Source organism: Carcharodon carcharias, chromosome 3, assembly GCF_017639515.1.
Source record: "Carcharodon carcharias isolate sCarCar2 chromosome 3, sCarCar2.pri, whole genome shotgun sequence".
Lineage (NCBI taxonomy): Eukaryota > Metazoa > Chordata > Chondrichthyes > Lamniformes > Lamnidae > Carcharodon > Carcharodon carcharias.
In genome coordinates this window covers 222,482,493-222,726,285 of record NC_054469.1, presented here as the reverse complement: position 1 = coordinate 222,726,285, position 243,793 = coordinate 222,482,493, and the positions used below count along the sequence as shown (strand labels likewise).

Below are 243,793 nucleotides of genomic sequence, written 5' to 3'. Positions count from 1 at the left end.
TTTTTAAGGAATGTCAAATATTTTCACAACGATTAACAGGTTGCTTGATGCCAGCAAGGTTAATGGTTATATTCAGAAACCATTGGAACAGTTTAGCGGTGAAAAGCAGTTCTATTAGATCATCACTTACATTTCCAAGTGGGCCTAACTGAGCCAGTTTGTTATCCAGCAAGAAAAACGCTCAGCACTAGAGATCATTTTTTAAAAATTCGTTCATGGGATGCGGTTGTTCAGAGTTCAAGAGTCAGCCACATTGCTATGAGCCTGGAGTCACATGTAGGCCAGACCAGGTAAGGATGGCAGATTTCCTTCCTTAAAGGATGTTAGTGGACTAATCGGCAATGGTTTCGTGATCATCATTCCAGATTTTTATTGAATTCAAATTTCACCATCTGTGGTCCCCAGAGCATTCCACTGGGTCTCTGGAATACTAGCCCAGTGACAATACCACTACTCTACCGCCTCCCTGTGATCTCAGTAGCATGTTCCTCAGTGGTGTGTAAAAAATCGAAAGCACAGAATGCGAGAGCTTGCTGATCTTAGTTAAAACAAGGCAACTTTCCAGTTACTTCATGGAGAGGTAGCTTTGAGGTGTTAAGATACAGGTCTGACTGGAGATAGAGATCTGGTTGCTATATAACCCTTCCCCCAGAAGTCAGACTAATTTAAAGCTACAAGAGATAATTTAATGAATTTGCACTGAACAATGAATGAACAGTGCACTGTCATACTTAAACACTCACTTGTACTGTCTGTGCTGCAAATATTTTTACATATACAAGTTAGTTCTGAGATGGTGTTTCTGATCTTAGATAATTACACAGACTGAACCCCTTTAATACATCTCTCTTTTACAAGGCTTTATAATGCTGAAGGCATGTAAAAATGCCTCATTCTCACTCAGAATGTCTTGTAGGGAAGGTCAGCTTCATATCTGGGATGACTTGATTAAATTTGCCTCATGTGTATCGTACGCTGACTGTTCGTGGTGCTGAGTAAGGCATTATTCTGAATTGAAGAGCCAAATCAGTGTAATAATTTACTCAGCATCACAGGAGGTGTGTTCTGCACCACTGCTGCCTCCAATCCACAGGTAACTGCACTCAGTTGCAACTTAAGTCACTGGCGCTTTCTCAGGAATTCGAAGTTCTGAAGTGATTTTAAGCTTTGCAACGTTTCAGACAAGAAAGTAAAAGGGAACGATGTATCGTTACGGTAACGTATGCAGCTTAAAAACCGCTGCAGCATCAAACTGTCAACAACACCAAGCGGATTAACTCTGTTTTAAGATGCACCTGTAGTGATTCACATCGACACTACGTAATACAGCTCTGCATACAATATGTATACATCTGTGTATATTGAATCTAAGTTACAGTACAGTACATTGTGAAAGAAACAGTTGACTCAACCACATGTTCAGCTCAAACATCTAATTCACTAATTTTACCAAAGGGATGTGCTGGCCAGCAGGCTTTAGGGTCTAAGGCTGTAAACCTGGGATGAATCCAGCGAGTTTCTGACTAGACCAAGTCTTGTAGTTCAATGGCGCGTGTGTGACTCTCGGAACCTTTCACCTCTTTAGAAAACGCATGTTGGTTTGATGCACGTTTTAATGTATTTCACAATCAGGTCGATGGGCATAACTTGTTACATGTATAACCACTCCTGCAAACATCCAGTTTTCCTCTTTCACAGCCCAGGGGGTCCTTTCTTACTTCCTGGAGGAGGGTAGCACAAATAAGTTTTCAAACTTGAAAGAAAGAACCATGCATCTGTGACCCAATGCTTGGTTCCAACTTAGATCTTCCAGACCATCAAATTTTGCCTCAGGCCATTTTTAAGAACTTGCCCTATGCACATCCCTATTTTAACACATTTTCTATTCCTCTGTGTAGACAGTATTACCTGTGAAATATTTCTATATGAGAAACTGAATGACCAACATAACTTGTGTCTCCACTAGTGCATCAGTGGCTAGGATAGGTATATAATTACTGTATAAATTCCCATAGACACTGAGTCGGGTTCTTGAGGATGCTCATTAAATGAAGGGTAAATGACACACTTTTCACACTGGAACCATTCTGAGACCATGAATATATGGAATAAAGTCCAACAGTTTACAATAAATGTTTGTTTAGTGGGATAGGTTTTGAAAAATGGCCCTTGTGTTTACACAGCAACACTTTTTTTTGATAGCTGAATTTAAAGAGATGATCTTCCTTGCTAAGAGTCTCTGTCACTGTCTTCTCCTCCATACATGTCTGATAGTTTTTTGAACCGAGGTCCCCAGTCACTCAAGTAATCGTAATCTTGATCTGTCTCTGTGGTAACTGATTCTAAGGAGCTGAGTGACTCAGCTATGGACCCATTTCCTTCATAGGCGTATGTTGCTAGAGAATCATAAGGAGGTGCTCCGGGATCTGTATCGTTCTCCTTTAACCTCTGGTTAATGAAATCTCTGACGTCAGTATTATCTGGTACAGGTGGGGCCGGACGAGGTAGAAGGAAGTTCTCTGGTTTTATGTCCCTGCGTAACTGGGTGTCTTCTATTACTTCTGGGTTCCTCAGTGTGCTAATATCAAAGGCCTGGGTATCTTCCTCACCACCTCCTTCATCATTGTAGCTGACAATGTTGTCTCGGATATCCTCTTTGGAAATGATGAGAGGTTCTTTCTTTCTCTGTTTTCTCATGGCAGCAAAGAGCACTACAATAACTGAAAAGAATAAGAATATAGTTTAACTGTTATACTCTAAAATTGGAGGGATGAGGAGAATGCATTGTTTTAATCCTAAAGTCAATCCTCCTCCTCTGTTTATAGCAACAGGACAAGTGGTTTGGCTCTCTTTGCTGTGGACAAGTGCTCTGACTCACGATTAGTGACTTAACTGCAATAAAAATGAACTGAATCAAGGTCCACTTAAATCAACTTTAAAATTGGAAATTCTTGCAATCCCTTCCTTTCGTTGACTTAACACACCGCCATGTTAATTTGCTGTCTTTACACAGTGATAGGATATGAACTGCCAATTGTTAAACCCTCATTTCCAGTACCTGAGATGAAATGTGATTCAGTTTGGGCATTTCGCAAGGGGAGAAAATTGGAGGACAACTCCATTTTCACTTACTCCTAGTGACAGATACCATTACCGAAGGATTGGGACCAGGGCAGCTGTTTTAGTGAGGATGCTGTTCTATGGTGGCTAGAGGCATGTTAGCCTGACATAATGGCAGATTCACATCAATGCGGTTGAAAGTTCCAATTCATGTCCCCTCCCTTCCAAGATCTGACGGTATAATTTATTCTGGTAGTTGGACAATGCAAAGAGCACTGTGATGAAACTGCTGCTCTCAACCCACCCTTGACTGCTCCTTTTTTTCTTCCTAATGTTTTCTCTCTGTCTTTTTCACCATTACTTATTCTTCCTCTGCCTCTGTCTGTTCTTCATTAGTCTACTTCTGTCCCTTCAGTTTGTTCTGCCAACCCATTCTCCCGTGCTTGAGTTTCACGTCTCCCCAATATTTTTTTTTAACATTCTGAAGGGTATTGACGAGGTGGACACTGAGAAGTTGTTTCCCAGGGAAACTGGGGGAAGGGGTCAGGGGAACTGAGGTCATAAAGAGGAAGTGAAGGGTCAAGGTTGAAGGGAGTTGGAGTGACAATTCAGGGTCAAGATTGGGGGTGAAAGGGGAATTGGAGAGAAAAAGAGAAAGGGAATCTAAAACAAGGGGACACAGTCTCAGGATAAGGGCCTGATTATTTTGGATTGAAATGAGGAGAAATTTCTTTATCAAAGGGTTGTGAATTGGAATTCTCTGCCCCAGAGCGTTGTGGATGCTCCATCTTTGAATCCATTTAAGACTGGGATAGACAGATTGTTGGTCTCTCATGGAATCAAAGGATTTAGGGAGCGGATTGGAAACTGGAGTTGAAGTAATGACAGAGCAGGCTCGCTGGTCTATATGGTCGTCTTCTGCTCCTATTTTTTACGTTTTTAATTTCAAAATGCTGACTACAAATTGTGATTTTCTATTTCATGCCCAGGTAAGAGATTTGGCAAACTGTTTCTTTAAGAAACGATAAAGCAAAAATTACTCTTCGTTCAATATGCTTTCATATCATTGCCCTTTAAAGGAAGAATTCCCGAGAGAAATACCATGGTAAGGTTGTGTACTTGGAAGAAGTTCTCAGCATGTGAGGGTTTGGGTATTATTCCCAGTGCTTAGCTTCCAACAGGGGTTACCTGTGGTACTTGTTCTGGCTACAGCCACCACTCTGTACATCACTATAAATCAGAAATCCTGTTTTTTCCCCCAAAGAGAACGGTCTTCATTGTAGCTATTTTAGCTCACTCACTTCATGGAATTATTGCACCTCACCTTGGGGAAAAGAATCCTTATGTAATTATCTCTGGATGTGCATTGTCAGCAAATTCAATAAAACTGCAACATCTATAGTGCCCCATTTTGTCTGGCTTAACTAATGTTTCCTTTCTAACAGCTGGACATTTTAAACCCACATATATCTGTAAATCTCATCTAGCAACCTTAGTGTTTGCCTAAGACCTTTGGAAAAAGTCTCTCCCATGTCGTGAGAGGCCATGCATTATAACAAGCGGATCAGTTTTGAGTGCAAGGAATTACAGTACAAAGAATAATTGGTCAGGCTCCCAAACAGTTCAGCAAATGTATCCAGTGGACAGGTGAGTCGGGTAGTGGGTGAGTCATTAATTGCACAAGCTGAAGACAAATATATCAATGTCCCAGTTCAAATTGTACTTCCACAGAACTCATGTTTGATCCAGCACTGTAATCTTGACAGAAGAACGATGGAGACAACAAAACATCAAAAATGGTCATTTCCATTTGTTTCTCCAAGCGGGGAGGGGGCGCGACCGAGATATAATGGTGGAATCAGGAGAGTCCTCTCAAAAATTCAATACCTTTGTGGGCTTGGGAAAATTCAGCAACTGATGCAAAGGAACACCTTCATTTTATAAAGTGCCTTTCGGATCTTTGGGTTGCTCTAAAACGCTTTACGACCCAATTAAGTACTTTTGAATTGTAGTCACTGTTGCAATGAAGCAGCGTTCTATTTGTGCATAGCAAGATCCCATAAACAGCAATATGATCAGGAATCAATAACTTGATTTTTTGTTTATGTTGTGATGTTTTTTAGGGATGGATATTGGCCAGGAAACTCCTGTTCTTCTTCGGAATAGTGATGTGGGAACTTTTATGTCCATCTGAGAGGTCAGATGGGGCTTCGGTTTAACGCCATGTTTGAAAGATGCAAAACATTTCATGAACCTAAATGGTAAATTATAACTTTCCTTTAATTCTTTTATGGGGTGTTGGCATCGCTGGGTAAGCCAACATTTTTATTGCCCTTCTCTAATTGCCAATGAGAAGGTGGTTCACATTGGAATCTGTTCATTTCAAGAAATGGTTGGTTTATTGGCAGACCCATGTGAACATTATTCACCATAGATGTGTGTTTTAAAACCCTGTTCTACCCACTTATTTGCTCCCACCAAATCATATTGAGAAACCAAATAGTTACAATGTGCGCTTCTTTCTGCTATTGGTTACTCCTGCTCAGTGCAAAATCCAGCTCCAACAGGCGTCAGTAAATCTTAGTCATTGTTGTTCAGAGTGCAATGTGGTTGGTGTGGAAAAGATCCAGGACACATGCAGACTTGATTATTTCACCATATTACACTAACCACAAGGGACAATTATTCTCCCAGATATTCCTGCAAATTAGTTCAAGTTGTGATTTGTAGGAAGACCATTTGTAGGAAGAACTGAATGTTGTGTTGAGCCTGAGGTTTGACAGTGTGTCCTGATTGGAATTCTTTAAAGCCAAGTCTTGGCTGCTTCAAACTTTGTGGCATTGTGGGTAAAACACTGCCATAGAGCTAAATGGCAAAGTTACACAAGCTGGAGCAATTTCTAACAGGCTGGGCATTTATTCCCAGCCTATGCTGCTCCTGGAGACTGAAATTGTATATCAGAACAAAGACACAATGGCAGATGTAGACAATTGATAGAGATGCTGACAGACAGAGCCTCAGGACAAGGGGTCAGCCTTTAGGACTGAAATGAAGAGAAGTTTCTTCACCTTAGAGAGTTATGAAACTTTGGAAATCTCTAACTCATAGGTTTGTGGATGCTCAGTGGCTGAGTATATTCAAGATTGCGATCGGTAGATTTTTTGGCACCAAGGGAATCGGGGATAGGACAGGAAAGTGGAGTTGAGATGGAGGATGAACTGTGATTAATTAAATGCCAGGGCAGATTCGAGGGAATGGTTTGACCTACTCCCACTCCTATTTCTTTTGAGGTAAGTTGCAAAGCATGTCCAGAACATTTTTGGCAACACTCTTAAACTGAAGCTCCATGGTATACTTGTAGTAGATTACATACCGAGCATATAACATTTTAAAGGTCAGCAGCCTAAGAGGATGGGCAGGAAAAACAACATACAAGTTAATATGCAAAGATCTGATACAGGAAGGGAGACAAAGTGGACATAGAGTACAGCGGAGTTGTTCAAAGCTTTATAAATTTGCTCACCCAGGTTATTTGCACTCATTGGGAGAGAAGCAGGTAAGCAGTGGGCCAGCACTGCTGAAGCAGCTGAGTACATAGCCCATCTCTTGTTGACTGAATCTGTAGATAGCATCGGTGAGGATGAATTTGGAACCGTTCACATTAGTTAATCAATATTGCAGTTGAGAATCTACTAAGTAATTGGACTGAGTGGCTGAGTCTAGTTTGTAAACTAATTTGGTAGGAGTACGAAAGGAGAGATAGTGGTGAGAATGTAGTAGCTTAAGTAGAAAACACATCAGGGTGAGCTGACGACTGAGGGAGGTTGGAACAAAGGTGAAAAGGGGACTGATAAAACAGGAATCTGTCGACGTGAGAAATTTGGAGCATATGGTGCAGGAAGGGAGCAGAATAGTTTATTTGAAACTTAAATGGATATAAACATTGCTGGGGGGCTCGGTTAGCTCAGTTGGTTAGATGGCTGGTGTGTGGGTCAGAATATGCCAACAGAGTGAGTTTGATTCCCATTCCAGCTGAGGTAGGCCAGCCACCTCACCCCTGCTGCTGAGAATGGAAGGTAATGAACAACTACCACTGATAAAAACTGCTAAGAAAACAGCTCAGGATGAAACATCAGCAGACAATGAGCCAAGGGTGTATCTTTGGGGCAGAGCACACATGACGTGACCTGAACATAAATATTACCACTGCCATTTATAATAAAACTGGTGGTACTGAAAGACATGGTGTTGTGTAGTTCCTTCTGGATATAGACAGATTTGAATTGACAAAGACCACTCCGACACATCTGCAGGAACTGTCCCCAACTGAGATTTATTGAACAGAAGATCTCAGAACCTAAGGCAGAATTGGAGACAATCTGACACATCAGAGAGGGAGAAAGATTTGTGGAACAAGGTTTTCAGAGTGGTCTCAACTCCACGTTCTGCCTACCCTTGATAACCTTTAACTCCCTTATTAGACAAGAATCTATCCACTTCTGCCTTAAGAATGTCCAAAGGATCTGCCTTCACTGCTCTCCGGGAATCAACTATAGAGGAAATGGAAAGGCCTGCAGTATTGTGAAAAGGAGTTTTGGGGTTTAGGAAGTAGGATTGGAAGTCAGACTTCAAGGGTGGCAGGGCTAAGATTTTCATCTTCACTGCCTGGGTGGTAATCTGGTGCAGCTGAATCATTGCCTAGTAACAGTCTGATTTTTACTCTTTTAATTTCAATGTAGTAATAATCAGGCACGTTCTATAAACAATTGGCTCTGTCAGAGGAAAGTCCACCTAGTGATCTCTGGAAGACTCCTCTAACCACATACTAAAACAGGGAAGGATTGGAAGATTAGGGAGTTTGATATGTAGTTAAAAGGGTGGTCTCACATATCTTGTGGGGCATTGGTAGCAGTTCTGAGGTGGCTGGGAGCTATTCAAGGTTATGCTAGATCTGAATTAGAAGATTTGGGTGAAAAAATATACGGGGAAGTAAAGAGGAAGGACATGGTGGCTGGGATGATGAAAACAGTCAGACAGTAAGTATTACTGAGAAAAGAGACATGCTGAAGCTTTTTCTCTTGCGCTCATCAGGACACTTTTCAAGAAAACCAATATAAAAGGAAACAACAATTTTATATACATTTTTGTATTAATTGTTGTTTTCCCCTTATGTTGGTATTCTTGTGAAGTGTTCTGATGAGTCCAAGATGAAAAACTTCTTCAATTCTCTTTTATCAGCAATACTCAAGGTCCGTACTACCAAACGACTATTTAGACAGTAAGTAAATTAACATTAAAAAATCTAATTTAGCAAAAAGAATAGTACGTAGCAGGAATATAGGGTGTGGTAGGAAATTTAAAACACCCAGTTTTATGACGGAATATAAAGACTGAGAGAAAGGGAGCCAGGCATGATCTGGAACAACAATAACCCAGGGAACTGGAGTAGCATTAATACAAATCTTGGGGTGTAAGGGAGGGGTAGCACTGCTCAAAGGCAGACTCACCACACTCTTTAGAGTATTTCATCCTGTATTGGTCCTCACCTACACCCAACTCTCATCTGTGGCTCAAAATAGCTGTTAGCATGTGACAGCAGCCACAAGCCGGTAAACTACTTCAAAGGGTGGGTCAAACCAGGTAAGGTTAGCCGTCGGGTCTCCCACTATCAGTGACTTAGGGATTTATCTACCCCAGCATGTGAAGATTGATTCAAACGGACTGGATGGATGAGGCCAATCTAAAGACCAACGTCTTTAAGGTGGGTCAGCACTGTGTTGTGGAACATGTAGAGCTCACCAAGACATAAAAGATGTCCTGGTTACCCACTGCACCCGGATCCCTCTCTAGCCGTCTAGACTCGTCTTGCCACTGAACCAAGATAGGTCAGGACGAGAGAGTGAGACTGGCACTGCACAACTCTCCCTCACTATAATCCGATTCATGTACAAGTCACGTTCATCATCTTTCTATCATATGTCATCCATCAAGCCAATACAAATGTTAAAATATCAAGTGTACACGTTGTAATGTTCAGAGTAAGAAACCAAATGGGGGAATTGGGTAATTATGTCACCAAAAGAAATAGGTTTAATAAAACCAGCAGAAGCATAGCTGTAAACTGGACAGGAATGGAAAATAAACTTATCAAGTTATAATATTTTTGGCAAGGTTAGAATAGTTAAGAAATAAGGAAGAGCGGCAATAGTGGTGAAGGAGGGATTACATACTGGGGAGCGGAGAAGAGAATTCCAGACACAGTGAGCGATCAAAGGGAAACAAAGACATTGTTAGATTGTTCGATATATAACAATTTTGCACCATATAGCCCCTAAAGTGGAAGAGAAGTAAAAGAGGAAATCTCTAGATTAATCAGGTAGATGAGTAGAAATGATGACATTATTGTTTTAGGAGTTTTAATTACCCATTCGTTGTTTTGGATCGGGAGGAAGTAAACAGTGTAAAGGCAATGGAATGCCTACAGTATGTGCAGGATTCCTTGCTTCAAGAGTACATACATCTGCTTCCAAGGCGGAAGTGACTATGTACATGAGATTTAAGACAGAGAACAGGAGCAACTTTTTTTTTTACACAGAAGGATGAGAAACAGTGAAATACATCTTCAGAATTAGTGACTGAACCAGAAAGAAAGACAAGCTTCATTTCTGTAGTGCCTTTCCCAACTTCAGGAAGTCCCAAAGCGCTTTGCAACTAATGAGGCACTTTCACTAAGATAAAAGCAAAATACTACAGATGCTGGAAATCAGAAAATGCTGGAAAAGCTCAGCAGGTCTAACTACGTCCGTGGGGAGAAAAACAGTTTTTCTGCTGAGTTTTTCCAGCATTTTCTGTTTTTGTTTGAGGTACTTTCACTGTTGTAATGTAGGACATGCAGCAGCCAAGTTGTGCACAGCAAGCTCCCAGAAAAAAACAATGAAAGAGTTGGTCAGATTATCCGTACTTTGTGTGTTGGTTGAGGCATAAATATTGGCCAGGACTCCAAGGAGGAATGTTGTCATGCCAACTCTTAAGAAAAGGTTTGAAATGTGGTTATAGGAAAGGGGGTTACATGAATAAGGCAGGAAGATTAGATAAGGATGACTGTTTATGCGAAAAGTAAATCCAACATGGAGTAGCTGGGATGAACAATTTGTCTTTGTGGTGCTAATTTGTGCAGAATACCACCAAGTACCCTCTATTTATGATGGCCGCCCATAAAGCAACTCCTTTTAAAAATTCATACAGAAAGGTCTATATTTGTGAACAAGTGCATGACTCACTTAAAAATGTTATGATGCATTGCAAATCCTTTCCCTTTCTTTCTCTTTAGGTTTCTTTTCAGGATGAGACCCACAGGACCTGAGATTACTTGCCAGGTACACCACAGCACATTATGTCCTTCACCTGTGCAAAGCACCAGCTCGTGACACAACGAGTTTGAGGAAGGGACGCAAGCGGAGATTTGGTGGAGCACAAGGAAGAAGGAAGTCCTGGCTTTGATGCGAGTCTACGTTCCTTGCACGGGCAGTAGAGTAGTACACTACAGGCCACTCTCCAAATGGATGATAATGCATCAGCAAAGGCTTTCGCAACATGAACCTATCAGAAGCAGCTTGTAGCAGCAGCTGGTGTAAACTGCGTACTAACACCAACTTGTATTTATACGGCAACTTTAAAATAGCAAAATGTTCCCAGGCACTTAGCAGGAGCATTATCAAACAAAATTTGACATTGAGTCGCAAAATGCTTTGTCAAAAGAAATAGGTTTCACAGTGTCTCTTAAAGAATGGAAGAGAGGTAGAGAAGCAGAGGAGTTTTAGGACCGAATTTCAAAACTTGGGCCCAGGCACCTGAAGACACTGGGCAATGGAGGAGTGACTAAAATGGAGAAGAGGCCAGAACTGGAGGAGCACAGAGATCTCGGAGTGTTGTAGGGCTGAAAGAGGCTGCATAGACAGGGAGGAGTGAGGCCACAAGAGGGATTTGAAAACAAGGATGAGAATTTTAAAATTGAGGTGTTGCCAATAGGAGCCAATATAAGTCAGCAAGCACTGGGGTGATACTTGAATGGGACTTGGTGTCAGCGTACCACCAACTCCGCTGCAGTTTTGTGAAAAATATTTACTTAAATGCAGAGCACTGTGGAATGAGTGATGTCCTTACATCCATCTGAGATCTAAAATACAGAGGAAACAAACCCCAGACAACAAGAAACAATATTCCCTGAAGACCACTGGGACTTTGACAAGTTACAGCAGTCTGCTGGATTTGACAAAATTGGGAGATCATTTGACAAGAACAGCAATGGTGGCTTCTCCTCACATGAAGGATCCTCCTTGTGGTGATCTAGCTGAATGGCCAGATGCAAGGGCATAGAAGGTAAAGGGTTGAAAATGACAGTTTCCTCTTGCAATGGCATCACAGCCTCATGCTTTAGTTGGGTGCCTCTGAGGATAAGGATGCTCTTAATCAGTCAAGCACTCCTAGCCACCACTTTGTCCCATGTCCCACTCACTATGGCCTTCACAAAATCCTCTAACCAGAGGTTCAAGTTTATGATCACCCCAATAAGGTTGCATCATTCAAGCTCAACTCCATCCTCCACAGGGAGCACATTGACACAGGATGAGCATCAATGTGAAATATAGGCAGAGGGCTTAGACCACATAAACACTCTATATAATCACAAAATAGACATTGATCTTTTTTTATTTGTATGACTCGTGTATGTGGGGTGAGACCGAAGGACTTCATTTACTAGGTTCGGGGTTAATACATACAGAAAATGCTGAAAAAAACTTAACACATGGCAGTTCAGCTTGATTAGGAGAAACATCTTGGGGCAATAAAACATGGGGCCTCTGAAGAAGAGTCATACTGAACTCGAAAAGTTAACTCTGTTTTTCTCTCTCCCTAGATGCTGCCAGACCTGCTGAGTTTTCCTGGCATTTTCTATTTTCATTTAAAACATGGGACTTGTTTGGATAAAAAGAACTGGTCAGTGGCAAGATCCATCCATTGCTGGGAATAGTTTTTGATCTCGGAACTCCACACCAACCCCCCTGTCGAGGCATACTCTTATGGAGTTGAGCTTGAATGATGCAACCTTATTGGGGTGATCATAACCTTGAACCTCTGGTTGGAGGATTTTGTGAAGGCCATAGTGAGTGGGCCGTGGGACAATGTGGTGGCTAGGAGTGCTTGACTGATTAAGAGCATCCTTATCCTCAGAGGCACCTGACTCATTCCTCTTTGGATACCATAACTCTGCAGCACAACCACAGGCAGTTGAAATGATCTTGAATAGATAGTCGTAGAGACCTTTCCAGTGCACACTGCCCCAGCAGTCCGAACAACAGGATCATTTCTTCAACATCATAGAGGTATACTCCAGGGTAACATGAGGATTGGCATAGACCACAGGGGAAGAGGTATATACTCTGCTTTCTTCCCAGAATGATTTTCTACTTCCATATAAATATTATATGGAAATACTCTAAAGCAACACAAGATGTCATCTGGTTGCTATGTATCAGCAGCATTTAAGAAAGATTTCCCATTTTCCTCATAAGGTATAAGAACATAAGAAATAGGAGTAGGGCATTCAGCCCCCCAAGCCAGCCCTGCCATTCAATAAGGTAATGGCTGATCTGCTTGTGCCTTTACTTTTCTGCCTGACCCCCTTAACCGTTGACTCCCTTATTGATCAAAAATCTATCTAACTTAGTCTTGAATATATTGAATGACTCAGCCTCCGCTGCTCTCTGTGGATGAGAATTCCCAAGACAAACAGCCCTCTGAGCGAAAAAATTCCCCCTCATCTCTGTCTTGAGCTTCTAAACTCTGCTGCCTAGTTCTAGACTTCCCCATGAGGGGAAACATCCTCTCAGCATCTACCCTGTCAAACCCCCTCAGAATTTTATGTGATTCAATAGGATCACCTCTCATTCTTCGAAACTCCAACTTGCTCAACCTTTTCTCATAAGACAACCCCTTCACCCCAAAAATCAGCCTAGTTAACCCTCTGAACTGCTTCCAATGCAAGCATATCCCTCTTTAAGTAAGGAGACCAAAACTGTACAAATACTGCAGGTGTGGTCTCACCAATGCCCTGTACAGCTGTAGCAAGACTTCCCTATGCATCCCTCTTGCAAGAACAGTCAACATTCCATTTGCCTTATTTCTTATTGCTTATTTCCAGCAAAATGATTAAGTGTCTTCACTAGAAGTACTGATCATGTCGCTGCATATAGAATGTCATTCATGCGCAATTACCACAGGTTACCTTCTCCTAATCTTTGTAAAATCTGCTTCTCATAGTTAGGCCACAACTAATAGAAAAGTGCTCAAACTTGTTTTGTCATGTGTAAGCATTATTCTAATCCCTAACATAAGGACATAATAAATAGAAGCCCGAGTAGGCCATTTGGCCCTTCAAGCTGCTCTGCTATGCAATAAGATCATGGCTGATCTACCTCAACTCCACTTTCCTGCAGTATCCCCATAATCCATAATTCCCTCAGTACCCAAGAATATATCAACCTCAATTTTGAAATCAATGACTGAGAATCTTCCACCCTCTGGAGTAGAGAATTCCAAAGATTCACAATCCTTTGAATGAAGAAATGCCTCCTCATCTCAGTCCTAAATGGTCGACCCCTTATCCTGAGAGTGTGATACCTAGTGCTCGATCCTCCAACTAGCAGAAACATCCTCCTGGCAGTGTTCAGTATCCCTGGTGTGTTAAAATAAATTCTTCCATGTTGACTTCCTCTTGTCACCTAAAGTTACCATTTCAGACATTGAGAGGCATCATCCGGTATTTCTGACACAAATAACTACATTTGTTTGAGATGATAAGCAGAAATGGACAATTCACTGAAATGAGAGAAGGATTGATTAGTGTTTAAAAAAAAAATACACTTACCGAGCAGAATAATGATACACAGCAGAATGGCAATAAGAGCACCAGTGCTGAGACCAGGAGGAAGGATTATAGCTTCAGTATTGCAAGATTGCATTGTGCCATCATTGTCACAGGCACACACTCGAATTAGCAAAGTATTAGTGCTGCTCTGTATGGGATACTCCTTGTCAGAAATGAGAATAGGCAGAAGGTAAGTGTTCATTTCTTGACGACTAAATCCACCTCTCCTGGTCAGAATTCCTGCTGTATTATCTGAAAATAATAGTCAATGTGAAAGAGTCAAAGAATTATTTTGTGTGGTTCTCCATCAACGCTTTCACAAGACTGCAACACAGAGAAGTTACAAGACTAACAAGCCTTTTCTTTGAAACTTACATATATTGTTTGATTGTTGCCTGTTTTTTTTAATGCCTTAGAAATCTGTTGGCTTCTTATCTGCCACTCTTCATGCATTCCTTTCACATTTTTTACCCAGTAACAAATGATCTAAGTTTGGGATCACTACTTTAAAAAGTACAGAGCCCAATTAGCTTCAGGATTCTTTGTTTTAACATGATGGATGTCCTGTCAAAATGAACAGAATCGGCCACTACAAAACTGTAACCATGACAACCCATGATCACCATCCTTTCCAGAAAGACAGAAAAGGCTGAGCTATCTGAGGCTGAACATCTAAGGATAAGCAGTCTGGGGAATGGATAAGGTCATGTGAATTTCATACTTCTCAGAATAGGCAAAATGGTCCAGCTAAGATATGTTGCCATAGAGATGGTCGGGTTGTCATATGTTCCTGTACAGTAGATGGCTTAGGTTGTCATATGTTTCTGTACAGTGAAATGGTCAGATTGTGTACGTTTCTGCTGTGGTAGATGGGGTGGTGTATGTTCCTGTAGAGTGAGATGGTCACAGTGGTATAATTATCTGGAGAGTGAGATATTCGGTGCTATGGACTTGGAGGATCTGCCACTGAAATGAAGTGGAGATTCGCCTGCTATCTCACTATAATTAATGAGATTGATCGATAGAGCCAACAGGAAAGCTGCATCAACATCCGATTCTCTTGGGTTTCCAGTGCTGGGAGAATGGGAAAACTTGCATAAAATTTCCGGAGCCATGATGTCTTGATAGAGCTTGTCCACTCTTTATAGCATGGCTTGGCTATAAAGTTTTCCTTAGTCACTCTGAAAATAGGGAGACACCACCTCCTAAACTGACTGAACAGTGCATGAGAAAACTATGTGTACTGAATAATACAGGAGTGTGTTATACCCTGAGATTACATTCCTGCTATTAACTCCATTCTACTTTTAGATGTTAGGTTTATAATAGACACTATGCAGAGAAGTAAGATGGATCCATGCCATTTCATTCCTCCCAGAATATTGCTGAAATCTGCTTGATTTTCCCAATTTATTTCCCAAGTCCTCTTCTTGGCAAGCAATTTGCAGCTTGCAGTTTGGATGTGCCATCTGAGTCAAATTTATATTTTGAGAAAAGCTGAACTGAGAGGCGCAGTGGTGAGAGTTCACATTGGACCAGCTGTTACTTTTTATGTGAAAGCTGACATTAGATTGGTCTAGGGAATTAATAAAGGCCACAATTGGAAGATTCTTAAAAGGCTAAAATTAATTATGCCAAGACCAAGAATAAACTCTGCTTCATTTCCATATGAATTATGTGTTTTATAATACATATCCCGGATAATAAATAATGCAATATTTCACTCCAAGGTATAAGCATCTTGTATCTTCTTACCAACCACATGATTGATGAGCCTACTTTTTTTATGACACAATGTTGTAATCTAAACTCACTGACATCATCCCAAAAGCCAAAGATATTTCATGTATAACTCACTGGTATACTGAGTAAAAATAAAATGCAGATTGCTGTGAATTGTAAAAGTACAGCAACGTCATACAATATATTTATATATTAAAGGAGGAGGGAACTACAGGTAATTACAGAATCCATAGGATTTAAAACTTTGCTATCGTTTTCAATTAAATCAATCAGCATCCCCTGCTGTCCCGTTTCTGCCTTGGAATCTCCTCATACCTATTTGTTTTTCTACACCTATCTGTTGTGTGTCAATGTCAACTTCATTGTCAAATAATTGAATAATTCACCAATCTGAAACTACAAAATAATCTCCCACAGGTGGTGGTACACAATGCTATAACCACATGACTGAAGGTGATTAAATGAATGAGTTTTCCCAGCCCGTCAATAGACTTTGGCACGATCTTAACAGTTTAAAAATTAGTCTTGATGAGAATAACTCACACTTACTTGTTAACAGTTTGATTTCACTTCTAGTGGAAAGGACGTGTATGAAAAAAAACTGTCAAAATTTCAAGTGAAACAAATCTGAGGAAATTAACTTAGCCAGGAATTCTATTAGAGGTGCTCTGATGTGGCATTTCCTCCGCACTTCCTAGGAAAGTTATTGCAGTGGACTGGGAGCAGCTCTAAGGGATTTTTGCCCTTTGCTGTTTTTATATATTGGGTGAATAGAGTTGGAGGCTACTGCAATCAAGGACCAAGTTATCCTAAATTTGATCCTGGAGGTATACTGGGATCATCCAAAACCTGGAGAGTTTGAAACTAGGGTGCAAACGAATGAGCTGCAAATTGCCTGAAAACCCTGCTTCAACGAGTAACGGGTAACTCTTATCTACACGTGAACTTTTGCTTATAAGGACGGAGTTCCAGGTACCAACAAGAGCTGTGCTATCAGAAAACCTTGCCGCAGGCATTCTACGCAGACCAATAAGGAATATTGAAGTGTACTAACAGGAGCTCTGATCCAAAGCTCTGACATAATCAAAAGGAAGCCTCACTGTGTTGCTCCAAGTCCTAATCATGTCAAAAACCAAAGCCCTAGATCTTGTTGATGTAAAAGCTCGAATAACATGGAGTTCGATAACTTTATAATGTCCACAGCGCAGTTTTGGATGACACAGTATCCAGGAACAAAAGATTTTTTTCACGGCCCAATAGGGTGATAATGATCAGTAATTTGTCAGTGGTGGCTTGCTAAACAGTTCATTATGCTAATAGTACTAGCATCGATGGGCATGAAAATTATGTTGTTTCTATATCGGTTGACTGATCTGCAATGTCTGTTTTAAACGCCTGTGTCACAGGCTGAAATTCTGACTCTTATACCCAAGCTGAGAAGGAGCAAGTCCTAACAGACAAACAGCACAGAGACTAAAGCTCCCATTTGGTTGAGTTCTGTTTTTTAACCAACTATTAGACAACCCTAACCTTGGAGCTCTTTTCTTCTAAGAAAATACAACACTTATCTCTGCAAAACAAAACACTGTAGATGTGGGAAATGTGAAGTAGCAAATGCAAGAAACACTCAATAGCCCAGGCAGATGTAGATTCACTGATGCCACCTGGTATGCTTAGTGTTTCCAGCATCTTCTGTTTCTCTAACACTTCATTGTTTTGTCCCCGTGCTGGTTGTGGGTTAAATCCCTACCTTCGTTATCCCGAACTGTAAAGTTGGGATTGTTAGCGGCTTCTGGAGCCAAGCTGAAGAAGAATCTGGATCCACTTGGTGGTGAGTCCTGATCCACAGCACCAACAGTTTGTATCAGCTGCATGTTAAATCAACACAAAAATCAGTTCCACACAACCATCCACGATTGATGTTCATGTACAAATTTAGCTGTATAAGTACAGAACTGTTCCCAAGAACTGAGCAGTTATAAAGCATATAAATAAATTTTGCACCACAGTTTTTAAATACTGCTTTCTACCAAATATATAACTTGCATTTGTAAAGAACCTTTAACGTAATTTTACACCAAGCAGTTATCAGGGCAGGGGTTTGGTCAAAGAGGCAGGTTTTCAGGAATGTCTTAAAGGAGGAGAGGGAGGTGCTAGGGTTTAGGGAGGGAATTCTGCAGCTTAGAGTCAAGGCAGCTGAAGGTATGACCAATAATGTAGCAATTAAGATCGGGGATGTGCAAGAGGCCAGAATTGGAGGAGCACAAGGATTGTAGAGGATTTATAGGGATGCAGGAGGTTAGAGAGAGGTGAGGCCATGCAGCGGTTTGAAAACAAGAATGAGAATTTTAAAAGTGAGACATTGCTGGGGCAGGAACCAACTTGGGTCAGTGAGAGCTGATTGCTAAATAATGATTACTTTTGGTGTTGTTTTAAATAGGTTAGAAGTGATATTGTTGGACACATATCAAGTACACATCTGCTAATATAACCACCAGTACATTTTAGACTCAAGCACCTTGTTAATCATTGTCCAAAAGCCACTGCTTGAAGTGCCAAGTCTGTGAATCAGGATTGGCTATTGTGCCTTAATATTTGAATGGTCTGAAAACTCATTATTCGAATAGTGGGGTATGTTTAATGATCACTTAGGTGAAGGACTGGAGAGCTGGCAGTACTCATTATTATGATAAACCATGGAAGCATATCTTCAGGAGAACAGAAATAGCTGGGAATACCAGAAAAAAAACCATGTTAACAAGTTTATTTTAAATAATTAAGTGGACTCAAGTGCTTTCATGAAAATAACCGGCGTATTATATAAAAAAAAATCCACCCCACCTTAGCTAATATTTCTAGTTTCTATTGATTCAATAAACAAAATGCATGATTATAAGATTCTGTAATAAAGACGGAGGACGGGATTTTCCAGCCCCTCCCATTGGCGGGATCTTACGGTGCAGCCGAAGTTAACGGAGGTTTGAATGTCTCGCCGTATCCACCCGTGGGTAAACCCGCCGTGGCAGGGCCAAGAAATGTGGTTGGTGTCCATTGTTCCAAGAGAGCTGGGGTCAGGCCCTGCTTGAGGAGCAAGGGGCAAAGCTGCAGAACTGTAGTATTCATGTGCAATGGGTGAAACCGCAGAACATGTGATCCCCAAAAACATTAGCAAAAAATCCTGTAATCCCGTGAGAAAAATGGGATTCGACTTGTTCAGATACCATAAACCAGTGGCCTGGATTATAAATAAATGGCATTACAGTCTGTGTTCCCCAAAACACCAGAACGTGAGCGCATGATTGAGATGCACATTTCAGGGGGGCAGTTTTGCATAGTCAGAAAATTGTCTTTCAGGTGGTATTTTAAACTGAGATCCTGTCAGCGTATCACACTGGCCCAGATGGATGTGAAAGATTCCTTGATATCAGAACCACACGAACAACCTTCTCAAGCCTCTTGCCCCATTCAGTGAAATCCTGGCTGATTCATGATCTAACTCCATGCATCCACCTTTGCCTCATACCCCTTAATACTTTTGGTTTAACAAGAATCTATCAAGCTTGGATTTTAAATTAACAATTGACTTAACATCCATTGCAATTTGCGGGAGAAAATTTGAAACTTCTACCACCCTTTTTGGGTTACACCATTCAAAGAACTGGAAAGTTCTCCCAGTGAATGGCTAACATTCATCCCTCAATCAACACTACCAGAAAACAGATTCCCTAGTCATTCAATTCATTTTTATTTATTCATTTACACAATGTGGGCATCACTGGCTGGGCCAACATTTCCTGCCCGTCCTTAATTGACCATGAGAAGGTAGTGGTGAGCCACCATCTTAAAGAGAACTGACTGACTCCTAGGCCACTTCAGAGGATAGTTAAGAGTCAACCACATTTTTCTGGGTTTTATTTAGATCAGACTGGGTGAGGACAATGGATTTCCTTTCCCAAAGAGCAATAGTGAACCAGATGGGTATTTATGACCATCCAATAGTTTCATGGTCACTGTCACTAGCTTTATATTCCAGATTTATTCAATTAATCAAATTAAAATTCCAAAGCTGCCATGGTGAGATTTGAACACTTATTTCTGGAGTATTAGTCCAGGCCCCAGTATATAGCCATTAGGTCACAGTAACTGTAAAATCACATGCTGGTGGGATTTTGCTGTGTGCAAATTGGTTGCCATGATTACCTATGGGGAAGCATTTCGGGACATCTTCAAGGTGAAATAAAGTGTCGTATAAATCCAGATTCTTTAAAGTATCCTGGAATCTCATGCAATAAAAATTGAATTTAATTAAGTTTGTCACGTGTACACGAGCGGTCGTGATTATTCAACTTAATTATTTCGATAATCTTTACACTAATCTAATATCCTGCACTATTTATAAACTTCCGCTCATCCATTACACTGCTGAATGTATCCAATTCTGCATCAAGTCATGGTCACTCATCACCCCACCCCTCATATACCTACAATGGTTCCCACTCCCATAACGACTTCACTATGGGAAGTGTTCAATGCAGCCCTAGAGCCAATTATCTTCAGCTGCTTCTAGAATGACATTTCTTTTATCAGAAGTGACACTGATGATTGCACAGTGGTCAGATTCATTCTCAGTTCTTCAGATAATGAAGCAGCTCATGCCAGCATGCTGCAAAACTTGGACAACGCCCAGGCTTGAATTGATAGCTAACATTTATGCCATATAAGGGTCAACCAATGGCCGCATCCCAGCTGCTTTCTCTGGATTGTTAACCTTCAGGTCAGCACTCTGCAGTGAGGAATCTTTCCTGAGCTTGCAGGTTTCAGGAAGCCTTCCCTTACCCTGGGAATGGGAGCTGAACTCTCCACTGGAGGCACCTCCTCTTAGGAGGAAGGGAGGGCTAGAAGGGGGAAGAGGCCAAGAGTGCACATTCAGCCCCCAGGGGAGCTGTCTTTGGGAGACAGGCACAGGCACAAGGGGCGCAGGGCCAAGAGATAGTCCAAGGTGGAAGGGGCCACAGAAGACGCCACTATCCTGCTGCCAGGGTATACAGACAGTGAAGCAGCTACCTCAATATGACTGAGGTGCAGTGCAGAAGGAGGCTCCGTCTGCCAAGGGAAATAGTCAATTATATCTGTCAGATGATTGGCCCTGAGATCTCCCCTAACTGTGTGGGTGGACACCCCATGCCAGTGGCTCTGAAGGTCACAATTGCCCTCAACTTCTATGCATCTGGCTCCTTCCAGGGCTCGGTGGGTGATCTTTGCAGTTTCTCCCAATCAGCTGTCCACACTTGTGTCAAGCAGGTTACAGACGCTCTGTTCAGACGGGCATTGACCTTCATCCACTTCTGTTGGGACCAGGCAAGTCAGACACAGCGAGCCAGAGGCTTCACGGCCATTGCTGGCTTCCCCCGTGTCCAGGGTGCTATAGACTGTACACATGTGGCCATCAAGGCGCTAGCAGGTGAGCCCGGTGCCTTCATCAACAGGAAGGGATTTGACTCCATGAACGTGCAGATAGTGTGCGATCACAGGATGCTGATTCTACAAGTCTGTGCAAGGTACCCAGGCAGCTCCCACGATGCCTACATCCTCAGACACTCCCAGGTGCTGAGGCTCTTCAGTGCTCCAGCCCGGCTGGATGGTTGGCTGCTGGGTGACAAGGGCTATCCCCTCAGAAGGTGGCTCATGGCGCCTCTCTGCTATCCAAGAACAGAAGCTGAGCAGCGCTACAATAGGAGCCACGACTCCACAAGGGCTGTGGTGGAGAGAACCATTGGTCTTCTCAAGATGCGCTTCCGATGCCTGGACCGCCCAGGGGACGCACTCCAGTACCCCCCAGATCATGTCCTGGTGATAGTGGTTGCATGTTTCACTCTCCACAATCTTGCGCTGGAAAGAGGGGGGACACAGTGGATGATGAAGGCGTTGATGCAGTGGCTGTGGCTGCACACAATGAGTCCAGCAGTGAGTTTGATGATGAGCACACACAGGGAAATGCTGAGGGGGTAGACGCTGACCCGGGTATATTGCAGGGAGGCAGGGACACCCGGGAGGCTTTAACCCAACAAACCTTCAGCTAGCACACCACAGATGGACCTCCAGGACAAGCCTGGGCTGTAAGCTCGATACTCGACACTTAAGTGCAAACTCTGCCAGGTTGGCAACAGTAACTGAGGGCCTTGCTAATAAAGCTGAAGGTCCAACAAACATTCATTACAGTTTTGGAAACCATATACAAGCAGAAGAAAAGAGGCACCCTTAGCCATGGTGACATACCTGAGTGTAATGTGTCAAGCAAAGCAACTTATTCCAGAAAAAAGAGAATAGTGTTACAAAACAAAACAAACTGTAAGGACCTCATCTTGGGCCAACACAAAAGCACCGATGAAAAACCTGTGGTGTGCCGAAGGTGCCTTATGCTTTTGTTCCCCAGTGCTTTGTCTTGTGCTGCCCCATCACTCGGACTGGCATCTGAGACAGCTGCTGACCCTGCTGTCCTGTTGGCCTCGATGACCTTGGCTGTCGTCCTCTGGCCCGTGGAGCCTGTGCTGGCCCTGCCTGAGAGGGAGCTGCCAGTTCCACAGCTGGCATCTCCCCAGTCATCGCAGTCTCATCGGATGCTACGGTCACTGGGGGAGGGGCGGAGGACCTGCCACCCTCATCCGGAGCGCCCTGAGAGGAGCTCATAGCGACTTGAGGTCGCTTCGGACTTCCTTGGTCACTGTGAATGGATGGGCACCAAGCTGGGAAAGTTGATGCCCACACCATCTCACACACTGGCACTGACCAGCTGAGGTCAATGCTGATGTGAGGGCTTGCTGGTCAGAGCACATCCCCAGGAAGCCCTGATGGGTCTCCTGGAGGAGCCTCTCCACGAGAGTCGCCACTCTCTCCATGGAAGACACGTGGCGGTCAGACATGTGTCTTATTACTTCGTAGACTTTTCCACCACGGAGACCAAGCCAAGCACAGCCTCATGTATCTCTCCCAGATGTTCCTGCACACCCGGCTGCATTTCCTGTGTTTGCTGTGCCGCGGACGACTCCAGAGGTACATCATCAGGCACCGACTGAGCATGTGCCTGGCCACTTGCAGTCCTCTGACTGCTGGCGCCATGGACACTCTCTGTCTCTGCCAACTCCTCCAGCAACTGTGAAGTGCCCTCACCACTGTGCCCCGGGACACTAGCCAATGTTCGAATGCCCACTGAGGTGTTGGTATCTGCGCTGGTGCCTGCCTGGCAGAGATGGTGTGACGCTGGTGAGACTTCAGGGCCCTCAGGTGTGAGAGGGGGCCTCTGCTGCTCCTCCTCCCGGCCCTGCTCCACTGATGCTGAAAGGAAGAACAAGGACAGTGGATCAGTTAACATGGAGACAATGTCAAAGTGCATCCATGTCCCCCGGATCATTATGTGCTCATCCTTCCATAAGCAATGGTCAAGCCATGTTGCACAAATAAATCACTGAACCTTCAGCAATGTTTTGGCTGTTGGGAGAACAATGCTGACCTCACTGTTGGACATAAATACCTGGCCCTGGCATCCCAGCTTCACCGACACCAGTGGACCTGGGTGCATGGTGACTCTCCAGATCCAGGGCCTCCTGCTCGAAACGGCTAAGAATGGCGACCTGTGCCTGGCTCCCCCCAGTCCTCACAAACTCTGCCACGTTATGAACATTCTTCCCCTGAAAATGAGAGACGAGCATTGATTAGTGTAAATTGCACATGGACTCTCTTCACGCACGGCCCACCCCAACCAGAGTGGGACATATCAGGGCTCCAGAGTCTCCTCACCCCACAGCTGCCGAACACCCACACAATGATGCTAGGCCTGCTCCACACCCCCCACCTCCCCCTTGGACACACGCTGCCTACATCACATTAGGCTCCACACGGTATCTCCTTCCATAGCAAGGAGGGGCAAGCACGTGGACCGCAGCGGGCAGCAGATGGTTTGTTGCCAACGCCACCTTGAAGCTCCCCTCCCAGCATCTCAGCACCCTGACTTGGACATATCCTGGAGTTCCAACACTGCGCCTAGGCGCAGCTCCTCCAGGTTGCCCCCACACCAGCCGTGTGGGACTCAGTGTAACACATGCTGTGGGGGCAAAGCCCATCTCGTCATCACACTCCCAGGCTGACCTTAGCATGGGCTGTTTCTGCTGGCTCACCCAGCAAAGGACAAATGCCGTCAATGATTCAATGCAGAAATGACACTCAAACTTGTTGCAGGGGAGGAGCAGGGGGGGTAAGGTGACCTACTGGGTTACATGCCCAATGCCGACATGGTTCTCACCCTGCCAGAGCACTGGATCCAGGTGCTCTGCACCACATCGCGGGAGCTCACCACCTCCGCCACCTCCTCCCAGGCACGTTTTGTCATGTGGGGAGGCCTCCTCCTCCCATCCTGGGGAACCAGCACCTCCCACCGTGCTGCCACCTCCTCAAGGAGGGCAGCAAGGCAGTCATCCGAGAAATGAGGTGCACACTGGCCTAACCCCGCCCTACCCTCCAGCCTCGCCTGCTCCGCTGGCCTACCCTCCAGCTAGGCCTGTTCACCAGAAGCCCTCTGGTGAGCCCTTCCACTTGTCAGTGTGAGCAGCCTTGCAGAGGCTGCCAGTGCTTCATATAAACAGGCCGCCGGGTCGCCATTGGACCTGGTGGACGATGCACTCCCGCCGCCGCCCGCCCACTCCCGCTATCTTTGGGAGTCGCATATTACGCTGGGCAGGCCTTAATTGGCTCGCCCGCATAAAATGGTGGTGTGGACCCGATCGCGGGCGGCGATTGGATCCGTGCCTGTCTGCGCCCACTCCCACTCCGCCCTCCCGCCAAACAGAAAATTTAGCCCCAAGTGTCTCCAAACCAACTGCTAAACTGCCAAAGTCAGCTCTACCGCAATCAACCAACTTAATGGCGACAAGTCTTCGCCATCTATTCCTCTTGGATAAGCCAAAGACCGATTCATATATCTTTTTTAAACTTTTATTTGGACTCAACTTCTCATTTCTGATCTGTGTGTTTATGTTTTTATTATTTTCCTTGGGTTTTAGTAACTAATAAACTTACTCTTTCTTTGACTCAAGGAAGCCTGGTTAAATTGGCTCCTTCTAAAACATGAATACATTTGGACTGGGTAAAGTTATCCACAGGAGGAAGGGATCCCTCTTAAATTAACCTTGTTGCGACCAACCAAGGTGGTTGAATAAAGAAGGGAGCCACCTCATTCCTGCTCACCTGGGGGCATAACAAGTTAGAGGATCCCTTTTGGGAAGCTAACAAATTGGTGATCGGCTGTAACAAAATCATCCAGGACGAAGCAGCCTGCTTGATCAGCACTTCATCCATCAACTTAAACATTCACTCCCTCCACCACTGGTGCACAGTCACTGCAGAGTGTACCATCAACAAGATACACTTCAGTGACTCGCCAAGCCTCCTTTGACAGCCCTTCCAAACCTGCAACCTCCATCTCCCGGAAGGACAAGGACAAGAGGTACATAAGAGCACCATCACCTTCAAGTTCCCCATCAAGCTGTACAACTTGTAAATACCTGACTTGTAAATATTTCACTGTTTCCTCACTTTCATGGTCAATATCCTGGAACTCCCACCCTAACAGCACATGAATATACGAACAAGGATCTGTTCAACCCTTCAAGCCGGCACCACCATTTAATAAGGTCATGGCTGATCTGATAGTAACTTCAGCATCCCGCCTACCCCCAGTAACCTGTCACTGCCTTGCTTACCAAGAATCTATCCACCTTTGCCTTAAAAATATTCGAAGACTCTGCTTCCACCGTCTTTTCAGGAAGAGAGTTCCAAAGACACTGTGGGTGGAACTTTTCCATACTGACTGCAGTGGTTCATGAGAAGGTGCCTCACTATCACTTTCCTAAGGGGCAATTAGGGATAAGCAATAAATACTAACCTGATCAGCAACACGCTACACATCCTCAGAATGAGTTTAAAAAGAAATTGTTGCTTATGAAGACCCCAGGTTAGTTAATATGGAATATTAATAATGGAAATGATTAGATGGATGCAGTTGGAGCTGCTCCCGTGAGATACAGTTTGTGCCAGTGTACAACGATGTGTCATCATTGAGGTGATTAAAACACCTACTTATACGGAGAATTCTAGACAGTGACTATAAGCAGAAGAAATGTATCTCTAGTATAATGTGCCTCATCCTGAGCCTCAAGTAAATGGCAACAAATGTATGTACAAGTAAATAAAAATTAAGTAAACAGAACTTCTTTCCCCCAGAATTTCTGCTTTTATATTACAACAAAAGGCTTTTTTTTAAATTCAGTTCCCCCCAGTTCAATTTCTAGCTGTTTCTTCTCCCTTCAGCTGAAAGACAATTAAGTTGTTTTGGGGTAATTTATCATATAGTTGCCAAGATGGCTGTATGAGACTCAGCCATCACACTGAGGAGGAACAGTGCTCTGGTGGCTTGGTGGGTTTAAAACGTACAAGAAATAAGGAGCCTGGACAACAAGGTGTGATTGAATAGCCCTTGTGGCTACGTGGGAGTGAAGCGGGCGGCAAGACAGCTTGGGGGGATGATGGGAGAGCCAAGCTATCTACTTCTCAATTCCAGTTTTCAACATTTAAACCAGCTTACCTGGCCAGCCTTTGCATTTTCACAGACAAAGGTCTCATAAACCACGGGAAACTCTGGAGCGTTGTCATTGACGTCTAAAACTTTGATTAGAACTGGCACGCGGCTTGTTTGCCTTGAATTTTCCAAAACTGCAGATGAGCAAAAATAAATATAAGTCAAGATAGCCTGCAGTGCAATTGATGAAGCATCTAAGCCCATTTAATCTGAGCGTAATCTGATGTAGGTGTGAGTCTGATTCAGAGGATGAATCCCAGGAAATGTATTGTTCTCATTCGATTTTATTCCACTTGAACATGGGATCAGGCAGAGGCCATTCAGCCCCTCTAGCCTGTTTCACCATTCCATAAGATTATGGCTGATGTTTATTCTAACTCCCTCAACCTGACTTGGGCCCGTGTCCCTTAATAAAACTTGTCCAGCAAAAATCTGTCTGTCTCGGATTTAACATTTTTAATTGAGCTAGCAGCTACTGCTTTTTATGGGAGAGGGTTTTGCCAATCCAATTGTGTGAAGAATTGTTTCCAAACTTCTCTCCTGAAAGGCCTGGCTCTGATTTTATAGTTATTCTCCCCTGCCCTCAACTGCTCCACCAGTGGAAAGCATTTCTATCTACTCTATCACTTGCTTTTGAAATCCTGAGAAACTTCAATCACAGCATCCTTTAGTCGTCCATAGTCCAGGGAATACAAGCCTAGTTTATGGAATCTCTCCTCATAATAAAACTCTTGGAGCCATGGTAACATTCTGGTGAATCTACGCCAAACTCTTTCCAAGGTTGTTATACCCTTTCTAAGGTGTGGTGCCCAGAACTATACAGTACTCCAGATGTGGTCTAACCACTTTTTTTTAATTCATTCGTGAGATGTGGGCATTGCTGGCAAGGTCAGCATTTATTGCCCATCCCTAATTGCCCTTGAGAAGGTGGTGGTGAGCTGCCTTCTTGAACTACTGTAGTCCCCGTGGTGTAGATGCACCCACAGTGCTATTAGGGGGGGAGTTCCAGGATCTTGACCCAGCGACAGTGAAGGAACGGCGATATATTTCCAAATCAGGGTGGTGAGTGGCTTGGAAGGAAACTTCCAGTGGTGGTGTTCCCATGTGTCTGCTGTCTTTGTCCTTCTAGATGGCAGTGGTCGCGGGTTTGGAAGGTGCTGTCTAAGGAGACTTGGTGAGTTCCTACAGTGCATCGTGTAAATGGTACACACTGCTGCCACTGTGCATCGGTGATGGAAAGAGTGAATGTTTTGGATGGGGTGCCAATCAAGTGGGCTGCTTTGTCCTGGATGGTGCCAAGCTTCTTGAGTGTTGTGGGAGCTGCACTCATCCAGGCAAGTGGAGAGTATTCCATCACACTCCTGACTTGTGGCTTGTAGATGGTGGACAGGCTTTGGGGAGTCAGGAGGTGAGTTACTTGCCACAGGATTCCTAGCCTCTGACCTGCTCTTGCAGTCATAGTATTTATATGGCTAGTCCAGTTCAGTTTCTGATCAATGCAATCTCCGGGATGTTGATAGTGGGGGATTCACTGTCAAGGGGAGATTGCTATACCATGAAAGACTTCTGGTGCCCATACCAAGGTTTTTTGTGGTACTATTGCCAGCTTTTGGCAGTGAGATTGATGAGACCAATGAAGAACATACTGCCCATAATTTCCCAGAAAAACCTAAGGATTCCCACAAGGACAACCTAAGGAGATGGAAGGTCTCCACTGGTCCCTTTTCAGTAATGGGATGGAATCCCAGTGGAACCAAATGCTGGTCCAAACTTCCTGTTCTGCCCAGGGAGAAATTGGGTTTCCAGTTCTCTCCGATCCCAGGAATTCTGGGGCTTCACGGCACCAAACATGAAAAGTTGGTGTACACAAGTCAAATGGTTCATTAAAAATTAAATCCAAAGCAATACATTTTCTACTCCATATTTCCCAAAGCAGAGATTGCATTACTTATTGAAGTAAGCTGATTTGATCTAAAGTGGAAATCTCCAACAACTGTGGGATCTTTTAGTACTAAAATTGAATTCATAATTGCACTGTTAAATGTATTGCTATTAAACTACTTAAGTCTTTAGAACCCTCTTCTTGAAAAGGCTGTGGAAGCAGAGTATTTGAATATTTTTAAAGAGGAGGTGGATGCATTCTTGGTAAACAAGGGGGTGGTAGGTTATTGGGGGTAGGCAGGATGCAGATTTGAGGTTACTATCAGATCAGCCATGATCTTCTTAAATAGCAGAGCAGGCTCGAGAGGCTAAATGGCCTACTCCTGCTCCTTGTCCGTATGTTTGTACAGAATGTGAGATGAGATACTGTCTGTTCAAAGACTGTGATTCAAATCTAGAGTTTAGTTTTGGTTGTGGAGGAGGTGAGGCTTGACGTTGGAATGGAAAGTTAGATGTTAGTCATATGTGCTCCTGGTGAGAGAGCCAGCACTTTTAGTCCAGCTGGAAGATCATCTGTTTCTGCTGCTGATTTTACTGAAGGTGAGGATTTTAACTATCAGCACTCTCCTTGCTTGCCTGTGTCTCTGAGCTGTGAACGGAACAAGGCAAAGAGTTATGGCTGACTGTGGAATGGATTGGTCTGGTACAAAGATTGCCCTGAAATCTCAAAGAAGGAAACTCAAATTAATTCAATGTTGCAAGTTAGGCAATACTCAATTCATCACCTCAAATTATTCACATTACCAGCATCAGTTGCAGTGACACTGAATCACAGAATCATGGAGTAGTTACAACACAGGAGACCATTCAGCACATTGTGTCCATGCTGGCTCTCTGCAGGGACAACTCAGCTAGTCTCACTCTCCCACCTTTTCCTTGTAGTCCTGCAATTTATTTTCCCTTCAGATCATTATCCAAATCCCTTTTGGAAGTCACAACTGAATCTGCCTCCACCACACTCTGAGGCAGTGCTTTCAATCTAGAAATGATCCCCCTGGATACAAGGCAAATCTGTGAGCCAAGCGACAAAGATACAAGCATAAAAACAAATCAGGTTTCAAAGGATGGAAAGTGACGGGCAACGTGCCTGCAATTTCCTGATATGGGTTCCAACACGCTATGCCAGGATTGCATATTTTGAAAATTTACCCTCAAAACTCTTGATCTAGACAGGCATCCAAATCCCAAGAATGTTTCAATCTTGAACTTTTCTCAAACCATCATTACTTATTTAGAGTAAGTTGGTCTCCCATTTGCTTCAATGGAAATAAAAATCCTGAGGGATTTAAAGTAGGCTGTCGATTCTCTGTCACCTGTTTTACACTGTCGCATAAAGTCAAGATTACTGCCTAAGAGTCAAGATAAAGGGCAGTGTTAAGTTCAAGCAGGGTTAGAATGAAGGGGATAATTAGACCAAGGGATCTAGATGTAATTCAATCCCCATTTTAAAGTCAGATGCTCCATTCTTAGTTTTGTGTAATACTTTGGGGAGAATTTTCTCCCCGTTGGGTGGGCCGGTTGGGAGTGGGCACGGGGCCGATCGCCGCCCGCGATTGGCTGCGAGCCGCCATTTTACGTGGGCGGACCAACTAAGGCCCGCCCAGTGTGACATGCACCCGGTAGCGTTCAGCGCTACCTGTGCGGGCGGGGGTGGGGAGGGAGGGTTGGGGCCTGTACCCTTTCATCCATGCACGCGAAACAGTGCAGAAATCTTAAGATGAAGCTCAATTTCAAACTTCAAAATAAAAAAAGGTAAAAAGTCATTTACACATGTCCCCTCGTGTGACAGCGTCACGTGAGCTGTTTATCAAACATTTAAACAATATTTACTAATGTAATAAACCCTTCATGAAACCTCATCCTGCTCGTGGATGAGGTTTCATGTAAAATACGAAGGCCGTCTGGGCTCTTCGCTTCTCCCCACCCCAACAACCTTAAGGTTGGACGGGCAGCCCTGTCAAACTGGTTAACTGTTTTATCGATGGCCTTAACAGGCCTTTGACAGTTCCGTAGCCGACTCCGGTGCGCTGCCCACTGAACGAAAGAGCAGAGTGACCCGCGGCGATGTCGGGACACACACCCGACATCACCAGATGTCCTTGTACGGGTCCCCTGCACGCCGAACAGAAGATTCAGCCCTTCGAGTTTATAACAATACTCAGAACTGAATTGCATCTCTTCCGCAGCAATTTGGGAAAATGGGTTGTTTGGCTGCAAAGTTTGGCAGACTGCAAAGTTGAAGCATGGGAGCACAGGAATTAGGAGCAGGTGTCGGCCACTAGGCCGCTTGGGCCTGCTGCACCATTCAACTAGATCATAGCTGACCTTCTCTGTTTGAAAATAAAAGCAGCCTACCACTTACCCAATATTAATCTGAGCGACTTCGGTAAAGTAGAGCAACAGTGCAGAAAAACTGAAACAAAACAGCAGCCATATTGAAGCTTACCCGTCTCGGTCGCTATCACAGTAATATTGTGCCATGGCATTTCTTCCCGGTCAAGTGGTTTTAAGGTTACAATTGATCCATTGGCAGAGTTTATGTTGAAATATCTGTCCAAGTCAGTATGTCGATCGATAGAGTAACTGGAAAAGTCAAATCAGAAAAACAATTGATCTAACTTGTCACCCGTTTCCAAAGGATGGATATTTTTGACACTTTTTTTTGCTGATCCCTAAAGCATCTCAAACATCTTTTACACAGGACTCTCACCCAGCAATCGGTTTCCTGACTAAATGTGTTGCTCACTTATTCCAGCTAAGATTTTGTTGCAGTATCATTTCACGTTTTTCATGCCCATTTAGGATAGCTTTCCAGCTACTGCCAATGTTCTTTCCTTGTACCTGTAGCATTCTCTACCATTAAGCCTTTGTAAGCACTGTCTGTAGCCGTCTAGTGTTTAGTTGTTCTGTGTTTGATTTGTGAGTCTGTTTACAATTGGTGCTCATTGTGCTTGATTAATTAAACCTGGGCGTGGACTCAGGGAAAAGCTGTGGCATGGAATAGGCATTGTAAAGCACTGTGAATAAAACTTGTTGGACACATGGGCTGGAATTTTCCAGCCCCTCATGATGGTGGGATCTTCCGATCTCGCTGATGTGAACAGAATTTCAATGGCTTGCCAGCCCCACAGCAGGGGAAGCTGCCATAGTGGGGGAAGGGGGGGCAGTGTTGGGTGGGGGGAGTTGTGGCTGGAAAATCCTGGCCATAGAAACTAGTGTGATTTCTGCATAGATCTGAGATATAAAATAAACAACGCCAGCCTCCAGGAGTCGTCTGCGAATGATCTGTGAAAATTTATCCTCCTATTTTTTTCTCCCTCCCTCCCCTGTGATGATGTTTCTAATATGGGTGGTTGCTTTTGTGGTGATTTAGTCAAGATTGAGGACTTATCACATGACTAATTGTGGACATGCATCTTAACACTGGTCTCCAAAATAAGGGTGTACTTGAAAAGAAGATTAAAAATGCATTATACAGCTCCACTCAAGAAAACTCAAGTCAAGAAAAACTGAATCGTACAGATCAGGAAAGTAGGTCAATTTTTTGTATTTGTTCATGGAATGTGGACCAACATTTATTGTCCATTCCTGATTATCCTTGAGAAGGTGGTGGTGAGACACCTTCTTGAACTGCTGCAGTACATGTGGTGTAGATACACCCATGGCGCTAATAGGGAGGGAGCTCCAGGATTTTGACCCAGTGACAGTGAAGAAATGGTGATATAGTCCCAAGTCAGGATGGTGAGTGACTTGGAGGGGAACCTGCAGGTGGCGGTGTTCCCATGCTGCCCGTGTCTTCCTAGGTGGTAGAGGTTCTGGGTTTGGAAGGTGCTGTCGAAGGAGCCTTGGTGAGTTGCTGCAGTGTATCTTGTAGATGGTGATCGCTGCTGCCACTGTATATTGGTGGTGGAGGGAGCGAAAGTATAAGGTGGATGGAGTGTGAATCATGCGGGCTGCTTTGTCCTGTATGGTTTTTCTTCCTCTTCGTTCATGGGGTGCGGACATCGCTGGCTAAGCCAGCATTTATTGCCCATCTCTAATTGCCCTCGTCAGAGGCTATTTAAGAGGCAACTATTTCGTGGGGCACTGGCATCAGTATTAGAACAGGAGGGATCGGTACTGTTGGAACGGTCTCCACCTGAACAAATCTGGGACCAATGTTCTAGCGAGAAGGGTAAATAGGGTGGTCAACAGGACTTTAAACTAGAAAGTGGGGGGGGAAGGGAAGGGTAAAACTCCAAGAAGTATGAATAACGGGAAACAAAGCAGCAGGTTAGCGTGTGGGGGGTGGATTCAACTTCATGGAAAATTATGAAAAACCTGAAAAGGAGAGCCCAGGAGAGGCTATTAAAGTCTCCAGAACACAAAATAGGACAGAGTGTTTGGAAAGGGCAAGGAATCTAACTTCAAGCACATCAGATAAAGGGACGACCACGAGAAAAGGGACGGGAAATACAGGACTGAAGGTGTTGTATTTGAATGCACGCAGTATACTAAATAAAGTAAATGAGCTTGTGGCACAGATTGAAATTGGCAGGTATGATGTGGTGGGCATCACGGAGACATGGCTGCAAGGGGATCAGGACTGGGAGCTAAATATCCAAGGATATACATCCCATCGAAAAGATAGGCAGGTTGGTAGAGGGGGTGGGGTTGCTTTGTAAGTAAGAAATGAAATTAAATCGATAGCAAGAAACGACGTAGGGTCAGATGATGTAGAATCTGTGTGCGTAAAGTTGAGGAATCGCAAAGGTAAAAAACCCATAATGGGAGTTATGTACAGGCCTCCGAACAGTAGTCAGGATGTGGGGCACAAGATACACCTGGAGATAGAAAAGGCGTGTAAGAAAGGCAAGGTTACAGTGATCATGGAGGATTTCAATATGCAGGTAGACTGGGAAAATCAGGTGGTAGTGGATCCCAAGAAAAGGAATTTGTGGAATGTCTACGAGATGGCTTTTTGGAGCAGCTTGTGGTGGAGCCCACTAGGGAACAGGCAATTCTAGATTTAGTGATGTGTAATGAGGCAGATTTGATAAGGGAGCTTAAGGTGAAGGAACCCTTAGGAGGAGGTGACCATAACATGATAGAATTTACCCTGCAATTTGAGAGGAAAAAGCTGGAATCAGATGTAACAGTATTACAGTTGAATAAATGCAACTACAAAGGCATGAGGGAGGAGCTGGCCAGAATTGACTGGGAGATGAGCCTAGCAGGAAAGACAATGGAACAGCAATGGCAGGAGTTTCTGGGACTAATTTGGGAGACACAGCAAAAATTCATCCCTCGGAAGAAGAAGCATACTAAAGGGAGGACGAGGCAACCATGGCTGACAAGGGAAGTCAGGGACAGCATAAAAGCTAAAGAGAAAGCATACAATGCGGCGAAGAGCAGTGTGAAACCAGGGGATTGGGAAGCCTACAAAGACCAACAGAGGACAACTAAAAAAGAAATAAGGAGGGAGAAGATTAAATATGAGGGTAACCTAGCCAGTAATATAAAAGAAGATTGCAAGAGTTTTTTTTAGATATGTAAAGGGTAAGAGAGAGGCAAAAGTGGACATTGGGCCGCTGGAAGATGACGCTGGAGAAGTAGTAGTGGGGAACAAAGAAATGTCGGAGGAACTGAATAGGTACTTTGCGTCAGTCTTCACGGTGGAAGACACAAGTAACATCCCCAAAGTTCAAGAGAGTCGGGGGGGGCAGAAGTGAGTATGGTGGCCATTACCAAGGAGAAGGTGCTAGGAAAACTGAAAGGTCTGATGGTGGATAAATCACCTGGGCCAGATGGATTACACCCCAGAGTTCTGAAGGAGATAGCTGAAGAGATAGTGGAGGCGTTAGTGGTGATCTTTCAGGAATTACTGGAGTCAGGGAGGGTCCCAGAGGACTGGAAAATAGCTAATGTAACCCCCCTGTTTAAGAAGGGACTGAGGCAAAAGACAGGAAATTGCAGGTCGATTAGACTGGCCTTGTTTGTTGGTAAGATTTTAGAGTCCGTTATTAAGGATGAGATTTCAGAATACTTGGAAGTGAGTGGTAAAATAGGGCAAAGTCAGCATGGTTTCATCAAGGGGAGGTCATGCCTGACAAATTTGTTAGAATTCTTTGAGGAGGTAACGAGTAGGTTAGACAAAGGAGAGCCAATGGATGTTATCTACTTGGACTTCCAGAAGGCCTTTGACAAGGTGCCGCACAGGAGGCTGCTCAGTAAGATAAGAGCCCATGATGTTAGAGGCAAGGTACTAGCATGGGTAGAAGATTGGCTGTCTATCAGGAGGCAGAGAGTGGGGATAAGGGGGTCCTTCTCAGGATGGCGGCCAATGACTAGTGGAGTTCCGCAGGGGTCAGTGTTGGGACCACAACTTTTCATTTTATACATTAATGATCTAAATGAAGGAACTGAGGGCATTCTGGCCAAGTTTGCAGATGCTACAAAGATAGGTGGAGAGACAGGTAGTATTGGGGAGGTGGGGAGGCTGCAGAAGGATTTAGACAGGTTAGGAGAATGGGCAAAGAAGTGGCAGAAGGAATACAACGTGGGGAAGTGTGAAGTCATGCACTTTGGTAGGAAGAATAGAGGCATAGACTATTTTCTAAATGGGGAGAGAATTCAGAAATCTGGAGTGCAAAGGGACTTGGGAGTCCTAGTCCAGGATTCTCTTAAGGTTAACTTGCAGGTTGAGTCGGTAGTTAGGAAGGCAAATGCAATGTTGGCATTTATTTCGAGAGGACTAGAATATAAAAGCAGGGATATGCTGCTGAGGCTTTATAAGGCTCTGGTCAGACCACATTTAGAATATTGTGAACAATTTTGGGTCCTGTATCTCAGGAATGATGTGCTGGCCCTGGAGAGGGTCCAGAGGAGGTTCACGAGAACGATCCCAGGAATGAAAGGCTTAACATCTGAGGGATATTTGAAGACTCTGGGTCTATACTTGATGGAGTTTAGAAGGATGAGGGGGGATCTGATTGAAACTTACAGAATACTGAAAGGCCTAGATAGAGTGGACATGGGGAAGATGTTCCATTAGTAGGAGAGACTAGGACCTGAGGGCACAGCCTCAGAGTAAAGGGAAGACCTTTTAAAACAGAGATGAGGAGAAACTTCTTTAGCCAGCGAGTGGTGAATCTATGGAATTCATTGCCATAGAAGGCTGTGGAGGCCAGGTCATTGAGTGTATTTAAGACCGAGATAGATAGGTTCTTGATTGGTAAGGGGATCAAAGGTTATGGGGAGAAGGCGGGAGAAAGAGGTTGAGAAACTTATCAGCCGTGATTGAATGGCGGAGTGGATTCGATGGGCCGAATGGCCTAATTTCTGCTCCTATGTCTTATGGTCTTATAAACACATTGCTGTGGGTCTGCAGTCACATGTAGGCCAGACCAGGTAAGGAGGGCAGATTTCCTCCCCTAAAAGATATTAATGAAGCCAATGGGTTTTTACCACAATCTGCAATGGTTTTATGGTCATCATCAGGCTTTTAATTCCAGATTTTTATTGAATTCAAATTTCACCATCTGCCATGGTAGGATTTGAAACCAGGTCTCCAGAGCATTTCCCTGGGTCTCTGGATTACTAGTCCAGTGACAATACCACTGAGCTTCTTGAGTGTTTCTGGAGCTGCATTCATCCTTTTCTTAAAATTCATTTATGGGATGCGGGCTTTGTTGGCTGGGCCAGCATTTATTGCCCATCCCTAGATGCCCTTGAGAAGGTGGTGGTGAGCTGCCTTCTTGAACTGCTGCAGTCGAGGCAAGTGGAGATTATTCCATCACACTCTTCACTTCTGTCTTGTAGATGGTGGACAGGCTCTGGGGGCTCAGGAGGTGAGTTACTCATTACAGGACTCATAAGAACATAAGAACATAAGAAATAGGGTCAGGAGTAGACCATTCAGCCCCTTGAGCCTGCTCCGCTATTCAATAAGATCATGGCTGATCTTGTGTTTCAATTTGCACATCCCCACCTAACCCCGATAACCTTTGATTCCCTTGCCTAACAAGAATCTATCTACCCCTGCCTTAAAAATATTCAGTGACCCCGCCTCCAACACCTTCTGAGGAAGAGAATTCCAAAGTCACACAACTCTCTGAGAGAAAAAATTTCTCCTCATCTCTGTCCTAAAAGGATGACACCTAATTTTAAAACAGTGCTCGCTAGTTCTGGGCTCACCCAGAAGAGGAAACATCCTTTCGATGTCCACCTTGTCGAGGCCATTCAGGATCTTGCATAACTTCAATCAATTCATCCCTCACTCTTCTAAACTCCAGTGGAAACAGGCCCAGTCTGTCCAACCTTTCCTCATAAAACAATCCACTCAGTCCAGGTACCAATCTAGTTAACCTCCTTTGAACCTCCTCCAATGAATTTACATTCTTCCTTAAAAAAGGAGACCAAAACCATACACAATATTCGAGGTGAGATCTCACCAATGCCCTGTATAACTGAAGCATAACATCCTTACTTTTATGTTCAATCCCTCTCGTAATAAGGATATGTTCCATTAGCCTTCTTAATTATTTGCTATACCTGCATGCTAACTTTTTGTGACTCATGTACTAGATCACCTGGATCCTCTGCGCCTTATAAATTATGCAGCTGTTCTCCAATTAAGTAATACTCTGCTTTTTTGTTCTTCCTGCCAAAGTGAACAACTTCACCTTTTCCCACATTAAACTCCATTTGCCAGATCTTTGCCCACTCACTCAACCTATCTATATCCATCTGCAACCTCCTCATATCCTCTTCACAACATATTTTCCTACCTATCTTTGTGTCATCTGCAAATTTAGCTACCATGTCTTCACTCCCCTCACCTAAGTTATTGATGTAAATCATAAAAAATTGAAGCCCCTGTACAGACCCCTGTGGGACTCTATTCGTCACATCCTGCCAATCGGAAAAAGACCCATTTATTTACACTCTCTGTTTTCTGCCAATCTTCTATCCATGCTAATATGTTACCCCCTGCACCATGTGCTTTTAATTTCGTAATAATCTTTGATGTAGCACTTTATTAAATGCCTTCTGGAAATCCAAGTACAGCACGTCTACAGGCTCTCCTTTATCCACTGTGTATGTTACTCCTTCAAAAAACTCCAATAAATTGGTTCGACATGACTTTCCTTTCACAAAACCATGCTGACTCTTCCCGATTGCCTTGAGCTCTTCTAAATGTCCAGCTATAACCTCTTTAATGATTGATTCTAATAACATCGCCATGACAGATGTCAAGCTAACTGGCCTATAGTTTCCTGTTTCTTGCCTCCCTCCCTTCTTGAATAGAGGGGTTATTTTTCTACTTTCCAATCTGATGGAATGTTTCCAGAATCTAGTGACCACCTCATTTGCCACCTCTTTTAAGACTCTAGGATATAGTCCATCAGGACCGGAGACTTGCCCGCCCACAGCTCTATCAATTTACTCAGTACTATTTCCCCAGTGATTCCAATTTCACTAAGTTCCTTTCTCCCATTCACCTCCTGATTTGCAGCTATTACTGGAATTTTTCTTGTATCCTCCATAGTGAACACAGAAGCAAAATATTTGTTTATTTCTTCTGCCATTTCCTTATTATTTACTATTAACTCCCCACTGTCACTCTCTCGAGGACCAACACTCACTTTACTTACTCTTTTCATTTTAAATACCTGTAGAAATTCTTGCTATCCGTTTTTACATTTCTAGCTAGCTTCCTCTCATTCTCTAATTTCTTTCTTCTGGTTAACCTTTTAGCCATGTTCTGCCATTCTTTATATTCTGTCCAATCATCTGTCCTGCCACTCACCTTTGCGAAGTTGTATGCTTTTTCCTAAAATTTGATGCCTTTTTTAACTTCCTTAGTTAACCACAGATGGAGGGTCCTCCCCTTAGAATTTTTCTTTATGGTAGAAATATAGTTATTCTGAATAGTCTGAAATATCCCCTTAAATATCTGCCACTGCTTCTCTATTGATCTATCCTCTAGCCTAGTTTCCCAGTTCACTTCAGCAAACTCAGCTTTCATCCCCACATACGTACCCTTACTTAAGTTTAAAATACTAGTCTTAGACCCACCCTTCTCCCTTTCAAACTGGATGTACAATTCATTCATATTGTGGTTTCTGTTATCTAGTGGTGCCTTTACTCAGTCATTAATTAATCCTGTCATGTTACACAATACCAATTCTAATAAACTTGCTCTCTGGTTGGTTCCAGAACATGCTGCTCTAAGAAACTATCTTGAAAAACATTCTATAAACTCCTCATCCAGGCTATTACTATCAATCTGATTTTTCCAGTCTGTGTAGATTAAAATCACCCACGATTATTGCCGTCCCTTTAACACAAGTACACAATATTTACTCTTGAATACTTTGTCCTATACTGTGGCAACTCTTAGGAAGCATGTAGACCACTCCCACTAAGGACTTTTTCCCCTTTACTATTCCTCATCTCCACCCAAACCGATTCTACACCCTGATCTCCAGAACCAAGGTCATCTCTAACTATTGAACCAATGACCTCATTGATTAACCGTGCTACCCCTCCACCTTCACCTAGCTTCCTATTCTTCTTGAATATCATGTACCCCTCAATATTAAGAATCCAATCTTAGTTGTCCTGAAGCCATGTCTCCATAATTGCTATCAGATCATATTTATTTACTTCAATGTGGGCCATCAATTCATTTACTTTGTTATGAACGCTACACGCATCCAGATAGAGAGCCTTCAGTTTTGTCTTTTTGTTACCTTTGTAACATCCAGTCTCCATCTAGTCTCCATCTAGTCTTGACTGTTGATGTATTCTTAGGTTTTTTTGCTCTGTCCCTTCTTGCCATTCTCTGACCCTAATTTCTCATATTACTATTTTGCTCTCCTGTCTTGACCTCTGATTCCTAGCCTCTGACCTGCTCTTGTGGTCATGGTATTTATATGGCTAGTCCAGTTCAATTTCTAGTGAATGGTAACTCCCAGGCCATTTATGTTGGGGGGTGTTCAGCGATGGTAATGCCATTGAATGTCAAGGGGAGATGGTCAGATTCACTCTTGCTGGAGATGGCCATTTCCTGGCACATGTGTGGCACGAATGTTACTTGCCACTTATCAGCCCAATCTTAAATGCTGGTCCGTGCTGAGTCAGCTGGTCTCAATGAACAATTAGAGTGCGTGCCCATGAATGGGGAGGGGATAGTTGGTCAGCATTCCTGCTCCTAATCACCAAGGAGTGAATCCTGCTGCATGTGTGGAAATTGTGTGAGGACAAGATGCAGCTTGGTTACCATGTTCCTACACTATAGGAAACCTTGAAGATATGTCAATAATGAGCACTGGACTAGTGATCTGGAGATATGGGGCTGGATTTTCCCAAGGGCAGGTGTGGAAATTTAGAACAACATATGTCGGCTCAGCTCCACAGCATCCTCCTACATCCATGCACTTTTCCTGGAGATGGCCTCCCGACAGCAGGGGTTGTCCACACCGCAGCAGTGGGCAACAATTAAGGCACTTCAAAGGGCTAGTAGCCTCTACTTCTGGACACAATTGAAATTTTGCAAATGATGCAAGCCCCCCTCCTGCCCCCACAACTCTGTCTGCTCTTGAGCAGTTGGGAAGAGATGGCTTTATAGCAGGAGATTGGAGCCTCGCTTCTATTGATGCTGTTGAAGAGTTTCTCAGCAGCAAATGGTAAGGTTGCTGTCTTCCCATTGGGTGGTGAAATCATTGAGGTGGTCTCTAATAGCTATATGCATTTTAATTTTCACCCCCTCCACTGACACTAATGATGGCTGCAAGGCTTTCCTGCCGCTCAATCAGTCTGGCCATTAGCAGGTGGGGGCTGCCAGCATCCATAGCGGAGAGCTGCGAGGTCTTGCATTTCCGGCTCCGGATCCCGCCCGTTATCACTAATTGGACAGCGAACACAGAGACAGCCTGTTAACTGCCAGCTCTCATCAGACGAGACTATTGAGGAGGTCATGTGGTGCAGTGGGTAGCATGCCCATCTCCGAGCCAGCAGCTCCAGGTTCCAGTCCTACTCCTAGACTAGATGTCCAAGGAAGGTTCATTCTCAACACGGCCAAACTGGTTGAGTATCAACCTACAAATCCTTCCAACACACGTCAGTGGCAGACAGTAAGAGCAGGAGAAATTCTTGGGCAACCATATGATGGAAAGAAATTAGAGCCTCTGCCATCACCATCCATAGCTCCAGAATACAATGAGCACGGAAAAGCGTACAGCCTGAGTTCCTCGCATGGCGGGGTCTCATATTCTGCTTAAGTGAACATTTAATTGGCTGCAGATGGCACTCCTGCCCCTCATTCGGGAGGAAGTCCTGCCTGGGATTGGCCGGCAGCTCTCCAGTCCCTGCAGTGACAGCTCTGTAGTGGACAGAAGAATAACTGAAGGAGGATGTCAGAGCCTAAGACCTGGCACTGGAGGCCCAGATAAGTTCAAGGGATCCTGGCGAGGAGGGTAGGGATGGTCAGTGGGGGTGAGAAGGGGGAGATCGAAGCCTTGGGGAGGCTACCGGACCTTAAGTGTCATAGAGTCTTGGAAGTCTACAGCACAGAAAAAGGTCCTTTGGCCCATTGAGCCTGCGCCAGTCAATCAAGTACCTAACTATTCTAATCCCATTTTCCAGCTCTAGGCCCAAGGCCTTGTATGCCATGGCATCGCAAGTGCACACCCAAATACTTCTTAAATGTTATGAGGGTTTCTGCCTTTACCACCCTTTCAGGCAGTGAGTTCCAGATTCCTACCACCCTCTGGGTGAAAATAACTCTTCCTCACATCCCCTCTAAACCTCCTGCCCCTTACCTTAAATCTATGACCCCTGGTTATTGATCCCTCCACCAAAGGGAAAAGTTCCTTCCTGTCTACCCTATCTCTGCCCCTCATAATTTTATGCACCTCAATCTTGCCTCCCCCCCCCCCGCTCAATCTCCTCTGCGCACAGGGAAAATAACCCCAGTCTATCCAATCTCTCCTCATAACTAAAACTCCCCAGCCCAGGCAACATCCTGGTAAATATCTTATGTGGGGGTGAGGCACCCAACTTTGGAAGGGGGCTTCAACTGGAGGCACACACCACCATCCCAACCTCCCTCCCCGCCCCCCGACCCCCATGCCTGAGATGTAACTCCATTCTTTTTTGGGCTTCCCCCACTGAAGTTCAATCCTCCCGCCAGTCTAAAAATTGAAGCCTAACAATTGGCCACTGAAGGGCCTCAACTGGGGCAAGGGCGGGCCTCCCGTCTGAGCCCTTGCCCGCCCCAGCATAAAATCGCGGTGTGGTCAGGACAGGTGGGAACCCAGAGGGAACCCCATCCCTTCCATTTCATGCCCACCCCCTAAAAAGCTGCTGGTGGGGGAGCGCAAATAACCTGGCCTATGTTGCCACAGCAACTTGGACTCCTTAGGGGGATTTGGTTGGCTCAGTTGACTGGAAGGCCGGTGTGGATCAGATTGGTGCCAACAGCACAGGGCTTGATTCTCTGTTCAAGCTGGGGACCCGCCTTCTTGCCATACCCATGGTGGAGATTATGCCGCCCTGGGTTGGATCTGCATTCAGGCAGAGATTCTCAAGAAGAAACACACGCCACCATCATATGATATTTTCCCAGTGTTCTTTTCATGGGATCTAATTTGTTTTCTACTGTTGGTTCACCTAAGGCGACATCTTCGGGTACACATCTGAAACGTATGCAGTCGGGACCAAGGAATAGTCCAATGTCAGGTTCCTGACACCTGTGGGGAAATTCAGCCATGAGTTCAAATCTCACCATGGCAGCTGGGGTATTTAAATTCAATTAATTAATCAGGAATAAAATGCTGTATTAGTAATGGTGACCAGGTTGCTACTAGGTTGCTATGAAAACCCATCTGGTTCACTTGTGCCCTTCAGTGAAAAGAAATCTGCCACCCTTATCCAGTCTGGCCTACATGTGACTCCAGACCCACAGCAATGTAGTTGACCTTTATCCTCTGAAATGGCCTAGTAAGTCAGTTTATTGACAAAATGTCTGCTGTTAGATGTGATTCTGTGATGGGACAGCACTTGCTGATCAATCCTGAGTGCGCGAATAGCTACATGAACAGCTTATTTAAGATAATCTGTCATGCATAACATGGCTTATTTAATCGACGTACATTCATACAAAGGGATGCATTCTCTGCAAAAAGGAATATGTTCAAACCGTGTGCCTTCTTTTGAATTACCCGGGAACTTGGGGAGCCTATAGTTCCCCATTGCTTTCTCTATGTCAATGCATTGGCCAACCAGAGTTGTCTTGCCGACCAATCAACACCCTTTTCTCCTGTGCTATAAATCATTGTTTGAAATTTGGCATTCTTGCTCGACCACGTCATTGTCCGAGTGAGGGACTACAAAGATGTATCAGCTACCCCATTACAGGAGCCAGTGACTGCTGGACAGATCACCGCCTAATTCACACTGTCGTCAACACCAATGTAACTCCAAAGCAACGACAGCAACAGAAAAATGCCGCCGGGAAATCAACATTGAGGCACTCAAGGACCCTGATAAGACAGTCTTCACTGCCAACCTGGCGACTCCCTTGTGACCCAGAGATGCAGAGTGTCCACACCACCTGGTCTGCCCTCAAGGCCTCCATCATCAATACCTGAGAAGAGACGCTTGGTCACATGATCAGGTAACACCAAGATGAGAATGACCAGGAGATCCCAAGCACAAGGCATTTCTGAACCTGAAACAGTGACCCAACTCGGGAGCAAGAAAGCAGCTCTACAGATGGCTGAAGGCTGAGGTCCTGCAAAAAACCCGCGACCTAAAGAACAGATGGTGGGTGGAGAAAGTGCAGGAGATCCAATAGTTAGCTGACAACCATGATGTGTGTGTTTCCTTTAATGCAGTCAAGGCCACCTATGGCCCAAGCACCCAAGGCCCCACTCCACTGCTGGCCAAGTACGGAGAGGTGCTCATCGAGGTCAGAGAGGCAGTCAGCACCCGCTGGATGGACCACTTTGAAGATCTTCTTAACAGAGACTCTGTCTTCAACGCGAGTGTCCTTGAGTCCATCCTGCAGCAGGCTATCCACCACCATCTCAGCACAACCCCAACCCAGCACGAGGTAGAAAAGGCCATGCGACAGCTAAAGAGCAACAAGGTGTCAGGAGTAGATGGAATCCCTGCCGAAGCAGGGACAGAGATGCACGATTGGTGCGAACACATGGCCTCATCTCCCTTATCTGGAAGGAGAGCGTAGCAGGACATTATGGAGATGCCGTAATTGTGACCATCTTCAAGAAAGACGACAAGTCCGGCTGTGGTCACTATAGAGGAATCTCCCTGCTATCGGCCACAGGGAAGGTCATCGCAGGAATCCTCCTCAATCACCTTCTCCCTGTGACTGAAGAGCTCCTCCCAGGGTCACAAGGTGGATTCCACCCACTAAGGAGCACAATGGACATGATCTTCACCGTGCGGCAACTGCAAGAGAAATGCAGGGAACAGCACCAATCCTTGTACAAGGCCTTCGTCAACCTCGACACTGTCAATTGCAAAGTTTTATGGAGCATTCTACTCCGTTTCAGCTGCCCCCAAAAGTTTGTCACCATCCTCCACCTGCTGTACGATGACATGCAAGCCGTGTTCCTGACCAATGGATCCACCACAGACTCAATCCATGTTTGGACCAGGGTCAAGCAAGGCTGTGTCATCATACTCACGCTCTTCTCGATCTTCCATGCCACAATGCTCCACCTCACTTTCAACAAGCTCCCTGCTGGAGTGGAGAAAAACTACAGAACAAGCAGGAACTTGTTCAACCTCCGCCACCTGCAGGCCAGATCTAAGGTCGCCCCATCCTCTGTCATTGAACTACAGGATGCAGACGATGCTTGCGCCTGCACATACTTGGAGGCCAAGATCCAAACCATCGTCAACACCTTCACTGAGGTGTATGAAAGCATGGGCCTTACACTAAACATCGTAAGACCAAGGGCCTCTACCAACCTGCCCCTTCACACGGCACTGCCCCCAGTTATCAAAATCCACAACGAGGCTTTGGACAACATGGACCACTTTCCATGGTTTGGCAGCCGACTGTCAACAAGGGCAGACGTCGACGATGAGGTTCAACATCACCTTCACTGTGCCAGTGTGGCCTTTGACTGCCTGAGGAAGAGAGTGTTTGAAGACCAGGACCTCAAGCCTGGCACCAAGCTCATGGTCTACAGAGTAATAGAAATACCCACCCACATATGTGGCTCAGAGATGTGGACTATGTGTAGCTGGCACCTCAAAACTCTGGAGAAGCACCACCAGCACTGCCTCTGCAAGGTCCTGCAAATCCATTGACAGGATGGGCGCACCAACGTCAGTGTTCTCGCTCAGGCCAACATCCCCAGCATCAAAGCATTGACCATGCTTGATCAGTTCCGCTGGGTGGCCACATCTTCTGACATGAAACTCCTGAAACAAGTGCTCTACTTGGAGTTTTGACTTGGCAAGCGAGCCCCAGGAGGGCAGAGGGAACGCTTCAAGGACACCCTCAAAGCCTCCTTGAAAAAGTGCAACATCCCCACCGACATCCGGGAATCCCTGGCCCAAGACTGCCCAAAGTGGAGGGAAAGCATCTGGGAAGGAGCTGAACATCTTGCGTCTCATCGCCAAGGGCTAGCTGAGGCCAAGCGTCAACAGCGGAAGAAGCAGGTAGCAACCCAGGCACCCCAACCACCCATTCCTCCTACCACCGTCTGCCTCACCTGTGACAGCGACTGTAGGTCAGGCATTGGACTCTTCAGTCACCTGAGAACTCATTTTTAGTGTGGAAGCAAGTCATCCTCGAGCCCGAGGGACAGCATAAGAAGGAAATTCTTGCACTTGTCCTGGTGAGTGCAAGGTGAAAAGTTTCAGCAACATGTCTCTCTTTTCAGCAAAATTCGCTTCGTTACCAGAAAAGTCGGCTCAGCACCATCTACTGAAAGACAATCACGGATGGGCAATAACTGCAGTCTTACCAACGATGATCACATCTCTTGAACGAATAAAAAACTTGGGTGGGGCACGAGGTCTCATGGAGTTTTACCCCTTCAGGAAATCAGGAAAAGACAGGAGGAGAGAAAACCACCAACAGAGATAAAATAAAATATGTTTGAACATCAAATAAAAGGTGTTGAAACATAAATTTACAAAGAGTTGTTCTCCAGTGTGCAGTGGCAGCGAGTGGGAAGTAGCAAGTTCCTCATGTGTGAGTTCTCATTTAAACCATCTGCCAGTGATGAAATGCAAAATGCAGGAAAGATCATTCCCAAAGGGAGGCAAGGAGAAACTGGGAAAGTGAGTCATGTTTTACCCTAATCTCATGCATTTCCTTAAAGTACAGCATTTCAGAAGACTGGCTGTAGGTGTCCCAGCTGTATTTTGAGTCAGGGAATGATACATAGCCTGTTGAAATGAAGTACATTAAAAATGGAGTTATGGGGCAAGTTAAAAATGAGACCAGTTAGGAACATATATTGAAAGAGCACACAATAAATAATCTACATTATCCTCATATGGTTCTGTAAGCACAAAGAGGAGTTGCACTTGAATCCTGTAATTGCAACTAGACTGGGATACCTGTATTTCTCTATTCTCCCTCCATCTCTCCCATGCATTCTCCATGTAAAATCATTCTAACTAATCTGATTATCCCAGTTCTGAAGAAGTCATATTAGACTCGAAACTTTAACTCTGTTTCTCTCTTCACAGTTGTTGCCAGACCTGCTGAGTTTTTACAGCACTTTCTATTTTTATTTCAGATCTCTAATGTCCAATACTTTAATCTTCATGTTATCTACCTGGTCCCCCTGTAACTGAGTCCTTCTCCTCAAAGCATTCTCTTTCCAAACCATCAATCATCAGTGTCTCCAAAGGCAAATCCTTGACCATGCATCCTTGGCTGGCTGTCACCCCACTCTCCAACCTCCTTCTCTCCAAAGTCCTTCAATGTTTTGCCACTTCCAAATCTGTGCCCATTTCTCCCACAGCTCCGCATTTTGATTCCTAGCTTTAGACTTTCGCCTTTCCAACGGACTGTAGGAGTTCATGACTGACATTCTCTGTAGCTTTGACCATGCTGCATTTTCCTTCTTTCATCCTTGCTTCCTCTGCAGCTTTTGACAGGTTTATTCACACCATCCTCCTCCTCCAACACTTTTCCCCTGATCATAGCCAAAGCATTACCACCTATGGTTTCGCTTCCTGCAACTGGAGTCCAATAAGGACCCGTCTTTGGCCCTCCCTTCCCTTCACCTTATCCTATTCTTTGATGGCATCAGAGGTGTCATGGAGGGAATTTGAAGACAAAGTCATGAAATCTGAAAGCAGTTAGAACATAAGAACACAAGAAATGGGAACAGGAGTAGACCATTTGGCTCCTTGAGCCTGCTCCACCATTCAATAAGATCATGGCTGATTTTCCTGTGTTTCGATTTCCACATTCCCATCTAACCCCGATAACCTTCGATTCCCTTGCCTAACAAGAATCTATCTACCTCTGCCTTAAAAACATTCAAAGAGCCCACCTCCAGTGCCTTCTGAGGCAGAGAGTTCACTGAAATATAAAAACATCAGTGACTTTGGTATGGATAATGTGTTGGGAAGACATGACCATGTGGGGATGAAGATAAGGGTTGAGTGAGTGCTAGCTGATTGAATTTTTTGAAGAGGTGACCAGGTGTGTAGATGAGGGTAGTGCAGTGGATGTAGTTTATATGGATTTCAGCAAAGCCTTTGACAAGGTCCCACCTGGGAGACTTATAAAGAAGGCAAATGCACATGGGATACAGGGTAATTTGATAAGGTAGATTCAAAATTGGCTTAGTTGTAGGAGACAGAGGGTGATGACAGAAGGATGCTTTAGTGACTGGAAGCCAGTGTCAGTGGCGTACCACAGGGATCTGTGCTCGGTCCCCTATTATTTGTCATTTATATAAATGACATAGATGACTATGTGGGGGGTAGGATTAGTAAGTGTGAGGATGACACAAAGATTGGCTGGGTGGTTAATAGTGAGGTTGAGTGTCTTGGGCTACAGGAAGAAATAGACGAGATAGTCAAATGGGCAGATAAGTGGCAAATGGAATTTAACCATGAAAAGTGTGAGGTAATACACTTTGGAAGGAGTAATTTGACAAGGAAGTATTCAATGAATGGCATGACACTAGGAAATTCTGAGGAACAAAGGGACCTTGGCGTGTGTGTCCATAGATCTCTGAAGGCAGAGGGGCATTTTAGTGGGGTGGTGAAAAAGGCATATGCGACACTTGCCTTTATCAATTGAGGCATAGATTACAAAAGTAGGGAGGTCATATTGGAGTTGTATAGAACCTTGGTGAGGTCACAGCTGGAGTACTGTGTGCATTTCTGGTCGCCACATTATAGGAAGGATGTGATTGCACTGGAGGGAGTGCAGAGGAGATTCACCAGGATGTTGCCTGGGATGAAACATTTAAGTTATGAAGAGAGGTTGAATAGACTTGGGTTGTTTTTGTTGGAGTAGAGAAGACTGAGGGGCAACCTAATCGAGGTACAAGATTATGAGGGGCATGGACAGGGTGGATAGGGAGCAGCTGTTCCCCTTAGTTGAAGGGTCAGTCACAAGGGGGCATAAGTTCAAGGTGAGGGGCAGGAGGTTTAGGGGGGATGTGAGGGTGGTGATGGTCTGGAATGTGCTGCCTGGGAGGATAATGGAGGCGGGTTGCCTCACATCCTTTAAAAATTACCTGGATGAGCACTTGGCACATCATAACATTCAAGGCTATGGGCTAAGTGCTGGTAAATGGGATTAGGTAGGTAGGTCAGGTGTTTCCCATGTGTCGGTGCAGACTCGATGGGCCGAAGGGCCTCTTCTGCACTGTGATTCTGTGATAGTTTGAAGAGGGCTGAAGATGGAAAACCGGCAAGGAGAACATTAGAGAAATCAAGCAGGTTAAAAAAAAGGCTGGTGCATTTTTGGATCATGTGTAGTGGGGATAGAGGAGTCCAGTTTACTTTATTTGCCTCCCTTGTATCATCTGCACTGCTCATTTTGTCACAATCCCTCTCCATCCAGAGGCAACCTTATCCCTACTGTGCCTACTACTCACTCCCGATCATCCTGACTCAACACCTCCTCACTTGCCTCCATTCCCCCCTTCTTCTTTGCAACAATGCACACCCCCACCCCACTGTGTGTTCGGCTGATGATCTGTTTCTGTCATATTCAAATCTCTGTATGATTCCCCATATCTCCCCCACCTCTAACTGAAGCCCCATGCACTCCCAAGCTGACCTATCTACATGAGGCTTCCACCTCTCCTGATTCATTGACCCTTTCCATTCTCTTACACTCCAGTGGAACCCCAGTGTATCCCATTATTCACCCTCCATCCCTGTTTTATGGCTGACGTCTATCCACATCCTCCCTACCTCTCTCTTTAGCTGCCACTTCCTCCCACTATGTACCCCAGGAGCAGCCCCACAGCCATTTGTGTAAAGTGCTGTATTCCATGTACAGAAGGGTGGCGATGGTGTGTGTTACAGTTCAGTCAGGAAGTCCAAGTTGCTATGGCAACACACACTTCTCATGCACATTGCAGTCTGGAGCTATGGATAGTGATGGTAGAAGCTCCAACATTCTTTCCATCACATGGCTGACCAGGAATCTCTCCCACTCTTACCGCCTGCCATTGGCGTGTGTCGGAAGGATTTGCAGGTTGCTACCCAACCTACTTGGCCGCTCTGTGAATGCATTTCCATGGCCATCAAGTCTTGGAGTGGGACTTGAACACAGAGGTTCTGGGCTCAGAGACAGAGACACTACCCACTGCACCACAAGGCCTCCAAATAAGTACAGCATACATCTCCATAAATAAAGCATAGCTCTTTGAGAAAGGAATGATCTTTTTCAGTCAATTTCAGGCGTGACCTGAGGACAAAAGCTTAATGGTACCATTGGTTAAAAAAAAACCTGGAAGGTTTTAATTTTTCAGAATCAGGGGCAGGGTGACTGGTACAAGTGGGCGTGAGGCTTGAAGGTAAAAGGAGATATCTTTGAGGCAGAAATAACGGGGCAGGCCATGTTAGTAGAGAGTGGGGAAGAAGTGGAGGCCAAAAACCATGGGGTAGGAGACTGCCGAAAGTCTCAGGAGCAAGTCAAGGAACAGGGCAGGGAGGCAAAGAGTCAGGGTGGCTGAGAGACGGCAAATGGTGCCACCAGTAGTAAGAGGCCTGTTGGTTGAGTCTGGCAGGTCCATCATCAGATTAACATTGAAAACCTAATTTAAATTCCATGATGTGAGTATTACGGACACATTACAGGGAAAGTGTCACTGCCACTGTGGACATTTTAACATGGGAATCGTCACAGGCTTGCATAGGATTCTTCAATGGAATGTGTGATCAATTTGAATATATTATAGATATAATTCCCCATAGATACATTCAGAAAACTTATTGTTTGGAAAGCCTTTTGCCATTTAGTCTCTCCGACTTTCCACCCTATCAATGACCTTACCTCTCCTTCTTCCTCACTACCCGTACTTAAAACCAATTATATCTCTAGCTTTTACAAGCCCTGACAATAGGTCACTGACCTGAAACGATTTAACTCTGTTTCTCTCTTCACAGGTGCTGCCAGACCAGCTGAACATTTCCAGCTATTTTCTGTTTTTATTTCAGATTTCTAGGATAATCAGTGTTTTGGATTTGCTTTAGCAAGCACTAGACATGGCCAGCACATGGGGAGAATGACATCAACTACCCTTGAGACCATTCGAATTGAACACCTCTGCGTGTAGAAGAACTGAGGATTATTGGGCACTGGCAAGTTATTAATAACACAATCATCAGTAACTCCACTTCTGTTGGTCTGTGGGGAAAATCCCACAACATATTCGAAAACACAGGACACGGCTGTGAAACAGACTGAAAATGATCTTCCAGATAAGGTCTGGCTTTGTGGCTTTCTCTGGTGCCAGTAAATGTTAAAAAAAAATTACACCAGGCCACAATCATAATGCTTTCAGCTGCAAAGCAATTTTCTATTATTAACCAGTTAGATTTTGACTCCTGTTTCACTGTGATCTAGATATGCTGTGGAGTTCACACCTCATTATGACACTTGGCTCCTGAGAACGGTGTTGTAATGAAGGTACTGCCTTGCTGCTGTGCTATCAGTGTTGTACAGGTACAAGTCTATCATGATTCATACTTGTGTTATTATCTTATAGTTGCCTGGAGTGATACTGTCACACTGTAATTGCTTTTCCTTCCTGACCCACCTAAGTAGTCAGGCTGAGGCACTAGAATGGCTTTGAACTGATTTTGTTTCAATATTAAGTGAATCTTGAGGGACAGGTTTTTTTGCAGGGTGGCGGGGGGTGGGGGGGGGGGGGGGGGGGGGGGTGGGTGGGAGGCGATGGGTCAGGGTCAGGAGGTCAGGGGTCAGCTGAGCGGTCAGGTTTCAAACTGGGCCTCATTTCCATTGGGCCATGTAGCTGTGGCTGAGTCTAAACCGCCTGGGTTCCAAGGAAGGCTCACTAGATTGATTCCTGGGATCAGAGAGCTGTCCCATGAAGAGAGATTGAGTAGAATGAGCCTATATTCAATGGGATTTAGAAGAATGAGAAGTGATCTCAATGAAATAATTAAATTCTGACTGGGTTTGGCAGGACTGCCTCCCCCCACCCTGGCTGGAGAGTCTAGAATAGTCTCAGGATAAGGTCAACCATTTGGGACTGGAAGGAGAAGGAATATCTTCACTGAGACATTATGAAGTATAAATTAGGAGCAGGAGTAGGCCATTTGGCCCCTTGAGCCTGCTCCGCCATTCAATAAGATCACAGCTGATCTGATTGTGGCCTCAACTGAGTGTGAGACTACTGGTGAGTCGAGGGAATCTTTAAAAGTCTTTCAAAAAATCTAATATTCTATAAATTTATCATTTAACCGCAAGTGCTATTTAAACTCTAAGGGCAGAATTTTGCCCTTGGTTGGCAGAAGCGGGCCCCGCCGCCATTTTGAGTGGGCCGACCAATCAAGGCCCACCTAGTGGCCTGCCCGACGGGAATCTCTATGCACTTCCTGTGCCGGGGGCGCGGGTGGGGGGGGGGATTCCCCATCTGTCAAAGTGCACATGCACACGGAAGAGTGGACTGCTCCCTGAGACTAAGTGCTGTCTCAGGGAAATTACTGACAGTCCAAAAAACTTTAAAAATAGAAAAGTTAAAAGATTATTAACATGTCCCCCTCAAGTGACAAGGTCACACGAGATGGGACGTGTTAATAAACATCACATAAAATGTATTAAAGCTTTTAAAAACACATGAAACCTCATCCCCACCGGTGGATGGGGTTTCGTGTGTTATCAGAAGCCCGCTGGAGCTCCTGGCCTGTCCACCAGCCTTAAGGTTGGACGGGCAGGGTCTTTAATTATCTCAATTATTCTGTCAATGGCCTCAATTGGCCATTGACAGGTCGGCGGGCGGACTGCTGATTTCCCTGTCCGCCCTCCTTTCTAAAAATTTAAAGGGACCGGGGTGACATCGCAAGTTCCTCCTGACATCATCCCGTGTCATTTTCCCCTTGGTGACCGGGCCCCGCCCCCAAATCACCCATGGGAAAATTCAGGCCCAGGTCTCATCCAAGGGCCTAAACTGGGAGATATAAGCTGTCCATTGGCAGCAGCTGAAATAGTTAATTAAGGAAGCTAGCTCAAACTGGTTTGTTTTGTACCTGGGCTCAGTCCCTTTGTTTCAGAACATATAAATTCAGATCTTCTCAGTGCAACTAACACTGAGTGTAACTTTAGCGAAGAGTGAGAGTTTGGTGAGCTGAGAGAGTTCAGGGAGGAGGAGGGGGGAGGTACTCCATTTATTCTTTTTCTAATTTTTTTCACCCTGCAGGAATTGGTTCTTGTTCTATTATAGGGGAAGAAGCTGGCTGTTTGGTAAGTATCTGGTAAGTGGATAAGTCTATTCTATTCCTAAGGTCCAAAATAGTACAGGAATTTGTGGGAAGATTTATAAAATACATGAAAGAAAATAAATAATTTAATAAAATAATTAGGTAATTAACTAAAGCACATAAAGATGACAGGACAGATGATGTGTCATGGCTGCAGCATGTGGAAGCTCCTGGATGCCAGCGTGATCCAGGGCAAACACATCTGCAGTAAGTGACTGTGCCTCGAGGAACTTCAGCTCAGAGTCATTGAACTGGAGGCTGAGCTGCAGACACTATTGCACATCAGGGAGGGGGAGAATTACCAGACGGGAGACATAGCCCTTAGGATAGGGGCTAGGGGCTTATGATTTGGAAAGTGGCCAGGAAAAAGGAGGCTGTGACTGTGAGTGAAGCAGATAAGGGGACCTAAAGGCCAGGAGTGCAGGAGTGTGAGACTCTGCAGTTGTCCAATAAGTTTGAGGTTCCCTCAGCTTGTTTGGATCGGAAAGGGGGGCTATAGCATGGATGAGCTAACTGACCATGGCACTGTGATACAGGAAGCCATTCAAGTGGGGGGAGCAAAAAGGAATGTAGTGGCAGTAGGGGTCAGTATAGTGAGGGGGATTGACATTGTTCTCTGTAGCAATGAGCGAGAGTTCATTGTTGCCTGCTCGGTGCCAGGGTTCGGGATATTTGCTCATGGCTGGAGAGGAACTTAAAATGAGAGGGGGAGGATCCAGTGGTCATGGTTATTGTAGGTACCAATGACATAGGCAAGATGAGGAAGGAGCCTCTGCATAGACAGTATGAGAAGCTGGGTACCAAATTAAGAAGCAGAACCTCAAAGGTAATAATCTCTGGATTATTACCTGAAGCATTTGCAAATTGGCATTGGACAAATAAGACCAGATAGATGAATTTGTGGCTCAAAGACTGATTTGGGAGAAGTGGGTCCCAGTTTGTGGGGCACTAGCACCAGTACAGGGCAAAGTGGGGGCTGTACTATTAGGACAATCTACACCTGAACCACGCTGGGACTGAAGTTTGAGCGAGCCACATAACTAGGGGAGAGGAGAGGGCTTTAATCTCAATAGAGGGGGCAAGGGATTAAATTTGGGAAGATGTGGAAAACCAAAGAGTAGAGACCAATCAAGAGAGAAAGGTACTAATATGGGAAATGATAAACAGAACATGACAGGAAGGGACAGAGAGTGCAGACTTGAGAGTAAATCAGTAGTTAAAGCCAGACGTTATAAAAATAATAAAAGGACAAAATTAAAGACTTGGAAGGAAGTGTCTAGTGAAATAGTTGATGCGTTGGTTTTAATTTTCCAAAATTCCCTCGATTCGGGAAGGTTCCATTAGATTGGAAAATAGAAAATGTAACTCCTTTATTCAGAAAGGGAGGGAGCCAGAAAGCAGGAAACTACAGGCCAGTTACCTTAACATCTATCATAAGCAAACAGTTAGAAACTATTAATAAAGATGTTATATCAGAGCACATTGTAAAGTTTAAGGCAGTCACTGTTTAAAAATAAGGGGTTACTCATTTAAAACAGAGATAAGGAGAAATTCTTTCTCTCAGAGTCATGAGTCTTTGGAACTCTCTTCCTCAAAAGGCAGAGGAAGCAGAGTCTTTGAATATTTTTAAGGCAGAGCTAGATAGATCCTTGATTAACAAGGGGGTGAAAGGTTATTGGGGGTAAGTGGGAGGTTACATTGAAAGCAGCCATGATCTTATTGAATGGCGGGGCAGACTCGAGGGGCTGAATGGCCTACTCCCACTCCCAGATTGTTCCCGCTGCTAGATTATATGTTCATATGCTCAACTCCACATTCCGCCTACCCCCTTGACTCCCTTGTTAGTCAAGAATCTATCTACCTCTGCCTTAAAATATTTATTGACCCTGCCTCCACCACCCTCTGGGGAAGAGTTCCAAAGATTCCTGACCATCTGAGAGAGAAAAAAACAATTCTCATCTCCATCTTAAATGGGAGACCCCTTATTTTTAAACAGTGTTATGAAGAAGCTTTGAATCTTTGGAACTCCCTAGCCCAGAGAACTGTGGATGCTCGGTCATTGAGCATGTTCAAGATAGAAAGTGATAGATTTTAGGGCACAAAGGATTTCAGGGGACACGGAGATCAGGTGTGCAAGTGGAGTTTAGGCAGAGGTTAAGTCATGATTTTACTGAGAGCTGCGTCAGGCTCGAGGGCTGTATGAACAACTCCAGCTCCTGTTTCTTATGAAGGGAGTTAGGTTTCTAAGGCGAGGTTGGGGCTTCTCTGTGGTTGCAGATAGAGCAAAGGCAGCTACTGGGCAGTAGGTTACTGCCCTTATTTTCGGGATGCCATTTGCCTTTTCCACCAGGCAAAAAGGGGTGAACGTTCAGCCTCGCTGCTGACCTTTGGGGCGCCTGGATGCTGCAGATGCCAGCGAGGGGTCCCAATGCTGCCTGACCCACTTCAGCCCCACGCACTGTCTGCCCACGTCCCAACTTGACAATGCTCAAGGGTAAGTGTTCGTCGGAGACACGATGCTAGGGGCGGGGTGGGGGAGGGGGACGGTGAGGGGGGTGGGGTTGAGGCGAGATCAGCAGCTTCCTGCAGCATGCGTTGTGGAGCCAGGGAGAGGGTTCCTGCTCCTTCCGGCTGCACAGCAATAAATAACTACAAAAATAAACTTTTAACCTTCTTGTCTCGCTATCTCCTTATCGGAATGCCAGCGCACGCGAGCGGCTCATTCAAGTCTCAACCTCTGGCCCCTGTGACTCTCGAAAATTTCAATAGTGTGCATTCTAATGCTTTTATTGAGACTGCAATTCACATCCGATTAGGGTAACCGCTGGCTTCAGGGATTACCGAGATATTAAGGCTTCCAACCCCGTTCTTAGGCTCTATTAGTGCTGACTTTCGTAAGTGTGAACTCGGCCCCAATATCACTCACCAGGATAAGTGTTAGTGTGACTATTGCCGTAAGAAAAGAATCAACTGTCCTCCTTCACCAGATAAATCACTGAACAGTCCGACTGCGCATAGGGGATACACATGGCCAGGATTTTATGTCTCTCAGGCAGGCATGTGCCCGACCCGAACAGACGTGAAATAGTGCGAGATGACGCCAGGCGAGCTGTCCCACTGTCATCGTGCACTGGTGCGGTATTTCACTCAGCGCCCGGCAGTTGGAAACGCACTGAGCAACAATTAAGAGGGCCAATTAAGCCCGTTAACGATGCGATCAACAGCGATTTGACGTGACCCATCCACATTTACAGTTGGCGGACGGGGCCTTTCTCGCAGGCGACATTCACACGTTTGCCTCAAACCTCGATCCAGGGAGGGACGAAATCTCCGTGGGGGAAATAAAATAAGGAGAGATGTCTGGGTGCTGGATTTTTTTTATGGCGTCTGTGGTCCGGAACTTGATTGTGCCGCATTGGACGTATTCTGCAGCAGTTTTGTCGCTCCCTTTAGCCTGTGGAGGTCTGTAGTTCCCTGGGGCAGCGGTCTGCTTTCAGGGAGCTCTCTCAAAGCGCTCGCCCGCACCCTCTTCCTGCCTGCGCCCCAGCAGCGCTTAGCGTTTCAGTGTTTCACGCGGGCTCACTGTTAAATTGGGCAGCCAACGTGAAATCGCAGCCTGGGGCTGATCGCGGACGGAGGCCCCATTTCCCGTTTACTCCTGGTCCCGCCAAATCCGCGTACCCGATGAATGAAAAATTCAGGCCATAGGATTCACAGCACAGAAACAGGCCATTCGGCCCACCTGGTCTATGCCAGTATTTATACTCCACGTGACTCTCCTCCCACCCCTCTACATTTAAAACCTACCAGCATATCCTTATATTCCTTTCTCCCTCATATACTTGGCTAACTTTCTCATAAACGCATCTATATCATTCATCTCCCCTCCAAATGGCAACAAGTCCTATATTCTTACAACTCTCTGGGTGAAAATGTTCCCACTGAATTACTCACTGGATTTATTAGTGTATTTCCTGTATTTATGATCCCTGGTTCTGGGTGCGCCTACAAGTGGAAAGATGCTTGGCCTAAATAGCCAAGTGGTTCTGGTACTGGGTTTGCAACCCCAAGATCAAGAGTTCAAATCTCACAATGGCAAACTATGTAACTTCATCTGAAACAGATGGAAACGGGTTTGCACTCGAAAGAGTTACAAGTGGAAAGATATTGTCTACATCAACTCTATAAAATCATTTCCTAATTGTAAGGGACTCTATCAGGTTACCTCACCACCTTTTCTGAAGGTGATGCTGTGATACAATTCACTCAGGGAGTCCAAGTTGGTGCAGTAACATGTATGTTGGAGTCTGGAACTCTGGCTATTGATGGTAAAGGCTCCAATTTCTTTCCATCACATGGCTCACCAGGTATCTTTCTCACCCTTTCCGCCTGCTACTGGTGTGCATTGGAAGGATTTACAAGTTGATACTAAAACTGTCAGGCTGCATTATGAACACACCTCCCTTGGAGTTCAAGTCCTGGGGTGGGACTTAAACTCAGAGCTTCTGGTTCAGAGGCAGGGATGCATTGCAAGACCTCCTGTTGGAAGGAGATCCAACCTACTCAAGTCTTTTTGACAACTAGAAACTCTTGGTAATGGTATCATTCTTTGAAAACTTTTTTTGCACAGTGCCCAGTGACTCTGTATCATCTGACCCAATGCCCAGTGGCTTAGCGCAGGGTCTGACCAAGGTCATACACAAATTAAACATTATATTTTTTTTGCTTTGCAATTCTAGCAATGAACCCCATTTATTTTCCTAGGGCTCCTTATTTCTCCAAGTTAAATTAAAAATTCGGGAAGCAAAAATGAGCTTTATTTTTGTTATTACAGCATTTGAAGTGAAGTAAAACTGCTTCTTGTGCGTCAAGAATAAACTAACTTCATTCCCACTCAAACACTTTCTGAGTGTTTGAATCAGTGTAAGACCAAAAGTACAGTGTATTTGCCAAGACTGGAGTATTGATCAACGCCCCATTTGATGAACAATGGGGGATTAGGAATTCTAAGTAACATTTATAAATTACATTGTGACTAACTTTTAAAATTGCCCTGTCGTTTGGATGCAAATTTTGGTGCATTGGTCGTCTAAACTCTCGACTGCACTGAAAACACACAAGGGAAATTTAATATAAATGTGTAAAACATTGTGATAACATGGCACTCATGGGGAACTAAACGCAATAAAAATAATAGTAGTGCATGATCTTATGGTGCAACATATCTTTAAATATTTAAACATATTATGAGTCAAACTATTCTCCTCTGCCTCTTACATTAGGTCTCCGTGCATCTCAGGGTTGGGCAGGGTTATGCAGAATATTGGACGTTTTAATGCATATTAAATGCATTTTTCTGATGCTTACACAGATGGCCAGAAGAATCAGGAATGGCTTTTAATGTTTCAGCAGCTCGGTGAACTGGACTCAACCTGGACCTCACCTTTATGTAAGAGGTAGCGTGCTATAATAATGACAACTTAGATTTCACATTTATTATAATAAAACATCCCAAGGGGTTTAATAGGAGCATACAGTGGGCAGAATGTGGAAGGCTGACCAGGAGTGCGTTGTAGGGCAAGGCAAGAATGAGGGTTTCAGCAGCAGATAAGCTGAGTCAGGAGCAAGGTTGGGTGATTTTATAAGCAAGGGCACAGCCACAGTACTCAGCTGTTCTCCCAGTTCCTCCATATCCCATGCATCTGTTCTGATGCTGCAACTTTCCACACCAGCACTTCTGACATGTCTTCCTTTCTCTTCTGCCAAGGATTCCTTCCCACTATGGTTGACTGGCCCTCAACCCTGTCCAACCCATTTTCCACACTCCTGCTCTTAACCCCTTCAGCTCCCTCCCAGAACTGCGATAAGATTCCCCTGGTCCTCACTTTCCACCCCACCAGCCTTCACATTCAAAGGATCATCCTCCACTATTCCCGCCACCAGGAGGTGCTACACCTGCTCTTTCACCTCCTCTCTCTACACTATCCAAGGCCCCAACACTCCTTCCAGGTGAAGCAGCAATTTACCGGTACCTCTCTCAATTTCGTACACCACACTGGCAGCTCAGGATGCGGTTTCCTCTAAGTTGGGGAGACCATTCGCAGACCGCGTGACTGCTTTGTGGAACACCTTCACTCAGCCTGCAAGTGTGACCCTGACCTTCCGGTCGCTTGCCATTTCAAATTCACCATCTTGCTCTCACACTGACATTTCTGTCCTCGGCCTGCGGCGATGTTCCACTAAAGCCCAACGCAAGCTGGAGGAACAGCAACTCATCTTCCGAGTAGGCACTTTATAGCCTTCCAGACTCAATATTGAGTTCAAAAGTTTCAGACCATGGCTCTGTCCTGCATTTTGTTTCTGTTTTTTTTTGCCGTGTCCTATTCTGAATCTTATTTTTCATGTTCTTGCTTACGGACAGAGATGTTCATTATCCTCCCATTAACACTGGCTCTGGCCAAATGCCTTGTTTCTTTGCTACAACCATTACAACTCCCTTTGTCTTTTGAACCGTGACATCTTTGTCGTTTAATCTTTCCCATCCTCTACCTTACGCCAGAACTTCCCTCTTCTTCTGCCTCCCCCTCCTCATGCTTTCAATGGCATTAGAACTCTGGCATTTCCAGCCTCCTCTAGTTCTGAAGAGGAATCATGCTCGACTTGAAATGTTAACTCTGTTTCTCTTCTTCGCAGGCGCTGCTGAGTATTTCCGGCACTTTCTGTTTTTAGTTCAAAAATATTTCACTGGCTAAAGTGCTTTGGGACATCCTGTGGCCCAGAAAGGTGCTATATAAATGTAAAATCTGTCTTACATGGATTTCTTCAAGCTGGTTACAAAGCTGGTCCCATTTCTTCATCAAAACTCCAACTTGTGCACAAAGCACTTCACTCAGACCCACTAATATATAGAATTTTCAGGAGTGCAGTTCCGATTTTTTTTAGTGGGTGGTGGAGGGTGGTAAAACTGTGAAGGTTCAGATTGATTCACCTTGCTTTTTTCCAACTGTGTGTTTTCTGGTCTGATTTCACCAGCAGATGGCAGTCAAACACCAGGTACTGAGTTATGTTATTTGAAATGGTATCATTAACCACAGGCTGGGTCAAGATGAAAAGCTCACAAAGCGAATATAAATTACTCATCCCGTGCTTGTGGAAGGAACCAGGTACATCTGGAGATTCCTCGTTGAGGATTACGAGACCAATCATCTTTCCAGTGCCTAAAATATTTACTACCTGTTTCTTTGCTCTTTTATACGAGCTAAATCTACTCTCAGTCAAACAGAGCATCAGAAAGAAAATTCCAGGAAACCCATGTGAAGTGTTTAATCTAACACTTGTATTTCTGATCTATGCAAATTTAAAAGGGGAAAAAAAGGCATGTGTTTTATACTGCGCATCTCAAAGTCCTTCACAGACCTTGAAGTACCTTTGAAGTGTAGTTACTGTAGGAACGGCAGCAGCCAACTTACACACAGCAGTGTGATAATGACTTAGATTATCTGTTTCTGGTTTATTAAGGCATAAGCATTGGCTAGGATGTCTGAAGAGAGGTCAAATGGGCTCGAAATGTTAATTTTCTTATTTCGTTCCTCTATCCGCAGATGCTGTCAGGCCTGCTGAGTTGTTCCAGCATTTTCTGTTTTTGTCCGGGATAACTCTCTTGTCTTTGCGACTGTGCCACTGGATCTTTTACCCAAGAGGAGGGAAATTGGGCCTCAGTTTAATGTCACATCCAAAAGGCAGTGCCTCAAAGAGTGCAGCACCCCCTCAGTATGACACTGGAGTACCAGGCTGGATTTTTGAGCTCAAATCTAACAGCAAGGCTTGAACTCACAATCTTCTATCTTAAAGGCAAGAGTGCTATCAACTGAGCCATTTAGAGGATTACCGGTAATTAAGCTGCATATTTTATTGGATTTGTGTTTTGGATTGCCTAATCTCCTTTGACCTATCAATAAATCCTTGAAGGTGACATTATATACGGCATTAAGAACTGAAATCAGCTGACTTCATCCGGAAAAAGTTTTTAATTATGTTTTCAATTGTTTTTTTCTCTGCTAATTTACGGAATGCAAGAGTCTGATTTTCTGCTGTTAGCATCAAACACTTCTAGGGCAGGGTATTGTGTAAATGCCCCAATGATTATACCTTAACCCCAGCCTCAGAACAGCATAACCCTGCTACATCAATGTAAACATTTAGCTCTGAAGAAGAGTCATAAGGACTGTTTTGGTTTCAGATTTCCAGCATCCGCAGTATTTTGCTTTCATCGATGTAAATGTCTCTACTACCCACACTGGACATGTCTCTGGGCTTCTAGGGGAGTGGATTCTCCTCTGTTCATTCCAGCAAACAAAAGAAAGACTTGCATTGATATAGCGCCTTCCATGACCAGAAGATGCCCCAAAGTGCTTTACAGCCAACAAAGTACTTTTCTGATGTGTAGTCACTGTTGTAAAGCTGGAAATAGCAACGGGATAACAACCAGTTGAGCTGCGTTTTTTTTCTGGTCCCAACTTTATATTCAATTCTTTTCTTATTAAACTTAGTGAAAGTAGAAATGTCACCCCTCGTAGAATCATGGAACAGTCCAGCACAGAAGGAGGTCACGTGTGCAGGGGCATGTTTATTTCACATTTTGAAACTCTTTATTTTTTAATTTTTACAAAATCTTTAACTCCCCGAGGCAGCACTGAGCCTCAGGGAGCTTTTCCTGTGTGCACCTGCGCGCATGTGTGAAGTTCCCCACTCGCCCTCCTCCCTCCCCCCCCACAATACACAGGCAGTGTTGAGCGCTGCAGCGCACTCGCTTTTCACGCTGGGTGGGCCTTACTTGTCCCGCCAGTGTGAAATTGCGCTTGCGGCCTGATCGCTGGTGGCATTCAGCCTCCCGACCTCTCTCGCTCGCCCCCACTAAGCCCGCCCGACGAGGGCAAAACCCTGGCCCTGGTTTCAAATTCAATTGTCAATCCTTGAATGGACGTTTATCCTCACCTTGAGCTGTAAGGGCCTTAAGATAACAACTTTACACATTCTCACTTCAGTCTCTAATTGCCAAGGTTAACAGCCCGGAATTACCCATTATTTGGCACTCAGGAAGTACCAAAAACAGTCCCTGTCGCAGTAATATACAATTTTGAGATTAGGGGTTAGAGGTGGCACATTTTTGAAGCAGAGCAGAGAGCGAGATTGACTCTTCAGCTGCACTTTCTGTAATTCACCTGATTGTACTCAACGCTGACAGTTAGAGGGTCATTTTCCAACTTTTACACTAGCTGCATAAGCAAAGAGGAGAGAAGGGTCCAGAGTGATCTCAAGAACACCAGGAAGAAAGACATGGAGGAGGGAAAAACCAGAGAGAGAAGGAGGACACTGGGGAGGGAGAGAGAGAGATAGAGAGAGAGAGAGATCACAGACTTTAGTGCCTGGAGGAAAAATCAATTCATACCAGTTCAAAATAGTCAAAAACCAGTACTACTGGAGTTCCATTTTCAGGTACACAAAACCAGTTCAGACAAATCTCATTCTTTTACCGGCCTTATTGATTTTCCTCCTCGTGCCCACAATCTCATGGGAAGAGGGACCCAGACAGATCAGGAACACTGAGGTGAGACAGAGAGATGTACCAGAAACTCTGAAAGCATGTCACCAGAATCTTTATGGCTGCCTTCAAGGACTTTGTGTCGAAGCCATTAGCCCCTTCCCTTTCTTGGAGTCTGTGGGTCTCACTGGCTCTCGTTGTGTACTGCCCAGTCAAGCTCTGAATTCAGTGACCGAAAATCTATAGGAACTTAGAGCTCAAGAGAAAGATAAATACCATGTTTTATGGCCAGTTGTATTTCACAAAGGAAGCTTACGCACAGCCCTGGGTGCTGTCATTAGGCCTACATACCCTGTCCAATGCAAAGGGCTTGCAAAACTTAATGACTTTGCATTAGAACAAACTAAAAAGTCTGTGCCAGTCAGTAGGCATTGAAGACTGGTGTACCCTTACAATAGAAAGTGGCAATAGTCATCGCAAGGCATGACAGAATATGCAGACAGCACTCACCCAGATTGTACTAAACAGGAGGTAGACCAAAATATTTATATCACTGTTAAATATCACTTAAGGGTACAGCCACACTCCCACTCCATGCTGAGCACCAGCGCAGAGCTTTTGTGTCATATGAGTGGTGATGCAAATAAGTTTCAAAATAAATTTTGAGGATCATTGATACCCGTCCAAGGCAGTAACAGATTGAACAAGCTATTAATGTTCCACTTAAAGCTTAGTTGTTATGCTTGGTCTGTTTTTTTCACTGCATGGTCCCTTTCTAAATTCTTTTGTGCGGCTGCAAACATGGAACAAGGCCTGCCCGGTCATGCACCCACGCAACTTAGCGGGAACACTGCAAGTTACTGTGACATCATAAACTGGAAGGGAAACTCATGCAGGTTAATGGTCTCAGGTGATAACTGTGGCTCGTGCTCGCCCTGAGTTAGAAGGTTGTGGGTTCAGGTCACACTCCGGAGACTTGAGTGCATAACATAGGCTGACAGTCCCAGTGCAACACCAATGTCCTCAAAGCATCCACGAAGAGGGCAAATATCCCCGGTGACTCATGGGAAGCCCCTGGCCTGTGATGGACCAAAATGGAGAAGGTTCATTCGGGAGCACATCGAGAGGCTGCACCAGGGACGTGCAAGGACAAAGTCGAGGCATTGGAGAAGGCACACAACAAGCTTCCAAAGAAACCCATCTAACCGACCACCTGCCCCACAAGTGGCAGAGTCCGCAGATCACGCATTGGATTTATCAGCCTTCTCAGAAGCCATCCAACTGGAGTGGAAGCAAACCATCCTCGATCCTGAGGGACTGCCTACAAAGAAGTACCACGGGAGTGCTGCATTGTTGGAGGTGCCACATTTTGGTGGACACTTTAAACTGAAGCCCCGACTGCACTTTCAAGCGGATGTACAACATTCCACGGCACTGTTTTGAGGATCGAGGACCAGGGGCGTTATTCTCAGTCTCATGGCCAATAATTACTTCATTGGCCGTACAGCACTTTGGGACATCCTGATGTGTGAAAGGTGCTATATAAATGCAAGTCTTTCTTTCTGCGTTTCACCCGGATTAACAATTCAACTGCATGACTCTTCTGGGATAAACCTTTCCCATTTGTACTGTTCTCCAAAGAGCTGGGCTAACTTGCTCCTGTTACAACATCATCCTATCACATACATGCAAACTCTGGTCTCAGAGAAAATAAAGTGACAGCGTTTCTCGAATATGACAAGCGACTGACACAGGCTGGGCCACGGGATCTGCCACAGGGGTAGGACTGATACAGAAGCACATGAAGGAGGTGAAACTCAACTTTGGCAGGAATGCAAGATGGATGGTACATACGAACATATGAATTAGGAGCAGGAGTGAGGCCACTCGGCCCCTCCAGTCTGCTCCGCCATTCAATAAGATCATGGCTGATCTGATTGTAACCTCAACTCCACATTCCCCCCTACCCCCTAAAACCTTTCACCCCCCTTGCTTATCAAGAACCTATCTAGCTGTGCCTTCAAAACATTCAAAGGCCGGAGTTTTCCAGACCATCTTCTGGTCCCGCCAATGTCAATGGCTTGCTGGCCCTCTCGTGGGGGAGCCCACCACAGGGGTTGGGGTGGGGGGGGTGGTGGCTGGAAAATTCTGGCCAAAAACTTTGCTTCCACCGCATTTTGAGGAAGAGAGTTCCAAAGACTCTCTTCTGAGAGAAAAGATTCCTCCTCACCTCTGTCTTAACTGGGAATTCCCTTATTTTTAAATAGTGACCCCTAGTTGTAGATTCTCCCCCAAGGGGAAACATCCTCTTCACATCCACCCCGTACTCAGTCATGCACCCGGCAGACGCCCCATTAAAGCTGAGTTTCACCCACTAACTTTCTGATCCCCGCAGCTTATTTAGTTCAGTGTTTTCCTGCATCGCTGTCAGGAGCAGTAACAGGAAATGAAAACCTGCGGCCTATGAGAAACTGCTGCAATCAATGCGCAACAAAGCATCTAATGGCCTCATCGGATGAATCTCATCCTCAACTAACTGTCCTTTCTTATCCACACCCAGAGCGGTTACCTACTCTTATCAATAGCTGCAGCCTTTCACAGTCACTGCACCCCACTGCGATCTCAGCACGACCCTTACCTTATCCTTATAACGGGTAACTCGCCCCTCGCCTCGCTCTATCCTTAACTGTAACCTCAGCTCTCATCCCTCACCCCAATAATAACATCAATTTGCATTTATATAGCACCTGTGATTTGGCAAAACCTTCCAAAGTGCTCCACAGGTACAAAATCTGACCCCCGCCCCCCACCCCCCCACACCCCCTGCCAGCATCAGGACATCAGGTTAAAGACTTAGGCAAAAAGATAGATTTTAAGGAGCGTCTTCAGGATGAGAAAGAGGCAGAGACAAGAAGTTTTAGGGAGGGAATCCCAGAGCTTAGGGTGGAAGCGCCTGGAGGCAGGGCCTGCCCACGATGAGAGCTCAGAGATCTCAGAGTGTTGCTGTGGGGCTGGAGGAGATTAAAGAGATAAGGAAGGATGAGCTTACAGAGAGGCAAGCAAGGATCGCAGTTTTACAACTGAGGTCTTGCTGGGCCAGAAGCCAATGCGGGTCAGTGAGCAGAGGGCTGATTGGTGGGTGGGGCTTGCTGTGAGTTAGGATATCTGTGACAGCGTCTTGTATGAGCCGAAGTTTTTGAAGGGTAAAACCTGGGAAGCTGTCCTGGAGTGTGTTTGAATCATTGAGTAGAGCTAACTCTTACCCATGGCAACAACCTCATGCGTCACTTTTCTAATCATCATCATTACCCACAGCCCTTACGTTAAGTGCATTCTCCTTTCACCTTATTCTCACATCTAACACTTCAACCGCTTCCTGTCCCACTTTCCCTTCAACCTACCTAGGCACTCACATTAACTTCATAATAACCCAAATATTCCCAAAAGAAATCTGCTTTACTGCTTGATTCATACCTGGAACAGCAATCAGGCTGTGTCTGTCCTTTGTGGAATATTATTCCTTAAATTTGTTCACCAAAGAATCCTCCCACCAGAGCGGTGGTGTTTGTAGGTGTGGTTTGAGTGTACTCAGCAACCCATATGCCTTCCATTTACTGGCTCTACAACCAGTATGATGATAGCTTTGTATAAGTGTTACTCTTTGCTTTGCTTAAGCATGAACCTCTCTGAACTGCTCACTGATGGTTGTGCTTTGCTGTTACTGAACATTTGTACATCAGTTTGGTACAGTTCCTAACACAAGGGAAGTTTGATGTGTTCCCTAACCAAGGGAATGGGAAGATGAAATGCCAGCTATTGTAGAGAGAAGAATGTCAGCTGCTTTTTGGAAATTTAAATACAGTTGTCATTAACTTTAATACCAATTTCTTCTGTTTAACTTTGACTAATTTTTTTGTTGCCGATGTTCATTTAGACTAATGTTGGTGCTGGGAAATTGGCTCAGGGTGATTGCTGAGTATGCATTGAGATTGAATTAACATCAATAAAGATATAATCACAAAGACATGAATGCTTCAACTTCAGCTCTGTATCTGCCCGTTCAGCTGTCTTGCACTATCAAGCTCAGTAACTCCTCTCAGGCAGTGGTCTCCACTGGTGCCATCAGCACTCAGTGTTCAAACAACATGAAAAAGATCAGCAACAAGGTAAAAGCAAACAAGGGATTGCAAAGTTAATCAGTGTGGTATGGGGCTGTTTAATTTTACAGAAAGGTTGTTGGTATGGAGCTGTTTAATAGCGATTGTTTTTGAATCTTTATGCCTTTGAAGTTAGGTTTTCCAAATATTACTGCACAAAAGGTTTTATTGTTTTGTTTTTGCTGCATAAAATTCCTCTGCCCATTATTTAATTTAAAATAAACGGGTTACTATCTTGCTTACAACAATGTCGTTTTTGCACAAATACATTTGAAGCTAATAGTCAGAATGCCTGATGTCAAGCAATTAGCGTGTCTTATCCAATTCATATGGCATTTATATTGTAATGTCACTGTCGGCACTAATATAAAATAAGTGCTAGTGCCTCTGGTAAAGTACTGTCTCAATTGGAAAGTTAACCCCATTGATGCAGTTTTCCCTTTGTCTGAAAAATTGACAGACCTGAAAAGTTGTGACTGGCACCGTCCTTGTGCTGTTCCAACAATATGAATTCCAGGATTTTGCAATGGCAGCAAGAGAACTATCCCCAGGATAAAGGTACTGAATTCCCACCCCAAATACAGACTCAGCTACTTCCTGATGTGTAATTCCCATCAACAAATACAGTTCTTGCACAACGTGTAAGCAGTTCATACATCTAAATAAGGACACTGATATTCAGCCCTTCAATTCCCAAGTCTGAGCAGGAATCTTACCCAACATGGGAGGAGTAGGAGGACATTCAGCCCCTCAAGTTTGTTCTGCCATTTGATTAGATCATGGCTGATTTGCACCTTGACTCTATTTGCCCAACTTCTCTCTGTATCCCTAGATACCTTACCTAACAGAAAAGGAAGTGATGTCAGTCTTGGAAATCCACAGCTAAGTTCTAGATTTTCACCATCCTTCATGTAGCAAAACACTTCCTCATTTCAGGTTAAGCGAGTGGGCAACATGATGGCAGATGGAGTATAACGTGGGGAAGTGTGAGGCTATTCCCTTTGGTCATGAAAATAGAAGAGCAGAATATATTTTAAAAGGACTGAAACTTGTAAATGTTGAGACTTGGGTATGCTCGTACCAGGAACACAGAAAGTTAGCATGTAGGTGCAGCAAGCAATTAGGAAGGTAAATGACATGTTGTCCTTTATTGCAAGGACATCATTGGTGTAAAAGAATAAAGAAGTCTTGCTACAGTTGTACAAGGCTTTGGTAAGGTCATACTGTGTGCAGTTTTGTACTCCATATTGAAGGAAAGATGTACTTGCACTGGATGCGGCACAGCAGAGGTTCATCAGATTGGTCCCTGGGATGAGAGGGTTGTACTATGATGAGATGCTGAGTAAATTGAGTCTATATTCTCTGGAGCTTTGAAGAATGAGAGGTGATCTCATTGAAACGTACAAGATCATGAAGGGAGTTGACAGGGTAGATACTGAAAGGTTGTTTTGACTGCCTGGGGAATCTAGAGTACAAGGTACAGTCTCAGGATAGCGGGGCGATCATCTAGGACTGAAATGAGGAGAAATTTCTTACTCAAAGGGTTGTGAGTCTTTGGAAGTCTCTACTCCAAGGGTTGTGATGTTCCATTACTGAATATATTTAAGACTGAGACAGACAGATTTTTGATATCTCAGGGGATTAAAGGATATGGAGGGCGGATAGGAAAATGAAGTTGAAGCCCTAGATCAACCATGATCATATTGAATGGTGGAGCAGGCTTGATGGGTCATATGGTATACTCCTGCTCCTATTTCTTATGTTTTATATTCTTACGTTCACTTCTAACTGGTCTCAGTTTAAGTTTAAGATTATTCCCCCTTGTTCTGGATTCTCTCACCAGTGGAATTAGTTGCTCTGTATCTAATTTATCAATTCCCTTAATTATTTTGAAGAGGTCATAGAATCATAGAATGCACTGCAGGAATTCACCAAGGCTCCTTTGACAGCACCTTCCAAATCCATGACTAATATCATCTAGAAGGACAAGGGCAACAGACACATGGGAACACCACCACCTGGAATTTCCCCTCCAAGTCATTCACCATCCTGACTTGGAAATATATTGCCGTTTCTTCACTGTCATTGGGTCAAAATCCTGGAACTCCCTTCCTAACAGCACTGTGGGTGTACCTACACGGCATGGACTGCAGCGGTTCAAGAAGGCAGCTCACCACCACCTTCTCAAGGGCAACTAGGAATGGGCAAAGCTCGTGTCCCGTGAATGAATAAAAAAAAAGTATCATAGAATTGTTATAGCACAGAAGTAGGCCATTCAGCCCAGCGTGTCTGTGCCAGCTCTCTGCAAGAGCAAGTTACCCAGTCCCACTCCCCTGCCTCTTCCCCATAGCTTTATAAATATTCTCTATTCAGCTAATTATCTAATTCCCTTTTGGAAGCTATGATTGAGCCTGCCTCCTCCACCCTCTCAGTGCATTGCAAATCCTAACTAGTCACTGTGTCAAAAAGCTTTTCCCCATGTCATTGTTGCTTCCTTAGCCAATCACCTTAAATAGCCAATCACCTTAAATCGGTCTTCCCCAGTTCTCAGCCCTTCCACCAAGGCAAACAGTTTCTCTCAATCTACTTCATCAGACACCTCATGATTTTGAACAGCTCCATCAAATCTCCTCTCAACCTTCTCTTCAAGAAGAACAATGCCAGCTTCTCCAATCCATCCACGTAATTGACATTCCTTATCCCCGGAATCATTCTCGTGAATCTTTTCCGCAGCCACTCTAATGCCTTCACAACATTCCTAAAAGTGTGGTGCCCAGAATTTTAATATTCCAATTGGAACGCCCCTCAATAGTTTAAACTCAAAAGAAGTACAAGCTATGTTTATGCAAGCTATCCTCATAATTTAAGCCATTGAAACTAAGTATTAAAGACCAGCAACGTTCTGGCTAATGAACAAGGGAGTTCTTAAAGGGACAGAACCATAATTTACAACAAAAACAAAAGGATAGAAATCTGAAATAAAACATGAAATGTGAACTCTGTTTCTCTGCCTGACCTGCTGAGAGTTTCTCACATTCTGCTTTTGTCACCTTATTTTCCAACAGCAATTCCACTATAAAGGGATAATTGTTTTTAAAACAGCCCCACTGCCAGTGGTAATACATGAAGGCAGAGAACATTAAACCAGCAATGCCAGGGAGATTAGCTGGCACCATGATTAAGCTGACTGCATTTGCTGTACAGCTAAAAACTATCTGTAGGTACCTAAAAATTAACAATGGTAACGCCTGGAACCATGGAGACAATTGGAGATCTCTACCTTCTGCTTTAAGGGCAGCTAACAGACAAAAAAAAGGAATTAAATGAAGAAAGGCTTGCATTTAGTGACCGAAGTACACTCTGGGATAGGGATGATCAGCCAGTTTGCCACCCACAGATGTGCCAAACAAATTACTGATGCACTATCCAGCTGGGACATTATTTTCAATTGCTCTCACATGGAATATTAACAACAGCAGGACACAACTATCCAATGTCATCACGTTGCTAGATTCTAAAAGTCTGGGGGGGTGGTCGCTCATGAACTTTCCTTGGCCAACCGAGCCTCTAGAGACAATGTCTACATGAGTTGAAAGGGGTTTCGCCTCATCACTGATGAACGGGAAGCAGCCTGCCTGGTTGTTCTCCTATATAAGGCACTAGTTAATGACATCTTTGCACCAACCAGGGACAGATCCAGAGTGTAGATGCAACAAAGCACATCCAGGGTCATTATACAGCACACTGCTCACATATTGAAACAGTGCTCCAGATAGCTTGACAGATGTGAGGTGCCTTATAGTGTGACTCCATCATAGTCTCCAAGATCATTATTATCTGTTGCAAGCTGTACAACTCTCCAGTACAAAGGTGCCTAATGAGAAGGAGGAAACTTTTTCCAGCAACAACCATGGCAAAGTGAAGATAGTGGCCAAGCGGATAGCTACAGGGACATCAATGTAGCCGAGAAGATTATTGTAGCACACACTGATCCTAGAAACAATCAACAGGAGCATTTATGGCTAATCACAAGTGGTTTAAAGTCCACTCCACTATGTCAGCCTGTCTTGTGAATGCTGATACCATGGGGTATCAACCGGAATTGTCCCGTCCCGCTGAAAGTCAATGGATTTTTGGCTGGGCCACCAGGTCTCCCGTGGGAAAATCCCAGCCCTTATTCTTCATGAGCAGACAGAAACTCCCTGGTCAACGGTCAAGTAAAACAGAAACCAATTTATCACCCTACTGTATGTGGTTTCACTGTTTTGTTTTGTCCCAGTGTTTGTCCCATATAGTTAAAGTGTTACTGCGTCTTTTTGCTCTCAAACTGCTTCCACTAAATCTGCTGGCTGTTCCTGTTTATTTCCAGCCCCATCTCCATGTGTTGAATAGGGACAATGTGGATATGCCAGAGGTTGTGTAGCCTTGAGAGACAGAAACTCTTCCTCTGGTCATGATGATGGGCTTCCACTTGGAATGTCTGATCTATTGAACCACATGGGATCGGATTTGTCGACCACAATGATATCACTGAAGAGCTGCCTCATTGTTTTCTCTGCTGATTTCTTAAGCTTACTGTTTAACTCATCATGGTTTGATGTCGCTGCGTTGGTGCTTGCAACAGATGGTGTGAATAACGCAAAGTCCTGTGGGGTGCTGTTAGCTTCTGTTCCCACCGCAGGTCTACAAAACCGTCAAGAGGAACTTCATGTTACAAGTACAAGAGCAACACCTTCAAACAGTGTTTGTGTGTCAATACACTGTATCTAGGAGTCTTATGTTACAGCATGTCGATGAATATGTGAATATAGTTTACGAGTTTGTCAGTTAGGTTAGTTAATAAGTAATCAATTTTCTATTTGCTGATTATATTGACTTCCTGAGTTTGTCTGAAACTTGGCTGATGACTGACAACACCTTACCTCTGACCAGTGCCTCTCCCGCCGACTATAGTTTCCACCAGCCGCCTCACCCAAACTGCCAGAATGGTGGCATGGTCCTCATCGCCAAATCGCACCACATGGCCCGTTTGGCACCGTTCCCTTGCCTTCTTTCACCCCTGTTGTCTCTTATTTAAAATCCTATATTCCCCAAAGCTCTTCCCAGTTTCTCCCCGAGCTACTTTCCCTCTTCTCCTCTGTGACCTCAATAACTCCTAATCTCTGACTTAGCTCCCAATCTCCGGCTCGGCTCCCCTTCCCTCCTACAGGTTCACTGTCTTCCTGATCTCCCTAAACCTCTCCATCAAATGAATGGTCCTAACCATGTTTACAGTCAGACCCCCTCTGACTCTTTATGTTCCATGTTTTCTCTGCTTCCCATGGTGTCAGTCATCATCAGCATTGCTACCTCTGACTAGATCCTTGAACCTTTTACCATGCTTGGGAAAGAAAAAACACTCCCAACTGCTCTCCCAAACTCCCATTTATCTCATTACTTTTTGTGGGAGCTTGCTGTGCACAAATTGGCTGCCATGTTCCCTACATTACAAAATTGACTACACTTCAAACGTGCTTCATTGGATGTAAGTGAGATACCCTGAGGTTCTGAAAGACACTATATAACTGTTGTTTCTTACTTCTTCCTCTGGATCTAATTCAGGGGCACATCTGAGAAAGAGCTATTCAAACAAACGTAACATTGTACCAATGAATAGTTTGTGTTATTTCACTGTTGTGTCACAATGCCTCACCTGTAGCTGAGGCCATATGAAGTTTTCATAGTTATTAAAGGACTTCCGGTTACCTGCAGGGACTCTTTCCCCTGAACTCTAATCTCTCCATTTTCAAAGTAATTTTTTTCTGGGTGATCCAATAGGAATCCAATCCACATGCTGCCTCTTAAATAATTAACATTAATCATTCAGGGCTTTTCATAGATTGCAGTTGGTGTTGTGAAGGGAGATTCTGATTTCCGACCCCCCACTGATTCCCTTCCAGCGTGCAAACCATTCTGCCTAATTACTTATTACTTATTTTGCTGAGGCTCGTGCTTTGTTCTGCTGTGTTTTAATTGGGATCAATAGGAATAACTTGAATTTCTAATTCCACTACTCTCATAAAAGTATGTGATGTTACCTGGAAGGCATAACACTTCATTTTGAAATTCGCTCCATTTGGTTAACTGCTGTACAAGCAGCAGTTTGAATTAGTTATTTGTGCCTTTAAATTCCGACATGACAAGTTTCTGACTGGGGATGCGCTGGCCAAAGGTCAGGTGTTTCTCCATAAAATAGACAGGGTGCACTCTGATGTGGCCCCATTCATTTCCTATTGAATGGTTACAGCACAAAAGGAGGTTATTCAGCACACGGAGTTCATGCTAGCTCTCCTCAAGAGCAATTTAGCTAGTCCCACACGTCGGCCCTTCTCCTGTGACCCTGCAAAGCTTTCCTCTTCAGCTGCTTATCCAATTCCATTTTGAAAGCCATGAATTGAACCTGCCTCCAAAACACTCTCAGGCAGTGCATTCCGGGTCCTAACCACTAGCTGCGTAGAATACTTTGTCCTTTGGCTCTTTTCCAGTCACCTTCAATCGGTGCCCTTGGATCTCAACCCTTCCACCAATGGGAACAATTTCTCTCGATCTACTCTATCTTCTAAACCCCCTCATGATTTTGAGCACTTCTATTAAAATCAACAGGGATCTCATGGTTAATTGTATAAATTATGTTTAAGTGCCTACAGGTGGTCTGGGAGATGGGGTGTATTCATTGCATAATGTGCACATATGAAGGGATACGATGGTGGTGTAGTGATAATGTCATTAGACTAATAATCTAGGAGCTCCAGGATGATCCTCTGAGGATGTGGGCTCAAATTCCACCATGACAGCTGGTGGGATTTTAAAACGTCTGCTCGAATGCATAAGGCCTTCTTCAATTGGTTGGCACCACAGGGGCTGCGATGTGTTACCAGAATGTTAATTTGATAAGTTTTCTTTGTAGTTTTTGTTTTATGTTACGGTGCCCCTTTACAGGGTGGTTCATTTGTTCATTTGTTCATTTGTTTCCTGTTTACTCAAAAGAATATAGGGGACACTTATTGGCACTGGTGATGGGTTTACATTTGGAATGTCTCACTTTGTGAATAAATTTAAAACTGCGTAAAGATTGAATCCTAACATTAAAGCAAAGTACTGCGGATGCTGGAAATCTGAAATAAAAGCAGAAAATGCTGGAAAAACTCAGCAGGTCTAGCAATAGCTGTGGAGAGAGTAACAGAGTTAATGTTTTGACTCTGAAGAAGAGCCACTGACTTGAAACGTTAACCGTGTTCCTCCCTGCACAGATGCTGTCAGACCTGCTGAGGTTTTCCAGCATTTTCTGTTTTTATTGAAGATTGACTTCTGTTCTCCTCCTTCACCAGCTGGTTGCAAGAAGTTTAACACCCATGACTTCCTGGTTGCCTGCCTTCTAGATGACCTTTGAGAGTGCTGCTATAGGCACTCAACTGGGAAATGGCTCATGGCTCAGTAAGGTTTATGGACAGCAAGGACAAAACTTGCAAATATAAGTTTAAAAAAGTTACGAAAGGAAAAAAAGGAGGACACAATAAATGAAATATATCTTTCAGTCAACTGCTGTCAAATTCTTTTTAAGAGTCTCTGAAAGTGCCGTTGTCTGTTGGTTAGGCCATTGATTTACACTTAACTGAAAATAGCCAGTGAGTGTGACAGATGATTTTGGTGAGTTGTCACTTGGCTAAAAGCAACGGGATTCCACAATGAGGAATTAGACTCAAGGTTGGTTAAACAAGGGAGATACAAAAGGAGAGGTGGTGTCAGGTTGGAACAGGAGTTACCACAGAAGTTACACTAAGGGTTTACACTGTAATGGCCAGAATGTATTTGAAGTGCCTTGCTCACTTCTGGTAATTCTGCCGTGTTTGAAACTGTGCCGAAGAATTTGCGAGTCAACAGTCACCTGCGCTTGTGAAAATCAGTGATGCGGCGGGCCAACCAAAAGCCCATTGACTTTCGTCGGGACTGGAAGATTCTGGCAGTCCGGGCAGGGCTGGAAAATTACGGCCATGGTGAATTCACCGATTAGACTGTGAAAGTGGGAACATCTATTCTGGCTGGACCTTTTCCGCAAGCAGCACCTCTGTTCAGAAATTAAGTGAAAAATTGTTTGGTAGCTAGGACTGTACTTTGAAGTGTTAATACAAGTGGATCAGTAGACTATGTAATATAGAAATTAAATTATTCTGATAGCTGAGCTATTACAGCGTGATCTTTTCAGAAGGATTTTATTAGTAAGACACCAAAGCCCACACAAGGTGTGAGAGCTGACTTAAAATGCTTGGACGTAAACTAAAAGGTTTCCCATGGCACTAAATTACAATTCAAGTTATTCATCTTTACTTCTGTTTGGAGGTCTGAATTCCCCAATTTGCAAATGCTTGCAATTCATATACCTCTTAAAGATCCAACAGAAAAACTAGTTAATCCATGAGTTTTCCTGCTTATTAAGTTGTGGAAGAATTATGTTCTAATAATATTTATTTTAACTCCTTGAGGACTTTATTGTTTTAAGTGTTACACTTCAGTAAAACGTTGTTAATGTGTATTATTCAACCTGTAAATAAACCTGACAAATGGCGTTAACCTGTAACATTCACCCAACAATATGGTGACTTTCAAAGAAGTTAGGCTGAGGCTGATTAACCATTTAAAGGTAATGGTTAATCGTCCTGGGCTTGCTTTCTCAATCACATTACATGTAAGGGCACAATATTTGTTTTATGGCAGTCTCAATCTTATTATGAAAGCTGTGTTTTGGCTGTAGATGTAAGGGAAAAGTATAGGGAGAATGCCTGCACTGACATATTAATTCAAATGCAAAAAGCTCTATTGGTTGCATTCTGTGCCCCCTCTCGGTGCCTCATGTGCACAGGTGATGTTATTTAGTATCATATTATTTACAGAACAGAAATAGGCCACTAATTACGCTCCACCCTTCTTCATCGAACCCATTAACATATCCTTCTATTCCTTTCTCCATCACGTGTTTATCCAGCTTCCCCTTAAATGCGTTTATGGTTGTGCCTCTATCGCTCAATTGGCCCAATGTCCATGTCCCATTCAACAGGAAGACTTTTTTTTTCAATTTTAGTCTTTCAGTTTTGGCCTAAACTCTGTGCTAGATTTCCCGACATGAAGCTCCATATGGAAGCATACATATTGGAAATCAAAGCACAGAGGCCATTCGGCCCAGAGGCATTTTCTATCCATAAGTAATACAACGGGCACAGAATTTCCAGTGTACACACAATAAGTTAATACATGATACACATTATAATTCTGGAATTCTGGAAAGTAAGGTATGATTGTAGAATGGGCCATTTTTCCTTAAGAAGGCAAAACATGTGTCACAATTTTGTATCATTCACTCAGGAAAATAAGTGATAAACATTTCGGGTATACTTCAGCGATCAGGTAAGGATCATGACGGGATCCCTGTAAAAAATCTATTTCTTTGTATGTATTTGATAAAAACTACTCCCTACTTATATTTCCTATTTAGAAATCATTTGTATACAAAGTAGTCTTTGAAAGCATGTTTTGGTTTTAGGTACCCTAGTTAAGCAATTCTTCCATGTTACGTATATATTAATTGGTAAAATGCTCATTTCTCCGTTTCATTCAGGAATTTTTCTGCCCTTTAATTCTTGAATGTTGCTTCATATTGTATTTTGTGAAAATGATACAACTTACAATGGATTAGAATGTAAAAATGATTATATGTTAAAACCATGGATGTTGGAACCAGGGAGATTTGATAACTGAATAGGGTGAAAATAAAATCAATTGCCACCTTTCGGATGAGATGTTAAACTGAGGCCCTGTCTGCTTGCTCAGGTGGGTGTAAAATATCCCGTAGCATTGTTTTGAAGAAGATCAGGGGTGTTCTCGCTGGTGTCCTGGCCAATATTTATGAACATCACAAAGACAGACTGTCCAGTCACGATCACATTGCTGTTTCTGGGAGCTTGCTGTGCGCAAATTGACTGTGGCGTTTCCTACATTACAAAAGTGATGATGCTTCAAAAGCACTTCATTAGCTGTGAAGCGCTTTGAGACATACAGCGGTCATGAAGCGTGCTGTGTAAATTCAAGCCTTTCTTTCTTTTAAAAGCAAAATATTGCGGATGCTGGAAATCCTGAGACAAAAACAAAAACTGCTGGAAAAGCCCAGCAGGTCTGACAGCATCTGTGAAGAGAAAGGCAGAGTTAACGTTTTGAGTCCGTATGACTCTTATGCTGTCAGACCAGCTGAGTTTTTCCAGCAATTTTTGTTTTTGTTCCTTTCTTTCTTTTAGGTTTTCTTTCTAACTTTCCCCTTGCATCTACAGCCAAAACGTAGCTTTCATAATAAGACTGAGACTGCCATAAAACAAATGCTGTACCCATACATGTAATAAGATTGAGAAAGCAAGCCCAGGCTAATGGTAAGTGATGCGTTTTAGAATTGGTTTTGAAAAGCGTATGTATGTGGAACAATACTTGGATTCTGGAGGCTCACTTGTGTGTGCCATGTTATGAATATAGCAGCTATGATGCTTGAGTTTCCATTTTACAAACTTTGCAGAGCAGCAGTTAATTAAATTGAGGCAGAAGTGAACATTAAGTGACTATACAAACAGAACAGACTATAATGCTCTAATGTGCACAGCTTGTACTCTGACAAGATGGTAAAGCTTACCTAACCAAACTGTGAGATGCGTCAGGATCTTGTGCTGTTATGGTACCTATGATAGTCCCCACATCAATGTCTTCGTACACGTCTAACATGTAAAAGGGTCTACTGAACACTGGGGGCTCATCCACATCCTGAACTGCAATCCTCACAGTGGCTGTGTCTTTGTACGGACCCAGGTAAAGGAATCGAGGGTCAAGGCGACTGTTCAGTGCCTCTATCTTTAAGATATAGTTTTTCTTGTTCTCATAGTCCAACATCTGAGGTAGAAGAACAAAACGTTAGTTAATCTGATTGCATAAAACAAAACGGAGAAATTCCAGAAGAAAATAAGCCATTGACTATGCCTGCACCTTTTTCACAAGAACAACACCTTCTTGTGTAGCCTCGTCTGTAGTGATGTCAAACATATTCATCCCATCACCGTCGATGATGCGATAAGTTACTTCTGCATTTTCTCCGATATCTGCATCATAAGCTTTAATTCTGCCAACAACAGAACCTTCTTGGGAAGACTCCTTGACACTCATTTGGTATGCACCTGCAAGGATAAGAAATTCTCTCAGCTATGGTTACATGGTTAAACATTACTTTGGGCTACACTCTAATAAAACTCAACCAGCACTGTATGAGCTGACACTTCACAATGAATGGATGGTCTACTTTGAAAGGTACATTCAATAAAATGTAAAGGTGGCTTGAGAACAGGATGTGTTGTGGTATTTCACAAAAACTGATTCTCTTAGCTGAGAATCTCAAAAGCTTTTCAGTTTCAATTAACATAAAGAGAGGGCCAGTGAGAAATATTAACCAAGTGTCAAGAAAGCCTAACATATTCCCAGGAGCAAAGGTTTACCTTTTCCCTAGCACTATAGACATTGCAAGAAGCTGGATGAGTCCGGTTAACACCAGGTTTGCAAACATGAGTTCAATTTGGTATGAAGGGATCAAACGCCTACAAGACTGTATCGAGATCGCACCTGTTGGGATTTCACAGCAATCTAACAGCTTTATGGTTAGTTTTATCAATATATTTATGCTTCTAGAATTATTTTTAACCAAATTCAGTTCCCCAAAATCTCAAACGCCTGTTTGGTATGAAAGTGGACCAGAGTACTATAGTGCCAACACTTGAGGAAATACCAAATGAATGATGGATAGATCCACGAATATTGTCTTCTTAAAGGGAAAAAAAAATGGAGATATATTTGCTGAGATCATTGTACATTTTGATTCTGAGGTCCATTACTGTTGCTGGGTGGGCAGCAGCACAGTGGGCCCTTTGTTTGCCCGGGAGCAGCTAGACGGCATGGGTGGTGTTAATGAGTGGGCAACATTAACATGTGACCTTCGGCTGACTTAGCACTGTCCAGCTTGAAGGCTATCACTGTGGACCCGGAGAAACATTCCTGGCAAAGGCTGAACCTATTGGAGTCTGGTAGAGGGAGGTCCAAGGTAGGGAGAGCCTAAGACTTTCTTGTGGGTTCCTGAAGGAAGAATCCTGCTCCTCCTGGCCCACACAGAAAAAGAAACATTTTTTTTTTAGAGAGATAATCTTGTTGGATTTCTTCTTGCCCTGGCTGGGTCTCTTGAAAGATCCGGTCAGCTGGCAAAACCACCACAACTGCACTATAGTGCCATTGACTTTGGGAAGGTGTCCAAATTAGCGCAGTTAAGGGGTGGCTGAGTGCCCCGGCTCCATTTTAAATGTTCCTCTGGCCAATTGCCACAAGGTCAGGGTTGGGGACGGGGAGCAGGGAGTTAACATTCCTCTTGGTGTTTTTATAACTGGGGTATGTAGCTTAAGCTTTCACTAAGGATCACAGGTTATCTAAAAAAGGGGGTTGAGGAACCACAAGCAGTTTTACTGAGACGCAAGAGTTCAAATCCCATAATTGGTTAAAATATGTCGGCGGAATTTTTCGCTCGGTGTGCGGGTGCGAGCCTGACATGCCCGAGTGTAAGATTGTGCGCAGCAACGTTGGGCGAGTGTCCCGACATCATCATGCACTTGCGCGATAGTTCAGTCGGCGGGCGTGGGAGTTGGCAGCACGCTCGCTGGCAATTAAGAGGCCTATTAAGGCCATTAATGTATTAATTAAGAGCGATTTTTCACTGTCCGTCCAACGTTACGGTTGGCAGCCAGGCGAATTGACCAGGCGGCTTTTGGATTTTTGAGGAAACTTCATCCACGGGCGGGATGAGGTTTCCAAGGTTAATTAAAAACAGAATAAAAATGCTTTGGCAGAATTTTTACTATCGATATGTTCAGGTGAGTGAGTCCTATGTGGGGGACATTTTTTTCCAGAATTTCATAATCTTTACTTTTGTTTTTGAAATTCTTCAGCTCCCTGAGGCAGCTCTCTGCCTTCAGGGAACTTTCATTGCGCGGTCCCCCTGCACCCACACTGACATCAGCGCTCAGCCTCTTGCCACCCTCACCAAAGCAGCGCTGAGCTTTTCAATGTACCTTTCACGCTGGCTCGCCGTTAATTGGCCAGCCAGCGTGAAATTGCAGTTGGGGACCGATGGCAGGCGATGGACTGTTTCCTGGCAGCTTCTGGGCCCACCCACTGCCCCTTGCACGATGACCCAAAAATCCTGCCCATAGGCAAAGTAGTTGAGGAGTTGAGGGGAAAGTTTTTTGCACAGAGGGTGGTGGGAGTCTGGAACTCACTGCCTGAAAGGATGGTTGAGTCAGAAACACTCGTAACATTTAAGAAGTATTTAGATATTCACTTGCGTTGCCTATGGGCTATGGGGCCAAGTGCTGGAAAATGGGATTAGTGTAGTCAGAGCCTTGCTGACTGGTGCAGACATGATGGGCCAATCTATGGCTGTTCTGTAGATGCCTGTGAGTCTATAAGTCTATAGTGCACATAGGACCCATGACAGGTGAGAATGTTTAACAGTCCCAAATCAGATGGACTGAACAGCCTTGTCCCTGCTGCCTGCCATAACCATTTCTTCTACCCCTTTAGGTTGATCAGGGTGTGAAACAGAAGCTAGCATGGATTCACCCTACAGAGCCACCTCCCCTCTTCAGTGCTTCTTCCTCCTCAGCTGCTCTATTTATTTACTTTAATTTTGGGGGCTGGTGAGTATCTCATGTCAATCATGCGTTCATTTGCATCTTCCCATTCAACTTACCTGGGAACACGTGTCCAAGGCAAAACCTCACGGTTCTGGGCCTCACCCTCCTGAGTTCATCTTTGCTTATCTCTTATAAGGACATCATAGGACCTTTTGCTAGCCAGTTTGTTTTAAATATGTAGATATGATTCTTTCTCTCAACTACTTATCCTATTATCATTGTTGTGGGTCTTAGATGAGGTTGTTTATGGTCTGCATTTACAGAGACTGCTAGAGGCGAGGCTGTTGGTAAACTTTACCTTTTATTGAACACTTTATTTATACTAACCATGTACAGTGCAGGCTTAGCACGAGGTTCTACATAGAACTATCAGCGTACTCTGTTGTCATGTGATCTTATATCGCTAATGATGTAGACTATATATATACACATTTAACGTTAACCCTTTGTACTACATCTCCCCCCACCAAGTCTCTGACTTCATTAAATACATTATTTACATTATCATACATTTCCCCCTGAAGTCTCATTTCTGGTTCACAGGTATAAGTGTTGTGGTGGTTTAACCAATCTCGCTGACTTTGCTCTCAGCTCTGTCGGAAATTGTATAGGATTCCAGTTCTCCATGTTCTCTCTCGAACTCTGTAGAGTAGTATGAGAATCATCAGAGACTACTATCCCTCTGTTCAGGTTGTCTTCCTGATTGTCTAGGTTGTTGGTCCATTCCATTGATGGTCTTCTTCTTGTAGATATAAGTGAGGCTTCTGTTTCTTTTCATTATTCCGCTTTCAGTCTCTACAAGGTAAGATCGCGGACTTCGTGTTTTCTCCAAGACTTGGCCTTCGTGATTCTGGTCAGGAATCCAGACTGATTCACCTGGCTGGAGTTCTGGTAAAACATATGCTCTATGGCGTTGATTATAGTCTCTGGTTTGATTTGCATAACACTCATCCTCCTTCTCTCTTACTCTCCCTATAGCTGTTGCTTTGGGACATAGGGTATAAATATGTGTGTGGAAAACAGGAAGTTGAGTTCATACTTTTTACTTTTGCTGCCTCTTGCTGGGCTTTTGTTGTTTCTTCTGTCGTGTTTTCTGCTGTCACCATCTGTTATCATCGTTGTGCGTCTTAGATGAGGTTGTTTATGGTCTGGATTTACAGATACTGCTGCAAGCGAGGCTGTTGGTAAACTTTACCTTTTATTGAACCTTATACTAACTATGTACAGTACAGGCTTTGCACGAGGCTCTACCTAGAACTATCTCTCAGCATGTTCTGTTGTCATGTGATCTTATGTCACTAATGATGTAGACTATCTATTTATATGTTTAATATTAACCGTTTATACTACAGTTATCAGACCTAGCTTTGCTTAGAAAAGGTCTATTCCCGGACTGCATCCTTGGTAGGATAATGGCCTGATGAAAAGTCATTATCTGTATCAGCAGGAACAATTTGCTGAGACTTTTAGCCAGAGAGCTGTTTTGACAGTATTCAATAAATTTCCTATCATCTAATTAGGGCATCAGCCATTTCTTACAGTCGGACTTGTTGTTTCCTCCCCTGCCCTGATAATGCTACAGCTTGAAATCAATTAAATTATCTCGAACCTTCAGAATACTTTCCAGATTATAAAACAACCATGCTTACAAATTCTTTCAATAATCTAAAATATTAGGTCAATATGCATACCAGATGTACAATTTTCTCCAACATGAATGTTGGACATGATTTATGTGGGTAATTAATAAACTATGGATTTAATATTTTGAGCATTCTTTGTTTTAATCCGATTTATGTAAGTCTCACAAAAGGAAGTATTTCCACATTGGAAAGGAACATCATTTGAGCAGTAGCAGTTCCAACTGTATGGGCAGCTGGCTCATTTGGACTAAAATGTAATGGTGATTAAATGAGTTTATGCATTTATTCATAAATGCTATATGCTTAAAAATTATAGTTTTAAATTTTGCAAGAAAGCATTAAATATGACTCACTTTGAAGAAATCTGGGAGGATTGTCATTGACATCAGTGAGGGTGATGTTTACAGACGTTGTGCCTGATAATCCTCCCATCTGCCCACCCATGTCCTTAGCCTGGATGATCACTTGATACTGCTCCTTTGCTTCTCTGTCCATGTTTGGTAAAGCTGTTCGAATAATACCTAGAATAACACACAAACAAACAAATCAATCGGAGTTGCAAAGTATTAATAAAGCAGCAGACAAGAACATTTTTCATATTCTTGGGAGATTTTGCTCTTGTTCAATCACTGGGGTCTGAGTCAGCTTCTTATTTTGCCCATGAAATTATAAACACTAATAATTACTTACCCATGGTGTGATACAATCAAGTAACATATTAGCTTAACCAGCAAAAATGAGTTCCTAGAAGGTACAATTGGTAACTTTGCTGATTAGTATGAAACTGTGCAGTATATTAGTTTTGATTTCTGATCTCTGTTTCCCGAGTTGATCTCATTCAAGCTGCCGGTTAAGATTGATGTCAATGTTATTGGGCTAGGAGGGGGAATAAAATTAGCTGGATTTACTATTCCTGACAGCCAGCCACAGTTGGTGCTGGTAAAACCAAACGTGGTTACCCTGGAAGAGCGGAATCAGGATTGAATGCGACGCTGCATTGGTCAATGACGCTGACACACGGATAGGGCATCTTAAAGATTTCATGCAGTAGGTGCCATAGAAAAACTATAATTGCTTTGTCTGTAATTTTCCATTTGTTAAGGGGCTAGAAAAATATTGCTTGATGTATTCGAGAGTGGTAACTTTGCGCAGTATGATTAATAAAGCTGAAAATGGGTTTACCACAGAAAACAAGCATTTTTTAATTAGTACCATGTCCACCACTTATGAATAGCCTGATCTTACATAACTGAAAATCGCTTTAAAAATTATCCAGAACCATTTATTAGTTACATTGGTGTAAACTAGTCAGTTTCATATCTTTAAATGCTTTTAAATTATGCCAATAAGTTAATGTCGCAGCAACAAAAAAAAAAGGCTTAATTTGAAGAGCCTCCTCCACTGCCCCCAGATTGGCTCGATTAACGGAAATTCACCATGATGATTAATTCAATCTGGGGCTGTGGCCAGTTTTGCAAGCAGCTCATCTTCTAACGTGATGCCTTTCAAATGAACGTTAAAAGATCACAGAAACTCAATTTGCACTGGGCAGGATTTGCACTTGAAATTCCGTGATCATTTGCAGCTTGATCAATCTTGGGTGAGAAAGTCAGCACAGCCTCGTGTAAACTCCAGGCCAACAGCCATAGTTTCCCAACAAGCCTCTGGCTGCGTAGAGGCCATCTGCTAGTGACACACAGGGACTTGGAATTCGCAGCCCTCGGTGTCTGCTGTAGCATGAAGAAAGGAAGCTCTGGTGAAGCGTCAGAGAGCAGTAACGTCTGTGCAAAAACACTCCAAACCTGAGCCACCGCCTTCAGGAGACGAGGGAAGAAAACTGGAGAGACAACGTTCCTTTATCCCCTACTCCCCCACAGAATAAATGTTAAGTGTTCTGGCTATGGGAACAGTTAAATTTAATCCACAAAAGTATCTTTCTTTGTGCAACAAAGTGCATGAAAATAGCAATTTGTTTGATGAATTTGCTTGGCGGAACACCTTACTTAAGCCTTGCACAAGACCCAGCTTTTTATTAATCTGTTCTTCCACAGTTTCTTCATGCTATTTCTCAACAAAGTGTTGAGGGACGATGCTGACCATTGTGGCAGGGTATAACTGTAATCACCAGACAATTACGGGAAAGGCATTTCATCCCATTGCAATTCATCCATCCAAAGACAACGACAAATTGACATCTGCCATTTTTTCTTTTAAATGGTTCCAGAATTTTAGTGTGTCTGGAAGTTTATTTGACACATTGCTCCTTCTTTGGGCCAGAACCTGATTTTGCGTGATAGTGTAAAAGCGATAACAGCAAGTTGGCTGCCCATCTACATCCTTCCCGGTTTTTAATTTCATTGACTGCACAGTTCCCAATTGATTTTCCTGATATCATTAAATTTAACCCTTTTAAAATGATGCTCTTGGCTCCTGTTCTTAGTTATTTCTAACTCTCAGATTAATTCTATGGTTGCTATCCTCCAGAGAGCTGTGACTTTCATTTTAGAAGCATTGCAAATTTCAAGAACAGGAGGCCATTCAACCCACTGTATTTGTGCTGGCCAAACAAGAGTTATCCAGCCTAATCCCTTTTTCTGTATCTTGGTCAATAGCTCTTTTTTTTATTCATTCGTGGGATGTGGGTGTCACTGGCTAGGCTAGCACTTATTGTTCTTGAGAAACTGAATGGTTTGCTAGGCCATTTCAGAGGTCTGTTAAAGAGTCAACCATATGGCTGTGAGTTTGGAGTCACATGTCAGCCAGATCAGGTAAGGAGGGCAGATTTCCTTCCCTAAAGGACATTAGTGAACCAGATGGATTTTTACAACAATCAACAATGGTTTCATGGTCATCATTAGACTTTTAATTCCAGATTTTTATTGCATTAAAATTCCACCATCTGGCATAGTAGGATTCGAACCCAGCTCCCCAGAGCATTACCCTGGGTCTCTGGGTCACTAGTCCAGTGACAACGCCACCATCTCCCTGACTTCTGATGTTTCAAGCGCATATCCAAGTATTTTAAAATTCATTGAGGGTTCTTGCGTCTACTACCCCTTCAGGCAGTGAATTTCAGACAGTTGCCACATTCTGGGCAAGAACATTTTTCCTCAATTCCCTTCTAATCCTTCCGTCAATTACATTAAATTATTGCCCCCTGGTTATCGATTTCTCTGTAATTGGAAATAGGTCCTTCCTCTCCATTCTTCTCTGGATCTTCAATGACTAATTGATCAAAATAAGCATAATCTCTTGTGGCTTCTTCCACCACACTGGGTCAAGAAGCAATCATGCACCATTACTGCCATCTCCAGCTCCAAACCATTTGGGGTTTCTCACTTTATATAAGGTTGACTGAAGTCTCCAATTTGAATAACTGTCTAGTTCTCACAAACCCTTCTAATCCATACATAGAGGAAACTGACTTTGTTCTTACACTGACCAAATAGCCAATAACATATCCCTTGGGTTAGCTTGGATTTATTTATGCATTAGAGAGGTCTAGCCAACATAGTTCATTTAAAACCCATCACATTTCTACTTCTCTATAGCTCTTAAAAAGAATGACATGGACTCGAAATGTTAACTCTGTTTCTCTCTCCATGGAAGCTGCCAGACTTACTGAGTACAGGTTGCAGATTTGGAAAGTGTTGTCGAATGAGACAGTTTTATGGAGAGTGCAATCGGGTGAGTTTGAAACCAACAATGAGTCCAATGCCCTTAGATTCCTGATTGACGGGATGGAGTTAAAATTTCTCCCATTGGGCAGAGTATAAAATAAGGTTCCACCTAATCCTGGAGTTCCCCACCCAGAGGGTTTGGTTAAAGTTGCCCCCAAGATATCAGAACTGGTAGCTGCACTGACAGTAGGGAACAGCACCATGGTAGCAAAGTCATAAAGATAGCTAAAACCAAAGTATGTGTATTTCCAGCATTTTATATTTTGTCATTGCAAAATTAGCTGGTTTATCAAGTTTTCTTTCTCCACAGTCAATTACTGGTGAGGGTGCAGGGGCATGGTAGACAAGAGTGTGGAGGAAAGCTTGTCTCCTGGATTGATTTCCCTCTATTGTTTCAGTCAATTTCAGTCTACATCCTGGATGAAATTCCAGCTCATAATGCTGGATTGTTTAGTTTTGTGACAAAGTTTTGAAGTGAAATGATGTTACAATATAAGAATATGTTGACACTGCAAGCGAGGATTTTCTAGGACATTCTATAGCATCTGAACAAACACATTCTCCCTCGTTTGTTCCAATGGCAGAAAGACCTGCTCAGCCAGGAGACACTCAAATTAACTAGAGAACTAACAATGTGTCATAAGTATAGGTATTATTTCTGAAAAGAGAGACATGTTGCTGACGCTTTTCGTCTTGTATTCATCAGGACAAATGCAAGAATGCCAAATTTCAAACGATCACAATAATTTATATTACAGGAGAAAAAGGTGCTGATTGGTTGGCAAATTGACTCTGATTGGCCAGGCATTGCCATGAAGAAAGCAACAGGGAACTGTAGGCTCTCCAACTTCTGGATAATTCAAAAAAGGTGCAAGGCTTGAACATATTCCTTATCTTTGCAGAGAACAGTGTTATGATCCCAGCTGATGTTACTACTGGGCAAGTCAGATTCCAGGGTGGAACCCGGCTTGATAGATCCTAACCTTTATTTTTTGTTTAGAAACGTGGAGGGCGGCTACTGAACCGAGTCACAAGAGTCAGCTGATGAACTTTTAACAAAAGAATAAAACATTTATTAAGCAAGATAAGATGAACTATATTATAATAGTCCTTTGCCCACAACCATACCTTTACAGATATATACAGGTTCATAAAGATTAGACAAGTTATAAAAGCTATCTTATACTCTCATGTTTACAGTAAGTACGCAGCCCATTTAAATCAATAGGTGACCTGTGGTCAAACACAGCACACTCTGAAACCAAGTGACAAATGCCACCCTAAGCAAATGCTATGGATCTCTCATCAACTCCTCCCAGAAGCTTGTCACACTGTGAGCCAACCGGTCTCATTGAACTCCGTCTTTCCCATGAGAGTTTCCAATCTCCACTCTCAAAGAACCCGCTTTGGAATCTTCTCCCAAACAATGCTTTCTCTCAGACATCTTCCACAAGGGCCCACCTCCGGTGTTTCAATCTCTCCATCCGATGTTCCTCTCCCCGATCGTCACGTGCATTCAAGCTTTGCCTTCCACACACTTTCTCTCAGATACTCAGCTATGCCAACAGAACACCACTGCTTCACATGCCCATTTTAAGGAGTCACCAACCTTTGACTGTTTCCTTGGGTCTTCTGGCTTCTTGCAAGCTCACTTTGTATTGATTCTTCTTCCTGCTGCTTTCTCTCTTTAAGAGAAAGCCTTTCTCTGCCTTTCTCCCTGCTCCTTGCTTTAACTTCCACTGAACCGGATCTGTTCCAGATTCCCTGTCCCTCATCCTTGACTTAGCTGTCATCTTGGGACCTTTTCCTTTCCCCAGTCATTTGATTTGGGACTTTCTGCTTTTCTTTTGGGACCTGCTCCCTGCAGTGCCCTTCCTGCCTGCCCTGGCAGTTTCTGTGGAATGATCCTACCCAATGAATTCAAACTGCTTCTCTGTTTCTCTCAGTCTCTGTGGGCCCCCTGTTGCTATGCAACAGCACAGTGTTCCCTACTTTGTTTTAACTTCCCTAAACCACTTCAAGCGCCATAAAACCTCATTAAAATGCAGGTATACAAACAAACCCACAGACTTGCAGGCAAAATTCTCCCAGAGAAAAATGCTAAATGAAACTAGACCTAGGTTTCACCCTTTCAACCCACAAATAAAACATATAAATTAAACTTAAAACTAACCTTAAACTTAAAAGCTATTGCCATTCCTAACACACACAATTATGCATATAAATTACTTAGAACTATCTCTAGTTCCAACAGTGGGACCCTGAGTATGAATATATGTTGCTTCTAGCAAGCGTAAGTGAGCCACAATACAACATTGTTAGTGTAACTATTGTCGGTTTGGTTATCCTGTTCCTGTTGTGATCATCAGAGCTGGACAACCCTTCCAAAGATGCGCCAATCACCAATGCTTGAGGAAAATTGCATACATGCCAGCCAACAGCAATCCATACTGACAGTCCACTAGTTTGCCACTCGTTTCATTTTCAGTGCAATCTGAGTGAAACTGTCCAAAGCAGCTCAAGGGATTAGGGAATTTTAAACAGAGGCTATGTCAAACGTAACTTGAGCTTCCACTCTTTGAGGAGGCTCTTCAAATGGAGCTTGTGCATGGACACTAGTAGGCATGTGTGTAAAAATTTTACAGTTTAAAAAATATTCAATTTACTAATAAACTGATAAGCGTACATCAATGAAGCTAACACATTGTTCAGTATAGATGTTTAAATCATTTTCGTACCATCCTTGCCCCTCCCTATCTCTGCAATCTCCTACAGCCCTACCTCTCTGCAAGATCTCTGCCCTCCTCCAGTTCTTGCCTCTTCTGCATACGCAATTATAATCGCTTCACCATTGGCAGCCGTGCCTTCATCAGCCTAGACCCTAAGCTCTGGGCTTCCCTCCCAAAACCTCTCCACATCCCTACCTCTTACTCCTCCTTTGGGACCCTACTTAAAAACTACTGATTCGACTAAGCTTTAGGTTATCTGCCTTAATATCTCTGACAGGTAGGGTGTCAAATTTTGATTGATGTTCCTGTGAAGAAGCGCCTTGGAACGTTTCAGCACAGTAAATCTGCTATAAAAATGTAAGTTGTTGCTGTACTAGTCAAGGAGTATTGGGGGTGTAATTGGTCCTTTCGGATAGTGCAAACAGCAGCAAATCAAAAGTTGGTTTCACACCCAGCCTGACTTCATTATTCCATTGACTTCACTGGTCTGGATGCTACCCGGTGCCATCCATTTATATAACCCTGGAGGCTGGTACATGTTAACTCAGTCCACTGCACTCAGTGCACTGGACGCCTTGCACTCCGATAGCATTTGCCTTATACGGAACAAATAGGAGGCTTTACCCCTTACAGTGGCAACTCAGCAACTCCTGGATCCCACAGCAGGACACTAGCAGAACTGCCAAGGAACTGTGGCCCCCTCCAGTTGAATTCCTTCAGTTCTTACTGCATACAGACCAACGTGATAGTCCAAATGTCTGATTTAAAGCAGCAACTCGCCCTTTAAGAAGCATCTCTACTGGCATATGATGCCAGATGGAACAAGCACAAATAAAGAAGGTTTTAATTTGCAAAGATAGTGATCCTTTATTTTGCTTCTCCCTCCCAGTTACACTCTCCCCAGCATGAAGACAGACTATTAATTAAAGAAACACATCCGCTGATTAGATTTTTAGGTATGCAGATTTTAAAAATAAACTAAAATTATCATCAGCTCTTGGAACATTATTGGTCATTTTTTAATGTAGCTACCATGACCTACTTTCCAGCTTTCTGCCTGCATCAGCATGTCCAACATTGCAATTTGACTAAAATAAGCTGTCATTTTGATTTTGCTTTCAATTTTTTGATTGCATTATTCCCTCAGTACTTATCCTTTCATGTAATCTACATTAGCTGAAGGATTTGGCAGCTTTGATACGTGATATTTGGGGCTTTTCCATAGCTTCACTACCCGTGATGCCTTTTACTCAATCATCCGGAAGTGACTGCTGTACAGGGGAGGTGGGGCGATGGGGTAGGTGGAGCAGTCAGGGAGGTGGGGGTACAAGGGGTCAGATGATTGTAAGCAGTAGTATGGGGAAGGGAATTAGATATTCAATTTGTCCAGGTGATTGGGCATCATTTGGAGGGGAAAAAATGGTGGCTCCCTTTCTGTATAGCCTCCTCCAGCCCTACAATTCTCCAAGATCTGTGCACTCCTGCAACTCTGGCGTCTTGGTTATCCCCAATTTTAATTATTTTGCCTTTGGCAACCATGCCTTCAGCTGCCAAGGCCCTAAGCTGTGCAGTTCCCTCACCAAATCTCTCTGCCTCTAACTCCTCTTTGAAGATACTTCCTTAATCCTATCCCTTTGATGAAACATTTGGTCGCCTGTCCTAATATCACCTTACGTGGGTCAGTATCAAACTTTGTTTGAGAAGACTCCTTCGAAGCAGCCTAGGAAGATTTGCTTAATAAAGGGTGCTATATAAATGCAAGTTGTGATGCATGTGCTGATGATGTGTGCTATATCGTGTGCTAATGTAATTTAAAATAAAAAGCTGGAGAATGTGAAGTGGTTCAGGCTGTTTCTATAATTAAACAAGGGAGAGAACTAACATTTGATTATGGTACTTTCTACTGCACTTTGTAGAAGTAAGTCTACCCATGATTGTGCCTTCTGAAGTTTAGATTTGACCTCCCACCAAGCAGACAATATAAGTAAGGTCTTCGAGAACATTTTGAGTTTTTCAAGTATCAATAGATGAAATTAGGTTTTGATCGAGTTGACATTTTGGGGCCTAAAGCACCCTTTGGTAAATGTAGCACAAGCTGAAGTTGACCAGAGATAAGCTCAAATTGGGTTGACTGAATTGAACTTTTCCTCTCCAGGCCCTTTGGATTTCACGTTCAATTCCTAGAACTTTAGTTTTCTTTTCAGTCACTATTTATCAATACAGGCTTAAAAAGTCACCAGCGCTCAAGTGGAGAAACACAATCTACAGCATCGAGTGTAAAACATTGCTAATCTCTTCATGACTAGCACCTGATGAAGTGAGCAATGTCGGAGGCTACAAAACAGCTCATCTTGTTGCAACCCAAATGACCCCCAAGCAATCATATTACAGCTCTGTAAATGTACCATTTCTCTGTTGAGTTCAGACTAATCCAATGTATTTCGTGCATAAAATCCCATTAGCACTGGAATATTTGAAGCAGCTGAATTACTAAAAGATTAGACCAGTGAAGAGTGGTATTCCAGTTCTCATATTGCAGAGCTCTGCACAGTTATATTGTCAGACATGTAACATCCTGAATAATTGAAAGGTGATGCTGGTCAAAAACAGATCATCAATCCCTTGTGAGTTCTGACATTTCAAATATACAGGTCACACAGTGGAAAAGGTGACATTGGGAGGTGATATATCCATGGAGAAGGCAAGGTCCATTTGTACAGAAGCCCATGTGCCATTTACGTGGCTCATATATCTATCTGAAATATTGACAGATTCCTCCATCACCAAAATAACCTGCCCTGTTTTCAAATGCCAGCTTCTCCATCATCACCTCAGCTTTTCCCATTCTTAACTATCAGATCTATTGGGCAAATGGGAATGCTACGTGCAGATATGAGTTCATACTGAGACATATGGTAACCAAATTAGAAACATTTCCAAAGCTATATGTTATGTCCATGCATTATTATTGTTAGGTCTACATTGGATTATAGCACAGAAACAGGCCATTCAGCCCAACCAGTCCATGCTTCTTTTTATTTGTTCATGGTATGTGGGCGTTCATAAGGCATTCAAGAGTCAACTAGGTTGCTGTGCATGTATAAGGACAGCAGATTTCCTTCCCAGAAGACATTCGTGAATTAGATGGGTTTTTACGACAATTGGCAATGGTTTTGTGGCCATGGTTAGACTCTGCATTCTAGATTTTTATTGGATTCAAATTTCACCATCTGCCATGGTGGGATTCAAACCCGGGTCCCCAGAGCATTACCCTGGGTCTCTGGAAGGCAATATTACTATGCACCACCACCCCCGTGCATTAATGCTTCATTGAGCCTGCTCCCATCATTCCTCACCTAAGTCTATCAGTATAACCAGCTATTCCCTTCTCCCTCACATTCTTGTCTAGCCTCCCCTTAGATGCTTCTATACAAGCATTGCTGTTACTGCTCGGTGAAGAGAGGAGGAATTACAAACCATTAATGTTGTAAATATGCCACCATCCTTATATCATTACTGTAACACTTGCAGGCAAGACCAGAACTAGGGCCCATAAAATAAGGGCAGTAACTAATAAATCCAGTAAGGAATTCAGGAGAGACTTCTTTGTCCAGAGTGGTTAGAATGTGGTACGTGTTACAACAGGGAGTATTGGAAGCATATAGCATAGATGTATTTAAGGGGAAGCTAGATAAACACATGGGGAATAGAAGGCTATGTTGGTGGGGTTAGACGAAGAAGGGTGGGAGGTCGCTTGTGTGGAGTATAAACACTGGCATGGACCTGATGCACTTGAACGGCCTGTTTCTGTGTTCTAAACACTCAGTAATAATTTGTAATCTAAGAAAAAAAGAACACTTAGAAGATAATTCAAGAAACCTCAGATTGAAGGAGAAGTGTCTGACCTGTGTCCGATTCCACGGAGAAGTAAGGTTGCCCTTGTAAGATACTGTATGCCACCCTGGCACTGTATCCATAAGTAGGATCATCAGCATCTGTAGCTATGACTTGAATTACTGATGTACCTGTAACACACCCAAGCAAACATAAGAAGTTCAGCAAGACATTTTCTGAAAAATTTCACACATATCAATGCAAGCTCTTCTCAACCTTTCAAACAGCTGTTTTTGTTTGTTGTTTTTGCTGATTATATTTTTCTTCCTCATGTACTAGAGAGTATCTTCTTTGTTCATTGAATCCTAATTACTTCAAGAAACGAGGGTCACTCCAGGTTAGTTCTACTTTTGAAGTAAGCTGCAAAGAGAAGGATTTTTTTTTCAAAATGAACATTTCCTCTGTTGATATTTTCTTTTCCAGTGTTTTTGAGATTTTCCAATCATGGATCAGGGAGTTAATTATTCATACTTCGCTCATTGACTCAAGCTTAGACAATTGATGGCCCAAAGCACAAGTCCCTTTACGTGCGTGAGATTGTCTCCTTAGACCAGCATACCCACATATGTAGCCATGTGTACTTTGAGACTGTTGGGAGCATTGCAACTTACGATTCTAATGAAAGACAAATATATTATAACTAGACATTTATATTTAGTCGCTTGGCAGCACAGAACTTGAGTACTGCTGAGAAAAAGTTATGCTGTTGAAGATTTTCATCTTGCAATCATCAAGACAGATGCAATAATACCAAATTTCAAAGGGAGCAACAATATATACTGCATGAGAAAATGGGTGCTGGTTGGCAACTCAATTCTGATTGATGAGGCATGGCCATGGAGAATGCAGCAGGAAACAAAAGCATGGGAAACAAGAGTTCCCTGGGGCATTCAACAAGGCATTGCCTTGAATAAGAAGCACCCTTTTATCTTACAGTATAGATTATTTCTCTCTTTGAAATTTGACATTCTTTTGTCTGTCCTGATGAGTGCAAGATGAAAAATTTTGACAGCATATCTCTTTTTTTTTAGCAATATTTATATTTCTTGATTTAAAAAAAATTACTATGCTAACCTAGCAATATAGAACATTTCTGGTACAGAAAGAGGCCATTTGGCCCATCCTGTCTGTGTCAGGTGAGTAAAAATGATCCAGCTTAATCCCACTTTCCAGCTCTTGGATCATAGCCCTGTAGGTTATGGCACCTCAAGTAAATGAAGCGTTTTTTGAATGTGACAAGGGTTTCTGCCTCTACCTGTCTTCCTGGTAGAGAGTTCCAGAAATCCATGACCCTCTATGTGAAATGATTTCTCTTCAATTCCCTTCTAATCTTTCTGCCAATTATTTTAAATCCTTGCCGCCAATTAAGGGAAATAGGTCCTTCCTATCTACTCTATCTAAGCCCCTCATAACTTTGTTCACCTCAATTAAATCTCCCTTCAGCCTCCCCTGTTGCAATGAAAATATCCCCAGTCTATCCAATCTTTCCTTAAAGCTAAAGATGGCCATTCCTGGCACCATTCTTGTAAATCTCCTCTCTGCATCCTCTCCAGTGTGATGAATGCAAGTTGTTGCAATTTACTAATATAGCAAAAACCAAGCCAACTAACACAATGAAGGTGCAGGGGTTCTCCATCTCATTCACAGCAACTTGCTAGAAGAGCAGCTGACACTTCAGAAAATGGAGTCAATATTTTTGCTGAGGTGATTGCAGTTCTCCTGCAGAACTCTCACATGGAAATTCAGCCCCAATGTCCATTTGTGTTAAATAGCCTTTTGGTAAGGTAGGACTGTGAGTGCTCATTTTACATGAACCCATATTTTCAATTATATGTATGTATTGAAGATGTGTACAATGACAGTAACTTTTAATTCATTGCAGTTATGCTGAGGGAAAGCTAACAAGAGGGAGGGTGTCTCTTGAACTGTTGGCTAATGCTTTTCTTGAGCTCCATCACTTATATGCATTTGGATACTATCGACGTAACTGTATGTTTATATTAGATATTCTCCAATAGTCTGGTATCTCTAAGTCGCTCCCAACAGTCGACTTGAATATCTTCTAGGAAACCAATGCATGTTTTTACCTGCCTAATACCTAGATAAGTACAGCAAGATTTGTTAAACAGCAAGCCATTGTCACTTCTCTGCCGTACTGGATAAGCGAGAGAGTTGGCGGAACAGCTCCCTGTATAACTTTCTACCTCACCTGACCAGGGTTGGCTAGAGTCCTGGCAAAATCTAAAAGGAAACTTGGAATCAAAAGCCTGGGAAATCCAATGCACTTGGAACATTGTGACAGTCCTCAGCACCGTAAGAACAACAGGGTTCCCCCGTCCTCACTTTCCACCCCATCAGTCTCCACATTTAAAGTAGCATCCACCGCATTTCCACCACTTCCAGCATGATGCCACCACTAAACATGCCTTTCCCTCCTCTCCCCTGTCAGCATTCCTAAGAGATTGTTCCCTCCATGACACCCTGGTCCATTCCTCTATCATCCCGAGCACCTCGTCCCCTTCCCATGGCACCTTCCCATGCAATTGTAGGAGGTGTATCACCTGCCCTTTCACCTCCTCTCTCCCCACTGTCTAAGGCCCCAAACACCCAATCCAGGTAAAGTAGCAATTTACTTGTACTTCTTTCAATTTAGCCTACTGTATTCACTACTCGCAATGCAGTCTCGTCTAAGTAGGGGAGACCAAACGCAGACTAAGTGACCGCTTTGCGGAACACTTTTGCTCAGTCCGCAAGCATGACCCCGACCTTCTGGTTGCTTTTCATTTTAATCCTCCACCTTGCTCTTACGCTGACATTTCTATCCTTGGCCTGTTGCGATGCTCCAGTGAAGCCCAATGCAAGCTTGAGGAACAGCAACACATCTTCTAATTAGGCACTTTACATTCCCCTCTGGACTCAACATTGTAGGGGGTGGAATCGTCCCAGAATTGCACCTAGAATTGCAGTAGCAGGCGCAATGGTGGGTTTTGGGTGCTGTATCGTTCACTTCCCACCTTCTTTATTATGTAGCCACAGGAAACATGGCGTTTGCCGGCTGGCGGCCTCTGAATTGCCCGCCATGATGTCACCTCACCACTTCCTCAGTCCGGGTACCATCTCTAAACTGCGGCCACACGCACGCAGTTCTCAATGTTTGCTGCCCAGGACTGCTGCAGAGGAGACATGGCCCTTGTCTTGTTTTTCTGTTTCAATGATGCACACAGGCCGTCGACGTTGTAGCTGAGCCAACTTTATTTTATTTCTTTAGTTCATTCACGGGATGTGGGCTGCGCTGGCTGGGCCAGCATTTATTGCCCACTCCTAGCTGCCCCTTGAGAAGGCAGATTGCTTACGTGCAGTTGTGGAAAGCATCGGCGTGCAATGACGCTGACGTGCTCGGATGATCCAGTGTCGGTTGGGGGGGTGGGGTGGGGGGGTTGGATGATTCCAGCGAGCAGGGCTTATAATTAGATGTTTTGAAATGAGGTCCCTGATGTGCAGCAGCAGAGAATGCGGCCTGACATTGACTGGCGGAGTGGACGGTCGCAAACTGGTTTCACCACAGCGTAAAACCGTTTTTTTGGCTTCTCACTATATTGTCCGCTCACGCTCGCCATGATACCTGCTGCCAATGGGGAGCAGAAAATTCCAGGCAATGAGTTCAACAACTTCGGACCATGAAATCCGTCCCCCGTGTTGATTTTTCTTTTGCCAAAAGCCAGTCTGCATCTTGTTTTCATCTTTTTGCTTTCAGGACTGTCCTTTATTCTGCTATTTACACTCACTCTGGATAAATGCTTAGTTTCTTTACTACAGCCATTACTGCTCCCTTTGCCTTTTGTTCCTGACATCCTTGGCATTTAGTCTCCCCGCCGCCTCCCACTCCCTAACCCATTCCTGATCTTCCCTTTTGTTTTACCTGACCCTCCCCACTTTTCAACTGCATGAAATCCATCACATTTCTACTGCCCTTCAGTTCTGAAGAAGATTCAAATCAATCGTTGCTTGGTAGTATAGAACTTGAAAAAAAGTTGCTGGAAAAAAGAGACATGCTGTCAAAACTTTTCATCTTGCACTCATCAGGACAGATGCAAGAATACCAAATCTCAGCGGGATCAACAATTTATACTGTATGGATTGCTGCAATCAATTCTGAGCAATCTTTCCATATACGTGGTGAAGGACTCCATACAGGACTTATACATCAATGGCAATGCCATGTCCATTTGCTCGTTTGACATAGCTAGCATATTTACTGCTTTGCCTGAATTTGTACTCATTGAACTTGTGAACTCGGCAACTCACTTGGTTGAGTTCAGTTCTAATGACATCATGAATACCCAAATAGATGGTGTAGCCATGGGATCCCCTCTAGGCCTAGCTCTCATTAACATCTTCATTGGTTTCCATGAGAAATGTATTTTTCAATGAAATGATTCCTAATCTCCTACCCCTTGCATATTTCCGATACGTAGATGCTATGTTTGGTATATTTGAATCTGTAGCTTCATGTAGGAATTTCCTTACACACCTTAATGGGCGCCATCCTGTGCTCAAACTCATCTTTGAAATGGATCAGTCAAATGAACTCCCTTTCCTCAACATGCTAGTTGAGAAATCTGCCAATGGGTGCACTACTACTATCTACTGCAAGCCTACCTTCACTGGTCAATATACACACTGGGATTCCTGCAGTACCACATGCTATAGGAGTTGTCTCATTGGAAACTTCTTAAATAGAGCACGAGTCAATTTCTCACTATGCAAGCTTGATGCTGAAATAGGGCACCTCAAAGCTATCCTGTGGGGTAATGATCAGATCATTGCTCGCTGTATATCGGAAACTCACTTCAGTTCTGAAAAGCACTCGGTCTACATCAGATTACCCTGAAGGTTAAGGTGTCTCAAAAATTTGAGCAACAGATGAAGCTAGCTGTTTCATGCAGCTACTATGTCAAAGCAAAATGAGTGGTATTCACCACTAATAGGAGGCTGCCGTCAAGCCAAAAAGGAATTGTGCCTACCACACAAATAAGTAATGTGTTGTATGAATTTCAGTGCCAGTGTGATACCAGGTATGTAGGCTGTACATCTCAGTGACTGGTGGATCATATCAAACAGCACGTCCCTTTGACTGTTCACAACAGTTGAGGCGATGACCATGCTCAACCAATCCATGCTTGCAAAACTCAAAACATAGTGGCCAACATTCAATGTGATTCTGCAATTGGACAACATGTATTGAACAATCCCAATTGTCCCAAGATTTAACACTTGCAACCAATTTAAGATTATCAATTGGGCTTGTAATGTGGCTAATTTACGCGTGCTAGAAGCTACATATATTCACACACAGGGCCCTATCCTTTGCAGACAGAGGGAGCATGTCCACACATTGCTTTTTCAACTAAACAAAAAGCTTGGGGGAACAGCCATTCCTTGGTTCATCCCCCTTGGAAATGCCTTGACCAATCAGACTTGCCTGGTTTGAATTTAATCAAAAGTTTGGCTGTTAACTGTTCCCTGGTGCATTCCCCATGGCAACACCTCTATCAATCAGAATCCACTTGCCAACCAATCAACACCCTTTTCTCATGGAGTATAAATTGTTGTTCCCTTTGAAATTTGGTATTCTTGCGTCTGTCCTGATGAGTGCAAGACAAAAAGCTTCAACAGCATGTCTCTTATTGCGGCAATACTGAAGATTCCTATTGGACTCAAAATGTTAAATGTTTTTCTCTCTCCACAGACCAGCTGAGTTTTTCCAACACTTTTTGATTTTATTTCTTTAAGGACAATCACTCTTTCATGGGCAAGTAGAATATTGCTGCTTGTATTGAAACGATTGTTTCTGGGGATTCCGCTCACTGCCCATGTTGCCATGCAGTGTTTCCTGACTCTGAAATAGACATGCATTGACTGTGGGATCAGATCCATCATTTTTTGATAACTAAATAAAGAGTTAGTCGTGTCACAATCTTAGAATTCTCACGTGTATGGGAACTGACGTTAGTCTTCGGCAGTGGCACAAAGTGGGTCACAGTGAATCACCAACCAGTTTAATTTCCACTGACTCCACTGGGATAAGAAATCAGACATGGTGTTATTTTTGCGCTCAGATTCCACATGAGCTGACTAGATTCATGCACAGAAATCAAACAAGCAGAACACGCACCAAACAGCACAAGCTTAACTATACCAATGGCAAAAAACTTAGCAGGACTTATAAATCTGTAAAATGCTCTGCTAGCAGTCAGTGTGGAGGGCCTTTTTACCAAGCATCCATAGCATGCTCCAGTGCTCACTCTGAGTTCAATTTTACTCAGAATCACTCTGGTTCCCACGCTTTTCATGATTCAGGTCTCATTCTACCTCTCCCTGCATCTCAGGCCAGAGCCTTTGCATGTCCCTTTGATCTGCCCGGAATGCGTGTTATCAGCTTTATGTTTTCTATAAATGGTCCCATTTTCAGTCCGAATGATCCACAGATGGGTGTTCGTCGCACTTGCAATGAAGTCTTCCTGGCTTAATTAGTGCATTAATCCAGTTTGGAGACAGAAGACAAAAGCTATCACCTGGAAGCCAGACATGCAATAACTGGGTGGCCATGTTAGATTTAGCCCAGCTGTACTGGTTAAATGTACACGGAGCTATATTGCTATAACTGTTTTGCTATTAAAAACTAGCTCTGCCTCTGTTAAACTATGTACTGTGACAGTATGATGATCTTTTCACAAGACAACAGAAGATGAGTCAAGCAAATGAATCAATTTGTCCTCCAAAAAAAATTGGAAATCTTTTCCCAACAAGTAAAATTTTTAGTATCCTACAAAACATTTTTAGCTTAGTAAAAGATAATAAAGCTTGTACATTACTTAATAATACTCTATATTGTGTGTTTGAACAGTTTCATTGATATTTTTACAGGATAGGGAAGTTTTTAATTCATTCATGGATTGTGGATGTTGCTATAGGCCAGTATTTACTACCCATCCCTTGAGAAGGTGGTGGTGAGCTGCCTTCCTGAACCACTGCGGTCCATGTGGCGTAGATACACCCACAGTGCTGTTAGGAAGGGAGTTCCAGGATGTTGACCCCAGCGACAGTGAAGGAATGGCCGATATATTTCCAAGTCAGGATAATGTGTGACTTGGAGAAGAATTTGCAGGCGCTGATGCTGCCCTTGTCCCTCTAGACGTTAGAGGTCACGGGTTTGGAAGGTGCTGTTGAAGGAGCCTTGCTGAGTTGCTGCGGTGCATCTTGTCCATGGTGCACACACTGCTGCCACTGTGTGTCAGTGGTGGAGGGAGTGAATGTTGAAGGTGGTGGACGGTGCGCCAGTCAAGCGGGCTGCTTTGTTCTGGATGGTGTCGGGCCTGTTGAGTGTTGTTGGAGCTGCATTCATCCAGGCAAATGGAGAATATTCCACTGCGCACCCAACTTTTGGCTTGTGGATGGTGGACAGGCTTTGGGAAGTCAGGAGGTGAGTTACGCGTAACAGAATTCCTACTGGTCCAGTTCATTTCTGATCAATAGTAACCCCCAGGATATTGACATTGTTATCAACACTCTCTCTCTTCCTAACCTGAACAAGAAGCTACAATCTGAGCATATGCAATAAGAACTAACCTCCAAAACGCGCCGTATCAATTTCTCATGGCAAGTGAAATCCTACCTAGTGTTATTTACCTCAGACAGTCCTTTTCCTTACAAATTATTCAACTAAAAATCCAAGAACGCACTTTCTAATTTCCTTTCCCCAAATAAACTCTACATGTCAATTATTATGCTGCAATAAACTGCTTACGTGTTCTATTGTAAAGCGTTTTTACCTGGGGAGTGGTGAGAATGTGAAACTAGTTACCTCAGGCAGTGGTCGAAACAAATGTTATAGATCCATTTAAAGAGAAGCTAAACAAGGCACATGAGGGAGCAAGGAATAGAGGCTACGATGGTAGATTTTGGTGAGTAAAGATGGGAGGAGGCTCAAATGGAGCATAAATAAAGGCATGGACGCAGTTGGGCTGCAGGGCCTGTTTTTGTCCTTTATATCCTTGGGCCTGAATTTTTCAGGTGGTGGGCGGGCTCAGCAGGAGTGGGCGGGGCCTGTTACGCGGAGCCGATCGCCACCTGCTCAATTGGGGCCCGCCCAGCTTATGATGCGAGAGCTGTAGTGCCCGGCGCTACCATGCGCGTGAAAGAGCGCTTTAATCTCCTTGAGGCCTGGGTCAGCCTCAGGGAGATTGAACCGCTACTGAAATCGTTAAATGCATGGATTAAAAATTTATTTAAACATGTCCCCTCATGTGGCTGAGTTAAAGTGAGATGGGAGATGTTTTCATAGTTCGGAAGAATTTTTCATGTAATTAGTAAAAGCGTTAGGAAACCTCGTCCTGCTCGTGGATGAGGTTTCTTAAAAAATGTAAAGGCCGCTTGGCCTTTTCACCTGCCCGACAACCGTGAGGTTGGACAGGCAACGTTAACAATGACACTAATTAATAATTTGAGTTCGGTCGAAGGGTCGTGAGGGCTCGAAATGTCAACTCTTTTCTTCTCCGCTGATGCTGCCAGACCTGCTGAGTTTTTCCAGGTAATTCTGTTTTTGTTTTGGATTTCCAGCGTCCGCAGTTTTTTTTTGTTTTTATCTAATTAATTCATTAATGGCCTTAACAGGCCGTTTAGATATCGGCGGGTGCGGAGCTGACTCCAGCACGCGCCCGCCAAACGAAACATCGCGAGGCAGGGCGATGACATCAGGACGCGCGCCCGACATCATCGCGTCAGTGTGTCGGGCCCATCCCTGCAGGCCGACTGAAAAATCCTGCCCCAAGACTTGAGAGCCGACAAGCAGCATCTGTCACTCGTAAATTCAAAGCCAAAAAATTCACGTAGCTTTCTCACTGAGAGGACCCGTTATTTTTATCTTCACTTTAGTTTAAAAAAAACCTCTCCCTTCCATTTAGAATTGTTTCTATGGCAGTTCTGGAATGTTTCTGAACGAGTGAAAGGCTGGGAGGTCTTGGGTCTTAAAATTTAGAGGAAACGGAAAGATATCCAGTGACACAGACAGGGTCATTTTCATCTACCAGAGAGGCTGAGAACAAGCTGCAATGGAGCACAGACCCATTCATGCCCTTCCCGATTTTCCTGTCCATTGACTTCACTGAAGAGAAAAAATTACCCCCCCCCAGGAACACAGAGCTAGAGAGTGTTAGGTAACCCAGGGAGCATGTGTGTGAAACAGAGTTTGAGACAGAAAGCATTTCTACAGCCCCTTACACAGTCTCAGGATGCCCCAAGCATCTTACAGACAATCAGGTACTTTTGAAGCATAGTCACTGCCATAATGTAGGAAACATGGCAGTCACTTTGTGCGTAGCAAGCTCCCACAAACAGCAATGTGATAATGACCAGATTTTAAAAATGATAGAGAAAGGGAGGGAAAGACAGAGACAGAAGGCATGTGAAAAAGATGGGGAGCGTGAGGAAGAGTGACCTGGCGCAGCCAACTCCAAGACAACAGACCGCCCTGGTTTATTCCCATCCCAGAATTACTGGCCTGGTCACTTGGTCCATTCCTGGCTATTGGCTGTCCCCCCACCACCACCCCAGCTCATCCAACACCCACCCACTATGCACTGTCAGCCACTTCCCAACATGTTTGTCTTCAGCCCACACCACAAACTCCATAGCCTTGCTCCGATATATCATTCCACCTGCCCAATCACTGCGTTAAGCTGAAACAGACTGTTCACAACCGCAGTCTCCTGTTTGATCCTATGCTGAGCTATTGTCTCCATTACCACGATCACCTATCTTACCATACCAACATTGCCCACACTCGTCCCCTACTTCATCCAACCTGCCCAGAAAGCCTTATCTATGCTTTTGCCAGCTCTAGGTTTCATTGAAAGAAAAGGACACCAAATTGCAATCTTGCTTGTGAGTCAGAAGGTTGTGTATTCAAGACCGCTCCAGAGTGCTACTGAGGGAATGCTGCACTTTTGTCTTTTAGATGAGACATTCAACCAAGGTCCCGTCTGCCCTCTTGGGTCCCATGGCACTACTTGGAAGAAGAGGAGGGGGGGACAGTTGTCGCCAGCACCTTGGTCAATTATTTCTCCCTCAATCAACATCATTTAATCAGATTATCTGGTCATTTTCACATTACTGCTTGCCGGATCTTGCTGTGCGTAAATTGCTACCATGTCTCCTTCATCACAATGGCTGCACTTCAAAAAAAATACTTTGTTTGCTGTAAAGTGCTTTGGGGCATCCCGAGGTTTTGAAAGACTCTGTCGAAACGCAAGCTTTTTCCTTTCTGTAACCTCCTCCAGCCATACATATCACCGCCTGCTCCGCACCCTCCAACATCCCCCGATACCATCCCAAAGAAGACTCCTTTGCTCAAGATAAAATACTGCAGATACTGGAAATATGAGGTAAAAACAGAAAGTGCAGGGAAAACCCAGCCGGTCCGGCAGCATCCGTGAAGAGAGAAATGGAGTCAACGTTTTAATTCCAATAATGGTTCTCGAAGAAGAGTCCATATTGGACTCAAAACCTTAACTCTGTTTCTCTCCTCATTACTCAGACTCAAGCCCTGCTGCTGCCCTCACTGCCTTTGCCACTCTTTGGGGCTGTACCCACTGAAAATTGGGAACGCGTAGGCACTCATTGATGGAAGGATTGAATATTTTTTTAATGCCTCGCCTGTCAAATAGTCAGCCCGTTTCAGAAAGTAGCTTTCAGTGGCAGAGGCAAATGACTGAAATGCAGCGCATGCAGCGAGATTACAGACTGGCTTTTGGTAATAACTGGTAAAGAAGCTTCAATCTCTTAAACACTGCAAAAAGTACAATTTATTACAGGAGCACCTCATCTCTTCAGACTGGTCCTCTGCTGAAGTCCCATTGATAATTCAAGCAAAATAGCCTTGATTCTATTTGACAGGTCTTATAACAAAAAAAAACATGATTTATAACACATGAGCCTGCTCAGTGTTGTTTCTATTTTTGCTTACTTAGTTGATTTGTCCAATTTGATGTTAATAAATGAGGCCCTGTGTACTAACAGTGGGCTGACGCTCACCAGTGTCACACTGAAGGTTTATTTTTTGTGTAAGTGGTACAGTTTTGCTGTTCTCTCTAAGCAGCGATGACAAATGTTCTCTAGCACCAGCAGGAACAAGCGCGCTCAAAGCTGAAGCTGATAAACAGTCACATCAATAGCAAATGGAACCTGAGTTCTAGCACGAACGTTCGTAGACAATGGATTGCAAATCAACAACAAGCAAAAGAAAGAGGCTTGAATTCTCTTTATAATGGCAGTAACTCTCGTATGTCTGACACATTTATAATGGGAAATAAGGAAATGGCAGAGAAACTAAACAAATACTTTTGAGTCTGACTTCATGGAGGAAAATATAAAAAAATTTCCCAGAAAAATTAGAGAACCAAGGAACTAATGGGAATGTGGAACTGAAAGAAATTAGGATTAGTTAAAAAGTAGTACTGGAGAAATTGATGGGGCTGAAAGGTTGATAAATCCCCTGCACCTGATGATTTACATCCCAGAGCGTTGAAAAAGGTGGCTATAGAGAAAGTGGACGCATTGGTCGTCCATTGATTCTGGAATGGTTCCTGCAGATTGGAGGGTAGTAAATGTAACCCCACTATTTAAGAAAGGAGTGAGAGAGAAAAGAGAGAACTACAGTCCTGTTAGCCTGACATCAGTAATAGGGAAAATGCTAGATTCTGTTATAAAAAATGTAATAACTGAACACTAAGAAAATAATGGTAGGATTGGACAGATTCAACATGAGTTTATGAGAGGGAAATCAAGCTTCACAAGTCTGTTAGAGTTTTTGAGAATGTAACTAGCAGAATTGATTAGGCGGAAACCAGTGAATGTGATATAATTGGATTTTCAGAAGGCTTTTGATAAGATCCCGCAGTAGAGCTTAGTAAACAAAATTAGAGTGGATAGGATTGGGGTAATATACTGGCATGGATTGAGGATCGGTTAACAGGCAGAAAACAGAGAGTAGGAATAAATGGGTCACTCTCAGGTTGGCAGGCTGGGAATAGTAGGTCACTCCAAGGGTCAGTGCTTGGGCCCTCAGCTATTCACGATCTATATCAACGTTTTGGATGCAGCGACCAAATGCAACATTTCCAAATTTTCTGATGACACAAAACTCGATGGGAATGTGAGTTGTGAGGAGTATGCACAGAGGCTTCACGGGCATTTAGACAGGCTCCGTGAGTGGGCAAGGACATGGCAGGTGGAAAATAATATGGAAAAATGTGAAGTTATCCACTTTGGTAGGAAAAGCAGAAGTGCAGAGTATTTCTTAACTGGTGAGAGGTTGGGAAGTGTTGATGTCCTTGTTCATGAGTCAATGAAAGCTAACGTGCAGATGCAGCAAGGAATTAGGAAGGCAGATGGTATGTTGACCTTTATTTTTAAGTGAATTTGAGTCTTGCTGCAATTAGAGAGAGCCACGGTAAGATCACACGTGAAGCATTTGGTATAGTTTTCATCTCCTTACCCAAGGAAGGATATACTTTCCATAGAGGGAGCACAACAAAGATTCACCAGGCTGATTCCTGGGATGGCGGGATTGTCCTATGAGGAGTGGGGAGACTGGGTCTGTATTCTTTAGCAAAAACAAAAATAACTGGAAAAACTCAGCAGGTCTGACAGCATCTGTGGAGAGGAAGACAGAGTTAATGTTTCGAGTCTGTATGAACCGGTTCTGATGAAGAGTCACACAAGCTCAAACGTTAACTCTGTTTTCCCCTCCACAGATGCTGTCAGACTTGCTGAGTTTTTCCAGCTATTCTTGTTTTTGTTTCAGATTTCCAGCATCCGCAGCATTTTGCTTTTATCTGTATTCTTTAAATTTAGAAGAACGAGAAGCGATCTCATTGAAACATACACATTTCTTACAGAGGGTGGTAAATCTTTGGAATTCTCTACCCCAGAGGGTTGTGGAGGCTCAGTCATTGAGTATGTTCAAGACAGAGATCGACATATTTCTAGATAATCAAGACATCAAAGGATATGGGGATAGTGCGGGAAAATGGTGTTGAGGTAGAAGATTAGCTATGATCTGCAGAGCAGACTCATGGGACTGATTGGCTTACCCCCTGCTCCTGTTTCCTATGTTATTATGTTTTACTTTGGAATCCAGCAAGACCATTGGGTTATTTATGTATATGCGTATTTATCCACGCAGCTTTCCACAGTTATATCCTGGTCTCAGCTTTTTTTGTGAGAGTAAATGATTCAAAACTCCGTATCTAGGCTGATATTGAGTAGGCCCAAGACAAAGGGTCATCGACCTGAATCATTAACCCTGTTTCTACCTCCGCAGAATCTGCCTGACCTGCTGAGAATTTCAGGCGATTTCCACTTTGATTTAGTAACTGCAGGCCGGTTAGCCTAACTGGAACTGTCACAGGGAAAATGTTAGAAGCTATTATTAACAATGTTGGAGCAGAGCACTTAGAAAAATTCAAGGCAATCAGGCAGAGTCAACATGGACCTCGGGTTTTCCAGTCCGGCGGGCCTGGGAACAATCAGGAAGCTGACTGTCACCCACGATGGGGCCCCAACACAATCGCATGCTGCGGAAGTTTGCGCATGTGCAATAAAAGCTCCCTGGGGCACAGAACTGCCTCAGGGAGCTGAAGATTTTTAAAATAAAAAATACAGATATTAAAAATAATGAAAACATGTGACTTTGTCGCATGAGCAGGGACACGTTAATTATGAGTGTTAAAAGATTTTTTTTTTAAATCACTGGTCGAGATCTCATCCCACCCACGGATAAGGTTTGGCCAAAGATGCAAAGGCCACTTGGCCTTTTTGCCTGCCCGCCAACCAAACAGTTGGACGGGCAGCTAAAAATTCCAGTCAATGAATTGGTTAAGGGTCTTAATAGGCCACTTAATTGTTGGTGGGCGCACTGCCAGCTCGAGGGTGCGCCCACCAACCGAAATGCCACGCGAGTGTGTGATGATGTTGGGACGCTCGCGCAACGTCATCCCGCTCATTTTACACTCATTAGGGTCGGGCATGCGCCCGCCCAACGAGAGAAAAATTCTGCCCAAGGTTTTGTGAAAGGGAAATCATATTTAACGAATTTATTGGAGTTCTTTGGAGGAGTCCCATGTGCTGTGGATAAAGGGGAACCAATGGATGTACCATACTTAGATTTCCAGAAGGCATTTGATAAGGTGCCTCATCAAAGGCTGTTGCAGAAAATAAAAGCTCATGGTGTAGGGGGTAACATATTGGCATGGATAGAAGATTGGCTAGCTAACAGGAAGCAGAGAATTGGCATAAATGGGCCTTTTTCAGGTTGGCAGGATGTGACGAGTGGTGTGCCACAGGGCTCAGGGCTGGAGCCTCAACTTTTTTACAATTTATATAAATGACTTGGATGAAGGGACCAAAGGTATGGTTGCTAAATTTGCTTATGGCACAAAGATAGGTAGGCAAGTAAATTGTGAAGAGGACATAAAGAGGCTACAAAGAGACATAGATAGGTAATGTGCGTGGAAATAGACCTGGAAAATGGAGTATAATGTGGGCAAATGTGAAATTGTTCATTTTAGCAGGATGAATAAAAAAGATGCATCTTATCTAACTGGTGAGAGATTGCAGAGCTCTGTGATTCAGAGGGATCTGGGTGTCCTAGTGCATGAATCACAAAAGGCTAGTATGCAGGTACAGCAGGTAATTAAGAAAGGTAATAGAATGTTATCATTTATTGTGAGGGGAATTGATTACAAAAGTAGGGAGGTTATGTTTCAGTTGTACAGGGCACTGGTGAGACCACATCTGGAGTATTGTGTACAGTACTGGTCTCCTTATTTAAAAAGATGTAAATGTGTTGGAAGCTGTTCAGAGAAAGTTTACTAGACATACACCAAAAATTAGGCTTTTATCCACTGGAATTTAGAAGATTAAGAGGCGACTTGATTGAAACTTTTAAGATTCTGAGGGATCTTGATGGGGTGGATGTGGAAAGATTGTTTCCTCTTGTGGTAGAATCTAGAATTAGGGGTCACTGTTTAAAAATAAGGGGTCGCTCATTGAAAACAGAGACGAGGAGAATTTTTTTCTCTCAGAGGTTAGTGAGTCTTTGGAACTCTCTTCCTCGAAAGGTGGTGGAAGCAGAGTCTTTGAATATTTTTAAGGCAGAGCTAGATACATTCTGGATTAACAAGGGGGTGAAAGGTTATCAGGGGTAGGCAGGAACGTGGGGTTGTGGTTACAATCTGATCAGCCATGATCTTATTGAATTATAGAGCAGGCTCGAGGGGCTGAGTGGCCTACTCCTGCTCCTAATTCGTACATTCATATGTTCATATAAAGCTAATATTGAGTCTGGCACAGGCATGATGGGCTGAATGGCCACCTTCTATGATGCAGTATCCTCTGATGAAAGCAAACTGTGGATTGGTTTCTTAAAAGGGAGCACCCAATATGTCCCCAAGAGGAAGGTGCTGAGAAGAGCTCAGCTGCTTATTCAGGCAGGAAGAAGGGGAACTGAAGGATGTGTCACTCTACTGGCCAGTCAACCACCCATTCTCATGGCTAAGGAATGCTTTGCAATAAAAAAATTATAAATAATCTCTGAAATGTTAACAGTGGAAATGTATTGGAAATTTGCCAATAATATCACAAAGTAACAATATAGAAATCACTGCAGCAACTCGCCGAGGCTCCTTCGACAGCACGTCTCAAATCCCCAACCTCTACCACATGTAAGGTCAAGGGCAGCAGATGCATAGGAACACCACCAGCTGCAAATTCCCCTCCAAGTCACACACCATCCAACCACATTCTGCAGGATCATCTTCTTCATGAAATCCATCACCTGTTCCTGCAAACATTCTCAGTCTCTGTATCTTTTGCAGCCGTCCCTATTCCTTCAAAATGCTGACCCCACAATTCCACCTTTCTATTCCCCCTCAATGTGGCTCTATTTCCAATTTATCTTTTCAGTCCAAGCTCAACTCTGTTACGTCACCGCACTGTCCAACTTCAACTATGGTTAGTTGTCCTTCGACCTAGACTCAATGCCTCTGTTTACCTCTCCAGCTCCATGGTGGATTCTGTGGTTCCAAGAAGGAGTGATGCTACTCTTTTTTACCTCCTTATTCGTTCATGGGATGTGGGCGTCACTGGTAAGGCCAACATTAATTGCTCGCCCCTAATTGCCCTTGAATTGAGTGGTTTGCTAGGCCATGGCAGATTGCACATAAGAGTCAACCGCATTGCTGTGAGTCTGGAGTCACATGTAGGCCTGACTGGGTAAGGATGGCAGATTTCCTTCCCTAAAGGACATTAGAGAACCAGATGGATTTTTACAACATTCGATGATAGTTTCACAGTCACTATAACTGAGACTAGCTTTATATTCCAGATTTATTAATTGAATTTATATTCCATCAGCTGATGTGGTGGGATTTGACCCCATGTGCCCAGACCATTAGCCTAGGCCTCTAGATTACTAGCCTAGTGACATTACAACTATGCCACTGTCTCCCCTTCCCAGTGAAGTTGGTAACAAAATCACAGGCCTGTAATCCTGTAATGGCCTCATCCCACCATTTTTGGGTCACTTTTGGCATCTCTTCTCTTCTTATGCTGGTTTACAGCTTGTTCCCTGCTCTCTCCACTCCATTACCAGAGGCTGACCTTTCAATTTATGTACTCCTGTTACCTGAAATTCCCTCATAAAACCACTTCAATTCACAATCTCATCACCTGTCTTTCCTTTGACTTTGCTTTTGTCTTTGCTTTTGTCTTTAGTTCCTAATGCACCCCTTTCTTTCTTGTTAAGTGCTCTTAGGCATTGCTTTTCCACAAAGAGAGCCATACTTGTGCAAGTTGCATGTTCTCCTGCTAAACATAAGAATTGCGAGTTAATAAGAGCATAAGAAATAGGAGCAGGAATAGACCATTCAGCCCCTTGAGCCTGTTTGCTCCAATCCCATGGCTGATCTTCTGCCTCAACATTCCTTTCTTGCCTTATCCCATCTCCCTTGATTGCCTTAATGTCTAATTTCTATTGATCTCAGTCTTGAATATCCTCAACAACAGCATGCACAGTTCTCTGGGGTAAAGACTTCCAAAGATTCGTAACCCTTTGAGTGAAGAAATTTCTCCTCATCTCAGTTCGAAATGCCTTATATCTTATCCCGAGACTACGCCCCTTAGGTCTAGGCTCTCCGACCAGGGGGAAGGAACCTCTCGGTGTCTACCTTGTCAAGCCCTCCAAGAATTTTATTCATTTTGATGAGATCACCTCTGACTCTTCCAAACACCATTGAATATCGGCCCATTCTACTCAATGCAATAAAAATGACATTTTCCTAGAGCGATTGACTCATTAGGTGTAAATGCCAAACTAGTGAATCTTGGAGGTTTTCTTTGATACCATATAGCAAAAATACCGGCAACAATTGTGTAACTCAAGGTTTTTTGTTCGTGGCTGCTTGATTTTTTTTCACACTCCACTCTCTGTCAGCTGTAACAGATCACATGACCCTATTTTGAAGAAGACCAGGGGAGTTATTCTCTTTGTCTTGGCCAATATTTATCCCTCGAACAACATCACTATAACAGATCATCTGGTCATTGTCAAGTTGCTGTTTGTGTGGTCTTGCTGTTTGCAAACTGGTTCCCACATTTCATACATTAAAGTGTTTTGACCGGCTGTAAAGTGCTGAGGTTGCGAAAGGTAGAAAGATAGAATCACAGAAAAGTTACAGTGCAGAAAGAGGCCATTCAGTCCATCATGTCTATATTGACCAAAAAGAGAAAAAAGAAACTAGCTGCTCATTTTAATCCCACTTTCCAGCACCTGGTCCATAGTCTTGCAGATTCCAGCACTTCAGATGCAGATCTAGGTACCTTTTAAATGAGTTGAGCATTTCAGCCTCAACCACAAACTTAGGCAGCAAATTCCAGATGCCCACCACCCTCTGGGTGAAAAAGTTTTTCCTCATGTCCCCTCTAATCCTTCTACCACTCACCTTAAATCTATGCCCCCTGGTAATTGACTCCTCAGCTAGGGGAACAAGTTTTTCCTGTCTACCCTATTTAGGCCCCTCATAATTTTGTACACCTCAATTAGGTCACCCCTTAGCCTCCTTTGTTCTAAGGAAAACAAACCTAGCCTATCCAATCTCTCCACATAGCTGCAATTTTCAAGCCCTGGCAACATTCTTGTATATTTCCTCAGCACTCGCTTCAGAGCAATTATGTCCTTCCTGTAATGTGGTGACCAGAACTGTACACAAAATTCCAGCTGTGGCCTAACCAGCGTTTTATGCAGTTCCATCATTACATTCCAGCTTTTGTATTCAATACCTCATCCAATAAAGGAAAGCATTCCATATGCTTTCTTGAACACCTTGTCCACCTGTCCTGCCAACATCAAGGACCTGTGGACATGCACACCAATGTCCCTCACTTCCTCAACCCCTCTCAATAAATTCCCATTTATTGAGTATGCCCTTGCTTTATTTGCCCTCCTCAAATGCATTACCTCACTCTTTTCCAGGTGCTATAGAAATGCAAGTTTTATATTCATTTTAATGTGAAATGCATTTGGGAATTTCCAATACAGTGGCAGAGGGCGAATATTGATCACAAGTTGCTACTAATTGAAAACAAACAGTTTTGGGGAAACTAGAACATCTCAATGAACCAGGAGGATGCCATTTTGAGGTTAGAGTAAAACTTTAAGGCAGTCACTAGGGAGCCTTTCCCCATCCATGTTATATTTGGCCCGGGAATAGTTAATATGAATCATAGATATCAGCACATGATCCCTTTGTTAGCAAGGATATCTCTTACATTGAGGAGGAAATAAGTTTACTTTGGAAAAGCTGGCTCAGTGGAAAAGCTTAAAATATTACACTCAGTAAAGTTCCATTCTGGTTGGGGTTATTTTGTAAATATTTGTGGTTTCTTTTTTATTTATGCCATACATTGTCCATCCTTAAACTTACCAACATCAGACATTTCGGGAACAGTAGCCATATATGTTTCCTTTGAAAACTTTGGCTCGTTGTCATTAATATCATGGATCTTGATAATAAACTCAGATTCAGGTTCCACAGGCCTGCCAGTCCTCCTTTCAATGGCTTGGGCACGCAATGTATAAAAAGATTTTTCCTCCCGGTCCATTTTCTTTAAGGCGTGTATGTCCCCAGTGTTCTCATCAATAGTAAATACTGTACCAGCCCCATCACCTGACAGAATGTATTTAAGAGTGCCATCTCCCTTATCGACGTCAGAGTGAAGCTGGAAAAGTAAAAAAAAAGAGAACAGGGGTTACAAGTCTTGCATGTACAAAAGACGTTTATCCCACCAGTGGGTAGGTAAAAACTCAGCGGGCGACAATCACCAGACATCATTCAATTCTGATGGAAGGTCGTCACAACCTGAAACGTTAACTCTGTTTCTTTCCACAGGTGCTGCCTGACCTGCTGAGCATAACCAGCACTTTATGTTTTTACATCATACACCAAAACTCTTATTACAAAGTATTGGAAAGCGTACAGCACAGAAATGGGTCATTTGGCACCACAGAACCATGCTGGTGTTTACTCCATACAAGCCTCTTCCCGTCTCTCGTTATCTAACCCCATCAGCAGATTCTTCCGGTGAAAGAGCTTCCTTTCTCGCCCAGTCCATGATATGCGCTCAAATCATCTCCAACCTCACTTCTCAATGGCTATACCAAACCCCAGGTTCAATCCTGCAAAGATGCTCCACTCTGGATATTGAACATGCTTATGGCAGTGATCCCAAATCCTTAGGGGAGCACAGCGTGAATGTGACATACCCATGCTCATCCTTGGTGTGAATACGTTAAAAAAAATAGCAGGCACACCAAGCGCCAAATAACCGTGAAACTCTCTTCGTAACAAAACACAACGGATACTCTCTGGCCACTTGGAATATTTTCAGGGAAATGATTACAGTCCATTACTTTCAGGAAATAACTGTATAATTTATAGGAAAAAATGGTGATATTAGACATGCTGTTACAGAGGACATCAGAAAAAATGAAAACAGGTCCTTTTTTGACTCATTTTTGCATCGTTATGGGCACTTAAGCCATTTGCGACCAGAAGTTTCAGATGCTGCCTAAGGCTTAATGAGTTTCTATCTCTTCTCTACAGTATTAGTTAACATTCAAAGCTGATCGTTCTGAGAACACTACTCCTTTAAAAGAATAATCTGACTCGGTACATCCATTTAACTTCATTAAATCTAATAAAGAATCAAGTATTTATCTGACAATTCTACTTCTTTAAAGTGTCATATTTCTTGATGGATCAGGCTTTTAAAACTCTACTGGAGCTCATTTCATCTAAAGAGTGGAATTAACTTGAATTGTTTCTGTCTCGGCTCACCATCCATCAGATTTCAGTGGAAGCGAAGTTCCAAGAAGAGGATAGTGTGCCAGATGCTCTTTATTAAAAAACAGCATTTGTCTACTCATCCATAATTCCTACGCTGTGAATAAATTGAAAATTAGCTTGTAGGAATGCAGGTTGTCTTAATTTCTATTTGAAACCAACAATGCTGACGCAAGATGGATGTTCTGCGCACACAGGAACAATAAACTAATTGGACCAACTGTACAGAGCAAAGCTCGGTTATATACTGTACAGGAAAAGCCAGGAGCAAAGCTGGCTGCTGCTGAGCACCACATGAGTTCTCGGTGGAACCCATTTCATACAAACCAGCAAGGTACACACCATAGAGCAGTGGCACCATTTCTCAGCCTTGTATGAGGGATACATTTGTCTTTGTTTCTTCTTCCACTGGTTATTAGGCGAGGATAACTGAGATGCATTTCATAACAGCAGTACTAAATAAATGAAACAAATACATCATCAAGCGCTGAGTGCGTCACGGTGCTTAAGAGAAAAAGAGTTTTTTAAAAATTCACACTCGAGGAGTAAAAATAAATCAACTGGAAAAATACTGAAGGCAATGCAAGTGTAGAGATTTAAAACATAGGGAGGAGAGCTGCTATGGAGTGGTTAATGTGGAAAATAACCACAAGGAGAATTGTACTGAAGAAGCTAAACAGATCTGAAATATATGAATAGTGGCAAAACATGGCTTGAATCCTATAATGTGCTTGGGTTAAGGGGGCACATTTGATTTAAAGTGAGGATGAAAGAGTAACTATTCTCCCAGGAAACTTGGTCTGTTGGTGAATCAATGTGCTGTGTCAACAGAATGGCAACAAGCAAATGAATGCAGTGATGCTATAAAAATGGCCATGTACTTCGCTAAAGGGGTAGGGGGAAGGGAAATCAGAAAAGTCATTGCTTGATGTGTTAACTCACCTTCTTGTCACAGGACCGAATACCTACACACAAGACATTTATCAGTTTTCAAAATCAAGGACATATTTTTAAAACTAAAAACCGAAAAAGCTGGAAATATTCAGGTCTAGAGTCCCTAGAGAGGGAAGCAGAGCTATCAGTTCAGGTCGATGACCTTTCACCAGAACTGGAGTATTTCCAGCATTTTCTGATTTTATTTCAGGTTCTCAGCAGCCCAGTATTAAGTATATTTAAAGGACTGTGGTGTGGTAATATAAATAACACTTAGAAATGACAACAAAAAATAAATCTTTCTATATATCTATGCATCAGTAAAGAATATCTCCTGACCAGATATAACATTGTCACTTTACATGTTGCATTTATTATTCTCTGTAGATCCACACTGTGTCAAGGGTCGTATGTCAAACATCAGTTGAAGTGGGGAAGGGTTTTCACAAAGTACAATAAACTGACTTTAAAAAATGTAATGATAATTCAATGTCATGTATACCTAAAACAGTCTCTCAAACACAGCTCTCACTGCATTTGCGAAGTGTTTACAGATCTCCGACTGATGGATATAACTAAACTGCTCAAGAACTGCTATGCACACCATTCGGAAGGAGTGTTATAGAAAGGGCCCACTAATGGGAATGAAACAGTCGAGAAAATGTGAAGAGCAAAAGAAAGAAGACAGCTGAGTATGAAAATGAAGAGAAGAGTAGGGGTAAAAAAAGAATTAGAAAGAGAGACATAGGCGAGTTTATTTAGCACACTAGTACTGGACCAAATTCTCAAGACTGTTTATGACTAAAACCCTCAATGAAGCACCTTAACTCATCTGTAATAATAAAACTATGACTTTCAGAACATCACCTCAGCATTAATAAAAGTCAACAATTTTAGATAGGCTGGGTTTTGATCTTAGTCTCTTCTTTTTGCTTTTGGATGGCAGTTGTTCACCATTCTGCCACTCACAGCTCCTCTAGACACAGCTTTTGTTTCTTTACTTGTCCCATTACCACTCCCTTAGGCCTTGCACCACCAATCGTTTGTCATTTAGGGTAGAATTTTCCCCCCTTTGTCGGTGGGGGGAGTTGTGCAGGGGTGGGCACCAGACCCAATTGGCGTCCCCAATTGGGTCTGCGCCGCCATTTTACATGGGTGGGCCAATTAAGGCCCACCCAGTGTGACGCACAACTGGAAGCACTGAACACTCCCTGTGCGGGTGGGGTGGGTTCCCTAAGTCAGTGCCTGCGCTCTTTTGTGCGCAAAAGGGTGCAGAAATCTCCCTGAGGCATCTTTGTGCCTCAGGGAGATTAAGTTCCAAAAATTTTGATTAAAAAAAATTTAACTCACGTCCCCTCATGTGACAGTGTCATATGAGCTGGGAGGTATCAATGAACTTCAATGATAACATTTGTTTAATTTATAAACCCTTCATGCCGTCCGGTGGGATGAGGTTCCATGAAAAATGCGAAGGCCGCCTGGGCTCTTTGCCTGCCCCCACGCCAACCTTAAGGTTGGATGGGCAGCTTTCTCAATAGGCTTAATTAGTTGATTAATGGCCTTAACAGGCCTTTGACAGTTCGGTGGGTGCACAGCCGATTGGTGCATGCCCACCGAGCTGAAAACCTAAATGACACGCAGTGATGATGGGACGCATGCCCAACGTCACCCTGCATCATTTTACACCTCGGTGAGTGGACCCTGCTCGCTGAGCCGGTGATTCAGCCCTTAATCTCTCCTGCCCTCCACTTTATCCCGGGTCTCCCCTTTTACCTCCCCCACTTTACTTGCTTAAAACCTATCACATCCCTAACTTCTCTCAGTTCTGATGAAAGATCATCGACCTGGAGTGTTAACTTCAACTTCTCTCTCCACAGGTGCTGCTAAACCTGCCGAGAATTTCCAGCATTTTCTGTCTTCTTTTCACATTTGCATCACCCGTTGTCTAAAAAATTAGGAGCAGCCTTTAGGATCTGAAGTTATTGAAATCAATATGAAGTCTAGTGGAAACAGAAAATGCTGGAAAAAACTCAGCAGGTCTAACAGCATCTGTGGAGAGAGAAACAGAGTTAACGTTTCAAGTCCGTATGACTCTTCTTCAGAGCTAAAGAGAAATAGAAATGTGATGAAATTTTTACTGTTTAAGGGGCCACTAGCATAATATTCTAGCCCAACATTGCAGGCGGAGAAAAAAATAAAAATGCCTGGAAAAACTCAGCAGGTTGGACAGTATCTGCAGAGAGGAAGAGAGTTAACGTTTCGAGTCCCTATGACTCTCCAACAGAACTAAGTGAAAATAGAAAAGAGGTGAAATATAAGCTGGTTTGGGGGGGGGTGGTGGGTAGAGCTGGATAGAGGGCCAGTGATAGGTGGAGATAACCAAAAGATGTCATAGACAAAAGGACAAAGAGGTGTTGAAGGTGGTGATATTATCTAAGGAATGTGCTAATTAAGGGTAGAAAGCAGGACAAGCAAGGTACAGATAGTCCTAGTGGGGGTGGGGTGGGGTGATAGGAAGGGATCAAAATAGGCTAAAAGGTAGAGATAAAACAATGGATGGAAATACATTTAAAAATATTGGAAATAGCTGGGAAAAGAAAAATCTATATAAATTATTGGAAAAAAAGGGGGATCGGAAAGGGGGTGGGGATGGAGGAGAGAGTTCATGATCTATTATTGCAGGCTGAGGAGCTTTCATCAAAAAAAGATTTCAAGATGTGACAAGTTTTAAGTAAGCATGTAGACAGGGAAAGGGCAAGAAGGGAAGGAGAAGGGATAGGAAACTCAGTGATCGGGTGCGAAGCAGGAAAGGTTAAAAAACAAAAAGGATGATGGTGAAAGGCAAGGAGGGTGATAATGGTTCCGCTGTAGCCATTTATACCTCCTCTGAATCATCTTTTGTTTCTTTACTTGTTCCTACCTGTTTCTTCGTAGCCTGTAGTTAGCACGAGTCTTTAATGGGCTCAGATTTAAATTGAACCCATTATATGTTGAATCCCTTAGGCTCTGAGAAGGGAATAAGGACTGGCATTTCTAGAACACTTTCCAGGACATCAAGACATCCCAAAGCACTTTGTAAGTAATTTTGGTCACTGTTTGTAATTCAGGAAACACAACCCCTCCCTTTGACATTCCAAGGCATGACCATCACCGAAACCCCCATCACCAATATGCCGGTGTTATCATTACCAGAAATTTAACTGGACCAGTCATATAAATACTGTGGCTACGCAAGCCGGTCAGAAGCTGGGAATTCTGAGGGGAGTTACTCACCTCCTGAATCCCCCAAGGTTATAAGCCACAAGACGGGATTATGATGGAATGCTCTCCGCTTGCCTGGATAAGTGCAGCTACAACAACACTCAAGATATTTGACATCATCCACCACCTTAAACAGTCACTCCCTCCACCACCGGTGCACAGTGGCAGCAGTATATACCATCTACAAGATAAACTCACCAAGGGTCCTTTGACAGCACCTTCCAAACCCGTGACCCCCTCTGTCACCTTGAAGAACAAGGTCAGCAGACACATGTGAACACCATCACCTGGAGGTTCCCCTCTAAGCCACTCACCATCCTGGCTTAGAACTATAACTAATCCTTCACTGTCACTGGGTCAAAATTCTGGAACTCCCTCCCTAACAGCACTGTGGGCATACCTAAACCACATGGACTACAGCGGTTCAAGAAGGCAGCTCACCACCACCTTCTCAAGGGCAATTAGGGATGGGCAATCAATGCTGGCCTAGCCAGTGATACTCACATTCCACAAAATAATAAAGTAAAGCCAATGGGCACAGCATGATCCCACAAAGAGGGCTGAACCAAATAATCTGTCCTCATGATATTAGTTGAGGAATAGATGTTAGCCAGAATATTTTGGAAGATCTCTTCTGCTCTTTGTCTAAATAGCGTGATGGAATTTCTTACAATCTGAGAGCAATCAAATTTTTGGTTCAATGTCTCATCTGAAAAATGACTCCTCTAATAATGTAGTGCTCCTTCAGTACTGCATTGGAGTGTTGGCCTAGATTACATGCACAAGTCTTTGGAGTGAGACTTGAACCCACAAACTCTGAGATGAAAATACTGCCCACTGTGCCAAGGTTGACATCTGGGTCAATTTTGGCTTCATCAGTAACTATTTTGACACTGTTCACTGTGTGTGCCTTGCTCATTTCTTCCCTTGTGCAATATGTGCTCTCGTACATGGATATTTTTACACTACAAATCAAAATAATATAGAAACTTTATACGCAGCATTACATTTTGTGGAACAGTTGGTGGGGGGAGAAAAAAAAACACCTACAGTGCAGCTGTGCAGAATCTCATACACCCACACTAACATGTTAATGAAATCCTAGTGATAACACCACATAGATATCAGCAAAAACCTGCTTAGTTTTGAGCAACAGTGAACTGGGGAGCTGAGAGAGAGAGTGCTAAAGAGAGAGAGGAGAGGGAGTAGAAAGAGAGAGAGTAGATAGAGAGTAGAGAGTAGAAAGCGAGAGAGGAGAGGGAGTAGAAAGAGAGAGAGTAGATAGAGAGTAGAGAGTAGAAAGAGAGAGGAGAGGGAGTAGAAAGAGAGAGTAGATAGAGAGTAGAGAGTAGAAAGAGAGAGAGGAGAGGGAGTAGAAAGAGAAAGAGTAGAGAGAGAGAGTAGAGAGTAGAAAGAGAGAGAGTAGAGAGTAGAAAGAGAGAGAGAGTAGGGAGAAGAAAGAGAGAGAGAGTAGAGAGAAAAGAAAGAGGGAGAGGGAGAATGAATTAACCTAGAGGCCTAGGCTAATCCTCTGGGGCCATGAGTTCAAATCTCACCATGGCAGCTGGTGGAATTTAAAGTCTGTTAATAAATCTAGAATTGAGTTAGACTCAGTAATTGTGACTACGAGACTATCATTGATTGTTATAAAAACCCATCCAGTTCAATCTGCTGTCTTAATCTGGCCTGGGCTCCATGGGACTCCAGACTCCATAGTAATATGGTTGACTCTTAACTTCTCTCTGAAATGCAATCCACTAATTCAAGGGCAATTAGGGATGGACAACAAATACTGGCCCTGCCAATGATGTGCATGTCCCATGAAAAAGTGTTTTTTTTTAAAAATCCATCGAAAGCAGGAAATAAAAAGAAACCCAGGGGAAGATTTTTTTCTAAAGCTGGGAAAGCAAAACTCTTCTATATAGCACCACAGTACTCTGCCTCCAGTAACCAGTTTGGTTTACAACCTTCTGCACAATCAAAGGACCAAAGGGATGTTGGTAAGGTTTACTCAAGCCTTGCTGTTTTAACTACAGCTTATTTTCTCTCCTTGTGTTCCTCAGCTGATACAGTTGACTATATCGACTCTTCTCCGATACCTCTCTTCTCCCTTGGACTCGAACTCAAGCTCTGTCGAAGGGTCATGAGGACTTGAAACGTTAACTCTTTTCTTCTCTGCCAATGCTGCCAGACCTGCTGAGTTTTTCCAGGTAATTCTGTTTTTGTTTTGGATTTCCAGCATCCGCAGCTTTTTTGTTTTTACCTCTCTTCTACTGTCTGACTGGGTGAGTTTTCCCTCACACCTCACAACTCCCTGCCCCAAAGAAACTAATGCATCTCCAGCAACACTCTTTCATCCCAGCACAATCACTTCTGGAGCCTTATAGAGATCCATCTTGGAACTACTGCTGTGCTAAAGGCTTCCCCTCAGTGGGATTATCCACTTCCATGGGCTCTGCTTCTGCAAAAACAAAGACAACAGCTTGCTCCATGCACTTGCACTTCTCTTGACCCCTGACTGTCAGTGTTGGCAGGCTGCCTGTACCCCTCTCACTAGTCTTAAATCCTCTGCTTTCCTTAATTCCTAAATCATTCTAAACTTGATCAAACTTTCAGGCACCCATCCATGGTTCCATTCTTAGACTTAGAAGGTTTCCCACATTTAGGGATGCATGAGGCAGACAAAGCACACACTTAAGTCCATTTCTGGAGCTTGTTTTTCCTTGAACAGGTCACTATAGAAGGGCACCACTCTGCATCAAGCATGACTGACCTGGAGACTCCCCCACTCTTACCACCCGCTGTATGCATACGGGAAGAATTCACAGTTGACAATCAACCTGTTTGGCCACAGTATGAACACAGCTTCCTTGGTCATCAAGTATTGGGGCAGGACTCGAACCCAGAGCTTCTAGCTCAGAGGTGAGGATAGTATGCATTGCAGCTCAAGATTTCCATGCTTCCTTGCCTTAATTTTAAAGTACCACAGAACATTTGTTACATTAAAGATGTGATATAAATGCAAATTGTTATTTTAAAAATAACAATTGTGCCTCGCATCCTGGCTGTCATCAGCTCCCATGCCTACACAAAGTGCTTTCATAAATAATTAGTTACAAAAAGATAGGAGTCACAGGCATGCTTTACTTCTCACTTCCAATTATATCAGTTAGCTATTTTACTATTTTTATTTCAGTGGAGAATGGTGATGACATCATTATCGAGGGACTTGGTTAAGGGAAGGTATTGAGCCTGACAGAAGCTAACTTAATACCTGGGGATTAAAATTAAATTCTATTTTTAACAAATGGGTTGTTACATTCCAATCAAATTCTTGTGCACGCTATTTTAACAATAACTTGTGTTAATAAAGGACCAATCACATGCAGAAAGTATTTTAGAACACCTTACGCAAAGGAAGAAAGGGTTATCGTGGATACAGGCATTGGTAAAGGGAGGCAAGTGGAGAACGTATGGTGGAGAGCTGCAGGGTTTTAAGGAGAAAGCAGAAGGATGGCATAGTGGGGGGAACTGGTTAGAGGTTTCCAGAAGGTATTGGCGCAATACTGAGCAAGACAGTGCTAGAAGGAGGGATGGGTAAGAATAATTAGAGGGGTGGAGGGTCCATACATGGATATAAAACAGGAGAAGATCGTTGAGACAGGGTCTGATGAGGCCACGGGAAAGATTTGAAAGCAGGGAGTTTGGGGAAAGCCGGGGTGCTGAGATCTTGAGTTTAATGGGGGTGAATTTGTCATGGTTTAGTTGAGATGGAGCTCATGGAGGATTGCTGCAGGAAAGTTTGCAGCTGTCAAGCATTTGTGTGGTACTGAAGACAAAGGCTTCGGTGGCATAGGAGGAGGGATGGGGAGGGTCAGAGGTGAACAACGCTCAGAGGTGGAAGAAGAGGATTTCACAAACATGAGGTGGGGAAGCTGGCTGTGTTGTAGAGTGGGATCCCAAGGTTCTTCACTTTCAAACTCCACTTGAAATGGTAGAATGGGAATCAATGGAGCTGAGGCCAGAGGCAGGGGAACTGAAAAGTCGATGCCGGCTTTGTTAACATTCAACTGACAATGTTGTTCACTCATTTAAAGTTAATGACAGTTGAAATAGAAACACACAGTGATTTCACGAGCTGTTTAGGTTTGTACCATGGGGCTCCCATGTAGAATTTAAATCCATTTTTCCTATTTTATATCTCAAACTGCTGATACTAACAGATCCTGCTGTTCTCATTCAGAATTTAATGAGGCAGTGGAGAACTCTTTTCAAACCTCCAGACCTGAATAGGAATCTACTAATGTCCAGGGGACGAGCGATATACCCTTCATGTTAGTGGTGCAGCTGTCATGTTGAAGTAAAGTCAAAGGAAATTCAAAAAAAAAACACAAGAAAATAGTTAGAAGTAGGCAGCACAAATTTCAAAGGGACAACAGCGTTTGAAAAATCTTGCAAAATCCCTTGAGGAGGTAACAAACGTATTACAAGGGGGAAATACAGTGGATGTGGTGCACATGAGGTCTAAGAAATGCTTTGACATGGCATCAGATTGGAGGTTATTAGAGAAGATGAAGGGGCATAGAATTAAGGGGAAGGATAAAAAACTGGAATAAAATTGGCTCAAAGGGACAAGCCAGAGAGTAGGAGTTAAGTGTTTTGCCAGAGTGGTTGGAAGTGGCTCGTGGGTGTCCAAAGAGGTTCATTTCTGGGGTCACTTCTATTCGCTGTGTGCGTATATATAAGTTGAAAACGGCTAAGAAGGATTGGTAGCCAAATTTGCTGACTGTAGCAAAATAGAAGGAATGGTTAACGAAAGCAGAAAATGCAGGAAATACTCAGCAAGTTATGGCAGCATCTGTGGGGAGAAGCAGAGTTAATGTTTCAGGCCAAATCCCTTCAATGCCCAACAGGAACAGCACTGGGACATTGACTGAAGTTGGAAATTTGAAAAAAAAGGTGAGGATGAAATTCAATGCAGTAAGTGTGAGTGATGGACCTTGGCGAAAAAAATAATAACAGTAATTCTACTCTGAATGGAAGTAGGCCTCAGGTTGATAATGATGTAAAAAGAGTGAATGAATTCCAGGTTTTATCACAGAGATAGTATATGAAAGAGGTAATGATAAGCCAATGTAAAATCATCATGAAAGCTCAGTGTACAGTATTGAGCACAGTGTTATAGAAAGCATATTGATGCTTTAAACAGGATACAATGCCGGTATGTTAACATATTGCCTGGTACGTCTGGTATTATGAAATACAAATAAAAGGAAAGATCTAAAAAAATTATTCATTTATCGTTCAAACAGTGCAGTTTAGGAAGCAATGTGATAGAAGTATTTAGAAGTAAATAAAGAATTGAATGGGGTATTAGTTGAGGAGGTTAAATAAGGGCCCATGATAACAAGATCAAATATAAGTGATGTCGAACAGAAGATGGGAAGAACACTCATTACACATGTAAGTTGTAAGATTGTGGAATTCACTTCTAGAGTTAGTGAATGAGGCAGAAACAATTCATGGTCAGAGTGGATGATGGAAAAGAGGATAACGAAATGTAGGAACAGTGTGGGTAAATGTGATTGCGACTATTTGCAGAATAAATACTGACTTGGGCTGGATGGACCAAATAACCTGTTACATTGCCGTTAATTCTCTGTATTTCCAAGGCATAGGGCAATGCAAATAAATTGAAATTGACTCTAAAGCAAGGTCTATCCTCCCCAAAAAGAATAGGACAAGCTGCCTTAAATTCCAATGTTTGTACACCTGTTGGACTGTGCTTTGTTCTGGCTTTGAAAGGCTTATAACACTTGCTGCTCACCACAAGGTAAAACATGAGAGTTCTCAGAACAGCAAGGACACAGACCCCAGCCAGCCCTCAAGTGAACGTATCAATGAGGCTTACATCATGAAGCAGTGAAAACCCTCTGTGCTCTAAGCTCAGCCTTAAGGTGAGTGTAAATCAATGCCAAAGACCATCTTTTTTTGCCCTCTCTGTGCCACCTTGGATGGAAATAGAATGTCAGCCCCAGAAATGTAAGCAGAACTGAGATTTCTGGCCTGGATTGCCCAGATTCAGGATCTGAGTAGGTGCACAGACTGTGCCTCAGGCACTCACCACATTATCCCCATCATTAGAAAAAATAGTCATTCCAATCAGCTGCGAATGAAGGGACACAATCACTGAAGGACTTTGAATTACTGATTGCCTTTCCATTGATCCCAATTCAGCTCCTTCCAATACTGCCTGATCGATTTCCTCCTTTCAGCTACTTTCTCCAATTAGATCATCAGCAATGATCGCTTAAAAGGTATGCAAAAAAATACAATGGAATTAATGGCAATTCTAAATAGTGTGGGATTCTTAATTGAACCTCACTTGTTAGCATAAATGCAGACTTGTGGATGATGCATGGGTTATTTAGCACAGGTTCTCATTTCACAAAGCACCTTTGTTCTGGATTTGGACTAATGGATGTTTCAAGTTTGATTGGATTGCTCTGGTTTATTCACAGTCACAAACTTGGAAGAAATGGACAGAATTTTTCCTGCTGACTCCACTTTTTCCTATCTCCGCCCCATTGCGACAATCTTCTTCTCATCGTATGGCTGAATATGGCTTTCCTCAGAATTGACCCATCAGCTGCCCCACTGCCATTGCTAATTGCATTCTTTTCTTAAATCTGCACATTCTGTTTCTGAAATGACAATTGCTATTTTGGGGAGAAAGGCCTTTGATCTTTGCAGTCCTGCTAGATTTATCATGCTTTTTTAAAAAGAATATGTAAGTCGTCAACGGTGACAAGCAATTACATAATACTGCAATGGAATTAGCTGTACAGGAAGGATAGATGTTCCACAATATTATTCTACTAACCCTTCAAGGTTTAGAGACAAAGCAGAGTTGTGTAACATGGTTAAACCTATACATATTCCAGATGTCTTAAAAAAAGGCGACTGCAAAAAATGCTAATTAAGCAGATGGTATAGCTAGGTAGTTAGTCGTCTCAGTGTCACTGCTGAGGAACCTTACTGCAATCACTGTTCCTGTACGAGTGAGTTGAATTGTTTAATGAGTTTTCTCTGAGCCAATTTATCAAGAGGTGTCTCTTGTGGTCTCTGGTCTATCGCCGGTGAAGTCAGAAAATAGTACAAATTGGCCTGGTAAAGACACGCATGCATAGGATTCCTCTGCACTAACATCAAAACCTACTTAGTGCCCAGCACATGAACACCTTTGTGCACAGGAAAACTGAAGTGCTGGAAGTGAGACACCAGCTTCCTTCAGCCTTCTGTCGAGTGCAATTCAGTCACCTTTGAATGAAATGCAACAGATCCCTTGGTTAGCATACTACATTCACTTAAAATGCCTTTGTGAGTTAAGCCATTAACTGGTTGATTTTGACAGGGTGAAGGATTGTTTTGATGTGGATAATTTGAGGCATGAGGTGCGGTGAGTGTCGCTTGGCTGAGGAACAGGTGACTTTGGACCGACTGTTCCCAGAGCTCACCTCATATCTGGGCCTGTTGTGGACTCATTGGCTGGAATTTTCCAGCCCCTCACGCCAGCGGAATCTTCCATTCCCGCCGATGTGAATGGAAATTTCAATGGCTCACTGGCCCCGCTGTTGGGGGAGGGGGGCTGGAAAATTCCGGCCATTGATACAGGTTGTTCACTGTGATTAGTCAAGAACCTGCTGATCTCAGCATCGTGTGACAACCAAAATGGTGAAGGTGAGCTAGATGGACACTGGTGATTATGTGTCAGACAATTCCTCTTATTGTAAGGTAGCACACAGCAATATTTTATGTAGGTGCATTAAATAGCGCATTATCAAAGGAAATTAAACTCCTTTTATGAATGTGTGTACAAGGGCCGTGATTGATGGACCCGATTCTAAATAAAGATTTCAAATATTATTCTTTTTGTCCACCGTGATTTTCAAATTAAACCTTTGTCTGATTTAATTTCACACATTTTTTTTTTTCCAATTACAACTTCGGTGCTGGAAAATGTCACAACTTATTCCTTCAAATGTGTTCCATAATTGGGCTGAGCCTTTCTTAAGGAACTAGTCAACAGAAGTCACAATGGCGTGAATCTCCAGGTAATACCACACTCTCAGAACTCAAATAGCTGCAAACCTTGACAAAATCCAATTCTAAAAGTGCACTGTAATTGCCTCAATTTGGTCATCAGCTGACAAAACCAAACTAAGCTGTGTATTTCTGACCAATTTTGACAACAGCCTGGCTGCCAAATAACTGTGAGTTCAAGCTCCAGTTTTTCTGTGTCTGAAATTGATGTGTAATTGCACAAAAGTGTGCATGGTGTCAACACATTTTTAAACAGTATACACTTGTACACACTGCCATCTGCAGCTACTCAATGTAGTGTATTGAAAACTGCGTTGTATATTTTGTGCTCATGCAGTTCTAATTCTAAATGTCCCTGGCTGAATAGATAACTGCTTCTTTTCCAAGAGCTTCACACTGAAGCTGTAGAATATTTATGTAACTGATTCAACGCACAAGCTTTGCTTTTGATACAATCAACTGAAAGACAAAGCATAAAATAAAAGCAAAATACTGCGGATGCTGGGAATCTGAAATAAAAACAGAAAATGCTGGAAAAACTCAGCAGGTCAGGTAGCATCTGCGGAGAGAGAAACAAAGTTAACATTTTGAGTCCAACTGACTCTTCTTCAGAGCTGAAGAGGAGTAGAAATATGATGGATTTTATACTGTTTAAGGAGGGGGGGGGGGTGTTGGGGGGGCGGTGGGTGGAGCAGGTGGAATGAGATAGAAGACCATGGGTAGGTGACAGCAAAGGAGCGATTGACAAATATGTCATAGACACAAGACAAAAGGAGTGTTAATGGTCAAAGCATGAGAAATTAGCTGCATGCACCTTTTTGGTAGATCTTGTATGGCCAGTTTTGAAATGCTTCATGCCTTCAATGATGACATTAACTTGGTGGGCAGGGCACGTGGAAATCGGCTCACAGTTTGCTTTGGATTGCTGTCCGTTGGGCACTGCCAGGCAGCTTTCAGTTGAGCAGGCTTGGGACGGGAAACTATTGCTGTGAATGGGTAATTGCTTCAGTTGGCTATGATCATTGAAAATAAGAAAATGCACAGTCTTGAATAATTCATGCCAGGGGTACACTGTGCATTCACTCTGTCCACTCAAAACATGGATTGCAGGCAAGAGTGTTCCTGGCTATCAGAATCTGGCATTTAATCAGAGACCTTGGAAAACCAGTTGTGAAAGCCGTTATAAAAATGCAAGGCCTTTTCTCTCTTTTTATTCTTAAGTTTGCCTGACTCTTCTGATAACTTTTCTTTCAAGATAAACTATGATTATTTAAAAGGTGGCCTTCTGATAGGTCAGTGGATAAATGCAGTATTGGGTGCAGAATTATGCTAACCAGACCAAAACATCCCATGTTTGAGTCCTAACCTTCCTGACTACAGCAGGGGGTAGCAATTCACATGATAATTAGCCAGAACACCTAGAAAGATAGGGACAGGAGTCAGGCCATTCATCCCTCTGAGCATGTTCCATCATTCAATTAGATCATAGTGATCACTGCCTAACTCCATTCAACTGCCTAAAAGCCAAGGCAACAGAAATAACTGGCCAGGATTTGAGCTTTGCATTGACCCTTGACACAAAGTGCAAGGGTAGCAGGCTCAGTGAGACCATAGCCAACAATGGACTCTGACTGAATAGCTTGCAATCACTCACACATGAAGGATGTCCTCTTGTGCTCAGTATTAGAGGAATGCCATGTGCATGTGAAATGCTACTCCAGATAGAAACCAGTGTGATCATGGGTGACTGGAAAGGAATAGAAAAGTAAAACTGTCTCTACCAAATAGTCACTTGGATATGCTGGCACAAAGTATTTAATTGAACAAATATATGGTTAAAATGCATTAACATAATCTTCTGGTAATGAAGAAGGAGCTTTCCTCTGGTCACAGTCCATCTATTGTCGATATGATGAAGTAAGGGAATATCTCCTCCATCTGCTGTTTCCAGCAAAATTGTAAACATGATCTATTAAATTGTATTTGCATTTTGACTAGAAATTGCAAAGTTAGGAAATCTTGCTGCTATGTTTCAGGTATCATTAATTCCTTGTAACCTTAGGAATAACTTTCCTTGGGAGTTAATTTATCAAGATTTGAATGTTTCTGCTGACTAAGATGGGACATTAGCTATGTCTCTTACAAGAAGGTTGTAATACTACAAGCGTTAATCACTCTCACACTGGCCAAACGACTGTTTCTTGTTCATAACAATGCTGCTAATGGTACACTGACATCTCATAAGTTAAGTCATCCAGGCCTATAACCACAGCAGTGATGGGATTGTTTCATTCTCAATTAAATTCATTGCTAATATTTAAATACTTTTGAGTTAACCTATTAACTAACATCCAACAAACAAAGTTCATATTGTCATAATTTACAGTACAGGTCAACTACGTGCCGCTACAGAACCAACTCTCCCAGGCTTGGACCATCTACAAGATGCACTGCAGCAACTGGCCAAGGCTCTTTCAATGGCACCTTCTAAACCCATAACCTCTACCACCTAGAAGGAAAGCAGCAGCAAGCACATAGGAACACCACCACCTGGAAGTTCCCCTCCAAGTCATTCACCATCCTGACTTGGAAATATATCACCGCTCCTTCACTGTCACTGGGTCAAAATCCTGGAACTCCCTTCCTAACAGCACTGTGGGTGTACCTGCACCACATGGTCTTCAGCAGTTCAAGAAAGCCGTTCACTGCCACCTTCTCAGGGGCAATTAGGGATGGGCAATAAACGTTAGCCTAGCCAATAATGCTCACATCCCATGAATGAATAAAAAGAAGATATCTAGAAATGACAGCTTTGAACTAGAAAGTCTTGGGGAAAGTTGTCCAAGAATGGAATTTGCTTGGTAAAAGACATTGACTTAACCACAGCAATGTCTCTTTTAAATATAAAAATAAGGAAAAAGCAATCTCTCTAGACAAGTAGCAACATCTGTCACTCGCACCTCATTTTCAATTTCCTAGTGGAAACCCTGTTGTCGTGACAACATGGAGATTGATAGCACTCAAAGGAATCTGGAGAAATTAATTGGATAGAGCAAGGAATGGCAGATGGAATCTAATGTGAATCAATGCAAGCTAATGCATATTGATAAAGGGAAGATAAAATATGTGCACACGACAACTGTCTGTCCATTAGTAAAGGTGGAAAAAGAGATAGATATAGATGCAATTATTGATCATTCATTAAAAGTAGCCAGTCTAATCGAGCAATAGGGTGCATTTTACTTTAGTTTCAACTGTATCACTTTAACCCTCTGTAACCTGTTGATAAGGCCGCATTCAGAATAATGAATGCATTTTACCTTCAAATAGGGATATTCAAACATATGAAAGGGGTTTGGAAAAAAGGAAAAGGATTTGGGGACAAAATTCACAATAGGAGGAGAGTTCCTTTTAAGAGTTTTAAGAATTGATCACCATTTTTGAATGAGATTTAAGAGCTGATAAGGCTTTTTTAATAACAGTTTTTTAATTAGTATTAAGAGTTAATATGTGTTTTAATTGCAGAACATTGATTGAGTGCGATCCAGGTTGTTGACATGAATGGGTACTTTAGAAGTAAGCAAGTTGCTTCTTTTAAACTGTGTTTGCAGAACTCAAGGATATGAAAACAAGACCTCCAGGAAGACTTAGGGATTTGAAGATTTTTTCTTAAAGATTAGTGGAAATGAGAACTGACTATCAGCAAAAGAAATGAATGTCATGTCAAATAGACTTTCAAATGAATTTAATAAATAATTAAAGAAAAATGGGATGGCAGGTTACAGTTTGTGTCTGTGGCAGATGTTGTTGGGAAGGGAGGTGTTGTTAAAGTAACCTTGGCAGTTGTAGTTTACAGGTGACGGAGCAGGTGGATTTTGATTCATGTGTCAGAGGTGCCAGTCAAACAGACTGTTCTGTCAGCCCTTTGAATGATCCAGGGACTACAATCATCCTAGTAACTGGTGAGTATCCCATCATGTCCCTGACTTTAACCTTGTAGATGGATAGGAGATAGCCAGTTATTGCAGGTTACCCAGCCTCTGGCCTGCTATTGTAGCCCAAGTTTGATAGAGCTGATCCAATTAAACCTCTGGTCAATGCTGACCCTCAAAGTGTTGAAGTTAGGGAACCTGAAGGTGATTTTGCTGGCTGGACAGATGGCTCTTGTTTAAGATGGTCATTACCTTGTACATATTTCAAGTGTAAACATGTACCATGGAACACCAACATACATGATATTCGTAAATGAAAACAAGCACCAAAATTCCAAAATCCAAAGTAAGGAGGAACCTAGTTTTACTTCCCAGCTGCAGGTATTTGATGGATACCTCCAGTGATTCTCTAAGCCAAATCAAACTCACTGCTAGGCATCATTATCTGAATTATTGTTCTGATTATTTTCAACCCTGACAGGTCAGATCTGCAAATAAAGTCCTCCTCTGCTGGCTTACCAAATTCCTCCAATTAGGTAGGTGAATCATACAAGCCAGAAATATTCCTGTGTCCCGATTTCCCCATCCCATTCTCCTGTTGATTCCTGCCCAGTGTGCTCGCTGGGGATTAACCTTGCCCATCCTCTTCCTGTCCAACTCATCCACCCCACTGCCGACCCTATAGGCTCCACCAGCAGATCTGCCCTCAACACCCTTCTATGCATCTCCCTTGATATGTGGCTCAGTGTCACATTTTGTTTGATAACACACCTGTGAAGCATCTTGGGATGTTTTATAATGTTAAAGGTGCTATATAAATACAAGCTGTTGCTGTTGTTTGATCGCAGGTTTGTGTTAAGTTAGCTGTGTTAACATTAAGGGTGACAATTGGCTTCAAGTGTGTTTGGATTAGGGAAGGGGTGTTGGTTATGTTCAATGTTTTTGTTCCTGATTGCTGTCCATAAGTACATAAGAATATTAATAAAAATAGGAGCTGGAGTCAGCCATTCAGCCCTTCAAACCTGCTCTGCCATTCAATATGATCATGACTGATCTTCTACCTTAACTCCAGCTTCCCACACTATCCTCATATCCCTTAATTCCCTTAAATACCCCAAAAATATATCAACATTAGCCTTAATATACTCAACAACTGAGCAGCCCCAGCCTCTTGGGATAGAGAATTCCAAAAATTCACAACCCTCTGAGTGAAGTAATTTCTCCTCATCTCAGTCCCAAATGTCCAGAAACATCTACAGGAGTCATGCAGGCAGCAGAGCAGAATCAGGCTCAGCTCAGGTATTCCTCATTATCAAAGCCCCTGCTGATCCTCCCTGGTGAGGTTCGCTGATGAGTAATAGTCACTTGGGCAAGCTCCTGGTCTCTGTGGAAATGTATCCCAACAAACATTGAATACTTGAAGGGAAGGAGGATAAGGAGGAAATTTGCCAGAGAAAACTCAAAAAGAAAAACGTAATAGTCACTGATTCGACCAAGACTCACTTTGGGTTTGGTCCCCTCCTAGATCCATGCAATTTTAAACTGGAAGGGGCAGATGAGAGTAAGAAGCATCACACAATAACTTACATTTGTATTGACGTGATATTATAAGACATTCCATGATTGACTATCATCAGTGCCCAATGAAGCATAAGCATGTTTGACATTTAAGGAGTTGAACTGGCTAATAGAGATGATCCCTATCACTGAATATTTCCTATTCAGTGGCAGCTTGCAGCGAGGTGACAAGGTAAGATTTCTCCCAGGAACACATATAGCTTTGCGGAGACATTGGAGTGAATTGTGAAAGGACTGTGGGAAGAATGAGCTTCATAGAATATGACAGCATTGAAGGAGGCCATTCAACCCATTAATGTCTGTGTCAGCTCTTTGAAGAGCTATCTAGTTAGTCCCCTAATCTTTCCCCATAGTGCTGCAGTTTTTGTCTTCTCAATTTGATAAGCTATTTAGTCTGACCTAAATTTCAAGCTTTCTTATATTGACTTATTATTATGACGCAATAAGTGTGTCTATATGATGTTTATCCCATTTTAACATGCATCTTAATTATTAAGGCACCTTATAGATTAGGGCAGTGATGGCAAAAGAAAGCACAATTTTGGGAATATTGCAGATTTAACGAGTGTTTGAATGTCCTAAAAGCAGAAACATGAGGCTGGACCTTCCCAGCTCCTTGATGTATCCCTGCTGCAGGGATGGGCTGGGATCGGGATTGACTTCCTCCATCCACGGAGCTGGGCAGCCAATTGGGGTGGCTAAGGCACCAGTTAGGGGAGATTTTGCAATGTCATCAGAACAATTCCACCAGAGGACTGGTGACCCCCCACTCCCTCCCTCCATGCCATGTGTGGAGACTGCCAACATCATTGGAGGTGTCTAGAAAATCTCAGTGATGGGGCTACGTGGATGAAAGGCCACGATCGCTACCATGTCTGATCTCCCCTCCATCCTGGTGTTCCCTACTGACTTCAGCTAGAAGCCTTTATTTTCTGTACTTTTTTGTTGGGAGAGGCATCATGTTGAGGTACCCTCATGGTCACCGATCTGCCTCAGAAGCACCAACATCTCCTAATGGGGCTGCCGTGGTTTCCAGCACTCTGATTGGTCTTGCATCTTCGGGAACCTGCCCGCCATCCTTACTAGCACAACGGGTGTGAGGCACCCAATAGGAGGTCATCTCCCAGAAGGATTGCGCCGCCAGTCTCAGTGCTGGCATGTGCGGGCTGGGGACTCTCATTTGGTCCCATCGTTGAGGTCCTGAAGCCTGCTGGAAAATCCAGCCAATTTCAGAGAATCTGTGCATTACCCAATTTCCTGCCGTTCTCCACTACAAAAAGGTCTTCATAAATTTTGTAACAATCTATCCCTTGTGACGGTTCAACTCATAGCTCACGTTGTCAAAAATATTTGACACATATTAATGTCTCTATTAATATTCAGCATCTGAAAAGGTCACAATATTTATAGTCAAATATTACATTCAAGACATCCAGGCAAAAAAGAGAGCAATTGTTCCACCCAGGACTTGCATATAACTAGCTTGTACCACGACTGAAGCATGCTAATTATGTAAGGAGTAGAACTGGAATGGGAAAATGTACAAGGTTTAGGATATTACCAGCAATTTACTTGCTTCAAGGCATTAAGCCTATAGATCAAATGTCATTACAATTCACTTAGAAATGGAGGCAAACAAAATTAGCCCTTTCCAGCTCCAAACAACACTTTATCAACAAACGAAATCAAAAGATAGTTTGACTAAAAGCATTGCTTTGTCTATCTTCTAATGCATGAAATCCTTTGTCAGAGAAGTACATTAGGCCCTGACTGCTGGTGCAGCACCACAGTTAATATGACTAAATATGACAGCAGATGCAGTAAGCCTGACATTATTTGATAATAAATGTGGTTAGAGAGGAAAAGCACAGTGGTGTAGGCATTTAATGCCCTCGGTTTCTGTAAAAGAAGGTCTAAGCAGTCAATATCCTCGAAACATCCCTACCTTTTTATTGTTGTTTGCAATTTCCCACCGGCTTTATGCAATGTGATTTGCCAAATTGAATAAACTGGCAAATATCTGCCGGGATTGTTCCCAGTAAGTCAGAGGATGCAATATTGTATAAGGGCAGAAACACATACCTTGTAAAACATGACATCCGGGAACTTTCCTCAGACCAGTTCCTAATTCGGTGTTGTAATTTTGCTGCAAGTGTTTGGCAAATCCAAATTCCTACTGTACACCCAGCAGGATTACAGTGGTGGAGTGGGTACAGCTCCAAGGAAATTTCTGACCAATCCATTATTCTGTTGCTAATACGTCACTGGGTGAGAGTTTACATTAATTAAAAAGTGGACGATACTTTGCAATAGATTTTCCTCTTTACTGCTTTGCAATTATCTAGTGGAGCACATCACCTGTCTTTTATTGAACCCAGTCAATTTTTTTTTGACAATCTGACAATCAACGTAATGGGCATTAGGTAGCTTCAACTCCTCTGAAAATGGAATTGGGTTTCCATGTGATGCCAACTAAGGTTAAATAGTCTGTCAAATTCACCTTCTAGGCTAACACTTGAAGGATGGCCCCATGGGCAAGGTACAGAAGGCAACAAATGCCCCTTGAATTATTGCCATCATCATTCAATGCCTTTAGGAACAAGGATGAGAAAAGTTGATTGGAAAATTAGTACCCATGTAGGTGATGGCTCAAAACCACATCCTGAACTGACCCAATGCCAGAGCATCCATTTCAAACCTGATGATTGAAGGTTTTCTGCCGACTTTGTTTCAAATATTATTTGCGTAAACATAAACATAAACATAAATACAATCTTTGAAATGACACAATATAGAAGCTATGTTAAACTAGTCCCTAAAGTCTTGACTTTCAAACTGAAGAGATGTTTTATACAGACTGGTGACCTCCAAATGCAACTCAAAATGTGGATCATTAACCTCGCGACGACAAGAATTTATCCCATTGTCTCCAGCATTTTGTGCTCCTTTGGGAGTTTTTTGCTCCTACTCATCTCAAAGTAAGAAAGAAGCAAGGTTGCCACCTGAAGTGTGACAGGTGAGAAATATGCATTTATACATGTCACTTTTAACTAACTTCCCAAGATACTGCTCATGGTAAGTCACAGGGTCCCCTGCTTTGTATGAACAGGAATATGTTACTTTGTCATGCACAATGCCCTGTTCCTCAGTTAAAGTGTAGACCTGTGCCACATTAAGGTTACAAAGACTAATTGCTGTTAAGTAAGTGAGTTTATACAGGGCTGATTAAGAGGCTGCAGATATGCTGGCTGCAGTTTGTTATATTCCTGTCGTGTTCCTAATTTATAGTTTTTTTTTGAAGTGTTCAATTGTAATTTGAATCGACACTTGCATGTGATGCTCTGAATCTGTGTTTGAGATTTATATGATCATAGATGGATGTCGATAGTTAACTATGCAGTAGCAATGTGCTGCTTTAACTCTTCAACCCTTAACTGCTTTTAAACAGAGATTTTGTTTTTTCTTCATTTTAGTTCTGTCATTGTCTCCCTTTCTTTGTACACATATTTTTCTAGTCTTTACTTTGTACAGAAGGATCCCATTGTTTGTGGTGATCACCTTAGTCCCTAAGATAAGTTAATGATCCACATTTTGAGTTGCTTTTGGAGGTCACCAGTCGGTATAAAACATCTCCTCAGTTTGAAGTCAAGACTTTAGGGGCTAGCTTAACATAACTTCTATATTGTGTCATTTTAAAGATTGTATTTACGTTTATGTTTACACAAATAATATTAGAAACAAAGTTAGGCAGAAAATCTTCAATAATCAAGTTTGAAATGGATGCCTTGGCATTGGGTCAGTTCAGGATGTGGCTTGTGATGCCTTCTGGAGCCATCACTTACATAGGTACTAATTTTCCAATCCAATTTTCTCATCCTTGTTCCTAAAGGCATTGAATGATGATGGCAATAATTCAAGGGGCATTTGTTGCCTTCTGTACCTTGCCCATGGGGCCATCCTTCAAGTGTTAGCCTAGAAGGTGAATTTAACAGACTATTTAACCTTAGGAGGCATCACATGGAAACCCATTTCCATTTTCATCCATTGTCGACAAACACCCAATTTGTTGCAAAAAAACTCACTAAATAGCAAGCAGGAGAAGGAACCCTAGCTAACTTCTCCTGTTCCTAGCACAGTGAGTCTAAGGGCAATTTTAATATGTTCACTGCCATCCCAATGGAGATCAGCTATCTCAGCATTGCCCAGGGATGTGCTTTGGTCTACTTGGCAGCCATTAGCAAACAGGACCATTTTCAGCAGTTGTAGTTTCAAGTCCTACTCCAAACCTTGAACAAAAATATTAAGGTCGACATTCCAGTGCTGTACTGTGGGAGTGCTGCACTGTTAGAGGTGCCATCTTTTGGGTGAGACATTAAACTGAGACCCCATGTACCTGCTCTGGTGAATGTAAGAGATCTTATGACACTATTTTGAAGAACATGAAAGTTACCTTTGGATTCCAGGCCAATACTTATCCCTTAATTAACATTTAAAAATGGATTATCTAGTCATTATTGCATTGCTGTTTGTGGGAGCTTGCTGTGCGCAAAGTGGCTGTCGGGTTTCATACATTACAATAGTGACTACCCTTCAACAAGTACTTCATTGGCTGTAAAGTGCTTTGAAGCTCTGGCGATCTTGAAAAGTGTTACATAAATGCCTCATTTTTTTGTTTCTTTTTTCAAATATCCTAAACATGCTGCTCAATCTGTCGTCAGCGATGGGTGTTCCTTTGTGTTTCTGTTTCTGTTTTGTCACTTGTAACCACAATGGTAGCTACATCATTGTGTCAAGATGCACAGGATTGGGGAAACGTACCAATCGGTGGGTAACATGATCACCCAAAATCACCAGACTAAACAAGTGTCGAGAATGCTGCTGATGCCTCCCTTTTCCCCCAAAACAGAGGGGAAGGTGATAGTCAATAAACTTTCAAGTCACAAATAGCGTACAATGTCTCAAATCGTGAGCAAATCGAGCCGTTAGTTTTTTTCTCTTACTGAGGGTAATTCTGACTATGCGCAATAGTTTGGAACAATTGAAGTGTTAGCGAATGAGCTGTTCAGTGTGTATCTGCTTGGAGAGGTGAAACAGGCTGCCCATTCACTACGATCCATTCCATACCACCGGACGAAGTCAGCATTACTCCCCCCACGGAGTTTTATACTTGCAAACAGTATTCTTACTAAAGTTTCATCCTGCAGGAGCGGTACTGCTGGGAAAGGATTTCATCTGGAAGGTTTTCAGATCAGGTCATTTCAACTTGTTCCCGATGTAAACCGAGGCTTCACCATTCCTGAGCTCAATCAGTGTAGACAGAACAGTGTCAGCCGTTTTCTTTGAGCTGTGTTAATGCATTGTGATGCTACTGGATTTGACTGGGGAGATTTATTACTGAGGAATAAAGGGTAAAATCACTCACACGATGACCGCTTTTACTTTGAGGTGCCTCAGCAATTCTGGCGCTCACATTTTCCAGTCCATTTTTTCAGAACTGACACCACATTAGATGACTTGACAGGGTAGATGCAGTGAGGATGGCTGGGGAGTCTAACATTAGGAGTTATTGGGGGGTCACAGTGTCAGAACAAGGGGTCAGTGATTTAGGATTAGGATGAGAAGTTTCTTCACTAAAAAGGGGAGTGAATCTTTGGAATTCTCTACCCCAGAGGGTTGTGGATCCTTCGTCACTGAATAACTTCAAGACAGACATCGATAGATTTTAGAGCTCTAATAAATTTTTTTAAAATGGGGATAGTGCAGAAAAGCTGGATTGAGGTGGAAGATCAACTATGATCTAACTAAATGGTGGAGCAGCATTGAAGGCCCAAATAGTCTACTCTAGCTCTTATTTCTAATGTTATGAGCAACAGCCTGCTAGAGTATGCATGTTTGGCTACACTATTTAAAAGCAATGATATTCAGCTGCAGCACAGTCGCCTCTCGCAAATGTTTCCACTAATGATAGTACACAATGGTAAATAAAACATCAGCACTGCTCAGCTCCAAGCAGTTCCTCGATTTTCCTCCCTGAACCATAAAGAGAGGTTCACGACTGAGGGGAGGTGACACTCCACAATGTGAACAGGCTTTTTAAAAAATGTTAACAAGATTCACTGCAGCAATCATGGGCAATCCTCCCAAACACCCGCATTACTAGACGTCATCCATAAATGCAGCAGCACTACAGAACTCCTCTGCCCAAGAATCCAGACCTACTTAACATTCACCAAGGGGACTCAATGATTAAGCTGAGGGAATTCAATGAAAGACGGGAAGCTCGACAAAAATAAGAGCCAGAGTTCTGCGTGGGACCTGGATAAGCATTTGTAAATATATTCTGAGCTGTGCAAAGGTTTAAGAGAGTGGGCTGAAGGTATGGAGTAATATGGCTGTGAGCTCCATTCCATCTATCATAGTGCAGCATAAAACTGCAGTTGATGCAAGGCACAGAGTACGATCGCAACATTAGATTCTCCCTGTGAGGCTTGTGACAGAGGCTAAATTGCGCCGTTGGTCCCTACTCAGCTGTGGATCAGTGTTTGCCTCTGAATCAGGAAGCTGCGGGTTCAAATCCCGCTCCAGAGCCCCGAGCACAAAAAATCTAGGCTGCTACTTCCAGTGGAGTGCTGAGGGAAGCTGCAGTGTTGGGGGGTGTTGACTTTTAGAAGGGACATTAAACTGCGGGTCCCCTGGTCTCTCAAGGCTGAGATTAAAAAAAACCTGATCAACTATTTTGAAGGCGAGCAGTGGTGTTACGGCCGACACTTATCCCTCAATTGACATCGCAAATAATCAGATCACTATCATTTTGCTGTTTGTGGGAGCTTGCTGTGCTCAAATTGGCTGCCACATTTCCTACATTGCAACAATTACTACAATTCAAAAGCACTTCGCTGGTTGAAAAGCACCTTGGGACACCCTGAGGTCATGAAAGGCATTATATAAATGCAAGCTCTGTCTGTCTTTTCCGACCACTAAAAAATTGTCCATCAGCTCAGCAGCACTGATGGGATCGAACAAGTACCTATGTAAACACAAGTGGCAAATCTCCTTGGATTTTAGTAGAAGATTACTGCCTTGTATAAAATCTGGTGACTGGGGAGGAATTATAGCTCCACGAACAGAATACAGTCAAATCATTTGATGGTACGTTGTAGATCCCAAGTCCATACTTGTGAGATGCCAGTATTGCACTATAACTGCTTTTCCTCTTGCACAAAGACGTGTCAAGACATCGCTTTAGGCATAAACCGATGGTCTGAGCTGGGGTTAAGTGAAGTGTTTCTTTTACTTTCAGACCGGAAAATGCAGGAAAATCTGAATCAAAATCCCTAGTGGTCATTTTGAAATTTTATGCTGTATGCCTACTTCTAATTCGTATGTTCACACAAGGTAGAGCCAGGTAGATCCTTGATTAACAAGGGGGTGAAAGGTTATTGGGGGTAGGCAGGAACGTGGAGTTGAGGTTACAATCAGATCAGCCCCGATCTTATTGAATGACGGAGCAGGCTCGAGGGGCCGAGTGGCCTCATCCTGCACCTAATTCGTATGTTCATATGTCGGGGTAAATGAATTTGTGCCTGCTTTATGAGTGTCTTTTATTCACAGCCCTTGTGACCTGAATCTTATGCCGAATAATCTAAACCCTTTCATGAGAATTTCATTTTTTTTTCTGTTGCAGAACCTTTCTTAATGGAAATGCCAAATGCATTCCTGTGATTACTGGCAAATGACCAAAATGAGGTTAGTTTTGATTTCAAGTTCATCTTGGCAGCCTCGGACAAAAAATTCTAACATGAACTCACACTGTGGGGTGTTAATAATAACAGTGTCCATTTTGAATTTTAGAAATTGCCAAGTTCTCCAGCATCATCAGGTCACATTTGGAGTTTAATTGGGGTGAGTGGCAGCAGTCATTTCGATGCTATGGAGTTTCCTGAGGCCCCATAATAAGCAGCAGGAAGGGTGCACACATTTCTGAATGGAAGTGCACGCCTGTCATATTTAAGGTCAAACAAGATGAGTCCTTTATCCGTGTGTCGAAGCAGCTGTCAGGGTATTTGCAAATTAAAAGATAGGACCCACGCCAAGTTCAGGACTCCACTACATCTTTGGTTTGTTCCAAGACAACCAGCACCATTCATCCCTTTACAACTAATTCCATCCCCCTCCCCGGCCACCATCTGAGGTACATATGAATGTTCACAACTTTGGTGTCCTGTTCAACACTTTTCTGAGCTTAAGAACCCCAAATCCTCTCCATCATTAAGTCCACTTACTTCCAACATCATGCAAAACTGCCCCTACTTCAGCCCTTGCCACTAATGAAACACTCCAGACTCAACCACCTCAACAACCTTCCAACTTTGCTACCATTGTTGCACATCAAATCCCTCCTGTGATCCCCAAATGTGTTCCGAGGAAACTCAAGGATATCTTCCATCTCTATCATTCGACTCTTATTTTCTTTCCACGTTAGTTCCTTCACTGCTGCTACATCAGAATTGTTCCAATGAGACCAGAGGGGTATTCAATCTCCCCACTGTCCACATCTCTCTGCTGTGCCACATTTGAGCTCCAATGCATTATGCACCTTGTTTACACACATGCTGACTGTGCTCATCCAAACTCAGCACAATCACCATAAAGTCCAAAGTTTAAAATCAATGCTTTCACATTTCATTGTGAAAGGGAAAGCATTTGAAAATAGTGGGTTCCAAACATTGGCAGGATTACAAAGCCATGCAATTTCACAGGAGTGCGTGGTGCAATTTCAAGCTGCCTTGCCTGTAATGGTGAAATATAGATGTTGTAATCCCCGGCATTGATTTCAACACTGCCATTAATAGCATCTGCATTTTATAGAGAAATGCAGAAACTGCTCTTAATCGATATCCTGAGTTCCCTTTGAATCACCACTAAATGCGTAACAACCATACTAATTTCAAATACTTTGACATTTAAGCCATTCCCAGAGTGGCACCCACATACTTCTGTAGAAATGTAAAAGCCTTTTACACATGGCTGTCATGGGCCTATTAAACCATCCTTCACATTTAGAGCATTCAGATAGAATTTGTAAATTATTTAGGCACTATTCATTTGCCTGATCATTAAGTGTGTGGCATAAATACCGGATTGAGAAGGTAAATGCACAATATCATATTGATTCCCCTGTTAAGACCTTCAAACGTTGCTTGCAACTTATCCATCTTTCATTCTGTGACACAATCTTCACTTATTGCACAGGAGTTTGACTGGGAATTCACTGCATTCTGTAGCCAGCAACAAGGCTAAGATAGTCTGAGCAAATGCAAATCAAAACCATGAATCCAGTCAGTCCCAGGAATATGGATTTTCTAAATCTGAAATAATTCTGGGCTTGATTTGAACTCCCAAATTGACCCCGTGAACCCTTGGTTAGAGGTGGTCTGGTTCCAGTATTTTCCACACAATTCCATCTAATTGGAGGAATTTTGACTGTTATTGTAAACTAAGAAATATTGAATCAGCCACCCATTATGCATTTCTCCTGTTTGACTTCAAATGGAAATGGAAATTGAGAACACTGTTCACTTTTACACTGTTGGCTGCAGCCAAAGTGACCCGCACTGCCCCAGCTCCTTCCCACCACCTCAACCCCAACACAAACATACACACCTTCCATGTGTTTGGGGCTGTTTCAGGGCAAGGATAGTTTAAACTCCTGAGCCTCAATTGTGTGATGTGTAACAATATATAAAGGGGAGATGTTTTTAAGTATTTGACTTAAGCCAAAATTAACAAAGACTTAATTAATAAAAACAAAAAACAAAAAACTGCGGATGCTGGAAATCCAAAACAAAAACAGAATTACCTGGAAAAACTCAGCAGGTCTGGCAGCATCGGCGGAGAAGAAAAGAGTTGACGTTTCGAGTCCTCATGACCCTTCGACAGAACTAGGCGAATCCCCTTCGCCTAGGGATTCGCCTAGTTCTGTCGAAGGGTCATGAGGACTCGAAACGTCAACTCTTTTCTTCTCCGCCGATGCTGCCAGACCTGCTGAGTTTTTCCAGGTAATTCTGTTTTTGTACTTAATTAATAATGTTAATTAAAAATATTGTTTATTGCTGAAAAAAGACATTTGGTCAAAGCTTTTCATTTTGCATTCATCAGGACAATTGCAAGAATGCCACTGTCAGGGGAAGCAACAACATTATACTGTTTCAGCGAAGCAAAATAAGTGTCAGCCATTCATTGGTTCATTCCTCAGGGCAACGCCTTGACCAATCAGAGTCAAGCTGCCCGGTTTAAATTCAAGTAGTGCTTGGCAGTTAACTGTCAGTCACCATTAACTGGTGCATTCTCCATTGAAATGCTCCTACCAATCAGAGTCCACTTGCCAGCCAATCAGCACTCTCTTCTCATACAGTATAAACTTGATTGCTTCACCTGACATTGGTATTCTTGCGATTGTCCTGATGAGTGCAAGACGAAAAGTTTGACAATGTGTCTTTTTTCAGCCATACTCAAGTTCTGTACCACCGAACAACAAAATATGGTTTATTGGTGCTATCTCTCACTTTGCAAACTGATCTCTAGCTTTTCAAATCTGGAAAATGGTTTCCAGTCTGGATCAATGTCACTGGACAGGCGTCTGATTGAAACAGGTGGAAAGCGGCAGCTGGGACTGAGGTTGGGGAGATAGTGTCAGGGGATGGGTAGAGCAGTGAATGCTTGGCTGGCAGCCACCAAGGTTAGTTCTGGTGAGTGGGTTGCAGAGGGGGCCAGGGTCTCATGAAGACAGCACACGTATATAAAGTGTGGGGCAGGATAGGTTGTGATTTTTTTCGTCAGGCATGGAAAGGAATTCCTGCCCCTCTTGGCCCGAAGATAGGGAGGGGCAAGGATATGGGGTGATTTGAATACAAGAATAAGGAATTTAAAATCAATATGTTGCCCAATCAGAAGACAATTAAGCTTGTTATGGGCAAAGAAATAGACAACCTGCAAAAAAAATGCTTTGGATTGGGGAGAGTGGATTTTAGTAAAACAAGGCAGGATCTGGCCAAGGTAGACTGGGAACGGCTATTTGTGGGGAAATCTACAGAGGAGCAGTGGGAGCCGTTCAAAAAGGAAATTGGGAGGGTACAGGCTCAACTCTAGGGTTCCCTCTAGGGTGATAGGAAGGAATAACAAGCCCAGAGAACCATGGATGACCAGAGATATTCAGGATACGATGAGAAGGAAAAGAGAGGCTTTTAGCAGGTACAAGGGAAGCAAATCAGTGGAGGCATTAGTGGAGTACAGACAGTGCAGGGTGGAGCTTAAGAAAGCAGTTCAGAGAGCAAAGAGAGGATATGAGAAAGCTCTGGCCGGTAAAAGTAGGGAAAATTCCAAGATATTCTGTAAGTATATCAATGGGAAGAGGATAACCAGGGAAAGAGTAGGTAAAAACAAAAAACTGCGGATGCTGGAAATCCAAAACAAAAACAGAATTACCTGGAAAAACTCAGCAGGTCTGGTAGCATTGGCGGAGAAGAAAAGAGTTGACGTTTCGAGTCCTCATGACCCTTCAACAGAACTAGGTGAATCCAAGGAAGGGGTGAAATATAAGCTGGTTTAAGGTGTGTGTGGTTAGTGCAGTTGATGGAGTTTTTGTGGATTTCAGCAAAGCCTTTGACAAGGTCCCACATGGGAGACTTATAAAGAAGGCAAATGCACATGGGATACAGGGTAATTTGATAAGGTAGATTCAAAATTGGCTTAGTTGTAGGAGACAGAGGGTGATGGACAGAAGGATGCTTTAGTGACTGGAAGCCAGTGTCCAGTGGCATACCACAGGGATCTGTGCTGAGCCTCCTATTATTTGTCAGGAAGATATAGATGGGATGGTCAAATGGACAGATAAGTGGCAAATGGAATTTAACCCTGAAAAGCGTGAGGTGATACACTCTGGAAGGAGTAATTTGACAAGGAAATATTTAATAAACGACATGACACCAGGAAGTTCTGAGGAACAAATGGACCTTGGCATGTGTGTCCATAGATCTCTGAAGGCAGTGGGGCATGTTAGTGGGGTGGTGAAAAAGGCATATGGGACACTTGCCTTTATCAATTGAGGCATAGATTACAAAAGTAGTTTGTATATAGAATATGTTGGAGTTGTATAGAACATGTTGGAGTTGTGAGGCCACAACTGGAGTACTGTGTGCAGTTCTGGTCGCCACATTATAGGAACGATGTGATTGCACTGGAGGGGGTGCAGAGGAGATTCACCAGGATGTTGCCTGGGATGAAACATTTAAGTTATGAAGAGAGGTTGGATAGACTTGGGTTGTTTTTGTTGGAGCAGAGAAGACTGAGGGGGCGACCTGATCAAGGTGTACAAGATTATGAGGGGCATGGACAGAGTGGATAGGGAGCAGCTGTTCCCCTTAGTTAAAGGGTCGGTCATGAGGGGACACAAGTTCAAGGTGAGGGGCAGAAGGTTTAGGGGGGATGTGAGGAAAACCTTTTTTACCCAGAGGGTGGTGACGATCTGGAATGCACTGCCTGGGAGGGTGGTGGAGGCGGGTTGCCTCACATCCTTTAAAAAGTACCGGGATGAGCACTTGGCACGTCATAACATTCAAGGCTATGGTCCAAGTGCTGGTAAATGGGATTAGGTAGATAGGTCAGGTGCTTCTCAGGTGTCGGTGCAGACTCGATGGGCCGAAGGGCCTCTTCTGCACTGTGTGATTCTGTGATTCTGTGAATGTCGGTCAGTGAGCACTGGGGTAAGTGATATTTTAAACAAGGTAAACCATGAGCAGCAAAGTTTTGGATGGTCTCAATTTAGTAGAAGGTGGAACATGGGAATGAGCCAAACTATAATTTTATGGCTTGAATTCTGGGATATTTTAACTAACGTTTTGGAGAAAGCCTTCAGCAATTCCATCCATTGTTTCATGGGAAATTGCAAAAGAGTTACATTGGAATTGTGCCTGAGGAACTGCACCTCTGTGAGGCCAATCGATGTAATGGAAATCGTGGCTAAAGAGCTGGACCGCAGAAGCAGTCAGAGAGATGACCAATTGACTGTAATTTTGACTGGGTTAATAAATTCACAGTTTAATGTAAGACCTGTATTTGCAAATTGCTGCAGTGACTGGAGATTATCAAAGTAGGCAACTGCTGATTAAAATATAAATCGGAATTCTGTTAAAGGTGTTAAAGGGGAGCGCAAGTGACCTCTATTATGTTGATGATGTGGTTCTTGGCAGCACATTATTTATTGTCAAGTCACTTTCTGTCGCAAATCTAAAAAGTTAGATTTGATCGTTACCAACTTTGATGAATAGGGCTCCGCGTTACTACATGTTGTCACACTGGGGTCGTTACTTTAAAGATGAAAGACTAGCAATTACTGATGGTGACATTAGCCAAGAAACACTGGAAGCATTGAGATTTATTTGTTTACAATTTTAGGGTGGACGTAACCAATTTGAAGTAAAGGTCTTTTATGTCCGCATTAAATTAACAAACAGGGGCATGTCACAGGAATGCAATGAGCACTTATTCATAACTAGTAACTGCAGCTCTTTCTTAATCATCACTAAGAAGAACACCCCTCAATGCTTACCTTCCCCACGTACTGCGGCTCTGCCCCTGTATATTCCTCCAACAAAAAGAACTGATTCCACATCCAGCCACGCTTGGACCGGTGCAACACAGAAAGCTTGTCACCTGAAGGCTTCCTTGACACGCCATCCTGTTGCTGTTTAGCAGTCCTTTCTGATAGTGGGGACATCTGGCTGGGCTCCGGCAGGCAAACCCAGAACAACATTAGCACACAGCAATTCGATATCGCCATTCTTATTTCAGAACTGATGGCTGCAGAGTCTAACTGGGTTTGTTGGCTGCACTCCAGTTATCCGTCAGTCGCTAGTGTATCCCTGACTAACCTTTTTGTTCCATTTGTAAACTACAGGGTCTTCAATCAATCTTCAAGCTCGTTTGCTCTTAGTTTCTGGGGATTTCTAAAACAAGAGAGAAAGAGAGAGAGAAAAAATAAACAGAATGATGTTTCAAAATGTGACTGTGTTTTTAAATTTAAACAGTAAATATATAAAATGCAGCATCTGCTGCCGATGCTTGATTTGAATTGCTAATCTGATTTCACTGATAACATTGCACAACTATTGTACTTGAGTGGAACCCAGCAACATGTCCATCACGCAGCTTCTTTCTCAACCAGTTGGAGAAAATATGCTCCGTTGCACAAGAATGTGCTTATTTTATTGTGGAGCTGAAATTTATGGTCACTTTTCGATGCACCATGCAGTAGTGATGGTAAAACTCCAGGTCCGGCATGAATAATCCAGGTTACGTTAAACCAGTACCAAGTCTAACTAAGGAAAATAATACTGGCACAAAGAGTACCAGGTGAAATGTGCGATTGACTGGCAATTATAGGAAAAGTGTCAAATTATATGAGGTTTGTTCAATAATGGGACATAGAAGATCAAGGCGTGATTTCATCCATGATTTCAAGATATTAATATAGGCTAGATTGAAAGGAACTATTTTCACTGACTGGGGGGTCGACGGCCTTTGAGTTATAGTCAAGAAATTAGAGCCAGACTTTTAAGACGTGAAATTAGGAAACCCTTCTTCATGAAAAGGGTGGTAGAAGTTTGGAACTCTCTTCCAGAAACAGCAACTGATGCTTAAAACTGAGATTGATAGATTTTAGTTAGCCCAATATATTAAGAGATAAGGAGGTTTCTGGAGTTAGGTCACAGATCTGGCATGATCTCAGTGAATGGTGGAATAGGCACAAGGGGCTAAATGGCCTCCTCCTGTTCCTACATGTTCCTAGACGCATCAGTAACAGGAGTTTTACTGGCTGTGGTATTGAATTGAAACAGTGAGAGAAGTCTTTCTCTACAGCAGGCAGCAAGGATATTCCATTTTGAGCAGTGCTCTGGGTGACAGAGCATGAACACAGGTTAATCATTTCAGGAGGAAATAATTTCAGGATTTTGATATGTAGAAATTAGTTCATACCAACTGGGAATTGCGAGCAGTGTGCAGGGAATGATCACAGCTCCTAAATAGGTAAGCCTGAGGTGTGCCTAACATTGGCCATCTTTTGGGGTTGCAGGGAAAAGAGGATTTTAAATTTTTTTGCCTCTGTGCACTCTCAGGCCTGCTGTAATCTACCTTTAAGAGATTGCAGCATGACATCACTAGAAAGGAAGTGTGTCATGCAATCCAGTTTAGTTTCACTTTTGCTTTTAAGTAGAGCACACAGCTTTACTGCTGGTATGTTCCAAGCTTTCTCTCCATGTATAAGTGTTCCCATGCGCCACCTCAATAAATGAACGCACAATGTGTTTGTGCAAACCCTTATGAGCAATTAGTGCCTTTATATCATTATAAAAACAGGACAAGGTATATCCTTGGAGGGGGAGGAGGGGCTGTGAAAGTGACGGGGAGAGATCAAGAGGATTGGAAGTGATTGGTAGTGGGGGGAGGCGATCAGGAGTGGGGGAAGCAATTGGTGGGTGAAGGATTGTTTGGGAGAGGCGAAAACGAGGGCCGGGGAGGGAGGGTCATGTTGTGAAGTGGGGGTGGGGTGGTGCGAAAATGACTGGGTGGATGCCAAATGAGAACTGGCATCAAGTCTTTGGCACCGCAGAGCAGCTGGAAAGAGAACACCTGCACCTTCATATTCAGGTAAGTGTGGTTTTAAAAACCCTAGCTTTTTAATGATCGGTTACAGCGGTTCTATTAAGGATCCACTGGTTAGGCTGCATCCAGACTACACTTTCCTGAACGCAATCCAGCTGCTATAGGGTAAACCAAGTTAGCACTGAGGCCCTCCAAAAGGCAATCACCCCTCTGTTTCCAAATGTAATGGTGATCACACCAGTTTCAGGCTTGACCCCCTAGACCTCTCATTTTCTATCTTTACCAATGTGGCAAGCAGCAGGGTTGCCAGCTATCCAGTATTGGCCTGGGGTCTCCCGGAATTGAAGATCAATCTCCAGGCCACTGCTGTATGCAACCTTGGAGAAAAATCATTCGGACACTCAAAAAGATTGTTTTTGTTTGTCATTTTCTTTGAACGTTTCTCTTTATCAGATGGAAAAATATTGAAAATGGGGAAAAAAAAAAGGGTGTTTGGCTGACAGTCAAGCATCATCCGTTTGGGTAATGTGTCTTTTTGCTTTCCAATTGGCATAGAAGGCAAATGCATCACAAGGATGGATATGTTGACTGACGAATGGCTGGAGCGTGAGGGCAAGTCATGTGACAAAACCTCTAGGAATATATTTAATCACCGTTGGCAACCCTGCAGGTGGCCTACTTCTGAAGTGCAATCTGCACTCGCGCACCATTTCTGGTACCCAGTTTGTGCCCATAAAACACGCATGGCACCAACAAATATCTTGGCAACAATCTTTCTGTACAAGGTAGCAAGGTGGAAACTGAAAGCAAAATCATGTAAATGTATTTAAGACATTTACTATATTCATTAAAAATAAACGAAGAAATTAATACAGCTTCATTATATAGCATTACACAAGTATAGCTGGCAATGAAATACGATTTTAATTTCCACTTGTGAGACAGGCCATAACTCTGTAATGGAAATAAAAGACATGTTTCATTACTTTCTGTCATGTATTGTCTATCTGTATTGGAACTGTAATTCATTAAGTGGAACTTACAGTCACTGAAACTTGTGTAAAAATTCCTTAAACAGCCATTTTAGTCAATCTCTGGAAAAGGATGGTAGGCTGCATACTTTCTAATAGATTTGTTGGGATTGTAAATAGTAAAATGAGTAACCAGTATTTTTTAACACATAATCAACATCCCGTTATCCCTCCAGAGAGAGGGATAAGCAGAAGCTGTGAGTGTGTGCAGTTTCTGAACAGACATCAAAGCTAGTAGAAATAGCATTGGTAGATTTTAAAATTGGTCAGTTTCTTTAATTATTTAGTACCTAGGCGATGGGGTGGGAAGCCACATACCCAAATTTGTCCACAACACAAAGATAGGCAGCATTGTAAGCAGCGTAGAATCACAAAGAGATATTGATAGATTATGTGAATGGGCAAAACTGCGGCAAATGGATTTAATATAGAGAAATGCAAATCTATCCATTTTGAACCTAAAAGGATAGAATAGTCCTCCTCCTGGTACCATGCCTTAAGAGGGCACTGGCAACCATGAACTTCCATTGAATTTTGCTGAAAAAAGAGATATGTCTAAGCTTTTTGACTTGCACTCATCAGGATACTTTGCAAGAATACCAATATAAGGGAAAACAACAATTTATACTATATCTGAAGACAGTGCTGATTGTTTGGCAAGTGGACTCATTTTGGTAGACAGTTAACTGTCCATCGCCATCACTGGTACATTCTCCATGGCAAGCCTCTACCGATCAAAATCTACTTGCCAACCAAGTAGCACTCTCTTCACATACAGTATAAATTGTTGCTTTCCCCTTATATTGGTATTCTTGCGAAGTGCCCTGACGAGTACAAGACAAAAAGCTTTGACATGTCTCTTCTTTCAACAAGACTCAAGTTCTGCACTACCGAACGGCCATTCTATTGAATTTGTCCCCGATTATGCTTGGCAAAGTATTGTAGTTGTTTGCTGCTGTCTTCAGCAGTATGGCTGACCAAGAAACTCCCCCACTCTTACCACATATCAGGAATATTTGAAGGATTTAACTGGCTGATAATCAACCTGCTTGGCCATGTTATGAACCCACCTTATGTAGCCATCAAGTCCTGAAGTGGGACTTGAACCTGGAGCTTCTAACCCAGAGATTCAGGTACTACCACTGCACCACAAGACCTCCCAGATAGAGTAGCATACATAGTAAATGGTGAAAAGCTAGAAACAGTGGAGCCCCAAAGAGATTTGTGGGTCCAGGTAGACTGATCGTTAAAAAGATGTGAGCAGGTAGAGAAAATAATTGACAAAGGTAATGGAACAAAATACAGGGAGGTAGAAGTCTGTTTCAGCTATTCAAACCCTTGGTCAGAGCACATTTGGGCTCAGTTGGTAGAAATAACGCCTCTGGGTAAGTTGGTTGTGAATACTATGGAGCAGATCTAGCCACCACACATTCAGAACAATATATTGGCCTTGGAGGGTCCAGTGTAGATTTACCAAAATGATACCTGTACTCCAAAGATTAAGTTATGAGAAAAGATTGTACAAACTATTGTCTTTGAAGCATAGTCACTGTTATAATGTAGGAAACACAGCAGCCAATTAGCACACAGCAAGGTCCCATAAAGTGTAATATAATAATACCCATATTATCTGTATTTTGTGATGCTGGTTGAGAGATAAATATTGACTAGAACAGTGGGATAACTCCCCTGCCTGACTGTCTTCAAAATAGGATCTTTTACATCAACCCTAAGAGGGTTGACAGGGCCTCAGTTTAACAATGCATCCAATAGGTGCACTTCCAACAGTGCAGCACTCCTTCATGGTTGGAGTGCAAGCCTAGACATTCAGGCCTCTCAAACCCACAACTTACTGACCCAGAGGCATTAGTGCTAGCAACTGAGCCACAGACAACACCTGAGGAGTCTAAGGCAGTATAGGATGGGTTAATGTCAACTGGGGACAGGTTAAGGCAGATTGGACTTTGTCAGGGGAAAGCAAGGCAAGGATATAAGAGAATAGGGTTAGTAATGCAGGCTGCAGAGGACCTTGTGAAGCATCACTTTTAACTTGCTTCCTTTCTGTTCACAAAGCATCACGGTCCAGCAGTGTCCATAACTGAAATGGAACTGAAATTAAAAGAATTGGAGAAAGGGGACAAATTGGATGCCTCATGCACTTTATCATAAGAGAATAAAAAAGATGTCTGATTTGCCTGTGTATGGCGATAGGAGAGTATATTTTGTTTCAGTGTTAGTCTTACTACATAGAAAGGAGGAAGTCTGGTATTCTCCTGGCATTACATCTTAGATACATTCACAGTAACTAAGAGAAGAGTATCCCCAAGAAAAATGATACTTCAGTTGAGCAGCAACAACTTTGGTCTTGAGATCAATGAGGCACCTCTAAAAAAATGGTGCCATTCTTGTGGATTTTTTTTTGTGCTTTACCTATTGTTATTGGAGCTACATTGACTCCCTCTTTTCTCCCACTCATCTCTCCAGATGGTACTGAGGTTAAAATCTATTAGCGTTGCCAGGTCTATATAAACTAGTCACAGGGAACAATTCCTTCAACTGAACGGGTAAACTCTAGGCCTGATCAATGTTAGTCCTCGGTCCTTAGTTTGATAAGTCTGGCGAGTTGCTGGCACCTACTGCTAAAGACCATTTGAATCTGTGTTTAAAAGACTTCTGGGCATTTCATGTTTATTTTTATCACGAGTGTTTCTCTCCATAAACAATTGAGCTGCAGCCGAGAAGGACAACAACGCTAGTAGATAAAAGCAACCAATATGTCATTTCTGATAACAGTCTGGCTTTATGACTTGGACAGCCGCCTCTTTACAAACTCTGGGCCAATAATTGGTATTTAATTGTCTATTATACACCTGAATGCGAGTAAAATTAATTATTTAAACAAAAGCCTTACCATCTTAATTGAAAAAAAATCAGCGAGGGCAGCTAGCCCAGTTTCTTTATGCGAGTGGTGTGTTTCTGTTCTCATCCTTTAGGGCTTACCTCCATGGGCTGTTCACAGCTGTTTCATCAGCTTAACTTGTTGTAAGGGTCTAGAAGTGCCACATATGCCTTTTGAAGTGTTTTTTTTTGCCTGTAGTAATGTGTGACTTGCATGAGATTCGATCCTTTTTTCAAGTAAAGGGGGATGGTGGTGGGGGCTGTGGGGGAGCTAGGCTTAATGGTAGGTCCATCAGTTTTTTTTTTGATTCTCTTCTTCATAATTCTGGTATATTAGTGTGAGGATACTATCGTCTTCTTTCCTTCTTTAGTTCCATTCTCGTCTGTGTCAGCATAATTAAAACACAATTTTAGCAGGAGTATCATAATCCCTGTGAAAACGCAACATGAGCCCTGATACCAGATGTAGGAGATGGAGCTTGAGATGGTTAGCATCTGTCTACCCTGATCGGCTCCGCACGCAGCTCGCTAAGGTCAGCTGCTGTTGCATTCTTCATCATCACACCTATTCAGCCAGCTGTGTTGTCAATAAACCTTACTTGATATGACTTCTCTCTCAGCTCACCACTCTAATCTCTTACAGCCTCTGCTCAGGTGGGCAACATGTGACTTAGTTTGCCTCATTTTGACCCTGAACACAGTGAGTTTTCTTTCTGATTGACAACTACATTATGAAAATGTTGGCAGCAATCCAAGCAGAAGTCCAGGATTAAAGCTGAGATTGTTTGGAGTTTGTGACTTGTGTTCCTGCCACCTTTAAATCACAAATAATGTGTTTATGTAGTGCCTTATGTTGAAATGTTTCAAAGTAAATTTAAATAGAATGACATAGAATGCACATTATGGAATCAGAAGAGTCATATGGACTCAAAGCACTAACTCTGTTTCTCTCTCCACAGATGCTGTCAGACCTGCTGAGTTTTTCCAGCTTTCTCTGCTTTCATTTCAGATTTCCAGCAACCACAGTATTTTGCTTTTATTTTATGGAATCTGACCAGTCAGCCTAATCAATCGATGTAGGCATTTATGCTCCACTTGATCCTCTCCCCATCATTCTTCATCTTGCTCTATCATTATAACCCTCTATTCCTTTCTCCCTCATGTGTTTACTATTTTCCCCTTAAATACATCTTTACTATTCACCTTAATTGCTTCCTTTGTAGTACTCCTGGGTAAAGAATTCTCTATTTTATATTGATAGCCTCTAGTTTTGGTCTTCCTCACAAGTGGAAACACTTCCCTTGGTTGCTCTATAAATACCTTCCATAATTTTAAAGACCTCTGTTAGGTCACCCCTCATCCTTCTATTTTCAAGAGAAAAGGGATCAAAGCCTGTCATTTCTTTCCAAGAAGTACTTCATAATATCATGAGTTACTTTACTCTCTTAGTTAAAGAAATGGAACTATGTTTGGAGAGAGCAGGGTTAATACTCTTCACAAAGTGTAATACATTATCTATAAATTCTTTATTGGCAAATGTCCTGGACAACCAGGGGACTCTATATAGCAGTGAGTTCATCAGGTGATTTTATTCCCAATGTGGAAATAAAGAAAAGGGATAGTCAGAGGACAGTATATGTTAGCACATGAATTTTTCATATTAAGCTGCTTTCATGAAATCGATAATAAAGGGTCATATTAAATAATCATAAGAATGTGATTCATTTGATTTCATTTTGTTCAGATTCTAGAATAGCTGAATTTGAGAAGACAGCTCAGTAGCTCCTGTAGCTGGGCACTGCAGCCCTTACATTGAGGGTTACCTGTAAGTAATCCCATTCTCATTCATTCCACCTTCATTTGCTTTCATTTTGTGAATGTTGCCTGTGCTGAATAGGTAATTAATGTATGTTGCATCTTATTTTTCATACACATTGAGAACAATACTATCATTTGGGCTGAGCATTTCTATTGGCTACCCTCCTGGTTTATGGAACCATTCCATCTATGTGAAAGGGTAATAGACACAAGAAATGGTCATTTGTAATTATGAATGTCCAACCTGTTGGTTCTGCTGCTTCCAAAACAGTGAAGGAAACTTGCAATTAAGATAAAGGGAATAGAAATTAAATAAATATACAGGGAGATTGGGTTCCAAATTGGGGTTCGCAAAGCTTAGCAGTCCATTTAAGGCTTGTAATGCAGCTTGATGTACCTGTTCTTGCAGTTGTGTAGAATATTCAGAGGTGGTGTCCACTGTTCAAAAAGATATGAAAATCAATTGTGGAGAAATCCCTGTGTAGATCCATTCCTAATTCAGAAGTTACATTTGCATTTATCCTTATCCTAAATAGTCCAGCATATCATGCAACATTCTTGTAACTATAACACTTGTCCTCTCATTACATAGAGTATACATAGCAGCCATCAATCCTTAAATATTACTCAGTGCCAATTATTGGTTAGGTGAGACATCAAAAATGTATCAGTGATTATTCAATTAGTTGAAAACAGAAAATGGAAATGGTGAAAGAAAATTAGTTGGAGAAACAGAAAAATGATGAGAAGAGATACAATTCCACATTCCACTGCTTATGCAAGTGGTCTTTCCAGAAGAGACAAAGTTACTGGAATCAGCAATGAATTAACATCAAAAAGGAGGCTGCTAAAGCAGAAACATGCATAATAGATTGCAAATTTAACAAAACTCTTACATTGCTCCCTAGGCAATGCTTATTACTGACAGCCAGAAATCTGCAAGTTAATAATAATCCTTAATCCATTGCCTAGGTAACTTCAATTGTAGACAGCCAAGTGTTACTAATTATAAGTCCATCTTAAGAATTAATAACTCTAATTTCATGATTACTCACAACTTTTTATGTAATTCGTATTAAGGGAGAAAAATCAACCTGGTATCATCAAAATTTACTATGGGCACCCTTGTTCACTGCAAAAGCTGCCTGACTGATTGACAACCTTGTCTGAATCACATCAATGGACACACAACAAAGTGCATCTGAAGAGAAAAGTCACTCTCATCAATATAAGCTCTGCCACAATGGCAAGAGGTGGAAAGATGCCAGGCTTGCTATTAGCAGAAACTGGCTCTGCTGATTGGCTCAAGATGCTCTTTGAGCCTTGTGAAATGGTTAGCAAAACTGGCCAATCGGTGTTGGCCTGTGGGGCAATCATTGGGAGAGTATCACGGCCAGTCCTGAAAAGTCCCTCACAATATTTACACACATAACACACACACACACACACACACACACACACACACACAAACATATATATACACACACACAGACATACACATACACACGTACACAGAAACAGACAGACACACACAGGCATACATACACACACACAAACACACACACCCACACACAGACACACACACACACACATACAGGGGACACACACACACATACAGGGGGGACATACACACAGATAGAGACATACACACACAAACACAAACATATACACACACACACACACACACAGACATACACAAACATACACACACAGACATACATGCACACACATACACACATACCCACACACACAGAAACAGACAGACACACTCAGGCATACACACACACCCACCCACACACAGACACATGCACACACATACAGGGACATACACAGAGACACATACACACAGAGACATACACACACACACACACATACATACATGCACACACAGACATACATGCACACACACACACACACACAGACATAAACACATACCCACACACAGAAACAGACAGACACACACAGGCATATACACACACACACACGCACACACATACAGGGACATACACAGAGACACATACACACACACACACATATACAACTGCAACTACTGGCCACAAGTTGTGAAGAGTTTATGTACTCCTGGTGTCCTGTGAAGGGATAATGCACCTGTGTGTGGATTTGCAGCAGAAATATAGTAAAGATTATGGCATTTAAAGCTGATGTAATGAATCAAAACTCCATCTCTATTTAAATCTATAGTAAATGGGACCTTCCTTACGTTATGCAAATTGCTGTCTAAAACCAGCACACACTTGGTGTGATGCAGCCACCTGACCCCCGAATGTTGTTCTAGATAAGATGGTGGGGTGGATGTTTTTTCATTTACTCACAGGATGTGGGCTTTGCTAGCTGGGCCAGCATTTATTGGCCATCCCTACTTGTCCTTGGGAAGGTGGTGGTGAGCTGCCTTCTTGAACCATTGCAGTCCATGTGGTGTAGGTACATCCACAGCGATGTTAGGGAGGGAGTTCCAGGAATTTGACCCAGCGACAGTGAAGGAATGGTGACATATTTCCAAGTCAGGATGGTGAGTGACTTGGAGGGGAGCTTCCAGGTGGTGGTGTTCCCATCTACCTGCTGCCCTTGTCCTTCTAGAAGGTAGTTGTCTTGGGTTTGGAAGGCGCTGTGCGCGGAGCCTTGATGAGATCCTGCAGTGCACCTTGTAGATGGTACACACACTGCTGCTACTGTGCGTCGGTGGTAGGGGGAGTAAATGTTTGTGGATGGGTTCCAATCAAGTGTGGTTGTAACTCTTTCGAGTACAAACCCGTTTCCATCTGTTTCAGATGAAGTTACATTGTTTGCCATTATGAGACTTGAACTCTTGATACTCTTTTGAGTAAACCTGTTTCCATCTGTTTCAGATGAAGTTACATTGTTTCATAGTTTGCCATTGTGAGATTTGAACTCCTGATACTCTTTCGAGTACAAACCTGTTTCCATCTGTTTCAGATGAAGTCACATTGTTCCATAGTTTGCCATTGTGAGATTTGAACTCCTGATACTCTTTTGAGTAAACCTGTTTCCATCTGTTTCAGATGAAGTTACATTGTTTCATAGTTTGCCATTGTGAGATTTGAACTCCTGATCTCTCGATCTTGGGGTTACAAACCCAGAACCATAACCACTTGGCTATTTAGGCCAAGCAAATGTTGCTGTCTGTAACTCTTTCGAGTACAAACCCATTTCCATCTGTTTCAGATGAAGGTACATTGTTTTGCCATTGTGAGATTTGAACTCTTGATCTTGGGGTTACAAACCCAGTACCATAACTACTTGGCTATTTAGGCCAAGCCCTCAAGTGTGGTTGTACTGCTGCTGAAACTCATGCTGGTCGTTTTGCACAATTAATTGTCTCTGATCCGCAAAACAAGCTGTGTACGATCTACTCCTGAACTGATGGGTGTATTTTGATAAACTATATGGTGTTCTGTCGAAGGGTCATGAGGACTCGAAACGTCAACTCTTTTCTTCTCCGCCGATGCTGCCAGACCTGAGTTTTTCCAGGTAATTCTGTTTTTGTTTTGGATTTCCAGCATCCGCAGTTTTTTTGTTTTTATATATGGTGTCGTTACCTATTTATCTGCTCTGTTTTCTATATTTCAACCAGTGCATTGTCTGGGACAAAAAAACCCACAAAATCACCTTGTTTTCCTATTTTTGTATCATTGGCGACGTGTCTCGGTTAGAATAATAAAAGTTTTTGATAATTATCTGAAAGCAAGAGGTTGTCGGCAGCGCCCGTCCCTTCATTCATCTGAACAGGCAGAGGAACAAAGCAGTACAACCACAAGAGGGAACCAGATATCTATTAAAAGGGGGGAGCTGAACACTGCGTGCACGCACATCTTCCCTCTCTCATCGCAATTTGCCCCAAATACAAACTGTTCTGCAACAACAACAAAAAAACCGAAGAGAAAACAGAAATCATGATTCGACTCAGGGATAAATCCGTGTGAAATGTCGATTATCGGTACTGCCAAGCTGCTAATAACTGACTAATATATTCCTGCACTTATGCTTTTCTGACCTTTCGTTGTTTCGGAGTGCGGAGCAAGTGTAACGCCGGCTTTTAAACACAACCAAGGATTTGAGTCCAAAAGCTGAACCTGCACCACATCTTTCCCACCACCCCCCCCTCTTTAGCCCAGGATCCTTTCATGGGTTCATTTCACAATTGTTGTCCCATTTACTTGCAAATTTCATTCACTTTGCGCAGCCTCTCTCTCAAGTGCCAGAAAAAGTCATGAATTATTCCTCAAAATATGTTTCCGTTGCTGGGCTGAGACCTGTGTTGTGGTAACAGATGTCTTAGTAACGTCATTCTAAAGCAGAACTACTGTGAACTTCACACACAGAGAGAGAGAGAGAGTGGGTGGGCGGGTGGGGGGGTGGTGGGGGGCGTGTGGAGAGAGAATTCCTTTCGGGGAATTAGAGCATCTCAGTGCTAGTTTCCCTGTGCTCTCTCTCAATCGGAGACTCCCCACCATTGCCACCAGAGCAGCCATTTACACTGCCTCAAGTACTTCCTTTCTGCCGAGGCTGGATCATTCATGTCATGTCACGCGGAATAAAGGCAACCCTAACCCCTTAACCCTAACCCGAAACTTCCCACTCGCAGCCGGTCAGATTCAAAGGCGCAGAAATGCACTCGAATGGTCGGTCCCAAGAGCCTTAGAATAGCACCGGGATTGGTTTAAGGATATTTGCTTAACGCAGCCACACTGTAATGTCCCGCACCCTGAAGTGGCAACACACCTTACATATGTGGATGGAATAAGAGAATATACGTGAAATGGTGACAAGAAATTCTCCTGCGATTAATGAACCACTTGAGTAATGGCACACGTTGGTAGTAAACTGTACCTCGTCCCCCACCCGCGCCTCAGCGACCACCCGTCTTGACTAAGCGTGAGGATGAATTAATTCCAATGTATATCTGGGGATAAAGCGAACTGACAAACCTGAGCAAGTTCACAGTCTGCACAACTCTCCAATGTCATAATCCAAGAAAATATTCCTCAGCACGAGAGAGGGAGAGAGACGGAGAGCGGCACCGTGCAGAGAGAGAGAGAGAAAGACAAACTTTCTTCTTCTCTGACTCTGGTGACCGATTCAGTTTTTATGTATTTCCATAGTCCGGCTGTACCTGAGTTGATGTGAGCCAGGCCCTTTTGCAGGCTGTGAATTCGCAATTTCCAGGCAGTTTCCTGGACTGTCTTTGAGTTGCATTCTGCCATTTCCATGAGCAAGGCTAAACTTCGTGTTTGGGAAGAAACAAAAGTTTGCATACACACACACACACATACACACATACACCAGGGCATCAAACGGGGATAATGAGGGAAAGCAACAAAACATCCATGAGGAAGAAAAGTACCTAAATTAAAATAGCTCTGATGTTCACTCAGATTTGTTCAAAAGTCTCTGCAAGCACCAGCCGCATCCCTTGGAGCAAAATGGTAATGTCACGCACTAAACCCAGAGAGGCAACTCAGGTTGGGTTTATTGATTTTAAGTAGAATTTGTAACAGCTGGGTCCTTCCCCTGCCGATGGCGTTTGGCGGCAGAGGTTCTTATTCTCGATCTCTGCTGGGAAAACCTGCCGACACATTCAGCGAATCTCACAGCACAGGAGGCCATTCTGCCCATCCGCACCCCTGCCGGCTCTTGGCAAGAAAAGACCAATTTAGCTCCAACCCCCCCCCACCCCCCCCGTCCCCAGCTCCCCTACCCCTCCCTCCTGGTCCCGCAGCGGCGGCGAGAGAAGTTAGCCACATGTCCACCCGGGAATAAGCAAAAACCAGGCGGACTTGAGCCTAACGCCACTGACCAGCACTCGTGCTCTGTCATCCCAGTTCAACTGAGTTCACTCAAGCTGTTTGGAGTTGCAGATGAAGGAGAGGGTGAGACTGTAGAAAACAACACGTTTCATCTCAGAAAGGGAGAGAGGGAAAATAGGACAATGACTAATCTCTCGGGATACTTGAACTATACCTTCTGTTGGCTTGTTGACAATGTTAATAACAACCACTGAATGATTCCTTCGTTCACTGCCCTGACTGACTGGGAGAGGGTATAAACTGGGGTTCAAAGTGGGTGAAAATGACCAGGAAGTAATGCATCGATATTCGTCCTTGCAGCTGGGGGCTGGGGACAGTGGTTCCAAGAACACTACATCCTGACAGAGTGATCTAGACCATACCACTTCCGCAGGCTAAAAAAAAATCAAGACTGTTCACTTGCTTTAGCCCCGAAGGAGTCACCAATCAGTTATCGTGACTCTTCACTTTTAATCTGTGCTCTGTTGCCCGTGTTGTGCACATCTCTCTCTGCCGAACTAACACTGAAAGAAGTCTCCAGCTGTTAACAGCATTCAGCCGGCTTTACAGGCTGAAGGCATGACATGTTGTGCAGCAATACTTCAATCCACACACTGACTGTAAAGTGTATTGGTTAGTGAAGCGAGAGCACGGCGCATGTCACCTGGTCACTCTGCTAGTGGTTAACTTCCTTCACCGTTGGTGAAGAGGGGCAGGTTCTTTAAAGCAGCCTCTGGTCCTGAAGAATGGGGACATTGACTGAGTGTGCTTTCGGGAACAGTCCGAGTTATGGGACACAGCTGCCGGGACGTTGACCAATTGAGGAACTGGAGTGATCCGCAATTCGATCGGATGGGTTCCCAATGTATTCCAAACTTTTAATCTGGCTTCAGTCACCCGACCTGATTAAATTCAAACACAAAAATCCAGTTTATCCCTTCGTCGTTTTAAAGATACCAGGAACTGAACAAGATAAGGGGCAGTTCAATGCAGAGCCAATGGCTATAATACCATAGGAACCACATAAGTGGGGATGCTGAAAATCTGATCTGCTAAGTGTTTCCCGCGTTTTCTATTGCTATTTCATCATGCTGCTTCCATGCAGGGAAACAATAAAACAATTGTGAACTTAATTACCACAGAGAACTAACCTGTTTGAGATTTATATTCACAATGTTCAAACTAACTCACTTCAGAATTGCAACATTACAACATCCTCGGCGGCGTCATAAAGCCCAGCAACAACATACAGCAACTTCTTGACAATTTAAACCCTGTTCAGCTTGTACAGTGAGAGAACAAGGAACAACCCTGTTCCGCTTTTTTTTATGTCTGTAGAACAATACAACATGTGAACTGTTTGTCTTGTTAGCACCTTAGCTGCTCTCTGGAAGCAATTATGTATTTCTCCAGAAAACAACAACAAATACAATTCTACAGGCCTTGGCTGTTTGAAACAAAACCAGAAAAAATGCTGCAAACACGAGCAGGTCAGGCAGCGTTTAGAGAAAAGGCAAATAGGTTAACAAGTAGTTAACCTGAAACGACGTCTCTCCGCAAAAAGCTGCCCGACCTGCTGAGTGTTTCCAATTTTTTCTGCTTTTTGTCTTTCATCAGCTCAATCACTTACACTCTCCTACTTCCCTGCTTTGTAGCAATCTTCCTTTTCCAACTAACACCTTGTATAGTTAGGATGAATTTATAACCATGGTTATAATTCTGGTTAGATTCTGACCGGAGTTCTAAATGTTTAAATTGATACTCTCTAACTTCCATGATTGCCTAAACTTACAACCTCTCTTGCTGGAGTTTCTGATAAACAATGGCAAATTTCCCACCTGTCCACATATCCTCAGTAAGTGAGCATTGTTTTATTCTCAATAAACATCAGTTCCAAAATCCTCTGACTAAATCTTTCTTATCAGAGCTTTGTTAAGGTCTGCAAGAATTAGCCAGACCTCTTTCACTTGTGCCTTATAATCTGGCAACCACAGGGTAAGCACTAGGGAAACCCAAACAATCCTGTTTGTTCAAAGTTAAAAGTTAACAACTTAATGCCTCCATGAACATTAGCAGCAATAAGGTTTCTTTTTAAGGTTTGACCAAAAGCTAGATATTTCCAACTAGTACTTATAAAGAAATTAATAATGGTAATTTGTAAACAATTTCTATAACAAATCTCTACACCAATTTTACATCATTATTTATATCGCAAATCCCTACACCCTATATCAAGTGATCTCACTTGATAAAAACAAATCATATGAAATTTGTACATTCTCTGCCATGACGTTATTGAGCCAGTAAGAGAAAGTATAATGTATTTATCTATTAATCTGGGAATTGGAGAAACACATAGCTCTCTCTCTATATATATAATTGTTATTGCTATTACGATATTTCTCATGGCCACTACCAATGAAGATGTGTTTGGATAAAATATAATAAATATTATGAGTTTGTTATTCAATGAACTGGTCTGTTCTCAATTCGTGGGCCTGAGTGTACAATTCTTATGAGTCTCAATAGTGCATATCCATCCCATGAAGCAGCTCTTACCAGGTAATTCTATGCCCGTGACATATTAAGCAGCCTCTTTAATGTTGCACCAATAGCCAGCCCGTGAACTGGGAATCATACTGTTTGGCTGCTGCATTGGAAATTAGTGAGATGAGAGGAGCTGAGGTTATACAGTTGTTGCGCTCTGCACATTCCTGAAGTCCTTCATTATTGCATTGGAGATATTTCGTGGAAGGTGGGTGAGCAATACACCGATTATAAAGTCAGCTGAGATATAACCTTTAGCAGCAGTTTAACCTTAACCAAAACAAAGTTTTAACCTGGGCCAAATACAATGTTTTTGAAAATTTATCCATCACCGTTGCCATGTAATATTAAATCAAATAATATTTCACATTCATATCAATAATTGCATGCCTTTGATAAATCATTCAATTTGAAAGCTAGTCAAATGAATATGTATTACATCTAAATAATCGCAGCATTAGGTTCAGTAAAGGGCAGATCTGAAAACAGATATATTTAGCTTTCTAACTGAGGAACTGGGGTTATTGTGATCCGAGAGAGGACCTCAGGAAAACTTAAGGCAACAAGTGAGAATATTGTGCAAGTATTCCCGAATGGTAGCAAGGGTAAGGACACATTGAGAACCGGATCGAACAATCTCAGGTGCCCCAAAATAATCTCCCTCCCTCTCCTGCTGCAAATAACTGTAAACATAAACATGTTTGCTTAAAATATTTGACTCTCGGATCTTTTTAATTGACTACGGAGCGAACACATAATGGGAAGATTATTACATCACCTTTTATATTTAGAAGCATCACTTTGCCTTAGGCTCCCATGGCTGCAATATCAGCCCAGATCCAAGCACCTGCGGTTCAGCCTCTATATGTTTCTCACCTAACACCATTCAATCACTACCAGTCTCAGTAGGGAAGAGAAAAGAGCGACTTGTTTAGATAATGTGAATTCCATTATTGCCGTCCCCATCAATCTTGATTTATTTAATCTACCAGTCTCTGCTGAGCAGTAATTAAACTGCTGCTTTTCTGACTGTATACATGTACTGGCACAGAGTCAGACAGAGATTCATTTTCATGGCTCAAGCCAGCCTGGGAGTTCGGAATTGCTTCCTGCACCATCGCACCTCTAAAGCTAAAGGACGGGAACGGGTTAAAACGGGGTTCGTTTTTTTGACACTGAGAACTGCGGTTAAAGAAACCGCGAGTCACACTCTCTTTAAAGGCACTAAAAAAAGTCCCTACTGTTAGTCATTTTACTCAAGGGAATGTTCAGCCCAGCATGGGAGAAAAGTTGAAAATGAATCTCTATGGACGTGAGCAGAAATGCTAACACAGCGTTGAAAGGTCCAAGTGATTTTACCTCGGTTTGTGGGATGAACACAGCCCGGCTGAGTGGGTTATAAAACACCGCTGTGTGTGTGTCTGCACGACTGGTTCTGCCCAGTCTCGTTGTTTTGTCACACTCAAATGGCACAGGTTCAGCTGTTCAACCTCTTACCTGCCCGAGGCACACAGCACAGGCTGGCGCACGCTTGTGTCGCCTCTGAAATGTGGTGTGAAATTACAGGAGTGTCACAGCGTGACACACGGGTTACACTCCCGGCCGGCCGGCCGGCCGACATCCTGTAGACAGACACCCTGTAAGCACCAGCGAGCGAGCAGAGGACGAAATGAAACTCGGTTGAGTGGAAAATAGCTCCAGGGGTGGACTCGCGGAGGCGGCGGTCCCTGGGGCGCTGCGTTTTATGGAAGGTGACATTTAAGACACCCAAAAGGACCCAAGACACTCAGCCCTCTTCAGAAAGCCTTCGGACCTCCAGCCCTCTTCAACAGTGACAGGCGCAGCCCGCCTCAGAATGAATGACACGTTTATCCGATGCTTCCATAAGCAACTTATATATATATATATATATATATATAAAAGTGTTGTTTACAAAACTTTAAACTCATTCCCGAGTCATACTCGTGCCGATCATTTTTTTTCTCTGCTCAGCCAGCACAGACGCGGTGGGCCGATTGGCCTGGTTCTGCACTGGAACACTCGCTGATTCCAGGAGAAGAGGATGCCTGCATTTTGCCCACCGCACCAGCCCTGGAGCGGCCAGAACTCCAAAGGGTTAAAGCCACAGCAAACTTAAAACAAGCGTTTTGGCGACAGCCCGGCCGGGGTGAGACACTGACCGCGATTTCTAACTCGTGCTCCTGAACTGCACCGGACTCTAAAAGCCGAGTTTCGCAAGGCATGAGCAGCCGGGAGTGAAGCGTGGACTCGCTCACAGCCTCGGGAACCCGATGATCCAAAATTTAAAACACTTTCCTCGGTTAAAAGAAACAAAATTAACAATTACAGAAAAGAGACTTTGTGGGTTTATTTTACTTGCTTGTCGGATATGTCCACACCGGTCTCTCTATGAACAGTTAAGCCGTTTTACACAGGCACACGTACAAACGTATATATTTTATATATATATATTTATATATTTATATATATATATATATGTATGTATGTATGACTAGCACTTGAAGCTTGATCAATAATGTGCTAGCCAATGCTAAATACATAACTAGGGATTAATGCAACTAATAGAGGCCCTCATTTTTTTTTTTAAAAAATATCCTTCCTGTTTCAAACTCTGCCGCTTTCTTGCCAGGGTTTAGCGGGGATGCTGATTGCGGGTGAGCCTTCCTGCTTCTGCCGCATGTTTGCTCCCCCAGTGCCTGGCTGACCTTGGGCACAGACACCAATGCACACAGCCCAGACCAGAGAGCAGACTGGAGGATGAGCCTCCCTCCACACCCCTCCCTCCCCACCCCCAAAGCCGTCCCCAGTCTATCAGCTTCGCCTCAGTATCTGAATGATTTGTCACTGCAGCTTTGCAGTGGAACGCGCGGTGAGCAGACGGGAAGCTCTCCGGCGCTGACACTCTCTCCTTCAACTCGTCCAGTAATTCACAGTCTATTAAGGATTTTACAGCTGCCTCAGTCCCGGTACACTTGAGAAGGCGCAGTGCAATTAAAGCAAACTATTAAAGTTAGCTAGAACACACACACACACACACACATTTTCACTCGACTCCATATCCAAACACTTAGCACAAATTGATATCACAAACTGAGACACGCTCCACTCCATTCTGTCCCCGAAACGAAACGTGCGACTTTCCCCCACCCCCCCCATCTCAAAGGCTGCAGCTGAGTTCGGTAGGAGTTCAGTACAAATTACACATGCCTTTTATTTACAGCAATGACAATCGCGAAGGCTGCTTTTGCATTGGGAGGGAGTGAGAGAGAGAGGGAGAGAGGGAGTGAGACAGAGGGAGAGGGAGTGAGAGAGAGATAGAGAGAAAGAGGGAGAGAGAGAGAGAAAGTGAGGGAGAGAGGGAGTGAGAGAGAGAAAGTGAGGGAGAGAGGGAGTGAGAGAGAGAGAAAGTGAGGGAGAGAGGGAGTGAGAGAGAGAGAAAGAGAGGGAGAGAGAGAGAGAGAGAGAAAGAGAGAGAGGCGCAACACGGTAAAAGAATGCCTCCGGGGGTTATCCTTTTCACATCTCCCAACAAAGTACCGCCCGAAAGCCAGGTGCTCCATCAGGAGGGAAGGTGAAAGCACTTACCTCTAACAGGGGCTTTCCATAAGCTAGTGGGGCTTCAGAACCGGTAGGGGAACGCGCTGCCCTCACTGCCTTGGTGCCTGGTGCCAACGGCGGCAGCAGCTCTTTCACCGACGCTGAGATTCCAAGACTGGCTTCTTCCATCTACCTCAACCTCTTGGAGGCAGAGACCCGCAGCCGAGAGGTGGGGTGGTGGGGAGGAGGGGGGGGGGGGGGGTGGGTGTTGGTGGTGGTGGAGGTGAGGTGGGGGGGGATCTTTCTGCCTGTCAGCTTGCTGATTGGTGACCACTCGGTCCTCTGATTATTATTATTAATAATAACATCCGCCCGAGGCAGGGGAGGGGAGTGACAGGGAGTGTGGAGCCTCTGCTCTGTGCGGACTAGGGAGGTGGGGAGGGCGGGGGGAGTGCAGTGGGAATCCTGTGTCTTTCGGGCTGAGGAATTTGCAAGTGAATTCAGTGGGAGTGTTAGAGAGAAGAGCTTTATTTTAAAAGCGCCTCCCCATCCCCCCCACCCCCCCCGCACATACAGTGATGAACTGGCCTCTCTCCGTTTGAAGTCTTAAGCAATTGCATTCTCTCTCTCTCTCTCTCTCCCACCGCCCCCCCGACATACACACCCCGACTTTATAATCTGCTTTCTTTCATGATCTGTGATAATAAAAGATGAAACAAACCAACCAATTGTAAACCATTTTCAGATCAGGCATCTCTACCCCACTGAGATAAAGTAGCCTTTGCTGTTCCCACATGTTCTGAACAGAACAGGGATTCAGCAGATTATTGATCAAGGAAACAGTGTCTCAACAGCAGTAGCCTCCTGTATCACACCCTGAAAGCCTGTGTTTTATTCCCTCTTTCCTTGGCTAAATGAAATAAACTGGGTAAAAATAAATAGATAAAAATGACATTCCAAAGGGAAAAAAGGTTCAATTATTTTGGGAATATATTACTTCCCTGTTTGCAGGGAAAGGACTAATGTAGTCATAGAATCGTAGCAAGAAAATACTTTTGCACTAAATGACTCACTTCAATTGCCTATCATATAAATATTTAGCTGTAGAGTAATCCATTCTCCTGCTGGTTAACCTTCTGCAGAATTAAACAGCTCCTTGTGTGTGAGAATAACCTCCCCCCCCCCCCTCCCAGAGCTGGCAGTATTTCTAGTATCTATTCCCTGGAAAGTTCAAGCAGGAGACTTTGAATTTAACTTGTGCTCCAAGAGCATGCTCTTCTGGAACATTTGTCTTCCTTTCCAAAGGCAACTGTCTGCTTTGTTCCTCATATTTTTGCGAGCAATCTTTTAAGAAACATTTAAAAAGGGGAAGATTTAAGGGACAGAGGGAGACATTTTGGGCTGTTGTGTCCAGAAAGAGCTACCCGGACTAATATAAAAACAAAATACTGCAGATGCTGGAAGTCTGACAAAGAGAAAGTGCTGGAAAACCTCAGCAGGTATGACAGCATTTGTGGAGAGTTAACATTAACACAGTTAACATTTTGACTCCAATATGACTTCTTTGGAAGAGGAAGTTCCAAAGAAGAGCCACATTGGACATGAGACATTAACTCTATCTCTCTCCACAGATGCTGTCAGACTGGCGGAGTTTTTGAGGTACTTTCTGTTTTTATTTCAGCTACCAGTCTAACCCCACTTTCCAGCTCTGGGTTCATAGTCCAGTAGGTTATGGCACTTCGAGTGCATATCTAAGTGCTTTTTTCATACATGATAAGGATTTTTGCATCTAGCACTCTTTGAGGCAGTGCGTTCCAGATCCTCACCACCCTCTGGGTAAGAAGAGATTCTCTTCATCTCCCCTCTAATCCCTCCACCAATTATTTTAGATCTATTTTGCCTGGCATTTACCTATTGGCTAAGGGAAATAGGCCCTTCCAATCCATTCTATCCAGGACCCCCATAATTTTATACACCTCAATTAAATCTCTTCTCCTCTGTTCTAAAAAACACACCCTCAGCATCCACAATCTTCCTCTGTGGCTGGCACTGGTCATTTCCTAAACAAGGAGTGACACTTCATTTCAATTTCTGAACACAGTAAGATGTGCAAGAACCAAAATGGAGTGCAAAGAAAAATTCATTTAAAAAATACAGGATTGTCCTAGGCAATGTCAGATTGTTATTTGACACTAAAGGTTGTTGCACTCTTCACTAACACTCTCAGTGGAAAAGCTAACATTAGTACCAAAAGAATGAAACTAATTGAAGGGTCGCTATGCTTAATAGCTCATGCAGCATTACATTGATGCTAGATCATTGGCACAGTCCATAGCACTTAAGAAGTATTCTTATTAGCTGAATGGCAGATAATAACCCAAAACCATTCTGCAGTATTTAATTGGAGTCACTTCTGATATTATTTTACATTTTATGCTGCATTTTTTAATGGAGAAATGCTTCCTGAGCTGCTCCCCTATTGAACCAGGCCATTTCTTTCTATTTCTTTGTACAATCACTTTCTAACAACTCACAGAGTGTTTTAAATTTGTATCTGTGACTATTGTTCTGCTGCTGGAACCCAAGCCTTTTCCAATAGTTGCAGAAGATCCATGCAGCAATAGTGCCCCACATGTGGCACAGTTTGGAGCTGACGCATTGGACCTATCAGTTATTTCAGAACCCATCGAACTGGAGTGGAAGCAAATCATCCTCGATCCCAAGGGACTGCCTAAGGAGGAGAAGAAGGTGAGCAGCAGCACAATGAAAGGTTTGATCTGCTCAGGGGGACAGGCTGGAGTGCTAGACACTGACTGCCTCTAATAACCAGCACCTATGCAATTATTGTGCCAACCGAGATGAAAATGCCAATAGAGGTCTGGATCACAACCACTTGTTTTATTGGTATGTGATATCTCCAAAATTATCGTGAGGTTCAAGTCACCATGTATATAACCACATCATAGAGACATTAAATGCCTTTATAAATAACTCTTGGTCTGTGCAATCCCTGAACTGGGTTTCGATTGCCCGAGAGGTTTGGAGAGGAATTTCTTTCCCTCATCAGCACTGAAATTTGTCTGTTTTTTTCTACCTCTTCCAGGAGATTATAAGGCTGAGGGTGTGTGTGGAAGGTTGGGATCGGGGGGAGTGTGTGGTGGTGAAAGGAAGAAGTGTCTACCCATGATGCATCATGATATGGGGCAGCCTTGATGGACCAGCAGAGTCATTTCCTGGCCACTGACTTACCAATAGTAACCCCAGTGAAAATAAGGGTAATATCAATCTCCCGTTCAGTAGGTGTTACTGTACCAATGTTAGACATTCACCAGATATTCTCCGTCATTAAGTATATTCAAGACAGGTCAATAGATTTTTGGACACTAAGGGAATCTAGGGATAAGGGGTGAGTGGAAGATGGAGTTGAGATAGATGATCAGTCATGATCTTACTGAATGATAGAGTTGGCTGGAAGGTTCAAATTGCCTGCTCCTGTTCCAATTTCTTGTATGTTAATATTCTAATGTTTAGTCCAATCACTTTACATAGGTACCTTCTATTGTTTAACAGGATGTGCTAAAACATAATGACTATATGAAACAGTTCCATTTTAGATACATTTCCACTGAACAACAGGTTTGTGAAAGTTAGTTCTTTTCTATATTATTCTGGGTGCTGGATGAATGACTGTTTTGGATAAGTAATACAATGGATAACTAAGATTTGGAAAAATTAGTGAAAAATTAGGATAACAGGTTACTCAATGGCAGAAATTGACTGTATTCACAAGGGAGGATTTGATAGGTTAAGCATTGTGCTAACATGAACTGCATGTTCAATATTTTTCAAATGAATGAGCAATGGGTAAGATTTGTAATGAGTGTGTATAGTTGTACAGAGAGAATTGGTGCCGCCAATATGTTTATAAGATGGTGCACAACTTAGAGGAATATGTCAAATCAGAACAATACGTTCAACTTGATGATCTAAAAATAAACAAAATTGATTTTATCACAATAGTATTTTGATTTGAAATAAAGATCAGACCTGTCACCTTTTAATTGGAAAGTTTACTGCTCAGCGAAGAACTGAGTGATCCTGGAATGAAAGGATTCAAGTCGTTCGCCTGTGCTGCAGCCTCAATACCTCTGAGCGTGGGAGGTTAAAACCAATCAGGATTCCTGCTCCTGGTTGCTACACAGTGATCCCTGCTTCCTCTTGGAATGTGGCTGTGCTCCTCACCCAGTGCCCACAAGGATACACTTTGCAACTGGGGAGTATAGCTGGGTTTACAATTAGCTGCCAAGGCTGAGGTTGGCATAGACTGCGAATCAAACCGAGGATCTTCTGTATGGCACAGCTCCAAATTGAACAGTGAAGCTTAAAAATAAATTAAAATGGCTGCTGTTGAATTGGGGCTGATTGACCACACAAGCGAGCAGCTGGTTTATTAAATGAATAACATTGACAATCACAAATAGTGATATAAGTATCCAAATTGGCTTGAATCTTCAAAATACACACTTAATCTCTGCCCAGAAAATGCAGGGAGTGAAAAAGGATTGCAACATGGAAAATACATCCTTATTACCCCTACCTATTTTCACTGGCAGAGGTTATGTTTACACCCCTGTTTGTTAGTATGTAATAAGTTATCCATTTAAGAAAGAGGAGGATTATTTTCTCTCAGAGGGTAGTGAGTCTTTGGAACTCCCTTCTTCAAAAGGCAGTGGAAGCAGAATCTTTGAATACTTTAAAGGCAAAGGTAGATATATTCTTGATAAACAAGAGGGTTAGAGGTTTCTGAGGGTAGGCATGGGATTACAACCAGATCAGCCATGATCTTATTGAATGGTGGAGCAGGCTCAAGGGGCCAAGTGGCTTACCCCTGCTCCTAATTTGTATGTTCATATGTAAACAATATACCACAAAAACTAATGGATGGATTTCAACAAAGCTTGGTACCCGGGTAGGTTATGGCGTGTGGAAGAATTGATTCATTTTTGGTTAAGATGCAGATCCAGATCCAGATCCAGGCCCTGGAATTTTTTTAAAGGATCCATCTGTTCACATTAGGAGATAGGGCAAATTGACTTCTTTTTTTAGTATGTTGCTGGTTGTTTTAGAATATTGTTGATTGTGTCAGCTGGTGTATTGGAATTTGTCACAGTTGTCAAAATATGAGCAGAGTTTTCAGAGCACGTTGTTGGGCCTGGATTGGCCTGAAGTCTCCATAGTGAGATGGAGTTCTTAATAAAAATATTTATTTTTTTCAGCTTTGTAGTTAGGGACTGACAACCAGGCAGGGAAAATCCTCAAAGAAAAACTGTGCAATTGTAATGACATTGCATTAACTATTGAGCTATGTGCCCTACTGAGTGCCGTCTTCTGTTGTTCAAGTGTGAAATCATGCTGGAACGCTCCACTAATTCCCAGTCGAGCATAGGGCTGTATGAATTTCCAAATGGGTCTCAAGCTTATTAATATTTGAAGGATGTGCAAGGACCAAGTTTCTGTGGACAGGCTGCTGACAGCAGATGGTGTCAACAACAGAAAATCACAAGCCACATGCTCACGGTTTCTCACCAGCTGCAGCTTGTGGTGGAGGCCCATTCTCAGGAAATGGTGACCTACAGCCTCCTCAGGGGCTCAGAGAACAGTGGCATCAGGGCTAATATCCCCCTCCCCCTGCTCTGTGCCAATGCTGGATGCCTAAAAGGTTTAGCTAACCAGCTGTAGCGGGGGGAGGCGAGCGGCTCTTTGGCAATTTGACTTCCGGCTTCTGACTTTGGAGTGGGGCCGACGGCAGGGCCACTGCAGGCCATTCCCTGTAGGTCCCTGCCAGTGAAAGTTGCTGGCCTGGCTAGATGCTAGGCAGACGATTCACTTGGCCCTGGGGCCTCCCCCAGGACAAAAGCCAAAGTTCTCGGCAAGCTGGGGCCGGAGTCTGAGCCTGGGGAGGAGGGAGAGAGAGAGAGAGAGAGAGGGGGAGAGAGCCGGGCTGAAGCAAAGATCTGGATCAGGAGTTCAAAGCTGATGAGTCCCTGCGTTGAGGAGCAGTAGGTCGACAGAGACCTCTGATGGTATCGGGAGTGCCAGCGGGAGCGGGTGAACAGCTGCTGGAGACCTAGGCGGATTTCTTCCAGCACCCTTGAGGTTGAGACGTCACGATGGGAGGAAGACCCACTTTGTGTCTAGGAGACAAAGTTACTGGATTCACGTAATCATGGGAAGTTAGCAATAGGAAATCTGCTATCCGGCCTATTAGAGATCAGGAGTTAAGTTCTCGATGGTATCGGGGAGGATCTGGAGCATGGGTTGTGATTATCCATTCTAAATAGTTTGTTCCTTTAACTTAAGTTTTTCCATTGATTTTTTATAAAAAGTTGAAGCCAGTGGAATAAAGGATCCCTGTTTTATAACCTCTGCGCAGTCCATGTACTTGAATTTCATGGTACACAGAGGTGGGCTAACCGGTGGCAGGAGGGGCACCTTCAACATTCCAGGCTAATTGCACAGCCCAGGCATGCTCCTGGTGCAAGGGGCTTGCGCTGGGATGAACAGTGGGAGCAGAAGCAGAGGCCTGTAGTCACGCTTATGGCCCCACCAGCATTGTGGGTCTTCTGGCTCCTGCTGGTCTGGAAAGGATCGGGGTGTAAGCCCCACTGCCATATTACTACAAGTCCCTTTTCATTTGGATCCTCTGTGGGTACAGAGAGAGAGGAAGGTGAGTCAGGAGCCTGAGAATGCTCCCTTGTCTGAGAATGCAACCTGTGTTCATTATTTAACTCTTTTAGTCTTTATGTCATTCTGGTGAATCTGCACTGTATACCCACATAGGAATAGGAGGAGGCCATTCAGCCCTTCTAGCCTGTTCTGTCACTCAATTAGATCATGGTTGATCTTTATCTTGACTCTATTTTCCCACCGTGCTTCTGTAACCCTTAATACCCTTAACCAACAACAATCAATCAATCTCAGTTTTGAAATGTTTGGTTGACTGCCTTAGCCTCAACGGATTTTGAAGCCGCGAAATCCAGAGTTCCATTACCCTTTATATAAGGAAATGCTTCTTGACATTACCTCTGAACAGCCTAGCTCTAGTTTTAACGCTTTGTCCTCCTATTCTGGACTGTCCAATCAGAGGAAATAGTTTCTCTCTATCTACCCTATCAACCCCTTTGATCATCTTCAACACTCCATTTAGATCACCCTAAACCTTCTATACTCAGGGGAGTACAAACCTAGCCCATGCAACCTTACTTCTGTAAGGCCAATGTATCTTTCCTGAAGAGTGATGCCCTAAACTGAACTCAGTACTCCAGATGGGGTCTGACCAAAGCTTTGTGCTGAAACATCACCTCCTCACTTTTGTATTCCAGTTCCCTTGGGATAAAGGCCAATATTCCATTTGCCTGTTTGACTACTTTTTATCCCCAGGCATTAGCTTTTAGTGGTTTGTGTACATGGACACCGAATCCCTTGTATGATGCCTCACTGTGAAGTTAACAGCCTTATCTTTTTCAGATTACAAGAACAAATGGTAGTAGTTACAGTTTAGTGCTGCTTTATCTGATGCACGCAGTGTACTAAACAAGGAGTGGGAAACCTCTACTGAACAGGTACCTATGTTAAGAAGTAAGTCATACAAAATATTGCCCAGGACATTATCCATCACTTCCAACACAGCTCTCTAGCTCCAGCTAAACCTTTTTATGCATAATTAACCTAAGATGGTACTATGATGGAGGATTTGAAACTTTAATCCCTTTGGTTCCACGATACATTAATTCTGATATAACCATCCGAAACACTTTGTAGTTATCTAATTTAAATAGTGGGCCGTTCTTGCATATACAGCATATTTAAATATTCATTGTTTCTCAAATGTCTTCAAGGGTCTGCTTTGCAGCAAAAGCCTTTTGACATACGGACATAAAGGCATACAATAGCATGCCATATATTTTAAAACATCTTGCTCAATGAAGATTCAATAGGACTGATTCCTGGGATGAAGGGATTGTCCTGTTAGGAGAGATTAAGTAGATTTGGCCTATATTCCCAAGAGTTGCGAAAAATGAGAGGTGGCCTCATTGAAACATCTAAATTTCTTCGAGGGAATGTACTGGGAGGATGTTTCCCCTCGCTGGGGAATCTGGAACAGGGGGTCACAGTCTCAGAATAAAGGGTCAGCATTTAGGACTGAGATGAGGAGAAATTTGTTTGCTCAAAGAATTACGGATTTTTGGACTTCCCAGTGATCCCAGGATGCTCATGTTGAACATATTCAAGACAGAAATTGATACACTTTTGGCTCCAAAGGGAAATAAGGGATATGGGGAGTTGAGGTGGAATATCAGCGATAATCATATATGGCAGAGGAGACTTGAGGGGCCATATAGCTTACTCCTATTTCTCACGTTCTTGTGTTCTTGCTTTATTTTCATTACAAAGATATTGTTCTAATAAGCCTCACTTAAAAAATAGCCATCTGCTATGGGCATTACAATCACTAGTTGAAGTTAGAGCTTGCAACAACGGAAGGTGATATAAGATCTACATGTATACAATTTGCTTTGTTAAGAAGGCTGCACATGCACAGGACTGCTAATAATAATATAACCGGTTATATTGTGGAAGATGGAGTAATTTAACTTTAAGGTTCTAACTTATTCTGTGCCTCATGATCTCAAAGTACAACGTTGAAGTATATAGTCAAGAGAATCTCCAGTGAATCAAATCCCTGAAATGAATCTTTGTCCGAATTTTGAGAATTCACTCATACAAATTCAAATCCTGTCTTCTGCCAGCTCATCTTAGACTTTTTCTAATTTGTCATCTGCACATGTACAGTGTGTATAAGAGCTGCCCTTATAATGGAGGTTGTCTTTCAGTTCAAAAAGAGAGCAGTAGTACATTTACAGATTCTTTTTTCTGGGTGGAGCAGGATATATCAAGCTATTTTTGAGATATGGTTATGCATGTTCTGCACTGGTGCCCCTGAACCGCAGGTAAGTCAGTCATCTGTAACTGTAGTCATTAGGAAGCTCATAGGCTAACAGCAAGAATGAACTCAAAAGCGTCTGTTCATCAAGCAGTTGACTTACTGCTGTTAATTTAGATCTCAGATCCGATTCATACCACCACAAAAACCACCACTTGCTTGTTGCTGAAGCCTTTGATAAATAATACACATTCTTGCAATTTTTATTAACTAGCAAGGTTAAATAGCAAGCATAGATCATCTGTGACAGTGAATGACAGACTTGGTGTGAATGAACCACAACTACTAACCAGCATGAAAACGTGGAAGGGCTGAACTTCACCACTGGATAATAAAAACAGAAAATGCTGGAAAAAAAACTCTGCAGGCCTCACAGCATCTGTGGAGAGAGAAACCAAGTTAACTTGTCGTTAACTCTGTTTCTCTCTCCGCAGATGCTTTCAGACCTGCAGAGTTTTTCCAGCATTTTATGTTTTCATTTCAGATTTCCAGCATCCACAGTATTTGGCTTTCATCACCGTAATGTCCTGCTTTAATGTTGCAGCTCCAGGCTCATCAAGATATGTAACTCCTTCACTAGTACACACCTACGTTCAGTTTTGAACAAGCCACGCTTCAGTCATTATTGACCTAGATTTGTAATCTTGTCTTCTCCCTAAAAAAATGTACAATGTCAGATCTATCTGGCAGTTCTTTACAGCAGGAGATTCATTGCAGTTATGAATTTTAGCAAAACTTTAAGAAAAATCTCCAGCAATTAAGGACCAAAGCATCACATTAAAAGATGGCTTCACAAAAAGTAGAACCTCTTTTAAAATCGCCTACATGGAAAGGAAGAACTTTCATGACCCTCAGGATGTACCAAGGTCTTTCACAGTCAATGAAGGGCCTTTGAAGCATTGCCTGTTGTAATGTAGGAAAACATGGCAGCTAATATCCACACAGCAATTCCTACAATCAACTATATGATCATGGCTAGATAAACTGCTTTTAGTGATGTTGGATGAGGGACACTGGGAATAACTCCTCTGCTCTTCTTCAAAATAGTATTAGGGGATCTTTTTAACGCTGTGAGGGTAGATGGGGCCTTGATTTAATCTCTCATCCAAAAGATGGTACAGGAATGCCAGTCTTGATTATGTGCTCAGAGGCCTGGACTAGGGCTTGAACATACAACCTTTTGAGTCAGAGGCATGTTTTTTTCGATATCTGTGGAAAAATTGATTCATGGCAATGAAATGACAAAACCATGATCACAAATTTTTTTATCCTGAGGTGAGTTTCCAACCATATATCCCTGTCATCACTAAGACTACCGATTTCCACCATTGTAATATCGTGCAACTCTGTCATCGACTCAGCCCATCTGCTGCTGAAACCTTCATACATGCTTTGGTTAACTCTAGAATTGACTATTCCAATGCTATCTGAGCTGGCCTCCCACATTCTACCTGCTGTAAACTTGAGGTCATCCAAAATTCTGCTGCCCCATGTCCTTACTTGCTCCAAGTCCTGTTCGCTCATCACCCCTTCGCTGACTGACCCACATCAACTCCCAGTTAAGCAAAGCCTTGATCTTAAGCTTCTCACCCTTGTCTTCAAATCCTCCCATGGCCATACCCTTCACCATTTTAATCTTCTCCAGCTCCAATATATTTGTGCTCATTTAATTCTGATTTTTTTCATCATCTCTGACTTTAATCGCTCGACCATTGGTAATTGTGCATTCACGTGCCTCAGTTCTAACCTCTGGAATTCCCTCCCTAAACCTCTCCATTGCTTTACCCCTCTTTCCTCCTTTAAGGCACTTCTTAAATCCAACTCTTTGATCCAGTCTTTGGCCATCTGCCCTAATATTACTCTATCAATATCAAATGGTGCTTCATAACATTCCTGTGAAGCGGCTTCGGATGCTTATCACATTAATGGTTCTATATTGATTCAAGTTGTTGTTGGGACGATCCCCAGCATCCGCAGTTTTTTTGTTTTTATCATTGAGTTAATAAGACCTGCAGTAGGAATTGACAGTGACACTCATCCCCATTGTATTCAGTCTGGATCAGGGAGTTAATGTGCACCAGTCAAATGCTGAGCTGCTTCTTAAGCTTCTCTTTCTGAAATAACTTAACTAATTCAGCCACCTTATAGGGCAATTCACCTATTCTAAGGATGAAGGATGACCAAAAAAAAATAGTATTTTGACTTGACTAGTTCAGACCTAATGGAATACTTTTGATCAGAAGGGTGTTCCACTTCAAACAGCCAGGAGGTGAAGGATAAAACTGGAGTTTAGAATTTGCACACTGACATGCATCTCCAAACCCAACAACCACAGTTTCAGTTTGCTCCTGTGCATACTCTTTTGAGCATAACAACTTAACAGAAAATAAACAAATTAACAAATTAAAGGGGCAGCCCCTTAAAGGGATACTTCAACAAAAAGGACAAAATCGCAAAAATCAAATTGAAACATGTTTGCGAGGGTCAACAACGCACCTCAGAAACACACGGAGAACCAGGAGACACAGAAATGAACGCACGTTGGGTTCCATGTCGAAACCTGGGATTAAATCACAGGCCTTTAGATCTTCAGCCTAACCCTCTCCCAGCTGAACGAAGCTACAGTTAATGCCCACCACCTGAGTACAATTAAACACCAATTAATATATAAGTAACACAGGCCACTGAGCAGCAGATACACTAGGCCAATTCTCTGTAAGAGGGGGTCCTAATGAGCCATAAGAACATAAGAACTAGGGGCAGGAGTAGGCAATTCAGCCCCTCGAGCCTACCCCACCATTCAATACCGTCATGGCTGATCTAATTTCGGCCTCAACTCCAATTTCCCGCCCTCTCCCCAAAACCTTCCAACCCGTTACTAATTAAAAATATGTCTATCTCCTCCTTAAATTTATTCAGCGTTTATAGGGTAAGAATGATGTACAATGATCCCAAGGCCTGACTAGAGTTGAAGCTGATGTGTTAATGCGTCAACTGCACAATTTAGCTGGCTGTGCTGCTTTATCTGCTGAAATGCAAACTGTACTAACTTGTGACTGCCCTGAAATAGGAAGCAGACAATGGGCCCAAATTAGCGTTAGAAGCAGAGCAATGGTGAGACAGTTATATGATTAGTCAAATTGTCATTAACAAACAGGTTAGCAATCTGGGATTCTGTGAGAAACACAGATTACTACTGCTGACAATCAGGAAATGGAGAATAACTGGTCATTTGAATCCCACAGCTTTGACCATATTTGTTTTAAACGTGAAAGCAATGATTTTGCTCCATCCATTAAAATTTGAGAAAGATATTCTCTTAGTTCATGTTTTTCATTATTTCAAAGGGAAGATTTCCCTGTCGCTCTGCTTCATGTTTGTTGGATTGAATTTTGAGGTCAGCATCGTAAGAAATGTGCTCTCCATTCAATACGCTGACAGGTAAACACAGAGCTTTCCCAAAATTTTAAGTGGAGGCTTATTCTCATTGGATGTCTAATCCAGTGCAGCACCATTGACAGGGGATCTGTGGTGTGAGAAAGGTAAGCAACAGCATGACTCTTCGACTAATGGTGGAATCGTCACTGAGGCACAGAGAGTCTAAACCAGGAGGCATAAAATAGTTTTAAGTCACGTATGGAAAGCAAAATAAAAATAGGGAAAGAAAGAAAGGATTAAGGGAGAGATAAAATGAACAGACAAATAAACATACAAACATATGAATGTAACAATTCAGATCAGGAGTAGGCTATTCGGCCCCTTGAGCCTGCTCCGCCATTCAATAGGATCATGGCTGATCAGATTATAACCTCAACCCCACAATCCTAACTACTCCTGATAACCTTTTACCTCCTTGTTAATCAAGAATCTATCTAGTTCTGCTTTAAAAATTTTCAAAGGCTTTGCTTCCACCGCCTTTTGAGGGAGAGAGTGCCAAAGACACACGACCCTCTGAGAGAAAAAATTTCTCCTCATTTTTGTCTTAAATGAGCGACCCCGTATTTTTAATCAGTGACCCCTAGTTCTCGATTCTCCCACAAGAGGAAACATCCTCTCCATATCCACCCTGTCAAGATCCCCCAGGATCTCAAAGCTTTCAATCAAGTCACCTGTTAATCTTCAAAATTCCACTGGATACAAGCCTAACCTGTCCAGTCTTTCCTCATAAGACAACCTGCCCATTCCTGGTATTAGTCTAGTAAACCTTCTCTGAACGGCTACTAGTGCATTTACATCTTTCTTTATATAAGGAGACCAATGCTGTACACAGTAATCCAGATGTGGTCTCACCAATGTCCTGTACAACTGAAGCATAACCTCCTTACTTTTGTGATCAATTTTCCTTACAATAAATTATAACATTCTATTACCTTTCCTAATTACCTGCTGTACCTGCATACTAACCTTTTGCGATTCATGCACTAGGACACCCAGATCCCTCTGAGTTTCAGAGTTCATCTATCTCTCACCATTTAGATAATAAGCTTCTTTTTTATTCTTCCTGCCAAAATGAATGATTTCACATTTGCCCATATTATACTCATTTTGCCAGACCTTTGCCCACTCACTTAACCTACCTATTTCACTTTGAAGCCTCTTTATATCCTGTTCACTATTTACTTTCCTACCTATCTTTTTGCCATCAGCAAATTTAGCAACCATTCATTTGGTCTCTTTATCCAAGTCATTTATATAAATTGTAAAAAATTGAGGGCCCAGCACTGAGCCCTGTGGCACACCACTCATCACATCCTGCCAACCAGAAAAAGACCCATTTATGCCAACTCTCTGCTTCCTGTTGGCTAGCCAATCTTCTATTCATGCCAATATGTTACCCGCTACACCATGATCTTTTATTTTCTGCAATAGCCTTTGATGTGGCACTTTATCAAGTGCCTTCTGGAAATCTAAGTACAGTACATCCACCGGTTCTCCTTTATCCACAGTACATGGGACTCCTTCAAAGAACTTCAATAAATTGGGAAACCATGTTTAACCGTTTAGAAACCCATGATGACTCTGCCTAATTGCCTTGAATGTTTCTAAGTGCGCTGCTATACCATCTTTAATAGTAGCTTCTAACATTTTCCCTATGACAAATGTTAGGCTGACTGGCCTGTAGTTTCCTGCTTTCTGTCTCCCTCCCTTTTTGAATAAAGGAGTTGTATTTGCTGTTTTCCAATCTAATGGAACCTTCCCCACATTTAAGGAATTTTGGACAATTAAAACCAGCACATCGACTATCTCAGTAGCCACTTCTTTCACGACCTTAGGGTGAAGTTCATCTGGACCTGGGGATCTCTCAGCCCATAGCCCCAACAATTTGCTCAATACCACTTCCCTGGTGATTGTGATTTTCCCGAGTTCTTCCCTCCCTTCCATTTTCTGATTTATAGCTATTTCCGAGATGTTACTTGTGCCCTTTACATTGCAGACCGAAGCAAAATACCTGTTTAATTTGTATGCCATCTGTCTACTTTCCATTATCAAGTCCCCAGACATGTCTCTTAGAGGGCCAATGCCAAATTTGTTAACTCGTTTCTTATTTAAATATCTGTAGAAATTCTTACTATCAGTCTTTATATTACTAGCTAGCTTTCTCTCGTACTCTAATTTTTCCCTCCTTATTAATCTTTTTATCATTCTTTGCTGTTCTTTATATTCTTTCCAATCTCCTGACCTGCCACCCATCTTTGCATAACTATATGCTTTCTCTTTAAGTTTGATACTGTCTTTAACTTTTTAGTTAACCACAGATGGTGGACCGTCCCCTTGGGATCTTTCTTTCTTATTGGAATGTGTATATTCTGTGTATTCTGAAATATCCCTTTAAATGTCTGCCACTGAACTTCTATTGACATATCCCTTAACTTCATTTGCCAGTTCACTTTAGCTAGCTCTGCTTTCATGCCCTCATAATTACCCTTACTTAAGTTTAAAATACTAGTCTTGGACACACACATTTGTCCCTCAAAATGAATGCAAAATTCAAACATATTATGATTACTGCTACCTAGGGGTGTTTTCACTAGGAGGTTATCAATTAGTCCTATCTTATTGCTCAATACCAGGCCTAGTATAATCTGCTTTCTGGTTGGATCAAGAATGTGCTGTTCTAAGAAACTATCCCAGAAACATTCTATGAACTTTTCAATTATGCTACCTTGGCCCATCTGATTTTTCCAGTCTATATGTAGATTAAAATCCCCCATGATTATTGCTGCACCTTTCTGGCAAGCTCCCATTATCTCTTCTTTTGTACTCAGTCCTACTGTGTAGTTGCAATTAGGGGGCCTGTATACCACTCCCACAAGTGACTTCTTGCCTTTATCATTCGTCATCTCAACTCAAACCGCTCCTACATCCTGGTTTCCTGAACTTAGGTCATCCCCCATTAATGTGTCAATACCATCATTAACTAACAGAGCCACCTCTCCAACTTTTCCTAACATCCTGTCCTTTCGAAATATCACATACCCTTCAATATTCAGGTTGCAATCAATGTCATCCCGTAGTCATGTCTCTGTAATGGGTATTAGGTCATATTTATTTCTATTTGCGCTATCACTTCATCTATTTTGTTTCAAATGCTACATGCATTTAGATACAGAACATTTAGCCTTGTCCTTTTATTATATTATTTTTGAAGCATCTGGCCTTATCTGCTGATTTTCTCTTAGAATTTTTCTCTCTGTTCGTTTCCTGTCACAGTCTGTTTATAATTTCCTATATTAATATCTGTCTCTCTTGCTTTGTCCCTACTCTTTGCTTTACCGCGTCTTCCCAAATTTGATTCCTTGCCCCCCACTATTCAGTTTGAAACTCTCTCTACTTCCCTAGAGGCTCACAAGGACACCAGCCCCAGCATGTATCGGGTATAGATCGTCCCAACGGTATGGATCCCACTTTCCTTACCGCTGGTGCCAGTGCCCCACAAAGCAGAACCCACTGCTCCCACACTAGTCTTTTGAGCCATGCATTAGTTTCTCTGATCTTATTTATCCTATGTTAATTTGCATGTGGCTCAGGTCATAATCCAGAAATTATTACTTTTGAGGTTCTGCTTCTTAATTTGGTGCCTATCTCATTAAACTGACTATGCAGAGCCTCCTTCCTTATCCTACTTATGTCTTTGGTACCTACATGGACTACGACCACTGGATCCTCCTCCTCCCACTTCAAGTTGATCTCCAGGCCTCAGCAGGTGCGCGAACACTGGCACTGGGCAAGCAACGAAGTGGCCCTGGTCTCTCATTCTTTGCTACAGAGAACAGTGTCAATCCCCTTTACAATACTGTCCCCTACTACCACTACATTCCATTTTGCTCCTCACTGAACTGCCCTCTCACCAAACCCCAAGTCTTCACTCAATTTGTTGGCTGCACTCTATTTGCCAAGGCAGCACTAAAGAACCTTGAACTTATAGTAAACTGAACTGGGGCTACAGTAACCAGATTCAACCTGTTAGCTGATTAACTACTCAGCTCCTACAGCTGAGAGTGAGTTTACCCTGTCTAAATTGCAATAAAGTTTTAAAAAAACCCAACACAATTTAATCCTGAAGGAATGAGCCTCCACATTTGCAAATTTAAATTTGCAGGGCTGGAGAGGTTGTTGTCAGTAATTAAGACTTACCTTATGGTGAAATATTCACTTACACTTGAATGGACAAGCCCTCACTTTTGCTGGCATGTTTAGTGGGTAAGTTGGGTAAGTACCACAGCCTCACAGCCCTCATGTGTTTCAATGCCAAGTCTCTCACTGAGGTACCAGTGTAATGTAATATGTGGAGGAGCAGGGGGAAATCAAACAGCAGCGCCCGGATTTTCATGTTTAACTTTGCACAGGCATGCTATCCAATTTATTCCATATTCGTGGTGAATGCTGATAGCTTCTCCATCATCCTCATTTCAAAATCTGGACCTGCATTTCCATAGAAACCACTGTGGGACCATAGATTCTTATGGATTTTCCTCAGATCAGCAGATTAAAAAGTATGACAAAATTTATATGAAGCACTTGCATTATTTAATAGAATACCTTAATTCGTACAATGACTACTTTTAACTTCATATATAATTAAAAGGGAAGGGCATCTTAGAAAGTAAGTAGTTCAAATGACAAGCTCCATTCTCTGCTGTGTAAACTGTAGAAGTTATTTAAAAACTGCTGCGCTCTTTTCTTTAGTCATCCATCTCATCATGCAACAGATGGAACAGATGTTCTGTGACAGGGGAAGCTTTTTGCAAAATGTCTGCACCTCACAATTGGTGTCAATGAGATTGGTGTGTTTAAAAAGCCAGTTGTACGAATTTTTAACTATTATTTTATGTCCCACTGTATTTGAATATTCATACGTGCCAACTTAGAAAATGAGTAAAAAGCTAGTCAGCAGCTGACACAGCCTTCAGGAAGCTGACAACTCAAAAATGGTTTGATTTTAAATTGTGTGAAAGCAATGTTGAAAGCATTGGGAGTTGGGTTCGAGCTGTAGGTGTACTAAGCATTCCTGCACTCACATGGAAGGGGAAAAAAAAAAAGCAAAGCCTTGCATTTATACAGCAGCTTTCATGGCCAGTAGATCTCCCAAAGCCCCTTACATACAGCCTGTGAAGTTCTTTTGAAGTGTAGTCACTGTTTTAATGTAAGAATATAAAGGACATGCAGTGCATGAAAGCCTGAAATAGGATGTTAATGTTTAAGGTGCACATTCTTGAGCAAAGAAATTGCATCTTGCAGTACTGGCTGTTCAGGCTCTGCATGGACAACTGAGGTCCCAAAATGGAGGGCACAAAGCCCCATTCCCAGCCTGAATTGTGCAGCCTCTCATATTGGGTAAGGGGAAACCATAAGTGTTCTTTATGCATGCCTCAACAGGCATTAGACTCCTTGCAAATGCAAATAAGAGGCCCAACATCTGCTTGATATCTCTCCAGATTGTTTTGCTATTGTGGCTGCATTCAGACAATCCAAACCTATCAACCTGTAACAAAGAAGGTAAGCAAATTCCTTAAATCGGGAACCAGGGGGAGCCGAAATGTTCCTACCATTACCATCTCGATATTTAACCACCCTCCCGATCACTGAGGCTCCCGACCCAAACCCAGCCCCCTCTCCCAATCCTCAATCTCCCAGACTCCCGGCCCCCAGATCCCCATTCTTTGTCTTCTTAGACCCCTTGAGCACCGCCCCCCCCCGATTCCACTGCTGCGTTTTCTCATATGCACACGGTCCAAACCCCGGGCCCACTTGCCCGAAGGCCTCTCCGATGCGAGCAGTGGGCCAATTTTTCTTTTACCTTCTCTAGGGCTAGCTGGTGGTCCGTTACACCATGCCAGCTCCATTGCAATGAGGTCAGAGGCTGATCCTCAGGGGCACCACAGACCTCACTCACCACCGATCCCTGGGCCCCCAGCATGCACCCGGTAGCTGAATCTCTAGGCTTAATTTTCTAGGAGACCTTGAGGCAATGTTACCCAGGAGCTGGCTGGTTTTGTACATTCTATTGTGTGTGTTTCCAAATATTTTACAATCTACAGTGAGCATGGGTGCTGGAAAAAGGAAGAAATTTTGGCTTGGAGTTTGACCGAAATCTACTTTTTATTTATGCGTTAGGAAGCCATCATTATTCTGTATATTTTAGTTCATTTTGCTTTCTGTGGCAGCAGACAATCTATTACTGGGAGAGTGGTTTTGATACTGATTTCTTTAAAGAAGAAGCCTGACAGAAAATAAGGGATTTAAGCCCCAGTGTTATTTACCACAAGATCATATCAGCCAGAGCTATAAAGAGCAAATTTTAAAACTTCTCTATCAAAGTTCCTGTTGCAGCTGATGGTTCATTTCCATGGGCTGAGGAAAACAACTCTTCACGTTTAGGATTGCTGCATTAAAAATAGTGCATTTTGATTGATTGCTTTTTAACTTCATTCTCAGCATTTGGCCATCAATGGCAGGACCAAAACATATCGCAGATGCCTAGTTGACCTGCCTACTTTGTGAATTGCTGCCATCTGTGTGCTGAGGGTGATCATGCAAGGCTGTCGGGTAGGGATTTTCCAGGATTGTTACCCAACCACGATGAAGGATCACAGAAATATCTCCAGGCTGGGTGGATGAGTGATTGATTAGAAACCTCAACATTTCTGGATTTTTTTTTAAAAAACGGGAAAAAAAGCAAAATGCCATTTGGATTATGAAAATATCAAATAGATGGAACTTCAGATAAGCTACTGCTGCCCTTCTGTCCTCCAAGCTATCAACAGAGGAGAGCGGGACATTAAACTGTCTGGACTTAGTTCACAGAGACACTGTGCACTGTTCAACTCCATATACACTTCACAAAGACACTGTGCACTGTTCAACTCCATATACACTTCACAAAGACACTGTGCACTGTTCAACTCCATATACACTTCACAGAGACACAGTGCACTGTTCAACTCCATATACACTTCACAGAGGCACTGTTCAACTCCATATACACTTCACAGAGGCACTGTTCAACTCCATATACACTTCACAGAGGCACTGTTCAACTCCATATACACTTCACAGAGACACTGTGCACTGTTCAAGTCCATATATATTTCGCAGAGATACTGTGCACTGTTCAATTCCACATACAGTTCACAGAGATATTCCCTCCTCTAATCAGCTCAATTTTTTTCTGGCATTCTTGGTTTTCCTTACTGTTCCTTCAACTCAGCCTACTGTTCCTCCTTGCCCCCACTTCCCTGTCCTCAGTTCTATCAGACTCTCCTTTCCACATCTTTTCAATGTAAAGCTCCTCTTCCATCCCCAATAGTGTGCCGCACTCTTTTCCCTCTCCTTCTATCATCTCTTTTAATGCCTGCAGTCACCCATCCTGACAACTAATTATGCGCCGACCATCAAAATACTTCTCACACTTCTTCCAAAGCGATGTCCCCACTAAAGTACTACTCTCTCGTTCCCTTCCTTTCCCTTCCCTCACTCATCAGTTCTACTTCTAGTTTCTTCAACCTCAAAACTACTGCCTCCTATCCCCTTCACCAGTGCTACTCCCAGCAACAGTGAAGTAATGGCCTTATATTTTCAAGTCAGGAAGGCGAGTGACTTGGAGTGGAACTTCCAGGTGGTGGTGTTCTCATCTATCTGCTGCCCTTGTCCTTCTAGATGGTGGTGGCAGAGAGTTTGCAAGGTGCTGTCTAAGGAGCCTTAGTGAATTCCTGCAGTGCATCTTGTGGATGGTACACACTGCTGCTGCTGTGCGTCGATGGTGGAAGGATGTTGTGGTCAATGGTGGGGAAGGTTGCACATAGGTCAAGAAAAATGAGGAGAGAAAGTTTACTTTTGTCACAGTTACATCACTCAGCTTCACCCCTGCCTCAGTTCATCTGATGCTGAGAAAAACATCCATGCTTTTGTTACCCACCTCCCCTGCAGCCCCCCACACCCCCCAGTCTTGATTATTCAATATTCCCCTGGCTGGCCTCCCATATTCTATCCTGCGTAAACTTGAGATCATCAAAATTTCTGCTGCCCATGTCCTAACTCTCACCAATCTCTATTCACCTATAATCTCGGTGCTCTCTGACCTACACTGGCTCCCGTTTAAGCAACACCTCAATTTTAAACTTCTTATCCTTGTGTTCAAATCCCTCCATGGTCTTCTCCTCCCTATCTCAGTAACCTCCTCCAGCCCCAGAACCCTCCGAGGTATCTGAGCTCATCCAATTCCAGCCTCTTGAGCATTCCTAATTTTTAAATCACCACCATATCAAAGTTATTTGTGATTTTGATAAGAGCCATTTTGGAATGTGGCATGGGCAGAAACCTGATTGAAAGGATTTGAACATACAGTTCCTGGAAAGTTGGGCATAGATTTTGGAGGTGAGAATGTGTTCAAGGGCTTTGGAAAAGAAAGGGAGATTGAAAATGAGGGGCCAGTTTGCAAGGACAGTGGGTTCAAGGGTTGGTCTTTTGAGGAGAGAAGTGACTATGTCAGATTTGAAGGAGATAGGGGCAGTACTCAAAGACAAACAACCATTAACAGTATCATGGAGAGCAGGAAAGGATGTTGGGTGATCAGCTTTTTAGTGGGAATAGGGTTAAGGGAGCAGGAGATGGGCTTATGGACAATGTAAGTTTTGAGATAAGTGTATATCGGAGGTAAGGAAATGATTGCATAGATTAGGCATATTGGGCCATATTTTCATCTTAGAGGACTGAACAATTGAGAAATAGATTTAAGAGAGAAAACTATCAATCAAGCAGTGTTTCCCCATGGGCACAGCTGTTTCAACAGAGTAATTGATGTTGGGGCTCTGAGCCATTATGTATTCTTGGCTGAAATCCACAACATCCATTAGCCTGAGGGGTCAAGGAGGGGTGCTTTTTTAAATTCATCCATGGGACGTGGCCATCACCGGCTAGGCCAGCATTTATTGCCCATCCATAATTGCCCTTGAGAAGATGTGGTGAGCTGCCTTCTTGAACCACTGAATGCCATGTGATATAGGTACACCCACAGTGTTGTTAGGGAGGGAGTTCCAAGATTTTGACCCAGTAACAGTGAAGGAATGGTGATATATTTCCAAGTCAGGATGGTGAGTAACTTGGAGGGGAACTTCCAGGTGGTGGTGTTCCCATGTGTCTACTGCCCTTGTCCTTCTAGATGGTGGTGGTTGTGGGTTTTGAAGGTGCTGCCTAAGGAGCCTTGGTGAGTTGCTGCAGTGCATCTTGTAGATGGTACACACTGCTGCCACTGTGCATTGGTGGTGGAGAGAGTGAATGTTTGCACATGGTGTGCCAATCAAGCAGGTGCTTTGTGGAAGGGCACAGGTTGACATTGAAGGTATGAGGGGCCATGGAGCAGTGGGTAGAGGTGCATAGCTTGGCATGGAGAGTATGAGGAGCCATGGTAGGGCTGGGTGGAGGGGCATAGCTTGGCATGGGGATCTTGGATAAAACCTTTTGAATTTACCTTTCAAAAAGGCCCTCATCCAGGGTTTGGTTCATAACACCTCTGAAGGGTCGTGAACCATGACTCATTGAAAAGCTGGCCTGACTCCATGAAAATTGCAGTGGGTTAGGAGATGCCCCTCCCTGCAATGGTGCCAGCCAGGTGAGGATGCAGTATGCGGGCTGGTGACCCTTAAATGGTACTGGTGAAAATTGGAAACCCTGGGAATGGGGCCAGGAATCCTGGAATCAAGTGCCGGCTTCTAAAGGCCTGCAGCCTCTCCCCAACTCTGTGAAAATCCAGCCCATTTTGGGGTATCAGCCTGGGAGCCCTAACTGGCAATATCCCACAAACTACAACCTCTATTATGCTTGAAAGGTGGAAAGGTCAGAAGTTCACATTGAACTCAGGTCACCACCTTGTGCAGTTTGGGGTCCATTTTTACTTCAGGCAATAGCATAAATCCAGCGATACCAAACTTAATGCCCATTAAACACCTCTCCCTGATTTCTATTTCATTCACCACAACAGAACTGAATACAGGAAGTGATGTATAAAGGGCAGCTGAATCAATATAGCTGGCTTCATACTATTGTCCAAAGACAAACTTACCTCCATTCAGTATGGATGAAAGGAATATCACCAGTTCTATAACCAAAATAAAAATACCTGGAAAAACTCAGCAGGTCTGGCAGCATCTGCGGAGAGAAACACAGTTAACGTTTCAAGTCCGTATGACTCTTCAACAGAACTAAGAAAAAATAGAAAATAGGTGAAATATAAGCTGGCTTAAGGGGGGGGGGTGGGACAAGTAGAGCTGGATAGAGGACAAGTGATAGGTGGAGATAACCAAAGGATGTCATAGACAAAAGGACAAAGAGGTGTTGAAGGTTATTATCTAAGGAATGTTCTAATAGGTGACATTAAGGGTAGAAAGCAGGATGAGCAAGGTACAGATAGCCCTAGTGGGGGTGGGGTGGGGGGAAGAGATTGAAATAGGCTAAAAGGTAGAGATAAAACAATGGATGGAAATACATTTAAAAATAATGGAAATAGGTGGGAAAATAAAAATATATAAATTATTGGAAAAAAGGGGGATTGGAAAGGGGGTGGAGATGGAGGAGAGAGTTCATGATCTAAAATTGTTAAACTCAGTATTCAGTCCGGAAGGCTCTAAAGTGCCTAGTTGGAAGATGAGGTGCTGTTCCTCTAGTTTGCGTTGATCTTCACTGGAACATTGCAGCAGGCCAAGGACGGACATGTGGGCATGAGAGCAGGGTGGTGTGTTGAAATGGCAAGCGACAAGAAGGTTTGGGTCATGCTTGCAGACAGACCAAAGGTATTCTGCAAAGCGGTCACCCAGTCTGCGTTTGGTCTCTCCAATATAGAGGAAACTGCATTGGGAACACCGAATGCACTAGACTAAATTGAGGGAAGTGCAAGTGAAATGCTGCTTCACTTGAAAGGAGTGCTTAGGCCCTTGGACGGTGAGGAGAGGGGTAGTAAAGGGGCAGGTTTTGCACCTTCTGTGGTTGCTTGGGAAAGTGCCGTGGGAGGGGGTTGAGGTGTAGGGGGTGATGGAGAAATGGACCAGCGTGTCCCGGAGGGAATGATCCTTGTGGAATGCCACCAGGGGTTGAAGGGAAGATGTGTTTGGTGGTGGCATAATGCTGATGTTGGTGGAAATGGTGGTGGATGATCCTTTGAATGCGGAGGCTGGTAGGGTGATAAGTGAGGACAAGGGGGACCCTATCATGTTTCTGGGAGGGAGAGGAAGGTGTGAGGGCGGATGCGCAGGAGATGGGCCGGGCACGGTTGAGGGCCCTGTCAACGACCATGGGTGGAAAACCTCGGTTAAGGAAGAAGGAAGACATGTCAGAGGAGCTGTTTTTGAAAGTGGCATCATCAGAACAGATGCGATGGAGGCGAAGGAACTGAGAGAATGGGATGGAGTCCTTACAGGAAGCGGAGTGTGAGGAGCTGTATTCGAGGTAGCTGTGGGAGTCTTGTAATGAATATTGATGAACAGTCTATTACCAGAAATTGAGACAGAGAGGTCAAGGAAGGGAAGGGAAGTGTCAGAGATGGACCATGTCAAAATGATGGAGGGGTAGAAATTGGAAGCAAAATTAATAAATTTTTCCAGGTCCAGACGAGAACATGAAGCAGCACCGAAGCAGTCATCGATGTACTGGAGAAAGAGTTGTGGGAGGGGGCTGGAGTAGGACTGGAACAAGGAATGTTCCACATACCCCGTAAAGAGACACCAGTACTATTGTTTTCATACACTTGTTAAGTCATTTACTTGAACCATTTCTTTCTAATATGCAGATCAGGCCAATTCTTCACTACAAAATGAAACAGTCTGTGTACCTATTATGAATCATTAACTTTAAGCAAATGGATCCCTCACAAAGGCTCCACCATAGGGAATCAAAAATCAGAGGGGGAGGGGAAAGGTAAACCATGGTGACACCATTATCAGTTCCTTTGTTTGCTGCTATTTTTCAGTAATGGTGCTGTTACAAATATAAAGTTTATAAGATTGTTAAGTTTTCACACTGTCTCTTTAATTGGAGGTAAAATGGAGTAATGAAGGGGGTCCTGTGATCTGTTCTGAATTCTGCCCAACAACAAACCTGGGTAACTTGGTTGTTACAGGTTAAAGGGAAAGGAGGTGCAAGATATTCACAGTTACAGTCAATGGTAAAAGCAGTTGAGTTGACTGTGCATAGACTGTTAGTCTCCAAGTCTCGCATGGAGGTGTTAGGAATGTCAGGTTTTAGAAATGGTTATACTAAATTTTCTATGTAGTTCCAAGATAGAATGGAATGGGTGGTTTAAGAGGATAACTAATTAGCATTTCTATCTGGATACAAGGTCCATGTGAATCACCTTGCCTTGGAGATTGGTTTTTGGAAGGGAAGTGTCCATAGCAAGCCATTCTAGTATTGGGTTACAGGATTTCTAAGGTATCCCTGAAACTCATAGGCACAAGTCAGCCACCCGAGAGGCAGACGACAGGAGGTAATGATAGCTAGTCCTGCATCTGAAGCAGAGAAAATGGTGACTGTATTGGTCACCACGCAAAACACGGGAGGGTGCAGGTGCTCAGATTGAAGAGATTGAGTTTCTGAGGATTTAAAGGAGGCTGAAAGATTTAGCTCACTTGGGCTAGGGGGAAGAAATCTTCATGGTAACCCTCACAGCGAAAGTCAGGTTTGGGATTAGAAATTACCCAGATGGGAAAGAGAAAAGGAATCTGGCCACTGGGGGTGGAGAATAGCTTTGGACTGGTTCTGGGAGAATAAAGTGTCTACTTAAGAGGCACTGTAAAGTAGTGGGAGATCTTCAGTCATCCTAAAAGGTAAAAGGGGGATTTCTTTTCTCTAGTTCAGAGTACAAGTTGCCTACTGACTAGCGTTTAACCAATTTTGCTTGTTTGTTACAGTAAAAATTTTAAAACTTGAAATCTTGTGTGAAGCTTTCAGTCAGTCACTGGATATTCAAACATCTTTTTAAAAGTTATTAGTTTCCATGGGGATTGTAATAGTATTTTAAAAGTAGACTTTAGGGATGTGAACTTGGCTTAATTCAGAGTTCAGATTTCGATTGCCCAATTTCCCTTCCTCAAGGGAATAGCTACAAATCTCAAAATGTGAAGAAAAAGACAACACTGCCCAGTGGTAATTAGTGAAAGGAACATCTGCCAGATATCTGAGGAAAGAGATGGCAATGGACATTGAGTGCCCTTGGGCTACATGATCATATTGAGCATGACATAGATACTTTGGACATTTGCTGCTTCATCCATTATGAAATAGATGCAGATGCCTAATCACCTGATGATCACAACAATCATTCCCCTATGGCACAGATACAGTGGCCAATATGAAATGAAATAAATTTAAAAGCAAGCATTTAATCCTTATGGTATTCCAGATGAATGTACCCATTTAAACAGTGCTGGGCTCAGGGGATTAAATTCATGTGACAGCTCTCCTTCTGGTTTTTTAAAATTTATTCATTCTCTTAATGTGGGTGTCACTGGCAGAATCAGCCTAAACAATCCATCCCTAATTACCCTTGAGGAGGTAATGTGAGGCGTCTTCTTGAACCACTGCAGTCCCTGTGCTGTGGATACACCCAGAACGCTGTTAGGGAGGGATCCAGGATTTTGACCCAGTGACAGTGAAGGAACGGCGATGTATTTCCAAGTCAGTATGGTGAGCGGCTTGCAGGGGAACTTGTGGACACGGTGTGTGACTTGGAGGTGGTGCTGTCCCCATGTGACTGCTGCTGTTGTCCTTCTAGGACAGTTGGTGGTTGTAATTAAGTGTTAACTAATTGAGCACCCCATTCAAGAGGCAGGCAGCAGAATGAAATAGAGGAGGGAGAAAAGCTGTTGTGTTGCTGCCTAATGCAGCGACACATGTTTAGAGCAGACAGAACCCATTGTCTCCTCCTGTGCAATCGTTTGACTCTTCTTGAACACAGACGTATCTCAATTGAAAAGAAAACACAAAATGCTGGAAATGCTCAGCAGGTCTGACAGCATCTGTGGAGAGAGAGAGACAGAGATAATGTTTTGAGTCTGTATGACTCTTCTTCAGATCTAAAGGGAGATAGAGATGTGCTGAAATATATACTGATTAAGTGGGGTGGAACCAGTGAAGCTGGATAGGAGGCCAGTGATAGGTGGAGGCAAAGGAAAGATGGCAAACGATGTCATAAACAAAAGGTCAAAGAGTTGTTAATATTGGTTGTACTGGCTAAAGGAGGTGCTAATGGTGACATTAAGAAAGCAAAATGTGATAATGGTCGGACCAGGGTAAGCACTCTGGAAGTGACAGCTGGCCCGAATGAGGGTGGGGTGGGGGAAGAAAGATCGAAAATAGGCTAAAAGCCGGGGATAAAACAATGAATGAAAATGGAAATAAATTTAAAAAATAATAACAATGAAAATAAGTGGGAAAAAAATTAATGAAAATTCAAAAAAAGTAAATAAAAATGAATATGGAAAAAAAGCGGGATGAAAAATGTGGGTCAGGATGGAGGAGGGAGTTCATGATCTAAAGTTGAACTCAATATTCAGTCCGGAAGGCAGTAAAGTGCCTAATCGAAAAATGAGGTTCTGTTCCTCCAGTTTGCGTTGAGCTTCACTGGAACATTGCAGCAGGCCAAGGACAGACATGTGGGCATGAGAGCAGGGTTCAGTGTTGAAATGGGAAGTGACAGGAAGGTCTGGGTAATGCTTGCAGACAGACCGAAGGTGTTCCGCAAAGCGGTCAACCAGTCTGTGTCTGGTCTCTCCAATGTAAAAGAGACAGCATTGGGAGCAACTAAATTGAGGGAAGTGCAAGTGAAATGCTGCTTCACTTGAAAGGAGTGTTTGGGCCCTTGGACGCGGAGGAGAGGGGAAGTGAAGGGACAGGTGTTGCATCTTCTGTGGTTGCATGGGAAGGTGCCGTGGGAGGGGGTTGAGGTGTTGAGGGTGATGGAGGAGTGGACCAGGATGACACGGAGGGAACGATCCCTGCAGAATGCCGACGGGGCTGAAGGGAAGATGTGTTTGGTGGTGGCATCATGCTGGAGTTGGCAGAAATGACGGAGGATGATCCTTTGAATGCGGAGGCTGGTGGGGTGATAAGTGAGGACAAGGGAGACCCTATCATGGTCCTGGGAGGGAGAGGAAGGTGTGAGGGCAGAGGTGTGTGAGATGGGACGGACACAGTTGAGGGCCCTGTCAACCACCGTGGGTGGGAAACAGGAAGAAGGAAGACATGTGAGAAGCACTGTTTTGGAAAGGGGTATCATCAAAACAGGTGCTACAGAGGTGAAGGAACTGAGAGAATGAGATGGAGGCCTTACAGGAGTCAGGATGTGAGGAGCTTGTAGTCGAGGTGGGGTTGTAAGGAATATTGGTGGACAGTCTATCATCAGAAATTGAGACAGAGAGGTCAAGGAAGGGAAGGGAAGTGTCAGAGATGGACCATGTGAAAATGATGGAGGGGTGGAAATTGGAAGGAAAATCGATGATTTTTTCCAGGTCCAGATGAGAGAATGAAGCAGCACCGAAACAGTCATCGATGTACCGGAGAAAGAATTGTGGGAGGGGGCCTGAGTAGGACTGGAACAAGGAATGTTCCACATACTCCATAAAGAGACAGGTATAGCTGGGGCCCATGCGGGTACCCATAACCATACCTTTGATTTGGAGGAAATGAGACAAGTTTAAGGCGAAATTGTTCGGTGAGAGAACAAGTTCAGCCAGATGGAGGAGAGTTGTGGTGGAAGGGGATTGCTTGGGCTTCTGTTGAAGGATGAAGCGGAGAGCCATCAGACCATCCTGGCGGGGGATGGAGGTGTAGAGGGATTGGATGTCCATGGTGAAGAGGAGGCGGTTAGGGCTAGGGACCTGGAAATTGTTGATATGATGTAGAGCATCAGAGGAATCATGGATGTAGGCGGGAAGAGACTGGACAAGGGGAGCGAGAATGGAGCCAAGAAAGGAAGAAATGAGTTCTGTGGGGCAGGAATAGGCTGACATGATTGGTCTACCAGGATAGTCCTGTTTGTGGATTTTGGGAGGAGGTAGAAGCGGGCTGTCTGAGGTTGGGAGACTATGAGGTTAGAAGATGTGGAGGAAAGATCTCCAGAGGAGATGAGGTCAGTGACAGTCCTGGAAACAATGGCTTGATGTTCGGTGGTGGGGTCATGGTCCAGGAGGAGGTAGGAGGAAGTGTCTGAGAGTTGACACTCAGCCTCTGCGAGGTAGAGGTCAGTGCGCCAGACAACAACAGCACCACTCTTTTCAGCGGGTTTGATAACAAAGTCGGGGTTAGACCTGAGAGAACGGAGTGCGGCAAACTCAGATAGAGACAGGTTAGAGTGGGTGAGAGGAGCAGAGAAATTGAGGTGGCCAATGTCACTCCAACAGTTCTCAATGAAAAGATCAAGGGCAGGTAAGAGGTCAGAGGGAGGGGTCCAGGTGGAGGGAAATTATTGGAGGTGGGTAAAAGGATCCATTGAATAGGGAGAGGACTCCTGCCCAAAGAAGTGAGCACGGAGACGAAGGCGTTGGAAGAAGAGTTCAGCATCGTGCCGAGCCCGAAATTCATTGAGGTGAGGGCTTAAGGGTATGAAACTGTGTCCTTTGATGAGCACTGAATGCTCAGCATCAGAGAGGGGAAGGACAGGGGCTATGGCAAGGTCTGGGATCAGAAGATGGGATGGGGTCTGAGGGACGGGAAGGGGTGGAGGGTCCTGGATGGGCCATATCTCAATTGATCCAGTCTAGGTTGATTCAGATCAGAAAATCAGCTTCTGGTCTCATCTTTACATCACTTTCAAATTCCTTAGATGAAAGGCAATTGGCAACAGATACCTAGGCAACATGAGGAAGCTTTCTTTTACACATGGGGCTGGATTTTACTGTCGGCGAGCAGGGGTGGGGCCCGCTCACTGACATGTAAAATGATGTGGGAAGATGTCGGGTGGAACTCCCGACGTCACCCCGCCCCATTTAAATTTCCAGGAAGGCGGGAGCAGCAAAATCAGCTGCAAGCCTGCCGACCTGTCAATGGCCAGGAGCCCCGGCGGGAAGTAGAAAAAAGACGGGCGGGATGAGGTTTCATGTAGGGTTTTAAGAATTGTATTAAAGTTTTTTTGGAAATTATGAACATGTCCCAACTCATGTGAAGGAAATTTTATTTTTCTGTTTTAAATATTTTTTAATGTACAACCGATCTCCCTGAGGCTGCACTTAGCCTCAGGGAGATGAGTCGCTCTTTCGTGCGCATGTGTGAAAGAGCACACTCTCAATTTTGGGATTCCCCTCCCCATCCGCACAGGGAGCGCACAGCGCTTCCCGCCGGATGTCACGCTGGGTGGGCCTTAATTGGCCTGCCCACATAAAATGGCGCCGTGCCTCAGATCGGGGACGCCGATCGGAAGCACGCCCGTACACGCCAGTCCATCAACTCCCCCCCACCCCATGGGGGGAAAATTCAGCCCATGAGCTGTTGAGATCTGGAATCTTCTATCTGAATGGATGGTGGAAGCTGGTTCAATACTTCCATTCAAAAGAGAATTGGGCAAACCCTTGATGAAAAATCATTTCCAAGGGCCATGGGTAAAGGCAGGGGAATGGGACAAATCAGTTAGCTCCACCAAAGAGCCAGCATAGGCACAATGGGCTGAATGGGCTCCTGTGATGTATCATTCTCTGATTCTATGAAATCATTCTGAATCTGCCCCAATCACTGAAACTGTCAAACAATGAAACAAGCATGGAAATGCAACTGTTGATGTGATAATTTGGCAACAGGGCAAATAGTTGCAACTTCTGTTATTTTGTCTCCCTACCTCAGTCAATATGATGAGGAGTCACACTCAAACAAGCCATTCCTATTCAGAAAATCAGTCCAGAATTTAACTCCCCCTCAAATGTCTCATTCTTTCTCATTGTCTTAAAATTGACAGTCCCTATCTCTTTTTCTACCTCGTCAACCATTTCTGTTACAATATATAAACTTTTAAAACCCATGCTTTATGTATCCTAACCACATTGATTTATGTCACCAACTCTTTCACTCTTATCATCTCTGCTCAGGCCCTGAACTTTTTGCCTTGATCCCCTCTTTAATTTCTTAGGGATTTATATTACATTGAGTTCTATTTCAGGGCAATGGTTAGTGCACTTATGCGAAATTGCAATGTATGTATTTTAACAATCATTTAAAATAAAGAGGCTAAATAATAAGGGAAGAGAAGAAAATTTGCAAAAGTAGTGCACAATAGAAATTTCATGAGCATGATAAGCTGTGCATTACAAAACACATTCAGTGCAGATATCATTGCATTTTAACCTCGCAATACTGGAACTTTCTTTTAGCTTTTGAATATCATTAAGGATACCTTCAAGATGCTTATTATGATTCATTACCATTGGGCAAATCTCAGAACTACCTTATTAGGAATGAAATGTTAAAAGAGCAAATTGTGAAAAGGGTCAGAACAAAAAAATTGTTGCTGAAGCCTTTTCTGCTAAAAATTCCAATTGCCATTAAGTGCTTTTGCTCATTTATAAAGTTCGCCAGATGTTAATGTGCTCAGTGTGTCCAAAGTTAAATTAGCCAGAATAAACTTTTAAAAACAGAGATAACTTTTGAAAGGTATTAATAATAGAAAGTTTGACAACTTTTTAAAAATCTTGCACATAAATCACACTCTCTTGTCTAGTTAATTATCTTTTACCATGCCCTACCTGCCTGCTTGAAAATCCAGCCACTCTAAAAAAAATACTTTTAAATGAAAGATTTATATTCGATTTGTGAGGGATCACAAATACATTTCCCAATCCTGGCACAGAATGGTGAGACTGAAGTCCGTCAGGATTTTCGGGATTAAGTCCTCGTTAAATATTCAAGGTGAAGTCCTGGTCCATATTACACCTGGCACTGGGTTCTCCCCAAAGATGAGGGAGGGGTCAGTTGCCAGTCAGGAGCTCTTAAAGGGCTGCTTTTAAACCCTTAAAGAATATAAATGTCTTGCTACAATTGTATGGTCTTTAGCAAGACCACACCTGGGTGAGGTGGTGGCATAGTGCTATTGTCACTAGACCAGTATGCCAGAGATCCCCAGGGTAATGTTCAGGGAACCCAGGTTCAATTCCCACCACAGAAGAAGGTGACATTTAGATCGAATAATAATCTGGAATTATACATCTGATGATGACAATGAAACTGTTCTCAAGTGTTGTAAAAGCCCACCTGGTTCACTAATGTCCTTTAGGGAAAGAAATATCCTGTCCCTATGTGGTCTGGCCTACATGTGACTCCAGACCCACAGCAATGTGGTTGACTCTTATGCCCTCTGAACAAGGGCAATAAATGCTGGCCTAGCCAGCGACACACACATCCCATGAAAAATAGATAATGGCTGGAATTTTCTGGCCCCTCCTGCCAGCAGGATCTACTGGTCCTGCCAAAGTGAGCAGACATTTGAGTGACTTCCTGCATCCAGGGAACCTGCAGTGCTGGGGCCGGAAAATTCCAGCCAACATGTGCAGTTTTGGTCTCCATATTTAAGGAGGGAATACTTACCTTGGAAGCGGTAGAGTGAAAGTGATTGTCCTATAATGAGAGGCTGAGTAAATTGGGTCTATATTCTCTGGAGTTTAGAAGAATGAGAGGTAATCCCAAAGGAATATTCAAGATTCTGAAGAGGCTTAACAGGGTAGATGCTGAGAGGTTGTTTACCCTGACTGGGGAATCTAGAACACAGGGCACAGCCGCAGGATAAGTGGTCAATCAGTTCAGACTGAGATGAGGGGAATTTTTCACCTAGGGGGTTGTGCATCTTTGGAATTCTTTACCCCAGAGGGTTGTGGATGCTCCATTATTGTATATATTTAAGGCTGAGATCAACAAACTTTGGTCTCTCAAGGAATCAAGGGATGTGGGAGCCTGGTGGGAAAGTAGAGTTAAAGCCTGGGATCGGCTTTGATCTTACCTGAAAGGCAAAGCGGGCTCAAGGGACCTTATGGTCTCCACATGCGCCTATTTCTAACATTCTTTTGTTATTGTGAGGGGGCAGGAAAGAAAAATTGTTGCTGGTTTTACAAAGGGCATTTATAAACTCAAACCTTCCCAAAATCCATGCCATATAAAATAAATATGGAGGCTGGGAAACAGAGTCCTTGGACAGATGATAGAGCGACACAACTTTGAAATCCCTGTTTGTTGTGTGGAGATATGCAAATACTGTTAACTTAGGGTCCTGTCCTGAGAGGACAGCAGTACCATGGGAGGTGGTCACCTGGTCAATGTGAAGCAAACTACCCACATAACCTGGTAATTTCAGAAGAACATGGAATTAAGGAGACTGACAAGATAAAACTACCCAATAGAATCATTTGTCAGGTTGATGCCTTCCAAATAAACCCCACAAAATATTGTCTTGTTAACCAGCTTATCGCTAAACAATGCCTACACCCTCATGTAATGTTATTTTGATTGTTTATCTTTCAGTACTGACCATACAAACCCCAGCAGAATACCCATTTAATCTACAATTTACAGCTTGGCACATTTACCTTCATCTATATATAACATTAATGGAACATATTAGTTGTGGCTCAGTTCGCAGCACTCTTGTCCCTGAATCATAAAATTTCAAGTCCCACTCCAGGGGCAGAACTTTGCCGTCGGTGAGAAGGGGGCGGGGCCCGCTTGCTGATGCGTAAAATAATGTGGGATGACATCAGGCAGAACCCCCGATATCATCCTGCCCCATTTACATTTTCAGGAAGACGGGGGCGCAGCAAAATCAACTGCGGGCCCGCCGACCTGTCAATGGCTAATTGAGGCCACTGACAGGATCAATTAAACAATTAAAGGACCTGCCCGTCCAACCTTAAGGTTGGTGGGTCGGCCAGGAACCCCAGTGGTAAATAGAAAAAACATGAAACCTCATCCACCGGCGGGATGAGATTTCATGCAGGGTTATAAAAAGTTTAATAACGTTATAGTGTTAATTATGAACATATCCCATCTCATGTGACATTGTCACATGAGGGGGACATGTTAGGGATTTTTTTTTTCTACTTTTAATCATTTTAAAAGTGGAAGTGATCTCCCTGAGGCTGCACTTAGCCTCATGGAGATGTAGGCTGTATCGTGCGCATGCGAGAAAGAGCGCACTCTCACTTTTGAGGAATCCCCACCCCTGCCCACACAGGAAGACGTCACGCTGGGCGGACCTTAATTGACCCGCCCACTGAAAATGGCGGTGAGGCCCACTTCTCCACCCGCCGGAGATTGGGTCAGGCCCGCCCAACAGGCAGAAAATTCTGCCCCAGGGCTTAAGCACAAAGGATCAAGGCTGACACTCCAGTTCGGCGCTGCTGGTGATGCTGTCTTTTGGATGAGATGTTAAACGGATGGTGCTCTCTTTAGGTGGATGCAAAAAATACCTGGGCACTATTTAGGGGAAGAGCAAGGGAGTTATCCCCGGTGTCCAGGTCAATATTTATCCCTCAGTCAACATAAAGAAACAGATTATATGAGCATTATCACACTACTATTTGTGGGAGCTTGCTGTGTGCAAATTGGCTGCCACATTTCCTACATTACAACAGTGAATACACTTCAAAAGTACTTCATTGTTTGTAAAGTGCTTTGAGACGTTTGGTGGTTGTGAAAGGTGCTATATAAATGCAAGTCTTTTCACAATCTGGCTGCATTAATGCATGGTCTCTTACTGCCACCCAGGTTGAGCTATAGATTGGGCACATGCTTATCACTGTATTTAGAAGGAACAGAATATACAACATTCATATATGATCTCTATGCTTAAGATGAGGCATAATACAAGGAAATAACCTGAGCTAAGAATTTATAACTTTTATATTCACTTGTAGGATGCCATCCCACTATATTTAACATGGAGGGAGCAGGGAAGGTGAAGTTTTATTTTATTCATTCACGGGATGTGGGCTTCGCTGGCTGGGCCAGCACTTTTTGCCCATCCTCGGTTGCCCTTGAGAAGGTGGTGGTGAGCTGCCTTCTTGAACCGCTGCAGTCCATGTGGTGTAGGTATACCCACAGTGCTGTTAGGGAGGGAGTTCCAGGATTTTGACCCTGGAACTTGCAGCATCCTCCAAACAGTGCTAATATCATCGAGTTCTGACATGGGTTTTATGGGGGAATGGGCTCCCTGCTCTAGCGTAAAGGTATGTTCCCCTCTCCCCTCCAAACTTTGCCAGCTCTCTCCGCAGTCATTTAACAACCGTTGGATCATTAAGTGGCCACTCAAATTGCTGGCAGCTCTCTGGTCTCAGCAGTGGCCACTGCTAAGCCTGCAGTCAGTCTCCAACAGAGCGGGCAGAGAAGGTAAGTGGGGGTTGGGGAGGTGTGTCTTGTTGGAGTCAGGATTGCAGGAGCTGGCTTGGGTGAATGGGGGGGCTGATGTGGACAGGGCAGTGGGGAGGGAACACATGGGGATAGGAAGATCTTGGGGGTACCTCCAGTGGACTCAAGAGACTGTAAAGGAGGTAACACCCCCACTTGACTAGCCAGCAGCCCAGGTAATGAAAGCTGCTGGACTGCACAGTTGGTGACCGACCTGAACTGCCATGGGCTAAAGCCCAGCAGTGGCAGGAGGAAGCCCCTAAGTTGCCATTCATTGGCCAATTAAGGGCCTCAATTGCCCATGGGTGGTTGGGCCTCCAAAGACTCCACCGCTGCTGGTAAAATTGCAGTGGCGGTGGGCAAGTAGGCATCAGGAGCAGCACCCATTGCTTGGCGCCCAATTTTATGTCCACCCCCACCTGCCAATCTACCCTTGGGTGACTGTAAAATCCAACCACTTATATCTGACCTCCCTTCTCAGTCCCTCCCACACAAGCATACATACACACACACACACACACACACACACTTGGTAGTTCAAAGGTTATTATGGGGATGGGGCAAAATAAAGAAGATTGGGAGGAGGCCTGTATGAGAATGGAGCTGTTGGATTGAATGGCATGTTTATGTGGTGTGAATATTTTTTGATGGTCCCAGCAAAGTAATAGAGAAAGAATTGCGGATGGTTACAGCATAGGAGGCTGTTTGGCCCAGTAAGTCCATGCTGGTTCTCTGTAAGGGCAATCTATCTAGAACCAGCCCCCCCCCCGCCCCGCTCTTTCCTTTTAACTCTTCAATAGTTTATCCAATTGCCTTTTGAAAGCCAGAAATTAATCAGCCTTCATCACCCTTTCAGGCAGAGCTTTCAATCCCTATGGAAGCCTGCAAAGAGCTAAAGTACACCAATTGTGGGTGATGGTAATCTTTGCTTGCCACGAGCAGTGCAATTTCTATTTTAAAGATTAACTTCAGGTGTCCTTTCTACACAAAGCCCAGATGTGCTCTAACCCAGATGGGGCAAGGCATCCACCAAGGTAACTAGGCCACTGGTGTTGACTAGCATCATAATGATTGTTGATTAGTCTGCTTCAGGTGTCTGCTTATCTCCCTGGCATGCTTGTTTAAACTTCTACCTCTTATTCAACCATTTAAAACGAGAATGTTTGAAAGCAGCCATCATCATTAACTTTAAATTGTCCTTCCAATCGGCAGGGAAACCTGGAGCATAAGATCAGAGAGCTTGTCACTCCCAGTAGTGGAGTGAGTGCATTGGGGGAGCTAATTTTTTTTTTTTGCTCCTTTAACTGCCTCTGTTCCCTGGAATGCTTGTGAATGCTTCAATTACACTCAGCTTCCCAAAATCTTTGTAATTGGTTTTGACTGATTTTTGTCTCACATAAACATTCTGAAAGTGCCCTGATGTCAGAAAGAAAACCTCCCAGCAAAAATAACACTAAAGAAAAAAAAAACAGCAATAAAAACCCATTGCATAAATTCCATTCTATGAGTGCTCTGCCTGAAGGCAGGTTCTTGGCTCATTGTCTGTTGATTCTTCATCCTGATCTATTTCTTCTTGTCAGTTTTTGACAGTGGTGGTTTGCCCTTGCCTTCCACTCTCAAGAGCAGGGCGAGGAGGCAGGCCCAAAGTCTACCTCAGCCGGAAGGGGCTCAAACCCATGCTGTTGGTATTACTCTGAACCATGTGCTAGCCATTTGGCCAACTGAGCTAATTGCAAGCCACCCCCCGCACCCCCCCCCCCACCCCGCCGCCATTGCAAAAATGAAGAAGGAAGAATGTTTATTAAAAATTCCGCTTCCCCTTTAAGAGCTCCTTTATGGGCTTCTCTTTGTCTTCACAATCCCAGAGTGGACAATGGAGAAATCATGTATGTTTGGATTCACATTCATTATTATGTCCTCACTTGCAGTAAGTGCTGGGGAGTTTGGGTTTAGGCCAAGCAGAGACCCAGATGAGAAGCATGCTGATATCACCTCTGTCTCATTAGCATGGGACTTTAATGCTTCCGCTTGCTTCAGGTGGAAAAGACTCAGGCGATCCCTGATTTTGCAAGTGAGGCATAAAGGAGACAGAGACCTACTGTAATAGCTCTGCCCATCCTTTGTCTCTTGTTTTGCACCCAAATAAGATGAGTAGGCATGGCACAAGGCAAAGGAAAATAGTGTTTTCTTTTCATCTTGCCTTCTCCTCTACTCTTTGCTACTTTGTTAGTGTTCTGCACTGCTAGGCATTGACTTTTCCCGTTATGTGAATAAAATAATCCCTGTGCACCAGTTAGCAGGGAGAGCAAGTGAAGCTGGAAGCTTCATGGCATCCTGATCAAACCTCAAGGCAGAGGGTATAACAAAAGCAGCTCTCCAGGAAACTTTATTTCCGCCTTGGGTTCAAAGTGGGGCTTAAGTGATGTCAACTGGAGGTGTGTCTTTTTGAAATTAAATCAGGGTGGTCGACTCCATCAAACTTGTCACAAGCATCAGTACAATGCAAGACCCAAACAAGGACGGCAAACATAATTACAACAGATATGTACTGGTGCTTCCAGTTGTAATACAATACAGCACTCATAAAATTCATGCTTTACTGCTTCCTCTCAAGAATTATATGGCTCCGAACAGCATGTCCTTAGTACTTAAGAGGTTAAATCAAATAGATATCCACACAACTTTTGAGATTGCCTGTGATGGGTAAACAGCAGCAGACCAAGAGATGCTCTAGGAGCTGTGACTAATAGTCAATGCTTCAGGGTTATAGTTCAATTCAATAAAAGTAATAATGCAAAATGAATGTTAAGAATGTTAGCCTATATGTGCAGACAGGCATAAGATTGATCCAAACATTGCCATCAACGAATGCTTTAGACTCCATCTCAGACGTTTTTGGGAATTAGTTCCTATAAAAGCAAGCTCCTCTGGTCAGATGTGCTTTAACTATTTTGCTTAAATTGCATAAGCAGAGAAAAAAAATATACAGCCATTAGCTGTGGCTCTTTGCTTAAAATGATTGAATTTTACTCTCAAATAAATAATATATGGATGGTTATTTGTGTCAGTTCAGTTAGAGAATATTGTAAAGTGTGTCTTATTTTCACTTTATATGTTTCTAAGAATTTCTAAACCATTTTGGCCAATTTGTGCACTTCTCACCTTGTGTGCTGCTTTACACCACCCACTATTTATACGAAAGCAAAATGCTGCAGATGCTGGAAATCTGAATTAATAACAGAAAGTGTTGGAAAACCTCATCAGGCCGGGCAGCACCCGTGGAGAGAGAAACAGAGTTAACGTTTCGAGTCTGTATGACTCTTCCTCTGAGCTAAACCACCCACTGCTTCTTGGCCAAGCTTTGAGGGAAGAGACCTCTGGTTTTCAAGCCTCTTAACAATGCTGCTGTGCTCCTGTCTCTGGAACTCATGCACAAATGACTTGCTCTCCTTGCACAGGCAGAGCAAGCTCACTTTTGCCCAGCACCTACAGCCTCTAGTTGAGACCCACATTGGGTGGGGAGGGGTGGAGCGGTGTCAGATTTGGCTTAGTGGTTTGTTGAGGTGGTCATTTTAACTTTGGGAGGTGGTGCGAATTAGGTGATATTAGAGGAGCTGCCATTATATATCATCCACCCCACTTCTCTGCTGATATTAGTTTTCATTAAAGTCAATTGTAAGAAAAATTGGATTGTGGAAGAGGGACAAATAATGGACACTTACTTCAATCCCATCTGTTTTACATCAGTGCTGAAAAGTGAAAATGAACACAACCCTCTTCTCATCCAGCCACCACCTTCATGGGTTAATGTATGAGTGCACTAAAATGGACAGATTCATTCTCATACTGGGGAGAATAGCATAGCATTTTTGTTATTGGACTAGTAATCCTGAGGATAAAAGCATATTGGACTCAAAACTCTCTCCACAGATATTCTGAACGTGCTGAGTTCTTCCAACGTTTTCTGTTTTTATTTATAAATACTACCTGGCTGGAGAACTATGATCTAAGCCCACCATAGTTCCGAGGAATTTAAATTCAGTTAATTAAATGATTTTTGGTTTGTGTTTGACCAAACTGCTGTGTTATTTTCTGTCAGCAAAATACAAAGTACAGGTGATGGCAGTGGGAATCAAAGATCTCATGGAGATGTGAGTTCATCCCTGCATCTGCTTTCAGCTTTTGGGAGTTGGAAATATAAACTTCGGTTTTATGAAGGACCTTCGCAAAATATTGGAAATTATCAGATATTGCAAATCTGCCTCAAAAACAGATGGTAATTCAATAGAGAATCGAGGTCAAGCTTTTTAATATATGTATACATACTGTGTTGTGTTGAAGAAAAGTTTTCAAATTTCTAGTTTTGCTTGAGGCCTGTTAATTTTATATTACTGCGTTGGTTCTGCAGTCACAATTGAAGCGAAATGGCCTCTTTACATCTAGTTTATTGATGCCTTTCAGCTTTTCGTGTCAATCTTCCTTCCCCCGATGAAAACGTGTTCTTTCTGAAATACTTTTTCTCAACTTGGGGCCACAAGTCATATAATTATGCTTGTCACTCTTCTCTGAACCTTCTTTAATGTACAGCCCTGGATTGATTTTCTTTTAATTCATTCCCAGGACGTGGGGAACCCTGGCCCCATTTCCGTTTGATTCAACTGAGTGACTTTTTAGGTCACTTTGAAGGGCAGTTAAGAGTCAAACGCAAAGGTGGGGGCTGGAATCAAAGACACTCCAGGGAACAATAAAGGCAACAAGTTTCCTTACCCCGAGAGTATGATTGAACCAGTTGGGCTATTATGACAACCCAAGGACTTCAATGTCACTTTTACTAATGCAAATCTTTTTTATTTCCAACTGAAATCAATTCATCAAGGTGGTAGTTAAACTTGTGTTCTCTGGATTATTAATCTAGTTAATATAACCAATACGCTAGCACACACTTAGAATGTAAAATATTCAAATTTGCACAAATTTCTCCAAATGCAGCCTCACTGGTGATTTATACTAGATTAAAATAACCTGCTTCTCATTCTAATCAAATAGTCCCACGATATATTTTGGTCCATGACTAGTTCCAATCAATGTTTAGATAGTCAATAATCACACCCAATGCATTAGCTTTTCACTGTTACTAATAGGTACCCATGTGCTGTGAAAACATCCCATTAATCTTTCCTAGTCCACCGCAGACTACACTAACTTTATTACGTTAAAGTAAATTCCATCTTCTGTTGTAATTTACAACCACTGGATTTAGTTGTCTCTATAAGCTGTATAATTGGTCTGTGAGTTGCCATGGCAGATTATCTAACATTCACCCATTCACTAATGTTCTCACTGGACCTTTAAACTTACCACGCAGCAGCTAGTACTGTAAAAGGTGGGTGTGCCCTGTATTCCACTGACGCTACAGCTCTGTGATGAGGTTCTCCAAGGGGAGCTGCGTTCCTCATTCCTGGAGAAGCCGGGCTCAGAAGATCCAGCAAGAAATGCAGAGCGGCATCGGGGGCATGGAAAAGTTTGAGCAGGGTGCTAATCCGATAACTGCTACTCCACGGAAGATCCATGCCTATGTGTTTTTGTGTTTGCTTTATCTTTAGAGTTTCCCTTGCATATTTAGGTTTTAAATTTTTCGAGTGGTAAGTTACTGGAAGAGTGATCTGGTAGTGTTGGAACAAAGGAAATCGGGCACCTGGGATTGGAATGAACAGGGCACACTATTACATATCCCTTTAATCAATTACATTGAAAGATTGTGAAATTGACATCACATGGGCTGAGAAGGAATTAGAGTGAGCGAATTCAATGATAAAATCAGGTAAAGATAGAGAAATAAAGAGAGGGAAAGAAAGATTGGATTAAGACAGAGAGAATAAAGGGGTGGAGGAACATTAAAAATATTTAAAAGCTTTAAGTCTGACATTTTAATATCTCCAATAACAATGAAAATCTGAAGGAATGAGTCTAAACATTTATAATAATTAATTTTCAGGGAGATTGGTGGCAATAATTAATATTTATCACTTCATTTGGAAAGCTCACTAAAGTTTTAGACATCATCTGCAGAGCAGAACTTTTAAAAAATGTTAGGGCACATGGCTGTCCATCATATCACCCCAGTTTCATCTGTTCCTTCTATGACACAACATATACTGCACTGTGCAGTTTGATGGCTCCACTTATAGCAATTTCAAAGTGAAGAATAGGGTAAAACAGGGCTCTGTAGCCTTCATTCTGTTTGGCAACTCCTTCTGGATGCTCCTGACCTTTGCCTTGGCTGCGGATGTGGAAGGAGCCAATTGGTACACTGGGTCAGGTGGCAAGTTCTACAATATATTAAGAAAGAAAGCAAAGACGTAAACAGATTGGGGAGGATTTCACCCTTGTCGGGTGGGCACAGCGGGTGAGCCAGGGAGAGGCTGCGATCACTGTCGAGACTGCGATTTCATGCTGGCTGGCCAATTAAATGCGAGCCAGTGTGAAAAGCACGCTGATAACCTCAGCGCTGCTGGGGTGGGACCGGGAGCAGCACCAGCGCTGAAGTGTGCGCATGCGCAGGGGAGCGCTCGGTGAAAGCTCCCTGAAGGCACAGAGCTGCCTCAGGGATGAAAAAAGAACGTTGAAACATTTTTTTTTAGTTGGAATCCTCATCCCACCTATGGATGAGGTTGTGTTAAAAATGCAAAGGCTGCCTAGCCTATCCGCCCGCCCGCCAACTGAACAATCGAGCGGGCAGCGAAAAATCCAACTTTATTAATTACTTAAAAGCATAAATGGGCCTCTTAATTGTCGGTGGGCATGCTGCTGCCTCTTGCGTGTGCCCGCCAACCGACAGATTGTGAGAGTGTGTGATGTCATCAGGACACTTGTCCGATCCCATCGCGCACCATTCCGCTCCCATTCGGGTCAGGAAGCTCGCCCAATCCCATCGCGCATTATTCCACTCACGCACTATTCCAGCGCACACTATTCCACTCCCTTTCAGGCCAGGATGCTCGCCCAATCCCATCGCGCACTATTCTGCTCCCTTTCAGGCCAGGATGCTAGCCCAATCCCATCGTGCAGTATTCCGCTCCCTTTCGGATCAGGTGTGTGCCCAATCCCATCGCGCACTATTCTGCTCCCTTTCAGGCCACGACGCTCGCCCAATCCCATCGCGCATTATTCAGCTGCCTTTCGGGTTGGGTGTGCGGCCAATCCCATCACGCACAATTCCGCTCCCTATCGGGCCAGGTGTGCACCAATCCCATCGTGCACTATTCCGCTCCCTTTCGGGTCAGTACGCTCGCCCAACCCATCGCGCACTATTCTGCTCCCTTTCGGGTCGGGTGTGCACCAATCCCATCGCGCACTATTCCGCTCCCTTTCGGGTCAGTACGCTCGCCCAACCCATCGCGCACTATTCTGCTCCCTTTCGGGTCGGGTGTGCACCAATCCCATCGCGCACTATTCCGCTCCCTTTCGGGTCAGGACGCTCGCCCAATCCCATCGCGCACTATTCCACTCCCTTTCGGGTCAGGACGCTCGCCCAATCCCATCGCGCACTATTCCGCTCCCTTTCGGGTCGGGTGTGCACCAATCCCATCATGCATTATCCTGCTCCCTTTAGGGATAGGTGTGTGCCCAATCCCATCGCGCACTATTCCACTCCCTTTCGGGTCAGGTGTGCACCAATCCCAACACGCACTATTCCGCTTCCTTTCGGGTCGGGTGTGCACCAATCCCATCACGCACTATTCCGCTCCCTTTCGGGTCAGGATGCTCGCCCAATCCCATCGCGCACTATTCGGCTCCCTTTCAGATCGGGTGTGCACTAATCCCATCGCGCAATATTCCGCTCCCTTTCGGGTCAGGTTTGTGCCCAATCCCATCGCGCACTATTCCGCTCCCTTTCAGGTCAGGTGTGCACCAATCCCATCGTGCGCCATTAATCTCCCTTTCGGATCAGGTGTGCACCAATCCCACCGCGCACTATTCCGCTCACTTTCGGGACAGGACACTCGCCCAATCCCATCGTGCACTATTCCTTTCCCATTTGGGTGGGGTGTGCACCAATCCCATCGTGCACTATTCCGCTCCCTTTTGGGTCGGGTGTGCACCAATCCCATCATGCACTATTCCGCTCCCTTTCGGGTGGGGTGTGCACCAATGCCATCGTGCACTATTCCGCTTCCTTTCGATCGGGTGTGCACCAATCCCATCGCGCACTATTCCGCTTCCTTTCGATCGTGTGTGCCCAATCCCATCGCACACTATTCCTCTCCCTTTTGGGTCAGGTGTGCACCAATCCCATCGCGCACTATTCCGATCCCTTTCGGGTTGGGTGTGCACCAATCCCATCGCGCACTATTCCGCTCCCTTTCGAGTCAGGACACTCGCCCAATCCCATCGCGCACTATTCCGATCCCTTTCGGGTTGGGTGTGCACCAATCCCATCGTGCACTATTCTGCTCCCTTTTGGGTCGGGTGTGCACCAATCCCATTGTGCACTAATCTGCTTCCTTTCGATCGGGTGTGCACCAATCCCATCGCGCACTATTTCCGCTCCCTTTCGGGTGGGGTGTGCACCAATGCCATCGTGCACTATTCCGCTCCCTTTCGGGTCGGTTGTGCACCAATCCCATCGCGCACTATTCCGCTCCCTTTCGGGTCGGGTGTGCACCAATCCCAGAGCACATTATTCCGATCCCTTTCGGGTCGGGTGTGCACCAATCCTATCGCACATTATTCCGATCCCTTTCGGGTCGGGTGTGCACCAATCCTATCGCGCATTATTCCGATCCCTTTCGGGTCAGATTTGCGACCAATCCCATCGCGCACTATTCCGCTCCCTTTTGATTGGGTGTGCACCAATCCCATCGTGCACTATTTCCGCTCCCTTTCGGGTGGGGTGTGCACCAATGCCATCGTGCACTATTCCGCTCCCTTTCGGGTCGGGTGTGCACCAATCCCATCGCACACTATTCAGCTCCCTTTCGGGTCGGTTGTGCACCAATCCCATCACGCACTATTCCGCTCCCTTTCGGGTCAGGACGCTCGCCCAATCCCATCGCGCACTATTCCGCTCCCTTTCGGGTCGTGTGTGCACCAATCCCATCGCCCACTATTCCACTCCCTTTCGGGTCAGGACGCTCGCCCAATCCCATCGCGCACTATTCCGCTCCCTTTCGGGTCGTGTGTGCAACAATCCCATCGCGCACTATTCCACTCCCTTTCAGGTCAGGACGCTGGCCCAATCACATTGTACAATATTCTGCTCCCTTTCGGGTCGGGTGTGTACCAATCCCATCATGCATTATTCCGCTCCCTTTCGGTACAGGTGTGTGCCCAATCCCATTGCGCACTATTCCACTCCCTTTCAGGACAGGTGTGTGCTCATTCCATTCGAGCACTATTCCGCTTCCTTTCGGGTCGTGTGTGCACCAATCCCATCGCGCACTATTCCGCTTCCTTTCGGGTCGTGTGTGCACCAATCCCATCGCGCACTATTCTGCTCCCTTTCGGGTCGGGTGTGCATCAATTCCATCGAGCACTATTCCACTCCCTTTCGGGTCAGGACGCTCGCCCAATCCCATCGTGCACTATTCCGCTCCCTTTCAGGTCAGGAGTGCACCAATCCCATCGCGCACTATTCCACTCCCTTTCGGTACAAGTGTGTGCCCAATCCCATTGCGCACTATTCCACTCCCTTTCAGGACAGGTGTGTGCCCATTCCATTCGAGCACTATTCCGCTCCCTTTTGGGTCGGTTGGGCACCAATCCCATCGTGCACTATTACGCTCCCTTTCGGGTCAGGTGTGCACCAATGCCATCGTGCACTATTACGCTCCCGTTCGGGTCGTGTGTGCACCAATCCCATCGTGCACTATTCCACTCCCTTTCGAGTCAGGACACTCGCCCAATCCCATCGCGCACTATTCCGATCCCGTTCGGGTCGGGTGTGCACCAATCCCAATGCGCACTATTCTGCTCCCTTTCGGGTCGGGTGTGCACCAATCCCATCGCGCACTATTCCGCTCCCCTTTCGGGTCAGGACGCTCGCCCAATCCCATCGCGCACTATTCCGCTCCCATTCAGGTCAGGACGCTGGCCCAATCCCATTGTGCACTATTCTGCTCCCTTTCGGGTCGGTTGTGCACCAATCCCATCGTGCACTATTCCGCTCCCTTTCGGGTCAGTTGTGCACCAATCCCATCGTGCACTTTTCCGCTTCCTTTCGGGTCGGGTGTACACCAATCCCATCGTACACTATTCCCCTCCCTTTCAGGTCGGGTGTGCACCAATCCCATCGCGCACTATTCCACTCCCTTTCAGGTCAGGAGTGCACCAATCCCATCGCCCACTATTCCGCTCCCTTTCGAGTCAGGACGCTCGCCCAATCACATTGTGCACTATTCTGCTCCATTTCAGGTCGGGTGTGCAGCAATCCCATTGCGCACTAATCCGCTTCCTTTCGATCGGGTGTGCAACAATCCCATCGCGCACTATTCCGCTCCCTTTCAGGTCAGAACGCTTGCCCAATCACATTGTGCACTAATCCGCTCCCTTTCGGGTCGGGACACTCGCCCAATCCCATCGTGCACTATTCCGATCCCTTTCGTGTCGGGTGTGCACCAATCCCAATGCGCACTATTCTGCTCCCTTTCGGGTCGGGTGTGCACCAATCCCATCGCGCACTATTCCGCTTCCTTTCGGGTCGGTTGTGCACCAATCCCATCGCACACTATTCCACTCCCCTTTCGGGTCAGGACGCTCGCCCAATCCCATCGCGCACTATTCCGCTCCCTTTCAGGTCAGGACGCTGGCCCAATCACATTGTACAATATTCTGCTCCCTTTCGGGTCGGGTGTGCACCAATCCCATCGTGCATTATTCCGCTCCCTTTCGGGTCAATTGTGCACCAATCCCATCGCGCACTATTCCGCTCCCTTTCGGGTCAGTACGCTTGCCCAACCCATCGTGCACTATTCCGCTCCCTTTCGGGTCAGGATGCTCGCCCAATCCCATCGCGCACTATTCCACTCCCTTTCGGGTCAGGACGCTCGCCCAATCCCATCGCGCACTATTCCACTCCCTTTCGGGTCGGGTGTGCACCAATCCCATCATGCATTATTCTGCTCCCTTTAGGGATAGGTGTGTGCCCAATCCCATCGCGCACTATTCCACTCCCTTTCGGGTCAGGTGTGCACCAATCCCATCGCGCACTATTCCACTCCCTTTCGGGTCAGGACGCTCGCCCAATCCCATCGCGCACTATTCGGCTCCCTTTCAGATCGGGTGTGCACCAATCCCATCGCGCACTATTCCGCTCACTTTCGGGACAGGACACTCGCCCAATCCCATCGTGCACTATTCCTCTCCCTTTCGGGTCGGGTGTGCACCAATCCCATCGCGCACTATTCCGCTCCCTTTCGGGTCGGGTGTGCCCAATCCCATCGTGCACTATTCCGCTCACTTTCGGGTCGGGTGTGCCCAATCCCATCGTGCACTATTTCCGCTCCCTTTCGGGTGGGGTGTGCACCAATGCCATCGTGCACTATTCCGCTCCCTTTCGGGTCGGGTGTGCACCAATCCCATCGCGCACTATTCCGCTTCCTTTCAATCGTGTGTGCACCAATTCCATCGCGCACTATTCCGCTCCCCTTTTGGGTCAGGATGCTTGCCCAATCCCATCGCACACTGTCCCTCTCCCTTTTGGGTCGGGTGTGCACCAATCCCATCGTGCACTATTCCGCTCCCTTTCGAGTCAGGACACTCGCCCAATCCCATCGTGCACTATTCTGCTCCCTTTCGGGTCGGGTGTGCACCAATCCCATTGCGCACTAATCTGCTTCCTTTCGATCGGGTGTGCACCAATCCCATCGTGCACTATTCCGCTCCCCTTTCGGGTCAGGACGCTCGCCCAATCCCATCGCGCACTATTCCGCTCCCATTCAGGTCAGGACGCTCGCCCAATCACATTGTGCACTATTCCGCTCCCTTTCGGGTCGGGTGTGCCCCAATCCCATCATGCATTATTCTGCTCCCTTTCGGTACAGGTGTGTGCCCAATCCCATTGCGCACTATTCCACTCCCTTTCAGGACAGGTGTGTGCCCCTTCCATTCGAGCACTATTCCGCTTCCTTTCAGGTCGGGTGTGCACCAATTCCATCGCACACTATTCAGCTCCCTTTCGGGTCAGTTGTGCACCAATCCCATCGCGCACTATTCCGCTCCCTTTCAGGTCGGGTGTGCACCAATTCCATCGCACACTATTCAGCTCCCTTTCGGGTCAGTTGTGCACCAATCCCATCGCGCACTATTCCGCTCCCTTTCGGGTCGTGTGTGCACCAATCCCATTGCGCACTATTCCGCTTCCTTTCGGGTCAGGTTGTGCACCAATCCCATCGTGCACTATTCCGCTCCCTTTCGGGTCGTGTGTGCACCAATCCCATTGCGCACTATTCCGCTTCCTTTCGGGTCAGGTTGTGCACCAATCCCATCGTGCACTATTCCGCTTCCTTTCGGGTCGGTTGTGCACCAATCCCATCGTGCACTACTTCGCTCCCTTTCGGGTCAGTTGTGCACCAATCCCATCGCGCACTATTCCGCTCCCTTTCGGGTCGGTTGTGCACATATCCCATCGCGCACTATTCCTCTCCCTTTCGGGTCAGGACGCTCGCCCAATCCCATCGCACACTATTCCACTCCCTTTCGGGTCCCGTGTGCACCAATCCAATCGCGCAATATTCCGCTCCCTTTCGGGTCAGGAGTGCACCAATCCCATCGAGCATTATTCCACTCCCTTTCGGTACAGGTGTGTGCCCAATCCCATTGCGCACTATTCCACTCCCTTTCAGGACAGGTGTGTGCCCAATCCATTCGAGCACTATTCCACTCCCTTTCAGGACAGGTGTGTGCACCAATCCCATCGAGCACTATTCCGCTCCCTTTTGCGTCGGGTGTGCACCAATCCCATCGTGCACTATTCCGCTCCCTTTCGGTTCGGGTGTGCACCAATCCCATCGCGCACTATTCCGCTCCCTTTCGGGTCAGGTTTGCGCCCAATCCCATCGCGCACTATTCTGCTCCCTTTCGGGTCGGGTGTGCCCAATCCCATCGCACACTATTCCTCTCCCATTCGGGTCGGGTGTGCACCAATCCCATCACACACTATTCCGCTCCCTTTCGGGTCGGGTGTGCACCAATTCCATCGCGCACTATTCCACTCCCTTTCGTGTCGTGTGTGCACCAATCCCATCGTGCACTATTCCGCTTCCTTTCGGGTCGGGTGTGCACCAATCCCATCGCACACTATTCCCCTCCCTTTCAGGTCGGGTGTGCACCAATCCCATCGCGCACTATTCCGCTCCCTTTCGGGTCGGTTGTGCACCAATCCCATCGTGCACTATTCAGCTCCCTTTCGGGTCGGGTGTGCACCAATCCCATCGTGCACTATTCCGCTCCGTTTCGAGTCAGGACGCTCGCCCAATCACATTGTGCACTATTCTGCTCCATTTCAGGTCGGGTGTGCAGCAATCCCATTGCGCACTAATCCGCTTCCTTTCGATCGGGTGTGCAACAATCCCATCGTGCACTATTCAGCTCCCTTTCGGGTCGGGTGTGCACCAATCCCATCGCGCACTATTCCGCTCCCATTCAGGTCAGAACGCTTGCCCAATCACATCGTGCACTATTCTGCTCCATTTCAGGTCGGGTGTGCAGCAATCCCATTGCGCACTAATCCGCTTCCTTTCGATCGGGTGTGCAACAATCCCATCGCGCACTATTCCGCTCCCCTTTCGGGTCAGGACGCTGGCCCAATCACATTGTACAATATTCTGCTCCCTTTCGGGTCGGGTGTGCCCCAATCCCATCATGCATTATTCTGCTCCCTTTCGGTACAGATGTGTGCCCAATCCCATTGCGCACTATTCCACTCCCTTTCAGGACAGGTGTGTGCCCCTTCCATTCGAGCACTATTCCGCTTTTGGGTCGGTTGTGCACCAATCCCATCGTGCACTATTCCGCTCCCTTTCGGTACAGGTGTGTGCCCAATCCCATCGCGCACTATTCCACTCCCTTTCGGTACAGGTGTGTGCCCAATCCCATTGCGCACTATTCCACTCCCTTTCAGGACAGGTGTGTGCCCCTTCCATTCGAGCACTATTCCGCTCCCTTTCGGGTCAGTACGCTTGCCCAACCCATCGTGCACTATTCCGCTCCCTTTCGGGTCGGGTGTGCACCAATCCCATCGTGCACTATCCGCTCCCTTTCGGGTCAGTTGTGCACCAATCCCATCGCGCACTATTCCGCTCCATTTTGGGTCGTGTGTGCACCAATCCCATCACGCACTATTCCACTCACTTTCGGGTCAGGTGTGTACCAATCCCATCGCGCACTGTTCCTCTCCCTTTTGGGTCGGGTGTGCACCAATCCAATCGCACAATATTCCCCTCCCTTTCAGGTCGGGTGCGCACCAATTCCATCGCACACTATTCAGCTCCCTTTCAGGTCAGTTGTGCACCAATCCCATCGTGCACTATTCCGCTTCCTTTCGGGTCGGTTGTGCACCAATCCCATCGTGCACTACTTCGCTCCCTTTCGGGTCGGGTGTGCACCAATCCCATCCCGCACTATTCCGCTCCCTTTCGGGTCGTGTGTGCACCAATCCCGGAGAACACTATTCAGCTCCCTTTCGGCTCAGTTGTGCACCAATCCCATCGTACATTATTCCGCTCCCTTTCGGGTCAGGTTTGCGACCAATCCCATCGCGCACTATTCCGCTCCCTTTCGGGTCGGGTGTGCACAATCCCATCGCGCACTATTCCGCTCCCTTTCAGGTCGGGTGTGCCCAATCCCATCGTGCACTATTCCGCTCCCTTTCGGGACAGGTGTGTGCCCAATCCATTCGCGCACTATTCCGCTTCCTTTCGGGTCGGTTGTGCACCAATCCAATCGTGCACTACTTCGCTCCCTTTTGGGTCAGTTGTGCACCAATCCCATCGCGCACTATTCCGCTCCCTTTCGCATCGGGTGTGCATCAATCCCATCGCGTACTATTCCGCTCCCTTTCGGGTCTGGTGTGCACCAATCCCATCGCGCACTATTCCGCTCCATTTTGGGTCGTGTGTGCGCCAATCCCATCACGCACTATCCGCTCCCTTTACGGTCGGGTGTGCACCAATCCCATCGCGCACTATTCCACTCACTTTCGGGTCAGGACGCTCGCCCAATCCCATCGTGCACTATTCCTCTCCCTTTAGGATCGGGTGTGCACCAATCCCATCGCGCACTATTCCACTCACTTTCGGGACAGGACACTCGCCCAATCGCATCGCGCACTATTCCGCTCCCTTTCGGGTCGGGTGTGCACCAATCCCATCGCGCACTATTCCATTCCCTTTCAGGTCAGGTGTGTACCAATCCCATCCCGCACTATTCCGCTCGCTTTCGGGTCGGGTGTGCACCAATCGCATCGCGCACTGTTCCTCTCCCTTTTGGGTCGGGTGTGCACCAATCCAATCGCACAATATTCCCCTCCCTTTCAGGTCGGGTGTGCACCAATTCCATCGCACACTATTCAGCTCCCTTTCGGGTCAGTTGTGCACCAATCCCATCGCGCACTATTCCGCTCCCTTTCGGGTCGTGTGTGCACCAATTCCATCGTGCACTACTTCGCTCCCTTTCGGGTCGGGTGTGCACCAATCCCATCGCGCACTATTCCGCTCCCTTTCGGGTCAGGTTTGCGACCAATCCCATCGCGCACTATTCTGCTCCATTTCGATCGGGTGTGCACAATCCCATCGTGCACTATTCCGCTCCCTTTCGGGTCAGATTTGCGACCAATCCCCTCGCGCACTATTCCGCTCCCTTTTGATTGGGTGTGCACCAATCCCATCGCGCACTATTCCGCTCCCTTTCGGGTCGTGTGTGCACCAATCCCATCGCGCACTATTCCGCTCCCTTTCGGGTCAGGTTTGCGACCAATCCCATCGCGTACTATTCCGCTCCCTTTCAGGTCAGGACGCTTGCCCAATCCCATTGTGCACTATTCTGCTCCCTTTCGGTACAGGTGTGTGCCCAATCCCATTGCGCACTATTCCAATCGCTTTCGGGACAGGTGTGTGCCCAATCCATTTGCGCACTATTCCGCTTCCTTTCGGGCCGGTTGTGCACCAATCCATTCGTGCACTACTTCGTTCCCTTTCGGGTCAGGTTTGCGCCCAATCCCATCGCGCACTATTCCGCTCCCTTTCGTGTCGGGTGTGCACCAATCCCATTGCGTACTATTCCGCTCCTTTTCGGTTCGGGTGTGCACAATCCCATCGTGCACTATTCCGCTCCCTTTCAGGTCGGGTGTGCCCAATCCCATCGTGCACTATTCCACTCCCTTTCGGGACAGGTGTGTGCCCCTTCCATTCGAGCACTATTCCGCTTCCTTTCGGGTCGGTTGTGCACCAATCCAATCGTGCACTACTTCGCTCCCTTTTGGGTCAGTTGTGCACCAATCCCATCGTGCACTATTCCGCTCCCTTTCGCATCGGGTGTGCACCAATCCCACTGCGCACTATTCCGCTCCCTTTCGGGTCAGTTGTGCACCAATCCCATCGCGCACTATTCCGCTCCCTTTCGGGTCTGGTGTGCACCAATCCCATCGCGCACTATTCCACTCACTTTCGGGTCAGGACGCTCGCCCAATCGCATCGCGCACTATTCCACTCGCTTTCGGGTGGGGTGTGCACCAATCCCATCATGCACTATTCCTCTCCCTTTTGGGTCGGGTGTGCACCAATCCAATCGCACACTATTCCCCTCCCTTTCAGGTCGGGTGTGCACCAATTCCATCGCACACTATTCAGCTCCCTTTCGGGTCAGTTGTGCACCAATCCCATCGCGCACTATTCCGCTCCCTTTCGGGTCGTGTGTGCACCAATTCCAGTGCACACTATTCCGCTTCCTTTCGGGTCAGTTGTGCACCAATCCCATCGTGCACTACTTCGCTCCCTTTCGGGTCAGTTGTGCACCAATCCCATTGGGCACTATTCCGCTCCCTTTCGGCTCAGGACGCTCGCCCAATCCCATCGCACATTATTCCGCTCCCTTTTGGGTCAGGTTTGCGACCAATCCCATCGCGCACTATTCTGCTCCATTTCGATTGGGTGTGCACCAATCCCATCATGCACTATTCCGCTCCCTTTCGGGTCGGTTGTGCACCAATCCCATCGTGCGCTATTCCGCATCCTTTCGATCGCGTGTGCACAAATCCCATCGCGCACTATTCCACTTCCTTTCGATCGGGTGTGCACCAATCCCATCGCGCAGTATTCCACTCCCCTTTCGAGTCAGGACGCTCGCCCAATCCCATCGCGCACTATTCCGATCCCTTTCAGGTCGGGTTTGCACCAATCCCATTGTGCACTATTCTGCTCCCTTTCATGTCGGGTGTGCACCAATCCCATTGCGCATTAATCCGCTTCGTTTCGATCGTGTGTGCACCAATCCCATCGCGCACTATTCCTCTCCCTTTCGGGACGGGTGTGCACCAATCCCATTGCGCACTATTCCGCTCCCTTTCGGGACGGGTGTGCACCAATCCCATTGCGCACTATTCTGCTCCCTTTCAGGTCGGGTGTGCACCAATCCCATCGCGCACTATTCCGATCCCTTTCGGGACGGGTGTGCACCAATCCCATTGCGCACTATTCTGCTCCCTTTCAGGTCGGGTGTGCACCAATCCCATCGCGCACTATTCCGATCCCTTTCGGGACGGGTGTGCACCAATCCCATTGCGCACTATTCTGCTCCCTTTCAGGTCGGGTGTGCACCAATCCCATCGCGCACTATTCCAGTCCCTTTCGGGTCAGGACGCTCGCCCAATCCCATAGCACAGTATTCCGCTCCCATTCAGGTCAGGACGCTTGCCCAATCACATGGTGCACTATTCTGCTCCCTTTCGTGTGGGGTGTGCACCAATCCCATCGTGCACTATTCCGCTCCCTTTCGGGTCGGGTGTGCACCAATCCCAGTGCACACTATTCCGCTTCCTTTCGGGTCGGTTGTGCACCAATCCCATCGTGCACTACTTCGCTCCCTTTCGGGTCAGTTGTGCACCAATCCCATCGCGCACTATTCCGCTCCCTTTCAGGTCGGGTGTGCACCAATTCCATCGCGCACTATTCCGCTCCCTTTCGGCTCAGTTGTGCACCAATCCCATCGCGCACTATTCAGCTCCCTTTCGGGTCGTGTGTGCACCAATCCCATCGCACACTATTCCGATCCCTTTTGCGTCGGGTGTACACCAATCCTATCGCGCATTATTCTGCTCCCTATCGGGTCAGATTTGCGACCAATCCCCTCGCGCACTATTCCGCTCCCTTTTGATTGGGTGTGCACCAATCACATCGTGCACTATTCCGCTCCCTTTCGGGTCGGGTGTGCACAATCCCATCGTGCACTATTCCACTCCCTTTCGGGTCGGGTGTGCCCAATCCCCTCGCGCACTATTCCGCTCCCTTTTGATTGGGTGTGCACCAATCACATCGTGCACTATTCCGCTCCCTTTCGGGTCGGGTGTGCACAATCCCATCGTGCACTATTCCGCTCCCTTTCGGGTCGGGTGTGCACAATCCCATCGTGCACTATTCCACTCCCTTTCGTGTGGGGTGTGCACCAATCCCATCGTGCACTATTCCACTCCCTTTCGGGTCGTGTGTGCACCAATCCCATCGTGCACTATTTCCGCTCCCTTTCGGGTCGTGTGTGCACCAATCCCATCGGGCACTATTCCGCTCCCTTTCGGGTCTGGTGTGCCCAATCCCATCGTGCACTATTTCAGCTTCCTTTCGGGTCAGGTGTGCACCAATGCCTTCGTGCACTATTCCGCTCCCTTTCGTTTCGGTTGTGCACCAATCCCATCGTGCACTATTCCGCTTCATTTCGATCGCGTGTGCACCAATCCCATCGCGCACTATTCCGCTCCCTTTCGAGTCAGGACGCTCGCCCAATCCCATCGCGCACTATTCCGATCCCTTTCAGGTCGGGTGTGCACCAATCCCATTGCGCACTATTCCGCTCCCCTTTCGGCTCAGGACGCTCGCCCAATCCCATCGCGCACTATTCCGCTCCCAATCAGGTCAGGACGCTTGCCCAATCACATGGTGCACTATTCCGCTCCCTTTCGGGTGGGGTGTGCACCAATCCCATCGCGCACTATTCCGCTCCCTTTCGGGTGGGGTGTGCACCAATCCCATCGCGCACTATTCCGCTCCCTTTCGGGTCGGGTGTGCACCAATCCCATCGTGCACTATTCCGCTCCCTTTCGGGTCGGGTGTGCACCAATCCCATCGGGCACTATTCCGCTCCCTTTCGGGTCAGGATGCTCGCCCAATCCCATCGCACACTATTCCGATCCCTTTCGGGTCAGGATGCTCGCCCAATCCCATCGTGCACTATTCCGATCCCTTTCGGGACGGGTGTGCACCAATCCCATTGCGCACTATTCTGCTCCCTTTCAGGTCGGGTGTGCACCAATCCCATTGCGCACTATTCTGCTCCCTTTCGAGTCAGGACGCTCGCCCAATCCCACTGCGCACTATTCTGCTCCCTTTCAGGTCGGGTGTGCACCAATCCCATTGCGCACTATTCTGCTCCCTTTCGATTGGGTGTGCACCAATCCCATCGCGCGCTATTCCGCTCCCCTTTCGGCTCAGGACGCTCGCCCAATCGCATCGTGCACTATTCCACTCCCTTTCGGGTCAGGTGTGTACCAATCCCATCGCGCACTATTCCTCTCCCTTTTGGGTCGGGTGTGCCCCAATCCAATCGCACACTATTCCCCTTTCAGGTCGGGTGTGCACCAATTCCATCGCACACTATTCAGCTCCCTTTCGGGTCAGTTGTGCACCAATCCCATCGCGCACTATTCCGCTCCCTTTCGGGTCAGGACGCTCGCCCAATGCCATCGTGCACTATTCCGCTCCCATTCAGGTCAGAACGCTTGCCCAATCACATGGTGCACTATTCCGCTCCCTTTCGGGTCGGGTGTGCACCAATCCCATCGCGCACTATTCCTCTCCCTTTTGGGTCGGGTGTGCACCAATCCCATCGCACACTATATTGCTCCCTTTCGGGTCAGTTGTGCACCAATCCCATCGCGCGCTATTCCGCTCCCTTTCGGGTCAGTTGTGCACCAATCCCATCGCGCGCTATTCCGCTCCCTTTCGGGTCGTGTGTGCACCAATTCCAGTGCACACTATTCCGCTTCCTTTCGGGTCGGTTGTGCACCAATCCCATCGTGCACTACTTCGCTCCCTTTCAGGTCAGTTGTGCACCAATCCCATCGCGCACTATTCCGCTCCCTTTCAGGTCAGTTGTGCACCAATCCCATCGCGCACTATTCCGTTCCCTCTCGGGTCGTGTGTGCACCAATCCCATCGCGCACTATTCCGCTCCCTTTCGGGTCGTGTGTGCACCAATCCCAGAGCACACTATTCCGCTCCCTTTCGGGTTGGGTGTGCCCAATCCCATCGTGCACTATTTCGCTCCCTTTCGGGTCAGGTGTGCACCAATCCCAATGCGCACTATTCCTCTCCATTTCGTGTGGGGTGTGCACCAATCCCATCGTGCACTATTCTGCTCCCTTTCGGGTCGTGTGTGCACCAATCCCATCTGGCACTATTCCGCTCCCTTTCTGGTCGGGTGTGCCCAATCCCATCGCGCACTATTCCGCTCCCTTTCGTGTGGGGTGTGCACCAATCCCATCGTGCACTATTCTGCTCCCTTTCTGGTCGGGTGTGCCCAATCCCATCGCGCACTATTCCGCTCCCTTTCGTGTGGGGTGTGCACCAATCCCATCGTGCACTATTCCGCTCCCTTTCGTGTGGGGTGTGCACCAATCCCATCGTGCACTATTCCGCTCCCTTTCTGGTCGGGTGTGCCCAATCCCATCGTGCACTATTTCAGCTCCCTTTCGGGTCGGGTGTGCACCAATGCCTTCGTGCACTATTCCACTCCCTTTCAGGTCGGATGTGCACCAATCCCATCGTGCACTATTCCGCTTCCTTTCGATCGGGTGTGCACCAATCCCATCGCGCACTATTTCACTCACTTTCGGGTCAGGACGCTCGCCCAATCGCATCGCGCACTATTCCGCTCCCTTTCGGGTCAGGTGTGTACCAATCCCATCGCGCACTATTCCTCTCCCTTTCGGGTCGTTTGTGCACCAATCCCAGAGCACACTATTCAGCTCCCTTTCGGCTCAGTTGTGCACCAATCCCATCGCACATTATTCCGCTCCCTTTCGGGTCAGGTTTGCGACCAATCCCATCGCGCACTATTCCGCTCCCTTTCGGGTCGGGTGTGCACAATCCCATCGCGCACTATTCCGCTCCCTTTCAGGTCAGTTGTGCACCAATCCCATCGGGCACTATTCCGCTCCCTTTCGGGTCGGGTGTGCCCAATCCCATCGTGCACTATTTCGCTCCCTTTCGGGTCAGGTGTGCACCAATCCCATCGTGCACTATTCCGCTTCCTTTCGATCGCGTGTGCACCAATCCCATCGTGCACTATTTCAGCTCCCATTCGGGTCAGGTGTGCACCAATCCCATCGTGCACTATTCCGCTTCCTTTCGATCGGGTGTGCACCAATCCCATCGCGCAGTATTCCGCTCCCCTTTTGGGTCAGGACGCTTGCCCAATCCCATCGGACATTATTCCTCTCCGTTTTGGGTCAGGTGTGCACCAATCCCATCGTGCACTATTCCGCTCCCTTTCGAGTCAGGACGCTCGACCAATCCCATTGCGCACTATTCCGATCCCTTTCAGGTCGGGTGTGCACCAATCCCATTGCGCACTAATCCGCTTCCTTTCGATCGGGTGTGCACCAATCCCATCGCGCACTATTCCGCTCCCTTTCGGGTCGGGTGTGCACCAATCCCATCATGCATTATTCTGCTCCCTTTCGGGACAGGTGTGTGCCCATTCCATTCGCACACTATTCCGCTCCCTTTCGGGTCGTGTGTGCAGCAATCCCATCGTGCACTTTCCGCTCCCTTTACGGTCGGGTGTGCACCAATCCCATCGCGCACTATTCCACTCACTTTCGGGTCAGGAGGCTCACCCAATCGCATCGCACACTATTCCGCTCCCTTTCGGGTGGGGTGTGTACCAATCCCATCGTGCACTATTCCTCTCCCTTTTGGGTTGGGTGTGCATCAATCCAATCGCACACTATTCCCCTCCATTTCAGTTCGGGTGTGCACCAATCCCATCGCACACTATTCCGCTCCCTTTTGTGTGGGGTGTGCACCAATCCCATCGCGCACTATTCCGCTCCCTTTTGTGTGGGGTGTGCACCAATCCCATCGTGCACTATTCTGCTCCCTTTCGGGTCGTGTGTGCACCAATCCCATCTGGCACTATTCCGCTCCCTTTCTGGTCGGGTGTGCCCAATCCCATCGTGCACTATTTCAGCTCCCATTCGGGTCAGGTGTGCACCAATGCCTTCGTGCACTATTCCACTCCCTTTCGGGTCGGATGTGCACCAATCCCATCGTGCACTATTCCGCTTCCTTTCGATCGCGTGTGCACCAATCCCATCGCGCAATATTCCGCTTCCTTTCGATCGGGTGTGCACCAATCCCATCGCGCAGTATTCCGCTCCCCTTTTGGGTCAGGACGCTTGCCCAATCCCATCGGACATTATTCCTCTCCGTTTTGGGTCAGGTGTGCACCAATCCCATCGTGCACTATTCCGCTCCCTTTCGAGTCAGGACGCTCGACCAATCCCATTGCGCACTATTCCGATCCCTTTCAGGTCGGGTGTGCACCAATCCCATTGCGCACTAATCCGCTTCCTTTCGATCGGGTGTGCACCAATCCCATCGCGCACTATTCCGCTCCCTTTCGGGTCAGGTGTGCACCAATCCCATCGCGCACTATTCCCCTCCCTTTCGGGTCGGGTGTGCACCAATCCCATCATGCATTATTGTGCTCCCTTTCGGGAAAGGTGTGTGCCCATTCCATTCGCACACTATTCCGCTCCCTTTCGGGTCGTGTGTGCAGCAATCCCATCGTGCACTTTCCGCTCCCTTTACGGTCGGGTGTGCACCAATCCCATCGCGCACTATTCCACTCACTTTCGGGTCAGGAGGCTCACCCAATCGCATCGCACACTATTCCGCTCCCTTTCGGGTGGGGTGTGTACCAATCCCATCGTGCACTATTCCTCTCCCTTTTGGGTTGGGTGTGCATCAATCCAATCGCACACTATTCCCCTCCATTTCAGTTCGGGTGTGCACCAATTCCATCGCACACTATTCAGCTCCCTTTTGGGTCAGTTGTGCACCAATCCCATCGCGCACTATTCCGCTCCCCTTCGGGTCGTGGGTGCACCAATCCCAGAGCACACTATTCAGCTCCCTTTCGGGTCAGTTGTGCACCAATCCCATCGCACACTATTCCGATCCCTTTTGCATCGGGTGTACACCAATCCTATCGCGCATTATTCTGCTCCCTTTTAATTGGGTGTGCACCAATCCCATCGTGCACTATTCCGCTCCCTTTCGGGTCGGGTGTGCACAATCCCATCGTGCACTATTCCACTCCCTTTCGTGTGGGGTGTGCACCAATCCCATCGTGCACTATTCTGCTCCCTTTCGGGTCGTGTGTGCACCAATCCCATCGGGCACTATTCCGCTCCCTTTCGGGTCTGGTGTGCCCAATCCCATCGTGCACTATTTCAGCTTCCTTTCGGGTCAGGTGTGCACCAATGCCTTCGTGCACTATTCCGCTCCCTTTCGTTTCGGTTGTGCACCAATCCCATCGTGCACTATTCCGCTTCCTTTCGATCGTGTGTGCACTAATCCCATCGCGCACTATTCCGCTTCCTTTCGATCGTGTGTGCACCAATCCCATCGCGCACTATTCCGCTTCCTTATGATCGGGTGTGCACCAATCCCATCGCGCAGTATTCCGCTCCCCTTTTGGGTCAGGGCGCTTGCCCAATCCCATCGCACACTATTCCTCTCCCTTTTGGGTCACGTGTGCACCAATCCCATCGCGCACTATTCCGCTCCCTTTCGAGTCAGGACGCTTGCACAATCCCATCGCGCACTATTCCTCTCCCTTTCGAGTCTGGACACTCACACAATCCCATTGCGCACTATTCCGCTCCCTTTCGGGTCGGGTGTGCACCAATCCCATCGCGCACTATTCTGCTCACTTTCGGGTCGGGTGTGCACCAATCCCATCGCGCACTATTCCTCTCCCATTCGGGTCAGGACGCTCGCCCAATCCCATCGCGCACTATTCCGCTCCCTTTCGGGTCGGGTGTGCACCAATCCCATCGTGCACTATTCCGCTCGCTTTCGAGTCAGGACGCTCGCCCAATCCCATCGCGCACTATTCCGCTCTCATTCGGGTCGGGTGTGCACCAATCCCATCGTGCACTATTCTGCTCCCTTTCGGGCCGGGTGTGCACCAATCCCATTGCGCACTAATCCGCTCCCTTTCGGGTCAGGTTTGCGCCCAATCCCATCGCGCACTATTCCGCTCCCTTTCAGGTCTGGTGTGCACCAATTCCATCGCGCACTATTCCGCTCCCTTTCGGATCAGGTGTGCACCAATCCCATCGCGCACTATTCCTCTCCCTTTCGAGTCTGGACACTCACACAATCCCATTGCGCACTATTCCGCTCCCTTTCAGGTCTGGTGTGCACCAATCCCATCGCGCACTATTCCTCTCCCATTCGGGTCAGGACGCTCGCCCAATCCCATCGCAAACTATTCCACTCCCTTTCGGGTCGGGTGTGCACCAATCCCATCGTGCACTAATCCGCTCCCTTTCTGATCAGGACGCTCGCCCAATCCCATCGCGCACTATTCCACTCCCTTTTGGGTCAGGACACTTGCCCAATCCCACTGCGCACTATTCTGCTCCCTTTCGGGTGGAGTGTGCACCAATCCCATTGGGCACTATTCCGCTCCCTTTCGGGTCGGGTGTGCACCAATCCCATCGCGCACTATTCTGCTCCCTTTCGGGTCAGTTGTGCACCATTCCCAGAGCACACTATTCTGCTCCCTTTCGGGTCGGGTGTGCACCAATCCCAACGTGCATTATTCCGCTCACTTTCGGGTCACATGTGCACCAATCCTATCGCGCACTATTCTGCTCCCTTTCGGGTCAGGATTGCACCCAATCCCATCGGACACTAATCCGCTGCCTTTCGGGTCAGGACGCTCGCCCAATCCCATCGGGCACTATTCCACTCCCTTTCGGGTCAGGACGCTCGCCCAATCCCATCGGGCACTATTCTGCTTCATTTCAGATCAGGTGTGCACCAATCCCATCGCGCACTATTCCTCTCCCTTTCGGGTGGGGTGTGCACCAATCCCATTGGGCACTATTCCGCTCCCTTTACGGTCGGGTGTGCACCAATCCCATCGCGAACTATTCCACTCACCTTCGGGTCAGGACGCTGGACCAATCCCATCGCACAGTATTCAGCTCCCTTTCGGGTCCGTTGTGCACCAATCCCATCGCGCACTATCCGCTCCCTTTACGGTCGGGTGTGCACCAATCCCATCGCGCACTATTCCACTCACTTTCGGGTCAGGACGCTCGCCCAATCGCATCATGCACTATTCCGCTCCCTTTCGGGTGGGGTGTGCACCAATCCCATCGTGCACTATTCCACTCCCTTTCGGGTCCGGTGTGTACCGATCCCATCGCGCACTATTCCGCTCCCTTTCGGGTCGTGTGTGCACCAATCCCAGAGAACACTATTCAGCTCCCTTTCGGGTCGGGTGTGCCCAATCCCATCGCGCACTATTCCGCTCCCCTTTCGGGTCAGGACGCTCGCCCAATGCCATCGTGCACTATTCCACTCCCTTTCGGGTCAGGTGTGCACCAATCCCATCGCGCACTATTCCTCTCCCTTTTGGGTCGGGTGTGCCCCAATCCAATCGCACACTATTCCCCTTTCAGGTCGGGTGTGCACCAATTCCATCGCACACTATTCAGCTCCCTTTCGGGTCAGTTGTGCACCAATCCCATCGCGCACTATTCCGCTCCCTTTCGGGTCGTGTGTGCACCAATTCCATCGCACACTATTCCGCTTCCTTTCGGGTCGGTTGTGCACCAATCCCATCGTGCACTACTTTGCTCCCTTTCAGGTCAGTTGTGCACCAATCCCATCGCGCACTATTCCACTCCCTTTCGGGTCGTGTGTGCACCAATCCCAGAGCACACTATTCCGCTCCCTTTCGGGTTGGGTGTGCCCAATCCCATCGTGCACTATTTCGCTCCCTTTCGGGTCAGGTGTGCACCAATCCCAATGCGCACTATTCCTCTCCCTTTCGGGTCGGGTGTGCACCAATCCCATCGTGCACTATTCCGCTCACTTTCGGATCGGTTGTGCACCAATCCCATCGCGCACTATTCCGCTCCCTTTACGGTCGGGTGTGCACCAATCCCATCGCGCACTATTTCACTCACTTTCGGGTCAGGACGCTCGCCCAATCGCATCGCGCACTATTCCACTCCCTTTCGGGTCAGGTGTGTACCAATCCCATCGCGCACTATTCCTCTCCCTTTTGGGTCGGGTGTGCACCAATTCCATCGCGCAATATTCCGCTCCCCTTCGGGACGTGTGTGCACCAATCCCATCGCGCACTATTCCGCTTCCTTTCGGGTCGGGTGTGCACCAAGCCCATTGCGCACTACTTCGCTCCCTTTCGGGTCAGTTGTGCACCAATCCCATCGCGCACTATTCCGCTCCCTTTCGGGTCGTTTGTGCACCAATCCCAGAGCACACTATTCCGCTCCCTTTCGGGTCAGGTTTGCGACCAATCCCATCACACACTATTCTGCTCCCTTTCGGGTCGTTTGTGCACCAATCCCAATGCGCACTATTCCGCTCCCTTTCGGGTCGGGTGTGCACAATCCCATCGCGCACTATTCCGCTCCCTTTCGGGTCGTGTGTGCACCAATCCCATCCCGCACTATTCTGCTCCCTTTCGGGTCGTGTGTGCACCAATCCCAGAGCACACTATTCAGCTCCCTTTCGGCTCAGTTGTGCACCAATCCCATCGCGCACTATTCTGCTCCCTTTCGGGTCGGGTGTGCACCAATCCCATCGCGCACTATTCCTCTCCTTTCGGGTCCGGTGTGCATCAATCCCATCATGCACTATTCCGCTGACGTTCGGGTCAGGACACTCGCCCTATCCCATTGTGCACTATTCCTCTCCCTTTCGGGTGGGGTGTGCACCAATCCCATTGGGCACTATTCCGCTCCCTTTACGGTCGGGTGTGCACCAATCCCATCGCGAACTATTCCACTCACCTTCGGGTCAGGACGCTGGACCAATCCCATCGCACAGTATTCAGCTCCCTTTCGGGTCCGTTGTGCACCAATCCCATCGCGCACTATCCGCTCCCTTTACGGTCGGGTGTGCACCAATCCCATCGCGCACTATTCCACTCACTTTCGGGTCAGGACGCTCGCCCAATCGCATCGTGCACTATTCCGCTCCCTTTCGGGTGGGGTGTGCACCAATCCCATCATGCACTATTCCACTCCCTTTCGGGTCAGGTGTGTACCAATCCCATCGCGCACTATTCCTCTCCCTTTTGGGTCGGGTGTGCCCCAATCCAATCGCACACTATTCCCCTTTCAGGTCGGGTGTGCACCAATTCCATAGCACACTATTCCACTCCCTTTCGGGTCCGGTGTGTACCAATCTCATCGCGCACTATTCAGCTCCCATTCAGGTCAGAACGCTTGCCCAATCACATGGTGCACTATTCCGCTCCCTTTCGGGTCGGGTGTGCACCAATCCCATCGCGCACTATTCCTCTCCCTTTTGGGTCGGGTGTGCACCAATCCCATCGCACACTATTCAGCTCCCTTTCGGGTCAGTTGTGCACCAATCCCATCGCGCGCTATTCCGCTCCCTTTCGGGTCGTGTGTGCACCAATTCCATCGCACACTATTCCGCTTCCTTTCGGGTCGGTTGTGCACCAATCCCATCGTGCACTACTTCGCTCCCTTTCAGGTCAGTTGTGCACCAATCCCATCGCGCACTATTCCGTTCCCTCTCGGGTCCCGTGTGTACCAATCCCATCGTGCACTATTCCACTCCCTTTCGGGTCGTGTGTGCACCAATCCCAGAGCACACTATTCCGCTCCCTTTCGGGTTGGGTGTGCCCAATCCCATCGTGCACTATTTCGCTCCCTTTCGGGTCAGGTGTGCACCAATCCCAATGCGCACTATTCCTCTCCCTTTCGGGTCGGGTGTGCACCAATCCCATCGTGCACTATTCCGCTCACTTTCGGATCGGTTGTGCACCAATCCCATTGTGCACTATTCCGCTCCCCTTCGGGTCGGGTGTGCACCAATCCTATCGCGCACTATTCCGCTCCATTTCGTGTGGGGTGTGCACCAATCCCATCGTGCACTATTCTGCTCCCTTTCGGGTCGGGTGTGCCCAATCCCATCGCGCACTATTCCGCTCCCTTTTGTGTGGGGTGTGCACCAATCCCATCGTGCACTATTCTGCTCCCTTTCGGGTCGTGTGTGCACCAATCCCATCTGGCACTATTCCGCTCCCTTTCTGGTCGGGTGTGCCCAATCCCATCGTGCACTATTTCAGCTCCCATTCGGGTCAGGTGTGCACCAATGCCTTCGTGCACTATTCCACTCCCTTTCGGGTCGGATGTGCACCAATCCCATCGTGCACTATTCCGCTTCCTTTCGATCGCGTGTGCACCAATCCCATCGCGCAATATTCCGCTTCCTTTCGATCGGGTGTGCACCAATCCCATCGCGCAGTATTCCGCTCCCCTTTTGGGTCAGGACGCTTGCCCAATCCCATCGGACATTATTCCTCTCCGTTTTGGGTCAGGTGTGCACCAATCCCATCGTGCACTATTCCGCTCCCTTTCGAGTCAGGACGCTCGACCAATCCCATTGCGCACTATTCCGATCCCTTTCAGGTCGGGTGTGCACCAATCCCATTGCGCACTAATCCGCTTCCTTTCGATCGGGTGTGCACCAATCCCATCGCGCACTATTCCGCTCCCTTTCGGGTCAGGTGTGCACCAATCCCATCGCGCACTATTCCCCTCCCTTTCGGGTCGGGTGTGCACCAATCCCATCATGCATTATTGTGCTCCCTTTCGGGAAAGGTGTGTGCCCATTCCATTCGCACACTATTCCGCTCCCTTTCGGGTCGTGTGTGCAGCAATCCCATCGTGCACTTTCCGCTCCCTTTACGGTCGGGTGTGCACCAATCCCATCGCGCACTATTCCACTCACTTTCGGGTCAGGAGGCTCACCCAATCGCATCGCACACTATTCCGCTCCCTTTCGGGTGGGGTGTGTACCAATCCCATCGTGCACTATTCCTCTCCCTTTTGGGTTGGGTGTGCATCAATCCAATCGCACACTATTCCCCTCCATTTCAGTTCGGGTGTGCACCAATTCCATCGCACACTATTCAGCTCCCTTTTGGGTCAGTTGTGCACCAATCCCATCGCGCACTATTCCGCTCCCCTTCGGGTCGTGGGTGCACCAATCCCAGAGCACACTATTCAGCTCCCTTTCGGGTCAGTTGTGCACCAATCCCATCGCACACTATTCCGATCCCTTTTGCATCGGGTGTACACCAATCCTATCGCACATTATTCTGCTCCCTTTTAATTGGGTGTGCACCAATCCCATCGTGCACTATTCCGCTCCCTTTCGGGTCGGGTGTGCACAATCCCATCGTGCACTATTCCACTCCCTTTCGTGTGGGGTGTGCACCAATCCCATCGTGCACTATTCTGCTCCCTTTCGGGTCGTGTGTGCACCAATCCCATCGGGCACTATTCCGCTCCCTTTCGGGTCTGGTGTGCCCAATCCCATCGTGCACTATTTCAGCTTCCTTTCGGGTCAGGTGTGCACCAATGCCTTCGTGCACTATTCCGCTCCCTTTCGTTTCGGTTGTGCACCAATCCCATCGTGCACTATTCCGCTTCCTTTCGATCGTGTGTGCACTAATCCCATCGCGCACTATTCCGCTTCCTTTCGATCGTGTGTGCACCAATCCCATCGCGCACTATTCCGCTTCCTTATGATCGGGTGTGCACCAATCCCATCGCGCAGTATTCCGCTCCCCTTTTGGGTCAGGGCGCTTGCCCAATCCCATCGCACACTATTCCTCTCCCTTTTGGGTCACGTGTGCACCAATCCCATCGCGCACTATTCCGCTCCCTTTCGAGTCAGGACGCTTGCACAATCCCATCGCGCACTATTCCTCTCCCTTTCGAGTCTGGACACTCACACAATCCCATTGCGCACTATTCCGCTCCCTTTCGGGTCGGGTGTGCACCAATCCCATCGCGCACTATTCTGCTCACTTTCGGGTCGGGTGTGCACCAATCCCATCGCGCACTATTCCTCTCCCATTCGGGTCAGGACGCTCGCCCAATCCCATCGCACACTATTCCGCTCCCTTTCGGGTCGGGTGTGCACCAATCCCATCGTGCACTATTCCGCTCGCTTTCGAGTCAGGACGCTCGCCCAATCCCATCGCGCACTATTCCGCTCTCATTCAGGTCAGGTGTGCACCAATCCCATCGTGCACTATTCTGCTCCCTTTCGGGCCGGGTGTGCACCAATTCCATCGCGCACTATTCCGCTCCCTTTCGGATCAGGTGTGCACCAATCCCATCGCGCACTATTCCTCTCCCTTTCGAGTCTGGACACTCACACAATCCCATTGCGCACTATTCCGCTCCCTTTCAGGTCTGGTGTGCACCAATCCCATCGCGCACTATTCCTCTCCCATTCGGGTCAGGACGCTCGCCCAATCCCATCGCAAACTATTCCACTCCCTTTCGGGTCGGGTGTGCACCAATCCCATCGTGCACTAATCCGCTCCCTTTCGGGTCGGGTGTGCACCAATCCCATCGCGCACTAATCCGCTCCCTTTCTGATCAGGACGCTCGCCCAATCCCATCGCACACTATTCCACTCCCTTTTGGGTCAGGACACTTGCCCAATCCCACTGCGCACTATTCCGCTCCCTTTCGGGTCGGGTGTGCACCAATCCCATCGCGCACTATTCTGCTCCCTTTCGGGTCAGTTGTGCACCATTCCCAGAGCACACTATTCTGCTCCCTTTCGGGTCGGGTGTGCACCAATCCCATCGCGCATTATTCCGCTCACTTTCGGGTCACATGTGCACCAATCCTATCGCGCACTATTCTGCTCCCTTTCGGGTCAGGATTGCACCCAATCCCATCGGGCACTAATCCGCTGCCTTTCGGGTCAGGACGCTCGCCCAATCCCATCGGGCACTATTCCACTCCCTTTCGGGTCAGGACGCTCGCCCAATCCCATCGGGCACTATTCTGCTTCATTTCAGATCAGGTGTGCACCAATCCCATCGCGCACTATTCCTCTCCCTTTCGGGTCCGGTGTGCACCAATCCCATTGGGCACTATTCCGCTGACGTTCGGGTCAGGACACTCGCCCTATCCCATTGCGCACTATTCCTCTCCCTTTCGGGTGGGGTGTGCACCAATCCCATTGGGCACTATTCCGCTCCCTTTACGGTCGGGTGTGCACCAATCCCATCGCAAACTATTCCACTCACCTTCGGGTCAGGACGCTGGACCAATCCCATCGCACAGTATTCAGCTCCCTTTCGGGTCCGTTGTGCACCAATCCCATCGCGCACTATCCGCTCCCTTTACGGTCGGGTGTGCACCAATCCCATCGCGCACTATTCCACTCACTTTCGGGTCAGGACGCTCGCCCAATCGCATCATGCACTATTCCGCTCCCTTTCGGGTGGGGTGTGCACCAATCCCATCGCGCACTATTCCTCTCCCTTTTGGGTCGGGTGTGCCCCAATCCAATCGCACACTATTCCCCTTTCAGGTCGGGTGTGCACCAATTCCATCGCACACTATTCAGCTCCCTTTCGGGTCAGTTGTGCACCAATCCCATCGCGCACTATTCCGCTTCCTTTCCGGTCGGTTGTGCACCAATCCCATTGTGCACTACTTCGCTCCCTTTCGGGTCAGTTGTGCACCAATCCCATCGCGCACTATTCCACTCCCTTTCGGGTCAGTTGTGCACCAATCCCATCGCGCACTATTCCGCTCCCTTTCGGGTCGTGTGTGCACCAATCCCAGAGAACACTATTCCGCTCCCTTTCGGGTCGGGTGTGCACCAATCCCATTGCGCACTAATCCGCTTCCTTTCGATCGGGTGTGCACCAATCCCATCACGCACTATTCCGCTCCCTTTCGGGTCGGGTGTGCACCAATCCCATCGCGCACTATTCCGCTCCCCTTTCGGGTCAGGACGCTCGCCCAATGCCATCGCGCACTATTCCGCTCCCATTCAGGTCAGAACGCTTGCCCAATCACATGGTGCACTATTCCGCTCCCTTTCGGGTCGGGTGTGCACCAATCCCATCGTGCACTATTCCACTCCCTTTCGGGTCAGGTGTGCACCAATCCCATTGCGCACTATTCCTCTCCCTTTTGGGTCGGGTGTGCCCCAATCCAATCGCACACTATTCCCCTTTCAGGTCGGGTGTGCACCAATCCCATCGCGCGCTATTCCGCTCCCTTTCGGGTCGTGTGTGCACCAATTCCATCGCACACTATTCCGCTTCCTTTCGGGTCGGTTGTGCACCAATCCCATCGTGCACTACTTCGCTCCCTTTCAGGTCAGTTGTGCACCAATCCCATCGCGCACTATTCCACTCCCTTTCGGGTCGTGTGTGCACCAATCCCAGAGCACACTATTCCGCTCCCTTTCGTGTGGGGTGTGCACCAATCCCATTGCGCACTAATCCGCTTCCTTTCGATCGGGTGTGCACCAATCCCATCGCGCACTATTCCGCTCCCCTTTCGGGTCAGGACGCTCGCCCAATGCCATCGCGCACTATTCCGCTCCCATTCAGGTCAGAACGCTTGCCCAATCACATGGTGCACTATTCCGCTCCCTTTCGTGTCGGGTGTGCACCAATCCCATCTGGCACTATTCCGCTCCCTTTCGTGTCGGGTGTGCACCAATCCCATTGTGCACTATTCCGCTCCCCTTCGGGTCGGGTGTGCACCAATCCTATCGCGCACTATTCCGCTCCCTTTTGGGTCGGGTGTGCACCAATCCCATCGGGCACTATTTCACTCACTTTCGGGTCAGGACGCTCGCCCAATCGCATCGCACACTATTCCACTCCCTTTTGGGTGGGGTGTGCACCAATCCCATCGCACACTATTTCCGCTCCCTTTCGGGTCGGGTGTGCACCAATCCCATCGTGCACTATTTCCGCTCCCTTTCGGGTTGGGTGTGTACCAATCCCATCGCGCAATATTCCGCTCCCCTTCGGGACGTGTGTGCACCAATCCCATCGCGCACTATTCCGCTTCCTTTCGGGTCGGGTGTGCACCAATCCCATCGCGCACTATTCCGCTTCCTTTCGGGTCGGGTGTGCACCAATCCCATCGCGCAATATTCCGCTTCCTTTCGGGTCGGGTGTGCACCAAGCCCATTGCGCACTACTTCGCTCCCTTTCGGGTCAGTTGTGCACCAATCCCATCACACACTATTCCGCTCCCTTTCGGGTCAGGTTTGCGACCAATCCCATCGCGCACTATTCCGCTCCCTTTCGAGTCGGGTGTGCACCAGTCCCATCGCGCACTATTCCGCTCCCTTTCGGGTCGGGTGTGCACCAGTCCCATCGCGCACTATTCCGCTCCCTTTCGGGTCGGGTGTGCACCAGTCCCATCGCGCACTATTCAGCTCCCTTTCGGGTCGTGTGTGCACCAATCCCTTTGTGCACTATTCCAGTCCCTTTCGGGTCAGATTTGCAACCAATCCCCTCGCGCACTATTCCTCTCCTTTCGGGTCCGGTGTGCATCAATCCCATCATGCACTATTCCGCTGACGTTCGGGTCAGGACACTCGCCCTATCCCATTGTGCACTATTCCTCTCCCTTTCGGGTGGGGTGTGCACCAATCCCATTGGGCACTATTCCGCTCCCTTTACGGTCGGGTGTGCACCAATCCCATCGCGAACTATTCCACTCACCTTCGGGTCAGGACGCTGGACCAATCCCATCGCACAGTATTCAGCTCCCTTTCGGGTCCGTTGTGCACCAATCCCACCGCGCACTATCCGCTCCCTTTACGGTCGGGTGTGCACCAATCCCATCGCGCACTATTCCACTCACTTTCGGGTCAGGACGCTCGCCCAATCGCATCGTGCACTATTCCGCTCCCTTTCGGGTGGGGTGTGCACCAATCCCATCGCGCACTATTCCTCTCCCTTTTGGGTCGGGTGTGCCCCAATCCAATCGCACACTATTCCCCTTTCAGGTCGGGTGTGCACCAATTCCATCGCACACTATTCAGCTCCCTTTCGGGTCAGTTGTGCACCAATCCCATCGTGCACTATTCCACTCCCTTTCGGGTCCGGTGTGTACCAATCTCATCGCGCACTATTCCTCTCCCTTTTGGGTCGGGTGTGCACCAATCCCATCGCACACTATTCAGCTCCCTTTCGGGTCAGTTGTGCACCAATCCCATCGCGCGCTATTCCGCTCCCTTTCGGGTCGTGTGTGCACCAATTCCATCGCACACTATTCCGCTTCCTTTCGGGTCGGTTGTGCACCAATCCCATCGTGCACTACTTCGCTCCCTTTCAGGTCAGTTGTGCACCAATCCCATCGCGCACTATTCCGTTCCCTCTCGGGTCCCGTGTGTACCAATCCCATCGTGCACTATTCCACTCCCTTTCGGGTCGTGTGTGCACCAATCCCAGAGCACACTATTCCGCTCCCTTTCGGGTTGGGTGTGCCCAATCCCATCGTGCACTATTTCGCTCCCTTTCGGGTCAGGTGTGCACCAATCCCAATGCGCACTATTCCTCTCCCTTTCGGGTCGGGTGTGCACCAATCCCATCGTGCACTATTCCGCTCACTTTCGGATCGGTTGTGCACCAATCCCATTGTGCACTATTCCGCTCCCCTTCGGGTCGGGTGTGCACCAATCCTATCGCGCACTATTCCGCTCCATTTCGTGTGGGGTGTGCACCAATCCCATCGTGCACTATTCTGCTCCCTTTCGGGTCGGGTGTGCCCAATCCCATCGCGCACTATTCCGCTCCCTTTTGTGTGGGGTGTGCACCAATCCCATCGTGCACTATTCTGCTCCCTTTCGGGTCGTGTGTGCACCAATCCCATCTGGCACTATTCCGCTCCCTTTCTGGTCGGGTGTGCCCAATCCCATCGTGCACTATTTCAGCTCCCTTTCGGGTGGGGTGTGCACCAATGCCTTCGTGCACTATTCCACTCCCTTTCGGGTCGGATGTGCACCAATCCCATCGTGCACTATTCCGCTTCCTTTCGATCGCGTGTGCACCAATCCCATCGCGCAATATTCCGCTTCCTTTCGATCGGGTGTGCACCAATCCCATCGCGCACTATTCCGCTCCCTTTCGGATCAGGTGTGCACCAATCCCATCGCGCACTATTCCTCTCCCATTCGGGTCAGGACGCTCGCCCAATCCCATCGCACACTATTCCGCTCCCTTTCGGGTCGGGTGTGCACCAATCCCATCGTGCACTATTCCGCTCCCTTTCGGGTCGGGTGTGCACCAATCCCATCGCGCACTAATCCGCTCCCTTTCTGATCAGGACGCTCGCCCAATCCCATCGCACACTATTCCACTCCCTTTTGGGTCAGGACACTTGCCCAATCCCACTGCGCACTATTCTGCTCCCTTTCGGGTGGAGTGTGCACCAATCCCATCGTGCACTATTCCGCTCCCTTTTGGGTCAGGACACTTGCCCAATCCCACTGCGCACTATTCCGCTCCCTTTCGGGTCGGGTGTGCACCAATCCCATCGCGCACTATTCCACTCACTTTCGGGTCAGGACGCTCGCCCAATCCCATCGCGCACTATTCTGCTCGCTTTTGAGTCAGGACGCTCGCCCAATCCCATCACGCACTATTCCGCTCCCTTTCGGGTTGGGTGTGCACCAATCCCATCGTGCACTATTCCGCTCGTTTCGAGTCAGGACGCTCGCCCAATCCCATCGCGCACTATTCCGCTCCCTTTCGGGTCGGGTGTGCACCAATCTCATTGCGCACTATTCCGCTCCCTTTCGCGTCAGGACGCTCGCCCAATCCCATCGCGCACTATTCCGCTCGCTTTCGAGTCAGGACGCTCACACAATCCCATCGCGCACTATTCTGCTCCCTTTCGGGTCGGGTGTGCACCAATGCCATCGCGCACTATTCCGCTCCCTTTCGGGTCAGGTTTGCGCCCAATCCCATCGCGCACTATTCCTCTCCCTTTCGGGTCAGGACGCTCGCCCAATCCCATCGCACACTATTCCACTCCCTTTCGGGTCGGGTGTGCACCAATCCCAACGTGCACTATTCTGCTCCCTTTCGGGTCGGGTGTGCACCAATCCCATCGCGCACTAATCTGCTCCCTTTCTGGTCAGGAAGCTCGCCCAATCCCATCGCATACTATTCCACTCCCTTTCAGGTCAGGACACTTGCCCAATCCCATTGCGCACTATTCTGCTCCCTTTCGGGTGGAGTGTGCACCAATCCCATTGGGCACTATTCCGCTCTCTTTTGGGTCGGGTGTGCACCAATCCCATCGCGCACTATTCCACTCCCTTTCGGGTCAGGACGCTCGCCCAATCCCATCGCGCACTATAACTCTCCCTTTAGGATCGGGTGTGCACCAATCCCATCGCACACTATATTGCTCCCTTTCGGGTCAGTTGTGCACCAATCCCTTCGCGCACTATTCCGCTCCCTTTCGGGTCGGGTGTGCACCAATCCCATCGCGCACTATTCTGCTCCCTTTCAGGTCGGGTGTGCACCAATCCCATCGTGCACTATTCCGCTCCCTTTCGGGTCAGGTTTGCGCCCAATCCCATCGTGCACTATTCTGCTCCCTTTCGGGTGGAGTGTGCACCAATCCCATCGCGCACTATTCCACTCACTTTCGGGTCAGGACGCTCGCCCAATCCCATCGCACACTATTCCTCTCCCTTTAGGATCGGGTGTGCACCAATCCCATCGCACACTATATTGCTCCCTTTCGGGTCAGTTGTGCACCAATCCCATCGCGCACTAATCCGCTCCCTTTCGGGTCGGGTGTGCCCAATCCCATCGCACACTATATTGCTCCCTTTCGGGTCAGTTGTGCACCAATCCCATCGCGCACTATTCTGCTCCCTTTCGGGTCGGGTGTGCCCAATCCCATCGCGCACTATTCCACTCCCTTTCGGGTCGTGTGTGCACCAATCCCATCGCGCACTATTCTGCTCCCTTTCGGGTCGGGTGTGCCCAATCCCATCGCGCACTATTCCGCTCCCTTTCGGGTCAGGTTTGCGCCCAATCCCATCGCACACTATTCCGCTCCCTTTCGGGTCAGGACGCTCGCCCAATCGCATCGGGCACTATTCCGCTCCCTTTCGGGTCAGGACGCTCGCCCAATCCCATCGCACACTATTCCACTCCCTTTTGGGTCAGGACACTTGCCCAATCCCACTGCGCACTATTCTGCTCCCTTTCGGGTCGGGTGTGCACCAATCCCATTGCGCACTATTCCGCTCCCTTTCGGGTCGGGTGTGCACCAATCCCATTGGGCACGAATCCGCTCCCTTTCGGGTCGGGTGTGCACCAATCCCATCGCGCACTATTCCACTCACTTTCGGGTCAGGACGCTCGCCCAATCCCATCGCACACTATTCTGCTCGCTTTTGAGTCAGGAAGCTCGCCCAATCCCATCACGCACTATTCCACTCACTTTCGGGTCAGGACGCTCGCCCAATCCCATCGCACACTATTCTGCTCGCTTTTGAGTCAGGAAGCTCGCCCAATCCCATCACGCACTATTCCACTCACTTTCGGGTCAGGACGCTCGCCCAATCCCATCGCACACTATTCTGCTCGCTTTTGAGTCAGGAAGCTCGCCCAATCCCATCACGCACTATTCCACTCCCTTTCGGGTCAGGTTTGCGCCCAATCCCATCGCGCACTATTCCGCTCCCTTTCGGGTCGGGTGTGCACCAATCTCATTGCGCACTAATCCGCTCCCTTTCGCGTCAGGACGCTCGCCCAATCCCATCGCGCACTATTCCGCTCGCTTTCGAGTCAGGACGCTCACACAATCCCATTGTGCACTATTCCGCTCCCTTTCGGGTCGGGTGTGCACCAATGCCATCGCGCACTATTCCGCTCCCTTTCGGGTCAGGTTTGCGCCCAATCCCATCGTGCACTATTCCGCTCCCTTTCGGGTCGGGTGTGCACCAATCCCATCGCGCACTATTCCTCTCCCTTTCGGGTCAGGACGCTCGCCCAATCCCATCGCACACTATTCCACTCCCTTTCGGGTCGGGTGTGCACCAATCCCAACGTGCACTATTCTGCTCCCTTTCGGGTCGGGTGTGCACCAATCCCATCGCGCAGTAATCTGCTCCCTTTCTGGTCAGGAAGCTCGCCCAATCCCATCGCGCACTATTCCACTCCCTTTCGGGTGGAGTGTGCACCAATCCCATTGGGCACTATTCCGCTCTCTTTTGGGTCGGGTGTGCACCAATCCCATCGCGCACTATTCCACTCACTTTCGGGTCAGGACGCTCGCCCAATCCCATCGCACACTATTCCTCTCCCTTTAGGATCGGGTGTGCACCAATCCCATCGCACACTAATCCGCTCCCTTTCAGGTCGCGTGTGCACCAATCCCATCGCACACTATATTGCTCCCTTTCGGGTCAGTTGTGCACCAATCCCATCGCGCACTATTCCGCTCCCTTTCGGGTCGTGTGTGCACCAATCCCATCGCACACTAATCCGCTCCCTTTCAGGTCGCGTGTGCACCAATCCCATCGCACACTATATTGCTCCCTTTCGGGTCAGTTGTGCACCAATCCCATCGCGCACTATTCCGCTCCCTTTCGGGTCGTGTGTGCACCATTCCCAGAGCACACTAATCCGCTCCCTTTCAGGTCGCGTGTGCACCAATCCCATCGCACACTATTCTGCTCCCTTTCGGGTCAGTTGTGCACCAATCCCATCGTGCACTATTCTGCTCCCTTTCGGGTCGTGTGTGCACCATTCCCATCGTGCACTATTCCGCTCCCTTTCGGGTCAGGACGCTCGCCCAATCCCATCGCGCACTATTCTGCTCCCTTTCGGGTCGGGTGTGCACCAATCCCATCGCGCACTATTCTGCTCCCTTTCGGGTCGGGTGTGCACCAATCCCATCGCGCACTATTCCGCTCCCTTTCGGGTCAGGTTTGCGCCCAATCCCATCGTGCACTATTCCGCTCCCTTTCGGGTCGGGTGTGCACCAATCCCATTGCGCACTATTCTGCTCCCTTTCGGGTCAGGACACTTGCCCAATCCCACTGCGCACTATTCCGCTCCCTTTACGATCGGGTGTGCACCAATCCCATTGGGCACTATTCCGCTCCCTTTCGGGTCGGTTGTGCACCAATCCCATCACGCACTATTCCACTCACTTTCGGGTCAGGACGCTCGCCCAATCCCATCGCGCACTATTCCACTCCCTTTCGGGTCGGGTGTGCACCAATCCCAACGTGCACTAATCTGCTCCCTTTCGGGTCGGGTGTGCACCAATCCCATCGCGCACTAATCTGCTCCCTTTCTGGTCAGGAAGCTCGCCCAATCCCATCGCGCACTATTCCACTCCCTTTCAGGTCAGGACACTTGCCCAATCCCATTGCGCACTATTCTGCTCCTTTTCGGGTGGAGTGTGCACCAATCCCATCGCGCACTATTCCGCCCCCTTTCGGGTCAGGACGCTCGCCCAATCCCATCGCGCACTATTCCTCTCCCTTTAGGATCGGGTGTGCACCAATCCCAACGCACACTAATCCGCTCCCTTTCGGATCAGGTGTGCACCAATCCCATCGCGCACTATTCCGCTCCCTTTCGGGTCAGGTTTGCGCCCAATCCCATCGCGCACTATTCCTCTCCCATTCGGGTCAGGACGCTCGCCCAATCCCATCGCGCACTATTCCTCTCCCTTTAGGATCGGGTGTGCACCAATCCCAACGCACACTAATCCGCTCCCTTTCGGATCAGGTGTGCACCAATCCCATCGCGCACTATTCCGCTCCCTTTCGGGTCAGGTTTGCGCCCAATCCCATCGCGCACTATTCCTCTCCCATTCGGGTCAGGACGCTCGCCCAATCCCATCGCGCACTATTCCACTCCCTTTCGGGTCAGGTGTGCACCAATCCCATCGCGCACTATTCCGCTCCCTTTCGGGTCGGGTGTGCACCAATCCCATCGCACACTAATCCGCTCCCTTTCTGATCAGGACGCTCGCCCAATCCCATCGCGCACTATTCCACTCCCTTTTGGGTCAGGACACTTGCCCAATCCCACTGCGCACTATTCTGCTCCCTTTCGGGTGAAGTGTGCACCAATCCCATTGGGCACTATTCCGCTCCCTTTCGGGTCGGGTGTGCACCAATCCCATCGCGCACTATTCCACTCACTTTCGGGTCAGGACGCTCGCCCAATCCCATCGCACACTATTCTGCTCGCTTTTGAGTCAGGACGCTCGCCCAATCCCATCACGCACTATTCCGCTCACTTTCGGATCAGGTGTGCACCAATCCCATCGTGCACTATTCCGCTCCCTTTCGGATCAGGTGTGCACCAATCCCATCGCGCACTATTCCGCTCCCTTTCGGGTCGGGTGTGCACCAATCCCATCGCGCACTATTCCTCTCCCATTCGGGTCAGGACGCTCGCCCAATCCCATCGCGCACTATTCCGCTCCCTTTCGGGTCGGGTGTGCACCAATCCCATCGCGCACTATTCCACTCCCTTTTGGGTCAGGACACTTGCCCAATCCCACTGCGCACTATTCTGCTCCCTTTCGGGTGGAGTGTGCACCAATCCCATTGGGCACTATTCCGCTCCCTTTCGGGTCGGGTGTGCACCAATCCCATCGCGCACTATTCCACTCACTTTCGGGTCAGGACGCTCGCCCAATCCCATCGCACACTATTCTGCTCGCTTTTGAGTCAGGACGCTCGCCCAATCCCATCGTGCACTATTCCGCTCCCTTTCGGGTTGGGTGTGCACCAATCCCATCGCGCACTATTCTGCTCCCATTCGGGTCACGTGTGCACCAATCCTATCGCTCATTATTCTGCTCCCTTTCGGGTCAGGTTTGCGACCAATCCCATCGCGCACTATTCTGCTCCCTTTCGGGTCAGGACGCTCGCCCAATCCCATCGCACACTATTCCACTCCCTTTCAGGTCAGGACACTTGCCCAATCCCACTGCGCACTATTCTGCTCCTTTTCGGGTGGAGTGTGCACCAATCCCATTGGGCACTATTCCGCTCTCTTTTGGGTCGGGTGTGCACCAATCCCATCGCGCACTATTCCACTCACTTTCGGGTCAGGACGCTCGCCCAATCCCATCGCACACTATTCCGCTCCCTTTCAGGTCGCGTGTGCACCAATCCCATCGCACACTAATCCGCTCCCTTTCAGGTCGGGTGTGCACCAATCCCATCGTGCACTATTCCTCTCCCATTCGGGTCAGGACGCTCGCCCAATCCCATCGCGCACTATTCCTCTCCCATTCGGGTCAGGACGCTCGCCCAATCCCATCGCACACTAATCCGCTCCCTTTCAGGTCGGGTGTGCACCAATCCCATCGCGCACTATTCCTCTCCCATTCGGGTCAGGACGCTCGCCCAATCCCATCGCACACTATTCCGCTCCCTTTCGGGTCGGGTGTGCACCAATCCCATCGTGCACTATTCCGCTCCCTTTCGGGTCGGGTGTGCACCAATCCCATCGCGCACTATTCCGCTCCCTTTCTGATCAGGACGCTCGCCCAATCCCATCGCACACTATTCCACTCCCTTTTGGGTCAGGACACTTGCCCAATCCCACTGCGCACTATTCTGCTCCCTTTCGGGTGGAGTGTGCACCAATCCCATTGGGCACTATTCCGCTCCCTTTTGGGTCGGGTGTGCACCAATCCCATCGCGCACTATTCCACTCACTTTCGGGTCAGGACGCTCGCCCAATCCCATCGCACACTATTCTGCTCACTTTTGAGTCAGGACGCTCGCCCAATCCCATCACGCACTATTCCGCTCCCTTTCGGGTTGGGTGTGCACCAATCCCATCGCGCACTATTCTGCTCCCTTTTGGGTCGGGTGTGCCCAATCCCATCGCGCACTATTCCGCTCCCTTTCAGGTCTGGTGTGCACCAATCCCATCGCGCACTATTCCTCTCCCTTTCAGGTCAGGACGCTCGCCCAATCCCATCGCACACTATTCCACTCCCTTTCGGGTCAGGTGTGCACCAATCCCAACGTGCACTATTCTGCTCTCTTTCGGGTCGGGTGTGCACCAATCCCATCGCGCACTAATCCGCTCCCTTTCGGGTCAGGAAGCTCGCCCAATCCCATCGCATACTATTCCACTCCCTTTCAGGTCAGGACACTTGCCCAATCCCATTGCGCACTATTCTGCTCCCTTTCGGGTGGAGTGTGCACCAATCCCATTGGGCACTATTCCGCTCTCTTTTGGGTCGGGTGTGCACCAATCCCATCGCGCACTATTCCACTCCCTTTCGGGTCAGGACGCTCGCCCAATCCCATCGCACACTATTCCTCTCCCTTTAGGATCGGGTGTGCACCAATCCCATCGCACACTAATCCGCTCCCTTTCAGGTCACGTGTGCACCAATCCCATCGCACACTATATTGCTCCCTTTCGGGTCAGTTGTGCACCAATCCCATCGCGCACTATTCCGCTCCCTTTCGGGTCGTGTGTGCACCATTCCCAGAGCACACTATTCTGCTCCCTTTCGGGTCAGGTTTGCGCCCAATCCCATCGCGCACTATTCCGCTCCCTTTCGGATCAGGTGTGCACCAATCCCATCGCGCACTATTCCACTCCCTTTTGGGTCAGGACACTTGCCCAATCCCACTGCGCACTATTCTGCTCCCTTTCGGGTGGAGTGTGCACCAATCCCATTGGGCACTATTCCGCTCCCTTTCGGGTCGGGTGTGCACCAATCCCATCGCGCACTATTCCACTCACTTTCGGGTCAGGACGCTCGCCCAATCCCATCGCGCACTATTCCACTCACTTTCGGGTCAGGACGCTCACACAATCCCATCGCGCTGTATTCCGCTCCCTTTCAGGTCTGGTGTGCACCAATCCCATCGCGCACTATTCCTCTCCCTTTCAGGTCTGGTGTGCACCAATCCCATCGCGCACTATTCCTCTCCCTTTCAGGTCTGGTGTGCACCAATCCCATCGCGCACTATTCCTCTCCCTTTCGGGTCAGGACGCTCGCCCAATCCCATCGCACACTATTCCTCTCCCTTTAGGATCGGGTGTGCACCAATCCCATCGCACACTATATTGCTCCCTTTCGGGTCAGTTGTGCACCAATCCCATCGCACACTATATTGCTCCCTTTCGGGTCAGTTGTGCACCAATCCCATCGCACACTATTCCACTCCCTTTCGGGTCGTGTGTGCACCAATCCCATCGCGCACTATTCTGCTCCCTTTCGGGTCGGGTGTGCCCAATCCCATCGCGCACTATTCCGCTCCCTTTCGGGTCAGGTTTGCGCCCAATCCCATCGTGCACTATTCCGCTCCCTTTCAGGTCTGGTGTGCACCAATCCCATCGCGCACTATTCCGCTCCCTTTCGGGTCAGGACGCTCGCCCAATCCCATCGCGCACTATTCCACTCCCTTTTGGGTCAGGACACTTGCCCAATCCCACTGCGCACTATTCTGCTCCCTTTCGGGTCGGGTGTGCACCAATCCCATTGGGCACTATTCCGCTCCCTTTCGGGTCGGGTGTGCACCAATCCCATCGCGCACTATTCCTCTCCCATTCGGGTCAGGATGCTCGCCCAATCCCATCGCACACTATTCTGCTCCCTTTCGGGTCGGGTGTGCACCAATCCCATCGCGCACTATTCCGCTCCCTTTCGGGTCAGGTTTGCGCCCAATCCCATCGCGCACTATTCCGCTCCCTTTCGGGTCAGGTTTGCGCCCAATCCCATCGCGCACTATTCCGCTCCCTTTCGGGTCAGGTTTGCGCCCAATCCCATCGTGCACTATTCTGCTCCCTTTCGGGTGGAGTGTGCACCAATCCCATCGCGCACTATTCCGCTCCCTTTCGGGTCGGGTGTGCACCAATCCCATTGGGCACTATTCCGCTCCCTTTCGGGTCGGGTGTGCACCAATCCCATTGGGCACGAATCCGCTCCCTTTCGGGTCGGGTGTGCACCAATCCCATCGCGCACTATTCCACTCACTTTCGGGTCAGGACGCTCGCCCAATCCCATCGCACACTATTCTGCTCGCTTTTGAGTCAGGAAGCTCGCCCAATCCCATCACGCACTATTCCGCTCCCTTTCGGGTCGGGTGTGCACCAATCCCATTGCGCACTATTCTGCTCCCTTTCGGGTCAGGACACTTGCCCAATCCCACTGCGCACTATTCCGCTCCATTTACGATCGGGTGTGCACCAATCCCATTGGGCACTATTCCGCTCCCTTTCGGGTCGGGTGTGCACCAATCCCATCGCGCACTATTCCACTCACTTTCGGGTCAGGACGCTCGCCCAATCCCATCGCACACTATTCCACTCCCTTTCGGGTGGGGTGTGCACCAATCCCAACGTGCACTAATCTGCTCCCTTTCGGGTCGGGTGTGCACCAATCCCATCGCGCACTAATCTGCTCCCTTTCTGGTCAGGAAGCTCGCCCAATCCCATCGCACACTATTCCACTCCCTTTCAGGTCAGGACACTTGCCCAATCCCATTGCGCACTATTCTGCTCCTTTTCGGGTGGAGTGTGCACCAATCCCATCGCGCACTATTCCGCCCCCTTTCGGGTCAGGACGCTCGCCCAATCGCATCGCGCACTATTCCTCTCCCTTTAGGATCGGGTGTGCACCAATCCCATCGCACACTAATCCGCTCCCTTTCGGATCAGGTGTGCACCAATCCCATCGTGCACTATTCCGCTCCCTTTCGGGTCAGGTTTGCGCCCAATCCCATCGCGCACTATTCCTCTCCCATTCGGGTCAGGACGCTCGCCCAATCCCATCGCACACTATTCTGCTCGCTTTTGAGTCAGGACGCTCGCCCAATCCCATCACGCACTGTTCCGCTCCCTTTCGGGTCGGGTGTGCACCAATCCCATCGCGCACTATTCCTCTCCCATTCGGGTCAGGACGCTCGCCCAATCCCATCGCGCACTATTCCACTCCCTTTCGGGTCGGGTGTGCACCAATCCCATCGCGCACTATTCCGCTCCCTTTCGGGTCGGGTGTGCACCAATCCCATCGCGCACTATTCCACTCCCTTTTGGGTCAGGACACTTGCCCAATCCCACTGCGCACTATTCTGCTCCCTTTCGGGTGGAGTGTGCACCAATCCCATTGGGCACTATTCCGCTCCCTTTCGGGTCGGGTGTGCACCAATCCCATCGCGCACTATTCCACTCACTTTCGGGTCAGGACGCTCGCCCAATCCCATCGCACACTATTCTGCTCGCTTTTGAGTCAGGACG

At 45.3% G+C, this 243,793-nt stretch overlaps 1 protein-coding gene across 1 annotated transcript; it reads right to left on the bottom strand.

The window, feature by feature from the left end:
• Positions 1-409: 409 nt before the first annotated feature.
• Positions 410-161,230, bottom strand: LOC121276343 (cadherin-6-like). The gene is made up of 12 exons (XM_041184632.1): positions 161,101-161,230; positions 143,569-143,965; positions 110,737-111,031; positions 91,708-91,827; positions 81,747-81,914; positions 77,010-77,197; positions 76,663-76,916; positions 30,745-30,881; positions 26,364-26,491; positions 17,481-17,598; positions 13,988-14,239; positions 410-2,720 (listed from the first exon to the last, which is right to left on the bottom strand). Exons 2-12 carry the CDS (start codon positions 143,797-143,799, stop codon positions 2,230-2,232), a joined length of 2,382 nt encoding a protein of 793 aa, XP_041040566.1. The 5' UTR covers positions 143,800-143,965; positions 161,101-161,230; the 3' UTR covers positions 410-2,229.
• Between the last annotated feature and the right edge of the window lie 82,563 nt (positions 161,231-243,793).

Excerpts from the sequence above, each read along its gene's own strand:
- LOC121276343 (XM_041184632.1), bottom strand. The coding sequence starts at position 143,799 with ATGGCGATATCGAATTGCTGTGTGCTAATGTTGTTCTGGGTTTGCCTG. Across the intron at positions 111,032-143,568 it reads AGCCGCAGTACGTGGGGAAG|CTTCACTCTGACGTCGATAA; the intron begins GTAAGCATTGAG and ends TTACTTTTCCAG. Across the intron at positions 81,915-91,707 it reads CTCCGTGGAATCGGACACAG|GTATTATTCGAACAGCTTTA; the intron begins GTCAGACACTTC and ends GTGTTATTCTAG.